The 271,317-nt window shown below is 39.8% G+C and overlaps 6 protein-coding genes across 9 annotated transcripts; 3 read left to right on the forward strand and 3 right to left on the reverse strand.

The window, feature by feature from the left end:
• Positions 1 to 20,440: 20,440 nt before the first annotated feature.
• On the reverse strand, positions 20,441 to 107,884 carry CLEC16A (C-type lectin domain containing 16A). 4 transcript variants are annotated; one of them, XM_084295925.1, is made up of 24 exons: positions 107,619 to 107,884; positions 99,822 to 99,950; positions 98,463 to 98,596; positions 97,549 to 97,697; positions 96,790 to 96,895; positions 94,753 to 94,876; positions 93,698 to 93,872; positions 93,021 to 93,074; positions 90,414 to 90,527; positions 83,613 to 83,841; positions 82,156 to 82,285; positions 79,575 to 79,675; positions 75,612 to 75,734; positions 73,878 to 73,987; positions 73,370 to 73,414; positions 72,115 to 72,165; positions 69,810 to 69,938; positions 66,535 to 66,655; positions 55,978 to 56,129; positions 55,118 to 55,322; positions 54,161 to 54,328; positions 36,318 to 36,458; positions 31,104 to 31,223; positions 20,441 to 27,017 (listed from the first exon to the last, which is right to left on the reverse strand). In XM_084295925.1, the coding sequence occupies exons 1-24, from the start codon at positions 107,696 to 107,698 to the stop codon at positions 26,647 to 26,649; spliced, it is 3,261 nt and encodes a 1,086-aa protein (XP_084152051.1). In that variant the 5' UTR covers positions 107,699 to 107,884; the 3' UTR covers positions 20,441 to 26,646. The 4 variants fall into 4 exon arrangements, with proteins under 4 accessions (XP_084152051.1, XP_084152052.1, XP_084152054.1 ...); XM_084295928.1 differs by lacking the exon at positions 31,104 to 31,223 and adding an exon at positions 28,016 to 28,053 and having other exon boundaries at positions 26,835 to 27,017; XM_084295927.1 differs by having other exon boundaries at positions 26,880 to 27,017; positions 31,104 to 31,227.
• A 736-nt stretch (positions 107,885 to 108,620) lies between these two features.
• On the forward strand, positions 108,621 to 118,746 carry DEXI (Dexi homolog; the record flags this gene model as incomplete). The annotated part of the gene is made up of 2 exons (XM_084295762.1): positions 108,621 to 109,019; positions 118,337 to 118,746. One exon carries the CDS (start codon positions 108,621 to 108,623, stop codon positions 108,900 to 108,902), a length of 282 nt encoding a protein of 93 aa, XP_084151888.1. The 3' UTR covers positions 108,903 to 109,019; positions 118,337 to 118,746.
• Positions 118,747 to 125,311: 6,565 nt separating this feature from the next.
• On the reverse strand, positions 125,312 to 162,272 carry CIITA (class II major histocompatibility complex transactivator; the record flags this gene model as incomplete). Its single annotated transcript, XM_084296233.1, has 18 exons — positions 125,312 to 125,384; positions 126,067 to 126,150; positions 127,389 to 127,472; positions 128,256 to 128,339; positions 131,297 to 131,389; positions 133,380 to 133,460; positions 134,842 to 134,913; positions 135,012 to 135,182; positions 135,294 to 137,001; positions 137,461 to 137,526; positions 139,827 to 139,967; positions 141,206 to 141,355; positions 143,760 to 143,810; positions 144,445 to 144,528; positions 145,872 to 145,931; positions 146,364 to 146,492; positions 148,786 to 148,929; positions 161,972 to 162,272. The coding sequence occupies 18 exons, from the start codon at positions 162,270 to 162,272 to the stop codon at positions 125,312 to 125,314; spliced, it is 3,576 nt and encodes a 1,191-aa protein (XP_084152359.1).
• Positions 162,273 to 174,388: 12,116 nt separating this feature from the next.
• On the forward strand, positions 174,389 to 183,972 carry TVP23A (trans-golgi network vesicle protein 23 homolog A; the record flags this gene model as incomplete). The annotated part of the gene is made up of 6 exons (XM_084296140.1): positions 174,389 to 174,543; positions 176,987 to 177,131; positions 178,013 to 178,102; positions 181,077 to 181,202; positions 182,855 to 182,984; positions 183,386 to 183,972. The coding sequence occupies 6 exons, from the start codon at positions 174,389 to 174,391 to the stop codon at positions 183,442 to 183,444; spliced, it is 705 nt and encodes a 234-aa protein (XP_084152266.1). The 3' UTR covers positions 183,445 to 183,972.
• Positions 183,973 to 184,563: 591 nt separating this feature from the next.
• Positions 184,564 to 191,313, reverse strand: NUBP1 (NUBP iron-sulfur cluster assembly factor 1, cytosolic). The gene is made up of 11 exons (XM_084295991.1): positions 191,245 to 191,313; positions 191,067 to 191,168; positions 190,823 to 190,959; positions 190,563 to 190,631; positions 189,489 to 189,521; positions 188,644 to 188,734; positions 187,557 to 187,711; positions 186,328 to 186,438; positions 186,109 to 186,211; positions 185,298 to 185,381; positions 184,564 to 184,731 (listed from the first exon to the last, which is right to left on the reverse strand). The coding sequence occupies exons 1-11, from the start codon at positions 191,276 to 191,278 to the stop codon at positions 184,679 to 184,681; spliced, it is 972 nt and encodes a 323-aa protein (XP_084152117.1). The 5' UTR covers positions 191,279 to 191,313; the 3' UTR covers positions 184,564 to 184,678.
• A 3,987-nt stretch (positions 191,314 to 195,300) lies between these two features.
• TEKT5 (tektin 5) lies at positions 195,301 to 224,512 on the forward strand (the record flags this gene model as incomplete). Its single annotated transcript, XM_084296270.1, has 7 exons — positions 195,301 to 195,861; positions 197,076 to 197,159; positions 198,637 to 198,707; positions 200,619 to 200,762; positions 204,514 to 204,736; positions 220,754 to 220,908; positions 224,299 to 224,512. The coding sequence occupies 7 exons, from the start codon at positions 195,301 to 195,303 to the stop codon at positions 224,510 to 224,512; spliced, it is 1,452 nt and encodes a 483-aa protein (XP_084152396.1).
• Positions 224,513 to 271,317: the final 46,805 nt, after the last annotated feature.

Genomic DNA, 271,317 nt, shown 5'->3' on the forward strand with positions numbered 1-271,317 from the left:
ATTTGTAGGAAGATTTCCAGAAGAACCGAATAACCTTTTTCCTTGAAATCAAGCAATGTCTTGTTCCTAATAAAAATCACTTATTTCTCAAACTTTCTTCCACAAAGTCTTCACTTCTGCTGCACTAAATTCAGAAAGTTAATACTGCAGAGATAGAATGGGGAGGAAGCAAGGCAAAAAACTATACCCAGTCCTGTCACTCAAGCTCACCAGAGGCTTCTAGGAACTGTGCAAGCGATCAGAGAACTGCAGCACAAGCAATAGTATGGGCGTGCTCTGGAAATGAATAAACACCAGAGCTGGGTTTCTAGACACAGTCAGTTCCTGACTTTTCCTGTTGTTGATTCTGTTCCTTAGACCTTTCAAGTTATTTATCGTTCATCTTACTTGCCATCTCACTCATCTTCTTTTTGTAGTGTCTTCTCAGAAATCTAGTGTTTTATTCTGTTCTGACGGGTGAGAAGGGGAACAGAAGCTACCACCACCTGGAGGTTGGTAAGTAATCTCTCTAAGGTAAGGTTATCAATCTGGGGGTTACAGACATTTTGTAGGCCTGTCCTAGTATTAGACAGAATATTATCAACCCAATTCTGTTCATGATACTAAGGTTTAATCCTTTAACCTGTGACAAATATCACCACATCAGCATGCAGCATCACATAAATGTGGAAGTAACTTCTGTGAAGGCCATTTAATATAATCAGCCAAAGTGAGCACCAACATACATGTAACTCATCCAGACTAGCTAATAAAAAAAAAAAGTCTCCACCTACTTTGTTTGGAATTGAAACACCACTTTGAAAAGGAACAAATATATGTTATAATACACTTTCAAAAATGGTTTAACAAAAAGTGCAACTACAAACTAAAATAACTTTGCCATGACATACCTATTGCAGTGGTGGGTATGCTAGAGCACGGTGCAGAGGGGCTCACCCACCTGCTGTGCCTGTGTATTAAGCCACTAGTATCAACAGGAAACTGAAGGGTGGGTGATCAGAATAACAACTTGTAGTGGAGCCAGCTCTAGGTTCAAACTCAGGTAACACTTCAAAATCAGTTTAACACTGACTTCAGTGAAATTGCTGAAGTGACAAAGTAGTTTCACTTTTCATTCTCCGGGTTCAGCTGTCATGCTCACTGCCTGGGAGGAGCTCAGTTTCTATTTCCCAGCAAGAGCCTCTTCGCCCTTAGGTTTCCTGCACTCCATCAAGGATTGTTTCCCGACTGAAAGATTCTTAAACATTTACACAAGCAGTCCCCAGCTCCTCCAGAAAAGCAAAGACAGGACATAAAACTGTTAGAGAGCATCCAAAGGAGGGCAACAAAGCTGTTAAAAGACCTGGAGGGCAAGGTGTATGAGGAGCAGCTGAGGTCCCTGCTTCAGCCCTGAGCAGAGCAGGCCGAGGGGAGGCCTCATGGCAGCCTGCAGCTGCCTCACAAGGGGAGCGGAGGGGCAGGTGCTGAGCTCTGCTCTCTGGGGACAGCGACAGAGCCCAAGGGTACAGCGTGGAGCTGGGACAGAGAAGGTGTTAGGGAAAAGTTATTTACCAAGAGGGTGATCGGGCACTGGAACAGGCTCCCAGGGCAGTGGGCATAGCACTGAGCCTGTCGGAAGTCAAGAAGCATTTGGACATCACTCTCAGACACACAGTCTGATTTTGGGGTGGTGATGAGAGATGAGGAAAAGGCTGAGGTGCTTAATACCTTCTTTGCTTCAGTCTTTAGCAGCAAAACCAGTTGCTAAATGGATACCCAGTACCCTGAGCTGGTGGAAGGGGATGGGGAGCAACCATTTCCTCATAATCCATGAGGAAATGGTTGGCGACATACTACAGCACTTGGATGTATGCAAGTCGATGGGGCCAGATGGGACCCACGCGAGGGTACTGAGAGAACTGGCAGAGGAGCTGGCCAAGCCACTTTCCATCATTTATCAGCAGTCCTGGCTATCAGGGGACGCCCCAGTCGACTGGCAGCTACCAAATGTGAAACCCATCTACGAGAAGGGCTGGAGGGTAGACCTGGGGAACTATAGGCCTGTCAGTTTGACCTCAGTGCCAGGAAAGCTCATGGAGCAGATTATCTTGAGTGACGTCATGCGGCACTTGCAGGGTAACCAGGCGATCAGGCCCAGTCAGCATGGGTTTAGGAAAGGCAGGTCCTGCTTCACAAACTTGATCTCCTCCTATGACAAAGTGACGTGCTTGGTGGATGAGGGAAAGGCTGTGCATGTGGTCTACCTTGACTTCAGTAAGGCCTTTGACACCATTTCCCACAGCATTCTCCTCAAGAAACTGGCTGCTCGTGTCTTGGACTGGCGTACGCTTTGTTGGGTTAAAAACTGGCTGGATAGCTGGGCCCAAAGAGTTGTGGTGAATGGAGTCAAGTCCAGTTGGAGGCCGGTCACTAGTGGCGTCCCCCAGGGCTCGGTACTGGGGCCAGTCCTCTTTAATATCTTTATCAATGATCTGGATGAGGGGATCGAGTGCAGCCTCAGTAAGTTCGCAGATGACACCAAGTTAGGTGCGTGTGTCGATCTGCGCGAGGGCAGGAAGGCTCTGCAGGAGGATCTGGATAGGCTGGACCGATGGGCTGAGGCCAACTGTATGAAGTTCAACAAGGCCAAGTGCCTGGTCCTGCACCTGGGGCACAACAACCCCAAGCAGAGCTACAGGCTGGGAGATGAGTGGTTGGAAAGATGCCTGGCAGAGAAGGACCTGGGAGTACTGGTGGATAGTTGGCTGAATATGAGCCAGCAGTGTGCTCAGGTGGCCAAGAAGGCCAACGCCATCCTGGCTTGTATAAGAAACAGTGTGGCCAGCAGGGCTAGGGAAGTGATTGTCCCCCTGTACTTGGCTCTGGTGAGGCCACACCTTGAGTACTGTGTTCAGTTTTGGGCCCGTCACTACAAGAAGGACATCACGGTGCTCAAGCGAGTCCAGAGAAGGGCAACGAAGCTGGTGAGGGGTCTGGAGAACAAGTCTTATGAGGAGCGGCTGAGGAAGCTGGGTTTGTTCAGCCTGCAGAAGAGGAGGCTCAGGGGCGATCTTACCGCACTCTACAGGTACCTTAAAGGAGGCTGTAGCAAGGTGGGGTTGGTCTATTCTCCCACATGCCTGGTGACAGGATGAGGGGGAATGAGCTAAAGTTGTGCCAGAAGTGTTTTATAATGGATATTAGGAAGAACATTACTGAGAGGGTTGTTAGACTTTGGAACAGGCTGCCCAGGGAAGTGGTGGAGTCACCATCCCTGGAGGTCTTTAAAGGAAGTTTAGATGTAGAGCTTAGTGATATGGTTTAGTGGAGAACTGGTTAGTGTTAGATCAGAGGTTGGACTAGGTGATCTTGGAGGTCTCTTCCAACCTAGATGGTTCTGTTATTATGTGAGCTTGGGTTTGATCCCTGTGGGTTTCTTCCAGATCAGGGTATCCTATGATCTGCATTTATTCTTGTTTACAGTGGACAAATGGCTGCAAGGGCATTCCTTCACAGCAGTTATTCAGACCAACACATCAGTTTTAAATGCTTACACACACACTCTGCACTTTTCTTAAACAGTGTAAAGTGCACAATTTGTGATGGGAAACCACAGAGTTTCATGACATAAGCCATGTGTCAAAAGACCACTGGCAGGGAACACATAAAACAGACTTTATTTTTCCCCTACCAACTGTATCCAGGATACTTCAAAATGCAGAAGTCTTGGTATTTTAGTGCTGGACACTGTATATTTAGGCTATTTTTTTTTTTTTTGTTAACCTCACTGACGGACTAGGCCTGACAAAAATAGTACCAAGCATTCCATGCAAGCTACTTCTTCCTTTCCTTTTTTTTTTTTTCCCCTATGTTTTACTTTTCTGCACTTTCACATCCATCTCATGTCCACCAGAGTAGGTTGTAACACATCCTCATGACGAGTTGCATCAGTATGTATGAGGTTGTAGAAAACTGTAAGGTAAAGGCAGGAGCAAATGACATCTTAAACTTCTCTTTCTTTCCTTCTTTCCTTCTGGAAAGACATGTGAAGCTACATACCCCTGAATGCATTTTAAATGTAAGCTTCTGCCTGACTAACTTGACATTAAATATCCATGTCTGGAACACAAACAGAGGGACAGTTATCCATAGGAGTAACTTGCAGTTTGTTCCACTGATGGACAAAAAAAGGATGATTAGCTACTTTTTCCATTAAAAATGTTTTGTTTTGTTTTGTTTTGTTTTTAACCAATTTATCTTGGCAGGACAAGGACTCTGTAGTGGGTATACCGTCTTTACTTTAAAAAAAAAACAAACAAACACTTTTTTTCTTTTCCTCATTCCCACAGAAAATCATATGAAGGATAAAAAAAAAAAAACCTTTTGCCTTTTTATCTAAGAAATGGCTATGGCCTAAACCAATAAGTGAGCTTAAAATTAGTACTTCTAATGTGACCACTGAGGCATTTCAGACTTAATTACATCTGAAGCAGACTTAACCACCCATTTCTATCAAGTTTCACACAAACGATAATAGCCCCTCTAGCCACATGGCAACACTACAGTTAACCACATCCTAGAGGAGCTGGAAAAGAAAAAAGGCAGGGGAAAAGAATACCCCCCTTCCTCACGCAGCTTCCCACTTCAGCTCTTGTTGGCTTACATGTAACAGAAGTCGGAGATGCAAAGAGAACATTCCTGAGGCTGTATGTACACATGTGCTTAGGATAACTCTTATTAGTCTTCTACTTAAACAGTATTTTTACTTTAAAAATCTGTGCAGATTTTACTGAGGACCAAAAAAACACCACCCCAAGGCAAAAATGGTGTTGTTAAACTTAGTGCACTGCTATAAACGCAAACGAATGACACCTGTTAATGAGAAGTATACATGGTGAAGTTAGTGGCCCTACAGAAATCTCGCCCCTGGACCTCCTGTTAGAGGCCAGCTACAGCAACATGGAAGTATTTGTGGCGTGGCTGCACCGCTCCAGGGATGCTGCTCTGGGACAGGGAACAAATCCTGTTCCTGCCTCCATCAGTTTCATCTTTCTTTGAGTGCATCAGTGAATGAGAAAGAGAAAAAAAATATATACTTTTTATACACTTAGATCCTGTAATCAGCAGGGCTATAAACAGACTTACTCATTAGACAAATAGCCAAGATACTCTGCAAACTCAAAGCCTTTGTGGTAAGGGAAAATTCCAGGACTTCCTTTGCGTGGTAGGTGGTACTTGATGCCCTTGCCTTGCTTCTCAGTACTAAGATACTCTCACATAGGCAGATAATTACCTCTCATTTTACAAACCATCTCCACTGCATAAAGTTCAAAGCACACAACTCCCAACCACCTTCCCACTAGTATGTCTTCCAGACTGGCTCTGGCAGCAGCATGGAGCAACAAGCCACCCGGTTTGCTCCAGTATTGCAGAAAGTACACTAAAAGCCACATACTTATTTTATGCCTTGTAGATACTGCTTTTTTGTTTGTTTGTTTGTTTTCTGGGATTAAGCAGGCTGAATTACAGATTTCCAATCTGATCTGTTTCTTCACTGCCTGCTTTAACATAAAGAACAGGACTTCATAATGGATGCTGAGCTAAGGAACCATCCTCCCAGGTCTCTGGCACCGGAGGAAAGAAACTAGCAAAACATGGTGCAGCTGTTCCTTCTTGCCTGCCAGGTAAGAGTTGCTAGAGATCTTCTTGGTTCACTAAACAAGTGATTAGTGGATTTAACACCTAAAAATAAAACCAAAATATCCTGCAAGAACATGTTGCTGTGCAGACGGATCTGAAATTGCTCCAAAACAAAGCCTCTGCATGCTGAACTGAACACACCCACAGGGCTGCAGCTCTCACCTAGTCGCAGGATGTTGGAGCAAAGGGTTACAGGTTTACAAGGTGGATGCAGCTGCAGATCTAACCCCCAGTGTAAGTTATCTTTACAAAGGCCCAGCTCAGAGTTGTAGAAGCATGTCCCAGCCTTCTGGTTTCAGGCTTTTATTTAATGATGAAATTAGAGGAAACAAACAAACAAACAAAACAAACAACAACAAAAAAAAACTCGACACACAACAGTCAACAACTGACCTAACTCAAGCCTGATCTGAATCTCCAACACCAATGGAGGTAGCATGTTTTGTTTGTACTGCAATATCTGAAAATTGCGTATTTGGAGAACAAACCCTATTTTAATTCTCAGGGTTAAGAAATCCTGTGGTTTTCATTTCTATTGTTTCCTTAATCTACAAGTAATTCAGCAAAATGACTGCTCCATGTATATGCATGTGCCAACACTGACATGCCCTTGGCAGAAACAAATAGTCTGTACGTCTGCTTCTCTATTTCCTGACTCCCTACATGGTTTTCTTTGGAGAGCAGGTAGAGTCCACTGAACTCTGAAAGACACATACCTCTGCTCTGATTGGATAGCAGAACTAACTTCTTACAAGATTTCCAGCAGAGTATTTTTGGGCTAAGGAAGGTTTGTATGTAAAGTTACTCAATACGATTTGAATGAAATACTGCCTCATTAAAATAAATAAAAGATCAATTTCTCCATTTCTTCTATTCAAGGAGCTTGAAATTTTGTTCATCCAGTGTCCCCTATTTTTTTTTTTTTTGATTTAGATACTTCATGTGCAGCCAAACCATGAATTGTGTCTGAAACTCACCTGCAGCGCCCTTCAGGCACAGCAGCTCTCTCTGGGGGTAACGTACTGCCTAGCATTATCAGCACGTAGCCTGAGCAGGAAAGAAAAGAGAAACAATCCTAAAGGTATGAATGCTTCTCAGCTACTGCTCCCATGAGGCTCTGCAGAAGAGTAGCTGAGCTGATTAGGGATCGTTAGGGATGAGCTGATCATTTTGGGTCATCATCAATATTTTTCTGAATTTTGCCAATTACAGAGGAGATTTCTGGGGACAGGTAGCTGTTTTTCAATCAACTCTTGTTAACAGCTGATATTCCAGACCATCCTCATCCAGGCCATCTGAGCAGTCAATCTCAGTCTGCCCTATTGCTTTTGTCAAAATATTCATTTACTCATCAAAACTTGCTATTCTAATAGTACTACTTGGAAAATAGTACTACTTGGAAAAGCTTCCTCATATCCAATAGAGACTCATCAGGTATTATATATAATCTCTCTTACCACTGGAAACATGATACATTCATCAGTAAAGGATTTGCTTTCGGTTCAGTTCTTGACTCTTCCACAGACATTGCACACAATTTTGAGCAATCAGCATGTGATTTCCCCATATTCAATACAGAAACGATGACAGCGGCCTCCCTGCTGCAGGCCACCACTGCAGATCGTAAACTCTTTGTAACAGGGATTGTCTCTTAGTTCATGTCTGTGCAGCACCTAGCATAGCACCAGTTCAACTTCAGGGTGAGATGCAGCAGTAGGAAATGAGATTTTCTTGAATTAGCTTCTTGTCATCCAGCTCAGACTCAGTAAGGAATTAAGAAAGTACACAGCATTAAGTGTTTCAGGTCTTGAATTACACATGAATAAGGTCTGTCCAGAAATTACAGCTTCCAGAATTAATGGAACATTAGCAACCAGATGAAGAAATCCCGCCTACGCACAGGGGTGCAATCTAGCACCAGGCTATGGCAACTTGTTTGGTTTCTTGAAAGTACTAAAATCAACCGAGTAACATCCCTCGGTTATATGCACTTCATTCACTCAGGATAGTGTTAAAATTATTATTCTAAGCAATGCATAAGAAGTGAGTCTTGATTAAGTCTCATTGCTAGTAGTGCCTTACAGGACCTGGTCTGATGGCTGTTTCTGTTTCCTCCATTTGAGAATATCTGAAAACAACTCCAAAAGGAATTCTCTATTTCCTTCTGAATCCAGACTTTCTCATCCCATTGCAGTTGTTCACAGCATTTTACTGAGCAATCTTTTTCTAGAGTACAAAACTCTATGTGAAAAGTTGTACAGCAACCAAGCTATCCATGAGCTTTGACAGCTATTCAGAGCTGACTGTCCAACTGGGGTTGTTCAGAGTTACTCCTATGAGCAGCTGGATCTTGTATTTGAACTGTGTTCAAATAGAAGCCAAGTTTCTTTTCAAACATCAAAATTGTTATCACAAATGAATCAGATTGAGCAATATTGAACCATTAGAAATTATCACCAAAACTTAAGTCAAACACTGTAGGAAGATTTTTTTTTCCTGACATTTTGAAGCTGTTCAGATGATTCAAAGCTGTGGCACAAATGAAGAAACACTAGTTTTATTGTGGTGACTTGGAAGTTACATCATTCACCGGGAACTAAATTACCTGCTGCATGCACCATGACTGGAATGGTAATTGTATTACCATTTTTTTTTTTTTTTTTTTTGTCACAAAAGGAAAGTCTGCAGAGATTAACGCTTATGCTTAGCATCAACGTCAAAGCACCTTGCAAACATAAACTAAAATCCATGACTGCCCTGTTAATACTTAAGTTTGATATCAATGTATTTGTAAAAGGTAAACTAAGGAGCAGACAGGCTGAGTGACCTATCCAAAGCCCTGTTTTGCTAAAGCAAAGGTGAAGCCTGCTGAAGCCAGGATAACACATACACCATGCACTTCAAGAGAAGATCTAAATGCAGCTACAGAAAGTCAGCTCTGATTCCCTACAGCAGTTCTGCTTTTCTTGTCTGAAACAATGGAAAAAAACAAAACAAAACAAAAACAAAAACAGAGGAAGCCTAGCTCCAAGCCTGTGGTTCAAAGACATCTGTGGTTTTAGAGAATTCAAGTTTCCCTCCTCCACAGAACATCTAATACAAGGATTTGTTCACAAAGAAACTTGCTAGACCTATTTTTACCAAATTTTAGCCAAGCAAGAGTATTTCCCTTCAAATCATTTTGGCAGCTATGTAAGAATTACAAGTTATCTAGCAGACAGTAGTTGCAAACAACGCTTTCGCAGGAAAAGCCTTGAAGCTGATAAACTGTGATAAGCAAATTCAAGTGAACTGCATGATGGAGAAGCAGTAAAGCAAAACTACTCAAGTTGTTCCCAGGAACTCTGGAATTAAGTTACACCCTCTCACATCAACAACTGAGTTTGCATAGGATAATATGCGCATGGTGTAGAAAGAGTATGACTTAAGTGCATGTATGGCTGCGAGCAGCTGAATCTGATTTTCTTACAGATGACTTTTTTTTCAGCGTCAGTGGAATAACTGATATCCTGAATAGCAGTCAAGATATACACATAAAATGCAATATACTGATGTTTTTCTCTTCAAATGCCTTGTCAAATTATTTTGGTTCTTTGTATAACTTAGAAGTCTTTTCTTTGAAAGCTTCACATCTTTACTTTTAATACCAGAAGCGAGACTGACATAGAACTAAACAAAAGGTTTCAACATTCTTACTGGAGAAAAGCCAAAATTAAACAGCAAAGTCTGTGACCATTCAGACAAAGCAAAGGGAATTTGTTCTGAGCTTTGACATGCTACTATAAAAAATGCACAGACTGGAGGTTCTGCCTGAGAGATGCCGTCAGTTCTGAATATTCAGAAGGTACAAGCATGTGAGCATTGTTACATGGTTGTCTTATTAAAAATTCTGAAGTGAAGAAAATAATCCAGTAGTTCCAAGTTTTTCTCTTAAAATATAAACCTTTTGAACTCTCATCTGCTAGAAATGCATATAAAATCTGAGGTGGTTATGCACAAAATAAGACCCCAATACCACTAACTTCAAAATTTTTTTTAGCTTTTTTTTTTTTTTCCTTTTAACCAAAATTGTCCATCAAGTATTCAAGATTTTTGGTGTAAATTCTTGAGTCATCCCAAAACAATTGACATGTATCACCGTCACCAATGAATGCTTAAGAGTCAATTTACGTTTTAAGTAAAGTATCTCTACTTTGCTGTCTTTAGGAAAAGTGCAGTCTGGAGATGGCCAGAAGGCAGAAACAGAATAACCACAGAGGTCAGCTTCTTGGGGCAACACTTGCCCCTTTACACCTTTGTCTTGTGAACACTGAGTGAAACTCTCATCTCTCAGGTTATCCCGATCTAAAAATTCCCATTTTGCTTGCTGGGACATTTTTGAGAAACAAGAATAAGGGTAGGAAAAGGCAGAGGTCATTTCACATGTGGTAATGTCTTGTTTTCCACGCCCAGGTTCTAACTAAAAGAGCTAGAAGCAAGCTGGTTGTCCTGCCTTTAGCCAACCCTCTGACCTCAGGTGTTCTCATCCTTACCAACAGTCGGCCACAACAACCCCATAGCGCACTACAGGCGTGGGGAAGAGAGGCTGGAAAGCTGTGCAGAGGAAAAGGATCTCGGGGTGCTGATTGATGCTCACCTGAACATGAGCCAGCAGTGTGCCCAGGTGGCCAAGAAGGCCAACAGCATCCTGGCTTGTATTAGGAATAGTGCAGGCAGCAGGACCAGCGAGGTGATTGTCCCCCATACTCTGCTCTGGTGAGGCCACACCTCGAGTACTGTTTTGGGCCTCTCACTACAAGAAGGACATCAAGGCCCTGGAACATGTCCAGAGAAGGGCCTGGAACACAAGTCCTGTGAGGAGTGGCTGAGGGAACTGGGGGTGTTTGGTCTGGAGAAGAGGAGGCTCAGGGGAGACCTCATTGCTCTCTACAACTACCTGAAAGGAAGGTGTGGGGAGCTGAGGGTTGGCCTCTGCTCACAGCTAACTACTGATAGGGCTAGAGGGAATGGCCTCAAGTTGTGCCAGGGGAGGTTCAGGTTGGAAATGAGAAATTTCTCCTCAGAAAGAGCAGTCAGGCATTGGAATGGGTTACCTAGGGAAATGTTGGCATCACCGTCCCTGGGGGTGTTCAAGGAAAGGTTGGATGTGGTGCTTAGGGATGTGGTTCAGTGGGTGACATTGGTAGTAGGGAGATGGTTGGAATAGATGATCTTGAAGGTCTCCTCTAACCTTAATGATTTCTATTCTATTCTACTGGGGAGGAATGTGTTAAGTTAACAAGCAAAAAGTAAATCTCACATTTGAAGAAAACCACAACATATCAGATTGATTTCATTTAACTTTAGACTAGACTGAAATCACAAGGTGGTACATAGGAAGTACGCCCAAATCATAACATGTCCCACATGGTATTCATGTAGATTAGCAGATGCAACAAATTGGTAACAAATTCCAGAAATTGTTAGATGATTACTGGCCAAATAAATATTTTTACAATGCTTTGCCTTCAGTTATTTCTATTTTGTTCAATCTACACTTAAGTATCAATAGATAAAAATGAATTAAAACTAAAATCTAACTATTGTACTATGTAAAAATCCCTCCCCTGAGTAAGGCATTCAAGTTCATTTTAAACTACATGTTATTGCTTTGATGCTTTGTATACTTTAACAAGGGCCAGAGACCAATCTGCAGAGCACCGCAGCAGCACCGGGCCCTGCTGGAGACCCCCATTCACCCGCCTAACCCTCCTCTCCACTCTGCCTGAGCAGAAAGAGCTGCTGACTGAAACACTGGCAAGGTTTTGGTAGCAGGGGGCCATAGGGGTGGTTTCTGTGAGAAAGATCTAGAAGCTGCCCCATGTTTGGGAAGGGCCCCATTGTTTTCCAGAGCTGAGCCAATAAGCGATGTTGTTTGCGCCTCTGTGAGAGCATATTTAAGACAGGGAAAAAAACGCTGCACCACACAGCAGCCAGGAGAGTGAAGGGAGTGAGAAACAGCCTTGCAGGTGCCAAGGTCAGTGAAGAAGGAGGGGGAGAGGTGCTCCAGGCGCTGGAGCAGAAGTCCCCTGCAGCCTGTGGTGAGGACCATGGTGAAGCAGGATGTCCCCCTGCAGCCCATGGAGTACCACGGTGGAGCAGGGTTCCATGCTGCAGCCCGTGGAGGAGACCACGGTGGAGCAGGTGGCCCTGCACCAACGGAGGCTGCCGCCTGTGGAAGACCCCTGCCGGAGCAGATTCCGGGCTGGACCTGTAGCCCGTGGAGAGGAGCCCACGCAGGAGCAGGTGACCTGGCAGGAGCTGCTGCCCGTAGGGGAGCCAGGTTGGAGCAGTTTTCTCCTGAGGGATGGACCCCGTGGTACGGACCCATATCTGGAGCAGTTCTGGAAGAGCTGCTGCCTGTGGGAAGCCCACTCCGGATCAGTTCATCAAGGACTGCATCCCGTAGGTGGGACCCCACAGCACAGGGGACGAGAGTGACCGAGAAGGAGCGGCAGAGAAGAAGTGCTGTAGACTGACCATAACCCCCATTCCCTCATTGCCCTGCGCCGCTCGGGGGGAGGAGGTGGAAGAGGGTGGATGGGGGAGGAAGGTGCTTTTGGTTTCTTTCCTTTGTTTCTCACTTCTCTAGCTTGTTAGTAATGAGCAATAAATCTTACTATCTCCTTATGCTGAGTCTTTTTTGCCCGTTACAATAATTATTGCGTGATTTTCTCGTCCTTATCTCAACCCTTGAGCCCTTTTCACATATTTTCTCCCCATTCCTCTTTGAGGAGGGGGAGTGAGAGAGCGGCTGTGGTGGAACTCGGCTGCCCACTCGAGCGGAACCACGACAAACACCCACTTGGTTTTCAGAAAAACTCCACTGGTTTTCTGAAGTGATTGATATCATCAAGAACTTTGAGGCTCTCCAGCACTCTTCTCTATGAAGACCTGGGCAGGTTAGGGAAGGACAGCGGCTGCTTTATCTGATCCTAAGCCTCCCCCCTTAGGGCTAGAAACCAAATCTGAAACATTCTGGTGGCAGATCCACACAATTGTGAATCTGTTTTTTAGTCTTTTCATTGATGTTTTTGTTCTTACTCATTCCCAACCTCCCCTCACCAGAACAACCACCTGTTTCACTTCTCCTGTCCCACAATGGCTGCAGACACAAAGCCACAGCTAGCCTGCCCCACCAAGCAGCATGCAGGCCACGGGCACCTGAACAACAGCTACCTACACTGGTGTTGCTGCTCCATTAGTCCCCAGAGAAAGAGGAAAAAGACCTTCAATAGAAACCAACAGAAAAATGCCAAACCATTTTACGTGCTGGAACCAGCAGTGAGTCACAACACTGCTAGACTCTAACAAACCAGAGACAGAAGCAGCACTGCAAAGAAAAAGTCCTCTAAGAAATAATCACAGGGAATTTTCTGTTCAAGGATCAACTGCATTAGTGATTTATTTATTTATTTTTACAACCCTTGAGCAAAAAAAACACACATGTGCTTCATAGAAGTTTCCAAAAATTGTTGAAGTTCTCACCCTAACCATAATCCCCTGATTAGTATCCATCAGTAAGGGGTATCTACTGCTAAGACAGATGCTACCCTCCAAACAAGGATATATTCCTTAACACCTCCAGCTTGTGGCAGAAGGATTAGGATACTTATTCACTTTTAGCAACCTTACATTTAATATTCACCTTCAGGATATTATCCTAAATGAAGGAAAACTATACAAACCTAGTCCATTTACTAGGGCCCTGAAAAGAGTGGGAAAATTTAGTGTCATTTCCATGTATTAAAAACAAAACAAAAATACCTAAGTCTTACAGAATGAAGTATGTTGGCATAAAAAAGTAGCTCTTCCTGAACTGCATGATTTAAAATTGTGACAGAAAGTCCCTGCTATGGTTTACATGAGAAAATTATAAAATTATTAGAAATTAGAAAATTATAAATAGAAATGAAACAAGAGTATATATATATATATATATATATATATATATATATATATATATATATATATATATTTTAAACCAGCCTCCTACATGAAAGAATCATAGAATCATAGAATATCCTGAGTTGGAAGGGACCCTTAAGGATCATCAAGTCCAACTCTTGACACTGCACAGGTCTACCCAAAAGTTCAGACCATGTGACTAAGTGCACAGTCCAATCTCTTCTTAAATTCAGACAGGCTCGGTGCAGTGACCACTTCCCTGGGGAGCCTGTTCCAGTGTGCAACCACCCTCTCTGTGAAGAACCCCCTCCTGATGTCCAGCCTAAATTTCCCCTGCCTCAGCTTAACCCTGTTCCCGCGGGTCCTGTCACTAGTGTTAATGGAGAAAAGGTCTCCTGCCTCTCGACACCCCCTTACGAGGAAGTTGTAGACTGTGATGAGGTCTCCCCTCAGCCTCCTCTTCTCCAGGCTGAACAGGCCCAGTGACCTCAGCCGTTCTTCGTACGTCTTCCCCTCCAGGCCTTTCACCATCTTCGTAGCCCTCCTCTGGACACTCTCCAACAGTTTCATGTCCTTTTTATACTGTGGTGCCCAGAACTTCACATAGTACTCGAGGTGAGGCCGCACCAGCACAGAGTAGAGCGGGACAATCACCTCCCTTGACCGACTAGCGATGCCGTGCTTGATGCACCCCAGGACACGGTTGGCCCTCCTGGCTGCCAGGGCACACTGCTGGCTCATATTCAACTTGCTGTCTACCACGACCCCCAGATCCCTCTCTTCTAGGCTGCTCTCCAGCGTCTCATCGCCCAGTCTGTAAGTGCAGCCGGGGTTTCCCCGTCCCAGGTGCAGGACCCGGCACTTGCTCTTATTGAACTTCATGCGGTTGGTGATCGCCCAGCTCTCCAACCTATCCAGATCGCTCTGCAGGGCCTTTCCACCCTCATTCGAGTCCACAACTCCTCCAAGTTTGGTGTCATCAGCAAACTTGCTCAAAATACCTTCTATTCCTACATCCAGATCGTTTATAAAAATATTGAAAAGTACCGGCCCTAAAAGGGAGCCTTGAGGGACCCCACTGGTGACCGCCTGCCAGCCTGACGCAGCCCCATTTACCATAACCCTTTGGGCCCTGCCCGTTAGCCAATTGCTCACCCATCGTATGATGTTTTTATTTAGCTGTATGGTGGACATTTTGTCCAGTAAGATCCTATGGGAAACCGTGTCAAAAGCCTTGCTGAAGTCCAAAAAAATCACATCAGCTGGTTTCCCTTGGTCCACCATACGGGTGATCTTATCATAAAAGGAAATCAGGTTAGTTAGGCAGGACCTACCCTTCACAAACCCATGCTGGCTGGGACCAATGACTGCTTTGTCCCCCAGGTGCGCCTCAATAAGTTCAAGAACCATCTTCTCCATGATTTTACCAGGCACTGACGTGAGACTGACAGGCCTGTAATTGCTAGGGTCTTCTTTCTGACCCTTCTTGAAAATCGGCACAACATTTGCCAGCTTCCAGTCTACCGGGACCTCTCCAAATTCCCAGGATCGTTGAAAAATAATTGAGAGAGGTTCCGCGATGACGTCCGCCAGCTCTTTCAGCACCCGGGGATGAATCCCATCCGGACCCATGGACTTGTAGGGACCCAGGTGGAGTAGCAAACCCTGCACACGTTCAGGGTCGGTTGGGAGTTAGTCATCCCCACCGTCCCGGTCCTCCAGCTCAGGGCACCCTGGGTCCCGAAGCCCATCATCAGCATTGAAGACAGAGGCAAAGAAGGCGTTAAGCGTCTCTGCTTTGCCTATGTCATCGTCTGTGAGGAGACCTTCCCTATCAAGGAGCGGCCCTATGTATTCTTTAGTTCTCCTTTTTCCATTTACATATCTAAAAAAACCCTTTTTATTTTCTCTCACAGACACAGCCAGCTTCAACTCTAGGTGTGCTTTGGCCACACGAACTTTCTCCCTACAAACACGAACAGCATCCCTGTATTCTTTCCATGACGCCTGGCCCTCCTTCCAGCAGCGAAACACTCTCTGTTTCCGCCTAATCTCCATTAGAACATTCCTGGTCAGCCGTGCCGGCCTCCTGCCCTGCCGGCCTCCTGCCCCGCCTGCCTGACTTGCGATATTTAGGAATTGCCTGATCTTGTGCTTCTAGGAGGCATCGCTTAAAGAGTGACCAGCACTGGTGGACATCGAGGCCTTCAAGAGCAGTTTCCCAGGGGACCTTGCTGACTAGTTCCCTGAGCAGCCTGAAGTCCGCTTTCCCCATATCTAGGGATGAGGTTTTGGTGGCACTTTTCCTTCTGTCACCATAAATTTTGAACTCAACCACTTCATGGTCGCTATGACCAAGGCGGCCACCAATCACCACATCTCCCACCAGACCCTCTCTGTTTTCTAGCAACAGGTCTAGGAGGGCACCTTTCCTAGTTGGCTCCGTTAGCACCTGCACCAAGAAGTTATCATCTAGGTGCTTCATGAACCTCCTGGACTTGCTCGTGTCAGCCGTGTGGCACTCCCAGTTAACGTCCGGCAAGTTGAAGTCCCCCATAAGGACAAGGGGAGTTAATCTCGAGGCCTCTCTTAGTTCTGTAAAGAATAATTTATCAGCGCTATCGTCCTGGCCAGGCGATTTCCCTCTTGGGTTTTAAAGCCTTAAACAAAAATCAAACTTTCTTTCCAAAACCTATGTAAAAGCAAGGAGGATGAGGACAATAGGAAAATTAAGGAATCCCTTTAAAAAACTGTGAGGTGAGCTAAAAGAGGCCAATACAGAAGTCCCCATTATTTCCACTTTGACCATTTTCACAGAATTCTCCATTATTTCCACTTTGACCTCAGAGAATATTTTGTCTCTGCTTCCTGGCCTGTGAGCTATTATGGGAAGGTCAGCTATTGAAACTGAAACGCTGAATGCTAGCCACCGAAACACCAATGAATGTATTCACTGTCACATAGTCAAAAAGCAAGTCTGATCTCCATAATTCACCGCTCCTACCCACTACTCAGCCTGTCCAACTCACGCTGTCTCTCTGCTGAGGAATTCACCTCCAAAGCTGGTTGTTTGGTACATGCCGCTGACTAGAATTTCCCATGCAGGTTATTACTCATCTCAGCCCGATGTGTGACAAAAACTGCAAGAGGAGTGACAAAACTTGCAAGAGGAACTCTGTTTTACTGAGTGTGTAAAACCTGTTGCAGTGAAAGCCGCACACAGTTGCATTCCTCCTACACCTGGCCTACAACAAGATGCAAAATAGTCAAAGGAGCACTAGTGGGATATGCAGTCTTGCAAGTTCTTGTGATTTTATTATGACTCTTTTAATTATGAAAACTTTCTTAAAATCTGGTGGTAGTTGCACACTCACCTGCAAGCAACTTATCTCTGAACTATCAGAACTTGACAAGTACCTGTTACCACCCAATGAGATAATTTTGGCTTCTTCCTTCCCCTGCTCAGCAAAATGCAATTTTGTATATCTCATCTAATAGCCTTAATTAGTAAATTAACAATATTATAGTCTTATCTAATTAGTAGTCTAGCAGGATGCATCAGCATTAGAGCCTGTGGGTGTGTGCAAGCACAGTTATATACACACAAGCAACAGCCACGAGCAAGTCCTGGTTATTGTATGGTCTGCTGGCTTCTTTACTACTTTTGTTAGAGAGAGGGCACAGGGAAATGATTGCCCTCAATGTCAGGGGCTGGGCAGGGTTTTGCTATTCAGGCCAGGAGAGGTGTGTGCATGTGCATAATTATCAATACACCCAGGATTTCTTAGGAAAAGTGCCTGCTTCTGTCCTTTGTAGACCCTGCCTGTCTTTGCTGCCTTCAAGTTCTTGTCTCCGGGACATCAGTTGGCTTTCTGCCTGTCCCCCTCAGCAGCTCCTTTTTCTACTTCTGGCAGCCCTGACTGTTGAGGCAGAGCAGGCTCTGACCACCTCCAGCGATGAGCAGTAGCCAGCTGCCTCCTTGACTCACTCAACCTTCACCATGCAGTTCTAAACCACAGCTGGAAATGAGGAGCAAGCTGGCACAGCTGCGGCACTCACCACTCCATAACCCAACTCTGGTGACTGCCACCAGATCACCATGCCACTTCCCAGCCCTTTAGGAGCAGAGCAAAGTCGACCTACCCAAAGCGCTACTGCAATAAATCCAGATGTCTGAGGAGAGCCTGGGGGGAGGCTGCTACTAAGACATACCCTCAGGTAGCTCCGGTTTCAGTTAACTTCTTGATTTGGTGCTGACATTTGTTCCATTACTTCACCTTCACATAGCAGTCTCCCCAGTGCAGTCATGCTTACAAGCCCATTTAAATCATCAACAACAGCAATATCGTTGAAGCGAAGAGCAAAATGTTTCCAGGGAGTAAGTGACCCATTTTGGAAGAGCACATTTCATAGTGGCAGAGGTAGGAAGCCTTGGGAAACATGCTGCTATTAACAACCATATTAAAATAAGCCTCCTCTCTGAATTTCGTAACAATTGATTTAATAAGTTTTTTGGCAAGAGGCTGGAATACATTATCATTCCTTGCTCCTGTGCCAATTGCATTAACTTTGCTCAAGACAATTGGGTCACTACAACCGCCCTTAGTACCCACTTCATGTAAGTTTTCAGCATAACTTCAAGTTTTAGACAGTTCTGTAAGACAGCTTCTCAGCAACCTAAAGCTGCTTAAAATAAATGATCCAAAAATGAGTGCAAATTTACACAAAGTTGTCTTTGTCCAATTAACCTAAAGTCAAAATTTGTTTCTGCAGTAAAGTAATAGCTTGTTTTCCCATCCTGCATCACAACATTTATTGCACACTGTAGATGAGAAAAAATGATGTGTTACTAGGAAACAGAGACTGCACATTCATCTGTCCTGATCACTCATCCAGACAGGCTAAATAAAATTAAACTGTGGCCTGTGTGAAATATAAACCCTTATTTGGGGCAAGATAGTGAGGATGGAATGATGAGATCAGTGTTTTCTGTCCCACAAGCTCAACATTACCCAACTTTGTAGAACAAGTCTCCGAGGACAGGCAAAAGCTTTCAACATATTTAAAAAAAAATAAATCTCAATCTTATGCCTGAATAATAAGGCACTTGTCAATCTTGAGATTTCACCTCTAAAAATCAATTTTAGAGAACTGGCAGCCAAAGCACTCTTTATTTCAGTATCTAGACATTTGCAGATAATCCTTGCACTAAAACCAGACACAACTGAATGCTGTCCAGGCAGGCTGAGCTAGCTGCTCCCCAACAACTCAGCTGCCCTGACTCTGTGTGAACATTTGCCTGAAAAAAAATCATCTAATTTTGCCAGGGAAGAGTTGTAAACTCCCAGTGTTGCAACTCCCACCATCTTTCCTTACGCGAGAGAAAAAACATCAGCTTAAAATTCAACAGCCTTTTTAGGGAGTACTCACACAAATCATGAGCTTGCATTCCCGTCGACATTCAAAAATATATTTATAAAGAGCTGAACAGCTTTTGCCTACCCACAAGCTTTAAAGCTCTTACACAGGTTAGGGAACTAATTCTTCTGCCCCAAAGAGCCAGGTCCATGCAATGCCATTGAACTCTTGCTTTGATATGAAAACATTGATCAGCAGTTTGAGAGTCAAATAACAAAGACATCAACCTCCAACCCACCTTTACTTAGACAAAAGCTACTTGGATAAAGACAAAGTCACTTTGATAAAGACAGATTGTATGTTGACATGCTTTCAGTTTATTTATAAGGACTACGTTGGAATTAATTATCATAGTGATAGTGGTGTGGATTTACCTACTAAAGAACTGGTTGCACTTAGATATTCACAGGGAGCAAGATGAGATTGTGCAGATGCAGCATTGTGTTTTGTCAAGTTCATTTTACCCCAGTCAGGAGAAGAAAGTGCTTGGGGCTGTGCTCTTCATTCCAGCTCTGACCACTGGTAATACAGGGCGAGATACTGAACCTGACTCAACATCCAAATCTAAACAGATCTTGTACAGAAACAAGGGAAGCGTTACAAGACAAAAGGCTGCAAAAGTCCTGAGGTATCAGAAGGATACAGGAAGCACAAAACAGTTTCAAGCGGAAGGGAGGCCACAAATCCAAATGCTGGTATCCTCAAAGCAGAGCTAGTGGCACAATGTAGAGAGACCAACTGCCAGGAGGAGATTTGAGCCCTTTTTCCCCCCATGCACCATAGTTTAATATTTGCAACTTACAGGAAATTGCAATATTGTCTCCTGTCTACAATACCTCCATTGCTTATTTCATGGTACACGATTTAATTTCTTCCCAAGAAAGCTTCTGGACCAATGCCTAGTTTGAGAAATGACATTTCACAAGGAACATACATTGACTGTAATTAATTCCCATAGATGGAGAGTCTAATTAACAAGAACCCAACTAATAACTCCGCTGGATTTGATCCATGTATGGAACTGGCAACATGCACCAGAGAAAGAGGCAGAGGGTGTGAGGATGTATTTGTGGAAGAAATCACACATAACAGGCAAAGGGGCACTTTTCAAGTGGTTCACAACCACTTTAGATGTTGCCCAGCCACTCTTAACCCTTGGTCTCGTCTACTTTCCATCACCTATACAGGCTTCTTTTCTGCTCTCCCTCACATGCTGCCTTTCCTGCATACACAATGCAAAAATGCTTTGGCTATTTTCAGTTTTCAGCTTAAAGATTAGAATGCCTAACACTCACATGCACCATTCTTCTTACGGGTACACTTCTGCAAATTGGGCATTTCACTGTTATTGGATGTGCATCAAATCCAGTGACACAACATGAAGGGGAAGTTCTCAGTAACACCATTTTTATTGCCAAGTTCCATTTACAAAGAAAGATCAATTGTTCATTCTTGCCCAGGTTTTCCATAGCCATGACATATGATTAATGCCAGCAAATACAAACTCAGCTATATAAATCTGGATTTCAGAGACATACAAGAATGCTTTCTAATTTCACTCCCTTCCCACTTATTTACATTTTTTCTTTAAATTAACATAATATATTGTCACATTTACTCCAAATTTCTAACATAACTTACATTAAATAATTAATACTTATTGCCTGTAGAAAAGACATTTCAGAATTCAATTCACCCCATGTTTGGGCTTTTTTCCTTTTAAATGTAAGTACATGTTCAGGACTTTTTTTTTTTTTTTTAATGAAGTACATTTCAGACATTTTTGAAATATATTTCATAAGAGGAAAGACCTTCATATTCATTAAATGCTTTACGTACTATTCAAAGCCCAGATACATTTATTATAGAAAAATACATTTCCCTTTGCACTTAAAATAATCAAAACCAGCAAAACAATTCAAAATGAAGTAAAAAGTTTGCAACAAAATATCAACACACATTCACAAATGGAGATGCCTGAAGTTAAAGCTTAAAATGCTTCCAGCAGGTCCCCTGAACTTGTTGCATTTATTCTTGGTGCTATCAATGAGCAAACCAAAGCTCCTAGAAATTCTAAGGAATTGGCAAGCTTGAAGCTATTCTCAATCCTTTTCAAAATTAGCTTCATGTTTATTGTAACTATTCCTGCCACCATTAGTCTTAAATACACAAAAACTCAGACTCTCTCCTCATAGAGACTTAAGTATCAGATGGCCATTATGTCTTAAGCTCGCTTTACATTAGTGTGGGTACCCATAACCAAAGTAGCAGAAAAAAAAAGATGAAAAAGTCTATGTATCTTATGCTCTTAAAAGAATCCTGGGAACACTATGTACTAGCCTGAACTTCGTATCATCGAGTATTCTTAGTTGCTTGCTTCTTAAGCCCTTTTTAGTTACCTTTTTAAATAAACACACTCCACACATTCATTGAGGCTGAGACAGTCACAACAATGACAAGTTTTTCATATTCATTAAGAATTAACAAATTCTAGTTAGCAAAACAATAAACAGATACCGCCACAGTGCACGTTTATTAGACATGCAAAACTTAGCTTTACATTTTTAAAGACATTAGCAAACCTAAAATAAATTTTAGATCATCTTGCAAAACAAATCAAGTTTAAGCAATGTGCAGACCCTTAAAAATCTGGAGAGATCAAAATAGGGAAAATTCTGTACAAATGTAATATAAAAATATTTTTCCATATGAAAGAACCTTCTGTTTGAGACTCAATTCAGACTTGCATCTCCCATACCTCTTGCTGCTCAAATAACCCTGAACAACAGAACCCCCCCGAGCATTTTCCCCTGCCCACCTCCTGCAAACCCCCACCCTGCACACCCTGCCCGGATCACCACCTGCTTTGCAGGAGGCAGTGAGGGTTGGTACGCGTTTGGGATTCATGCTGCAAACATTGGGAAACAACAGAGCAGAGCAGGTGAATGCAGGAAAACCCCTCAAAGTGCAGTGGCCAGGTGAACAATACCCCAAGTTAAGCCAGAGATGGGTAAACAGTGATGTACCCAAAGGCTCTTTCAAGAAGACAGACAGAAGAGCTCTGAACTTCCAAAATACATAGAAATGCCTAAGGTTTGGTTGTCTGAAAATGAGTAGGAAACTTAGCAAGGAGACATACCACTTTTGAGGCAAAACGCCCAGATCCCATTGATGTCCCGATTGGCTGTCTCTTCCCAAATCTCTGATTCAGCTGTAGGACCAAAAGACTAAATTTCCTAGCTGACAGCTACCTGTGCAATGCTCTTCTAAAAGCGACTCCCCATTTAACTCAAGCTGCTTAGTGAAGACAACATGTGAATACTTAGCAAGATTTTTTTTCTTGGAAGAGTAGGACATAAACATCAACAAAACTTCATTAGGCTATGGTGTATTTACCTGCAATACCTGTGCAGAAAAGAGTGACACATTACACGAGCACAGACACCCTGTGACTGAAGTGCTAAATGTCATGGAGTGGCTTCACACTTACAGTTTGACCTGGTTGGCTGATAGCTTACCCATGTCTTCAAGCATACAGTTTTACATTTCATTTACTTCATGAGGAAAAATAAGTCCATTTCCTACCAGTAGCATGACAATCAGTTGCCAGGCAGGTTTTGAACTCCTATAGCTCAGTGGTAACCAGCTCATCGTAACCAGCCATGGCCTCTTGCTGCACGCATGGCAATTCTAGCTACTGGCATCTTACTGCAAAATAAGAAAAAAATCTCAGTAACTTCAATCCTAAGGATTGCTGATTTTGCTGGAAAGTACTTTAACCATCAATTTTAAAATTTTACCAACAAAAATACTTCAAATCCCCAGAAGAAAACATTATTTCCCCCTGTATTCTGTTGCTATGGGGGCAAAGAGCTGTATGACTGACCTAAACTTGTAGGACACTGACTTAAACTCTGAATAGTAATGAGCTTTGAGTTTTAAATTCTGGAGAAGCAATAAAGGTCTTTAAATGCCACATACCTGTACTTTAGCAAGAGCATTTCAAGACAGTAAGTCAATTCTGGAAGATATTAACATTTTTTCTTCAAGTGACTTCAAGGAAAATTCCAGCTGTGTTGTAAAGCAAAGAACACTGAGGTGTCACTTTAACAGGTGTAATTTTATATTTTAAACCCAGCTTAATTTAATGAACAAAATTCAGAACGTTAGTTTATCATGAATTAGCTGCAAAGAGTACAAACAAGGTCAGTCTTTACAGTATAATTCACAATTTCACATGAAACAGTCTCCAGTATTAGTATACATATGACTACATTTCTAGTGAATTTCTTAATCCACATAGCTCATAAAAAATAGTGCAGGAAGATAAATGTTTGGTTTATTCCTGTACCAAAGAATTTCTGCAAAAGCCAATTCTTGCACACAAGTTTTGCACAGCAAACATTACTCACTAGCAAGGCGGACGTTAGAGCTGGCCACTAATGCTTCCTTCCCACTCTTTTCTTTACCAGATTGCCAAACAGACATCCCATGTGCCCTTCGCAAGGAAAAAGCACAAGTCTCATCCAGTGCTGTCCATGGGATGACAAAAACAGAAAGGCGACCTGCAAGAGGCAGACACCTCACAGTGACAGCAATACATAGCTAAACAAGTTAAACGAGTAACATCCTGGTAAAATTTAATAAAATGAGACTGAGCACAAAATAATGCGGTAACATTTATTATGCCCTGGTGTCTTTGGTGCATCTCCTCAAAAAAAAGGGAATAACAGAACTGTTTTATACGATAGAGTATGGCTGAAGGTAAGGCATAGCCTCTACAAACACGCTACGAATTCATCACACAAAATTCCAGCATTTTGCTCTGGACCATTAGTGAATTTATTTCAGAGCGATTCTTGTTTCCTTCCCTTCTCTCTGCAGCATTGCGCTGAATTAGTGAGCCTTCTGAATGGTCAGTCATTTAGCTGTTGTTCTCAGCTCTAACTTGGTATTTGGGTTTGGTTAAAAAGAAGGATGCTACCTTGACTCAAACTGACTTTTGTTTAGATAAGAAATTGTATTTGTGGCTGAGGTGCTGATGGTTGGTTAAGTTTCCTTTTTACAGTGAAAGGGGGATAAGGAAACAGCCCTTGAGTTTTTCTGATAAGAGACAGATTATGATACTCTTCGAGGAACTGTAGATTAATAACACCATACTTGCAGAGATAAGATTGTCAGATGACATATTTCAGTAACTTCCAAACTTTTACGTTATTAAGTCTCCTAATGCAGCATGGAGAATATAAGTTGTATAATACACATATGCCTTAATATTTTCCTACTAACAGCATCTCAGTTGCTTCCTGTGAAGCTCTTGGTAGACAACCGGTCATGGGACTTAAAAGCCACTCCAAGGCAATGAAAAACAGTCGGCTTTCTTTCCCTACATCTCTTTCTTGTGCAGTATGACTCAAGGGTGAAATTATGCATGCCCTTTAAAAAGCTGCTTTGTGCATACTCCTCATTTTGCTAGAACTGAATTTTACATTAGATAAAGATAGATCAAGGCTTTTCTGTCTAAAATTAATTTTAATTAAGGGAACTAGGCCTTTACAGTTGCATTTTCTGTAATCTAGGTGAAGAGTTAAAGTTAACAACTAACAAAACACTTTCAAATTAAGCAAGGAATCATTTTTTATAATGGTCTTTAGACTATTACTGTGGCTACAGAGCAATGCAGCAACATGCTAGAGAAAGTCTAGACCGCAATAAGTTAAGCTAATAAAACATATTTATGTGTTCCTTATGCCCAAATTGCTATTGATGTCTCAGCTTGTTCAGGTATGTGTACATTAGCCACAACAGTACCTCCAGTGAAAACTCACCCCAAGCACATGAAAAAAAATTAATAGTGGCCTCAATCCAGCAAGGCCGAATTCTCCCACACCCTTAACAGTGCTAAAGACTCAGATTTCATTTTAGAGTTTGAGCCATTCTGGAATGGTCAGAATAGTGGCTAGTTCAATTGAGATGAAGCAGAAGCCACAGAAAACCAGAAAAGAACAAAGCTGCATGCAAAAGCTGATAATGGAAGAAAAAATGCTGGCTTTCAATAGCAGCCATGCTATATCCATGGTTTTCAAAGATTAAATCATTACACAGAGGAAAAGATGGAAAAACAAGCAAAGTGATACCTGCGTATTATTCAATCTCATATAAATATAATATTTAAAATCAATTCAAGCATTCCATCTGACAGCAAAGAAGAGATACGGAAGGACTGAAAAGTAGGTAAAAAACCTCAGATTCACCTATTTGATATGAAATCAATATTCACAAAGACAATCAGGAAACAGATGGCACTGATGACTGGAATACAAAGTAAAGTAAATAGTAGACTTCAATCTTTGAGAGCCAGAGAGCATTCAGTGTTATGTGCAGACCAATAATGAAACACTGCTCATCTTACTGCTAGCTTAAATGAACACACGTGGAAATTGATCAGAAAGCTTGAACTCCATTAACTTTAAATTCCATATAAAGTCAGCATAGAGCTACAAACTTTACTCCACAATCTTCCTCTACTTACTGTCAACTCAGATTCAGGATCTAAAAGGTAAATTTGGTAAGGCAAGTATAAAGTCACAAACACTTTTATATTGTAATTTCATTTAACAGTGATAATCTCCCAGATGGGAAAAAAAAATTCCTGTTCATTTTCAGACTTGCAAAGGAATTACTGGTTAGATGTGGGGACCTACTTCCTACAGGAATATGAAAAAACCCATATGCCAACAACAACAAAAAACTCTAGCCTCTTTAGAGTAAAACTGCTTCTGTCTGCTTCCAGTCGTCCTTCAGTAGAGAAGACATCATAACTCCTCAGAGGTGTAGCAATTTGACTGTCAGCAGTGAACACACAAGCTATGGCAATCTCTTAGAATACTTCTCATCCCTCTGTAGCTGGTTAAGCAAAGACTGGAAAAGTCTCAAAAATCCCTTACATTAATCTGCATAAGCAGTTGTCACATTAAATTTCAGAGTTTTACCTTAAAAAAAAAAAAAGAAAAAAAGCTTTGAGATGTATCTTGCTTTGAATAAAACCTTGAAAAAATATTACATGTGGAAAACACAATATTGAAGTTTGGAAACCTATGAATACAACATTTAAAGGGGCCAAGCCTGCTGGTATCATACAGGCCTACAAAAACTGAAAGAGATCAGGATTAAAAAAACATTCATGAATCAAATGAAAGTGGTATGTCTGTACTATAGTATATATATATTTTTTTTTCCTTGTCAGTGGGTATGTCTCCAGTTTCAAAAAAGTAGCGGTACATCATCCTGAACCAGCTATCAAAAATTTTCTTCACTTTGCCATCATACTGTAGACCTTTTACAATTAATTTAGTTACTGCAGCTGGAGCTTTATTTTTATAATAAAGTAGGTGATCTGAAGTACATTCACATTCTTGTATATCAGAAATAAGTGCGGAGATACCCAATCCAGATTTGAAGATTTTTTCTCCAGTTTAAATATGCCAAACTTCTAATGCTTGTCCTAAAAGCTGCCCACATGCTTCACCTGTGGGGCTCTTCTTGCAGACCATAGCCTCTGATGCTCCAAGAAGTATCTGCGCTCCCAATCAAGAATTTGATTCACCTTTTATCACAGTCTGCAGGTTGGCTTGAGTCACACCACTCTTCCTCTGTCTCTTTTACCATGTCAACTTCACTTTCAGATGGCAAAGGTGGCTGAGGAATGCAGGTGAATGTACGAATACTGTGTGGATCAACCGGTGGGACCAGTGTAAGTGACTCTACACTTAGTGCATCTGTGTTATCATCTGATATTAACGATATCGTGGGCTGCTGTGCAGGAATCAGGCTAGGGGACAGGTTTGCTGTTTCTATGTCACTGTTTCTTACAACATTCTTGCTAGACTTTGAGACAGCTGGAAGAGTTTCGTCAGACATCATCATCTGACCAGGAATGGTCATGTGAGGCTGCTCTGGAGCTGAAGGGTCATCTATTGAAAGAAAACACCAAGAAACAATCAATATTCCACTTAGTATAGACATTGCTCATTAAACCAGTGTACTTTGCTTATGAGTATTTAAGAATACTTGGGTGGAAAACTGTTCTATGAAGCACAATATTTAAATTATGCCAGCAATAATAAATAATGGTTCACGTTATGAACCAGAAAATCTACATCTTTAATACTGCAATAACAGCAGTATCATAAATATTCCTAGAGAAAGGAAACAGAGGGGAAGAAGAATAAGAAGAATAAGAAAGCCTCCCCAGAATTTAGTATAGACTAAAACAAATAACCACTCCATACCAGGCAGCTCTTGAGAAATAGAAAAGAAGTCCTATGTAACTAATTTTCCCAAGAGGAGACCTATTCTTACAAAGACTTGGAAGTGATTCTCTCATTCCATTCTCTGCATTCAGTTTGAAGTGACATCTTAGCCATAGAAAGTGGAACTATGTAACAACAGGAAGGAGAATTATGTGCATACTGTAACTGAAAGGTGCTGCAAAATAAACCTGTTTTTACACAGGCTTTTGTTTTACGAAATTTTGTGCTCATAAGTATGGAGCATACAACATGGAGAAAACTGGCAATAAGGCATTGCATATCACAGAAACCTGATATGCTGCTAGCCCTTCCCATACAGTGAAAAAAAACATTAACAGCTACTTGTTTTGCCATTTTTTTTCCTTAAAATCCTTGTAACTAGCGAGAGAACTGCTTATTTGGCTCAGATGGGTAATAAACAGAAAGGATCAGGGGGTACCACCTCATATGAGCAAGTATGCCCACACAATTTTATTTTTTTTTCTTTTCAGGCTAGAGTAATAGATGCCATTCAAGTTAACAGGTATCCAGCTTCAAGGCATTTAGAGCTCTTGTTAAAAATCAGCATGTGTTCAAGTGTACAGGCATCTGCAGAAAAGTCTACAAGGCAATGTAGTGAATACAGAAGCTAAGATTGTTTTTTAATGCACAATGACAACCTTAGAATATTTCTGTTTCAATATGATTCCAATTATTCCTGTAAAACAAACAAACAAAAAAGCACATGAATATAAGGAAGAAGAAAAGAAAAACAGAGCTTAGAATGGAATGGATATCAGTAAGGTATCAACAGTAAGATATCAGTAAGATAACAGTGAGAGACAGTTGTGTGTTTTTTTCTTTTTTTTTAACCTTTCTGGTAAGATAACCCCAAACAAAGATGTATTCTCACTTCAGAAAATCACTTGATTTCATTTTTTGCTGAATCTGTGGCTAAAGCTTCTCCCTTTAAGGAAAAGGAAACTTAGATTTATTTATTTATTTTAAAGAAAGCAAACTCTTTAAACAAAAAGGACATCACTAGTTATTTTTGAAAATAAGGACAAATTCAAAGTAACTGCAGGGGTTTTTTTGGGCTATCAATAAGTTTTAGTGAAAATGTGGTGATTGATAACAGGAATGTGATGCAAGGCTTGCACTGAGAAGCCCTTCCTTTTGGGAGGATGACTTCCTCATAACTTTCATTCATTGAAATTCTGACAGACATGCATGTTCTTCTGATATGATATATATGATATAAATGATATATATATATCATATATCCTTCCACGTAGGATATAAATGACTGTTAAAGTGGCTCCCTTCTCAATACAACAAAGCAAACAAATATTTGAAAAATGACTACATAAAAAAAAAATCTGGTGTTGATAAAGTTTATATCTAAAAGTCTGAAAATGCATTCAGAAAAAAAGATAAAAACATATCAGAAAATGTAAAAGCAGAACAAACTGAGCATCTAGTATTTCAGCTACAGTATTTTATAAATAGAAAATACAAAAGCAGAGCTCTATGCTATTTTGTCTGTTTTATTTATTATTGATAGCAGTCTCTCTCTCTCTCCCCTACTTTCAATATTCCATTAGTTGCTGTCAGAGCTGCTCGTTAAACGGCAGCAGGGACAGCTATGCTGTAACCCAGCACAGCGTTACTGCCAAAACAACCAGGGAGTAGCCAACTGCCACTTAGTCCTTGTAGGGGCAGAAAGCAAGTATCAATATAAAATGAGAGAAAAAAAATAATATTCTGGACAAGGTCAACAGCTCTTGCTACTGTTTTACAATATACTATCCCTTCTGGACTGTGAGAGTGGCACTTGCATCTTTGTGACCAGACTCTCAGGGATCAATGGGCACTTCAGGTGTATACTTAGCTTGAAACTGGAGCTATAAGCTTGCGCTAGATGAGTTATCTCCCCTATCTTTTGGATATAATGACAGAAAGAAATAAATAATCAGACTATAGATGAAGGAAACTAAATGGAGTACAGAGATCTAGCATCTTAGAATGATAATTTGGAAAATAAAGAGGTATTAAAAAAAGAGCACCTTCTTGATGTAGTAAGGTTTCATGTACAACATCTCCCACTTAACTGAATACATCATTTCAGAGCAATGATTACCAATAAGGAAACCTTTGAGGCTCAAAATTTGAAAGCCTTTTGAACTCAGACAATTCAGAAAAGGATCCAAATAGATAAACACATTTATGTATGACCTGAATTCTCTGAGTCTTTGAAACTGGGATAAAGAATTGAAAAGAAGATGTGCCCTAGCTGGAAAAAAAGCTCAAGAAGGGCTTATTATAAAAACATCTGTCTCTAAAATCTGGATAGTTACCAAGCTACTAATTCAAAAAAGTTTCAAGACACCCAATATACTAGGAGATTAAGTTCCTTACCCATTATTTGGAACTTCTATCTATACTGGACATAAAAATACTACGTAGCTTTCAAAAAAACTTAGACCCCTAACGCTTGGTTCCGTTCAAATTTCACTTTCCATTTCACTTTGAATAGAAGGAACAAAAAGAAATGTCATTTTCACTAATCACTAAGACATACTTTACTCTTAAATATCAAGGAGTTATCATCTAATATGGGAAAAAATATTTCTATTTACCTCTCCCCAACTCACATGCGTTTAAGCAGGAATGCTCAGGCACAAAAAAAACAAAGCCAGATATGGAATTTAAGTATCAAACAAGATTAAAAAACAGGGCATTATTTTGCAAGACACTGGACGTTACCAGCTATCTTTCAGGGCACTGTTTTGCAAGACAATGGACATTACCAGCTATCTTTGGTTGTGGTGGGCTCAGCAACCTTTTTTTTTTTTTTCCTCCCAACACTCCTGTAAAAATAACCTTGGTAACACTATAGAAGAAAATCGCTCCACTCCTGTTATATTAACTTATGTTATGATGGTCATTAGGGAAAGAAGACAGAAAAGAAAAGAAAGAGGTAAGAATGAACACAGTCTACAGAAAAATGTCTTAAACCGTACAGCAATATACTGTGAAAGGATAACAAAAATATAAGTAACAGCACACTAAGGGAAAAGACACAAAATAAAGTCTAAAAATGAGAAAGGATGTTTACGTAGTATTAACAGAATAAAAACTGCTTATGCCATGGAGGTGAAAAATATAAATTAGATTCAAGTTAACACAGGTTATGTAAGTGACAATCTAGTATGAGGTCTATTTCCATCCTTTCTGTATCTACTTCCCCTCCCCACTCCTTCAGGCAGACAATTAAACAGTCCATAAAGCCATCTGCCCAAATGTGATGACAGAAAAAAAACTAGCTTGTATCATCACAGTCCAAGGACAGTCTTATGCTGAACACTTCTTCATTTTACTTGAGTTATAAATAGATTTCCTGCTGCCAGTCAGCTACCTGCATAACCGTCCATTCTGAAGCCTGTGCTTGCTAAATTCCACTACAGCCATAACTGCCCCTGTGCAGATGAAGACATAGCTGCTTTGAAGCTGGAGGCTTGATAGATCATTTGGCAGTAAGCAGAATTTCAGTTTTTGGCAAGACAGCCAAGAAATATGGGAGAAACTGTAAGTAGGACTTTCAGAAACAGCTAATTATTGCTGCACAATTCTCCCCAAAACCAGTACAGTCAAATATTTATGATGCTTTTCTTCAGTTTCCTACCTTGCTGTTACTGCTGCAAGCATGGAAACCAAGTATGCTCTATTAACTGTTATGGGCTTTTCAAATCTTAGGGAGGAACCTGCCTGATTTGATATTGCGTGAGTTTCGGTTGCAGCTGCTGCTTGAAGACCTAAACCCAGTGTCCACCGTGACTGTCAGCCTCCGACAGACTAAACACCCGCCGTCGTCCTTTCCTGCCAGACCTTACTAGAGGAAAACACATCAATATATCATACCAAGGTTTTAACAATGAAACAAGGAAGGGAAACTGGAATGAAGACAAAGGATAAATGTTAGAGTAGCAACAAGAATAAATGACAAGGACACATTCATAACTGCTGATATCTTGCACATAATTTGACACCTGAGTCTTTTTAAGTTTTGGAATTACTTTTGCAGCTGGAAGAATTAACTCATTCATTTATTTAGGAATAAGTGAGCTTACATGAAGTTATTTTTGCTTACCTATCTAGATATGTACATAATGCAGTTTGAATTACATCTGGCAATTCTGACAGCACTTACACTGACACAGGACTGGTATGCATTTGCATTATGATCTACTCACATCCTCTAAAAACCTTAGGAAAACCTCTCCATTGCACGTTCTGGTGATAGAGTATTTTTCTGATTCCAATTGGCAATACATTACATGAGGTGCTCTCCTGAGCAGGTGACTACTTCAGACTGCTCAGCACTACTAATCTAAGATGTGAAAGTGAAGTATTACACTTGGATTATAACAAAGCCAAATGCAGCACTTTAAAAGATAACAGCAGTTAAGATGATGATGCCTAGTGTGTAGAAAGTTTTATAGAAAGAAATTTTCTAGAAACATAAATACTTCCTCAGCTAATTAGAAAATTACTCCCATTGGAGAACAGCTCGCAACACGTTTACATTACTGATCACAGAGGAAATTGTGATGGTTTCAGTAAGATGACAGGCACTGTTCTCACAGGCTCTCTGTTCTTAAGCACTCTCTGGAATACATGTATTTTATTTTATAGACTGGTATCCAATTTATTTTCTGCAACAGGGGACAGCTCTTTGTGCTTATTTTAGACCATTTCCCATTAATATCTGCCAGAAGCATGAAATATGGCTTAAGTGACATAGAAGATCAATGCTTTCTCAAGTCCTCAATATCCATTGCTCCTGTGTAAACATTTTCTTAAGTATAGAAGCCAATTGCATTTTAAAGCTTTAGGCAACTTAAAAAGTGATGAAATAAATTGTGAATGACATTACATATATATAAGACTGCTAACTTACAGTAACAGCTTCTTTATCTTAATCCTTGGCTTATATAAAAATAAGTACTTTCCAGAAGTGCATGGTTCCAGCAAGTGCAGCCAAGGCAAGACCGTATCCTAAGCTTAGAAGCTTATAAAGTCTGCCTAGCAAGACAACAGTTTTACCCTAGGCACAGCAACATTTCAAATGTATGTGTTCATTAAAAAGAGACTGTAAATACAACAAAAAATACCTAACAGGATAGCAGCATTTGCAAAACCTGGCAGTACTTTTTCTGTCATGCTAGAGACACTCCTTTCTTTGAGGGACGGCTTCTCCTTTTTCTATTTTAAGGAACAGAGGGCTAATTTTAACTGCCAGATATGCGGGAGCTGTCAGGCTTTAAAACTTCTGTGCTACAAGGTATTGTGGCAGTTACTATGTAGGATTCAGGAATTACAAAAGTTTATTTTACTTGTGACAAAGCAGTTGATGCAACTATTGTTCTCTTATAGCAAATGAAACATGCTCAGCCAAGTGGTTCTATGTTAGTTCAGTTACACTCCGTTCTTGCATTAAGACAGTGTGATATTGCTTGATGCAGGTCAGAGTGATAGCAAGGAAAATGTTTTTACAAAACACAAAATATTTTTTTACAGTAATACATTTTCAAAAGCTCTTTTATTGTTCAATATATACTATTTTTAGTGTATATATATATATATACACACTAAATTTTATATTTTATATATATTATTTTTTTTCCTCAACTAACAAATATGCAACTTGTCTTTATTTTGTTCTCATCTATCACAGTTTTATGTAAAGTCACTCCATGCTCCAAATCTTGTTCCCTGGAAGATCTCTGTGAAGATTATAAGTACCATCTCAGATATATCAAACGTTGAACAGCCTAAATCTGTCAACAGACAGCAGCTTAGGACAGTAGCAGTAATTACAAGTTTACAGCAGAAGCAGCTGTCATGGTTTAAGATGTTGTCCTTAAGGAAGATAGTTGAGGTAGTTTCCACGACATTCAATTATCCATCTCTCCTTTTTTGTTAGTTGGCCTTCTTCACTGAAGTTCTTGAGAAACCTAGCATGTTCTTCACAGTCAGCAACCTGTTTAGCTGCTAGAAGAAACATGGGAGAAGGGAAGGCAGAAGGAATAGGAAATACCTGTGTTCATGTGTGTGTTTAGAATAGAATGGGAAATGAGAAGGGACTCTTACGTGACAGATGGTAGCAGCATTCAAGTGCTACCTCGGGGCATAAAACAAATCTTGGTAACTGCTTGCTGTTAATCAGCTACTTACTTCTTCCTCCTTGAAGGAGGTGACAATGTTTCTTGTCTTGTCACTTCATATTAAGAATCACAGAATCATTAGGTTGGAAAAGACCTTCATGCAAGCCTCCTCTACTACTTCACAGCAGAATAAGGCAAGTTAGGGGAAAAGTCACCTAGTTTCACACTGAAGTAGAGAAATACAAACAATTATTTCAGTAACTCAGCTGAGTGGTCAGTAAGCGCTCATATCAAGACACTGTCACTTATTTTTCAGCAGCATACTTCTGTTCAGTCACAAGCCTGCAGAACAGTTGTCTGGACAAACCAAACAGATTCCCTCTTTCATGCTTGTGCTCCTGGCAGCAGGTTATAGTATAGACCACAATTACATATAAATACTACAGAAGGGAGAATATTCATTACAAGTTTGCATTAAACTGGTCAAATTAGTTAATGTTGAAACAATTCTCAGGAATAGACCAGAATCAGCATAAATTGCTTTGATACTTAAGATCAGCAAGAAGTGTCAAAGCACCTACACGGGTTAGAGACATCCCACTGCCCTGTCCCCCATCCCCAACACCCTGCACCAGAGCCTCGGCGATTTTGGCATCCTCTCTAGTCTGCACTAAGGACCTAGAGGCACTGTCAGCTACTCAGCTGTTACCTGTTTAAAACATTACTTGTTCAGTATTGGCTGCAACTACATTAGTAGTTCAGTTCAGATGAACAGAGCAGTTTTGAAGAATCCAAGAGCTTAGCTCAAAATTCATCCCTGCATCAGGTTAATAAGAGTTGTTGACTTGGCATTAAAGTAGCTGAAGCACATTCTCACATTAATTTCCACTGACCTTGCTGAAGGTTACTACCTACCCCCACAGTGATATGGCACAGAACTGTATCATCACAACTAGTTTTCCTAAAGCATCTATCAATGTCCCCAGGTCCTGTGCCAAAAAAAAATAATACCAAAGACTGTCTTCCTGAATGACATGTGGCATTTTGAACATGCTTCATGATGAAGGTCACACTAAATGTGGACCATTCATGCAACTGAATTGGTAAAGTGCAGACTGGAACCAGGCATTTCAAAACTTTTATTTTAAATTAAAATATGCTAGATGAGGAATTGAATACTACGAATTTACTCAGCTCTTCACAGAAGTCAGATTACATGTACTTTAAAGACCTCTGTCTGAAGTATGTAATATACTCTTGCTGCATATTACATTCTATGAACTAACATGTTGCTTATAACAGCAGCTAGAATTTTAAAACTATTTTTATTTCCTTTACCACAGTTTTCTCTTCGAAAATTGCAGACACCTTTCAGAGGATTGAAATACAGCGAAGGACATAGTAGCTGTGCCTTTCTTACACAGCTAGGGTGAAACATGTAAGTGAAACAAGTACTTTCTGTCTTTAATGCCAACCTATATCGAGACTTCTGATAAATCATACCACTTCTCTGTGTAACATCCACGTATGCAGTCTTCAGAGGGTCTGGATAACTGATCACTTGCCAGCGGAGAAAATAAAATGAGATCCCTCCAAAGTTTTCAGTGGATTGCATTACAAAAATACCTTGAATTTCAATCTAGAGTTGCACATATTTCAAGAGTATTTTCACTATATGTTAGTCTATAACAGTAATTATTGTGTTTTATAACAACTGGATGCTGGAATGCTTTACAAACTGTTCATAAACTTGATAAGCAGCTTTTGCTTACCCTTTTCCAGTGGTACTTCTTGTAAGGATAGTCACTTCAGACATAAAATGTACACTGATCTCCTGACAGTGTTCAGTGAAACTAAGGCATTTCATGACCTACAAAACACTAAATGCCTAACAAAGATTGCATCATTTCCTGTAAAACTGCAAAAAAGCTTTATCAGCATAAAACTTCCAAATGAAGGCAAAATGGTACATCTTAATGGGGGAACCATAACAACCATTTCAAAGAGTGATCAACACTGCAAGTGACTGCCAAAGTGAAGGGGCTGTTTGAGAAGTTTTTGCGAATCTATTTTTAATAACCAAAAAGAGCTAGAGTAGGGTCAGCTCTAGACTGAAAGCATTTCAATATGCACCCTTCAGAATTTACTTCTTGCTTACCCTCCAGCTGGAGGTTCTCTTTTTAAATACAAATGGTATATGAGATACCATTTGTATTTAAAAACAAATACCATTACAGGATTCCCCAGAACCACTACAGGAAAAAAAAAAAAAAAAAAAAAAAGAGTGAAGGCATTTTATTCCTCTGTGTAGTGTTAGAATCCTAAATAACTACAGCTATTTCAAAGTGTCTCATATTTGGCCTCTTGTTAAAAATTAACAGAAGTATCAGATAAGCATATGATTATACAACTGACTGAAAGCCAGTGTTGCCCAATTCATAAAGACGTTTTATGTGGAGATGAACTTATTCATTAGGGCAAACAAACAACAGCATGAGTTTATGCAAAAACAGTATTTCTGTTTAAACAAAAAACTGTTTCAAATCATATGTGCTTGGAGACAAATCAGACAACAGGATAAATTTCACCAGTATTTAAGAACACTTGATGTATACAGTGGATAAGGAGTTCCAAAAAGCTGAATAGATCATTAAAAATTGCACCACAATTTAACCAGTTTAGGTAAATGATCAGGTGATCTGAAAACAAACCCCTACCCTGTATTTAATTTGATAACACAGGAAGTTAATTTTTCAGTAACATTTACAATACTCTACATCCCTTGGTGACTACGCTGAAAATTGTGATTTAATACCTGATGGGCTCTGTGCAGCAGAAGGAGTGGAAGTTGAGCTTGCAGTCACTGAATCACAGCGCTCCGTGCTCCCACTGCCACTGGAAGGTGATGAGAGTGGTGATGGATTGTGCTGATTTATGCACTGGGCTACAGCAAAGCCTGCAAGATAGGACAATGATGTTCACCAGTTTGTAGTTAGCTTCTAAGAGTTCACCTACATGAACAAACTGAGAAATGGAAAGAGAGAATACTGCAAAGTGGTGTTAACTCCATCTGGTGGCCCAGAGGATGTACCTTCTTCATCTCAGATGCCTGATAATCTGAATGTGTCTTACTCAAAACACGCTAATTACAAGTGCTGATCAATGAACAAGGAAACACAGGTTAAATGATACAAAACATTTTACAACACAGTTTGCACAGTCAAAGCAAGTCAGTTTGGGGTATATACAACATATTACTCATGGATCACACACCTTAACATAAGGAAAACGTTTAGTTAAAAATGAACAAAAACTTTGAAGACAAAGCCTACACCAACTTTTTTACTGCAGTAGGAGCTTCACAAAATTTCAATAATCAAGTCTAATGCTGGTACTGGATTTCATCCACCTTCTCACAAACCTAACTTTCTCCAATCTGAAGACAGAACATTTATACAGTGTCTGAAAGCATTTATTCTAAAAGTGTTCTTTTGTCTTTCAGTCTAATATTTGCTCAAATCCTTTCATTGTAACATTCTCTTCTTTCCTAACAGTCTAGCATTCATTCCTTTCTCATTCCTCCACAACTCCCTCTCTCCAGCCAATTCAATCTTTGACTTTTGACTTTTTTGACTTTTGATTTTTATTAATTTCCTCACTTTATCTCCTTCCCTCTTCAGATATGATGATTTGTGTACTTTTCCCCCTTAAGACGCAATTTCAGAAAGTATTATGGACCTGCAGCACACTGACATCTGGGAAAGGAGTGCTAGCAAGGCACTTAGATCCCTGTTTTTTTGCACTAAAATCCAATTTGACCTCTTGCACGAAACTAGCTCTCCACAGTCTACCTGGTTATGTCTGCAGAGCACACTGCACTGTCTCCCTCTGTAAATGAATACTGATATTCTATCATGAAATTGACTGATCAAGTATAATCAGAGGGCAATGAAAATAGAAATTTTCCCTGATTCTTAGTTATTAAACACTAACATCTTCTCTTATTGAGAAAATACATAGCAAATGCTATTTTATAGGTTCCTAATTAAAAGGCCTGCACGTATACATATATTAACTCATTGTATTATATGTCCCACTATAGTTTTGCTATTGTGAAGCAGCCAAAGCTAGCAGATACAGTAGAACAAGAAAGGAGTGTGATCTTCGGCTCTCTTACTTCGTGCTCTGTCCATCCAATTTTTTATTTTTATTTTTTACAGTATCTTCTACAATCTGTAACTCAGATTTAAATCAGATCAGGCAATGGTGTTTTCCAACACTCATGATGTATCATCTAACATTTTCCCTCCTGCTCTTTTAAGTGGGCAACAGCCAGTTTTCAGGAATATTCATAATTCTAAAAAAAAAATAATAATAATAATAATCATCACAACAGAACAACAAAGAATTCCCCAGAATACCACTGATTTCTGAGAAATCCAGAGCAGGAAGTAATCTGCATGGTACAGACTGCAGTGCTGAACTGTGAAGAGCACAGAGAAGTTTTATCCAAGAAGTGCTTATATCAAAGCTAAAAAATAGAACGTGAAATGTGAGCTAGATCATTGCCCAACCTAGCTTTCTTACAGACTAAGATGTATCAGATCACTATAAATAACACACTGTGGTTAACAAAATCACTGAGAACCTGCAACCCTTTCACATGAGATTACAGGATTTTTTCGTTCAAGGCATGTAACAATTTAGGTTATTACTGTCATTTTCCACTTGTTTTTCCAAAAGAATTCCGTATCAGGTTTCAACATTTCTTCCGAGCACATTTTTCCCTTGGATGTGATTTTTCAGCTGACTTTAAGTTAAGAGTTTTCATAGTTTTGCTATTACAGAAGTCAATTATTATCTTGAATCACATCAGTATTAGGAAAACATACATGAATCGAGATTTTAAAGGTCTAGCATCTACTTAGAATACCATGGAACTACCTCCTAGAACTTTAACATGCTTTTAGAGAGGAGTTCATGAACTGCCCTTCCCACACAATTCCAGCGAAGACAACCACCACTGCACTGCTCATACTTAGTTCATCTCGTGCTTTCTTTAGAAGATTACACTCCTCTTGTGGTTCACTCAGCAACTTTCCTCACAACAATGTGCTTAGAGCAACTCCTTTATGTTCAGCAAGGCTTTCCTTTGACTGACACATTCCTCCCAGCATTTGGAAGCTTTTGTTACCAAAACCTGAAGTGATGAATAAACAGCTCTTCAGAAGCAGACGTGCTTCTTGCAGTGACAGAAATATCTTCAACATGAGCTATGGGTCATTTGCTACCTAGGACACTTAGCTGCTTCTACAGCCCTCCTCGCTGCCCTGTGGAAATCATTAATGAGAAAGTTTACCTTTTACTGGCAGTTCCCTCAATTACTGACAGTAGCCACGACATGTACGTACACTAGGATTAACCTAACACCACATAGTGCTTGCCATCTTCACTGTATAGTGAACCCTGAAAAGGGAAGCACAATCTGACAGGTAGGAGAAAAATCAAATGCACCGAACAATACTTGATTCTTCTTTTAAACAGGGAATCTCTCACAGTGCTGGATGGATGTTTCACCCTTTATAGCAAATGTTCAGTATGGGGTTTCAGTTCGCTGGTTCTGGGCAGGAGGCAGCCAGAAGTAGGTTTTTTTTTTTTTTTTTTTTTTTTTTTTTTTTTTTAACTACAAAAAGCATATGAAAGCTTTGAAACAGACATGGCAAATCAGGAAAATGATTTTAATAGCAACATGTACTGACAGGCTGTATTACAAGGAAAAACGTCAGAATGGATAGAGAAAGCAAGTCACGCAGACAAAAGCTGATATATACTAGTTAAGTTAGCAATTTGACTTTCTTTGTGGTCCTACCGCTTACCTTCTACCACCCATCCTTGGATTCAAGATCTAGACTCAAAACCACTTGCAGAAACACAATGCTGTCTGAGCTGCTGTAGTCCTTGCATCATCATTCTAGATAGGTGAAGGCCACTTTCACCAGGCTTTTTCTCTTCTTTTAAGTTACTATTCCTCAAGACCAAGATAATCACCAACTGAAAGAATTACATAACCACTGTCCCAGGAGACATCTACTTTAGTTAAAAAACAGTTTGATAAGCACCTCATTCTTCCATAAATGTAAATAGTTCCATGCGTTATTCTTCTGCCAGAAACCAAGCCATCAATCTTCTACAACCATTGAGATAAATTAAATTGAGGTTATACACAGTAGCGCCTGATGATGTGCAAGAAGTTAGCTACAAATTAAACTACCTCAAACAAAGGACATCTATGGCACTTGGAGCCACTGATATATACATTTTTAAATAAACATGCATTGGGTTTCTTACACAATACTTTGTGTTTGGAAACAGCTGTTAGGGTGGGAAACAGGGAACAATCAATGGGCTTGTGATCACAAGGGAGACAGAAAGCCATCTGTTAAAGTGAAAGAAATGTTTTTGGAATAGCTACTAGTGCCTTTGGTAGAAAAGTGCTTACATCAATTTATTTTGTTTCGTTCCTGGGGCTGTACAAGATTGCACCCATGCAATGCATTCCAGATCCACAAAAGGTTTTCCCTGTTTTTATTTCAAAGGAGGAGAAGTTTCCATCCTCACCACAGTGGAGAAAGCAGACAGTGCTACTGTAACTATATAGGAGGAGCTGGCCTGATTCAGCAAGACTACTTGTGCAAAGGTTCTGCAGAACAGAGCTCACGTTTTATGGATTTAATTCTTAAACCGAAGCATGTGTTTGCAAATTATCTTACAATTTCTCTCCCTTCTTCCCATGAAACAACTGTCATGACAGGGTTGCTTTTTCAGCTCCTCTTTGCAGACCCGTAAATCTAGTGCAAACTCTCAGGAAACCACCTCTGACAGCACAGCCGGTTTTCATGCCATAGTGTTCCTTGCTACTAGAAACAGATTAAACTAGAGCAGGAATGGTAAATTCTACAACAGCAGTTTCTTATTGTACGTAGATAAAAAAAAAAAATGTAGCCCTCTCCTTCAAACAGAGTTTCACTTGGACAATTCCCTACAGCAAGAGGAGGTCTATAAACACAAAGCAGAACTTTGTTCTCTTCTTTCCTATAAATGCCAAACTGCTAAAAATATTACAAAAACCCTTTCCCTCCTTATTACTCCCCCAGTCCAAAGCAAGATCCATTGCTTGATGCACTACCAGGTCTAAGACAATCTTACAGCAACAGTCCTAGTGTGTTTTCATGCAAATGTTTCCTGAATGGAAATATTTAAGCACTACTTCTTTGGCCACCATATGTACAGACTCCTTCAGTCTGTGCAACTGCAGGTAACTCACGCTGTCTGAAAACATGATGTTTTCTGACCCAATAGCTGAAAATAACAGCCCTTGATAAAAGAGAATCCAGGAGGGACTCTTTGCAGTCCATACAGAAGTGACATTTAACAAAAGAACTTGTCAAGTTGCGAGTCAAGAGGCGATGGCAGACAGATTTCCTGGGAAGCTAAAGAACAAGCTCATAAAGGCTCAAGATGTTCTCTAGTGCTGTCAAAATGTAAATATTTATTTCAAACTGCAGTAACTGCACATGGTAGAATAGGACATAAAATTGCATCATATAGGACTGGATGCAGAACTTTCCTAAAATATATCTAGACAACAGCTTGTGTCAGCCTCCAAACTTCTGTGTTTATGACTATATGAAATACAAGGTCACCTTTTTCCAGGGGCACTCTCCTCACTCAGTAAAATGACCGGAACTCAGAACGGCCAAACATTCAAAAGGAACTCATCTGCATGGCCCTAGAACTTGGGAGTGCCCATAACCCTGCTCGTTTTGCTTGCACAAGATTACTAAGCTTCTTCCTCAAAGGCCACACTGAAACTCAATAGTTTTTTAAAGTGCCATAAAAATGTGAAACGACTGAATCATTTGGAAGACATGAATAAAGATACACCTAAATAAGTATTATTTCTTCGACAGTTCACCCCGCTTAAGAGTTTCCCACTCCCTTTCTCTCCTGCCCCCATATAACACCTTTAGTTGCATTTGATGAACCATCTATGGTTCAGTTGTTCTGGTAAGCAGATCACCATGAAAATAGATCATTTCTTGCTGTAATTTATTTTAAGAGAGTACTGAAACTCAACCCACAACCAGTTACCAAAGTAACTGGTGGGATAGCAAACAACATTTGCATGACTGGCTGCTGTGCAGGACAGCTGAGCTGAAAATTGAAATTGAAATCTGCCCTCTTGCTGAAGATGGGGGAATCCCAAAATAGATTTCGCTTGTGCTAAATCTTTGTGCATTACACGAATATTAATTTTTCACAGTTGCAAGCGCAAATACATTTATTTTTGTCCTACACCTATGTCAACACGAAATGGCAGTTCATTACATTTTACCAATTTTGAGCTGAGGGAAAGATGTCAAGCCTAAAGTAGTTCCATTTTTGGTAGGGATTTAAGACAAGAATAGCTAGATATTTTTATAGCACACTGCCATTTCAGAGGAAACTGTCACTGATTTCACTTCCAGGTGATTGAACTCTATAGATCCAGCTCAAGCCCCAAAACACTACCTAGAAATTGGCAGCTTTTTCTGACCACCGTAAGAACTATTTACAGTCATTACACAGAAGTCTAAAAACTTACTGACTTTTAACACTGAAGGAATCAAACTATCCAAGCTGATAATCAATTTCTCTTCAGAAGATCACAGAACAAAATCACAGAATTGTTTATGTTGGAAACGACCTTCAATATCAGCAAGTCCAAACGCCAACCCGACCTTTCGAATCCCATTGCTACATCACATCCCTTAATGCCATGCCCCACATCTCTTAAATACCTCCAAGGATGGATGATTATATAAGAACTGGGATTCTAGAGGCATATCCTGGGTAGGGTGGATCCCTATTTGTTGCAGTTATTTTACGTCAGTAATTTAAAAGAGAAAAATTTACTCTAAGTAAGCACACCATACCCATCTCCACATAGGTAATTTCTGAACGAAAAAAGTCCCATGCTGCTTATGAAAGCAGCATTCTAATCCTGCTCAGTTTTCAGAACTTTTTTTTTTTTGCCAAGTTTTTGCAAGCATCAAATGCATGTTTAACTTTTTATTTTCAATGTCACATAATTTACTTCCTAAAAGCTGTAATTCTGAGGTCAGATCAGAATCAAGATAATAGTTTCTGGAAAAGTACAGTGTAGAGGCTCCCTGCATAAGGTACAAGAAACAAAAGGAACAAAAAAGACAAAACTTTGCCAACAGCAGAGTGAAATTAAGAATCAGAAAAGCATTTAAAAGTTTCATATACAAGGGATAATTATGTGTAAATGCACCAATCCTAAGGCATTCATCATGATTTTACATTTAGAGTTTGCACTAGCAAAAATGTTGAATAATACTAGGGAACAGAATGGAAAAAGCAATCAACAATACAACCATTGCAAGCAGTTGTTTCTGAGAACCTCTGTTTAGGTTTGACAGATTTTTCAGCAATGCCGTTATCCTTCTCTTCCTGTGTCCATTCAATCATTTCCCATAAAAGACACTTTGAAAAACTACTGAGTTTCAGTGTGGTCTTTCAGGAAGAATTTTAATAATAATCTTGTGGCAGACAAACAAGCAGCAAAACAAGTTAGTTCAAAAGACTTTGGTATTTTAGTACTATTTTAGAAACACTGCTTGCTTTCTTCAAATCATTTTGGAAGAGTTTAGCTGATAATTTCATATAAATTCCAGATTCACAGCACCCCTTACTCAGAATTATTCCCTTGCTGTAGCATCATGCATAATTGGAAAGGTGAAAAATAAAGCATGACTGTCATTCCATTGTTTTATAGCAAGTTAATGCTCATCACTTCTTTAGCACTCAAGGCAGAATAGACATCCCTTTTTCGTGTTTCCTTGGCTTACACCGACTCCCACATAAGGCTGTCTTAGAGAGTTTTCTTGGTATTTGCACGTATTCATCTTCAAATTCTCCAAAGAAAAAAACACATATACATTGCATTTTTTTGTGTGTATATATTAGCCATAGCTACTTAAAACAGGATTTTGAACAGTTTGTAAAGCTGGAATTTACATTATGACACCATTGTAATATAAACATACAGGGATACATTAATAGTAAATATAAGGAGTCAGGACTGCCGATCATGATTTCAAATTCCAGAATAATGAAATACTTAAATATTGCTGTCCAGCTGATTAGGGTAATACTATTATTATTTTGACAATATATTAATTGTAGTATATTTGTTAAAATAGCAAAATCACTCATAAAATATGTGGATAAATAAGTAAAAATCTATAATTAAAACTATCAAGAAAGCGTATGGATTCACAAAAATATAGTAGTTTTCAACCTTGCATTCTTCATCGCTGTTCTAAAGAACAGCTTCCTGTGTATGCAATACCCAGGTGGTTATTGTATTAGACTTCACTCTAAGTCAGCATTTTGAACTCTGCACTGAACTGCAGAGCATTTCCATGATTCAGTTCGCTTAATGTGAATATAAACAGGAGGGAAATGCTTTCAGCTGGTATACACAAATAAGATGAAGCTTCATAAAAATTCCATACATAAGAATTTAAATCGTTACAGCGAGTAAGAGTCAGTGAGCTCTCGAGTTCAGGTGGCAGCACACCTACCCATGTTAACATTTTACATCATTAGAACAGGACAAGCATACTCAGCTATATAATATAGAACACTTTTTAAAATAAAGGCATGTGCCAACCAGTAAGCAAGGTGTGAGGGGTGAATAATCAAAGAGGGAAGTATGCCTTCAATTTGAGTTTTGCCAATATCTCATGAGGGCATTCTGGATATTTTGCCGTAATCTGTCCAAATTTATCAAATTTTGTTTCTTTTATAAGCTACATAACGTTTTATTTCTTGCAGCACTCCTGTTCTTGAAGTACAAAGCTTCCAATGATCAGTTTGTGAGATAGAAGAGTTCCTTACTTTGTTCATTACAGGAAAGGAAAACACTAATGTCCAAGTACAAGTATCTCAACACAGGATGATGGGAAAAGGATACAGCAAAAATGAACACCCATTACAAAAAATTAAGATGAAACATGTCAAGAAATCACTGAATTTGCTAATGGGAAAATATTCAATTTTTTTTTTTTCTTTTAAAAAAGAACAATACAACTGCTGATGAGGGATTTTAAGTATGCTTGTGGAAGGTAATTGAGGGGAGGGAAAGGTAAGTCTTAATCACTCAAAATACTGTAAATGGAAACCATTGACCAAGAACAAATATTCTAACCAGGAAATTCTTCCAGGAAAAATCTGCAGAAGAAAGGTGAGCAGAATTAATCATGGCTACAGGAATTAAAACAATACCCAAGAGCTTCCAGAGGTGCCTTTGTCACTACTTTATGACTTCCAGTTGTAATAAAGCTTAGTTACAAACACAACTATTTCCTTTCCAATAGTCATGATTCTGCTCCAACAGAACTTGCTATTTATGACTAAGGTATTACTGTAAAGATGCACCTTCCCAGTTCCTTGCAGAAGATCTTATTTCCCTAATCACAGCATTTCACAAGACAGTGTTTCCTTCATAAGCTATGTATCAACAGTCACCCTTTTGCTATGTTCTATGTAACAGCAAATTTCACACCAAACACCAAAATACTTCTGGTATTGCAATACTCTCCACCTTTACAAAGTGCTGTTCTGCCTCAGAAAAATGATGCACTTCAGTCTGAAGAGATTGTTTAAATCTAAGAAATCCACTTACAGCCTCATAGAGCTGAAGAATAACTATTAACAGTAAGAAGTTTTTCCATTAGGAAAAAAATATACAAAACAAATTGGTTACATGGAGCTCAATTGCCAGTAGCCACCGATACTTTAATCAGTATTAAAAAAAATGATAAAATGACATTCTTAGTCTCCCCATTTTGCCATGCAATGACAATACATGATGACTGTAGCTTTATTCACAATCCTTCTCATCAATTCAGTGTACTTAAGCAACTAGTTTCTAGAACAGTCATCAGGACTTGATTCTCTGCCCCAGCTGATACGCCTTGCCAGAACATCCTCACCACGAGTGATACTTCACTGAGACATTTATTTTAGCTGTCCCTTAATGTACAAAGGAACTCATTGGTTAAGTATGCCACAATTTCTTCCATCAAACTCTGAGAAATGGGAATAACTGCTGTAGTTCAAATGGCATACTGTTAAGATGAAAAGTTAATGAGTTAATTCAAAAAGCACATCAGCACTGTAATACAAGAGCCCAGAATTCTCAGTCTCTCTCAGAATATGGGGAGATATTATAAAGTGCTGATTTTTACTAAAATTAATCCTTGTAAATAGTAGATTTCCCAAATTGTAAATGGGAAAGATTCTGTTTCCACTCCTGTTTATCAAAACAAAACAAAACAAAAACAAACAAACAAACAAAAAAAACCTAGCACTCCTGCATATTTAACTCAGTGTCAATAGTATCTTCAATTCCTTGCACATGAATAGTAATTTGTATTAAATAAATCATGTTTGCTGTATCTTGCGTAATCTTAGTGCTGTCAAATTACCCTATTAGCCACTTCTGCTTGAATACCTCTGTACAGAAGTGATTTTGTTCCAGATCATTCTGATGATAGGAAGAATAGCATTTAGCTCATACCTCAAATCTGATGACCAGACAACATAAATAGAAAGAAAAAAAAGGAAGTAGAGTTGGGTCATTAAAAGCAGCAGCCATAACTAAATATCAAACTTGGGATGGTTCACAGAATATTAATCAGAAAAAAACAAGCTGAGGTGATAAACAGTTAGCTTCCATTATTCTTGTAAAGGAATTATTAGTACAAAGGAATTTAAAAAATGGGAAACAAAAGCAACTACATCCCAGAATCCTGCTGCATGGGACACTTGAAACATCTCACACTAGTTCTCACGTTGAACTCCTTTGTTCCGTTTTGTTTACTGCTGTCACCTGGCTGCGCTTTGCTGAAAGCAAGGGCTGCTGCTGCTCCTTCATATGGGGCTGGCTCCATCCCACAGGTCACGTAAGGTATCTGCCAGCCCCATGCAGGTGCCTTGTATGTCTCAAGACATATTAACAGGCACTAAAACATAACTAATGAACCCACTTGCCTTGATGCAATAGACCAAATTTCCAGCAAACCAACAAAAAGCAATACATCTGTCCCTTTGAAAAAAAATGAAAAAATTTAAAAAATTAAATAGTGACATAAAATGTTTCTAAAATGTTTCCATTCATTAGAAAATTAGAATTATTCAGAATCCAGTCCAGATGTTCCAAATTTCAGTTTAGTACTGAAGTAAAATACCCCAATCTGATGTTCCTGTGGTGGTTGTGGTTGATGACAAACGTGGAAGGGTTGATCAGTCCTATAACACAGTTCCAAAATAACTTGTATACAGCATTCAAATGTGCTGAGCAATTCATAAAATTAGTAAGAAGTGCAGATGCTCATCACCTGTGATCAAAAGAATCTGTTTCCTTAATGTGGATGGATACAGTGATTAAATTCTGAAGGGTTATAAACATGTCAAGAATGCCTTCCTATTAATTAAAAAAAAAAAATAATCTATGATCTTATGCCCACCTGTAGGGCTTGCCAAAGAAGAACATTTTTAGAGTGTATAATATGCTTCTAGTGAATTATAGGTAAAGAAAATTTTAGTTCTGCTATACATGTATATCCATATCCAAGCAATCTCAAACACTGCTTAAACAATACTTGGTATTTAAGCTTTCCTAGAACTATTTTCAGGAAGCAATGCAAACTTTACATGAACTCTCACCTACCTCCCCCCTCCTCATTTAAAGGGGGGATAAAGCTTTAAAAGGAGCCCATTTTTCTTCCTCCAGATTTTAAAACTGAAAGATAGTCATACTTTGTTTGTAACGGCTAATATTTACACTATTTTTTCTTGAACCTTTTTGCCTTGAATCTGAATATTTTCAGCATATTTTACAGTATTAACAAAGGAGAAAATAGAAAGAGACATCTATGGATTTAATTTGTTTTTTGAAAAACAGGTTCACAGCAGGAAAACAACCGTAGCTGTTAAAAATATTTAGATATGTTAATACAGGCTTTCACCACACACTGAGCATATAAATATCAGCATAGAACTTGTATTTGAAACTGATATTTGAGTTTGCCCGGAGAACAATCAATTTACTTTAAACATAAGACCTATGTTTACAGGAGACCTACCAATTCTACTTTTTTTCTTTGAAAACAATGTAATTGTTTACTTGAAGAGTGCTTCAAAAGCATCATATGAATACATAAGTAATATATGAGATGGTGACCAGCCAACTACGCTGTCTCTGAAGCACTCTAACATTCTGGCATAGGCATTAACCTAAAACAGACCCTGAAGTGTATACATAGCTATGGCTTCATGATAAAATTGATCAAGTGAAGGACTTTGCCTCTGTTCTTCTTTCATAATAACAGCCAAGCTTGTAAGGCCAGTCATTAGGGATGAGTAACAGCAATTGCATAACCCGTGATTTATAAAGGGTGTTAAGAAGGATGCACTGAGGCATGGTCTGTTATATGCCACTTTTCACCCAACTTCCACAAAACCCAGTTTTAAACTATTACCATCTCTCCCCACATCCACCCAAGTAACAGGAAGAACTTTAAAAACAGATTTTAACTTCAGACCTAAAAATTAAAAAGCAACGTCGAGCACAGTTTGACTGCAATGAGCTAACTGCATGCTCCCTGGAAAAGTACAGCACTATATATATATATATACACATGGTCTGTTCTGAAAGTAGTAGGACTGGCTTTTTCCTGGGCGAACGGGCTGGCGAGAGGCGGTCTGCGCACGCAGGATCGGTGGAGGGGGATATTGGGAACGCTGGGAAAAATCGGCAGTCGGCTGTCGGCCGTTGAAGAGAGCAGGTCGCTTGTACTGTGAACACCTGTCAAAATGCCTCATCACGGAGAATCATGGAGCACTTACTGGAGCAGCGATACGCGATCAAATTTTGTGTAAAGCTTGATAAAACGGGCAAAGAGACTCACAACATGATTAAGGAGGCCTATGGTGATGCTGCCATGGGTAAATCGGGTGTTTTTCAGTGGCACAAGCTGTTCCGAGAAGGTAGGGAAAGAGTGGAAGAGTGGACTCCGGACGCCCTTCGACCAGCAGGACCAACAAAAATGTGTCGCAAGTGAAAAATTTACTGAACCGTGATCGCAGGATGAGTATCAGAATGACTGCTGATGACTTGAGCATTCCTCAAACCCAAGTTTTTGAGATGGTGAAAGAAAACTTAGCCATGAGGAAAGCGTGTGTGAAGTTTGTGCCGTGAGTGTTGTCAGAGGAGCAAAAGGCCAACCTGAAAGTGATCTGCCAGGATCTTCTTCATCATGTGAATGAGGAGCCCGACTTTTTAGACAATGTAGTGACCGATGACAAGACGTGGGTGTTTGAATACGACCCGGAGAGTAAGCGGCAGAGCACGGAATGGCACACCTCTGCTTCCCCATGCCCCAAGAAAGCAGGAATGAGCAAATCCAAGCAAAAGTCCATGCTCATTTGCTTTTTTGATCAACAGGGAGTCATCCACAAAGAGTTTGTACCACCTGGAAAAACAGTTAATGCATTTTTTTACGTGGAAGTCTTCACAAGACTGCAAAAATGCATTGCTCGTGTCCACCCAGCCATCGTCAACAATTGGCAGCTGCACCATGACAACGTGCCGAGCCACACAGAGTTCCGCGTAGTGGAGTATCTTGCCCAGCACAAGGTGGCAACGCAGCCTCAGGCCCCCTACAGCCCCGACTTGGCCCCACCAGACTTTTTTCTATTCCCGAGAATAAAATCGACACTCAAGGGGAAGCATCACGCATCGGTAGAGGTGCTTCAAGAGGCTGTGACGAGGGAGCTAAACAGAATTCTGGTCCAGGAGTTCCTGGAGGCATACGAAAACTGGAAAACTCGTTGGCAGCAGTGTGTAGGTGCAGAAGGGTGCTACTTTGAAAAATTCTAATCGTTTATTCTATTCTCATGAATAATTTTTATTTATTTATTTTTTTAAATGAGTCCTACTACTTTCAGAACAGACCATGTACATGTGTATGTACAGCACTACGTGCCATATGACACAGAAAATGTACCAGAGAGCACTGAAATAAGTGGTCTTAGAACTTTAAAAATCATTGAGAAGGGAAGTTTAGAGAATTCAATTAGTTACACTAAAATTCTCCAAACTGAGTGCCATTTGCAGGAGGAATTAAAACAATAATGTTGACAATTTCTTAGATCACTCTAGCTGCAAAGCTTTGACAGGTAACACTGTCCTACTCAATAGAGATGATTAGTTTTCTAAAATTATTGCCAAAAACTCTCCTTTAAATCCACAAAAAAAAACAAACACACCATCACCAGGGAAAGCTTAACCTTTTTCTTACAAAGTATAATCAAATCAACTTTCTACTGCTGTTGTGTTTCTCATATACTATACGAGCTTTGCAAAAGTCAAACATCACTGAAAGTTGTAGCATTAAGAAACGAAAAAAGGAAGCTTGTACCTTAACTGAATTATAAAACTTTTCTCTTAAAGTAAAAATAATTCCGGGCCTGATTAAGGGATAAATATGAACGAATTCAAAGCAAAATCATGTGGAACTGGGAATCCTCATTCATTCATCAGCAAAATTGAGATGGTAGGGGTATTTGATATGCATTTTGTAATCGGATGTAAAACAATATATTAGCACATCTGTATGTTACTACTGGCTGCTACAAAATGCCTTCCAAAAATGTGGAATTTGAAAAACTTCATGTTGTTTGAGTGATTTGTCATAGCTGTTACCAAACGAAAGATTCAAAATACTTTTTTCTCTGGATTTGTATGTGCATACTTTGAAAATCTTCAGTTCCTGGAGATCAAAGTAAGTATACAACTGTTTGAATCAACTGGCCTGTTGTCTCCCCACTCTCTCCCCTCCCCCCCCCAAATCAGCAGATGATGTCACTTGTTATGACTACACTCCTCTTACAGAAGGTTGATTCTGTAAAGCTGGCATCTTTCCAACCACACCTTTTCCATGAAAGTCTGAAGTCAAACAAGGAAATACATTCCCATCATACATGATGAACTTGACTTTTGAGATATACGACCAGCAATCTGAAAGCTTTTGATTTCTCTTCTCCATGCTCAGCACTCAGGCAAGTTGATCTCCGAGTCAGATATAAGGCACTAGAACATCTATTTTCTAAGTAGAGGATTTGGATTTTGTGATCTGTGAATCACATTAAAAGAGAAATGCTGAGTTTTGTCAAATGACTGGCAGCTAGTAGTAACAAGATTACGTTAATTTGTACTAATAGAGCAAAATTAAGCAGTTTCAAAGCGATACAACTTCAAAATGACTCAATCCCAAAGGAGAAAACTTCACCATCTGAATTAATAGCTTCTCAGAGATCAATTTTTGAAATAGAAAATAGGGAATTAAAACAGAAAAAAAAAAAAAAAAAAAAACAGGACTGACTTAGAATCATCCCTTTAATCCCAATTCCAAGCTAATGTTTTAAGAGTAGTTGTGGCCCTTTTCTGTCTTGTTAGCTCTGAAGTAGATGAAGCAATGCACAGTATCCAAGCTGTCTTTACAGACTGGTGAGAAACTGCTGATAACTTTAAGATGGACCTATGCACAACTGACAGATATGTTGCATAAATACTGAGTATTAGAAACATGATGATTCAAACTAATTCAGTTTGTAAATGATGACAAAGCATTAAGGCACTTCCAGTGTATTTGGAGAAGCTGCCATGGATATATTGCTCACAACACACCTGGAATACACACCCAGCTACTACTTGTCCTCCTAAGGCTAATTTTTTCCCAAAAGTCTCATTCTGGAGTTGTATGTTTAGTTCAGCTCTTGCAAATACAAATTACAAAATCTGTTGTAAGGGCAGTCTGAAAAAAAAAAAAACAAACAATTTTAGTATTTTCCAAACTTCTCCATGACTGAATAAAATTGAGCATCTTGGAAATCTGGAAGTTATTTGTCTTGTTCATGTTCACTAAATTTTCACAGAATTTCACAGAATTTTCTAGGTTGGAAGAGACCTCAAGATCATCGAGTCCAACCTCTGACCTAACGCTAGCAGTCCCCACTAAACCATTTCCCTAAGCTCTACATCTAAACATCCTTTGAAGACTTCCAGGGATGGTGACTCTACCACTTCCCTGGGCAGCCTGTTCCAGTGCCTCACAACCCTTTCAGTGAAGAAGTTCTTCCTAACATCTAACCTAAAACTCCCCTGGTGCAACTTAAGCCCATTCCCCCTCGTCCTGTCACCAGGCACGTGGGAGAACAGACCAACCCCCACCTCGCTACAGCCTCCCTTGAGGTACCTATAGAGAGCGATAAAGTCGCCCCTGAGCCTCCTCTTCTCCAGGCTGAACAAGCCCAGCTCCCTCAGCCGCTCCTCGTAGGACTTGTTCTCCAGGCCCCTCACCAGCTTCGTCGCCCTTCTCTGCACCCGCTCAAGCACCTCCATGTCCTTCTTGTAGCGAGGGGCCCAAAACTGAACACAGTACTCGAGGTGCGGCCTCACCAGAGCTGAGTACAGGGGGACGATCACCTCCCTAGCCCTGCTGGTCACACTGTTTCTTATGCAAGCCAGGATGCCGTTGGCCTTCTTGGCCACCTGAGCACACTGCTGGCTCATATTCAGCTGACTATCCACCATCACTCCCAGGTCCTTCTCTGCCTGGCAGCTCTCCAACCATTCCTCTCCCAGCCTGTAGCTCTGCTTGGGGTTGTTGCACCCCAGGTGCAGGACCAGGCACTTGGCCTTGTTGAACTTCATGCAGTTGACCTCAGCCCATCGGTCCAGCCTATCCAGATCCTCCTGCAGAGCTTTCCTACCCTCGCGCAGATCGACACACGCACCTAACTTGGTGTCATCTGCAAACTTACTGAGGGTGCACTCGATGCCCTCATCCAGATCATCGATGAAGATATTAAAGAGGACCGGGCCCAGCACCGAGCCCTGGGGGATGCCACTAGTGACTGGCCTCCAACTGGACTTGACTCCATTTACCACGACTCTTTGGGCCCGACTATCCAGCCAGTTTCTAACCCAACGAAGCGTGCTCCAGTCCAAGCCAAGAGCAGCCAGTTTCTTGAGGAGAATGCTGTGGGAGACGGTGTCAAAAGCCTTGCTGAAGTCAAGGTAGACCACATCCACAGCCTTTCCCTCATCCACCCAGCGCGTCACTTTGTCACAGAAGGAGATCAGGTTCGTCAGGCATGACCTGCCTTTCATAAACCCATGCTGACTAGGCCCGATCGCCTGCTTCCCCTGCAAGTGCTGCATGGTGACTCTCAGGAGGATCTGCTCCATGAGCTTTCCTGGCACTGAGGTCAAACTGACAGGCCTGTAGTTTCCCGGGTCTGCCCTCCGGCCCTTCTTGTAGATAAATGCTTTATCAGCTATTAAATTTAATTTTAATTAAATTTTAAATTAATTTTTTTAAATTAAATTATTTTTTTTAATAAAATTTAATTAAATTTTATTAAATTAAATGCTTTATCAGCTATTGATAAATGCTTTATCAGCTATTGTAAACTTGTGACCTTTAAAGCCTCAAAATTTGAGGTTTCAAACAACTGAACATAACAGGAAGAACCACTGAATTCACATCCAATAAACAATTTGTATGTATTAATGGCTTGTATTCAAGTCATAAATTGAATATGTACCTTCCTCCGTCTACACACACGCTGCAATATCTATACACGTCTCAACAGATCTGAACAGTTACACGCCTGTGGATGTAAAGCTTTGTGGATGGAAGCACCTTCTACAGACCTATTTTTTTTTTTCTTTCCAAGTACAGATGTCATCTCTACATTTTGGTAAACACCTAATATCATGGGTGCAGAAAACTTTATTGCATTTATCAACTATTCTTACAGAATCTTGATGTAAAGACTCAGGAAGCTTTCTGCTAAGACAAAGACTTCCCAGCCTTATTTAAGGTAAAATTCAAAGGTTGAACCATACTGAACCGTTTGACTGTACAACAGATCTGTTCTCAGTCCTTGCACTCAGAACACAAGTAGTCAACTATGACTAAATTGCTATTTCAGAAATAAAATAGTCAAGCTTAAAAACAAGCTTTTTAACACTGGACCAGCAGACTTTTAATAATAATATGAATTCTGAGAAAAACAAATTTAAGGCATATGATAAGGCCGTGACCATGAGTTACAAATGTGCTTGCATTCACATCTCTAAGGGAGAACTAGGACAAGGAGTCTGAGTTACCACCCCTGGCTACGCTAGTCATCCTGCAATAGACATGAGATAATCACTACTTAATGGGTAGCTGTCAGAGCATTTCTAAACATTTGTTAATCTTTTTTAAAAAATAAGTATTGATATGATAAAAAGACAGATAAATTACAATCAAACTAATTTAAAAGGCATTTGCCAAGCTTCAGGGAGAAGACCTTCCACTAAACATGTAAACAAGCTGTTTTCATTCTTTGGTATACAGTTTATAGCAAACTCTTTTCTTCAAAAGGAGTCTAGTTAGAACTTTCAAAGCGAGCTTCTTTGATTTATTTGAAACACATCAGGAATTTCATGGTAATTAATGCTGATCTTACCTGGAACTTTATCAACAGATGCAAAAACAGAGCGTTGCACTGTAGGATCACTGCTACCACGTCGCGCCTGATCATAAAATCTAAATGGAAGGTGTTGGGATGCAGCTGCAGAGCTGTGTCCAAAACCCATAACTTCAGTTGAAGGCTGAACAGGAAGATCCAGGAGAGCTATGTTTAATTATAAGTGATAGTTGTTGTTACTCAAAAATACATAAAAGAACAAGTAGATCAAATAAAATCAATAGCTTGCCCAGAATCTCAAGACTACACCAGACTGTTTAACTTGCTTGCATTTACCTCTTAATTGCAGTTGCAATTGCACTGGAAAAGGAGAAAAGATTTCTGGCAACTTTTTCTATCATTGTTGTTCACACCATGGTAACACTAAGCTCCAGAATACAAGTGGGCAGAAACAAGGAAACAGTCTACTCCTAGTATAGTTTGTGGAATGCAAGGAGTTTTTTAAAAAACAAACCACCACCTTCCATTTTTCACCATATGGGTAAAACCATTCATAGTTATAAGTGAACATTGCAGAAAGCAATGGACAAAGGACAAACTGCTTTAAACTGGCAAAAAAAAATGCCTTTGCAAGGCACTTCAATCTAAAATTTTAGGTATCAAAATAGACTTGTAGTACACTTGTATCAGACTCTTTGCTGATTACTTGAAGTAACTCTCTTTCATTTCTTCACATATATTTCCTCTAAACACAAAAATCTAGCTGCTGATACTCTTCTTAACATTTTAGAATGCTCGTCACTACAACACCCAAGCATTAATCATTATAATTAACACCATCATATGTGATCCCTTCCTTGGAAACTAGACACTGGTTTGCAGTTCTGTGCACATTTCTCAGTTTTCTAACATATTTTTTCTAACCTTACATCACAGGGTGACTTGCTATGACACGTAAGTTTCATTTCTCAGAATCATTTCAAAGTAACTGTTTACCTGCTATTCTCTGCATTTTCATACGCCGAGCTTGGATACGACCTTTTGCAAGACGTTGTTTTGCAATAATGCAGCGAATGTGATCAGAAAAAATAAAGGTTGCTTGAAGGATAGGAAAGGGCTTAGAATGAGGGCTTGAAGCAGGTTTATGAATTATTATGTTCAGAGCTCTACTGTCATCTTCCACTCCTGTCACCTGCATATCCTGAACAGAAAGAGAAGGCAAATAGCTAATGAAAAAAGTTAGCATTTTAAAACAGTTTCCAGGTTTTTAAAAATAACAACAATTAAAAAAAAACAACTATGCAAGTTGTACAATCCTGAAATTCAGTTCTGCAGTAAATGGCACTCCTAAAGATTAAGTCATTTTAAAATGCAATAATTTGAGCATACAGAATTTTCAGGAGACATATGTCTCTTTAGCCAATGTTAACGACAAACTTTCTAAAGTTTTTAAAATCAATTAGATAAGCACAAATAATTCTGAAGTTGCAAACTGTCACCTTCTCTACCCTTGTACGATGTTCAGAACACTGGGAAGGTTCATTACTGTGACACTGAAGGAAAACACCTGGGACTCAATCCTAATTCTATATCATTTCAGTGTTCAAATGAACATACCCCAACGTATACTGGGGAAGTTACCACATTTTTAAGTGTGCCTCCAGTTGTCTACAAAAACATCTTCAGAAAAACAGGAATAGTTTAAAGGCAGGAACATAAAAAGACTAGTAAGAGAAGAAATAGGCAAGCAGGGCACGAACCTTAAATATATAAACTAATTTTGTTATTACTATTTATCCTACATAAATAGAGATTTTCAGCTAAGAAAATACAGTGCTAAGATTAAAGCCTCTTACCTGCAAAAGGCCTGCAAACTTAACTACTCCCCAGCCAAGTCTGGCAACATCTGGCTCAACCAAGCTCATCTGGTAAATATCCACAGCCAGGAATCTTTGAACTTGACCTCCATCTTTTGTTATGACTGTACAAGCAATTAGATCACTGTTATCTGAAAGAAGGAAAAAAGTTATATAGCTACATAATTTAATGATTCTGGGTTTTGGTGGTTTTATATGAAAACAACTTGAATACAAAAATCATGGAACGGTTGAGGTTGGAAGGACCTCTAGAGTTCATCTGGTCTAACCCTGCTGCTCAAGCAGGGCCACCTAGAGAAGGCTGCCCTGAACCACGTTCAGACAGTCCTGGGTCTGGACCATATAATATATACAAGTGCAATCATCTTTACAACACAAGCTAAGAGCTACTCATAAGATGTACATTACAACACACTTCTTTCATTATCTTTTAGTATAAAAGGTCACTTCACTTCAGCGGTAAAATTGCACCATGTTGATTTCTTTTACTTAACAGAAGTCTCGAGTCTTGTTGAAAGACCACAGATACCGTCCAACATATCTGCAGGTAATTATATCTACTTCTTGATAAACTTAGGCTCCAGTCTGAGGCAAGTTCCATTTCTAGAAGCCTGAAGAGTTACTCCTCTGACTGTTGGAAGCCTTCCAACTTCAAGACTACATGGACTTTCATGGTAAATTGCACTTTTTGCCATTAGTTAAATGAGGTTATATCTTTTCCTTTACCCACCCACATTGTACATTTACACTGAATAATCATATCCTCTTTTAACCATTACAGTGAAAGCCCCTTTAAACTACAGATCTCAAAAAAGAGTTCCCTCCCTTCCTTTCCAAACCTCCTCATTGTATGCATACCAGTTCAAACCCATAGTTCTTGAGAAGTGACTAAATCCTATTTTTTACACCCAAAGTCTTCTGAGAGTCCCACGAATTGCACTGTCACCTCTCCTAACAGACCTTTGCTAATCTAACTATGTTAGGTTTTTATTTCATCAAGTTGATACTTTCATTCACATATTTAATATACACAGCTCTTTTTCTCCTCTCTCACCTCCAACTACTACTATTTATAGCAAGCAAATTCAGATCTTAAAAAACAAAACAACTGAAGACAAAGCACTACCGTAAAATTTAATCAAAGAACAGAAAGGAAAATCATTCATTTATTAGGCAACTGTTATGGGAATCGCTTGACTTTATACAAGCCAGTGTTCTCCATTTATGTTATTGTTTCTAGTTCACAGCTGCTGCAGGGTCATATGCTATAGTCATCCTATGACGAAAACAGAAGAGAACGTGGTTAAATACATTTCCAGTGAACTCATCTGAGAATACAGTATCACTTCTGTTATTATTAACAGCAATGCTTAATTTTGCCTCATGCAAGATGAGGCTTCCAACAGTTTGGACACTTTAGTGCCAAGATTCTGGGCCCTAAATGCAGCTCTCCAAGAAAAACACAAGTCTTAGGAAATACTGCCTAGCAAGGAGAGCTCAAAGTCTTCAGCTGTCTGCAGCAAGAAAGATGTATTTTCACACAAACTATTAGCCTTGAAAGACTGTTATCTGAAGTCTTGAAGAACATAACAGCTACTTTTAGGGGACTGTCTAAATAAGACCATCTTTAGGAGATGGTCTAAATATCAGTCTAAATATCTGAGTTGCCTCAGAGCTTGATGTTTAGTGATTCCATGATTTATAGTCATCACAACTCTAGAAATCCTCGGCAGGGATCAGAAACTTATAGAAAATATTAAGCACACTGTGTATTTAGCTGGCAGTCCAAGATGAGCTTTTACTCATCTGGCAAGCTACAGATAGTTACTGTACTGCCTCCGCACTTGACATAAAGAACTTTTTCCAAAAACATGCAGCCTTTTTGGTAAGAAATTCTGCTTTACTGCTTACTGGGCTAGACTCACTGCAAAGAACTTCAGAACTTCATACAAGGTCCTTGACAAAACTATAACATACTCCCCACACTCACCCCAAGAATTTACAAAGCAATTTCAGACTTTACATATGTCCTTTGAAACAGTTATATATACCATACTCTCTGGCCCAAGTGTTTTTGACAAGCTGTTTCAACCACGTTTTTGAACAGTCTAAGACTACATTTGTTTCTCTTTACAATAAACATCTCTTCCAGAGAAGTTCAAAACTGTTCTATCGCTTGTAACTGCCATCTCTAGTTTGTCCATCAGAAGAAAATCTCAGTTCACATATTAGTCCTCTTCATCAGGACTGGATACTACCAACCTTCCTAAGGAGGTGAGCACTGTTCTTCTTGAGGAGGTGAGCACTGTTCCCTTTAGGAACAGCAGGAAAGAACAAAAAGAACTGCTAAGAGTGAGTTGCCATCTGTTACTGCAAGAAATACTAACCACTTTAAAAGAAGAATTCATCTTTAAAGTGCTTCTCACCACCAGTTTCAGATAAAGAAATAGGTCTGAATGATATTACTAACGGTAAACGCATTTAAAAAAAAAATGTCACAAGATTCACTGGAAATATAGGAAAAAGAAAAAAAGAGTTAAGATAACCTTGGAAAAAGGGAAAAATACAGAACTGTATACAGATGAATTGAGAAGATAAATGGAGGAGAATGCCAGGGAGCACATTTCAGAATGCAATCCAATAGCGAAGTAATTTGAAAGTTGTTTTTTTTTTCTTTCCAAGAACAATGTGAGATGAAAAATCTGAAAGATCTTTTTTTTTTTTTTTTAAATCAGTTTTAAAGCTCTTTTTTGAAATAAAACTTGGAAAAACATTACTAACTTTGGAAAGAACACAATAATCTGACCAGGTCTGAGTATGCTTGAACAAAAATCTAGCTATCTAAAAATATGTTTACGAAAATAAAATTTGCTCTCATCGTCAACACAATTTTAAGAGCTGTTTTATTTTATTTATTTATTTATTTTTTTACCATTACCATTGTTTTTCCTCTGAAGATTTATTTCTGAACACCTCAAAATAATGGAAAATAAGAGAACATACTATAAATGCTGATCATACTTGGAGTACTGCAATCAAGCAGAAGCAAGCTTGTTGCTAAACTTATTTACTGTGAATACAAGACTAGTGATTCCCAAGCAGAGGGACTCCATATTGTAGCGCTGTTTTCTGCAATTATCTTAAAACTGTTAAGCTGTACTTTTAATAATTATTTAAGCATCTTGATTTATTAATTACTGTTACATAATTTAAACACCTTGATTTCTACAGGTATAAAGTTGTAAAATACCAATCTAGCATTTGCTTGTAGTAAGGAGGCAGTTTAAGGTATTGTAAACCAAAGCTAAAAAAACAGCACAGAACACAGCATCGTCTTAAGTAAATCATTCTATAATTAACTATTAGTAAACCAGCAAAACTGTTCAGTTAAGCTCTTTCACATCACTAGCAATAAGCACAAATCTGGATGTCACATACACACTACAGATGAGTTATGCCAGGAAGTCCAGAAAAATCTCGCCTTTATGAGGATGTTAAGGAGTAACTGGATGTCCACATTTAAAAGGAAATCTTTTCTGGAATCACCTATAAAAGATACATTTTCCTCTCAGATGCGTGTCAAGTTTCAAATATATGGAAAAATAGTTTTCTTGTACAATGTGTGTTAGCACTCACCAACTTATTAGTATAGGCAAGTGAAAAAATTGAGTTTCCAGAGTATCTTGAAACCTTCACACTCAGTTCAGTGTTTCAAGGCCATCTGGAAAATACACAAGACTAGTGTTTATTAGCATCCATAGCGATGCAGGAAACCAAAAGCAGATATATCTCTTCTGCAAAATGTACGCCTGCACTGTTAATGTTCATTAAATGGACCTGAAAGTAACTGGATATGTACTCAAAAGGTAAGCTCTTTCTTGGAAGATATTTGAATGGAAATATTATTATATGCTCTTCATAAACCCCTCGTCAGTATCTATAAATAAAAAACTATGATGTTGGGGTGGGAAATAAAGAAGATCACAGAATTATAGAACAGCTTGGGTTGGAAAGGACCTCAAAAATCACCTAGTTCCAACCCCCCTGCCATAGGCAGGAATGCCACCCACTAGATCAAGTTGCTCAGGGCCTCATCTAACCTGGCCTTGAACACCTCCAGGGATGAATGACCCACAGCCTCTTTGGGCAACCTGTTCCAGTGCCTCACCACCCTCTGAGTGAACAATTTCCTCCTAATCTCTACTCTAAATCTCCCAAGATGAAGCCAGTGGTATCCAGTTCCAGGACAAGAAGCATTAAGCACAAATTGAAATACAAGAAATACCACCAAAGCAAGAAAAAAAAAAAAAGTGTTTTTTTAATAATTGTGGAGGCAGTCAAACACTGAAACAGGTTGTCCAGAGTTGCTGAGAATCACAGAATCACAGAATTTCTAAGTTGGAAGAGACCTCAAGATCATCGAGTCCAACCTCTGACCTAACGCTAACAGTCCCCACTAAACCATTTCCCTAAGCTCTACATCTAAACATCCTTTGAAGACTTCCAGGGATGGTGACTCTACCACTTCCCTGGGCAGCCTGTTCCAGTGCCTCACAACCCTTTCAGTGAAGAAGTTCTTCCTAACATCTAACCTAAAACTCCCCTGGCGCAACTTAAGCCCATTCCCCCTCGTCCTGTCACCAGGCACGTGGGAGAACAGACCAACCCCCACCTCGCTACAGCCTCCCTTGAGGTACCTATAGAGAGCGATAAAGTCGCCCCTGAGCCTCCTCTTCTCCAGGCTGAACAAGCCCAGCTCCCTCAGCCGCTCCTCGTAGGACTTGTTCTCCAGGCCCCTCACCAGCTTTGTCGCCCTTCTCTGCACCCGCTCAAGCACCTCCATGTCCTTCTTGTAGCGAGGGGCCCAAAACTGAACACAGTACTCGAGGTGCGGCCTCACCAGAGCTGAGTACAGGGGGACGATCACCTCCCTAGCCCTGCTGGTCACACTGTTCCTGATACAAGCCAGGATGCTGTTGGCCTTCTTGGCCACCTGAGCACACTGCTGGCTCATATTCAGCTGACTATCCACCATCACTCCCAGGTCCTTCTCTGCCTGGCAGCTCTCCAACCATTCATCTCCCAGCCTGTAGCTCTGCTTGGGGTTGTTGCACCCCAGGTGCAGGACCCGGCACTTGGCCTTATTGAACTTCATACAGTTGATCTCAGCCCATCGGTGCAGCCTATCCAGATCCTCCTGTAGAGCTTTCCTACCCTCAAGCAGATCGACACACACACCTAACTTGGTGTCATCTGCAAACTTACTGAGGGTGCACTCGATGCCCTCATCCAGATCATCGAGGGAGATATTAAAGAGGACCGGCCCAAGCGCCAAGCCCTGGGGGACGCCACTAGTGACTGGCCTCCAACTGGACTTGGCTCCATTCACCACGACTCTTTGGGCCCAGCTATCCAGCCAGTTTCTAACCCAACGAAGCGTGCGCCAGTCCAAGCCAAGAGCAGCCAGTTTCTTGAGGAGAATGCTGTGGGAGACGGTGTCAAAAGCCTTGCTGAAGTCAAGGTAGACCACATCCACAGCCTTTCCCTCATCCACCAAGCGCGTCACTTTGTCATAGAAGGAGATCAGGTTCGTCAAGCAGGATCTGCCTTTCATAAACCCATGCTGACTAGGCCTGATCGCCTGCTTGCCCTGCAAGTGCTAAAGAAGTCTCCATCCTAGAAGACACAAATTCCAAATGGTGAGGAACCTAAGCAACCTGCTCTAGCTAACCGTGCTCTGAGCAGGGGCATGGACTGGGTGATCCCCTGATGTCCTAGGATAAGGTTCCCCAAGTCTTTGTACACTTAATTAAAAAAAACAAAAACAAAAAACTTGAATACATAGCCTATATAAAGTCTGTATATATGGTAGAGAGAGTGAAGAAGGAGATTTCACCGTGTTAGCTTTCCAGTTTTAGTACAGAAATAACTTTAAACGTATCAGCATTTACCCCTCAGCCATGGCATTTCAAACATTTGTGACTAAGAGAATCAACTGTCTGAAACCAAGATCATAGCATCGAGGCTGCCGGTTGGAGCTGCCAGTGAACCTCACACAAGCGGTGAGCTCCTGAATAAGGTTAAAGAAGCCACCAACGTGAGGCACCTACAACCTTCACATGCAGTCTAAGACGGGTAGTTACCACAGAATATGTAAACGCAAAAGCTAAATGCTTTAAAAATTGTTTACAGTAAAAAAAAAAAAAAATGCTGAAAAGTAACACTATGTCATGCAAATGGCAGCATGCCCAGCAATATGAAGTGAATTTTTTGAATATGTGACTCATTCCTAAACGTACAGTCATATACTAGACCTAAGAACCTTGCTACTACACATAAAGGTTTACACCGAACATAAGTGCATCGAAATATTGAAATGCTTCTTATAGGGAACTTTAAACTATCTCATTAAGCTCCCCTAAAAACCTCAGCATCACATTCAAGCAAAACAAAACATCCAGGTTGATAAGGTGAGTTTTGCAAAATTCTTCAAAATCAATACCATTGCTGAAATTACTGGATCTTGTTAACCTCTATTCCTTCATGACACTAAATGTTGATGAATGAGAATAATTTCTAGAGATACCTACATGTTCAGAAAAGAATTGAAAAGCTTTGTAATAACAGACTGAGAATTTTTTAGATTGCTAATTATATCACCACCTTGAAGGTACCTAAGGCAAGCAATTTGAATTTTTGGGCTGTTTTGCCAATTGCTACATCTCTTCCTAAAATATGGCACCTATACAACATTTGTGTTGCACAAGTGCAACATTTACGTTGTTAAGACGGAAAGGATGAGAACTTCCTAAAATGAAGGTGTTATCAGATAAAATATAGAAAAAGAAAAGATTTTCCTATTAGGGTTTCTGCATGTTAATGTATGCAAATATACTCTGCTGATCTCTGTACTGCATTTTGTTTTAGTTTTCAGGTCTAGCAAAGCATATTTTTTTTCCCCTTTTTTGTTCTTTTGTGCCTTGATACTTTGATGCCAACTCAGGTCTCAAAATGGTCTCTAGAACACCAGAATTCATGTTCCACAGATAGGGCAATGGAAACAATTTTTATTCTCCAGGTAAATGCACGTGCATATACAACCGAACGTATAAACAAATTTACAAATAACCACTTCAAGTACGTGCATACAAGCACCATGTAACAAGCAGTTCAAATACCATTATTGCTTTAGTCTGTTGGTGAATTCTAATTCACTTTTTGAGTTACAGTAGAGCTGAAGGCTATAAAATGCCTTAACAGAGCAAAGGAGTTTAAATCTACAAGGACTGATGTTCTAAATTAATGGTAGAATTTAAATCTTATAAAACTTCTTAAACTTCTTGCAATAGGCATTACATCTTTAAATTAAAGAGCATTTTATTCAAAATTAAGCTAAGTTTACAAGTAAACAGTTGTCATTGAATCCTTTCCATATAAACGCTTAACTAGTTGTATCCTACACTCAAAAAAGGAAATTTTGGATACCATTAAATACACAGAGTATGTAGCAATTAATAAGCAATTACAGACATGTAATTAGAATTGCAAGGACTTATATATAGCAGAATGAAGGATTAATAACATATGGTCTAGTTACAAGTTCCAATAAAAAGACAATTTGTATTCTGCATAAAAGCAACTGCCTTTGAAATGAGGTGTCATAAACAGAGAAACAGAGATACCTACAATGAACTGCACACAACACCTGCAGAGCAGTACACTGAATTTTATAACACACTTTGCTGGACTAACAGGCAAGCAAGGACAAAAGGTGGTTTTTTGTTGTTGTTGTTTTTTAGGGGGTGAGGGTAGGAAGGTGAACAAGTAACATTTGGAAAATAGTATTTCAATCAGATCTACCTTTTGTTCAGCATGTTGTTAGAAAACCTACTTCGTAATCACATTTCCAGTTAATTTAAGAAGAACAGTTTTTTCAGTAGAAGCTGAGTCACTATTTCACTTCACTCTCTGAGAGAGAGCCAACATTACAATAAATATCTAACTCATCTGAAACAGGAAACTCAGTTAATTCTATACTACTAAACCTTTAGCGAGTCAACAGTAGCTTCATTATGGACAACTTTTTTTTTTTTTAACCTCATAATTAATAATTGAGAACATGATAAACAATATCATGTGCTGCTCATTTTCCTCAGGAAAGTTTTTTTTTAGGAATTTGTCTTCCTTTCAAAATAAGCAGCAATGAAAGGTTTCAAAACTAGAACTAAAACCTTCAGATAGAAAACAGATTTCAGAGCTTGTGTAATGGTAAAGGTTTCTAAGCCAACAGCTGAAATTAAAATAGAGCAAAAATGAATACCATTTTAACTTTTTTTTTTTTTTTAAAGTACAGATATAATTTTTTTAAAAACCTGCTTCTGACAACGTTTTGTTTGTGGTAATGGTGGCAAATTACATGAACACTTTACATGTTGCTCTACCATTTTCTTGCTAAGCACATAGATCAGTTCCAATCTATTATTAAAAAAAAAAAAAAAAAAAAAAGCTGAATATACCTTAAACAGAAACCAAAAGGGATTAGTTTTCACTGGGGTCACTGCTTAATTCACCGAGCCAAAATAATACCAGTGAGAAGAAAAAAAAGAATACAACTATAGAAGAGCACTTTAAAAATATTTCCCCTCTGTTTTTTCTTAAATCATTTAACTTGTATAGAAATTTAACAAATGGGAAATGACTCAACTATGAGCCTACCATACCACCAACCATGCATCTACCAAAAATGCAAACATTAGACTGACACCTTGATATCCTTTCACTTTTTGAAGCCTAATACCTATATTCACTTATTAAAAGCTTATCCAATAAGCTTGTACATTTCCATGTGATCGGGTAACTGCTTGCATTTAACAAATAAATGAATGTCCTCTGACATTCAGCATTGCGGACAACTGCATTTTCATCATGTAAATTCAATAAATCTTAATATTTTTTAAAATGTAATTATAATATATATAACATATTATATAATAATATAATAAATATATATATTACATATATAGTATGCATATACATATGTGTATATATATAGTTTAATCTTACTTTTGTCCATTAAGCTACTGCACAGCACCTCTGATTTCACAAAACTTTTGCTTCAGTAACTTTTTCAGCGTTTTTTCCCCTCACACAGATGATTAACATTCTTGATGGATGTGATGCACTGCACTGTTTCTGAGATACTGCACATAATTCTGTAACATCTATTAAGGTAGCTAGAGCAATTCTTTTTCTAGTCACAGCAGGATTAACAAACACTTAAACATACAGAGTCAAAAAAAGTCTGAAGTATCAAACTTTTCCCTTCTTTTGTAAGACACCTTCTAAAATTAAAGCCTGGCAGATACAAACACTATTTCCTCAATCACATGCTCTCTAAAGCTATGGATGCTGCAAGTTTTTAATCAGCTAACTGCCTGAACAAAAGTTAGCTGAGCACTTAAGCAATTGGCTAACACAAATATGTCAAACTCTTAAATCCTGATTACATAAAATAGGATTAATAGTGTTTAAATTAAGCACTACTTCCCCCCCAGCAAATTCCAGCCTAAAACACACTTTCCTGCATATTCTAAGCCTTTGAACAAAAGCAAGCATCTTGCACTATAGTAGGATTACCACAGAACAGGACAAGTTTCTGTTTCTCAAACAATGCCAGTGCTGGAGACAGTAAGACTACAGCTTTAGGATTCACGCCTAAGTTACTCCAGTACAGCACTATTCAGTAACACTTAAGGTCATCTAGAGCTGCCTGTTTTGACATTAAGTGAACACAGGTATGTTGAATTTGCAGACACACAGTATACTTCATGATTCTATTCCTTCCAACTTTTTTTTTTCCTTCAGTGTGGAGAATACAGTAGTTTCCCACGATACTGCAGAAGAAGGTATTTTGCCTTTACTTCATAGTATTACTTAACATCCCAAGGTCATTCTTGGCATTGCAGAGTGATTCCCCTGGGGAATAGCTCAGTGTGGAATGTAATTATGGGAGTGAAAGTTTCCATACAGCTTTTTAAGTGTCACAACAATTGTAAATACAAAGAACTCCAGGGGGAAAAAAAAACCATGTCAGTAAACAACTCAGTGTAGCTGCTGGAAGTAATTACTTGCAGTCTTTTGAAGTTCACGCACGGTTTAAGAACATCTGTGCATTTTAAATAGGTGAAAGCAGAACAGAAGAAAATGCTTGTATTATCAGTTCATTTAGAAAACTAGTATTTGCACAAGGATGTCAGATGACTTACTCCAAATCCCTTATGTGATAATAAGTAACCCAGGGTTTAAATATTAACAGTCTCTTTAAAAACAAAACAAACAAAGCAAAAATAAAACTACAAAAAGTGTTCCAAAACCAGCAGAAGACAAACATAATGCAATCATCCTTTGTAATCAATTACATAACCAAGATTAACGATTGATGGTTTTTAACAGTGAAAAAAAAAAAAAAAAAAAAAAAAAAAAAGCCAGCAGTTTTTCCATGCCATAGAATATTTGGGAAACTGGGGGACAACTTACTCAGGTCAAGAACATCATCTGTCTTTATCAGATCTTCCTCCCTTGTCAGTGGTAACTGAGTTTCTGGCTCGTCTCGCAAGTGCAGTGATAATGAACGGAGCATAAAGAAAACTCTAATTGCCTTGAGAAATTAAAAAAAGAGAATAATAAAGCATTACTGCACTCAGTAGTACATATTTTAGCACAATCTTACAAAAATACCCACTTTTACAACCCTTAAATTTGTTGTCATGCAGTATGTCTTTTTAAATGAAGAAAACAATGTAATTTAAAAGTTTGCTAAAGATACAGAGAAGTTGAAGCACTTTATTTTCACTAAAGTAGAAGCAGCCAACCTTTTATCCCACTGGCACACTTAAACACACAGTGACTGACAGGCAAATGCTTACAAGAGACATTTAAGTGAAGACTAAAAAAAATGTCTTTTTAAATTGGCGTTTTGAGACTGATTTTATTTACATGACCTGTATTCTACAGACAACTAAATCAACCTTCACAGACTCTCACGTTTTGAATTTAAAACAGTAGAATAACTAGAAGTAGTAAGAAAAGTTACTATGTCTACAAATTTGAGAGGAAACAGTGGAGATTCACTAGTTTTAATTTTGCTGTGTTCATCAACACTAACCACATCTAAGAGAACATTCTCAGAGACCTTCACTTATGCTCCCAAAAGGTCTACAACAGGGCAAAGCATACTGAAAGCTGTACCTAAGGACTTTCAACAGCTGCTCTGTGAAACTGATATTCTTGTTTTGATTCAGAAATTAATGACATAAGGTATTTAAAAGATCAGATAAAGTGGCAAAGAACTTTATTAGTCACATTTATTAGTCACCACTTTATTAGCCACATTCTGAAAGGCACCATTTATAACCTGTTCTGCTAGAAGAACTGCATTTTCAGTATAGCAAATGAAAAATCCCTTTTTAATTCTACAAGGGTTTGGTGGCATATTTTTCATTTTTTAAAAATCAGCTTCCTACATAGGAATCCTGTGGCATACTGTGTTTGTTTTTAATTCAAACGGAAGTCATCACTCAGCCTTTCACTTTCTTTCCCTCAACCCTCTTTCCTTCCTACAGTGTTAATTTTCCTTGCATGTATTCCTTGTAAAACTATTATCACTCATCTCAAAATCTATTTACTGCAGAATACAAGAGCAGGAAATTAGCCTTTGCAAGAAAAAACAAGAATTCAAGAACGTCAGATGAAAAGGTAACTACACTGTGACTCCCACAACACTGATAGCCCTCAGTTTGCTAACAATATCAATTTAAACCAGGAAGCACGATATCCGTGACTTACTGTAACACCTTATTAGATCTCAATGTAGCAGCAGAGCAGTCCCATGGACTACAACTTTTTTTCAACCAACATCTGCTTTCTGGATCAAGTAGAAACAACTATAAAAGGCTATCTACTTTAAAGAACTACATGTAATAAGGTATACTTTGTGTCAATTCCTTCATTTAAACATGCATACCATATGCAAAGAAAGCACCAATGCACAGACAGACCTACCAATATTTCATTACATTCCCATGTAATAGCATCCTCAGATGCTATTGTTAAAAGCCTTTCTCAAAGTCTTTGCTTGCTATGTACTCCAAGATGCAGAGTTCAAGACCCATACTGTTCATTACTTCCCAAATAGGTACATAAATGCATTTGCACTGTTCCAGGTGGCTGGTGACTGTCTAGATAACAGTACTATCTATAGGACTATAGAAGTCAGAAGCAAGAAATACAGCTAATTATTTGTAACCGGAATATCAACAATTCAAAAAGAGTATCTCTATTTGGGAAGAATGCTTCGTCAGGCAACAGTAGCTGATTTCAGAAACTGTTCAGATATAGATTATCCAGAAATTCAGATTATGAATTTCTGGTAATTTTAATGTTTTAAGTCTAAAGGGCTAACTGGTTGGATTTTGACAATTCTTGAGAGAAATCTGATTTCTGAGAGTTCCTCCTAAAAATGTTGAAAGGAAAAAGTCACTTAAAGGAACTTTCTATTGTAAAAGAAGTGAAAATTTAAAAAGATCTGATCTCTAAACCAAGAGCTTGTGATATAATCAAAGAACGAAACTTCTTCACTTGCTAGCAAAATAAAGCTTTACAATTTTAATTTTAATTTTTTAGTATCATTCCACAGGAAACTCAGAATCGAGCCACTATTCATTTGAAACTGCCAACAAAACTTCCAGCAGCCTAAGCGTAAGCAGGAATGTCACACGATGCGCCAGAAGTTCAGAATATTGTCACTGCAATTCAGCCTAGGAGAGGCTAAGCAAAGCTTAGCCAGAAGAAAGTAACTGTGGCATCGGAATTCTAAGAAATTTTAGAAGTTCTAGAGCAATGTGATCAGGGGAAGGAGTACTGACAAGAAAAGAACACACTCTAGGAGTTTCTGCTGATTAAAAAGACATTTCCATCTCTAAATTATAAGGATATTTGTATTTCTTTCCAAATTTCCTGTAATTGAAGCATTTATTTCTTAATACATAAAAATACAGAGCAGTTTCCATCAGAAAGTGTTTCTAGATACCATTCTGTTTAATGCCTCAGAGAAGTTATTCTAGGAAGCATTTTTACTTTCTAAGAACAATACAAAGAATAAAAAAAAAAAAGAAGGAAATTCACTATACTTTATCAAAAAGTTGCTGTGATAGTAATAGTTGTACAGGTCAAGAACTGATTATCCCAAGAAAGTAAATACCAACGTGGCTATTCATGTCAGTATCACCTCTAAAATTTGTCAGTCAAAAAAGGATTTTACTATCTCACTCAAAATTTCTATCCTGAATTGCTTTGGAAGATGAACACTCCTGAATAGCATTATGTTTTGCTATGTCAGGAAACACAAACAATACGAAGCAAACCAACCTTCCTGGGGAGATTCTTATTATAGGAATATAATCAAAGACTGAGATACCAGATAATGAAAGAAAACAGACAATGTATTAAAGCATGCCATCAGAAGTCTTTTATGTACATTTCTTCACTGAAAAAAAAAACAACAAACAAAAACCAAAACCGAAAATCACAGCACAAGAACATATTGAAGTACCTAGAAGCAAGAAAATAGAGATTTCTCCACTGGGACAGGTAATTATTATATGTTCTAAAGGGATCTGTCATTAAGTTTTTATGATTTTATGGATGAAGCTTCCAACCAAGCAGCTTTCAAGGAAAAACATTTTTATTTGTAGAATTCTTCAAAGCTTTTGGCATTACACTGTCATTAACGAAAGAAAAAAAGCCTTACTTACTCTTCGTGTTCTTTCCACATCTCCACAAGGCAATCTTTTCACAAAATCAATACCAGTCAGTGGTGTCCCCGTTGGAGGCAACAAAATGGAGGCATCCATCATCAAGTACTCTACATTCATGGGTTTAATCTATAAAAATATTTTAACATTGATTATTATACAGAACAATGAAAGTTTACATCTTTACTTTTAAATACAACCCATGACTGCATACACTGAGAGGAAGGGGTCTGAGTTGTGAGAATTTGACACCATCCACGTTATTTTAAGCTTTTTACATGCAATTTCTATATTTGCTCATTGTTCCCTAACACTTTTAAAGTTTCCATATTGAAAAACCACAGGAAAAAAAAAACACTGAAAGATTAGAATAGAAAAGCCATTTTATGAGTACTAAAAAGCAAAGTCTGTCATGTTTGATTTCAAGCTTTGACTCAAATTCATAACTTCAATCACAAGAAAAAAGTTTCTTGTATCTTCTTCTCCCCGGACAGAAAAAAATCTCTAGTCTCCAACAATGCAGTAGCTTGCAGACTAGGCAATTCCTTATGTTGTGTCACTAACAGTCTCTCCCTTACATGATTGTTTATTTGCTTGATTAAATGATGTTTGAAACATCATTTAATCCTTCTGCAGTTTTGGACAATTTCATCTGAGGTCTATTACACACAGGAGCCATGAGGTTTTTGCCAGAAAATCAGCTGGAATGACTAAAATAAACATAAAACCCCTTCCCATAGTTTGTACAATATTCTGTGCAGAAGTGCAGTCACACGGGCATTCTAAAACAGCCAACAGTAACTGGAAGCATTCCTGATCACTTTTCCATGGTCACATACCACGAAAGAAGTAGACTAAGATAAAATCCACAATTTTTACATCAGTCTTGAACTGCTGCTCTGCAAAAAATACAAGCTCAAAAATGGTCTATACCCAATCATTCTAACCTCAGAACCATCATTTTCAGTGTCAAAAATGCTGGATTAAACAAAATAAATTAATTTGGAGAAAAATACAGAAATCTAAATAGATGACAAATGAGAACACAAACTTGAAATTTCTATTTATAATGCCATTCTTATGACTGCATACATTGTTTTAAACAACATTTTTCTTCATAAAGATGAAGAATGTGGGTAAAAAAATCATTGAAAACCAAAATACAAAGGACTACTGTGTTCAGCTTACTTGCTCCTGTAAACTGTCATCTACAGTTGTTACCGAAGGCACTTTTTTTTTCAGATAGATCAAGTACACTTCTGCTTTATAGAAGCTCCACACCATGTTATTTACATACCTCATCTAGTAAGACTACTTCAGCGTTAATTTATCACTTTAATTAGCACAGCACATTCTTTGCTAGCTAGACAAATAAATATGCTTTAAGGAAAACAGAGTTAAACTTCCAAGGTGAAGCTCTATCTTTTAGAATAAATGAAAAAAAATCTGCAGTCTCAGAAATAGAAACACACACACAACAGAACCACCTACAAGCATATTGAACTTATGATATGAAAACAGTGAAAATTGTGGTGGCAGTTTTCACACTAGAAACACGTCAGTACTTAACTACTAAATAATTAGATATTGATTATCCAGTTCTATTACTTGAGTTTGTAAGATACTGCAAGGTGCTTCCCATATTAAATGTTTTTTTTGCAATACACAAACTGTAGATTGATCTTTTTCAAAAAAGAAAAGATACTAATGCAACCCCTGCACAACAGCTAGAAAAAAGGATGCCTGCACCTGATAATCTGATTTTTACCCAAACACTAACCTAACAATTTAAACAGTCAATTAGTTTTAAAAAGCATTTACAGATTAAGTATTAACTGAGATTAAGGCTAGCAATCTGTTAAAAACTCCATGACAGTGCCCCACAAGCTGTGCTGTGGTGCTGGCACTATATCTCCTTGATGGGACAAAGGCTCCCAGTTCTCCACTAGTAAGTAAGGCGGCACCACACAAAACCAAAACTTTGTAAGGTTTCAAACAGACATAGGATGATTTTCATCACTTTAATAACTGGAAAAAAATGAATTAAATGTCTCAATCCCTAGATCAAGTAGATTTTGTATACTGGCTTTCAGAAATTATGAAATAAATAAGTTAAGGGGCTGTGGAATTTCATAAATGATTTATGGAGGTGTAAGACAACCTCTCATAGAGGAAAAGACAATTTGCTATTCTACTCCTAGCATAAGGATATCAGTCTATTCAAGTAGTTTTCAGTGAGTACTTGCTCTCGCTCCTGTGTTATTGGTTTGGAAAATTTCAGGGGGCTGAGAAGGGTGTCACTTACCGTCATACTCCGGTATTCATCTTCAAACATATCCAGGAAAATTTCTTCTCCCTTTCAATAAAAAATAAGAATAATAAAGGAACACGGACATATCATGAACCCATGAATACGGTTATGTAGCCATGTTTGCTCTTGTTTAAGTGTGCATTGGCTGTAGGTGGCAAGGTGTGGGCAGCAGGGGTGGCCTCTGTGAGGAGAGGCTGGGCTGTCCAGCGCTGGACACAGCCAGCACCACGTAGGCTTGACAACCCACCACACAGGGCAGCAGAGACAATCAGTGTCACTGGGGGCGCCTCTACAAAACAGATCTGGGCAAAATCCAGCCCAGGACAAAAGGTGGGAGATAGAAGAGCTGGGAACAAAAAAGTGAAGAAGTTGAGCTTGGGAGAAGAGGGAGACATAATAGAAGGTGTTATTTTAATTTGTCTGTTTCGCATTATCCAAATCTTTGTTAATTAGCAATTAATTAATTTTCCTCAAGTCAAATCTGTTTTGCCCATGGCGGTAATTGGCAAACAATCTCCCTGTCTTTACTTCCACCCACAAGACTGTTTTGTCAGCTTCGTATCTCCCTGTCATGTTGAGGAGGGGCAGTGCATGAGCAGCTGGGTGGGTGTCCAGCAGCAGGCTACGGTCAACCCACCATGAATTACCTTTTTTTCCTAAGTTAAAAATAACCCTGCACCACCTTCTTCAGAAGAAGAACTCAACGAAAATTGGAAGATATTTTAGGCACCTGAAACCTGTTACAGATTTACTGCTCCTTATGTAGAAGTTCATGTCTAGGGCTAAGTATTTTATTTCTCTCATTGTTTACAACATTAAAAAAAGCAAAAAGCTGCAGAGGTCTCAAATAAAAAAAAAGATTAATTAAAGTTTTAGGTCATCATTTAGACAAGACATAAGCAAAAAGTAATGCCAAAAAGAACCACCTTCCATATTAATGTCAGTAACAAAGTCCCAGAAACTTTCTAAGAGTGTGGCTCTGTTCCATGAGCTATATAGCAGTTGCAACAAAAAGCACATCTACTCGTTTGACCTCCGTTGCAAACTCTATGGGACTTCTCACATTGTTTTTGTGTACATCAGTGAGGTATAGAAAGGTAAGAAAAGAGAAGAATCCTCCAAACACCTTCTTCGCTATAGTAAACATGTAGTTCCCATATTTAAAAAGTGCCTTCAGCGCTGACAATGGGCTACGGAATTTCTTTTAATTCTGCATGTAACAAATTTTATTAGCACTTCACGTATATACCTTATAGAAACGACGAAGGAGATGAACACTTTCTTCTCTTGCACCCTAAAAAAGAAAAAATAACTGTGTTTCAGGTAGTAAATAGACTCTTACTCAAAGTCATAATTGAAGAAAACACACCCCAAACTTTGTACAGAGAAAACTATCTGTTAATATTCCCATTTCATAGCCTTCAGCCCAGAATTTGATCTAGCACTGTTCTTGCACTTACACAAATACAGCTTAGCTGAGCTTGTTTGTTTCAAAAGTAATTCCCTTTACACTGCTGAGACATTGACACACAAGTTTCAGAAAAAAATGAAACTAACTTTTCAAGTAGAGGTAATTATCAAGGAAACAGCAAAGCTGAGAATTGAATAGGGGGCTACTGATTTTTTACTTTCACAGCACAGAATCACCAATAGGAATATGTTAAAATTTCATATGCTTATTGCAATCTAAAACGAAATATTTGTGCAACTCAAAGACAAGTAATGCTGGAAGTGGTATCTGAAAGGAAAGTACTAACCTCAAGGCATGCAAGGTGAATGTCTTTTATGATGCTGCCATTTTTAGAAAACACAAGCTGCTTCAGCAACAGACAGCCAAGTTCTAAAGTTGCCAAACGGATTTTTCCATCTATGAAAAGAGAATTTCAATATACAAAACAGTAGCATCTGTCATACACACCCTGCCTGAGAAAGATGGGTGCTGATGCTGACGTACAATGTAGATAGCTCTAAAAACAACCAGAGGAGTAATTGGTAAGAAATTTTAAAACAAAACCATGCGGCAATAAAGGTGAACATCATCAGAAAAGCCACTGAAACTAACATCTTAATTAACTGGAAGCACAGGTTGAATTACACTAAAATGAGGGAAGAATCATGGATGATTGGCACAGATAAAGCTACAAGATGAAATGAGGTTTTGTATACAGCATTCTAGTAAAGTATAGCTTTTCCTAAAGTCCAAGGGATTTTGGCACAACCCACGCAACTGAGCCATGTTGGAGCAGCTCCGAAGAACTGCAGCCCCTGAGAAGGACCAGTGAAGGACAGAGAAGGACAATCAGTACAGGAAGGACTATATCCCATGGGACATCCCCACACTAGAGCAGGGGAAGAGTGAGGGTGAAGGAGCAGCAGAGACTGAACGCTATGGACTGATTCCTAGTCCCCCCTGTGCTGTTCATGGGGGAGGAAGCAGAAGAATCAGCAGTGAAGTAGAGCCTGGAAAAGAATGGGAGGAGATGGTATTTTTTTTTATTATTATTTTTTAGTTCTTACTGCTTTACTCTGTTATCTAGTAGCAATAAATTAATCTTCCCCAAGCCATGTCTGTTTTCCCCATGATGGTAATTAGTGAGTGATCTCACCGTCCTCATCTTGACCATATTTTTCTCCCCAGCTTGCCAGGTGAGAGAGTAGTTTGGTGGGCAATTATTTATATATACACCTTTTAATCTGTAACTAGCACATCAGAAGCTAATATTCTGTATATCAGTCTTGTATGTCAAATAAGCATTAGATTTTATTCTGCAGACAATCAGAACTTGACTGTGAGTCAGTTTCAGGGGAAATCAGTTCCACTCATTTAAAGTTTTAGCAGAAGTGCAGGGGAGAGGAACTGTGGCTTGAACAGAAGTTGTGTTTCTATGGAATAAGAAACTGAGCCTTCTACCCCTCATTTTACAAAGAAGTTGAAGTTAAGGAAAAAAAAACATTTTCTGCAAAACAATTTAGAACTGAAAATACAATCTGTGATTAAAAGAAGATCATGGGAAAGTTTGCTAACACCTCCAGAAACAAATGACACCTATAACACCTATAAACAAAGGACATCAGTTATTTCTTCAATATATTTTTGAAGACTACTCTTTCACTGGAACTACAGTTACAAGCAAAGGTACCATACATCAAGTTTTCAGGATGAAATCCTACATTAAGCTGCAATTACTAAACATCTCACCATTCCTTGCTCAATGTTTTGTTTATTCAAAAAAAGCAAAAAGTGGGAAAATTAAAGCAGACGCTTGTGAAGTTCTGAGCATAAAAACAACTAGGTTACTCAGCAACTGAGGAAAAAGTTGTGTTTGTTTTTCACAGCTTTTATTTACTTATTGTTCAACAAAGAGCATGTTAAACAGATTTCCTCCTCATACACAGGCAGCTAAGTAGCTGCTTTTTATTTAATTCATTTTTTTTTTTTTTACACCTGCAAACATTTCAGCTTGTTAAAAAAAATATTGTAAATGTGATACCTGGTTGTGCAGCATAATTCATTATCCTGATGAGCCCTTCTGCAAGTACATGATTATACGAATTTCTCTCTCCAGCATGCTGAGCGGGAAGTTGAATTCTCTCCAACTTGACTGGGTCAATTCCTTTTGTAGGGAAGGGAGGTAAGTTAGAAAACAGGACTATACCTCAAGGTAAGTATTTAATAAACTGCAACAGTTTTCTTGGAATAGTGTAATTAGTGATACAATGAAACTCAAAACCAACTTGCATAGTTATCACAAAGAAAAGGAAGAACAAAGACTAAACACATTTGTGGAATACAGAACTAAGAGCCTTAGAAAGAGCCTAATGGGTGAAGATGCTCCAATCCCAAAATGGTTAGTGACATCCAAACTCATCTTTCCTCACACTATTCCTGTTTAAAAGAAAAAAAAACAAACAAGGTTATTTCTCAGAATACACTGATTACCGATAAGACCTTGTAAAGTAAAAGATAGTCATGGATTCTTGAGGAACTCCTTGTTCTTGTTTTAAGGAATGGTAATAAAAATCCATATAAAACAGAAGATGACTCGATTGTGGTTTATAGTTTCTTCTAACCCTGAACTTTTAGTTTACACTAGGTCATCTGTCACTGATACTGAAGAAAGAGAGGGAAAGCGAAAGCATTTAAGCAGAATGTTAGTGATCACAAAAATCTAACACCTTAAAGAACTACAGTTTTCCTTCTGAAAAGTAAAGATCCTTTTAAATAACATTTCTTATAGATCATCTATAAGCAAACTAAGCTCTCACAGAGGAATGTCATCATTGCGCAGCAGAAACACATTAAGGAGACTAAGATGACATGATGGAAGAATGAAGCAGGACTGAGCAATTCCTCAACAAATTGGCCAAACTGAAATCACAGTGAAAAAAATCGGTGTTCTACCAGCATCTTTCATTTGGTTGTCTGCCTGCCAGGGATGCAGAATTCTGAATTCCTGAAATACAGCACATGCTCTAGCAGCATATATGTAGGGCTCCATTTGGGATAAAAATAACTCTCAGATGCAATTTGCAAAGAATCTACTTAGCTAGATATGCATTCCTCTTGGGATTCTTTCTTCCTGTTCATGTGGGTATTTCTTGCTGGTGAGAAACATACACATATTCATTAAACCCATTCAACAACATGGACCAAAATATAGATTCAGTGTCAAACTTGAAACGCCCCAGCCAAAAGCCACAGAAGGGTCTCTACATGTAGTGAGAGACTGAGAAGGCTGCTCCTTTAGAAGCAAGGCCTGAAAGCAGAGTTTTCATTGAGCTAGGACAATTTTTTTTTTTTTTTTTTTTTTTGAACATGTTCTCTGATAGTCTTCACAGAGTACCAGAATTAGAAGACTGGGGGGTGGGTGGGATGGGATGGTGGTCAAGTTCAAAGTGACCAACAAGAGAATCAGAAACATATCTGAAACAGCCAGGATACTGAAAATCTGCAAGTCACTTTCCTTTGATGTAGAGACGACAGCCCTGTGTTACGTTCAATCACCAGAAGTCATCCCAACTTTCTAGTTCATCAACAGTTCGAGCTGATTCAAGTGCTCACTAGAGCATTTATTGCCTGTCAGACAGACAGTGAATATCTAGACAGATCCTAGATAGGCGAACTCCTAGAGATTTATTATTTAGTGAAACTGAGGAAACAACTCTGTCACTCCGTTTCTGGAGAGAAACCTTCAAGCCTCTTTATAAAGAAAACGATCCCTGGCCCATATCTTGGGAAAGACTGCAGGCAGACATATTCTTGCTTTCTGCTGAATTCAGATATAAACATTGGCTGTAGCTCAATCCGGAGGCATCTTCAAAGACTGACACTGAATCTGGTTTAGAAATCTCTGAATTCTGGTTTAGATCTGCAAAAGTTCCTGAGCTTGTCAAGAGCAAAATTGAGCTCTTGCACCAAACAAACACTAGAAATCAACAACTTATAAAACCTCCTCCTCTTCAAGATGCAGAGACACTGATAATGTAGCCCTCACATCTATTACATGGCACAAGAGAAATCAGTCAGTGGAAGACAGCGAAGACCAAAACTGGATGTTATTATCTGTCTAGCACCTAAGATCTAAGTGTGAGGATGGGATGAGGGGAAATAACTTCCAAAGAGCAACAGAGTAATGTAAATTGTTGACAAGGAAAACCAGTGAGTATAGCCTAAGGAATTTTTCACTTAGAGACAGTTGATGTGACTACCAAAGATCGAAGTGTAGATTTCAACCCCTTAAATATATAAGAGGTATTTGCAGTTTCAGGGCTGGAAACTCTTAGCCTTTAAAAGGTAGGTATTTCACTGCCTGTTGTATTTCTCTTGGTAACCCTGGAAATTTAGTGAAAAATAAACAGCATAAGAGATTGCTGAAACTAGGCAGCAACATGCAGCATTTACTGCATTCCTCACTGTTTACAGCAACACTACAGATGTAAGCAAATAATCTTTGAAATGATAGATTTTTTTTTTTCCTGGGAACAGGATATTGAAGACCGAGTTTAATTACGCTGAAAGCAAATACAGTGGCCTGAAGGATCTGTTATTTTATAGTCTGAAATAGAATAATTCTCAAGAAATGTAACCCTGGAATATAGCCTTACTTCCTTTATGACACAAAGATTTCTGGGTACGCTCTGAAGCTACACAGTTATAACTACTGATTTTGACTAATCACAATTTCAGCTACAGAATCACAACAGAAGAGAATCCATCTTTGAAATGGGGATTTTCTAGCACAGTGACACTCAAAAGTCCCTCAGGGGCAGAACACATTTTCCTAAGAAAGTGTACTGGTTGCAGGATTAGTTTGTTGGTGGGCAGGGAATCAGAGATGTGCAAGTTAGTGGGCTAGACCACGGCAAGACTGTTGTTGCTAGACCATGTACAAGACTGTTGTATCATCTTTGGTGATACTAGTTGCATTACCAGCTTTTCCCATAATAGTCTGTCAAAACCCTGAAATTATCCCTGAATTGCAAATAATTTCATAAAGTTATTCCTTCATTACCAGAGAAAAACAAAGCCATCAAGAGACTGAAGAAGAATAGGAAGGATTCAGCTTAGCTATTTACACCATGAGTTCTCCTTCCTAACCCTTATCTCCACTCTAGTTGACCTTGAGAGGTGCCTTGAAATGAGAAAAAATATCCTTCCTAGAAGCTTGCTAAAAAAGCTAGCCATAATCACCCCATGGAAAAGGCTACATATTTTCAAGTAATATGAATTATAACGAACTTCACTTGTAACATAGTTTTGCTAGTTTGTACAACAGTCCAGAATCCATAGGAGATTTGCAGAATGTCAGCGTTCTATACCATAACAAAACTCAACTTGTAAAACCTCCTTGAGCCTTCAATCAATTATGTCTCGTTAAGACATTGTGCACACTGGATGAGGAGGTTGTTGAGGACTTAAGACAGCACAAAAAGACTTACTGAGAGACTGTCAAAGCTGAATAGAAACAGGCATCAGCCAACTGTCACAGTCAGATCTGATTCTCAGGCCTTGTGCATTTATGTAGATGTCTATAGTACACAAATATTTACTATGTACACATGGGGACAAGTTTTACAACATTTTATACTTGAAGTACATATAGCAATCATATTACATGCAAAGTGGGGAAGAATGCTACCCAACATATATTTAGATTGAACACAGAGAGCTTTATCAGAATTTAAAAGATCTAAAGTGAAATATATTTCTATGCCAATTTCAAGAAACCAACAAAGAAGAGATATTTGATGTTCACAAAGCTTTCTACCAAAACCTTCCTAAAAAGGAGATCCTTAGCAGCTGTTTTTTACTTACAGCATACTTATCCCTCCGCCATATCATGTAAAGAATTTCTCACTGTTTAAGACTTGCATAAACAAACTACAAGCAGATTGTACATGTCTAAAACCACACGTCTCATTTACTTTTCTCTGGAAGAAGAAACATTGCTTACCTTTATTGTGTGACATTGCATACAGAAGACAGAGCACAAACAAGGCATAGTAATCGTCTTCAGCACAGTCCAGTGCATTATAGACCATATCAAGAAAAGGCCTGCAGAAAGGAAAAATGTTGAAGTGGTCAAGAAAAATCATTTACAGAAAAAATCAGTAACTATCATTAGCTACATGTGGAACAAGAAAGAGAATCTACAGCAATGCATATTTTTAGACATTAAAAAAAAGTTAACCTGCTCGAGAGTACTCAGATCAGAGCCATGCCTTGTATTACATTCTGACATTAATTCAAATGTTTTAACAGGAATTGTTTCACAGTACTTTCCCAAGAGCTACTTGTTCATACATTTACTGGGTTTGTTCGTAGCACTTCTATGTATGCATGTAGAAGCATTGTACAGATTAAGTGTATATACACATAATTAGCTTCAAGGAGCTATCACTGTTGCATAAAAAATAACTGACTGAAAATCCACGTACTAAACAAGAGTTGAAAAGTTTTTATGATCACTATAGCAAGTAAGCAGTTTTCACAAATGGTTTGGAGGAAGATACATGTAAGTTATTCTAAAGCAGTGTACTGGGTCTGGCTGGAATGTTAACTTTCCCTGCAGCAGCCCATACAGTGCTGTGCTCTGCACTTGTAGCTAGAACAGCAGTGGTATCACACCAGTGTTGTGTCTGCTGCTGACCAGTGCTGGCACAGCATCAGGACTCTCTCTAACCATCCTAGGGGGTGGACAAAAAAGTGAGAAAGGAACATCACCAGGGCAGCTGACTTAAACCAATCAAAGGGATATTCCATACCATGTGATGTCATACTCAGCAATAAAAGGTGGAAACAGGAAGAAGAGGGGAGGGGTGGGCTCTCGCTGCGAAAACGTCTGTCCTCCTGAACACCAGCTACATGTGTTGAGGCCCTGCTTCAAGGACGTAGTCAAGCATCACTCATTTGTGGGAAGTAGAGAGTAATTTCTTTCCTCTGCACTTCCATATAGCCTTTATTTGTTTTGTTTGTTTGTTTTCCTCCCTTTTTTCCCTTTCCCCCTCTCTTTTCCACTTTCACTTTTTTTTCCCTTTAGTTAAATCGTTTAGTTAATAATAATCTTTCCTTTATTATTATTATTATTTCCCTTTAATTAAATTATCCTTATCTGAACCCGTGAGTTGTTCTTTACTTTACTTCTTCCCCTTCTCATCTAAGGAGGGGGAGTGAGAAAGCAGTTGTGGTGTTTAGCTGCCTAGCATGGTAAAACCACCACAAGCAGTCAAAAACTTTATAATGAATAAGGTATAGGAAAGAAAAAATGAAGAAGGAAAGAACATTTGAATGTAAAAATGAAAGCTTTGGGTTGCAGATGAGTTTTGTTTTCCTGGGTTTGAGCACGAGTGATCTGTGACATAAACTCAGGAAGCTACAAACAGTGGTGAGGTCATCCTTCACCTGTATCCTTAACAGGTAAGAAAAATCAATTTAATCCAGAAGATGTTTGGGTAGATCAAATATGGCCGAGATTCAGCTGGTATTAACCCAACCTTAACTGCAAGGCAACTTGGTTTCTTGTCTTAAACTGGCTTGCATCCAGCCAGCTCAAGTAAAGAGCACAAGTAGAAATTAAATTCTTTGATGCGCTTTCACAGGATAAGTGGACAAAAAAAAATGAGGAAAGCCTCAGAGTCAGCAGAAGATTGAAAACAGAATTCCCACCTGTTGATTAAAGTGATAAAGGAATAAAATCCTTATGCTACTTAACTCAACAATAACATTCAAAGCCATAAAACAGATATATTTTCCCCATCTCTAGATTCAGCAGACAAGAAGCAAAAGGTCAGAAGAGGTATCAAAGATCAGCACACAACATACTTCCATATCTATTTCAGACTCATGTTACCTTCATGGTCACACTTTATGACTTCATCTGAGTGGCTTATGTAATGATGTACTTAGCATTTCCTTTCAGTTCAATACACATTTGTGTTCTCATTTACTAAAACAAGGCTATCACAAGAATAACACACTGTTCCTCTGCACTTTTCATGACATCACATCCATGTGTTTGTGCATTTCTGAAGCTGTATTTCATGCATCCTCTATAATACACTCAATTGCCACTAAGTTTTTATTCCTCTTTGCCTGAGTTTCACTTTGCTGTTCATATCTTAGACAATTTTCCCATATGATGGTCCTACTGTAGATCTCATGAAAGGAGAATCTAGCTATTTGAGTAAAAACAACATAAATAATTAGTCATGTTGAAAATGAACGTTCTGAATAACAACCAAGAGTGACTGCAGCCTTAAAAGCACTTCTTAAGCAATAAACAACCCTTACAAGTCTCATGACATCCTGAAACAGGGTGCTTTAAACATAGTGAAGAGTTCAGACTCAAGGTTGAAAGAAGAAACAGGGTCAAAATATCAAGGTTCAAGATTATTAAAACACTTAAATACTAGGTAACTTGTCAGACCAACAACTGCTAATAATTAACCTAAAAGTTGACCTATGATGTTAAACTAATATCATTTTAATTTTAGCAAAACCAATGCTTTAGGAGTCAAAAGCTGCAGTTTTTATACCTGTTCCAGTTTGTTATGTCACTCCCAGAGGCAGCTGCACTCTTTTCTTCATCTGTTGTATTCTGTTCTGTCACAGCAGAGATAGACAATTCTGACAGTTTACATCTCTCCATGATTACCATCTCTATTTCTGAAAAACAAGAATTAGTATTTTCAAACATTTTTTACAAACTCTTTCATATTTCCCACTTCTCATGTGAAGTCACTGATGCAACTATATAAGATGTATAACCACAACCTCAGAAGGATTAATCAATAATTGGATGTAGGCAAATCTTCCCAATAGAAAAAAAAGCTTTCTTGTATTTCAATATGAAAGAAAACATTAATAATGTGTCCAGTAAGTAAATAACAGGAATCTCCTTCCCCTCTGAATCATAGGAAGAAAACACATAGAACATCTTTTGGAAAAAAAAAAAAAAAACACAATTTTGTGAAAACACTGGTGAGTGTTAGCAGTGGGAAATTAAGCTTCAGAGAGGGTGTAAATGGATTTCTACATCATAGCAAACAAGATACCTAGTCCTAAGTGATTCAGACCAATTGGTTTGAAGTAGAAATACTAGAACCAAATCTAGCATTTGCTTAAGAACTTGGACAAAGATTACTAGATAACACACCAGTTTACACAGTATATCACATCATACTTCCTTAAGATTACGGTGGACAACATATCATCAATTATTTGACATCATTTATGGAAAAAGAGGATCCTGGAAAGTCTTATCAGAGAGACTGATTACCTCAACAAAATGCAACCATGTCTGTAGAAGGCTGTCAAAGCACAAAAGGTCTTGTTTTCTACTCCTTGCATGCAATTCTGCCACTGATTTCTCAATATATGCCTAAAGTAAAGACTATTTTCTGATGTACAGCTGTCTAATAGTTACTAACTGCTAAAATAAACAGTTATGATGTGGCACTCATCCTATAAAACCAGTTAAGGTTAGAGTTAGATCAAAAATCCTGAAAATGGAAAAATCTAAGGTAAAAGATGTTTTTAATTTTGAACTATTAAATATCTTCTAACATGTATTATTGCTTTTAGCATACTTGAACATTTATCACTGAAACATGCACAGAATACCATCTTACAGAGGTGAAGTGCCTACACCATTTTCCTTACTGCAGAAAAGTTAAGGAGTTGAAGTCTACTTATACATGTAAATGCTCCATAATCACATACAACACCAAGTGCATGCATCTGTGGTAAGAGCCAAAGCCAGAAGGAAGATATGAAGACATTTTAAGGTTTTTCGATCAGACTAGAAGTATATGTTCTGATAGAATCGTTTAACCTGAGAAAAAAAATGCAGCCAAAGAGACTAAAAAAAGAATATTCCCACATTTACCTAGTGCAGCAAGAGAACAAGCCACATAACAGATCAAAATTAGGTGCATACAGTAAATAAAAATATCCAAATACAAGTACCATTTTTGTTTGCTGGCATACTCACCTTCATTTTCACTGCTTGTTCTGATGCCTTTTGAACTTGCTTCTGTACCTTTGGTTTTATCAAGGTCATCCTGGGTATCATCAGATCCTCTCTCTTCTTCATCTTCTTCGCCAACATTTTTATAGTTGGGTCTTTTCTGCACCCTCTTCTTCCCTTTCTGTTTGTTAATTTCAAGAGACCTCTCAAGCGTTTCTGTTGGTTTTATGAAACATCTGATACTTGACTTTGTCTGTAAATATTAAGAGTTTATACTGAGCTACAGCAAGACATTTTCAATTTTGGTTGATAAAGAAACTTTAGTTCACACAAAGCAGGGGTTTTAGAGTGTAATTCAGCATATCACTTAAATTTCAAATCACTTTCAAAATACAAGAAAGCAGACCTCAGATAACTCATCAGTAAAAGTACAGTTTATCTCCAAAGCAACATATCCTAAAAATTTGTCAATAAGCGTGTCATTTTGAAACAAGGAGATTCAGAATTATACGCTTTATCAATGCAAGGTTCTTGAAACTGTATTATCCTTCTTTGAACTTTGCTTAACAGTTGAGGCAGTTAGTACATACAAAATTACAACACTACTTACAAAAAGGATAAATGCAGCAAAATCAAGTGTGTATCAATAGTGATGTATTAATATTAAATACACTGACAAGAAAGCAAATGGTACTCAATCAGTATGTTTTCCTGACGATTAATAGGACTAAAACTTGGTTTCCTATCCTTTTGCAGGTTGTTTTTGAGCTGCAGTGCTTTGAGCTCCCTTCACACTTGTTTGTCCTGTCAGCCAGATCATCGGTGTACATGCTGCCTCTCACCCAAAGTTACACAAACACCAACCACCCAAACCTACCTGCTACTGAGAGGTGAAATAACCCCAGGGCTTTGTGCCAGCACAGGTCTGTACAGAAAAAAACTGTTACAGAAACTTCATTACCTTTCAGATCTTGATGATTAACTCATGATTAGATGACACCGGCTAAAGGTTTCAAAAACGGCAAGCAATAGTAAAGAGTTAAGACTAAATACAAAACTGGAGTTCCATGCCTGGCCTTGTATATATCAAGCGCAGCAGGCACTGAAGATGAGTGCATCAAAGAGACCTCAGAAAAAGTTTGGAAAAAAACCCTCTCTTCAATTAATAAGGAACATAAATATGTTAACAACAAAAAAAAAAATATATATATATATATATATAGGAGAACTATCTATCTATATATATAGGAGAACTATCTATATACATATAGGAGAACTATCTATCTATCTATATATATATATAAAGGAGAACTAAAGAATACATAGGGCTGCTCCTTGATAGGGAAGGTCTCCTCACAGACAATGGCATAGGCAAAGCAGAGACGCTTAACGCCTTCTTTGCCTCTGTCTTCAATGCCGATGATGGGCTTCGGGACCCAGGGTGCCCTGAGCTGGAGGACCGGGACGGTGGGGATGACAAACTCCCAACTGACCCTGAACATGTGCGGGATTTGCTACTCCACCTGGATCCCTACAAGTCCATGGGTCCGGATGGGATTCATCCCCGGGTGCTGAAAGAGCTGGCGGACGTCATCGCGGAACCTCTCTCAATTATTTTTCAACGATCCTGGGAATTTGGAGAGGTCCCGGTAGACTGGAAGCTGGCAAATGTTGTGCCGATTTTCAAGAAGGGTCAGAAAGAAGACCCTAGCAATTACAGGCCTGTCAGTCTCACGTCAGTGCCTGGTAAAATCATGGAGAAGTTGGTTCTCGAACTTATTGAGGCGCACCTGGGGGACAAAGCAGTCATTGGTCCCAGCCAGCATGGGTTTGTGAAGGGTAGGTCCTGCCTAACTAACCTGATTTCCTTTTATGATAAGATCACCCGTATGGTGGACCAAGGGAAACCAGCTGATGTGATTTTTTTGGACTTCAGCAAGGCTTTTGACACGGTTTCCCATAGGATCTTACTGGACAAAATGTCCACCATACAGCTAAATAAAAACATCATACGATGGGTGAGCAATTGGCTAACGGGCAGGGCCCAAAGGGTTATGGTAAATGGGGCTGCGTCAGGCTGGCAGGCGGTCACCAGTGGGGTCCCTCAAGGCTCCCTTTTAGGGCCGGTACTTTTCAATATTTTTATAAACGATCTGGATGTAGGAATAGAAGGTATTTTGAGCAAGTTTGCTGATGACACCAAACTTGGAGGAGTTGTGGACTCGAATGAGGGTGGAAAGGCCTTGCAGAGGGATCTGGATAGGTTGGAGAGCTGGGCGATCACCAACCGCATGAAGTTCAATAAGAGCAAGTGCCGGGTCCTGCACCTGGGACATGGAAACCCCGGCTGCACGTACAGACTGGGCGATGAGACGCTGAAGAGCAGCCTAGAAGAGAGGGATCTGGAGGTCGTGGTAGACAGCAAGTTGAATATGAGCCAGCAGTGTGCCCTGCCAGCCAGGAAGGCCAACCGTGTCCTGGGGTGCATCAAGCACGGCATCGCTAGTAGGTCAAGGGAGGTGATTGTCCCGCTCTACTCTGCGCTGGTGCGGCCTCACCTCGAGTACTGTGTGCAGTTCTGGGCACCACAGTATAAAAAGGACATGAAACTGTTGGAGAGTGTCCAAAGGAGGGCTACGAAGATGGTGAAAGGCCTGGAGGGGAAGACGTACGAAGAACGGCTGAGGTCACTGGGCCTGTTCAGCCTGGAGAAGAGGAGGCTGAGGGGAGACCTCATCACAGTCTACAACTTCCTCGTAAGGGGGTGTCGAGAGGCAGGAGACCTTTTCTCCATTAACACTAGTGACAGGACCCGCGGGAACAGGGTTAAGCTGAGGCAGGGGAAATTTAGGCTGGACATCAGGAGGGGGTTCTTCACAGAGAGGGTGGTTGCACACTGGAACAGGCTCCCCAGGGAAGTGGTCACTGCACCGAGCCTGTCTGAATTTAAGAAGAGATTGGACTGTGCACTTAGTCACATGGTCTGAACTTTTGGGTAGACCTGTGCGGTGTCAAGAGTTGGACTTGATGATCCTTAAGGGTCCCTTCCAACTCGAGATATTCTGATTCTATGATATATATATATATATATATATAAGATCAGGAGAAAATCGGGAAAGAAGCCTTACAAATCAAGAAGCCAAGTTGTTTCTCTCAAACACCTGACTTTAGAGGTTTTATAGAAATACTGAACTCAGTTGTACTCTGAAACAAGCCACACAGTATGAATAATCTTTCACAACACTAAAAACTACTCAACCCACAATGTCAAATTTGCCACACATCTTTCCCTGTAGCCTCTCCGATATATTTTTAACTGTATTGTATTGAACTGTAACATAAGAAAATTATTAAACAATAGGGGTTACAACCACATTACTTTTTATTGATGGCTTCTGGTCACGAAAGTCCTAAGAAAATTAAAGAACATATTAAGTCTTATTCTTTATGGAAAAAAAAAAATTGTAGTATGCAGATTGCAAGAAGCATTTAGATTTTTGCCTCCCTGCATTTACTTCATACAATTGCTTCACAGAATTCTGTGACTCCTTCATTAAGAGTGCAGGTACTTAAAATCCTTGTATTTCTAATATACTTCTACTAACCATATGAGCAAAATAACAGAAGGGACCATCTGACAGTGATATGCTTGTAAGCACTGAACCATAGTTTGGTCTACTGCCAGAAAGAATGCTGAGAAGAGGTCAATATATATATATATATCCTGTGTTGCTAAATATAGCATATTAAAATAATCTAAAAATTCAGATTTAAAATTAGTTTATCCAGTATATAGTTTGATTACACATTTTAAGATATTTATTTCATATTTTTAAAAGTGTCTTTTCAACATATTTTCAATTATTTTACCAACATAAGTTGCACAAACCATAAGTACCAGTAACAACCTCTTACGGGAAGGAGAAAGTAGGTTAGACAAGAAACACAAAATAGGTAGAAGTGGCCCACATCCGAATTATGCAGGAAAACAGATCTCACAGGAAATAAGGTAAAACTGAGTGTGATAACTGCTAACATGTTTAAATCCATTCTGGTGGCAACACATATTCAATGCTCATCATGAGAAAAAAAATTCTTCCGATACCATCTAATAGCAGAAATAAAGTGAAAAATATGTAAAGAGAAGTGCATCTTAATTTGCTGTTTCGAACTGGAGAAGCTGCTCAACAGAGTTTGAGCAATCATTAATTCCATATGATGTTCTGCAGATCTTCATGAGTAGGTTATTGCCAATGCATAAGCTATCAGCAGTTGAATCTGTCCCTGATTTTTTTTCCACTAAAACTTCCAGTAAAGAGTACCATTTGTTCCTGTACTACCATCGTTCCTTCACCCTAAATAACTTTGTATATGTTGTATTTATGCACAACAACTGCAACACTCCTTAACTTTCCTTTTGTTAGGCTAAGTATTCTTTGCCTATTTAGTCACCTATTATGAGGGCAGGTGACCCAGCTTCTGGTTATCTCAGTCCCTACTCTCTACATTTCATTCTACTTTTAACTCATCTTGTTAGGAAGATGAATATAGACATTAGATTCTTACCTACTTCTGCTTTTAGAAACTGCATGTTAATTAGAAACTGACAGTTACACTTAAAATATTTCAAGACATCTCTGCTGCTGGAGTTAAAAGTGTTAGGTACACTTCAGGGGTAACTGGCACTCACCATAACCAAGAATTATCCCTCAAACAAGCAGTTTAGGAGAGTATCAAAATGATTACCATGGGAAATTATAACAGAAAGGAAGTAGTCAGAGATAAATTTAGATACAAGAACAAATCTATTCTCAGACAAAAAAAAAAAATCATCACTTTTTTCTATTAGCCTCAGAACAAGCAATTCTATAGCAGCTCATTAAATAGCTCCTATTATTCAATGAAACTGTCCTTTCTTTGCAGCAGAATGCACCACAGCAACAACTTTGCTACGATTCTGACACACATAATAGTCCAAAAAATAGTCCTTGAAATTACTAGCATTGCTCAAAAATCATCTTTCTGCTCTAAGAAGTCTTATCACAGAGCAATGAGAAACTGTCTCACCTTTACCTACAGCTACCTACACCTCTGTAGCTACAGCTTAATTTAGTCTCAGCACACTGAGCTGTACATCAGTAGAAACTACCACATAGTTGATGAGTATGAACAGCTACTGTTCATACACAGACAGCAGCTCCCTTGATAGCTCCATCCCTGGAAGCGGGGCATGGAGCTCTTCCCCAGATTATTCCCTGTCCTTTCTGCAAATAACCAGGTTCCAGCAGTACACTTGCAGATCATACATGCTTCCCTTTTAAGGTTTCATTGAAGGACAGAGCTGAATTTACTAAAAAATAAAGCTTCCCTCATGGAAGTTTTTTCCATACCTACCACTCTGCTCTCTTAGTAACAGAGAACCATGTTTTGCTAAGGATTTATCCTAGAAAGCCGATACCCCTCTCATTTAAGTAGCTATTCAGGTAGGACAGAACCCCCAGTGTATATAACATGAGGTCACATCTTTAAGACCAGTAAGAAGCAGCAACACAGACAGTATTACAAACAAAAGAGAGCAGAGGAACAGACATTTATAGGAGCCCTCTAATAACCCTCACATTAGTGTAAGCACACAAACACATGCTACAGGTATTTTGCAAGTGTGCACAGTACCTGTGACAGGAAAAAAAAATCTCACTCCTGATATGCTGAGATATGCTCCCCACCCTTTCACCACAAATTTCCTAGTTACAAAACTACTTTTGCACAAGTAATACAACACTCAGCATGCAACTAGGCGAAGGTCAGACGTTTCCTAACACAAATAAGAGACTCCTTTATCTCGAAATACTCAGTCAGCTCCACCATTCCACCTTAAGAGTTTCTCCTAAAAAAAAAATTAGATTCTAAACATAAAATGTCATCTATATAAACACTAGAAGCCAAAAGCTACTGGCAAACATCAGCCCACGTAACTTCCATCACAGAATAGAAATAAATTGAGAAAAGTTGACTTGTAAGAGTTCTAGCATATGTCCCCCTTGAAACTCTGAGCTATAGCTGCTAATGGGAAAGGATGTTTACAAGAATCAATCTACTCTTTGTTACAAATTACAGATGAAGTCAGTAACTCTTAACCGAACAGTCAGGCATTAGGGGACAAGTTCACCCTCTAGACAAAGCTACAGTCAGAAGCCTTTTAACCTAAGTAAGGTCATACCCCCTTATTATTACTGTCCCCAAATAGGCCTTTAAAATTAATAAGAAAGCACTTCACAGTCTGAAGCCAACAACAAAAGAGAAAAATCATATGTACAACGATCTCAGAAAAACACTAACAGCAGCATCTAGCAACATCTACCTCCATGTGATTATATCTGACAGTAGAAGGGTAATGACAGTGATACAATTTCCATCTTTTTGTGGCTTGCCTATGTTCTCCTCTTTGCACTGATGGGCTTTCACAGGTCATCAGTTTTACTACTAGAACACTAGGAATATTCAGATAAATTTATTTCATTCTATATCTAAAGGATTAACCATAAAGCCAGTTATATTTTTTAAGGCTCTCATTTCTACTATAGACTGTGTAAGGGAATAATTGTATAGGAAACCTGCGATGACTGATCCTTATTTCAGTAGCAAAGAGTCAATAACCAAAACTGACCATGGACTTGATTATAAAAGCATCCTATCAAAGGCGCTAGAAGACTTTGCAGTGTCTGACCACCACAGCAGAACTAAGTATTCTTATCCTGATTGTGTTTCAAATTAAATATCTGCCTCTAAGAAAGGAAAAATTTCAAAGATTATTTGGCCACTTACTGTGTTTTTCTGAATATCTTGCTCAACTTTAGAAGAAAACACTGACAGGTCACCATTAAGTATAACCTCAGCCAATGAGTTCACCAAAGGGGCATAATGTATAATTAGAAAAACCTATTAAGACAAGGATAGAAAGAAACATCAGACACGTATTACAAGACGCATACAGTTTCATAATTTCAGTCATTGAAAGTAATTTTTTGACCTTGTTGACACTTATGTTATCTTGACATTACTGTATATGTAAACACTGACAGGTCATGAAATTTGCTTCAAAACACAATCAGACATAATCCTCTATACAGGTATTTGTACTTTCCCTACATTTTAGAACTACCTACTTTGAATAATTTTTTTATATTCTTCTCTCCTTCTGAGATACAGAAATTCTCTGTCATCAGCTTTATGATGAAAGCCATGAGATATTATAGCCAAAGAATGCAAATTAAAATTATTCCATAGAAATTGTTTTAGGAAAACATGTAAATTGATGATGGTACACCTTCTGATGATGGTGACCCTTCTGCATGCCAACAACCAGCAGTACTCCAGTTCCCTGTTGTGCATGTAATTATTTTGCAGTAATTCATCATGCAGCAGGCTAAACTGGATCAGAAGCAGCTTTTCTAGCTATAAAGTCACAATTTCTAGCTCCAAATCAGCAATGTAATACAGGAATAAGGGCGCTACTGCCTGTAACATCTAAGCACCTACCCAGAAGCATTAAGGTGCCTTACCAGAATTCTGTTTACACTGAGCACTCTGTTTTGAGGCAAAGTGTACAAGGTTAGGCTTAAGGCAAACAACAGACTTCCAGACAGAGCCAGCTCAGGTCCAGACACAATGACCTTGTATCAGCTTCCATCCATTCTCTTCACAGAAATAACACAGCTGAGAACCTAAACAGTGGTTCTAACTGAAAAATGCCTTAATAATTTCCAAATCAGTAAAGCTAAGCCTTGTTTTAACAACACATAGCTAAATACGGTGTCCACAGGTTTTCTGATTAAAGACAGACCCATCCCATACCAGACCTTCAAAAGCTAGGTGATGATCAGCATACAGCAGTGTATGCTGATCTATGTAGAACTTTGCGAGGTTGTTCAAAGTGTTTTTGAAGTCTGTTGCAACTTCCTAAACTCAAGCTTATTTTGATTCAGTAAATATAGCTTGACTGTACGCAGGAATATTTTGGCATAAATACCTTATATGCTCACTTTGAAATAGCAATGGATTTTCACCTGTTAGTATGACACTCTCAAGCACTTGACTGTAATATGTGAGTAATCCCTAAAAAAATGTGTCTAGTATGAGTAACAGAAATAGTCAGATGGGTTTTCAGATACTCAGTCTATATTTTTCCAGTTCCCAATCCAAAGAGGGAAAGAGATGCATTTCTGCCAGTTACAGAAAAGTAGCTTGATTTTCTACATCCCATCCTATCCTGGCACAAAAAATCCATTCCCAATTCGTTATTGTTAGGAAAAGATTCATTTTTCTTTATGAAAGAACATAGATGTAAATCTTGAAGTGATACCTAGTCAATACTTCCCCTGAGATCAATGACGTTAAAAGAGTTCGAAGTATAAAACACTATGACGTAGATCCCTTTAGTTACCGGAAGCTGTTGCTCCCAAGGTTTTATCTGTGGTTAATAACTCCCATAACACCGCAATGTTTAGGTTCAAATTCTAGGTTCAAATTAAGCATTAAGTTACATTTACCTGACAAATAACATTTTTTCAGAAAAAAAAAAAGATAAAATTATGGGCCAGACTACAATGAAATGACCAATGCAAAATCAAAAGTTCAAAGAAAAAAGTATAAATTTTATGAAATACAAATCAAAACTAACTTCAGAAAATATACTTTAAAAAATTAAGTCTCACAGCAATGTGCAGAAGACTATAGGAAGACAATATTTGACGTTCTCTACAATCAAAAAATGCACAACTATGACTCTTAATTTGGAAAAAAACACATTACAGATTAGAAATGAGGTGGGACAGGTGAAAATGAGAAATAACAGGTATTTTTATAATTATTCCAATTATTGTAGAGCTACGGATTTAAGGTATATGCATGATGAAATTTAAGTATTGAGAAAGTTTGGGTGTAGACAAGTTTATTTGTTTACTTTTAAAAAACATGAGATAAAAACACAAAGCATAAAACAGATCTGTTTTTCAAAGAGGGTAAGTTCAAACCTAGTATATTTCACAGATTTAGGCAGATTCAAAGTGCAATACAGCATCTAGCTAAATTTCACCTCTTATTTTTACAAAGTCTGTCCTCAAATGTTGCCTAGCTCTATTGTGCACTGTTTTATCAGGTGTTGTACATAACCTACAATGAATGCTCCAAAAGCTGCCATGTGTTATGGGATCCTTCAGAGGAATGGTATTAATTGAAGAAGCTACTTACTCTGTCTATAAAAGGAACAATTAACTTATTCTTTACAATATCAAAACTGGCAAGTCTTTGACAATGTTTGCCAAATTTTCTTTAATATTTTTGCCAAAATAGTCAAAACACAGTAATTATTACAAATTATAACAGTACTGCAAAGCACATTCTGAAATAGGACAAAATAATTTGAATACGTACTTGAGAAAGAAGATAGAGAGAAACTTGGAGACTTATTTTTGGACGCTCCCCACCCTAAGGAAGAAAAGTTATGAGAAATGACTATTTATTTACAAATAGCATTAATCAGTGTAAATGTTTTATTTTAAAAAAAAAACGTGTAACATTTTATTGTTCTACATTCTATCACAAAATGTTCACTAACCACTGTTTACCAAAAAGTAAATTTTAAAGATCATCATCTCAAACGAAGACTCTCCAATTAAGTATTTTACTCTAAACACCTAAGAAATGGCTGTTGATCACTTCCTTTCATGGTCACTTTAGTAACATTTTAACAGACAAGTACCTAAGGAGTATGTTGGTTTTCCTTATGCAATTATTCCTTCACAACGATTTCTTCTGATAACATTCATTAAAGAAATCTCTGAAAATTAGCTACTCAAAAACAACAGAATGTTATCTATATAAAAAATGTTTTTGGCAGATATTTCAATAAACCAAGTAAGCATTGATGTACAAAAATAGTTTAATTATAACTTTCCCATACAGTCATCTCATTTAAGTTGTTTCAAAATACAAACATAAGCATCAACAGTATTGAACCTACTACTGAATACACCTTTTTAACAAATCACTATGCATATTGAAAGCAATTAATTACTTTACAACTTAAGTATTTGCAGGTATTAACTTACCTTATCCTGATTTACTAATGAATACACATAGAGGGGTAGAAAGAGCCTATTAAGTAGGTGGTCTGTCAGAACATCATTTAAAAATTCACAATTAATTATAAGGATATCATTAAGGTAATGCAAATGATCAAGATGTTCTGCTACCAGGTCGCTCAACTTGCCCCTATTTCTGTGCCTGAAAAACAGAGCAGAAAGAAAGTCTCAGCTAAGTAAATTTTAAAAACTTAGCGAAAGAATTCACGTACTTCCCTTCCATCAATTGTCTTGTACAGATCAACTGCCTAAAGCAGACGTTGCCAGTACATTCCACTAGTGCAGCTATAAAACAGTATTCAGGCATATGATTAAGGCTGCAAATACGTTTCTCCCCAAGTTCTCAGAAATAGTACTTTTACAAAACTTTGTTCTTTACTGCCAGAATCTTTTCAGAAGCCGGTTATAAAAAATTTTTAGATCTGTTTCCAAAACCAGATGACATCTGATTATTTAACTTCTGCCTTTTCATTTTAAGAAAGTATCAAACAGCTGCCCAGTATAACGTGGGTAAGTAGTAAACCACAGACAATCTGAAGCAAGAAAGTATTTCCATAGTTGATAGTGGTGAATTACATAGGAATTTCTGTTATGACTGTTCACATATAAAGCAAAGTTCATCTTTCTTTCCCCTAGAGTACCTTTACAGAGAGCTGTTCTGCTAGGATAGTACACAGAAGAGAAACATAAAAAGGGAAATTAATAAGATTAAGAAACACAAAGTACCTTTAGTATCTTCTGAATATCTACTAAATTTAGCAAAATTACAACAAAAATGAAGCAAAAGCATGTTGCCAAACAATATTTTACTTGTACGGATATTAGCACAGATACGGCACACAGCACTAACCAATATTAAATCTAGAGCATCGCTAAAATAACTTTGTGAGAATGAAAAGCTTGGAATGTCAGCAAAGAAACACATTCAGAATCTAACTTTGCAGACTACTACAAAGTAAGGAGAGCATTGATGTCTGGGAAAAGATATTTTTATTCAATACCCGTCATTTATAAAAGCTTACTCTTCATCAGTCTGCACACAGTTATCCAGTTCTATCACATGGCTTCCAATAAACCAAACAAGGTTGGAGAAATAAGGGACAGCAGTTTTATCTCTAATGTAATGCAGCATAGGTTGGTTGTCCACTGAAGAGAAATTGTAAAAGAGAAAAATCAGTTTCCATTCTTTTTTTGTTTTTAAGAAACAAAAAGCATCTTCTGAATTTTGATTACATACCAACTTTTCCACGAGTTTATACCTGATATGATTTTATGCATGAAATGGACATCTACAAAAGCATCAAATCAATTCTTAATCGGCTTGAATGAGCCTCATATCAAGATATATTTACATGTCTAAAGATAAACAAATCAAGTAGAATTCAGAAAGTTTTTTTTTTTTTTACCACATTCTTTATTAAAAAGACAACAAAAAAGAAGAACAAAGCAGTAATGCTAAAAGTCAGGCTAGTTAGACTTACATGACACTGCATTAAGGAACACAGGAATCATCAGTGAAGGAAGGGCAAAAGAAACAGACAACAGTTAACAGGATTAGGAACTGGGAGAGTGACATCCTCCAGAACAGTTTAAAAAGCTAAAGCACATAGCATCTAAACTAAGAGATACAGGGTAGGTGTTAGATCAGAACATATGCAAATGGGTAGTCAGAGAACTATGAAACCTCAACATCTGAGCTGTGTTTTTCAACTTTAATCTTTACATCACTACAACATTCAATGAGAATTCTAAACAAGTGTATTTTTACCATAAAAATATTTAGTCATGGAAATAAGCACAAACAGGATAACAAAGCCTGCACTTCCCTCTTTTTGTGAGCACGCATTTGGTTCACAGCTGGTTTAAGCAGGAAACAAGTACCAAGTGCTCATTTCTCAATGTACAAAAGAAAAATCATCCCTAGTGGTCAACGCTACAAAGAACCAAACTACTATAGAGGCTATCCAGGTTATGAGCAAAATAAACTGTTTATGGCTTTAAAATGATCCTATACTTTTTGATGAAGCCTGGCAAACTGTTATTGATAGAGAGTTGTATAAAGTCAAAATGTAGTTGTATTAAATACGGATTAAAAGATATTAAGTACTACACTGAATATATTTCACATTGCATACTAACTTACAGCATATTGCTTTCTGAAGTAGATTATGAATACATACCAATTTTTCCCCACTGAAATCATTGTGGTATTCTCAGTCTATTACAGAATTTATGAACCCAGACAAAGATGTAGTGGGAAGTGACTTCTGAAAGTTGGCTAGTGCAAACCCATTCTCAAACCAAGACTAACTTCAAAGTTTAATCAGGAACTTGTTGAGTTTAATCTTAAGGAATCTCAGGAACTTGCAAAGTTTAATCAGTCCTTGCTGAGTTTTGAAGATCTCAAACAATACAGACTACTCAACTTCTCACAAAAAAAAAAACAAACAAGAACTGCTGTAATGCTTCTCTATTCTCTCCATGATTTTTTTTCTCCTTACGTCCTACTGGATTGTCCAATATTGTAATTTGCTACTGCAGCCTCCCAGCCTTCACTGGGCACCTCTGTAAATAGCCTTTATACTAGAGTGGCTGCAGCATCTAGGAATTCTACAGTCATATTCTAATGCATTTTAACTCCAAAATAAAGTGATATAACCAGTAAGGTTACTGTTTCATATATTATAAAACTCAAGTTCATAAGAAAATAATTTATATTCTGCAAGCACTTTTTTCCCTCGCTTTTTTAAAATACAGCCATATTCTGACCTCTGTTTGAAGGGAAGCAAAAGTTTCTTGTGCATGCTTGATACTATTTCATTATGCTTCTTAAACCAATTTCATCTGTGAGGAGATAAAACTATTTACAAGTACACACAGCAGGCTTAGGATTTCTTAGGATTTTGCTTCATAAAAATCAAACTATGTACCTGAAGTATGTCAACCTGCAATGTTTTCAATCTCATAACACAAAGAAAACTCCCTTAAGCTTAAAGAACTTAAACTACAATGAAACAAGTTTTTTGTACACATGCCTTTTGTTAATACAGAAACCATACCTTTGTAGACATTTAAAGTTATAGTCCTAACAGCGATCCTGACCATGCTTTCTGGGTGGTTAAAAAATTTAATAGCTTCTGTGTACAAAGCGAAGTCATTAGTGTGCTGCAACAAGAAGAAAGAAAGCATTATGAATTAATTAACCACAACACGTACAGAATATTTGTTAGAAAATATTATTCATACAGAATTCCATTTATTTTTCAAATAAATTTACCTTCTACTTAAGAAACTGAAATTATTTCACAATGCACAATCAGTTGCTTTTGTATCTCTGAATTAAAATGAATTGCTTTAAGCATCAAGAGGTTTCCATATTAACTCTCCACATAGCTTTACCGCCCTCTTCTGGCAAAAAATTACACGGATAGAAGGCCTATTTCAACTTTGGCCTTTGATTAATCAGCTTTTCTCAGACTTTGGCTAATGAGTGATGCAACAGAAAAGATCCTGTTCATAAAAGCACAGAAAACAAGGTATAAGCAAGTTGAATTCTCAATGAAGCAGACATCAGAACTTCTGAAGCAGTCCAATATACCACTAACTTTGAGATTTTATGAACTACCTTCTTTGTTATGCTTCCACAGAGATTCTCACGCCGTAATTATCAATTATTGATACTACCATTATAAAAAAAACTCAGGACAAACAAGTCATGCTCAGACAAGAGACTAAACAGAATATGTGCCAAATTGCTGCCCGCTTTTGATTAAAGTCCTCTCATCCTTGTAGTGTAATTCCTTTTTTTCCCCACTCACCTCATTGTAAAAGAAATGTACAGTGTGATTGTTGAGCTTCAGGGAAAGAGTTTTCAAAAATGATATGTAATATGCCATGATCTCTTCATCAGAAAAGTCAAATTTGTGGACAATAATAGAATTTACATAGTTATTAGAAAGCAAGTAGTCTGAAAAACAAGAGACATCACACAGATTAATAAAAAAACATTAAGCTAACTACCCACATTTAAAGTACCAGCTGGGAACAAACTTATTGATGCTTCAAGACATCAGTTTTTAACTAAATAATTCAAGTGATGGCTGCATGCAGTAATGAGCAAATTATTGTTCCCTACAGATATCTTTGCTCCAAAGACCTTGAGTCAACTGAGAAGGGAATATACTTTCTCAATTTAGTAGTAAAGAACACTTACAACAACGTAAACAGCAGCATATACATACAGAGTTCTCTCTTTTCCTCCCAAAGTCACATCCTTGCAAAGGCTGTCATACCACTTTTTCAACTTTAGTCATGGAGTACTTTTAAACAATTATTAATTATTTCTCCTCTTTGTGTTTCTGAACTGAATGCCAGTCCCAATGATATCAGAACAGTTCTAGTACACATTAGAAGACAGAGCATAAGCTGCATGAATAACCTGCAGCAGCAAGGCAAACTTCAGACCACAACTAATTTAATGGAAGAAACCCTTGAAATACGTAAACTTTTTCAATAGTAACCAACATGTACTGCTGCACTACTGAAAACTTACACTAAAAACACATCTTAAGAGTCAAATTACAACATCTGTGATTGTCTTCAATTAAAAAGACTATTAGTAATACATAGAGATGGTTATTCTGTAAGGGGTCACTAGGACTAAATTGCATTAAAGTCAATTCAATCAAATCTTGATCACCTAATCCTAAACAGTTTTAAAATGTGTCCTTACACAGTGATGTTTCATGACTGATGTTCTCAAAAAGGATGTTCAGAGTCTGCAGCAGCTGTACACACACATAACGGCCAGACTTTTGACGCAAGATGTTCAAGAAGAAAACAAACATATTCTTCTCCAAGAAAAAGCTAAAATTAAGTGAAGAGATGTCGTTAAGTCACTTGTTGTATTTAATGAAAAGATAATTTTACTAGGATCAGGGTTGATTCTAGGCATGTCGGAGAAAGCATATTTTACATTTATGCAGAATTACTGTGCGAAGTCTTCTGTGAAAGATGGGTATCAACAAAAACCTTAAGAACTAGGGCACTTACACACAAATTATGCAGTAAAAGGATGTCAAAATGTAAGTTGGATATACTTCAAAAACAAAAACACAAAATCTTAGCTTTCCTGCCTTGATATCAGTTTTGAAGGAGAGAGTTTTTTCAAATTAGATTGTTTTGTTTAATAGTCACTTGCATCAGACAAGGAACAAGAAGAGAAGGCAGCAAATCAGAATCAGGCACTTCATAGTTTATTGTTCAGTTTAAAAAAAGAAATGAACACTTGAAGCATTCTTAAACTAGAAATGCATGCAATTTAAAAGAGAGAAGTATGGACTCTTTCCTATAAGAATATCACAAACGCAAACCTATGTTTTAGTTGTTTTTTTGCATTAACTATAGAAAGAATTGCTCATCCCTAAAATTCTCCCAACAAGAGAAGGCAGTGAGGAATGTAATTAAGTTTCAGTATAGATATGAATTATCAGAAGTTTTCTTAGTTCACATCATAACCCAATCATGTCAAAATCTTGTAAAACTAACCACTCCCTAAGTGAGCATACCAAACACCTTAGCTTTCCTTATCTCAATCACAGATTGCCTTCATAAAGGACAGTCTTGAAGCAAACAGCCAAGCAATGAGCATCAGATTTGCAACTATGAACATTCATTTTGAAGTTATTTTTCTATCATTCTGTTTTACAAGGATTAAAATGATACCTAAACAAAAATTCTATGTATCATAGCTAGATTGAGATATCCATTTAGAGTGCCATATGAATTACAATGAACAAAGGAATGTCATTTGATATTAATAGGTGTACTAAGGAAGTGTGGCCCTAAAATAGATTTTTGTGTTTGTCAAAAGATTTGAGAGTCAAGCAAATGCAGTATATAAAAATAGTTCTGAAACTGGAACATTTCCATTAACACAAGTAAATTCTCTATTTCATAAGACAAAAACATGACCCTCTTTAGTTCTCCACTACAGGACATTGGCATTTCATGAACATTAGTAGAAAACTGTCTTAGAAGAGTTAGCTGTTTAAAACCAGGTCCAGAGGTGAAGCAGCTGAGGAGTACTTACTCAAATACTGAGCTGTCATTCTGATCTCCCCATATGAGGATCTCTGTTATGGAACGAATAGTCTCTACCAGTAGGTTGCGGTTGTGATCTGTTACTGTTGTATTTTTTGTCAAAACATGATACATGTACCTAAAGGAGAAAAAATTACAATTAATTACATTACCCTGCCACTTCCATGTGCACCATACCATGGCTGTCTTTACTCAATAACTTAATGTAAACATGCACATACACTTACATGATTTCTAGTCATTATACATTTTTAAAACCCCCAAATTTCCTTTTAATACCAATGCAGAGTGAAAATAAATTTTAAATAGAATGTGACAAACAAAACCAACCCCAAACTAGCCAAGTGAGTTACAAATGCTTATGCATATATTAACACAGAAAGAAACATCAGGCAACACCTGTCCCATGGTGTTTCTTATGGTAACAGTGAACTTCTTAGGAACCACCTGACAGTTAAAGGTGTGAAGAGTAAGGGAAAAAAAAAAAAAAAAAAAAAAAAACAAACAGATAAGCATACAGTAGCCAACATGGAAAAGCAATTCTGGTCAAGAGGCTCATGCAGATCTAACCAGAAAACAGCCTTCCTGTTGTCTGCAGTGACACCTTACAGACCCCTGGGAGGGAATTTCATGGTCAATAATCAGGACTGCCAAACACTATTCATTCATCTTGGCCAAGTTTAATCAATACTCTGACCATTCAAGCATGGAAATAATAAATGGAGAGGTGGCAAATTCCACCTTACAGGGCAAGATATTAATGCTCTCTAGTGAAGTTTAAAAAAAAAAGTACACAGAATAACAGGTGACAGGAAGCTACATAAAATTTGTAAACCTTGTATTACACCTGTCGTGGTTCTGCTCGAGTGGGCAGCCGAGTTCCACCACAGCCGCTCTCTCACTCCCCCTCCTCAAAGAGGAATGGGGAGAAAATATGTGAAAAGGGCTCAAGGGTTGAGATAAGGACGAGAAAATCACGCAATAATTATTGTAACGGGCAAAACAGACTCAGCATAAGGAGATAGTAAGATTTATTGCTCATTACTAACAAGCTAGAGAAGTGAGAAACAAAGGAAAGAAACCAAAAGCACCTTCCTCCCCCATCCACCCTCTTCCACCTCCTCCCCCCGAGCGGCGCTGGGGAACGGGGGAATGGGGGTTATGGTCAGTCTACAGCACTTCTTCTCTGCCGCTCCTTCTCGGTCACTCTCGTCCCCTGTGCTGTGGGGTCCCACCCACGGGATGCAGTCCTTGATGAACTGATCCAGCGTGGGCTTCCCACAGGCAGCAGCTCTTCCAGAACTGCTCCAGATATGGGTCCGTACCACGGGGTCCATCCCTCAGGAGAAAACTGCTCCAACCTGGCTCCCCTACGGGCAGCAGCTCCTGCCAGGTCACCTGCTCCTGCGTGGGCTCCTCTCCACGGGCTACAGGTCCGGCCCGGAGTCTGCTCCGGCAGGGGTCTTCCACAGGCGGCAGCCTCCGTTGGTGCAGGGCCACCTGCTCCACCGTGGTCTCCTCCACGGGCTGCAGCATGGAACCCTGCTCCACCGTGGTACTCCATGGGCTGCAGGGGGACATCCTGCTTCACCATGGTCCTCACCACAGGCCGCAGGGGACTTCTGCTCCAGCGCCTGGAGCACCTCTCCCCCTCCTTCTACACTGACCTTGGCACCTGCAAGGCTGTTTCTCACTCCCTTCACTCTCCCAGCTGCTGTGTGGCGCAGCGTTTTTTCCCTGTCTTAAATATGCTCTCACAGAGGCGCAAACAACATCGCTTATTGGCTCAGCTCTGGAAAACAATGGGGCCCTTCCCAAACATGGGGCAGCTTCTAGATCTTTCTCACAGAAACCACCCCTATGGCCCCCTGCTACCAAAACCTTGCCACGTAAACCCACTACAACACCTCAGAATTCTGCTTAGTCAAGGAAGCATATTTTCCTATTTTTCTTCTTTCTTCAAAATAAATTACACTAAAGATTATCTCCTTTTGTCCTAAAGATGGGGATGAGAATTTTATTAAAACACAAGAACTGCTCCTTTCCTCACTTTTTTTCTTTTAAACAATAGTAAAGAAAAAAAGATGGATGGAAGAAAGGCAGACAGTTAGCAAAGTAATGAAATAAAAACCTAAATTATTACATATATACACACACTACATATATTAAAAATGTAAACTACTATATTAGAGAAATTTCCTGTCATTTTATCACTGCAAGAGTTTAGTTTACTAAGCGTACATCATGTACTGCTATACTGCCATCTACTGAAATCCACGAGAAACACCTGAGCATTCAGGATTATCTGGGAAATATACCCCAGGTGTTCAGGAAGGAGGACAGGCTTTCTATGCTTTCAACCTTCCCATGAAAACTGGAATTTATCAGAACTCCTAGAATCTATTTTTGGGAAAGCTACCCGCAGATCCTGACTCTGGGGCAGTCCTTCCATTACTGTTTTGGACTCTACATAGGCTGCTCAATGATTCAGGTTGATGTTTTAAGAATCTTCCTAGTACGATGCACTAATTTAGAAGCCCAAGAAGACAATTTTTAAGCAACACACCTGAAGACCTCAAGCAACTAAGATAAAAATGCTGGTTTTGCCCAGCTACTGCATTGTTCCAGGAAACACTATGTACTTCTAGAACAGGATTTCTAAGTATCTGGTTTGCATTACATTCAGAAATTTAGGTCAAAATCAGACATGGAATTGCAGTTTAAAAACCAATGTTTCCCATCAATTTTATCTACACTAACACTCTGAGTAATGGTACAAGGCAAAGCCATTTTACCTGAACATACTATCAGGCTGTTCCAACTACTTGTCAGGCTTAGGAGAACAAAACAAGATGGTAAACAGTGGCGGAATCTCTTTCATGCTTGAAATCAAGAAAGTAAAGTTTGTTCATATTTCCAGTTTACTTAAAACTTGCATGTGCTGGGGAATCTTCAACCAGTAACTGAGCCGCTGCTCCGTTAGCCAGAGTTTCACGTGACTTGTTCCCAGCCAGGCATGAACCAGAAGCGATTGCAGAAAAGTTTATTGTGCTTTCATGGGAAAATGCTTGCTGATCTTGCTGCCACCTAATGATCAAGTAAGGCTGTTAATGTATTGAGTACTATACAAGGAAACCAAGAGATGAACAAACAGCTCGTGAGAGTTCACTATCCACAATCTTGATGCTCTCTTCCCTCCCTGCACAATCAGCAATGTGCTAAAGCCTACACAGCATTAAAGGTTACCCTGCCAGGCAGCGGAGGAAGTAGGAAGAGAAAAGGAAGATATGGCAGGAGGGGGAAAGAGAGAAATTCTCTTTACACTCCTTTCCCTCTCACGAATCAATACTTGCTTTCCAAATCCAGGACTGAATCTGGTCACATTGAAACCATTCAGGGAAACGTTGATCCACAGCTCTCACACAACCAAAACACATGCTGTACAACTGCATGAGTCACTAAGCAGCAACTCAAACAGCCCCTGCAAATCCCCTGCAATTAATCTGAGGATCACATCTTCAGGTTCCTTCTGTGGAACTGGCAGTGTGCTGGGCCGCAGCGAAGGTGACAGTCTAAGCCTAACCACCCTTGAGAATTGCCGAGACTCTCCAGCAGAGCACACAGTACTCGGTTCTTGCAAAACCTCCCCATTGTTGCACTGTACCTGTCATCAGGACAGGGAACCACAACACGGAGCACAAACAAAGTCGCTGCTCTGAGCATGCATCAATCAGGGGAAGAGCAGATGGCTGAAGCCAGTAAATCAAGACAGTTCATTCTGCAGCAATCTGTATAAAAAATTATTTTTCTTGAAACAATGTAGTTTTCAAATATGACACTACACCTGCTTTATCCTCTTTATTTGAAGTCAAATGTTCATAGATGTGAGCATTTTTGTATATATTTCTCATTAACAAGTTACATTACTGAAACTTGGAATACTTGGGAATCACTCCAACAGCAGAACTGTGATCAGTTAAAAAATGGGAAGACTTGTGTGCCATGGCCTAACCTCAGGTGTCTACCAAATGTAGAACATCACAGACTTCTGAAAAGCAAGAAATATTTGGTTAATTTGGGCTTAATGTATTCCTGGCAATTTCCTTGATATCATTGAAGATTCCCTTGATTTGCTAACATGCTGACACACATAAAGAAAACACATGCTTCACTGTCAAGCTACTCCTTTATCCATTTACTTGAAAATGAATGAGAAAGTATGAATAAACTCATTCCTCTTACAAGAGGCATAACATACTGTAACATGAGAATATAAAGTCTCACATAAACTCAGTATTTTTAATATTCTTATAAAGTCTGTCTTTACACAGTGATTTCAAATAAGTTGTTTGTGCTCCAAAATGCTAAGCCCTCACAGAAGAGGCGTTCGTCACCTCTGTCACGCTATACATCTGAAGGCTTTGGGTTCAACCAAAAATAATTTCTAATAAAATAACATGCAGGAAGCGTCAGAGCACCATGATACCACTGCAACGGGTAAGGGACTTTGCCAGCAGTTTAACAGGACAGACAAGATTCTGAATGTTTTTCTGTTAAGAAACCATGCTCAAGCCACAACTTTCTACAACAGTTCATGAGTACACTAAGTTGTATTAATGACTTTTCTATTTACTGTTTACAAAAATGCATTAAAACCTAAGAGTTCAGGAAGTCAAGCACCCAAATGGACAAACCCCAGATTTAACCATATGGCATTTGCTTCTTCGTGCTGCCTTTAACTATGTAATTAGTTGTTGTTCTTGCAGAGGAAACAATGAAGAGCATGGACTTCAGGAAATGAATCAACTGTGAAACAGGTCTTCAGCCATACCTCTTCATAGACACTGCATGTGACCAAGTTGTGAAAAATGTTTAGCACACACCTCTCACGTAAAAAAAAAAAAAAAAATAGCGTGCAAACAGGATACAATTAAAATACCAAGCACAGAAAAAACACGGAGAAATGCACTGGAAGGTAACAACAGAGCTCTGCAGAATACCTCTTACAGACTCAGAGATGGGAAAAGATGTTATTTGTGTCTAGAAACAAAGATACTAAGCCTAAACCCTGAAGCCTTTCACTCCAGCTGGAAAAACCCAGGCTAAATTCAGCTGAACACTTCAGAGATGGTTGAGTTTAAGATATTACTACTTAAATACTGGACTAAATGGCATATATCCTCTTCATCCACTCCAACGTAAAGTTAAAGTCTGTCGATAGGTGGGCAAAGAGAAAGAAGTTGCTTCTCAAGTAGGTTTGACTGCACATCTACCGAGATCAGACTATCCTCAGCTGAGGAGTATGAAAGACTTTGTTATTTTAACTGCAGGTCACAGCTTTGAAAGCAAAGAGCTGCAGAAGAGGTGTAGAGCGACTATCACAGGCAGCAGCTGAGGATTACTGTAAGGAGCCCTGACCTACACGAGGGTTATACAAAGGGGAAAAAGAGGGCTCACTTTAAACTGCTGGATGCCACCCCAAAGAAGTAGATTCAGGCAATCTCATACCGACTCTCATTTTAGACTGCACAAGCAGGCACTAACACTGGTGCTGTTTCCAGAATACTAACACTTCCTCCTTATACATTACCACAATTCCAATTACTACCCAAACAGCACAGAAGTGGCAAGTGTTCTGAAAAATAATAGTCTGAAGCACTCAAGCAGGGCACAATAACATTTCATAGCCTCTCTAGAGCTCAGTACAGCAAGGTATTAGAAAACTGGATCAAACTGCAACTATATCCACTGGGCAAGAAGACCATACCAAAAGCCCCCACATAAACAGCTTCCCAACCTGTCTTTAGCCAAGCTGATCTGTGGCATGCTTGCAGACCAGTAAACTGAACTGAACTGAATTGCAGAAGCAAGTTTCAAACTGTATTAAAACTGATAGGAAAGGTAGTTCCAGATTGAACATTTGTTGACAAAAGGCAGTAATTCTCTCAGTAGTACTAAACAGACGTTATATTTTTGTTTGTTTTTTTTTTTTTTACAATTTAAACTAAATTTATGCATGTTAAAGAAGAAGAAAGCATTCCTCTAGGGACAGCCCAAGTTAACTCCGCTCTTGTAACGTAGCATGATACACTTTCTATAGGCTAAGCTAATTTTTAATATCAAGGTTGGTATGTTCTACTCAACTCTCTCACAAGTAACTCAACATATGTTTCTGACAGAGTTAAAAACAGAGCTCACAAGCAAGCAAGCTCATCAAGACATGCCCCTGACATGAAGGCTCTTTGCTCTCTTTTCTCTGTTGTTTTATGTACTCTGCCTGCTACCCTCGAGAAGCCCCAGATTTCACTTACTACTAGGCAGCTACCTCTGCTGCTGACATTTGGCTAGAAGCTGAAATTCATACAAGCTACCTAAATTAACACTTCTAACATACACAATCTGAACAGGTTGAAGGTACTGGCTGCCCTCTCCTTTACATACTATTTCAGATCTCACAATTAAAGAAAACATACATAATAAACCCACCCCATACTAGTATTTTAGTAGAGAACTACATACTTCAGCTCTCAGGTAAGAAGTCAAGCACAAGCACAACACTTATAAGCCTAACACTCCTTTGCTGCCAATCAAACAGGACATTGCTTGTCCTACCCTCTGTGGCTACAAGAGAATATTTGATCACATTTTTCTTGCCTGAAAGACTAACACCCCTCTCACCAAACTCCTAAATGTAAACTCTTTCTTCCCGCTTCATCATGCATCAGCACCCTTGCTCTATCTGCAAGCGTTAACACCAAAACTAGATCTAGACCACACGAGAGCTCCACGAGCATGGAGTAGTACAGAGTAACAACCCCTTGTACATTAATTAGAACATTCCTATGTTTACGTGTGAGCTTTTCCTCACAATGCCAGTCACTGACTTCTCTGTCTGACCTAGTGTGCCTTCAACGTTACTTCCAGCAGTGCTACTGCCACATCAGCTACACTACCTTGTATTTATTGACTTCATTTCCCTGTCTCTGCTAGAGTTCTGCACTGCAGTTTAGTCTTGCTGGTTTTGCACAAATATCCAGTTTAGAGATAAGGACCAAAATCCATACATCACCTTGATAAAGTAATTGCGAGATCCCAATCCTGTATATCCTGCTCTTTAGTGTCCAGAGCCCATTCAAAACCCCTTGTACTCTGACTAATCATCAAAAACTACCAGCCACACATTTCTCAAAGAGCTCTGCATTCGCTGCAATTTCGTTTAGAAAAAGCTTCCCCTCTCAATGCTCGTCTTCCCTCGCTCAATAGACCAAAAAGCTATTACAGCAGACCTCATTATTCTGCCAGCACCAGGCCCCTCTGAACTGATCAGTGACTTGGAAACTGCTTCACCTCTCCAGCCGCAGAGCCAGAAAACACTCTCCCACCCGTTCTGCAGTCAGCAATGACGCCAGGATTCCGGGTTCCAGAGACCAGCGTTACCATGCCCCAACCCAACAGCTGTACAGCTGCCAGCAGCTCACTCCCCAGGCCCCACAGCACCGGGCCTGGGCCCGGCCGCCCGCAGGCCGACGGCTGTCTCAGGAAGCACCACAGATTTCCTCCTTATTGCTCCTACCACTCCGCAGAAGGCCGTGGGCTTGTCAGGACTGAAGCCACACACGTCGCGGCCACGATTCCGACCTCCCAGTACGGAACCGCGCCTGCCCCGAGGGGAGCTGGAGGCGAAGACGGACAGCCCCGCTGCCAGCTCCTGAGGAAAGCAGCCCGGCCCGCCACCCCCCCCCGAAACCGGGGGGCATCCCCGTCCCTCCCGGCCCCCCGCTCTCACTTGAGGTGGTCCAAGGAGTGGATGCTGCGGGCGGCCTTCCCGTGCCCGCCGCCCACCCAGCTGCGGGAGCGGCCGAACATGGCGGCGGCGGCCCCTAGGGCTCCATAGCGCGGCGGGCACGGGGGACGGGTGCCGCGGGGCCCCCGGCGCACAGCACGGCCGGCAGGGCGCAGGCGCGGCCGGGGCACGCCGGGAAGCGAGGCCTGGACCCCGGGCCCGGCGGCGCTGCGGGGACTTCAACTCCCAGCAGACAGCGCGGCGCGCCGAGGGCTGCCCCTCCGCCATTACGAGTGGGGGGCTCGGCGCCGGCGTACCCTCAGGGCGCGCGGGTCGTGACGGACGGGGAGAAGCCGGTCCGGGCGCCGGGTGGCACGGGAATGGAGATGGGGCTGGATGGGGCTGGCGGTGCCGTGCCCTCTGCCGAGGGCTTTTGGTCTGCACCGCCCGTCTGGGCTTACACTGTCTGGTTTAAAGCGGGACAAGGGGAGTGGGAACGTTAGTGGCAGCTGGCTGGGGGAGATCCGCGTCAATTGAATTCCTTAAATAGCTGAAGAAACTAAATCTCGTAAAAAAAAAAAAAAAAAAAAAAGTTTGTAGTGGTGTCTTTGATCGTACTTTGATACCGGCAGAGCCCTGCTGACGAACGGCAGCGCCTCGTTGCGCGCCGCTGAGGGACGGGGGCGCCCCTCGGTCCCCGGGGGCGGTAGCACTGGGGCCGGGCCGTGTCGGCGGGCCTGGGCTCGGCCCTGCGCACGGGAGCGCGCCCGCCGAGCCGAGCCGCCAAGCGGGAGGGCGGGCGGCGCGGCGGGACTGCGGCAGCCGGGCCGGGGCTGCCCCTGGAGCGCCTCCTGCCAGCGGCAGGGCTGCGGCACCGCGCTCAAGCCGGGTTCGCCGGGCTCGGCCTCTCTGCGGGGTCCGCATCGGGCTCCGGCCCCGGCGTTTCGCCCCCTTCGTCCCCCTGCCCCCCCGGCGAGGCTGCGGAGCGCGGCCCCCCACAGCTGCATGCCCGCCGCTGTGTCGGCACGGCTGGATGCGCTGGAGTCCTGGGCCTTCCATGCGCTGCTGGCGCTGCCCTATATGTTCTACGTGGGTTTGTTCTTCGTCAACGTGCTGATCCTGTACTATGCCTTCCTGATGGAGTACATCGTCCTCAACGTGGGCATCGTCTTCCTGCCCGAGGACGTGGACCAGGCTCTGCTGGACCTGGGAGTGCTCTCCGAGCCGGGCTCCGTGCTCTACGAGACGGACGGCGAGCTGGATGTCTTTGACGGCTACCTGGAGTGACGCCCCGGGGCGGCTGCGGAGCGGGGCTTCCCGGGATGCCCCCGCTCCACCCGAGCGGCCCCTGCCCTTCGGGACGCCGCAGGGGAGCCGGCAGCAAACGGAGGGCTCGCAGGGCAAGTAAGTCACTGCCGCCGGCTCCTCTCGGCTGCCGGGCTCCCGGGGCCGGGCCGGGCACAGGGAACAGCCCCGCCGCCCTGCCGGGTGCGCGGAGCGGGCTGGGGGCCGGGGCTGCACGTCCCCGGGGCTCTTCCTGCCCGTGTGGGGTTTGCAGCCGGGCAACAACTTCGCTAATCGGGTCTTAGAACAGCGCCGAATGGAAGTGATAACGCAGGGCAGTATTTACCCATACACCGGAGGTCACACACTGCTCATAAACACATTTTAAATAGCCGCCCTTTAATAACTGCACTTAGATAACATGAAACCACCCAGCTGACCGTTCTCACGTTTATCGCAGCCCCAGGGTTTGCTTGATCAATTTGTTCTGTACTTCTGAGCGATGTTGGAAGCCTGGGAACGTTGTAAGGATTTTGGCGTTTTAAACCACTGAAATGCAGTTGGGAAGCGAATCAGTATTTCCAGCTGGGACACTCTGTGCCAAGTGTATGTTAATGAAAACATTCACAGTTTAAATAAAAATGTGTTAGCAAATCTGCCAGTATAATTTCTTAGCAAAATATTGGCTGTAAGTTTGAAAATCAGTTTAGGATACCTTTTTAACTTTCTGTTTGAAAATAGGGAAATAAGAAATTCTGTTCTAAGGTTGCAGACATAACCTTGGTGAACATATTATACAAATACCATCTGACATCAAGCTATTTTTATCAATCTTCCAATTTAAAAACAAAACAAAACCTTTTCTGTAATACTGTCCATCATACAGGTTAAAACTATCTTCCTAAATATTTCTGTTAAGATTCCATATAAAGCAATGGTAGCAGTTTTTGATCAATAGTTTAGAACATATAAAATGGAAATTGGTGGTGTTGGATTAATATTGATTGCACAAACACATCTGAGCAAAGCTTGGTCAAAGGCAAGTGGGAGCATGGGGAGAAAAGATTTGTGCTGCTACTGAAGAAATTCCCCCACAAACAGTTATTACAAATAAAAGTGTGTGTACACACATTTGGTGGTCCATCCCAGACTACTGGGTTAGAATAATTTTTGGCAGTCGCAAAGATCTGTAGCAGAACTCAACTCCCTGCACGACACTGTTGGCTACTTCTTGTAGCTGTCTCCTCCTCTCCCTTTTCAGTTGGGCATATAACATCCAGGCTCAGAACACAGACAATGCAATTCAAAAGTCTTCCTAAATACCATTCAAACCAGTATCTCCTGTCTTCCAGGAAAGAAGTGCATAATAATGGAAATTTAAGCAAAACCTTTGGTGCAAAAAGTCCTAACCCTTTGCTACCCAAAAATACCTTTTCCCAAACCCCAGATCTTAAAACTCCAATGTAATCTAATGAAAAATATTAAAAAATAATTAAAAATACTAACAATTAGTAAGGGATTAAGGGATCACTTGTATGCTGACTAGGATTTGTTATGATGAGCTGCATATAGTTTTCAGGAAGACCTAAGGAGAACAACACACATAAAGCTTCCTCTGTGGATTTTTCCTGCTACACAGTTCAATACAACACAGGATCTGAGCACAATTCTGTTCAATGCATGTATATGGGCATCTTAAAATTTGCCTTCATGTTAATAGGATGAGAAGCTCTGCAAATTACTCTGTATTCTCAATTTAAAACAATGTCACCTCTATATGTGGAAATGCAAATGCCTTCACAGAGCTCAGAAGTAAGCCTTAGCCCATGCTCCATCTTGAGGTGATGGAGCTCTGCACAAGGACTAACTGTAGCCTTGACCTTTGGTTTGGAAATTGGCATGTTAGATTATTGTTTCCACTGAGAATCAAATCACAAATCTTTTAAGTTAGATCAATTGTATTAGATTAGAGATATTAGATAAATACTAGAGAACAAAAAACATGCTATTGCTGCACTTTATTTCACAGAATCACAGAATCGTCTAGGTTGGAAGAGACCTCCAAGATCACCTAGTCCAATCTCTGACCTAACACTAACCAGTCCTCCACTAAACCATATCGCTAAGTTCAACATCTAAACGTCTTTTAAAGACCTCCAGGGATGGTGACTCAACCACTTCTCTGGGCAGCCCATTCCAATGCCTAACAATCCTTTTCGTAAAGAAGTTTTTCCTAATATCCAACCTAAACCTCCCCTGGCACAACTTTAGCCCATTCCCCCTTGTCCTGTCGCCAGGCACGTGGGAGAACAGACCAACCCCCACCTCGCTACAGCCTCCTTTAAGGTACCTGTAGAGAGCAATAAGGTCACCCCTGAGCCTCCTTTTCTCCAGACTGAACAAGCCCAGCTCCCTCAGCCGCTCCTCGTAAGACTTGTTCTCCAGACCCCTCACCAGCTTGGTCACCCTTCTCTGGACTCACTCAAGCACCTCCACGTCCTTCTTGTAGCGAGGGGCCCAAAACTGAACACAGTACTCAAGGTGCGGCCTCACCAGAGCCGAGTACAGGGGGACGATCACTTCCCTAGCCCTGCTGGCCACGCTGCTGCTTATACAAGCCAGGATGGTGTTGGCCTTCTTGGCCACCTGAGCACACTGCTGGCTCATATTCAGCCAACTATCCACCATCACTCCCAGGTCCTTCTCTGCCTGGCAGCTTACCAACCACTCATCTCCCAGCCTGTAGCTCTGCTTGGGGTTGTTGCGCCCCAGGTGCAGGACCCGGCACTTGGCCTTGTTGAACTTCATACAGTTGGCCTCAGCCCCTCAGTCCAGCCTATCCAGATCCTCCTGCAGAGCCTTCCTACCCTCGCACAGATCGACACACGCACCTAACTTGGTATCATCTGCAAACTTACTGAGGGTGTACTCGATACCCTCATCCAGATCATCGATGAAGATATTAAAGAGGACCGGACCCAGTACTGAGCCCTGGGGAACGCCACTAGTGACAGGCCTCCAACTGGATTTGACTCCATTTACCACAACTCTTTGGGCCCAGTTATCCAGCCAGTTTCTAACCCGATGAAGTGTACGCCAGTCCAAGCCACGAGCAGCCAGTTTCTTGAGGAGAATGTTGTGAGGAATGGTGTCAACCATCTATTAATATACTTAATTATATGTTTGGCAACCAGGCCACAAATTGCATAATTATTTAGCCACAAGGCAAAGACTCAGCATGTCACCATGGAAAGGAATTTGTGTTAATATCCTGGTTACAGAGTTTGTCACAGCTCTGTGACATTTGTCACCACCAGTTCCCCATGTTAAGCCATAGGCTTAGGGAGGCTTGCCATGTTTGCTTCGACCCAAAAGTACTGAGGATTCATCAGACACTGCAGGAAGAGTGGGTCTTAGTTTTATAAGGAGAGATTAGAAATATATAGGCATCACTCACTGCATAAAGTGTAAGAGTAGTGTTCTTCATGTGACTCACCAGTGATTATCGAGAACAACTAAAAAGCTATGATTAGCCCTAGCTGAAACCTTGCAAGTGTGCTCCTTGCTTTTAGAAAGTGCTGCCTTCCACCCAGGAGGTGAATGGCATGCACAAACAGAGAGACAATGGGAGAAAACCTTAAGAGGCAATTCTGCGCAGTGTGGAAAGGCTTATTTAGTATCAAAGAGCATATAGATCAGAAAAGTTCTGCTCTCTTGCAATGAAAACCTCAGCTGAATAAACCCAAAAGGAGCAAAATTCTGTTCTAAGCATAATTGGTGGCAGAGGTTGAAGATAGACAACTAAGCAGCTCGAAGAAGCTTCCTATCCTATTCAAATGGAGAATTCTATTTGTGTAACCTCAGCAGAATTGAGCTTACTCATGTCATCTCCTGTTTTAGCTTGAGTGTGCCAGATTCTTCATTATATTTGAATTCTCCTGGAATAAGGTTGTATGACTGTTCTCTTTGTACTGTTTTAAAATCAGATGTGACTCATCACAAAGTACTCTAATCAGAAAGAAAATGAGCAAGAGTAATCAATAATGAAAACCAAATAGGAAATACTGGAATTATCAAGGTAAATTTTGATGTATGCCTTTAGTGAGCAGAATCCAGCACTCAAAAGCTTCTGACTCAGCACTTCTGCTCTTTGCCAACATGTAAATCCTGAATCAGTCAAAGAAATAGCTGTACTCACTAGCTGATCAAATAGTGCCAAATGGAAACGAAGGTTCAGCATATGTAAGAGGCAGTACGGCCCAGTGGAGAGGGAAAGAAGCATGCTGGACTCCTTCCTTCATCTCCACTGGTGGCTTCTATGAGCTTAACACACTTATGTCTCTGTTCCATTTCTAAAACAGAATGCCACATAAAGGAACAGATCAGAAGAACATTATCACTGGCAGTGCTAAGATGCACATAAATGTATTAGAAACCAGCTCCTGATTTGGAATTGTAAAAATAATGAGCAGTGATTGTTGTTTTTGTTTGTTTGTTTGTTTTGTTTTGTTGTTTTTTGTTTTTGTTTTGTTGTTGTTTTTTTTTCCTTTTAATTTTTCACTGGGTTCTTCCCTTATTTGTAGAAATCTTCATGTGGAAAAAAAAGTGACTCATTGACTTCATGATATGCACAATTTGTCCATTTTGTTATCAGTTATAGTAATGACAGGTTTAAGAGCAATAGATGGAATTTTTAGAACTGTATGTTTTAAACTCTTTGGCATTACTAAAATTAACAGAAGTTGAATGTTCAAACTTGCCTGGCAGCTCTGTTGTAAAGGCTATTGTACTCCTGCTGTTCTTAACAGGAGTTCCATCCTAGATGGAAGAAAGACAAAATCATGGTTAACTAATGAACTAGTCATTCAACCTCGTTAACCATAGCCAGGCACAGTCCTAAGTGATTTTCTATCAAATGTCTTTGGTAATATAATGCAAAGGAGCAGGCAGATTTTTTATAAAGTTTTCTAGCAGCTGCTGTTAATAACATGAATTAAAATAAGGCACAGAAAAAGAAGAGGCATTTAGCTTAAGATAGAAACACTTAAGGTCTGAGTATTTAATTTGTTAAAACCCCCAGCCACAGGTGATTTTAAATAATTTTTTATAATCTAATTTCTTTAGTTCTTCTCTATAAAATGAAGTTTAATCAGTTTGCTTTAATAGCAGGTGATAACATCCAGTTACTAGTTTTAAGCTGCCAAAGGAATTAAAAAATGAATTCAATATAATTCTTTGTGTTTGTTTCCTCCAGAGAACTAGCAAAATGCTATTAGTCAGATGGCAACTAGCAATCCTAAAACAGAAGAATAATTTGTTTAGAAAACTTTAGGATGTATACTTGACCATTCCAACTCTTTGTATTTCTTCCTTCATGATGATTGTAATTAATACAGAGTACAAGTGTCCCAAAGAATTAGACAGTGCACAGAAATAGCTAAGTCTTTCCATTTCTTCAAGGAAACTTTCATATTGTCTCTCTCTTTCCAGTTATGCAAGCTCGAGTGTTTTGTCTGGCCACAAGCTTGGGAAAAAATATTTGAAGAATTTGAATGATACTCTCTGTATCAGATATTAGGGGATTAAGAACCTGCCCTTTTGAGGCTTGATAGAAGGGTTTTGAGTGGAGTGGGACCAGTGGAAATGGGGAGGAAAAATTCAGCTGCAACCAGTGGCTGAGAGAAGTCCCACTGCTCAGACTCTTCTTTTGCTGTGGACCAACCAATTCACTCTTGGCGCTGGAGATGGGCACTGAGAAGCATCAGTTTTGTCACCTGCTATGGGGAAGGCACTGATGAACTTTCCTACAGCCTGGGAAGGGCATCTCTTCCCTATTGCTAAACAGCATTTTTCTCCTTTGGCACAGCACATGGAGAAGAGGGTTTTGGTCACTCATGTTCTGTTCAGAAGGCAGAGAACCTGATTCCTCTTCTGGGGGAGTTGTATACTCCATCCAACCGTGATAATACAGGCACAGACTAATGGGACCCATATATGGAAGTACAGATATAATGGAAAATAATCATATGCACAAATGATTTATCGCTGTGTAAAGCTCTAGTAAGTGACCTAAGACTATTTATTCTTTGAAGTAAGACTAGTTTTTGAAGGGCCAGAAGAAAAGAGCCAAGGCTTGCTCAGGTACTACAGCCCAAACAGGAGGTGGTATCAGAAACACATTCTTTTGGAAAGTCAGGAAATAGATGGCAGACAATGTCAGGATGCAGAACAGAGTCACTGCGTTTCCTTTGGTCCAGCCCAAATCCATGACTGAGTTTCTACTTTTAATGCTGGAGTTGTGCTCTAACAGCTGCATTATTAAATGCTTACAAGGGTTTTTAAGCTGTTGGATCTGAAATTTGAAAAAAAGAGTTGCTAGCCTTTTTGTTTTCCATTTTTAGGGAAATTTTGGAAGTTTTCTGTTAAGAATTAGGTTCACATGAAATTTGAAGAACAGGCTTCTAACTGGCTGAATAGAAAGGCAAGATTGAATATCCTGGTCAAGTGTATCATTCACACACCATTTAATATCTGCCACTACAAATTACTGTCTGGGACTAGCAACCCTACGGCATTATTTGAAACTTCAGTTAGCTTTATGCTTTTATTTGGAAGCCCAATACATTTTGCAGTGCTATTTTTAAGTCAGCCTTGGTTTCAATCCACAATGCAGAACACTAACAATGTCTGAACTATCTGCTGGTTTTAGTTGAGTTTGGAAAGCGATCAGATAAACTTCAAGTGAGTAACCCATTAGAACAACTGTTTCCCCTTAGTTTAAGAAATATGGATGATAAATAAGGATATTGAGCATATATGATTACTGTTAGCAGGGTGTTGCAGCTGATTAACATTTGATAGAAGGGCCTCATGGACACAGAAGTGTTCTGTGTTCATGTCTTAGTATCTACTAGGTAGCAAACAGGAACATAGGAAGTGCTGTGATGAGTCAGACCAAAATCACCTGGCTTCATGTTCCAGCTCTGACACTGGCAGGAGATGCCATTTGAGACCACACATAAATATGACTGAAATCTGCAGCCTGTTCCCTTTGTACTTTTCATACTCCACAATGGAAGAACCAGGGATGTTAGAGGGCACACTGCTGCCCAGCCCTTTAGCAACTGTTTTCCAATTCCTTCTCTCTACCTCTTAAGACTGAGATGAACTGCTCCCTCCCTTCCCTCAATCTTTTCAGATGTTCTTATCTTTACCTTCTTTGCTCCACTTCTTGAAATACAGGACCAGAAGTACACATAATGCTCCTGATGTAGGCACACAATGGCTTTATATGGCTCTTGTTTTCTTGTTCTCACTATCCTTCATGATGATGCCCAAAGTTTTTTAGCAGTGTTTTTTTTAGGTGCCACTGCTGAGATAGGGACTTCAGGGTCTTGTCAGTAGTGATTATTAGTTGTAATTGCCAGCTACAACTTCTGCATCATGTAGGCAGGTGCAAAGTATTTGTCTGTAATTGCATTATATTACCGTTAAGTAAAGTCACCTGCAGCCTTTTGCCCATTCAACGTCATGAGGTCCTTCTGGGGTTCTTTGCTATCATCATCTGAATATCTGCAAGAGCTTATTTTCTGCAGTCGTGGAGGTTTCTCTGTTCATTCTCTTCTCTGGCCCACTAATGGTGTTGTTGAATAAAAACTGTTCTCTGGCATACCCTGCTACTGACTTCTTTCCTATCAAGCTCTGTTCTTTACTTCAATCTTTTCATACGCTTTCAATCCATAAAAGAACCTTTCTCCCTGTGTCAACCTGTGGCATTGGAACAGGCTGCCCAGGCTGCCCAGGGAAGTGGTGGAGTCACCATCCCTGGAAGTCTTCAAAAGACGTTTAGATGTAGAGCTTAGGGATATGGTTTAGTGGGGACTGCTAGCGTTAGGTCAGAGGTTGGACTCGATGATCTTGAGGTCTCTTCCAACCTAGAAATTCTGTGATTCTGTGAACCTGTTTGCTTTACAGCTTTCTGTAATTAATTTCTTAACGATACCATGTTCCTCAGTCTCTCCATGCTCATCTAGAACATGTGACAATTGCATTTCATTCTTCATTCAGACTCCTCACAGAGTCTGCTTTGTCTTCTGCACCTGAACTCATGGCAATCTTTCTGCCTCAGGACCCGTGTGCTAGAGGACTGGGTTGGCAGGGCAAAATGACCTGCTGAGCCACCACGCCAAGCACAGAAAGTGACCAGGAGAGAGGTTGTTTTGCCCTGCAGCCCAGTGAGAGCCTATTCAGAGAGCTCCATGATCTGTGAATAGATGATGGTCTGCTCCATGATGTAAAGCAGATCTGTTAGAAGGCCCGTTAAGATCCCCAGCTACAGCTTTGTACCACAAACTCCCATTTTACAACCAGATGAACATCTTTACTGTGTAGGGTCCCCTGCCTTTACATGCTGTGCAGGAGGCCTATAAGATCTGTAAGAGGGGAAGGAGGGAAGAGCTGTCCTTCCAGAGACTTGTTCTGCAGAGCACAGATCTTCTCCTGAACTGCTGGCTACCAGGGACCTGCTCTCGGTTTCCTGTACCCCCAAAACTCTTCTTTGACAAAGACTCATCCCCACTCTGAGCTGCACCATCCTGCTCTGTGTTAAAGTCACCTGTAAGATCACAGGACCAAATGGGTCCTGTCACCACTGTCCAGCACATCCACAGCTCTGGTTCGGCTTGAAGAAGGCTTTTTCAGGCTCTGATGATGGTAAAAATCACCTCTTAATACCTGTCAGATACTTGGAACCAACCAAGGTAAATAAGGTACACTGCGATAAAGCAAAACAGTAGCAATTTTCCTTGTCAGTTAGTCCAAGAAGTTGCTCCAACATGTTACTTAACTCTATAAATTACTTACTGGTGGATCCAAAATGCTTTGAACAAAGTGACTCTAGAGAAAGAAAAAGAGAAAGTGACCAAAATCAGAGGCTGCGTCAAATGTAAGCAGCGCGTGATTAACACAATTATACCACCTAAGGAACAGCATCATTAAGAAGATATAGACGATTCAAAAATCAGTTTTTAGTAAGAGATATGTAAAGTGATATCAAACCTAGCATAAAATAGTCTATTCCCCGGCATGTCAAGCCTGGTTGCTCTCCTAGGAGCAGCCCTTACTAATTGACCTGATGGACTGTGGTTGACTGCTTGTTCTCATACCCCTCAAACCAATAGCTTCATGCCTACATTAAAATTACGCTAAGGACTGATGTGCTCTTTAACAGGAACTGTTACACGGATTTCACTGAAACGTTAATCAGGCCCTTACTTCTCAAATAATTACTATCCATGGTCATGAAAATTTGGATTTTTATTTATTTATTTATTTATAAGAAACAGCACGGTGCTGTATCTAACATAAACACTGACTTCTCTGTTCAGTTCAGGTCTAGTGGGTTACTCTGTATTTGTTATGTGTTTCTTTTTAAACAGATGCATTAAACACCTGAAATGGATTATGACCAGGTTAATGGATCAAGTTATGGAAAGAAACTATACTCTGAAATGTAGAGATGAAAAGAAGGACAAGGGGACAACAAGAAGAGTTGTTATCAAAACTTGTCAGCCGTGACTTTTTCCCATGGTCATTGCCTCTTGAGTGTGCACTACCTGACCTGCAGTGATTCACGTACAGTTCTGGGCTTCCATAGGTAATTCTGGGATGGACTGTGTGAACAAGTAATGTAAGCTATGTTCTCTTACAACAGAAAATCAAGATGTTACTCAGTTTTGATAAACTTTTGAATAAATACCATGTCATCTAAATGGACACGCTCTACATACTGCTTAAGCAAGTTTTGCAATTGCACATTGAAAACTAGACCAGCCAGTAGTTCCGTATCAGTGATCTCTCAGGGGAATATATCCAGGAGTGCTTCAAGAAGGTTCTGTTCAGGGTAGTATTATGGCAAGAGCTGTGCTAGCAAGATATTTTATTTTAATCATGAGCTTTGAAATAGATCAGACACTGAATTTTATATGTCAGATTATCTAACCAGATACTTTGGAGATTGTTTAAGCTCATGTTCCTATGTACGGATATGAAAGCAATACAATAAAGACTGACCTTTTCCATGAAAAAGAAAGCAGTCATTTGTTGGGGTTGTTCTTATTCCCTTTGAACAGAAAATAATTTAAATATGCTTCCAGGAAATTGCAGTTTTCCTACAGGTGCCTGGAAGTAGTTCCATGTTACTGAGATGGCCAGCATACAGGCAATCCTGCTACATGAAAAATTACTTGAAAAATCAGACCTGAAATGAAACACCAGGAACCATGCAGTGTTGGGAGAAAACAAACAAACAAACAAGCAACTAACATGTTATTGAGGGCAGCTATTTTACTGTTTTTATCTTACTGGTATATTTTAGAAGTCTGGTTTTCATAACAGTGCAGTTGCTAAGCAAAGTTGATATATGAAGAACATTTCAGATAAAGCAGGATTGAACACGTTTCTCCTGAAATTTCTCCATACACTGTATCTGCCCCCTGCAGTCTGTGTCTCTATCACCTGCTCCCATCTTGGGCTTTCAGACCAAGACAGATGGCATCATGAGTGCCCTGACAGCAAGGATGAAGGAACAAGAGAGCAGCAGTTTAGCTCCCGCTTGAAACAATGACAAAGACCTTGTGTATCGAACTCCATTTTCATCCTGGTATTCTCAGTGTGAATGTTTGAATGGCATTTCTGAACTCCTAGCGCAGTAGAAATTTGTGCACAGTCCCCAACCGCAGTTTTCAGCTGCTCCTGCAAGAGGCGAAGCACTGCCATGAAATTACATAGCTTCCTCCAAAATAGGTTATTAGATGCACTTTGGGAGCCTAAAGCAAACAAGTGCTTTGTTCTAGGCATTCCCTGGCTTGCACGGGTGAAGTCACTTAGGACACAATTCACGGGTGAAGTCACTTAGGACACAATATTCTGACACATAAGAACACGTTTAGGGATCTAAATTGCCACGTAAGGACCTATATAAAGAATAGTCGAGTTTAAAGACTAGTAAAGTTTGTGTTCACATGGCCATGTGGTTCTAACACAAGGAATACTGCATTTTGCTACTGAAGGCAGCATGCCTGCCGTCTATATAATTAGGACTTCATACTGTTCAGAGACATCTTACACCAAGTATTTCAGGTCACATGTGTGTCATTTCAAGAACATGGTTGAGTTTTTCATTATGCTTACTGCGGTATCTACTGCTCGGTAATCATTCCCTGCAGTGGGTTTACACCACGTGATGCACAGATCAAGGAACACAAATTCCACCAAGTAAGTCACTTCAGAAGTTCTGAATCAAAGATGAAGACTTCTGATTTCTTTAGACATTTTAGTGATAGGGAAAAAGTACTTCAGTTGAAAGTAGATCTGACTACCGTCATAACATAAGGCTTATATTTTAGTAAGGCTTCACAGATAACAAAAAGAATATGGGCATAAAGAGACAAGATAAGCATTCTTCTCATCCTAAGGGGGGGATATGGTTTAGTGGGGACTGTTAGTGTTAGGTCAGAGGTTGGACTCGATGATCTTGAGGTCTCTTCCAACCTAGAAATTCTGTGATTCTGTGATTCTGTGAAAGGAGATTTTAGAACACTGATTTGATCAGGGTAGCTTTTTTAGGGTAGCCAGTGAATTCAGTCTTCTACACACAAGGCACTCAATTGATAAAAGCATTTTCCATGAGTTTTGTGCCACAAGAGTATCCACCCAGACTTTGAACCTTGATTAATTTAAATACTTGTAACTGCTAAAAGCCTGAAATAATGAAAACAACTTTTTTTGCTGTTATTAGTAGGCAGCTTCAGTCAGAACTTTTATATCTTCTAGTTTGGATGAACAGCCTGCCAGTTGGTCATGCAAGATCCCACTGCCTGTTAGGAAAGCATTATTTCTCCATTTCAGACCACTGAACTGGTAGGTGCCAGCAGGACCAAGCTGACTCCCTTGCATATTCCCTGCCTTTAACAGGGAATGCAGGAGCCCTTCACGTGTTACTATGTTCAGAAGCCAGCAGTGTTTTCCCAGTGCTTCAGAGAAAAAAATCAAAATAATTTTCAATAACTACTGCAAGCTACTGTAAAAAGAAATACTTTTATTAATACTTTTAAAAAATCATATATATAAAAAAAAACACACAACCAAAACACTGCATCAGAATTTACAATATGTACACTATAAGCATGCATCTCCCACTAAGAGAACAGTAGAATACCCAACACCATTTTAGCAGTCTAGACAGTCTTGTAATATTCAGTTGCCTACATAAGGTTAGCGTATTCTTAGATTCAGTCACAGTGAAGCCTAGATGCAGAGTATATCCCTACAGGTGCATTTGTCATTCAAAGGTTAAGTTGAGGAAGCTGAGACAAGGGCTCACCATAGCTCTGCATGGCTGGAGCGTCATAAGCTGATAGGAATGTCACACTGAATTTAGTTCAAACTACTTCCCATTCAAGCAGCTGTAAAGAGGGGGAATATGAATGAGATTTTTCCACAGCTCTGGCTAGAATTTGAAGACCCAAGCAAGTAGTGAAGAAGAATGCCATTTCCTAGTTACAATCACATTCTCCGTAGTGTTTTTCACCTTACTCTCTTGTACTATTGCTTCCACATACTAGGTCTGGTTCCTGGCTATTCAGATCAGCAGAAATCATTTGTAATTTTGAACTGTTTAAATTGGGGTTTGTTTTTGAACCACATCATAACATCTGGAGTTGAGAGATTTTCATTTGCAAAGATCCTTGGTCAGCATTGTCAGTGCTTCCTAGCAAAAGAAACTTCAAGGATGTTGTTGAGCTACTGGTGAGCTAGCAAAATGAAGTACAGAAGCCTCCCTTCCTTATCTGTAGCATATTGAATACTTCTAGCTTTTACTTTCCAACTGATTTCCTGTCTCCAGACAGCATCTGGACATGGAACCAGAGTGAAAGTCCTGACAAATGCCTCTGCACGATTATAAATTCTTTTCATGCTCACAGAGCTGAAGTACAAAAAAAGAAGGAAGGAAAAAAAAAAAAAAAAGAGGAAACAATTGTTTTGCTATTGCAGTCAGCAGGGCTGGTGTACAGCCCACATAACACTGATGCCTGCAGAATGGATACGTTAGCACTTTGAAATATGCCACTTCCTATTATTGCCTAATTCTTCAAATTCTTCAAATTCTGTAAAAGCAGGCCACAACAACAACGCAAAGTAGTGATATCTCTTTCACGCAGATGTATGTACATTTACTTGCCACCTGTAGGTGAGAGACTAAATCTCAGTTCATGTATATGAGTGAGAAAAGTTCATTTCAGAAGTTTAACTTGTGTTTTCAGTTCCTCAGTTTCATGCATATATATGTTAGTTGACAAACTATACAACATAGAATCTCTTCTCTTCTCTTAATATCTCACACAAAGTGAAATTCTTTTACTCCTTAAAATTTAAAAAAGCTTTTAAAGTTCTCATTTGTGACAGAGTAAAAAACTAAGGATTTTTGTGCAGAGCTGAAGTTATTTATGTATGTTTGTATTTCTGCTACATCATCAAAAAATCCCTGATACTTTTCTAGTTTAAATTCATTTTTCTTTTTTTTTTTTTTCTTAATCTTTTTGAAGAAATCTGTAACAAGACAGTTATTTGATTAAAAATACCTTTCTTAAGACAGCATCACAATTAGCATCAAGAAATGAGCCACTTCTAGATTTGCAACGATAATATTACAATTTCAGACTGGTCATTCCTACTTATGCTTCAGACCCTAATAGTTCAATTTAATCCAGATTTGCAGGTGAAAACTGTAACATTGAGCTTTAGTAGCCTGAAATCAAAGAGAACTTAATTGTAGTTATCATTGGCACCATGAAACAATTAGATTTGGTCTGTTGTTACTTCAGATGTTGCATGTACAGCAGCTTGCAGCGTACACTTCAATGAAGCGATGATGGAATTTTATACTACCAATAAGCTGGTGACTCCTGTTCACCTTTAATGGTGAGCAATATCCAGATGTCCTTTTCTTCTGTGAAACTTGATGTTACTTAACTGTTCATCACTTCAATGGAAGCACAGCCAAGTTTTTAAAAAGCATATAAAATGACCTTTTAAAAACTTGAACTCCATCGTTCACTCACTTCAAGCATCACCCAGAAGCTTAAATGGGACATTTTTCATTTTGCCACTATTATGAAAATTGGCATTTAATTCCTGATTCATAAAGCAGCAAGAAGATGGGAAAACACAGAGGAGACCTTCCCTTCTCCTTTTTGTTACCTGTGAAACAATAAGAACAGAATATCAGATCTGCTTAATCACCATTAAAATCACCTGTCGTGGTTTAACCCGACCGGCAGCTAAACACCACGCAGCCGTTTGCTCACCCTCCCCCCTCCCTCTCTGGGACGGGGGAGAGAAATGGAAAGTGAAGCCCGTGAGTTGAGATAAAGACAGTTTAATAAGACAGGAAAAAAAAAAAAAAAAAATAACAAAAATAATAATAACAATAATAATAATGATGATACAATGGGGATAATACGAAAGTAATAATAGTATGTACAAACAAGTGATGCACAATGCAATTGCTCACCACCCGCTGACCGATGCCCAGCCTAACCCCGAGCAGTCCGGCCCCCTCCCCCCGGCTAGCCACCCCTATATATTGTTTAGCATGACGTCAGATGGTATGGAATACCCCTTTGGCTAGTTTGGGTCACCTGTCCTGGGTCTGTCCCCTCCCAGCTCTTACTGCACCCCCCAGCCTGCCCGTTGGCAGGACAGAGCAAAGGCTGAGATGTCCTTGGCTTAGTATAAGCACTGCTCTGCAACAATTAAAGCATCGGGGTGTTATCAGCACTCTTCTCATTCTAAGCCAAAACACAGCATTCCACCAGCTACTAGGAAGAAAATTAATTCTGTGCTAACTGAAACCAGGACATCACCAAACCCACATATATATTATGTGCTCTGAAAAAAACATGGCAGTGGCTGGTAGATGATGGATGTTTCCAGCTGGAAGACAGGATCCAGACTCCCTGCTGCTACCAGTCCTCAGTGCTAATGAAGACAAAGGTTTCCTCACCTGCTCAGATGCTACACTAATGTGGCAACCTGTGCCACAGAAATGCATAGGAGATATGAGAGAATAGTTGCAGAGGAAGGTGTGAAGGATTAGAGAAAACTTTGCATTTACGAGGCTTCCCAGCATTGTTGTTAACCCTAATGTCTTCTCACCTAAGTAGGTATGATTATTCAACATGACAAAGAGTTAGTACTTCATTGTGCTGTCAGCTATTAAGAATCGCTACAGATTTTTCCTGCTGCCATATAAAGCAAGTCTGTGATGCTGGTATGGTACCAGCTCTTCCAAAACCTGTAGCCTGATCAGAGCTATAAAAACAGCTAAACCTACATATGGTGATCAGTGCACTGAGAGCAAGAGTCATGCAAAACTTTGGCTCCCTGCATAGCTTCAGGAGCCATTGGCAACTGCAGCCTCTACCAGGGCCATTCAAAACCACAGCTCAAGCAGCCTGGAAATCATTCTGCAATCTGTTTTTGCCCATCTGAAAGAAAGCCAGAAGGCCTCTGGTGTCTGACTTAACTTCTTATTCCTTACATAGATTGTTTCACTGATGCATCCTGATTTTTTTTTTTTTCAGCAGCAAGAGGAAGCACATGGCAGAAAGCTGGGAGGAGAAATCCTGTACTTAATTTCCTGTAACTGCCCCTGCAGCTCCCTCAGCTCAGCAGCATCAAGGCAGTAAAATCCTTGTGACCATCAGCAAAGTGTTTTCTACAGAAGTAACTATTTCAAGGATCCTTAAGACTGCGCAGGCAGAATCAGTGAAGTGAAAGTGGCTGCCTGTGGGCAGACTGCACAAAAAGGACTGACAACAAGGAATGCAGGGACCAATGGTTTGCTCTGGGTACAGTCTAGACACAGCTTCATGGGGAGGCAAAACAGGTGTGGAGGATTAAACACAGGAAAAGTGAAATGACTGACTAAAAATCAGTACAAAACAATCTCTGAGGAGTACAGAACTCATCTATTAAACATGAGAATAACAGTTATTTAGTTTTGACCAACAGAAAAGAGCAGATTAGCAGGCCAGCTGCCAGTCACTGAACTGGGCTGAACCAGGAGTAGCTGATAAGGTTCATTCATTCTTGCCCACTCAGCCCTTGCAGTCTGCTAGCACTGGTGTTGGGGAAATGGGGGATCGAGGTGAGTGGCCAAAAGGAAATTTGTTGCAATATTGATCTATGCCATTCACGGGCAGCATCTCTTTATGTAACCATGTAGGCAATTATGCTGTTCCTGCGCCTGGTGCCAGTGAGACCTATCAGAATCGACAGCTGCCACAAAAACAAATCTTGTTATCTCAAGGAGCCAGAATTTATGTTACCTTTACAGGATACAACTGAACCTACACACTGATCCTCGAGTCCAGCTGCTGAAGGTGTTCAAGAACTCCATAAGGAATTGTAGGATTCCATATCCTGTAAGTGCATGTTAAGAAAGGAAAGGTTTTAAGACATATAATTTATTTCACATTTTTGGGGGGTTTTGTTTTTGTGTTTTTTGGTGGCAGTGATTTTTTGTTGTTGTTGTTGTTTTGTTTTTGCTTTTAAGTTGCCTTTCCATTTTGAATATCATTCTATTCTACAGAAGTATTTAATCTATGGAACAAATGAAAATTCATTTTAATTTAAAAGAAAGCAGTCCACTCCCCCATACTCTAGCTGACTCTGGTTGCAGGACACACTACAGTCCTGCCTCCCTAACTATTCTTTAGTTTCCCTTCAAACTCCCTTCCCCTCAATATGTACTGGCAGCTTCAGTCTATTTAACCTGTAATGATGGCTGTTAATTGTTTATCCCTCAAATACAAGTCCTGCAGCACAGAGATCATTACAGTTGGAAGAAGACGTGATGGAAGGCTCAGTGTAAACTGTGCTTAAAGCAGTACAAGCTTGCTTGCCTGGAGCAATGGAAAATTAATACTGCTGAAACCAGAGATGACATTTTTAACATTTGTGTGACTGCTTTCATATTTTGGTGATTACTTTTTTGTGCCTCATATAAATCTGACAAATACAGAAGACAGCTTTAGCATGAGTTCGAATTCAATTTGCAGATCTATTTGATATATCTTAGATGTGAATGTATAAAGAAACTTACAACAAGTTTTTTATATGGGGGCATTTTCGTAGGCTGTCAGTCAGCTGTTGGGCTCCAACACCAGTTATTTTGTTATACTGAACACTGGGGGGAGTAAAAAAACCTTGTTAATTCAGATCAGATCAAATACCAGTGCAAACATTTCTTTCAAAAGCAAAAATAATATAGGGGCTTATCTGTATATAGAGGGGAAAGAAAAAGTAAAAAGAAAATAGATCCATGATTAAAAAATAAATTAAAAAAAATCAAAAGGACAAACTGGGACTCCATTAAGTTAGGTTACTCCACCTGTTTCCTTATTCTATGTACCTAAGGTCTTTCTCCATCTCCCCATGACCATATTCTCCCAACTAAAACCAAATTTTCCTCTCCATCCAGTGACTGCTTATCCGATTTTTTTTTCTCACCTCCAGATTGATTCGTCCTACAGCACTCAGATGTCATGGAGCTAAAGTTTCCCCTTTTTCCCGCTGAGCCAACAAGTCATATATACTTGTCAGTAGGCATTAAAGATGGACATGGATGTTCCTCTTCAGTTAGCAAGTTTTGCATCTATGAAACTCTTTCCCTGTTCTGCATCTTCCAGGTATTTTAAGAAAACATTGGCCAGTTTGTAACTGCCTCCTTGAGCTGCTGCCCTTGGGGCTCCAGGTGACATGAGCAACAGCCCAGCCACTAACTGGCTTCCTGACAGAGTGCCTGTCCATGAGATTGGCTAGAGAATGAGCAAGGAATGAAATACATCCAGCTTTGAGTTCCAGACGCAGCTGAGGGGCAAAGCTACACCCAATGGTGGTAGAAGTGTGTAGATTTCCAGACTCCTGCCACACATGTCCCTCATCAGTGGCTGGCTACGTTACGAAGTACCTAGAAAACTATGAAGTCATTTCCTTTGCCATAGCATATAATGGTTCCAAAGAATCTACAGTGAATTGTTCCTTAAACCCTTCCAACCACTGACTATCTAGACTCCACCTAAGTGCCTTTGCCCTTCACACAAGACTGGGAATAATGCATAGCTTTCCTATATGGAGAGGCAACAACAAGACAAGCCTTCAGCATTTCCTAAAATCAGATCAACCTTCTCAAGAATTTTCTGCCACTGCAATCTAAGTTTTCAGGCAGATATGGATCAGGGGTCACCTCAATCTTTCCACAACTTTTCTGTCTCAACGAATGTCAGCTTCAAAGCCCAACATAACCACGCAGATTTTTTTTTCCCTGCAAATTTTGTCTCCTCTACCCTCAGCGTGGAAGATCTGAATGTTCAGTATCCAAGCAAATAAGCTCTCCTGATCCATTTCAAAAGATTTCATACTCACTCTAGCACTCTTAAAGATGCCATCGCATGAAGAACTTTTGCAAGATTTTCTGCTCCAAAATCACAAATGTTATTATTGTACAAGCTGCAGACAACAAAACCAGTATAGTTACAATCAAATAATGAACAATGTAAACAGATTATATATTAGATCACGAAATTCTGGATATCATTGGTACATCTTAACTTCCAATTTTCCTTATCTAATTGCAGCTAATCATTTCATGTTTCTAAACAGTTTCATGGTTTCTATATCAAGCAAGGCAAATAGCCTTTTTCAGCTTACACAGCTACAGCAAAAATAGGTCTAGGATTCTTAATGAGTACTAAGAACATTCCTGACTACATCAGAGAAAATTAATAATCTGCAAGAAAATGAGGCTCAGATCTTTGGTGCACTGCATTCAAAAGATTTCAATGTGAGCAAATTATCCCAGAAGTGCACACCACAGTTTCTTGTATTCCCCCTGAGACACTTCATTCATGCCTATGCCAGAGATATAAATGAAGTGGAATGGGCCATTTGTCCCTTACCAGCAAGTATGCGCTACTTCATTGATGGCTTAGCAAGCTCTGCATACATGTAAGCTTGCAATGGATCATATTCTTGTGTGTGAATTTGTAAAGGGCATTATTAAGCACTAGGTATTATGAATTGGATTTAAAAATCAGTATGTTCATTGTTATATTCCTGAGATATGCTTCTGTATGACTACACTGGGTCATATGTTTATCTTCTCCTTTCAGGCTTTGTAGTCAAAACTTGGCTATTGCAAGTTGTGTGCACATGGATTCTGTTTTCAGTGATTTATGACAGAGACAGTAAGGTGTGTTATGTAAAACAACTGAACAGGACACAACCACTTACCTTAGTGTTGTTAATGAAGATAAGGAAGGAAGAGTTGTAGCTAGTTTCTCTGCACCCACATCTGTTATCTTATTCTGTGATAAGCTACAGTAGATGAGATGGCTTTGTTAGCTGAGCACATTTATTCTAATTGATTAATATATGGAGCAAATTGATTTTAGATGTTGTCCCGAACAACAAAGGTGATGCTACAATACAGTGTGATAAGGCCTAGAGTTACCATTAACCCAAGAGCTTTCCTCAGGATTTAAGATAACACAGTTTCAAGAGTCTTTCCTTACAAAAAAGATTAAATTTGGCACATTTCTGCAAAAAATGGAGAGCAGTAACTGGTACTTCTCAGTCAAAAACAAAAGCAGGAAAAAAGAAAGAAAAACAAATACCCAGAAAAATACTACTTTAAATGGACCCCAGTATCTAGTTCTGTGTGGTAAATGAGACACTGCACACATTTACACTCAGAAGTCTACTGACTTCAAAGGACTATAAGAAGGTAACGAGGCTGTGCAGGGACAAAATTAGAAAGGGCAAAGCTCATCTGGAGCTCAATCTGGCTACTGCCATTAAAGACAACAAAAAATCTTTTTACAAATACATCAACGCAAAACAGAGAACTAAGGAGAATCTCCATCCTTGACTGGATGCGGGGGGAAACTTAGTTACAAGAGATGAGGAAAAGGTGGAGGTGCTTAATGCCTTCTTCGCCTCAGTCTTTAGTGGCAATACCGGTTTTTCTCTGGATACCCAGTACCCTGAGCTGGTGGAAGGGGAGGGGGAGCAGAATGTGGCCCTCACTATCCATGAAGAAATGGTTGGTGACCTGCTACAGCACTTGGATGTGCGCAAGTCGATGGGGCCGGATGGGATCCACCCGAGGGTACTGAGAGAACTGGCAGAGGTGCTGGCCAAGCTGCTTACCATCATTTATCAACAGTCCTGGCTATCGGGGGAGGTCCCAGTTGACTGGCGGCTAGCCAACGTGATGCCCATCTACAAGAAGGGCTGGAGGGTAGACCCGGGGAACTATAGGCCTGTCAGTTTGACCTAGGAAAAGTGCCAGGAAAGCTCATGGAGCAGATTATCTTGTGTCGTCACGCGGCACTTGCAGGGCAAGCAGGTGATCAGGCCCAGTCAGCATGGGTTTATGAAAGGCAGATCCTGCTGATCTCCTTCTATGACAAAGTGACGCGCTGGGTGGATGAGGGAAAGGCTGTGGATGTGGTCTACCTTGACTTCAGCAAGGCTTTTGACACCGTCTCCCACAGCATTGTCCTCAAGAAACTGGCTGCTCTTGGCTTGGACTGGCGCACGCTTTGTTGGGTTAAAAACTGGCTGAATAGCTGGGCCCAAAGAGTCGTGGTAAATGGAGTCAAGTCCAGTTGGAGGCCGGTTACTAGTGGCGTTCCCCAGGGCTCGGTGCTGGGGCCGGTCCTCTTTAATATCTTCATCGATGATCTGGACGAGGGCATCGAGTGCAGCCTCAGTAAGTTCGCAGATGGCACCAAGTTAGGTGCGTGTGTCGATCTGCGTGAGGGTAGGAGGGCTCTGCAGGAGGATCTGGATAGGCTGCACCGATGGGCTGAGATCAACTGCATGAAGTTCAATAAGGCCAAGTGCCAGTCCTGCACCTGGGGCGCAAAAACCCCAAGCAGAGCTACAGGCTGGGAGATGAGTGGTTGGTAAGCTGCCAGGCAGAGAAGGACCTGGGAGTGATGGTGGATAGTCGGCTGAATATGAGCCAGCAGTGTGCTCAGGTGGCCAAGAAGGCCAACAGCATCCTAGCTTGCATAAGAAGCAGTGTGGCCAGCAGGGCTAGGGAAGTGATCGTCCCCCTGTACTCGGCTCTGGTGAGGCCGCACCTCGAGTACTGTGTTCAGTTTTGGGCCCCTCGCTACAAGAAGGACGTCGAGGTACTCGAGTGAGTCCAAAGAAGGGCAACGAAGCTGGTGAGGGGTCTGGAGAACAAGTCCTATGAGGAGCGGCTGAGGGAGCTGGGCTTGTTCAGCCTGGAGAAAAGGAGGCTCAGGGGTGACCTTATTGCTCTCTACAGGTACCTTAAAGGAGGCTGTAGCGAGGTGGGGGTTGGTCTGTTCTCCCACGTGCCTGGCGACAGGACAAGGGGGAATGGGCTAAAGTTGTGCCAGGGGAGTTTTAGGTTGGATATTAGGAAGAACTTCTTTACTGAAAGGGTTGTGAGGCATTGGAACAGGCTGCCCAGGGAAGTGGTGGAGTCACCATCCCTGGAAGTCTTTAAAAGACGTTTAGATGTAGAGCTTAGGGATATGGTTTAGTGGGTACTGTTAGCGTTAGGTCAGAGGTTGGACTCGATGATCTTGAGGTCTCTTCTAACCTAGAAATTCTGTGATTCTGTGATTCTGTGACTACAAAACTGGATAGTTTCTAGAGCAGAAAAATGAAAGCTAGAGACATATGACAGCAAACTACCTTTTCCCGCTTTAAAAATCAGATCACTGCTGTTCCTGTAGAGACTCCTGACTGTGAGAGGCTCTGACTGGGGTTGGCTACTCATCCCTCTCTCACTCCCTCAGTAAAGTCAGAAGCAGCAAGGTGAGCTCACCTAGAATCCCTACTTCCACATTACTCCATTTCCTTTTGTTTTCTCCTGCCCTTTGATTTTTGCTGCCCCAAGGATATATCAATGTATCTGCCTTGGTCTGGCCTTCATCGTTTTTCCCTGCATTGCGATAACTTTTGAGGCAGCTGTCTGAAACATTTAAATAAATCATATACACCTTGTTCTTTTTTTTTTTTTTTTTTTTTTTTTTTTTTTTTTTTTTTTAATGGAATGTGCTCTCGCTGTTTTAGGGAAAAAGTTAAATTATTATCCTTGAATGGAAATAAGGAATTGTCATAGGATTAAGCTATTTCTCTAATGAATGTACAGATTAAATATGTCCATAGACTAATTATCATGCCCATGGGTTAGTTATGCCCATAGTTGTTAACACACAGTCCCTTAAGCTCTTGGTTTGATATATTTCTTTTAAAAGAATTCCAGAACTGTTAACCTTGAAACTTACTTCAATACTTCCAGTGATCTCAGTGTTGGAAAGACTTCAGATAGACTCTTTGCTCCTTCATCTCCTATGCCATTTTCACTCAGAGCATCAAGGCTGGGTGACGACAAAAAAGAGAGAATTAGCTTCCCTTTTAAACTAAATTTTCATGGTTTGTTCACCTCAGAGACCACTCTGTATATCTTGAGAAGCTACTTCTCTGCAGTGGCCTCAATCAGCAAGAACCATCACACAAATTCCATTTTCTCTAATAAGCAGCTTTCTGCTTCTCAAATTTATAGCCTAAGAGTTTTTTTTTTCACTAGTTGAATGGCTTGACACATTCCCTTTGATATGCAAATGGTAGCACTTAATGCCTCACTTCCACCATATGCTGAAGATTATTAAAGTGTTTATGAAATAGCTGTGTTCCAGCCATGCTGAAATGAGATTTCCTGTGCACACAGAAACACAAAGCTGACAAAATCCAGCAGATGTCCTAAGTCCCTGCCTAAACATCAACTTTCCTGATAGAAAGCATTAGAAATTAAGTTTTTCCTCATTCGGGTATCCAGATGGAGAGAGTTTTAGGTAGTCACAATTTCAGATACCGAATCCCCTTCCAATCTGATAGACAACACTATGATACATTGGGCTTGTTCCATTTTCAGAGCACTACTGTTTTCCCAAAATATAAAAAGGCCAGATACAACAGAGAGAAATGGCCAATAGATTGATCCATTGTGACCAAATGCCCTCTTCCCTCTGGTATGATGGCAAAGTATTGGCTATTGCTACAATTGTTTCTAGTGTAAAGCAGTTTAAAATTCAGAAGCTTAAAATTCAGCAGCTTAAAAATCAGAAAATCCCCTGCAGTTGCTCCCTCCCCCCTCCCTCTCTGGGATGGGTGAGAGAAATGGGAAAATGAAGCCTGTGGGTTGAGATAAAGAAAATTTATTAAGACAGGAAAATAACAATAACAATAATAATAATAGTACTAATAATAATAATGTGCACGAAACAAGTGATGGACAATGCAATTGCTCAACATCTGCTGACTATGTCCAGCCTATGGGGACTGATGTCCCCAAGCAGCCGGTCCCCCCACCCCGGCCAGCCACCCCTCTATATTGTTTAGCATGACGCCAGATGGTATGGAATACCACCTTTGGTCACTTTGGGTCAGCTGTCCTGGGTCTGTCCCCTCCCAGCTCCTGCTGCACCCCTAGCCTGCCCGCTGGCAGGACAGAGCAAGAAGCTGGAAAGTCCTTGGCTTGGTGTAAGCACTGCTCTGCAACAATTAAAACATCAATGCATTATCAACACTCTTCTCATCCTAATCCAAAACATAGCACCCTACCAGCTACTAGGAGGAAAATTAACTCTGTCCCAATTGAAACCAGGACAGATGGTTTGCCGTGAGAGAGAATTGGATTTCTTAACTGGATTTCTTAACAAATTATTTCTAACGATGCTGCTGGTAAAGGAAGATGCATGTGAAGAATAAAACTAGGTACTAGTTGAGTTTATCTTTTTTTTTAGTCTTTATATCTTTTACATGGAACAAATCCACAAAAGCCCAGTCTCATACAAGTGCTACCAGAAGTTGAAGATGCTGGTTGACACCAGAGGGTGCACAGCACAGGCACACATAGTGAAGCTAACCCCAAAATGCAACACTACTGCTGGTTCAGTAGGAAACCTGTCCTCTCCTGATGCAGACATGAGAGTGAGTCCCTCAGAGACCTCACTACATGGGAGTCTGAGGCTGGAGCCCATTATGGAACTTGTATGAAGAAATCAGAAATCCATGGGCACCCCATGGGGCACTGCATGAAATCTTTCTCACAAGATATTAATCACTGAGTAACACACAAGAAGGTGACCAAAGGTCTGTCAAATGGACCACTATCGAGCATCTTAACAGAGCTGAAGGGCCATAGTTCATATTCTGCAGTTATATTCATTGAATGTTTTTGTTGTTCAGTTTGTTCATTGAAACAAATAGCCTGTTGGAAATACAGTGTTTCTTGGGTACATCAGCTCCTCCACCATTACGGGCTGCTGAGGAGCAGCATTAGCAAGGTTAATCTTTAGCATTACTCACTCTAAATGCTGAAGTGATGGAAATGACGGCAGAATTTCCACAAGTTTTAGAAATCCCTGAAGGCCATATGCTGGACCTAGACTGGAAGAAAATAAACAAATATATAGACGTGCAGCAGTTGTTTCATGCTCAGAAACAGCAAAAGGTATAAATCTGTAAAGTCCTTCCTCTACAGCTTCAGATTCAAGCTAGTTGACATTCCTCAGAAGCATCCATTCCCTACAGTCTGCAGGGAGGACTTCTGCTCTGAAGCCTCCAGATGAGGATCAAGCAAGGCTGAGGTCAAACAGAACAGAGCTGTTTGCACAGATGTGGTCTGCACAGAAGTGGCACATGCAGAATAGCAAGTGCAAGACTCCTCTTGTTTGTTTTAGATTCCTGTATTTCTGTTCTTTTGTTTGTTTGTTTGTTTGTTTTGTTTGTTTGTTTTGTTTGTTTGTTTTTGTTTTCCTTCAGGTCTTTCATTTTAAGTATTATAATCTTGATAACAGAGATGAAAAAATATTCACAATTTTTTCAAACTATTGGCAATTCAGACTAACTTAATGTTAACATTCTACTGCAGCTCAAAGCATAAACTGAACTTCAGCGTTCCAGCTCCAAGTATTTGTTCATCATATTGGTCCTTCAGATACTAATCTCATTTGGAGTTTCCTTGGTATCAGAACATGTTCAGCCTAATTAAAAGGACCGGAATTTTAATCAAAATTATAAATTAAAAGAAAAGTAGGAGAGAAACTGAGAAGAGAAAACAGCATAAAATCAGAAGTGAAGCCAAGCACAATAGTTCTAGACTAGGTCAGAAGAAAAGAGCAAGAAATAGATGAAGACCTGGTGAGAGTTCTCCATTGCTCTGGTGCAATTTCTGCCCAAATTACTCCACACTCTACGGAAGGATACTTTTAGGCAGCAGAATGTAGAAAGATCTACATTTGGGGCTGCATGCAGTTTATGAAAAAAGTAGGTATTAATACACCCCGTTTTTCAAGCCAGCGTTTCCAAGTCAGTCTTCTTCCAGGAAAAGGTGCTGAAGATTTTATTTGGAAGGTGTTCTCTGACCTTCTCCTCTCATGGCCTAAGCTCTGATTGGGCAGAAAACTAATGCCAGAAGACTCATATAGAACAGTTGAGCATTTCTGGGGAAAAAGTATTTCACAGGTATAGCACAATCAAGAAATTTTGCATACTGGAATAAGATCTGCATCTGATAATATGGAGGTAAATTTCAGTAAAATCAAAGAAAACTGATAGAACCATGTTGATCCGTACCACTGCAGGATCCAGAAATGGCATATTTTGAGTTTTGCCCATAAATTAATAAATCTAGTTGAGACAAACAAAATCTAAATAAGTGGGGTTTACTTGATTCTTTACCATAAACTAACTACACACTGTAGCCAATATCCATAACTCAGTCTTAAAAGTAATCAAATGTCAATCAACAGGGAAGCATTTCACTTACGCAAATTCTATTTTTCTCAGGTTCTTTATAGCAGGAATTTCATAGCTGCTGCAACCAGAGGCATCTTGCATGCTAAATAAATCACAGTAGAACATGAACATGAGAAAAATTTTAGCAACCAAAACAGTGCATTAAAAATAGTTCAGAGGAAATATCATAAATGAGCCTACCAACTGATTATCTCCTGCATTTCTACAAGGTCTGAAAGGTCACTGACATCCTTCATTGTCTTTGCCTTAAAGGGATCGAGAACAAATTTTTCTGTTGACAGTTTCAGCAGTTCATAGTCTTTTGTCTGTTCTAAGTATTTCCATAGCCTGATTGTATCACCAAGGGAGGCCCTGTGAAGTGATAAAACACAAAGTCAACAGATATAACTGTGGTTGTTGCAGGAAAGTGTCATCTACATGCAGCCCTACGAATGACACTTGTATTTACAAAGAATGACCAACCTGAATGATGCCACATTCTTCAGGCCAACCAAGTCTTTTAGCCCCTGCATGTCAATGTTGCTGTTCTGCAAATCCAAGGAAAACTCTTTTCTTGACCTTTTTAAAGTAGAGTAGAGTACATGAACATCTGGTGGTGTAATAAAAATGCCATGAAAAGACAGGTCTGTCTTGAGCCTTAAGGTCACATGCTGCAACAGATAATTGTATTGTGTTTCATATATGCAGTGTAAAAGCTCGAGTAATCTCTCTGGACAGAGGTCATTTATCTGCAACCTTCTGACATATTTCAGGAGTGTTTTCTGCTTCTTGGTTGATTGTTTTATTTCCTTATTAGAAAGGGAGCAGAAGTAGGCGTCATCCTGGAGGAACAACAATCCAGCCAAAAATCGAGGCACTAAGTCTAACCAGTTATAAGGCTTTTTCTTCTTGGATGGAAAAGACAGGTACTTTGTTAGACTTTTATCCTTCACATCTTCTGCTAATAAAAGGTGAAGCGCACCCAAGAAATTCTGAATGACAAAATCGGAGAATGTGGTCCCAAGTTCCTCCTCCTCAGTATCTGAATGTTTGGGGAATGCAAATGGCAGGAAAAATCCATATTTCAGAGCAAATTCTTTAAGTTCCTTAGAAGGAAGAATATCACTTCTCATGGTACTTTGGTGCTTTTCTCCAAGATACCAGGCTATACGGGCTAGTGTAGCAAGGCACTTTTGATTTTGCACAGCTGTAACATCTGTTTGCATAGGTATTATCTTTTGCTGAACAAATTTCAGGAAAAGTGTAGTAAGAGTTGAAGGAAGGCCTTTGTCTCCCATTTCAAGTACTGTCTCACAGAGAAAACAAACAAATCTACATATAACAGGGCTGTAACAATGACTGAACAGGTACTCACTCTCTTTGATTAATTTCAGTGCATTATCACAGTAGGGTAATCCTTCAAAGTATTTGGTTATGTACAATTCTCTCTGCTGAGGAGAGAATCCTACTATTTCAATAGTCTTATCCACTTTGGACACATACTGGTTCACCTTGTCTTTTGGTCTTCCTGTAAGTAATAAAGTACAGCCACTGAGTATTTTTTTTTGGATAAGTCCTGAAAGCAGCTCCTTTATACTGTACAAGCCTTTGTCAGGCTGTCTGTCTGAGCAACGAGGAAAATTCTCATGGTCATGCAACCCTTCAAAACCATCAAAAACCAGAAGGACTTTAGCAGGATTTTGCAATATGTACTCAAAGATCTCGTTGCTTCCCTCTTGAGGTTTTACAAAAAAATAAAGAAACAGATCCTTCAAGCTGTAACACTTCTCAGGCAAGCTTATTTGTTTGCAGTCAAACCAAAAGAGAAATTCAAACTGAGGAAACTCTCCATTGGACCAGTCCTGACAGATCTTCTGTACAAGAATGCTTTTGCCCATTCCTGCTTTTCCCAGCACCACAATCACTTTAGTCTCTAAATCTTTACCTCCTGGGATTTGAAATATTTGGCTTCTTTCAAGTGATGCCTTTTCCTTCCATTGTAGATTGTAAGTTACCAGCTCCTTTTCCATTGCTTTTACACTGTGCTTTCCAGTCTTGGTTTCAATTTGGTTTTGCACAAGTGTACCATCAATAAACAAGTGATCAAGAGTCACTTCACGCTCCATGGCCACATATTTGCATATGTCTCCGAAGTAATCCTTAAGCGCTCTACAGAAAACTTCCACTGACCCTGGAGAAATAACACAAACATGCAAACTGAAGAAGACAGTCCAAAAACTGCAACATTGTTTCAGAGTGGTGTAATTACATAATTGTAATATGGTTGAAATACATCAGCTCCCGTTCTCCCATTGAGCATTTAGGTCTGGATTTATCCCATGTAACTCCAGGTACTTCAATTGGCAGTGCAGAAAACAGAGACACCTTTACACCTAAGATCTGAATCACTCTGGAGGTATCTATGCAATAGCTGAGTACATTAACCTTCTAAGTAGGACGTACAACTAGATGTCTAAAAATGTACAAGTCAAAGATCTTAAAAACAGGAACTGCGCTCAACAACTTGGAACACCTTCACAAATTGTTGTGAATGACAATTCCGATAACAAGTTTCTTTTTCTATAGACAAGAAAAGAGCAACATTTGTCAAAAAATGTGGAAGTTTCAAGTTTGAGGGATCTAAACTCACTTGGTCTTTTGAAAAGTTCTTCAGAAGGAATTAGAGGAACTTGGACTTCTTTGAATATTTCTAAGCCTGGAGAAACATAACAATACAGTTGAGAAAGACACCTAAATGGTCACTGATTCAGATTTACTAGTTATAACAGTAAGACTAGTCCAAATTTTCAAGTTCATTACAATATAAACCATGTACCGTCCAGAGAGAGATAATTGTTTATTTTTTAACATGGGAAAGGTAAAAAAAGCTCCAAAGTGTACATTTCAGCTGACATGAACTCTTGCAGACCTTATGACACTAAACAAGATGACACCTTCACAATGGTGTGAAGAAGACAAATGATAACAAGCTGACATCCACTGTTGTCTTCAAATGTCAGTGTGCATAAATTCATATTCACACATAAGACTTCTTTATGTCATCAAAAGTAAGAGCTTCCTTTTGTTATTCTATTCCTCGTGAGCAGGTATTAAGTATGAAAGTCACAGATAAGTGACATAGTGACATGTAAAAACTTGACTATTGGTAACAGAGTTTACCTATTACTCTTCCTGACAAAGTACTGTCACTGTCCAATTTTCTTTTTTTCTTTTTTTTTTTCAAACTGTTTTCAAACTACTGCAGACCTTCACACTTAATCAGATGAGCAGTGTCTGCCATACACAAAGAAAACTGGAAATTTTATCAGAAAGCGTATTTTCTACAAATATATGGTTAATGACAAAGCGTCAGTTCTGTCAAAATGTTTGGTAGCAAAGGCTTTAAGTGGCAGGACAGAGACTAACAAACCTAAACTCACCAATAGTTTTGTGGTAAACACATTCAAGAGAAATGTGAAAGAAACAGGTACATTTCCCTAGATTTGCACAACTGTATTTATTGTCATAATAATTGGTTCATTCTGATGTAGAATGTGGCAATAAACAGTACAAAGCTTAATCTTTTGATCTGGAAATTAATTCCTATTATGCACAGCAGCAACAGGGGTAATGGTTAGAGTTCAGAGGGGCTTCTACCAAGGAAGCACCCACAGACTTCTGATAAGTAAGTCCTTCTTCCAGTAAGACAATACATTTGATATAAGAGTTTTCTCCTGGTAGAAGAAATATCCACTGAAGATATTACATAAAGAAGGGATATGCCTGATTTTGATTTTACTAGTTATTTCATTTAATAAAAATAACAGAATAGAAAACCAAGAAAAGCTGTAATGAGATATTTAGATAGGAAGCAGCATTGGTCAAACCAATCAGGTGTTAATGACATTAAAAAAGAAAAAAAAAAAGTAATGGTTAGTAATGGTTTGGGATCTTATATGCTTTTTTTTTTTTTTTCCTGCATTAGGAGTTCTGAGGTTTGTGACATAGTCACATACATTGTGCTGCTGTAAATCAATCAGAAATTACTATTATTGTGGATTCCCCAAAGCAGCATCCAACTTTTACGAGTATTTCCCCACATCTAGGGTTATTTGACTATTAATCCCCACTTTAAAATTTTGCTCTTATGAGCTGTGCTAGCCACCAGAGGGCAACGAAACACTTGTACTAAGCTGCAAGTAGCTGTAATCACCAGGATACACAGAGATAAGAAACTGAGTAACCACTGAAATCAAACTCCCAGGTCTAAAAGCTGAGAGTTGGAAGTGCAAGGGAAAGTCTGCTACGAGTGTGACTGTTACAGCCTGACCAAGACTCTGATATATATGCATTTATTTATAAGTCTTTCTGTATTAGGCGTCTGCATCATTTAGTCAAAGACATCAGTTTGGTTTCAGGGCTTCCATAAGAGCTGACCGCAGCCTGGCTTCCAGCACAGAGCATTTAAGATGCCCAGGACAAGTGAGTACCAGCACAACTTGCAGTTTTGATTGTGCTCATACATACTGGGCTTTTGTAATAGTTTTAACCAGGTAAGACTGGTCTTTGTAGCAAACTGAATTGGCTACTAATATATAACTGACCCAGTAGCTCTAAAACCCCTTATCTGCCTCATTTTTTGCCTATTAGACTAAGCAGTCTGTGATCAATACAAAGGAAGAAATGTCTCTATTTTTTCTTCTCCTGAATAAGGTCAACATGAGTAAAGCCTGCAGGGTTTGAACTGTCTTTGAGTAGAAGGAATGTGTTCCCTCTTCCAATACAAAGTACTGTGCATATAAAAAATAATTTCACACTTACCACATACATTAACTCGAAAACTCAGGGAAAACATTGTTTCAGTGGAGGTAGTCAGTGCTAGCGAGAAACAAATGATAGTTTTGAGTGTATCACAGCTACCAGTGACCAAAATGAGGGAGCTTAGCACCTTGCCGGCAGCAGTGACTTTCCAGTACTTTCTGTCTACTTATGTGGATAATAGATTATTGTACTTACCTGGATATGCTATAATACTTGATGTGCCATTTCCTATTAAAAAATTATTTTTCTGCTGAGCAAGATCTGCAAAGTCTACATTCTCTTGTTTGTCTTTCATGCCAAAGGGTAGACACTCTGGAATCAAAGGTGCTGAAGATCCTGAAACTGACAGCGGAATCATTACTGTCCTGTTTTTAAAGGCTCCTTGTTTCCAAAAGTTTCTAAAAACAGAAAAGGTTTTCTCAAAGCTACTTATCTTTCTTTGTATGTTCTAGGCAAATACTACCAGCTGAGAGTTTATGAGTTCATAGAATCACTTGAGAGCCACAGAATCCATTAAACAAACCGTTAAAAGGATGATGAATGGGAAATATAAAGGATTACCCACCTTTTAGTGACCATTGTGTCTTGACAGTCAAAAAACAAAGTCTATTAATATAAGGCACAGTACACAGGGCAAAGTCTGTAAATGTATGGACCACAGATCCTCCAGAAGAGAAAACGTGTAGAAAATGTATGTATTCACTACATATCTGAATTAATTTTTACCATTCTTTGCACTGTCTTTCTCACAGAATTGTACAACACAAATGTACAAGCAGCTAGCAAGCGTCCTCCCTCTGAACTTGCACCAGGGAATTTTTTGTTGATGGAGTGCTTGCAACTCAATCACCCATAGCCCCGAGTTTCTGTGGGTGTGACACAATTTCTTATGATACTTTGTGCTGCCTCAACTAGCTTCAGATACTCCAAGACTTCCAACTTATGCAATTGTTTTTGATTCCTTTCCAGCACAGATTTAACAGCAAAGACTATTGGACTGTGAGTCTTTGTCATGAGCACTTTCCAGTATACCCTGCACACCCTCTGCTACACAACATGATCAAAACAAGGTGACTATACAGCCCATCACTTGGATTAGTACTTGCTTTTTGTGAACAAAATTCCACACTAGATTTTGCTCTACTATTGCTAATACACTAATAGTATATATATCACTTCAAATATAATTACCTAGCAGCCCTTTACAAACACCTGAATGAGAAAGAAATTGAAATTAAACACAAGTTTATTAATGAAAAATTTGTGATTTCATATTCTTAAGACCAATAGATAATTATTTAGATTAGTGTACATTAAATAACTCTGTTCTGTTTTTTAATCAAACAGTATTTCAACAATTAAACGGAAGATTTATTCTATTTCATTATGGCATTGCACTTCAAATTTTCCTTGAATACTTTCATTGTCTTAGTGGGAGCAGTTTTAAGTGCTACATTGAAATGGCTGCCATATTTGGTTTTTCCCCACCATTGTTCATGGTCAACAACTGGACTTACAAGATAAAAAAAATCACCCTGTACAAGAGTGCACAGGCATAGCTGTCCTGTACATACCAGGAATTACAAAACTTCTTCCCAGTGCATTGATAGCGGGAACAGAAAAGGACATGTGCTGGTGAGTTAGCGAGGTGGAGCTAGCTGGATGGCTGCTGAGAGGCAGAGCCAAGAAACTGCCATTCCTTGTAGACACTGCAGGGGCATCCACTTGGAAAAAAAGAAAACAGGAGACAAAAAGAAATGGAGAAAGTTATTTTATGGCTAGCAACTAAGTGGGCCAGAGGAGAGGTCTTTCAAGAAGCAGTCAAATGGGAAGGGAGGCTTACATGTAGTACGTGATTTCATTTGCTTAGTGAAAGTTTCTTATATATTAATTGAGATATACTTTGCTTTAAACTGGTCTGCTGGTTTCCCTGGTGTTGCCACACCCTTATTCTCAGAGCTGGTTGTGTTGCTGCCTGTCTAGCAGCAACAATCAAGTTTATATTTAATCACTTCCTGTGGTCTAATGGTTAGTCAAGAGATACAAACCTGTAGTTTGGGTAGGATGTTTTTACGTTGTCTATCAGAAACTGATGTGTTATTATAGAAATCTCTATTTTTTTACTGTGGTCTATATATAAACAAGCTTTTAAAGGTGCTTTTTGGTTTGTGTGTAAATAAGCACATAAAATTCCCACATAATTTCCTATCTGAGAACCACTGTGTTACTAAGATTTAGAAGATCAAGTACTGTTATAGCTCCACCTAGCCACAAAAGATTAGGCCAATCTGAAGTTTAATTTCGTTCAACTCCTTTGAAATATTTTGGGTTTATTACTGAACTTTAGTCCACATTATCCTCTTCACTGTAGAGACATTATTTTTTGAAGAGGTAGTCTGTTTGCCTTTTTAAGATCATACAGTGACACTCATTTTGTAATAGGGAAGATTAATTCTGATTTTGTTGTGTAGCTCAAATTTCTGTCAATAAGCTTTTTTTTTTTTTTTTTTTTTTTTGGCCTCAGTACTTACACTGTCATCTATATTTAGTCCTTCCACCAGCACCTTTGTTGGGTCAGTTAAAGTGAAGAGAGTGACAGTATTCTCAGCACTTTCTGAAAAAGGGTAGGTGAAGCTTTACAAAGTATGTTAGCTCTGCCATGATTCTGTACACCACAGACTAGAATGCAAGCCCTTTTGGTGAGGTGTTTTACATTCACTTTATTTATTTTAATCAGGAACCGATGTGCCATTTCCCTATCAAAACTCTCTTTGTTAGCATGGCATAAACGTAAGCTTTAAAAAGTGCCAAATCTGTAAAGGAATTTAAACAGATAGGCGATAATCTGCCTTTAATACCTACTAATTGCCTAGAAATTTAACTGCATTTGAATAACCTAAAACCAGCAAGGACCAGTTCATGAGGAAGTCTGTTTACCTTTCCAAATCCATCCAGCTAATTCTGTTCAATCTCTTGCCAGAAATCCACATGAACACTGGAAAATCAGTTCGGGTCACAGTCCCCTGGCTGTATGTGCCCTGGCTGTGACTTTTATTCAGACTAAACCAGTACTTAGAAACTGCAGGCCTCAGGTGTGCTGAGGTGCAGTCCCAGGATCCAAGCTCCATCTGGATGGCTCTCTAGGTGGCAAGGTACTTTTGGCTACCTGTCCCAATACATAAAAGGCTATGGAGTTTGGTGCAATCAGAGCTTCTCTCAGGAAGCCTGAGAAACACACAAGGATGCATATAGCACTTCAAAACACGGTATATCTTCATTCAGAGGTAATTGCTTTCACATTTTTTGAAAGAGTATTTTGCTGCATTAGCTGTATCTGAGATGCTCATTTAGCCTATAGCTGGGTTAAGAACTTGAACACTCATTTACTCTGGGGAACAAGTTACAGCTTGTGTGCTGGCTGCAGTTACTGCCTTGTGGATGCTCTGAGAGCGTGCAACACCTAGAAATTACCCTTTCTCCAAATTCTTACTTTGGTGTAAAGGACTGTAGAATATGGACTGGTCCAAGAAGCAGTTTCTTCACTGTTATTTTTACTAGGATATTTCACTGTATGTTTGGAAGGTGTCACACTTAAGCCATAGTTTGGCATTTCCTGCCAAACAAAATTTTGATTCTCTTTTGTTGTCACATAACCCATAATAAACAAAAAGTGTACACGATAAGCTATGAAGATTGCCATTGGTCTGCTTTCTGCCCTCAGATGAGTTTAGAGGAGTTCAGCTGTGTCTCTGTTGATGCAAAGGACATAATTTTTCTATTGCCCAACAGAAATCTGTGCTTTTGAGGCATAAGGATCCTTCTGTCTCCAGACCACAGGACTGTAATCAGTCCTAAAATGAACATCTTAATACCTACTGATAAGAGATCATTGATTTCTTGCATCATAAATTAGACTGAGGTGTATAATAAGAGGTATATGATTCTACAGTTATTTCTACCCTACTGGAAGCACTGAAACATGAAAACACACCTCTGTGTTATATCATCAAATCTACAAGAACAGACTTTCTCTAGAAGGTAGAGCCACAACATTTAACAGAGGAAGGCCCTATGGAACAAAAGACAACATATGTTCAATAACCTTTTACTGTTCAGCCAATATCTTACCAATTTTCTTGTATTTGGGTTCTGAAACATCAGCACAACTCTCTATGGAGCCTAAAAATGCTGAAAGAAAAAAAAAAGGTGATATTAAGTGACAGAAATGGAATCCAGTTTGTCATTTTTAAGTGTCCATTGTGGAAACTAATTTTAACTTTTTAAAGTAGAAGGAGATGCTAGCAGTTTCAATTCAGCTATTTCAGAACTGCATGAGTCCAATATATTAAACATGAATGTGAATAGTCTCATATTATTTTACAATACTGAAGTTTGAATTGGGCTTCAGATTATTATTTTTTTTTTTTTGCCACTAATCAAACATTTTTGCAGTTCTTGCTGTTAAAAAGGGAATAGTTCAACTAAAGTTCAACTAATGCTTGATAAGCTACAGATATACTGAAAACAAAATTAAAATTTTCACATGGATGACAAAAAAAAGGGGGAAGAAATATAACACACTTAATGTTATGTTAGAGGACAACAGATTCTGCAAATTATGACGAATGTGCTGGGGTGAGATTTTACTTCCAGCCCATAGAGGGTAAACAAAGTCAGAGGAAGCACATCTGTTTATGTCAGTGAAGAACTATAGGAGGAATATACTGAGGCTGCTTTTAAAATCAAAGTACCCTAATGCATATTTGGAATCCAAACACTACAGACTTTCAAGCTCTCACCATTTTTTACTTACTTCTTTTGTGACATTTCTGCATCTTTACATCAGTAAATATCTCAGTGTTTTCAGCAGTCATTTCATCCAAAATAAGGCTCCCTGCTAAAAAGGTGAAATATTGCAAATGTCAACCTTTGTTCTCCTAGAAATATTCCAGGAGGAGGTAAAAGGAAAAGAAAGATACCAGCAGAAAGCAAACATGCTCCAAATAAAAGATGGAAACCAAAAATCATGCAGTAAAACATATCCAAATCTATACAATTTAGAAAGCCCTCAGAACTCTGGCCAAAGACTCTCTCACTGTGTGACATTAATCTACTGTGGCAAATTCAGTGGCTACTAAAACACAAGTACTTCTCAATGCTCTAATGACAAGCAAAGAATTAAACATCACAGCTGATTCACAGATATATTTTTTGTGTGATCTCAGTATTACTGAAGTTACTTGCTCATTTTGTATATGAAAATGATTAGTTCCTTTAGATGTAGAGTAAAAGGTTCTGAACCATTTATATATGTTGTGTTGTAAGAGCTGTGAAGTTATCTATACCAGTCTTCTACAGGCAAAGACATAAATACTCATACTGTATCTCATTTCCTCTAAGATAAATATGAATACTGCCATTTGGTGTAACCAACCCCCCAAATTCTAAACACAACAGGGAGCAGTAAAAACCATTTAAAGCCACATAGGTTTCTTGTAGCCAGAATTAATTGTCCTAGTTATGGTATTATCTTTAGTAAGTTATTCCAAAATACTTTCCCCAAGTGTAAAAGAGGATGTGCAGATATTGTGTGAATCTTTTTCGATCTACAGATTTCCCAGCAGCCACACATTAAATATATACTCTAAAATAGCAAACGGCTGCACCACAGCCAAAACAATGATTTTGTACAACAAGCCAAGTGATTATCCCTGGTTAAGCACTGATATGAAGAAATCCTTTACTACATGTATGTTATACCATCACTGCTTTGATCAGGGAGAGAAGTAAAATCTGACACGCCTTCTCAGGCAACTTTGTGCATCCTGGACAGAAACAAGGGTGCATGAACTGCATTTGTATGCATGATATTTCCTCTTGGTGGCTCAGGCTTCTTGAATACATGTCAATATGTGTCAATTGCTCAGAATAAGTCTGATGGTGCTTGAGAGCCTATATAGCACTAGGGCAGTCAAGCAGTAAATACGCTATTGCTTTGATGAGGTGACCTGCAACTTGGTCAGAGATACAACTGCTCTCTTTGAGAAAATCCTTCAAAATACAGAAAATCCTTGGAGTTTTTCAGGACACAATTCCCAGGTGGAAGAAGGAGGGAGGTGAAAGAGGATACCAGGTGACAGAAACCCTACTGGTATTCTGATTGTGGAGATGAGGAACAATGTAAGATGTTAGGTAGAACACTGTCATGGAGAAAATTAATTTTATTCACATAAATCTTACCAAAACTATCTTCCACTTGCTTTTCCTGCTGATCTTTGAGCACATATTCTGCTAATTCAGCTACCAAAAAAAAGAAAAAAAGGAACACAGTAACATCATAGTAAATTGCACAGCAAAACTATTGTAGGTTTACTTCATTAACAGAATTCTCCAGTATAAGTGAAATTAAAGAGTTAAAATAATTTTTTCTTGTAAATCGTTGCTCAGGAAACAAAGAACATGAGAAAGAAGAAGTGGAGACAGGAAGTGTTAAGCAGAAGGATCCATTAATAGAGAGATTTTCCCCTGACAACCACAAACTGTTGCGCATGTTTCCTCACAACTCACAGGTTTAGGTACCACGTAGTGGTAACAACTTACTATGCATGAGGACACTTGAATATATGCCACCACTTTAGAGCAAAAGTAGAATTTGTAAGAAATAGATATATCAAGTAAGTAGAAAATAATGACCATGTTGACACCAAGCACCTAAAAAAAAAGTTTTCATACCTATTCTAGCATAAGCTTCTCTGGCATTGGAAGAGGGATACAACTCGTCCCCATTTTCATCATTTTCCACTGTACACAGGAAATCCATACTATTCAACTGATCATAGTTGCTGGCATCAATTTCAGAATCTAGAATGAGAAAGGAGTTAGCATTGGGTTCAATGGATACCATAGCCAAAGAAAAATAACAGAAAGCAGGACATGCAGAAAAGGCAGATTTAGTGCTTCAGCATACAGCTTTGGCTTTTTGGTACATGTTGGCTACCTAAGAACAGAACTGAACTCTCAGTAAACTTAGTTACCCAGAAATCAACACTTTTGTTAAACTCTGAGGATCCACCTCTCCTAGTAAATAAAAATGTTTCAGAACCCGTTCCATGACACTATGGCCTATAGACATGGCCTGGACTTATCCATACTATTAAACCTCTTTAGTCTTCAGTATGTGGTGATACCATTCAAATTCCCTCTTCAGGGTATTTCTGGGTCCATGCTAGCCACAGCTCTGCAGCTAGAAATTGCCTGGGAAAATACCAGTTGGCCAAGACAAAAAGCATGTCGGACTATATTAGCACCTTAACAATGGAGATGTCCTACTTTCCATAACCTGGGCAATGTCTTGACACTGCTTAATTTATCCATGTCTTCTCAGACAATGGGAAGGCTCAGAAGTATTCAAATCAATGAAACATCTTTGGTGTAGTAAGAGGTAGTCCTTTATCCCTATTTCAACCTACTTTCAGTCACTGAGCAAGTGAGGCCATGGCAGTGCAGAAAAACTCCTGCAGAGATGTTAGTAATAGAAGTTGAGAGAGCAAAACTCAAACTGGAAAATAATTAATTACATAGATGATTCCAGATTCTGGTGCTCAGTTTTGCATTGGTTTGCACATGCACCTGCTGACACTGGTCACTCAGGAAAGCAACAAGGATGTGAAATGGTATCACTCTAATTTGGTAACTTTTTATGCCTATGTGACACATAACTATAGACTTCATATCTGGTATACACTAACTTGTGTTCTTCTTTTATTGCCACTCTCAACCCATAGTCCAGCTCATTTTTTCAAATAAGCTCAGCTATTGCTCCACAACACAGTCAGCAGCATAGACACACTCTCATACCTTTATGCCAACAAACTCAGGAAGAATAGAACATTCCATAATGCCCACACCAGGTCAGGAGCAGAATTTGAAAGCCAAAGCCAACCTTCCAACCTGCTTAGCTGTAGCAACTTGTATGTAAGGAACTGCCACCTTTCCACCCTGGTCTTTCTGCTTTCTCCGTCACAGAATAAAGAAATTATTGGTTTTTGCTCTCAAAAGCTGTAAAACAGCATCTGCTAATGCACATCTATTGTGTTGGTGCCTTAGGATCTCAGCTGGAAATGAAATGAAATAGTTTGCTTGCAGTTAGCTTGCTGGCTTGGCTTCCTATTATCATAGAAAGGGATCTTTAAAGATCACGGTTTAACTTTTAGGTCGTCCTCTGTGGAACTATGAGTTGGACTAAAGGATCCTTGTGGGTCCCTTCCAATTGGAATATTGTATGATTCAATGATCACCCAGTTCCAACCCTTGCCATGGGCAGGGATACCTCCCACTGGCCTTGAACACTGCCAGGGATGGGGCATCCACAGCTTCTCTGTGCCTCACTACCAGTGCCTCACTACCCTCATATGAAGATATAATTTCTTCATTATATCTAATCTATATCTACTCTCTTCTAGTTTAAAACTGTTTCCCCTTGTTGCATAACTACACACACTGGCAAAGAGTCTCTACCGATCTTTCTTGTAGGCTCCCTTTCTATTTTGGAAGGCTGCTATAAGGTCTCCCCAGAGCCTTCTCTTCTCTAGGCTAAAAAATAGCCCTCAGATCATCTTTGTCACCCTCCTCTGGACCCACTAACAGTCCTGTGTTTTACTTGTGCTGGGGACACCAGATCTGAACACAGTACTCCAGGTGGGATCTCACAAGGGTGGAGCAAAGGTAGAGAATCCCCTCCCTCAACCTTCTGGCCACACTTTTTTGATGCAGCCCAAGATTCGATTGACTTTCTGGGCTGCAAGTACACATTGCTAGCTCAAGTGAAGTTTTTAATCCACCAATACTCCCAAGTATCTCTCCACAGGGAAGCTCTCCATCCATTCATCCCCCAGTCTGTACTGATGGTTGAAATCGCCCCAACTGGGGTGCAGCACCTTGTGCTTGGCTTTAAATACATGGTAATTTATGGAAGGAGTCCCTATTTTATATATAGATAGTCACAAAGTTATCATATTGTAAAACCAAGTGTCTGTTGCATTTAGTCCAGCCACCATGATAACTGCCATTAGGTGGCTACTTAATCCAGAGGAGATGGCAATGAATTACAGCATGACAGCTAAACTATTCAAGGGCTTTTTAGTGTATTACTAACCTGCAAACAAGTCACCCTCTTCATTTCCAGATGGCTTAGGGTCTAAGAGAGTAAACAGATGCACTGGATCGATGTCACTGTGCAGCAAATCAAGATAGCCATTTTCACACACCAATGCTGAATCCATGATTTGTCTCTTGCTGTCTGAAATCAAATCACAATACAATTAGCTATGATAAAAGTCAACACTTCTGTCAACCAGAATTACAAGTCTGCTGCTGTGGCTTTCTGTTGACCACAAGGCATTAAAATCTTAATGCTGTGGAACTGGTACTGATAAAAAAACCCCGAGTTGAGTTTTAACCCTGAATTACTTAAAATCCAGTTTGCAGTGAGACCTTTCAATTTTTTACCCAAATCAGGGGAGTGGGATACTGCAGTCTGACCATCTGGGCCTAAAGCTCCTGGGAATAAATTATAACTTCTGTAAATTCATCAGTATATAAGTGGTGCAAGCACAGACTCAGCAGGTACTGGGGGAATGAGAAGACTGCTGTGAAGATGATGAAAGAAGAATCCCATTCTGTACTGGTATGACAATTTCTTCTTAGGGTCAGCAGCTTCTGGCTGGGATGCTATATCCCAGTTCCTGAGACCTGCAGGTAGCACTAGGAGACATCTCCTCAGCACAGCAAAGAACAGTAAAAGATTGAACAGCTGCTTCACAGAATTCTTCCCTAGACCTTATGGCTGATTGTGTATGGTCAACTTGAGAATTCACTTCTGGTAACAGGGCATTCACTGCAACTGTGGAATTTACCACAGTTATTTTAAAATCCATTTTCTTTCCAAACTTACCAATATCTGTTGGCACCAGACAAAAAATTATTCATACTAGATACATCTCCAGAACTCATGTGAGTACTTACTCATGAGCTAAGAATTGCTATAGTGTTTCAGAGTACCACACAGAACCCAGACAATTCTCACTGCTCTAACATGCTCCCTGCTGCAGCCACCAGTGTTTATATGGGCTAAGAACTGCTTAGGTTGCTGCAGCTATATTTTTTGATAAAGTTTCTCTCTTCCTCCACTTCATTTTCTTCTATTACTTCCAATTACTGCAGGAGGCACCAGAATAAATTCAAACACTCCTGGATATTCCGTAAGTAGTGTAATAACTGTACATGTTGATTATTCATCATCTTTATCAAACTATTTCCAAAATAAATATTGGCTTTTCAGTATTTACAGATCCTTGATATGAATGCTACCTGGGCTGATGATCCCAGTCATTAACTCCACCATAATACCCAGATGCCAATGTGAAATGGACAACGGGCAAATTTTCCAGTCAGTATTCTGTTAAAATGGCCACAATACCCGTGGGGGTGTGGCTTAGCAAGGCGTCTTGGGCTACTACTTGGGTGTGCCTGATACCCGCTCCTTAAGGCCTGGGGCAGGCTGTTGAGGGCATTTACACTGGGGCGCGGATACTTGCATGTATATGTCTAGCAAAAACCAACTGTAAGGTTAGGACTAAGTCTTTTGTCCGCAGGCATGTCTGTGTGCCGTCTTGGCAGCTTCAGTGCCATGCTTTAGGTGTAAGCTATGTGGACGGGGCAGGTGGCTGGCAGATTGGGTAATGTCTGCAAGGGTCAAAGTAATGATTGTTGTCAGATTTTGTTGTTTTTAGTACTGGAGTTTCTCTAATAAGTTTAGGTTATGTTGTTATGAATTTGTGTTTGTGTATATATATATTCGTGGGTTTGTGTTGGGTGGTGGTTTTGTTTTTAAGGTATGTCCATCGAGCATTCACTAAATAGCCCTATTATATAGAGCTGCGGAGGAGAGCATTAACTGAATGTGGTCACAGTGCATCAGTGTCAAGGTGATTCCCCATATACGCCAACCGTCTCATTGAGTAACCCGTGAGATATAGGATAGGACGATAACGCAGGTGTGTCCAGGCTTAGATTGTGGGACCCCCGAAGTCACTGGGAAGGGCCAGCTGTGAGGTAACCCCGGAAAAAATAAGAGGAACCAGAGGCGCCAAAAAGCTGGAGGATGCCGCGATTACGCATTGAGATGGTGGAAGTCTTCCACAGATGCCACTTTGAAAGGCAAGTAAGAGGTGAGTGAACCCAATTGATGGCCCTGACCGAGGAACCAGAGGCGCAAAAATGTGAGGAGGGCGAGGGGTTTAGGGGGAACGTATGGGCCTGAAGCTAGTCACGTCGGACATTATGTGCAAGGATTGCTGATTTCACGTGAGGTGTACGGTTAATAAATCCATCTGGTACGAAGCTTCATGAGTTATGGGCTGGGACTAGTAGTTTAGGGTTATGTCTGTCGAGCATTCACCTGTAGGGGCCTTGTTATGGTCGGGGACTTGTGACTGTTGCGGTTGTCAGGGGGAGGGTCTTGGAGCATTCATCTCTGGTCATTTGGAGGGGAAGTCCGTTAAGCAGGTATGTCCGGTTGTCATGGAATGGGTTTAGTCCGTGCGTGGTAGGATAGTTGACTAATAATGTATATTACTGGGACCATAGATAAATATATGGGGTATATAAATGTATGCACGATATGCATAGCCAAATAACCCCCGCAGCTCCCGGGGGGAGAGAGGGGGGGCGGGGGGGAGGCATAGAAGTGCAGTGGTGGGAGCATTATCGGGCTATTTTGGCTCTGTTCCTGTAGTTGAAGACAATAATGGCTTTTCAAGCCGTAGGTCTCGGATAGTAGCCGAGCAGGAATAATGACTTATTTTGTATTTTTTCTAGGGGTTTGCTTTGTAGTTGGTGTTTTGGGTGTAGCATCAAATCCTTCGCCGCTTGTGTGGAACAGTTGATTTGGGTCTCTTGTATGACCGCGGTGGCTGGCACAAGATTTACCGACCCTTGTGATGTGTTTGCTATGACTAAGTCAAGTTTGCACTCATTGCTTAATGTTAACTACTGCTGAATACCCGTGGGGGTGTGGCTTAGCAAGGCGTCTTGGGCTACTACTTGGGTGTGCCTGATACCCGCTCCTTAAGGCCTGGGGCAGGCTGTTGAGGGCATTTACACTGGGGCGCGGATACTTGCATGTATATGTCTAGCAAAAACCAACTGTAAGGTTAGGACTAAGTCTTTTGTCCGCAGGCATGTCTGTGTGCCTTTTCTACGCATCATGCAACTGATGCTACATGGAGCAAGTGGATTGCACTAATTACTCAGCGGGCTCGAATAGGAAACCCCAGTCGCCCAGGAATATTGGAAGTGATTATGGACTGGCCAGAAGGTAAATACTTTGGGATATCATCAGAGGAGGAGGTGGGTCGTGCTGAAGAAGCCCCACTGTACAACCAGTTACCAGAAAATGAAAAGAAATATGCCCTGTTCACTGATGGGTCCTGTCGTATTGTGGGGAAGCATCGAAGATGGAAGGCTGCTGTATGGAGTCCTACACGACGAGTTGCAGAAGCTGCTGAGGGAGAAGGTGAATCGAGTCAGTTTGCAGAAGTGAAGGCCATTCAGCTGGCTTTAGACATTGCTGAACGAGAAAAATGGCCAGTTCTCTATCACTACACCGATTCATGGATGGTAGCAAATGCCCTGTGGGGATGGTTACAGCAATGGAAGCAAAACAACTGGCAGCGTAGGGGCAAACCCATCTGGGTTGCTGCATTGTGGCAAGATATTGCTGCTCGGGTAGAGAACCTGGCTGTGAAAGTACGTCACGTAGATGCTCATGTGCCCAAGAATCGGGCTACTGAAGAACATCAGAACAACCAGCAGGTGGATCAGGCTGCTAAGATTGAAGTAGCTCAGGTGGATCTGGATTGGCAGCATAAAGGTGAATTATTTATAGCCCGATGGGCCCATGACACCTCAGGCCATCAAGGTAGAGATGCAACATACAGATGGGCTCGTGATCGAGGGGTGGACCTGACCATGGACGCTATAGCACAGGTTATTCATGACTGTGAAACATGTGCTGCAATCAAGCAAGCCAAACGGTCAAAGCCTCTTTGGTATGGAGGACGATGGCTGAAATATAAATATGGAGAGGCCTGGCAGATTGATTACATCACACTCCCTCAAACTCGCAATGGCAAGCGCCACGTACTTACAATGGTGGAAGCAACCACCGGATGGCTGGAAACATATCCTGTGCCTCATGCCACCGCCCGGAACACTATTCTGGGCCTTGAAAAGCAAGTCCTATGGCGACATGGTACCCCAGAAAGAATAGAGTCAGACAATGGAACTCATTTCCGAAACAACCTTATAGACACTTGGGCCAAAGAACATGGTATTGAGTGGGTGTATCACATCCCCTATCATGCACCAGCCTCCGGGAAAGTTGAACGATACAATGGACTGTTAAAGACTACATTGAAAGCAATGGGCGCTGGGACATTCAAAAACTGGGATACGCATTTGGCAAAGGCCACCTGGCTAGTCAATACTAGGGGATCTGCCAACCGAGCTGGACCTGCCCAATCAAACCTGTTACGTACTGTAGATGGGGATAAAGTTCCTGTAGTGCATGTAAAAAATATGCTGGGTAAAACAGTCTGGGCTACTCCTGCCTCAGGAAAAGGCAAACCCATTCGTGGAATTGTTTTCGCTCAGGGACCTGGATACACTTGGTGGGTGATGCAAAAGAACGGAGAGGTCCGGTGTGTACCTCAAGGAGATTTAATACTGGGTGAGAATAGCCCATGAACTGAATTGTACCATGTTAATTACTATATAATACTGTATGTTACCACTACCATGACTACTATAGGTGACTAATTAGAATGTATGGAAAAGAGTGTAACCTGAGCATGACATAAATGGTATGGAATAAGGGGTGGATAGATGTCCTGGTTTCAGTTAGAACAGAATTAATTTTCTTCCTAGTAGCTGGTGGAATGCTGTGTTTTGGCTTAGGATGAGAAGAGTGCTGATAACACCCCGATGTTTTAATTGTTGCAGAGCAGTGCTTATACCAAGCCAAGGACACCTCAGACTTTTGCTCTGTCCTGCCAACAGGCAGGCTGGGGGTGCAGTAAGAGCTGGGAGGGGACAGACCCAGGACAGGTGACCCGAACTAGCCAAAGGGGTATTCCATACCATCTGACGTCATGCTAAACAATATATAGGGGTGGCTAGCCGGGGGGAGGGGGCCGGACTGCTCGGGGTTAAGCTGGGCATCGGTCAGCGGGTGGTGAGCAATTGCATTGTGCATCACTTGTTTGTACATATTATTAGTAGTAGTACTATTATCATCATTGTATTATTATTATTATTATTATTATTATTTTCCTGTCTTATTAAACTGTCTTTATCTCAACTCACGGGCTTCACTTTCCATTTCTCTCCCCCGTCCCAGAGAGGGAGGGGGGAGGGTGAGCGAACGGCTGCGTGGTGTTTAGCTGCCAGCCGGGTTAAACCACGACAAACTGCAACCATGCGAAGCTTCAGATTGGCATCAACAACCATGTTTTGCAATGAAGGATACTTATAATACATCTCTCAAATATTCTGCCTTTAGCAGAATGCCACTGATGTCCCCGGTTGCACACATCTACTTTGCCAAGGTGGCAAATGTGGAGCAACCTGCTGGACCATCAAGCCTACCTGCAACAGCAAAAATAAATGCAGCTCTGACAAAAGGAAGCAGGCAGACCTAGTCACACTGCCACCATCTGCTTTGTTATGAACTTATCCTCATTCCTCTCACAGCCCTATGTGGGGTTGTCCCTTTGTAGAGCTTGGAATTTGACCTCTCTGCATCCTTCCAGAGAAGACATCAGAATCTAGAGCCAAACCTTAGGACGGGCAGTGGACATAGTGAGGCCCCACTTGTAGGAGTGACCTACAGTAAGGTAGTTCCCCTTTTTCATGTTGTGTGGCCTCGTTATGTTACCAACATCACAAAATTTTGATGTTATTGCCTGCCCTGCTATAAACGGAAAGCAGAAGTTGACAAACCTTTGTGAGAACCAGGAATGTGGGAAATTTTCAATTTGCTGCTGCATTTTACACTGCCATGTTCTGTGTTGAATTAACAGAAGATCTAAACACAGTCAGGCCTTTCAGAATACCAGGTTTCCACACTGTGAATAACGCTGTTGAAGCATTACCTCTGATTCAATGTGATTTTGGGGTTAGAGACAGAGAACTAATTAGCAGAAGCTCGTAAGTTACATGGTCCTGGGTGACCTGCTCCAGGTGGCCCTGCCTGAGTAGCAGGGTTGGAGCAGATGACCTCCAGAGATCCTCTCCAACCTTAAGCATTCTGTGATCCTGTGAAGCTGTAAAGGGAATGCAAGACAAACAAATTCATTACTCCTTCCAAGTTCAGCAATTAGTAAAGTGCTTGATTACAGCAGTTGAAGAAAAGGGTAAGTCCTATGGATAAAGACTACATAGGCCTTCTTAGTCTTCATGGAAATGGAAAGTTTTATTTAACTCATAATCATAAGAGCTTTTGTTATTTTAAAGCTTTCTTTCTATGCCATTTCCATGTGATTAAATATATAAGTAATGCACAATATTTTGCATTACAAGGTCAAGGAGTCAGGAAGCAGCCAAGAGGAATTCTAGAGATTTCCACCAGCTAGACGGGTGAAAATTAAAAACTAAGAGGTACTGTAACCCAGCAGCACAGGAATGAGAAAAAGGTAGCCTTCTACCTAGGGAAGAATGAAGACTGCTACTCTTTTAAAAATAAAAAACTTAAATATTTCTCTTTTTTGCTTCTGTTTACCTTTTTTTTTTTTTTTTTTTCCTTCATTGCATTGGGCTTGACATAAATGTACACACAGCTGCCTTTCTATTGACTACACTGGATTTTGGATGCTGTAATTTTTTTCTTTAGCTGAACCAAGAAATTCTTATTAGCAGCTGTGCTGCTGTGTTAAAATGATGGTGGGACCACTAGTAGCACTTTGTCCAAGGCTGCAGGGAAAAAGAAAGGAGTTTAGGAAAGATTTCTACATAACGGGAGTGACAGAGGCAAACGGGATTGTGCCCCAGGGACAGGGAGTGTTTGGCTGCAGGTTGGAACTAAAGCACAGAAAACGAAACCTGACATTACTAAGCATGTTTACAACAGCAATTGCTTTCCCATTGCTTCCCCTTTTTTTTCTCACTGCATCCTACTGAATCCAGCAGCCCACTGTCTGAGACCACAGGGGAATATGTTCTCTACCTTTCAGACACTTTCTTGGTTGTTTCCTACACAATTCTAATTTAGCTTACTGATAATACAGTCCCTTTGGGGTGCCATGCAATGCTGCCAAAATGTGTATATGGCACACTTTCACATCACAGGACTAAAAAGTGTCACTGCAGTCCCTGTGAATTGAGGTTTGAGCATCGTAGTCCCTGTGTTAGAGCTGTGACTGCTGCTCTCAGTCAGCTCTTGGGGGAACAACAGAGACCTTGCATCACCTGGGATGCCAGTGCTCTCATTTGCGGTCAGCATCTGTGCACAAAGTGGAAGTACTGGGTGGAGTTAGACAGGAAGAACTTCCCAATGTATTTCCAGGCCTTTCAGAAAGTTCAATCCTTTGTTGCATGGACCCTTGTTAAAACTATTTTTTGTGTCTTTAAATATTGAAGTGAAACCTCCTTCCCGCAGCAGTCTATATATACACTCCAGCTCCATCATTATATGCAACAGACCCGTGTTCCCTTTGCATTACCTCTACAATGATTCAGCACATAACTGTTATGTGCTGTTAAGCAGGGTTTCTACACAGGATACACTTGTGTTAATGCTGTATTCTGCTCATACAGCACAATATGATTCATTTGCAAGACTCTTGGTGGTTTTTGTTCAGTGCTATTTCAGAGCACAAGCAAAACCATAAGAATTAACAATGCTGGAAAAGTAGTAAAAGAAATAGTGAGCATCGCCACACTAGGACAAAGAATCCAGTTGAAGAAGCAGTAGGTATTCACTTAAACACAGACAAATCTTGAGAGTTAGATGGGGCATTTTAGATTTCAAAAGATAAAGGGAATGATTGTGATTTATCATTTGGCCCCAATAATTTGACACCAAATAATGAATTCTGCTACTAACTAAAACCAAACGGTAATTAAGAGAAAGGAGAAGGTTTATACAAAGGCAATAATGTCAAGTTTTCTCCAAAAAGGTGGTAGATACTTCTGAAGAGATTGTTAGGGGGGTTCCTTTCCCTAACTCTGTTGACAGCTGAACTAACGGGTAAGAAAGCATTCTTCCCACGAGTATAGACATTAAGAAAAAATAATAATAATAAAAAAATAATTTCAGGAACAGAGGAAACCCCCCTGCAATTTAATTTTTATACCAGTTCAGGAAGCTGAGGGTAATTCCTAGCAGGACAGTAGTAGTGCCAGGTAAATCACACATTTCATAACTGGAGGATGACATAACATTACTACTCCAAATCTTAGGTTACAGAAAGATGAGAGAGTGGGACTGTCATAAAGACAGGAGGTTAAAACAAAATCACACAAATATTACTTTAAAAATGTTATTATGTGCTACACTTAGGATGAATCTGAGTTAAGCAAGGTGACAGAAAAAACAAGCACTATCGAATTATCTAAATATACATTTCAGTGAAACATTGTTACTTAGAGCTAAAAGCTCAATAACATCAGCCACAACTTTCAAGACTTTTTTCTTTTTTTCTTTTAACAACTTTCTCCTGATCTGCTCTATTTCTCTGCACCCCTTGAGGGTTACTGTGCCTGTGTGGTCCATAACCCACAACAGAAACCAGCAGGCAGGGTCATGGTTCTTGGGTTTTGCTCCACGTGGTGTTTTGGGGTGATGCTCTCTGGGATATGGACAGGTCATCAGCAGCACAAGTCCCCTCCATGCTACAATAGCTGTCTCTCCTCTCCCCATGTCCATCACCAGCAATTCCTCTGCTCCACAAGCAACAGCTTTTTCTTTCAGAGAAGGTCTGATCTTAAACTGTGGATATCAGTGCTCAAACTATATTTAGCTTTGAGAGTTTGGGTTTCTGTTTCAGATCTGTGAAAAAGCTATGTCTGAAAGCATGTTCGTCTTTTCCTGTTGTATGACATGATTTAATAAAAGACACTACTTTTACCTACAGAATGTACTTGGCCCATGCAGTATTGTTACTTTCCATGGGTTTTATAGTCTGAAATGAAAGAATAGAGATGATGCCAGAAAAAAATAAATAAATAAAAAAAAAAAATAGCACTATATCCTGTCTTATTCCCCTTTGTCTCCTATAGGTGAGTTTAAAGAAGTTAGAAAAGTGTAAATATTAAGTAGAAGGATTTTCTGCCTTTCAATGAACTTTGCTGTATGGTGACCAATACAAATTAAAAACAAAACCCAACCAGACAAAAAACAGAAGTCCTGCCTGGGAGATAGCCCAAAGCAGGCAGAATGATCATGCGCTGTCCTGCAGGTGCCATAGCTGGGAAAATATTCAAGAGCAGAATCTGCCTTCTGAAGCCAGCATTGCCTCTGGTGTCACAGCTGTGCTCATCTTGCCCACCTCAGCAGCGAGGTGATATAAAGTGGTACAGTAGACACCTTGCCTTCTTTTGTCAGACCAACTACCTTTGCATTCAGAGACTTTTTTCAAGACAGAACCTCAGCCCTCCTAAATCAGAAAATTTTCCTGCCAGAGCTCTAAGACTGGAAACAAGCCATATTTTACTAATGCTCCACGGTTTCACTTTCAATACAAGCAAAATCTGTACAAAGAACAAGTGCATTCCTCTCAAAATCTGAAAGAAATTATAACAAGCTTTCAAGCAATTAACAGGGCTGGGCACAAAACAAAATCGCAAACAAAATGAAAAGTCTCCAAAACTTCACCCACTCAAACGCAGACTTCATCCCACAAATACTTCAGGACCAGATACTGACACACCGCTGTTACCAATACTCACAGCATCTATAAGATAGATTTACCATGACAAAAGCACAGCATTCAAGAATTGAGGAAAAACTGACCTTAGGAAAGCAGACGGTTCCTGTTCCTTCACTCCGGATTCAGCACCAGAAAAACAGGAGAACTGCTGTCACTGTTTAGGACTCACAGAAAGTAACAGCAGAAAGGAGGAAATGAGCCCGGCCAGTCACAGCAGAAATGCTAGAGGCTTAAGGGGAATTCCAAAGAGGAAAACTAAGAAGCAGCTCCCTTCTGGCAGCCCCTGTAGAATAAACGTGGGTAACCTGTCGCTAGCCACAGTTAAGAAGAGCCTGTGCTTCTTACTCCATAGGAGTGAAATGATTTATTCGGATGGAAATTGGATGGGTGTCAATGGTAACAATTTTCAGTGCCCTTCAGAATGCTCTTTGTGGTTTTATTCTGGTTCAAACCTGTCCTAAAGTCACGCTGTTAAACAGTCCATCAGTAAGAATAAAGCAAGCAGCATGCAAACACTCTTACCTTGCAGCTTCGTGTGCTCAAACAAAAATGAAAGTACCTTTCACACATTCATAAGCTCTGCCAACTCAGAATTGGTTTGCTCTCTTCTGCAAGTGTTTTTTGCCATTGGTCCAAAATGACGTACAATATTCTGTGAAATGTAAAGCTTGTCTGGCTTACATATGCTGTTCAGAGTTTGCTGGTATCAACATGCGGCAGACAACATTTATTCATTTAATGAATCTCAGACTGAGTCACACCTTTTGCAGTGCCTATTTGGCTTAAGACACCTCCTTTTGAAAGCCAACTTACCTAATGAGTGTTCCTACCATGATACTTACAGCTGCTTCTGTGTGTCTCTGCAACCCAGTTTTCCTACTATTTTGTTGTTGTTGTTTTTACTATGCATAGACCTACACAAATTAGAAAATACTTATGATTCTATTCTCAAATGATCAAATATTTCTTCTAGTATTATTCCACCATCAACAGCTTATAACAAAATTCCGAAGTATGAAGAGGGAAGGAAGTGGGATTTGATGAAGTCAACGTCTTCCTAGACTCGTGAGGTAAAATTTTGATCAGCCACTTGGTAACACTGGATTCTGCACAAGGCAGCATGTCCTACCAACAAAGTGGCTGTTGACCTAAGCTTTCTCCCTTTGCAGAGGAGCTCCACTTCCACCAGCTTCCATGGAAACATGCTCACAAGAGGTGATGTTTCCTTCCTGGGAGCAGCTGATCATAACACAAATTTTGCATGGAATACCCCGACAACAGATAATTGTTAACCCTGTTCACAGCACAACGCCACAAGTTATAAGCTCCTTTACCAACCCTGCAGCCAGATTTCTTTATCAGCTTCTGAGTCTGTAATCCCATGAGGTAAGCGATTTACTTCATGGATGACAGTTTGGGGAACAAAAGAGTTCAGCTGTTTACTGTGACTCCAGTTCACACAAACTACAGTAAACAGTGGTTGTCCACTTTTTGCACAACAACCACAGCTGATTAGAAACAGCAGAAATGAATGGATGGAGCAAATCAGAATACTGGTTCATCTAGTGGACTAGTCTATAATGATGGTCTTAGAGTGTAAAGCAGACTGGAAAACAGGAGGCTATGAGAGCCAAGAACTAACTGGCTGAACTCCTCAGATGACCATCATCTTCTGTGCTTCAGTTTTTGCTGATTCAAAACAAAGAAACACTGCCCTACGGCAAAAGGAACAAGCAGAATATACCAATAGGTATTGAAAGCACCACAAAACTGATGTCAATGATGCACTTTGCAAGAGAAGGACAGCTGGGGCTTTCTCACCCAGAAATTTTAAACATCCTTTTCAAGTAAGAGAAACATCTGCAAAACTACTAAGTAGTAGTAGATAAACCTGATGGTATCAGTCTGTTCCTGACCCTAGCTGACTTTGCAGAGTGAAACGGTCATTGAACATATGTCTGAAAGTGAACAAATTGGAAAAGGAAAGTTAGAAAAAAATTTGCTTCAGGGGAAGGCTAATACAGTTTGAGCCTCTTCGCGATAAATTTGTCTTTGAAACCACTTTTTTTAAGTTCATCTCCATACTACAAAATCTAGAGAACAGTGACAACGATTGAACATGTGATGGAGGAAGACTAATGCTTCTTCTGATGCACTCTGGTTTCCCTCTGTTGTGTCTCAAATTCAAGCTTTATGAGAGAGGCACAGAGCCAGGCACAACAGCATCAAGCTCTTTGAATGGAGATTTCAGTTCCTACCATTACAAAAATGAGGAGTGGCTATCTTTATGTACACATCACGGATGTAATTAAAAACAGAAAACAAACTCTATATACCCTCAGTTTAAGTGTCACTAGCTATGATATTCTACATTTAAATATAATTTGTTGGCATTAATTTGACTGTAAGAACAGCACTAAGGTCTTCTGGTTAAGTGTTTTTCCTCTCATGAATTATCTTAAGTTTTTCATTAGCACTTCTTCTTGTACTTTCAGCAATACCATGAGAAATAATGCCCAATGCTGTATTTTAGGAGAGGAAAAAGTTTGCACCCACAATGACGTCCGAAGTCCTTCCATCAGATTTACAGGATTATCTGGGTATTCTATTAAGTATTCTTTTATTCTCTTTTTTGAGTTGCTTGGTTTCATAAAAGTACATCTTAATACTATGATTTAAGCTGGGGTTCTGTTGTTTCACATAAAATGGACCATGTTAGGATTGTCCCAGAACTACTCCTGTTCTTCATTACATACAACATTAATTTGTTGTATGAAATTACATACATTATAAGGTCTCAATTTTTATGTCGCCTACTGCCCACTAAGAATCTCAGATTTCTTGAACCCAGCTTCATAAGTCTTTAAGTGCTTCCTGTCCTTAAGTTTGCAGAAGTCTGTTATAGACATTGTAATTTTTGTGCTTATAGACACCTGGAACTTGCAACAGAGTGCATTCCCCCCAGTACATGCTTGACAAATATAAGGGATTTCCCCACATCAGTTGTCAGGATGAACAAATCATCAAGACCAAATGCTGCTCAGACTATCAATGGCTAGGATGTCAGCTGAGAAAAACTGATCTTAGCATAGTCTCCTTAATCTATTTTGCATTTTGTGTTCTGCAAAAGATGGCAAAGAATAAGTCTTATTATGGCGTGACTATGTAAAGGGATATATGGGTGCTACCCCGAATGGGTGGATCTGCTTTAGCTGCTGTTGAATTACATTCTTTGCTTTTCTCTTCCTTACCTGCTCTCCACTGATGTACTTTGCACTATGTCACAATACAATCTCAATATGCAATAAACAAAAGTAAATCTTTAACAATGCAAAAAAGAAAAAGCTGATTTACCAGACATGTGCTTGGTTCCTGTTGGCTCATTATCTATGATGTTTTGAGGTCTACTGCCACAGAGGTTTAAACAAGAGTGGGGAATCAAAGTGTTCCAATACATGTCCCATTTCTCCACAAATGTCAGAGAAATCTTCCTTGCAAGGTCCTCTCTGTCTTTTTCATGGAGCAAGGCCTGATGGTACTCCTTGGATATCACATGTTCTTTCAGCATGAGGTTAAGCAATGCATGGTCATCAGAAGCTGTAGCACCTGAAAGAATCTTCCTTATTCTAGGCAGGATCTCCTTAAAAAGATTCATACTTGCAGCTGAGGATGCTTGAAGGAGGTCTGAGCAAAACCTGAACTGCTTCAATTAAAAGTAAAAAAATAAATAAATAATCTACTCAGTCAGCATGAAAAAGATGAAGTGAAAAAAAAAATGGTCAGAGACTTTGGCTTGCAGTAGCAGAGGTGTTTCCTCATTTCATTAAGCCTTTAAATAACATTTCCAAGAACAAATAGCTTCTTCATGAAATGACAAAACATCACAAATCTTCCAAGCATTCAATTCATAAAAGAATTTTCAAAATCAGCAACCTGATCAACTCAAAAAAATAACTAAAAAACATTTTTTCTATTAAAAAACGACTGTTACAGCTGTATCTTTTTCTCCCAGCAGAGCTGGAATGTAGATGCACTAGTGGACCCAGCTAGGTCACTGCTAAATCAGAACAGTACCAAAACCTTCAGCACAAAACATATCCTCTGCAAGAGGTGTAGGTTTAAAACTCAGAGACTTCAACATAGGATTAGAGATTCAGTTGTGAATTAATTTTGCTTTCACAAAAGTCAAACAAGTTAGAACCAGGGTAAAAGCTCTGAGGTAGAAAATTATTCCAAATCTGGCTCTGGTTTCTGCCACATCTGAAGTTACGAGATTGAAAAAAGTAATTAGAAAAATTGGTCACGAGTACTATATATTCTTATTCAAAGGTAACATACTTATATTCCAAGGGATGAATACTTTAAATTAAATTCCTTAAAGAGAAGTTTTAAAGTCCCCAGTTCAAAAGAGCACCAAATCTTCCATAACAGTAACTCCAAATCTGCTACCACTTGACCCCTCACCTCAGCTCAAAACTAGGAAGAAATCTTTTTTAAAACTAGCTTTTTGAGTAATTTCTTGCTCTTCAAGAATAGGCAGTGTCTAATTAGAATGCTTCTAAAATTCACAAAATGTCTGACAATGGAAGGAGCCTCAGGGTCCATCCGCTCTCCCCTGCCCCAGCAGGGCCAACCTGAGCAGGGGGCCCAGGCCCATGCCAAGGTGGCTTCGGGAGATCTCCAACGAGAAAACTCCTTGACTCTGTGGGCAACTTGTGCCAGGCTCCAGCACCGGCACAGCACAGAAGTGCCTCCTGGTGCTCAGAGGGAGCCTTCTGTGCTCCAGTTTCTGCCCACTGCCTCTGGGCCTGGCCCTGGGCACCACTGAGCAGAGCCTGGCTCTGTCCTCTGAGTACCCTGCCTTCAGGGATTTGGAGGCATCTGTGAGATCCCCCTGAGCCTCCTCTTCTCCAGGCTAAGCAGGCCCTGCTTGCACAGCCTCTCCTCACAGGAGAGATGCTCTGGTCCCTCCATCATCATTGTGGCCCTACATTGGACTCTGTCCAGTATGTCCAGGTCTCTCTTATACTGGGAGGCTTAGCACAGGACCCAGGACTCCAGGTGTGGCCTCAGCAGTGCTGAGCAGAGGGGAAGGCTTGCCTCCCTCCACCTACAGGCTATACTTTGCCTAATGCAGCCAAGAACACCATAGTAAGTGCTTAACAGTGATTCTACTTTCCACTCAAAAGTTTCTACTTACTGATCTATATGGCATGTTGCAGCATCTTATGTCTGGGAGCTGTTTATGTTTAGGGAGGTGTTTTAGCATAGAAGACAGCAGTGGGTAAATAAACAATTACCCATTACTGACATTTCAGTTTACACTACAACTTTTTTTTTTCCTTTTTGAAAAACAAACAAACAAACAACAATGACAAACACAACAACAAAAACTTTGTTTTTAAATATCTGATGTTGGAGCAGAACATACAGCTTTAAAATGCATACTGCGGCAAAATTTGTAAGGCTGTTTGGGGGCTTACAGATGGATGGGAATCTTTAACATCCAGTCTGCTACATGGCTGCCTAAACAAGCCTATAGGCTAAGTATGGGATTAAGATTGAAATATCTAACTACTTTTCTCATTATTTGCTTCTCAGTTTTACTACCTTGACTATTTCCATGATTTCTTTTCACCATCAGACACATTTCAAAGTGGAGCAATAATTCTACCTAGTTAGAAACAACACACTGACGGGAATTTGCTAAATCTTTATAAAAGTTTGAAGTACACAACTGAAAACTCTGGTTTTCAGTTATAATGTCATGTTCTTTCCAAATGTTCATGTTTATGTTCAGTATCAGGAAATACATGCAAAACATAAGAAAAATAAGGAACCTCATTATCTAGCAGTACAATTGTGACCTGCAGTGCAGGTAGGTATCAAGTTTTACTGTAACTATTTAAATGGCAACCAAGACAAGCAAATTATTTTACTATATTTTATTATTATATTTTCCTTAGGGGAAAGTAAATCCCTTCAATTTTTTTTTTTTTTTTTTTTTCAGGCATGTTTTACTCATGCCAAATAATGGTTTTTTAAATGTATTTTCCTTTAAAGTTGCTGCCTACATTGATTCAAAACAGGAGAGAACATTAGTTCTGTTGAAGTATAAATAGTAAGACAGCCCTCTCTGCTTGGAGTAGTGCTGAAAAATAGTTTCCTTACTTTTATCAACATAAAGCTGCACTGAATAAGATGCCTCCACATGTACATTATCATGAGTGGAGCACACATGGAAGGCAGATGAAAGCCTGCCTTGCAGAAAGTTGGAAACTGCTTGCTATTAGAGCAAACGAGAATGAGTTTACCACAGTTTGGTAAACACAGTCCAATCACTTTTTAAATTCAGACAGGCTTGGTGCAGTGATTACGTCCCTGGGGAGCCTGTTCCAGTGCGCAACCCCCCACTCGGTGAAGAACCTCTTCCTGATGTCCAGCCTAAACTTCCCCTGCCTCAGCTTAACACCGTTCCCATGGGTCCTGTCACTGGTGTTTTCAGAGAATAGGTCACCTGCCAATCCACTCCCCGTCGCGAGGAAGTTGTAGACCGCGATGAGGTTCCCCCTCAGCCTCCTCTTCTCCAGGCTGAGCAGGCCCAGTGCCCCCAGCCACTCCTCATACGTCTTCCCCTCTAGGCCCTTCACCATGTTCGTCGCCCTCCTCTGGACACTCTCCAACAGTTTAATGTCCTTCTAGTACTGTGGTGCCCAGAACTGCACACACTACTCAAGGTGAGGCCGCACCAGTGCAGAGCAGAGCGGGACAATCACCTCCCTCGACTGACTAGCGATGCCGTGCTTGATGCACCCCAGGATACAGTTGGCCCTCCTGGCTGCCAGGGCACACTGCTGGCTCATATTCAACTTGCTGTCAACCACAACCCCCAGATCCCTCTCTTCTAGGCTGCTCTCCAGCGTTTTGTTGCCCAGTCTGTACGTATAGCCAGGGTTGCCCCATCCCAGGTGCAGGACCCAGCACTTGCCTTTGTTGAACTTCATGTGCTTGGTGATTGCCCAGCTCTCCAATCTGTCCAGATCTCTCTGCAAGGCCTTTCCACCCTCATCAGAATCCATAACTCCTCCAAGTTTGGTGTCATTGGCAAATTTGCTCAAAACACCTTCTAGTCCTACATCCAAATAATTTGTAAGGACATTTATAAAGGCCCTAAAATGGACCCTTGAGGGACCCCACTAGTGACTATCCGCCAGCCAGATGTGGCCCCATTAACCACAACCCTTTGAGAAACACAGTAACACAGGGATGCCAGATTTCATTTTGTGGGCAAACGAGGAACTTGCATCCATGAGATAGTTTCCTCCAGATGTAGAAAAGCATGGAAATATCTTGTGATGCTTAATCACTATTACCACTTATGCATGAGGAAAGTAGATTTTCTGTGTTTCAAACATTAAACAGTTTCCACCTGCAAATGTACCCAGGGAACATCCTGCACAAAGAGGAGACTATAGGCTTTTCAACACAAATACATTTTTTTTTCCTGTTATACTTAGGTTTGGGACAGATCCAAAGTGGGATTGCCTTCACACAGGTGTGAGTGTATAAGGATCTCAATCGATCCCTGTGTTTTACTCTTGCTATGTGTTTTCAGGATTCCTGGGTTTTCCAAAAATATATCCAAGATCATTTGTTGGGATGCATTTTTTATACAGCTGTCCCCAGCTTTGCTGGGCTACCGGCAAAGATATCAAGTACTAGAAGAACTCTGCCTTTGACTTTAAAAAATTATTATCTTGTAGCTGTAAGCAAAATGAGCGGCAGGGGATTACAGTTACATGTTACATTAAGCCTTGAAAGCTTCACTTGACTTCTAGCACTGCTAATTTTCTATTTTGAAAAAATAAAATAAAATAAAATAAAATAAAATAAAATAAAATAAAATAAAATAAAATAAAACATAATATTTCTGCTTTTGTTTTTGCATTTGTAAAATTAAAAAATTCTCTTACTACCTTGACACCAGGTAAAATCTACTAAGGCTCGTGAGATACCCAGATGCCAGGTACTGAAGGCCGTACCCTTGCCTACACTAGTACACTTTCAGCTGTATTACTGTCCCTGGGAAGACAGAGAAATTAATTGCCAACATTTTACTATGGTTATTTGGATTTCAAAATTAGCTGTAGACTACTGTTTACTTAGAAGTGATACTTCCTCTCGATGCAGAGAAATCAAAAGCACGACTTCTCCTTTTTAAGTAACTTTCCTCTTTAAAATGTATCATAGCACAAACAATGTGTGTGAAAAAGAGAACTAAGTCAGAACGTGCATTTTTGCTATTTACTGCTAATGTTGCCACTGTTTAGCACCTTCTGTAGCTAAGGCAGAGCACTAGATTTCTTCTCCTTTTGACTTCAAGAGAAGACTACCACAATGATCCTTAAAAAGAGATACAGAGGCTATGCAGAATCCCATACCTAAATAGATAAGTGTGTCAGTTAAAGATAATTCTTAAAACAAGAAGGGAAGCTGTGCCACTGAATACACACATTCATCTGTGAAGCAAAGAAATGAAATGCTGATGCCAATATACTACACAACTTGAATCATTACAATCAGAAAACATGGAAATTTGCTGAATAGACTTTTCAGTCCATGAAAAATTGTTCAAGCAACAGTATATTAGTGCTATGATTAGCCTGGAAAAATAGGGTTTCCCCCCCAAAATGTGGTATTGAATCCACTTTATGGCCAGTGACATAGCTGACTGGAAAACCAGAAACAACAGCTCACTCAACATTAAGGGTATTTTCAAGGAATTAACACATAACGTAGTATCCACTGAAATCAATCGGGTCTTTGTGGCAACATCCATGAGCATTAGAGAATGCTGCCCGTAGTGAATGTCTACATATCAGCATCCCCCCTAACTTTGTTGCATTTTACAATGCTGGACCATGGAAATTTGCCTTGGGTAAATATTAGAATGGAGATGTCTGTTACCAATGTACTTTTTTTTTTTTTTTTTTTTTTTTTTTTGTGATGTGTACATAACCAGGATTTCCTAAGCAATTCTGTATAAAGTCCTTCAGCAACCTTCTACACTGATGCCTCTAGTATTACCCACCATATTGCTTCCCAAACACTATGAAGAGCCTCAGTACTGCAGTATGAAGCCTACAGGTGAGATACATAGAGCCCAAGGTGACACACTACAACACTGCTGGTCATACTGGCTATTTCCCCAGAATATATTTGTCTCAGTTGAGGTTAGAAGCTCAAAAGGTAGGGAATTTCCAGTCTAGCAAGTGCAAAAAAAAAAAAAAAAAAAAAAAAAAAAATTAGGACTGCAAATATTTGTGATCATTCAAAATTTCAAAATCTCCCAGGACTTGACAAGCATTCTCAGAAAACTGATGGAGCAAGGCAGGCTGAACAAAAGAACTGTTAGATGGCTGCTTGACAACATCCTAATTGACTTTACCTTTGAAAGGTATTCCTTAAGAAATGTTTTTTAACTAGTCTGGGATACCCAATTTTGCTGCCAGTCTACCATAAATGTTCAGTGGAATTCCACTGCTTCCTGTAAAATATTAAAGTTAAAAAAATCATAGCCCTCACACTTTTAGCTTCACAGCATAAATAACAACAAATTTGCCAACCTGGCCTTTGCAGGCCAGATATTTTGTGTCAAGAGGACACTGCTACCACAAAAGAACAGAGACGTTTAGACAGACTTGTTGAGAAAGAATCAGAACTAGTTTATGGAAACAAATACAAAGGAGATTTTAGGTCATCTTCTGAATTTATGAAAAAAATATTGCAGTTACATTACACAATTGTTTATGAAAAACTGTCCAGATACTCTTTAATTTGTGGTGTACCTGAGCATAGTTTTTCTTACATTGGTAGTCTGTTTCAGTGACATTTCATTTGTTTTAAATGCTACCTGATGTTTGTTCCTAGCTATATGACCCCACCTCTTGCACAAACACAGCAGAAATGAATGAATTTCTTCCACCAATCCTGCCCACATGCTCAAGGAGGGTCAGCAGAGCTTTCCACACTTGCCTTGCAGAAACAGTTACACAGTGGGAAACATTCCTGAAATGACTTGTACTTATTCTCTGGAAAATGTTACAGAACTATCTTGTTTTCCACTGAAGCATAGTTGCTGAGGATTTCATCGCAATTAAGAATAACTGCACAAGTCCCATTGAAATATGTTATTTTCACCTGGAAGAGAAGAGGTGAAGAGAAGGCAAGAAGTTTCAGCAGACTACCAACAAACATTTCCATAGGAGCAGCATGGCCACAACAGTTAGCAAGGAAAAATTGTGACACTTCTCAGGGTGGGGAAGCCATCACTGTATAGGCAGAGGTACAGACCTGATAGTCCTAGGAAAAGAAGGTAACACCTGTCACACACAGGAAAAGTAATACCTTAAAGAAAAGGCATTTCACCAGAAAGCCATGGAGTGTGAAGGGTTTTCACTAGCAGTTGGCTGCAGCTGCATGCTCTGCAAGCATGCCGTGAGCACCAGGACCTGCAGCAGCATCCAGCTGCTCCCTGGCCTACAGACTGAGGGAGAGACAGAAAGGAGGTCTTACTCCTTCTCTCGATTTTCAAGAGGTCTGCAAGTTTTATGTAAATGCACAGATCTCTTGCCCATAGTTTTAAGACAGACAGGGCACAAGAGCACTCATCTTGTTAAAGAACTCTGTCATTTATCTATGAGAGTAATTACAAAAATTGATGAAAGAGGAAAAAAAAATATCCCGTATAAATGTAAATATGTAAAAAGAAATGTATATCCATCACTTGGACTTCACATAATTAGTGCAGTACACTGGAGCACGTGACAAAAATTGTAATTCCCCTTACACTAAAATAAAGTATAGCAAGAATGGGAAACAGACTACAAATGCAAACCCAAACCAACAAGGAAAAGGACATGTGCAAAACCACAGCTCTGTGTCAAGTTTCAAAATTATGGAGAAGAGAAATCTGGGCAAAAACACTACACTGGCAGTTGAAGAAATCATGTATTTTAGGGGCTTCCCTGCAGTATTTCTGCACACACTAGACACAAAAGATACTAAAATATGCATCAGTCACAGTACCTCTATCTTTAGTCATTTGTATACATGTAAAATTGCCTTTACCATGACTTTTATTTCAGTAGCTGTGCAGTTTTTCTTGCAACTGCAGCCAGCAATTGTGATGATTGTAGGCACGGTCACACAGCCTTCTAAAGGAGCTTCACAATCCATGTTTCTGCAGCCCTGTAATGGAACCTTTGGGCTGCTCAGCTGCGGGGACAGGGAGCTTTCAAATCCTTCTGTTGAAGCTGTTTTACCCTGCACAGAGGATGAAAACAGACAGTTAGTGTATTCTGAAGAAACAACCCAAAGGTTTGTGTTCTTGTCCTTCTTCCAAGGTTTATTTTAATACCTTTATTTGGTGATTATTTACAGATTTTTATTTATGTATTTATTTTGATCACGAATTCAAGCACATCCACAGGAGGAACAGATGCTTCAGCCTCCAGTTTGAGAGTCATGCAGAACAGTTTTCATAAGAACAGCCTTAAGCTTCCTCTTCTCCCAAGCCAGCAGGCTGAGGTTTGTAACCTTACATGTGGCAGAAAGAACCGGAGTCTCTTCCTAAGCACAGGTTCCGTTGAAAAAAAGGCTCATAGGCCACTTAAAAGACAGACATGTACTGTGCTTTTGGTTCTGCCAAAAGAGATTAGACCCCGACCCTCAGGAGAGGTTCAGAATTGTGTACTGGATATAGGGCAAGTTATCTACAGTGGCATCTGGTGCATCTTAAAAAGAACATGCAAGTCAATGTGCTGGGCCCTGTTCCAAGATGCTTTATGTTTCTGAGGCTTATAGATCCAGATACCTGAAAAAAGCAACAATCCTGAGTACCTACATGTCTTCATATGATTCAGGCCTATAGAAACAGTATGGGTTCCTCAGACATCTTTTTTGGTGTCTTTGTTTCCTTGTCTTTGTTTCCTTGTACCCTCCTGTCAAAGATACCAATTCAGAATAAGTAAGAACAAATGCAAGCAGACCTAGCAAAAACCACTTAGCCACAGTGTCTACAACAAAAGATGAAGTAGACTTTGCCTTTGAAAGCTGTGGTTAAAGAACAAGGTCCAACATGGGCCTTGGGGATCTGAACAGGACTATCAGATACTGCTATCAGCAAGGAGAAAGCACCTTACAGCTTTTGTAAGTATTTTCACCTTTTACAGAGAAAGCAGTAAAAGCAACAGTACTGTCATTTTTTTCTACTAACCTTCTGTTGAACTCAGTTTCTCAACTCTTTGATTACCTTTAGGGACTTTTTTTTTTTTTTTTTTTAATAAGTTTAGATTATTTTTACTCAGCAAGCCTACAGAGGACTGGCTCAAGTCAGCAGAAGTTAGATGCTTCTGTGAGTATGTACAGGCCTTTTACATTTATATAGGGAAGGAGGCAGTCAAACTCAAGCATCACTTCTGGTGAAATCAGAAGACTGCGATTCTGTGACATGAATCCGATCCCTGCTTACTGCAATGGATCTGTGAAGTCACATCAAACTTTTGATAGTTCCTTATTTCTGAAGTTCCCAAACTGAAAAATGAAATGATTTGCAGAAGTGACAAGTACCAGGAACTACAGCTGAGAATGTCTGAAGGTTTGAATGTATAAAGGGATGTATAAAGCTAAGCACACTAAGTAGTCTGCATCCCAAATGCTGGGGAGCAATGCACCCTGACCTAGAAGACTGCTGATGGTTTTGCTTTGTTATGCCTTTGTTTTTGCTCTTTATATGTGACTACAGCATAGTCCAACCAGGAAAAGATACTGGAGTAAACTTGTTAATAATGCAAAACATTTTGTCTCCTGGGTAACTGCACCAGAGATTCCTACAGCTTGAGTTATGTAAGGCCTAAAGCTGCATGGTGATATAGAGAATAAACTGAACTATTTAATAAAAACTTTTTTTTTTTTTTTTTTTTCTCCTCACTGAAAGCAACATAGACACTCTTGATCTCTACTCTGAGAACATTGCTAGGTATCACCCAACTGAAAGACGCTATTCTGATCTGTCATGCAACTGCTGTGTGTTCTATTAATACAGAACTACCAGTTACAATTAAGGCATGTACAACCAAAAAATCCCACAGAAATTGGTGTGGGGGCCAAAACAGGAAATTGGCTTTTACAAATTAATTAAAAGACAACACTATTAGAAATTTAATATTTAAAAATATTTAATATTTTCTGTAATTTGGCCTATCTCCTTAAAATTTGAGCATTTTATGGAACCCCATCAAAGCCCATAGGTGTATCTAATGCAAGCGAGCTAAAAGTTATTATTGAATTAACAATATTTCAAAGTATTCTGTTCCTCTGAATATAAAACTGTAACTGATATACTTAAATCACAGCAACTCTGATTGAGACATTCAAAATATCCTTGGTACAGTTTAAAGGGCAAGTCTCTGAAACCATGCCAGTGTAGATTCCAGGAAATACTCCAAAGAGAAAGAGAAAATCAGCTGACTTCAGTTAACTGAGTCAACAAAGCGCTGCACTAAACTTAGAAGATGTTCTATTTATTGTACGTGAAAGGAGTTGAGACAGTGAGATGCATAGAAGTTGTATAGCACTGATAATGCTCTACAATAGGAAGGCAATTATTTGTCCTGGGGTGATGAGTGTCCATAACCTTCTGTGTAAAGGCAAGTACACAGAAACAACTGGCAGTTTTGAAATATTTTATGCTATAGATCTTAGCAATTAGGTGAATTCTTAATATATTTCAAAAGTGGTTAAGGTTTGCCTGTATAAAAACCTGTCTCCCCTCAAAACCAAACCACAATTCATAATTTATCATAACTGAATCTTCAATGTGTGTTATTTGAGGATTTACGGTACCTTTACTGTGTTACTAATATTTCCACAGTTCAAATCATTTGTATTTTAATAAAAATCATTGTAAAATGTTGGGAATTGGATAGTTTCTCCTGTGAAGTACTAGAAAACACAGAAAACTTCTAATGAACAATGTTTTTCTAATAATTCACACATGAATTCCTTTGCAACTGTATACCGCAGACCCGTACTAAACCTGAAGAATTGATTTGACCAAGGATTCTTTCTAGATGCTAATTTACTTTGAAAGAAAATGATAACCCATACTACACCTTCAATAATCACAGAATGTAATTTAACAGAGCTTTCCAGAGAATACTGCTAAAATTACTTGCATGGTGTAGTGACAATCTTCTGTGGGATTGTTTAAAACTTTGTTAGGAAAACAGACAATCCCTGCAGTGAATCAGTGGAGACGAGCACTGGTAGAAGGGAAAATTAAAGAAACATTCATCAATTTTAAATTTAAAAGAATAAAACAAACTGTGCATTCTGTTTCTTTATTCAGCAGTATCATTCCATTGCTATTGAAGTCAATTAGCAGCAACAGAGTAGTAAAACAGATAGATAATGCTGGCTAATTCTTGCCTCTCCCACAGAACAGTATTGTCTTTCTTGTAAAAGAACACAGCATACAGTTTTTGCTGGGGCCTTAGAATAAAAAGTTAACAGCTGAGACAATATAAGAACATTATAGAATTACTAAACTCAAACAATCCAACTTGTTGGAAGACCTGTGCTGACAGGTGAAAGAAGAGCTAATACAATAGCTAAAATGAATAATCTGGCAGTCAAAAAGAGGCCAGGCCTCCACTACTGAATACCTGTAACTGCAGTTCTGGAGCTGCTTCTGAGTTAGAAGCTGGCTCTGTTTAAGTTGCTGCTAATTCTCATAAAACCACATTCTCATAAACCATAGTGCCCATTGGTACAGTAAGTGAACTATGTGTCAACTTCAGGTGTGTACAGAATCATTTAATAACTGTATCTCGTGACAGATCTCAAAGAGATTAACTCTCTCTTCTTTGGAGTGGACACTTACCTAAATATTTCAATGTCGTAGGCTATCCACCCAGTTACAGACTGCCCGAGTTTTTAGTACAAGCCTGGTGTACTTACTGACACTGTAAAGTGTTGTTTTAAGGCTACCAAGGTCAAAATATAGCTACCACCATATGAACATCATTGCTTATAAAATATACCTTTCTCTCCTATAATTTGTGTTAATTGCTAATCCTACTGAAAACAGCTCTGGCATATTTTCTGATGCATTACGTATAGTCTTGCTCTAATAGGGCTTACACAGAACTACTTTGCAATTAGTATTTTTAAATGTTCACTTTGGCAGCTTCTGTACTTACTAAAAATATACACTCTGCTTCGGTTAGGTATTTCAGAGAAGCCTACTATGCTGTTATTTGCAGGCTTACGTAATGCTAGTGAGATCTACAAATGACTGATGTATCAGCTCTTCCTTGATCCTTCACTTCACACTTTCCTGCCCGAGTTGTTTCCTTGATGCCTCGCTTCACTGTCCCCCAGTTATTGACCTTCCTGAACGCTTCCCGCTGCCGCTGTCGCTGTCTCGTTCCACTTGTCCTTTACCGCTGCGCCATCCACCTGCAATTCAAAGCACACCCCACAGTTCTTCCCTAACCTTTTACCAAAGACCGAGCCCCCCCGTTACGCTGGTGGTGCCCACAGCACCCTCATCTCCCAAGCCCATCTCCCCGGCGGCGCGGCCCCGGGCCCCTCCGGGGGTGTCCGTGCGGGGCTGCGGACGGCCCCCCAGGCTCCAGCCCAACCCCTGGGCCCCGAGCAGGCCGCGGCCGGGCCCTTTTCCTTGAACCCCCCCCCCCCGCCCGGAGGATGAAGCAGGCGGGGACGGCGCAGCCCGGCCGCCCCTCGCCGCTGCCGGGCGCGCTGTGGGGGTCCCCGCCGCAGGCGCTGGGGGACGACACCGAAGACGTGTCGCTGGACTTAGGCGGCGAGGAGGAGTTAGCGCTGCGGAAAGCCCAAATCAGGTAACGACGGGGGACCGGAGCGGCCCCTTCCCGGGGGTGGGGGACAGGACACGCGTGAGGCAGCACCCGAGCGCCGGGCGGGGAGGCCCGAGGCCTGAGAGGACCGGCAGAGCCCACGGCAGCCGCCTTCTGCTCAGGGCCGGGCACCCGGCACGCTGCGGGGCGGCAGGAGGGCTCCCTCGTCCCCGGCAGCGAGCTCTGGCACTGCTCTGTGCACCCCGCTGAACGGGAGCGTTTGTTTGGGGTGGAAGCAGCAGCTCTTCCCACCAGGGGACGGTGATGCCTGGAATATGACACGTCTGTAGCTCTTACCTGGGAAAGCCATAGAACCCCAACACCCTCGGGGTGAGCTGCCTGCAGCTGGGGACCACACTTTTGTCCTATACGGAGCTTCACCCTTATCCCAGATCACTGCAGTCCATTACAACGTTAATATTCTTGCATGTATAAACAAAGTAAAATAAGAGCTGGACATCTTACCTGAGTTACACAACCAACTGTGCAGCTTCACAGTACGATCAATCAGTTTTTCTAGTGTCTGCTGAAGCCTTACAGCCCTTCCACTGCATTGGACCTCGCAACAGGGCGCGTGCTTGATGAACCAGCCACAGTTAACATGACCAGAACCGCTTTGTTTTCAGTGCATTAGCGGCAGCCCACGGTTTAGATGCAGGTTTGTGTTTTTGTTTGTGTTTTGGTGCAGACTTGGAGCACATGAACAAATGAGACTAAACTGGAAAATACAGCTCCAGGGCATCTTGCACACACCAGCCACAGGTTCAGTCAGTGAGACCAGCCTAGAGCCAGCATGAAGTGAAACTGCTGAAGCATTTATCTGAGGTCCCAAGGTGCACAGCACCAGTTCCTTGGCTGTCGAGATCTGTACTACAGGCTCAGTGAAGTGTTTAGGGTTGTAATAACTGTAGGCCTCTTGCTCACATACTTTCTCAGTAAACAGTCTTCAAAGTCTGACATCAGAACACATTCATTCTGTAATTCATCAGTATTCAACAGTAATTCATGATCTGACTTCCAAAATAAAGCACTATGACTTCTCCAAATAGCTTTTATTGCTAAAACATACCATTCATGGAACTCTTGTGTCCTGTTTGAGATAGCAAGGCCATGTCTGGGGTTGAGAGTTCACAGGAATCCCTCTTCTCCCCCCACCTACCCATCTGCTAGGGTCAGATAAAGCTCCTTTCACTTCAAATGTCACATGTTCAGTTTTTAAGTCAGAAGTAGTTTTTGGAAAGTTTGAGGTTAGTGTGGGCATGATCAGGAAGGAGTAAATGTAAACTTCAGCTGCATGTCATTCTTGCTTGCCCAGGCAAGCACATTTACTACTACAAGCACAACATTTCCATTATAGACTAGTTAATTTCTAGAATAGGCACACAGGAATAACATTCAAATAAAGATATAAACATTAATTCTAATTTAAATGTAATTATATTTCAAATTTATGGAGAATTATAATTACTGTATATATGCATTATTTTTAATTATACATAATAAATAGAATTGTTAAAGTTAATTGTGGCTTGGGCCATACTGCTGTTAGTTGTTTAAAGATGTAGAGGGCCATCACTAATGGAAAAGTTATTTGGAAAACAGATTTTATTCATTCCAGTTTTAAAGGAAGAAGTTACTTAAATGGAATGTCCATTAAATTAATCTGGTTAATTGTCATTTTAAACTAATTAACAGAAACAACTATACAGTACAAGCTTTTGTACCTGGCATGTTACACTTCACTGTGCTTATTACAACTTTCCTCAAAACCCATGTCTTACTGTACAGGCCAAAATCCAGTTCTTTATAGTTCTTGTTCCAAAGTTTCCTTTTATTTCATAATAGAATTGTTTGATAAGAACAAATATCTAACAAAGTTAATGAACATTCATTCAAAAGACCTGTAAACTTCCTTAATTGTACTTCCTCTGTGAAAGGACATTTCTCAGTCATTGCATACTAAGGTTCACTTTGTCTTATGCTATATCTTTTGTTTTGATTTAAAACAAAAAACAACAACAAAAAACCTTCAGAGTTCCCATTCCTGTTTTCAAAATACTTCTGAAAGGCATGAGATCTGTCTCAATTCTACACTGACTGATTTCATGAAATAAGTTTGGAGTGCAGTGGTGAATGCAACCACTAGATTCCTTCATGCACTACCAAAGAAATGGATGAAAGAATGCAGATTTTGTGCCATCTTAGAGGAAGTTTTAACATGAACAACATATCTTTTAGCTGTTGATTGGAGATTGGTTATTGGAAGAATTATCACTTTGGTAATACATCAACATATGAAATAACAGCAGATACAAATACAGATACTGTTACAGACTAGAACTAGTTGTGTTATACTGCATTGTTAGCAAGTATAAAACTGCCCTTCTTGTCCCATAACTTCCTAAGTGCTCTCTGTTGTTTTTTCCAGGCACCCACTGGCCACCTTTTTCCACCTGTTTTTCCGAGTGAGTGCTATTATTACCTACTTGTTCTGTGACTGGTTCAGCAACAGCTTTGTTGCCTGTTTTGTCACAATTCTCCTCCTTCTATCCTTTGACTTCTGGTCAGTTAAGGTAAGATGACCCTGAACAGTAATTACCTTTGGAAGTATTACATGCCATTAAATGAAAACGATAAGGAAGATGTGTACTGAACAGAGTGACAAAAACACTGATCTGTAGATCTATTAAACGTGTCTGACACATTTTATTGAAGACTTTTACATATCTTTAGTCACTGATATAAGTTACACATGGTGAGCAAGTTGCCTTGCCATAGGCAGATTTGTCTGTACACTTTCCGTCTTAGAAAAAATAAATTAACACTAGCTTTCAGTAATGGATTCCCAAGGATGCCCAAAGCTTCAATTCTGTGCCTCGCTGCCAGTGTGCAGGAGCTTCGTGATGCTGCCGGGAGCCCAGCTGAAGCAGCAGTGCCCTCACCATGGGCAGGCAGCTTGGTCAGGCCAGCCTTGAATCCCCTGAGGTTCAAAACAGAACAATGCTTCTGCACTGAAGCGAAGAACTCATTTCTCAGGCATCCTGAAAAAAATGCAGTATTCATCCAGGCACAAAAATGTTGTCTTAATTTGCTTGATTCCAAACTTGTTTATAATTAATCTTTCATTTTCCCTGAATGTTTTTGTTTTGTGTTCTCCTCTCTTACTAAGAATTTATCAGAGGCTTCTCCAAGATACTGACTTTGAAAGGGCACATCCTATAATTTCTTACCTAAATCAATGTTACTGTGCTACTTATCACATGAGGAGAACAGGCCTCTAATTTCTATTAACTCATCCATCATTAGTGACTGTTGTGCACAGGTTGACATAGTTTTTAGAACTAAATTTACTATTTGATAAAATTATTATTTTTTTAAGACATTTGTCTCAATTTTAAATGTTGTCTGACAAGTGAATTGTGCACTTGGTTAATGCAAATAACTGTGTCACCAGAACGTGACAGGAAGACTCCTGGTTGGTTTACGTTGGTGGAACCAGATTGATGAAGACGGAACAAGCCACTGGGTATTTGAAGCAAGAAGGGTAAGAATGATAACAAAAATAGGTTCAGGACAAACAAGAGTGCATATGAAAGCTTGTAAAGCCCATACTAATTCCAATAAAGGAACAAAAATGTAATTGTTACAAAAATGCTCAATATCTACTTTCTTTAGAAGATAAAACAAGTATTCAGCTGCAAGCACACCATGTTGTCAGTTCCTGGAAATATTCAGCTGAGGTCTTGCAACATTTCCATCACACTCATCATCAGAATAAATATTCATATCATGGTTCTATATATGACATTTCTGGTAGTTCTATTTTAATTTCAAGTGAGAACACCTTGTAATAAACACATCTTCCCTTAGTTAATTACAAAAGGGAATTCTCATCAGGAAAGAGCTAGGTTGAAAGCAAGGCTGAATAGTTCAAGTTCAGTTTTTAAAAGTTTTTTTTTTAAGTTTTATTTGTGCTCAGGGAATATGCTGGGCTGTAGTACCTGGATCACAGAGCATTCCAACACTGCTAGTACTTGCCCAACACCCTGAGCAAAAATAGACAAACAAAAACCCAAATTAAAAAAAAAAAAGGCACTTGGCAGTGCCTTCAGGGTCAAGATTAAACAGTTTTCATGTTGGTTTCCTAACATTGTCCAAAGTCCCATTGAGGCAAGCGGCTTGTAGAACAGCACTTGAAGTGCTGCTGACAGGGATGTCCCTTTTTCACAGACCCAGCTGTGCACACACCCCAAGTGCAGAGTCCAGCATAAAACACTGAAGGTGCAGGTCTGGAGCCCTGCCACAGCCAGTGTGGCTGCACGCAAGTAAGAAGCTAAGAGATGCCAGCTTTCTGCCTGTAAGCCACATGAAATTGGGAATACAGGAAAGTCTGCAGGAAAGCAGAGAAGCTAGAAGACCTCCAGAGTATCTTAGTTACGTTGATCTGTGGCAGCAAGCAAGAACTTTCTTAGATCTTAAAAGCAAGGGTGTTCATGAGATCACCTCCTGACCGCAGTATTACTGTAAAATGAGTAAACATGTTCCCTAGTTCACTTACTACAGTTTGTTAATTCCAGTCTGGAAGTACAAAGTCAACTTACTCCTATGGGCTCAAGGCTTCCAAAACTTGTAGCAAATAGTTTGATACTATGTTCTATACTATGAAAATCATAGTATAGCATGTAATTAGGGTGGACTGTACTTGGTCATGGCTTGTCCATAACTGCTTTATCGTTTACAAGCTCCAGAATACACACAATCAATCATCTTACTTTCCAGAGTTCCCACCTCCCTTCCCAGTTCTCTGGCAGCTTTTTGAAATCTCTTCCTCTAGGGAGTGGATCTGCTTAGAAATATTCCAAGTCACTCGCTAACAACAAGCGGCCAATTCCTGGTGCACTGCTACTGGGACAGCAGTTCAACCTAGAATTTTTTTTTTATTTATATTTTTTAGGGGGCTGCAGCCTTTTGTAATCTTGCTCATCAAGTTAATTAGTTCTTTCAGGTGTGGAGTTCTGAGGTGCACTGAGATTTTTATTCCCCTGCATAGTTTGTGCTAATACCCTGCTGGGTAATTTGTCAGTAGTTCTAGATACAGGTGATGAAGCTCTTCTACTGACTCAGAACATCTTTCTTTTTCTGTAATTGTGAAGGCACAGACCTCACTGGTTTAGAGTGTATTTTGAAAAATTAGTCACTTGCTAATTAATGCATCTTCAGGATTTTCTTTGGTGCAATAGAGTAGCTTAACCATGTTTGCTGGATACCACCATCTGTCTAACATGGGATGGATAGATGAATCTTATTTTCACACAGAGAACTCTAGGTACTGAACTAAGAGTCTTTTCAGTTTTCAAACTCCACAGTTTTCCTTTCCTGCTCAGAAGCTCATATTTCAGAAGGTAGCACTGGTAATAGTTGAATGGCCTGATGTTTGGTGTGTGATTTTGAATTCTGTTCTCCCAGGAAGGATCAAAACCTTCTGAGCAAATTTCTGCTTGGTTTCTCTTAAGTGCTTGGAGCTAACAGTGATCCTTTTGAGTTGTGCTGACTAGAAGAAATCCACAACCTTTTTTTTTTTTTTTTGCAGCCTGCCTTGAGGCTTTTGGTCTCCCTGAAGAATGCAAATAGAGCACCTTGAATGATGAGAGGCGCCAGCAGTTGCTGTGGTGCCTAACAGTAGCGTTAGGCATTTTGAAGCTACATCTTAATTTATCAAATATCAATAGACATCATAAGCAAGACTGAACTGTTAGTTTACATAATATAAAACTAAGCATCACACCAGGTTTAAATTAAATTTAAATTAAATTTAAATTAAGCTATATGTGTTTTTATAAAAAGTGTAGAAATGGACACTTTTATGAGAATTTCATTGTCTGAACTGGAACCAACTGATCAATCCTGTGTGCATCTTTAAAGTTTGCTTGTTAGCACTTGGAATAGATACTCATTGCCACATTAGATATTATAGTTGTTTTCTGATACTACACTAATTTTTTTCCCAGTGCTTTTGACTTTTGATCATGGCACAAGTCACAAAACTACTCCTCAGACTGCAAAATACTCACACTGAAGTTCTGCTTGTAACACTGTCGTCTGTTTCACATGTCTCTGAGCCCCTGGTAAAGTTTGAATCTAATATCAAATTTAACTTAGTCTTTCTGAAGTTTAACAGCAATGGCTAGCATGCAGAACTTTTGACTACAAAATACTATTAATCTGTAGCATTAGTGGCAACTACCTTTGACAAAACGAATGGATTATCTAATAAGTGAGAACAGGAAAAAGAAAACAGTGCATTTTGAAAAGAAAATACTGTCATGTACAGTAGGGCAGCACGCAGAAAATTTGGCATCAGTGACTTCTCTTCCTATTGAAACCACCCTGTCTGTATGCATATAATATATGAAATTTGGGTAAACAAGTAGTTTTGTCCATTCCTCCTCCTCCACTGATTTGTTACTTATTATGGGTTTTGTCTTTGTGACTAAAAGTTTCAGTAATTTTCTTGCTAGGTGTCTATGACAGCTGCCTCAACTGAAGCTGAAGCTCGAATCTTTTGGCTTGGCCTCATTATCTGTCCAGTCATTTGGACTGTATTTTTCTTCAGCACCTTGTTTTCCCTGAAGCTGAAATGGCTGGTAAGTCTGGCATTACTGAATGAGCTACAGCAGACAACTAATGTTAATTGAGGGAAAACCCAGATCTGTAGTTTTGCAACAGTCTTTGTACCAAAATCTACAACTCTACAACTCTACAAAATCTACTCCTCTACAAGAGGAGTTTTCTGCAATCAAGCCCTGCAATCCAGAATGGATCATTTTTAGCATCACTTTTACTAGGTTAGCAACTGTAGCTACAATTAGCTACTTCAATTAGCTACTTCAATTAGCTCCAGTAAAGCATCTTAAGTAGTTGACAGAATTGCAACCTCATTTTTAACTGTAGCATTTTACTTTTCTCCAACTTCTTTATTGACATCAAAAGATACTAGTGGGAAAGAACAAAAAGTGAACCAGAAGTGCTGGCTTTCAGGTTTTCACATCTCCTCAGGACTCGAATGTTATTAGCTCTTAAAAGTAAGGATTTTAGATTTCTGGTATCATTCCCGTTTGAATGGACCAGTATGAAAGCACTTAAAAATCTTGATAAATTAAGATATAACTATATAGTTTATAATTATTGCATTTATAAGTCATCCATTCTACGAAGGACAAGCAAAACATTACACATTTTTCTAAATAGAAATTGTACCCCATATATTGTATTATGCTGATGCTTTGTCTATGAAATTTGTTTTCCTCTGTAAATTTTTCTATTGTGCTTGCATAATCACCATAGAATACATTTCATCAAGTTCTGAACTGTGCAAAGTACAATTTTATTATTAAAGATATAAAGCATCTTGCATACCCGCTGCTACAGAACAAATAATAACCAAGATTACATTTCGTTAGTAAATGAAATGGGAAATTCAGATAATGGGTATGAATCTATTGCAAATCATTAACTGCTTTCTTAAGCCCCAAGTGGCATAACTATACAAACAATAGTTAAAATTAAACCAGCTGTCTTCCTTCACAGCTCCACCTTTAGTTTTGAAAAACAGATTGTTTGCTAAGCAAAGAGCTAGCTGGAGAAGGAACCTAAGCTAGCGCAGAAGATGCAGGTTGTTCAGGTGTTTGTAAAACCACGTTACCAAATGAAAATTTGATAGCTTCCAGGAAATTAAGACAAACATTATTTTACCAGTTAATTAATTGGATTTTGCCTGCTGCTAAGCCTCTAGCACCATGAAAGGACCTACTCATTTACACTGCCTGCTAACGATGGATATTGATATACATCTGTTGATGCTATTTGTAAATCTTCAAGTTACAGGATCTTTTGTGTAATAAGGCATTTGGCAGCTAAACCTGTCTGCAGGCCTGCTGTGTGTTTGGATGTGAAGCTCTTAGATACAATCGGGCTTAAAAGATGAAATGATTATGAAATTGATCAAATAGGTGCTTTTTTGTATAGGTGCTCTTAGGAAAGTAATGAAGTTTTTCAAAATGCAGAATTACCTCAGCTAGAAAAAAAAAAAAAAGCTACACAATTTTGATTAAAAAGGCATTTTGCAGAAAGGGACTACAATGTTTAGTACGGTTGGATCTCTTTTACGGTCCTTCGTTATTTGAAGGGACATTCCTTTCTTACAGCATTTTTGTGTAGAGCAAGCGTATATATTCTAATGCATAGTCTACGTATATGGCAGTATATTTGTCCCAGCCAATCTTTTGTTTGTCCGCAGGCTCTTGTGATAGCTGGGATTTCCCTTCAAACTGCTAATTTATATGGATACATCCACTGCAAATTAGAGGGACAAAAAAGCATCAGCAGAATAACTTCGAGATTTTTTGTCACAGCAGATATTCCCAAGAGTAAGTACCAAGCTGGACTGTCAGCTATAAACCAAGAGGTATCAAATGCTGACCTGTTGGTTTTGGCTTTTCCTGGTATTAGTTCCTAATGTAGATTCTGACAGGGTTACCTTGATTCTCCAATAAGCCATTCTTGTGCGTTCTCAGAGGGGCTGTACCCCATAGCAGTCTGCTCTGTACTCACGAGCCTTGCTGAAGCTTCACAACTGAGCTGCTTGCAAGGTCCATGAAGAATTTCCTCTAAGTTAAACCTTCAGCATGATGCTTTCTGAGGTACTGTAATGCCTAGGCACAGCTGGAAGAACAGTCTTAAACCCTGAGACTTCCACCAGCCTTTTCCGTTTATGATTCCTACATAATGGGTTATGGTCACACCTGCCTTTCCTGTGTTCATTCTGCAGGACAGACAAGAATTTCAGATGACTGCATTGAAGAACATGGAAAGACGGGCACTAGATAGTCATTTAAGGAAATAATAAAAAGACAACCGGTAAAAATACTGATTTATGAAAGCTGTTTTACATATTAAGTTACTGAAATGAAGCTCTTCTGTAATTATACCTGCATGAAATAATGATTTTGTCATTTGTGTCTTCAGACTAAAAGGATTATAGCCTTTGGTAAAGACTCTACTTACTTCAAAATAAGACTTTCACCAAAAGGCAGTTTGCACAGGCATGAGAACAGTGCTTGTGGTTTACACAGGACTTTCATGAGCAGACCTGTCCTTGAGAAAAAACTGTGAACTAACCTGAAACTATTGGATTGTCCTGAGAATATAATCAAAAGACAATGATCACTTGTTTCATTTTCAAACTACAGTTAATAAAATGAAATTACCTTTTCCTCTTGTAGACATCACTGATTTCTCAGAGCTGATTCTGCAGTAAAAAGCGAAATTACAATCGTAAAGGGCCACTTGGTTATTTAAGATACCAAAAATTATTTTTTTTCTGTATTCAGGCTTAAGATCTAGTAGAAGAAAAAAAATCTTGCAGCAAGTTCACAGTGCACTTGTGTGGAGCAGCCACAGTTAAGTAATTAAAATATATTTATTTTATTCAATACCTGTAATAAAATATTGTATTTATGCTGTAATCATAGCTGCCTAAACTCCAGCAGGTTTTTATTTTAAAACTGATGCCAATAATAAAAGAAGACATAACTTCAACAATTCTACTCAAAATATAGATCTTTTACACTGAAAGAAAAAAATACTTATGGGATGTTTTGCAATAAGAATGTGGGCGTTACAATTAATCCAAGTGCAGAGGGTAGGGCGAAGCCTACTACACATGCATATTAGATTCTTCAGATACAACATCCCAACATCAGTGAAATGTATTTTATGTTCAACTTTGTGAACAGAATCTTGCATACAGATGTTTTCAAAAGTCAACTTCATATTCATGTTATTAGTATGGTGACATTGAATTCAGATTACACCTTTGTAACACAGATGTACGTGTTTGTTTGTTTGTTTTGTTTTGTTTTAAACTTTATAGCAAGCTTTGAGATGCCTGTGAACTTCAAGGAAATTGAAGTTCAATTATGGAAATAAAAGCCTAGGGCAAAGACATTAATAATAAGAATTTATTTGCAATATACAAAAAGAATACATTCCTTCTATTAAATCAAGGCATAAGTTACTTTTCTATAATTACACATGAAATACATTTTTACTTCACTCATAGTTAGATAATCTTTTCTTCTTGAGTATGTTGTAGATCACAGTATTCCTGAATCCCTGGAGAGACAAGGGAGAAAGTAATACAGATAACACCTCAGTTGCATATCAGGCATCAGCCTGTCTCCTATCAGTACAAATATCACAGTTTAGGCCTTAATCAGCACTAAAGGGCCTTAGGAATGTCCCCAACTGTTGGTATTTAAAAAACTGTGTGTCATCTGCTCTTAAGGGTGTGTGTTTTTTTTTGTGTAATTACATTTAGAGTGAAGGCAATAATTAGCCAGCTATATCTTACTCAGTAAGCTCCCCTCAACAGGCATGCTGAACAACTGCTTAAGAGCAAGCATATACACATCTTTTCTGAAAATTAATGACTTACACTAAACATTGAAACTGGTTATTAAATACAATTTAGTTATTGCTTTATAAGCCTATCATAACTGGTGAACAAAAGTAAGCATTGTACTTGTGTATGTTACTTTCAGAATTGCTATACATATGTACTGTGCTTCTTTTAATAGTATGTGGCAGAATAACATAATTTTGTTTAACACCTTTATGCACTGCCAAAGGAAACGCTCAGAATGGAAAGGATTCACTTGCACTGAGATTTCCAGACTTACTCTGAATGATGTTCCTGTAAGATGATGTAGCTGGAGACTCAGGTGCTTCAGACAAGAAAGACTGACCTTTGTCACAACTTTTTCCTTAAAGGACAGGGAAAAACATGAAAACATACCAAGAGAAAAATTAAAGAAGAACTTGTCTTATTTTAAACTTCATCCTACTAGAAGTTATACCCTTCCAATGAGCCACTTAATCTATTCCTTCTAAGAAGTCATTGTGTCAGTAATACAACAGCTTAGCTTTACAAAGGAACACTATCAATAGAAAATTTCAGTCGTTATTTTGAAAGTACTGAACTGTTCCTTATGCCATTAAATCAAGTGTTAATTTCTAATAGGTGGTGGGTAAAGAACCAAGCCATCCCACAATCCACAAGAGGATTTGAGTCATGCCAGTAACATTGGGTAAAGCACTAATTTTAGCGCGTAGTATTTACAAGATGTTATTATTGGTAGTGGTTATGAATTTATTAATTCTGTACTTTCACATAATTACACTGAAGAGAAAGACACAGTGTACTTAGAATACAATTATACAGCTTCAGAGGTATATGATATAACCTTTATCAAAATGAAATTTCATGTTAAGTAAGTTATCCTAGCACTTTTCTCTTTTCACACCATGCTGTGTCACACTTCCAGTAACTTTTGATTCAAATAAAAATTCTATCTGAAAGCAGCTATTTACCCAAGAGACAAAAATGTTTAACGTTCCAATTTACCAGTGTCTAGGTCAGGCTTTCAAAGTTATAAATTCAGTACAAGATGAACAATTTGTTTTAAATGTAGTGCAATATGGTGACTTTACCTATTTGAGGATCTAGAGGCACTTTACCCAGGAGGGAAACGTTTAAGTTCTGGCACATTTTCTCTGCACCTCCAGTAGTTGGGGGAAAGATCTGAGATTCATTCTAGGAAAACATGAGTTAAAATACTGCAATTTAGAGTATACGGCATTTTTAGAGAAATGTTTTATATGCAAACAACATCAAGATAAAGAAGTGCTGTAAGATACAGCTAGCTTTACCTTACATTTTGGACATATAAAGCCACTCATATTTTCCACAACACCTATGATTGGCAGTTTCACTTTATGACAGAAGTTGATCTCCTTCCGAACATCCTGAAGTGATACTTCCTACAAACATTAGAAAACACTGCTACTTTGAATGTAATAATTTGATGCTGAAGCTACTAAGTTAATCCTTAGAACTATGTTAAAGTTTATAATCAATTATTACTGTCTCTTCATATTTTGAAGAACAAACTTATACTATGTAGTCCAGCAAAAAAAAATCTCAGAATAACAGTAGAACAGGCTAAAACTGTTCTAGCCTACAGAATGTGGTTTTATTTTGGAAGCTGACTTGACTCTAGTGTAGATTCAGCCATACCTATGTTTTATCTCTCATATTCATCTTCAATCACTAGTTCTTTAAAATGGAACTTTCTCACATGTTCAGTTTACAGAAAGATCCTTGGCATCGTCAACAGCAGAGAAAGACAAGAACCTCTAGGCTTACACTTAATTTTTTCAAGTTACATTTTAAATAGCTTATCATCCCCTCAGAGTTTTTGCATATGTGCCTGACCTCATTTAGTTCTCCTTTTTCCTTCTCCTTTCCTCAACACCTATCTGTTATTGTCCTCAGCATTCCATTTCCTTTACATTTTATATTCTTTTGAGTGTTGTGAAAACACTTGGTGTTTTCTGCTAGCGTTATCTCCTATTTCTTTCCAAACCAGGGATTAAAACCAATGTTTTAATTTGATATCTTTTAAGTTTCATCTCTCCACAGTCAGATTTTTCTTTTAAGAACAAGTATCACAGAAATGTGCCTAATTTCCATTTGCAAGTCAGGTTTTCCTTGAGATTGTAAGTCTGTGTGACCTTCCCCTACTCCCTCTGACTTATGCAAAGGCCTAAACTTCTTACTGACTTCTGAACATTAAGCTATTGGGAATTACGAATTCCCAGCTATGCCAACTTTATTCTCAAAGAAGAAAGTGAAATACTGCATTTCACTTCACATTTCAGATCACAGCTGTTGTTGGTGAACAGATACGTGGTTTAGTGGCTCATTCAGATGGATGCCTCAGTGGAGTACGGGGTCTAACTCATAAAGCAGCCACCTGTAGGCACAAGGTCAGTCACTTCCCTCAGATTTTGTACCATCCTTTCTCTGAAGTTAAATACAGATTCTAAATCAAGGAACTGCCATGATGTTTCAATCAATGAAAATTAAGTTCTCTTACCTGAGGGGTAGTGATTATAACAGCGCCATCTACATGCGATGCACCAAGATACTGCACAATAGACAAGTGTTCGTCTGATGTTCCTGGAGGCGTATCTATTATCAAGTAGTCAATTTCACCCCAATCCACATCGCGAAGAAATTGCTTGATCAGCCCTAGAAGAAAGGATTAGAATGTGCGATGAATAGAAAAGAAACAAAAACAAAACAAAACAAAACAACAACAACAAACAAACGAACTTAGTGTATTTCAAGCTTTAGAGACTACTTCAAGTTTTAGAATCTAGGTATTCAGATTCTTCTGACTACAGCCAATTTAAGTACAGAAATGCTTGCTTTGCCAAAGCTTAAAAAAAAATATGCTCATGCAAAAACTGACTCAAACTAATGTACTTATTTAAAGGTTACTTAGATACCTTTATTTATGACAATAAAATAAAATGCTCGGAGCTGTATGTTTGTCTTCAGAATGATGCAGTTCTATACATGTAATGAACATCACAAAAAAACAACTTCTCCACGTTTCCAATTTTGTAATAATTCTTCTCAGTCAATGTATTTTGTAATTCATCACACCATAACTAAAGCATCTAAGGTTGAGGAATCCTGGACCATTACAGCATTTATTATTAGTGCAGTTTGAGTAAATTTCAGCAAAGCATTACATTTGTTTTCATTTGATTTCACCTTCTTGACAATCATTTTACAATAGTTTCAACAATTAGATAGATTCCGCTCCTATGATTTATTGTCTTGAGAGGAAAAAGCAACTAGAAGTGAGACTTACAAAAATAATTTCCTTTGCAATACTAAAATCTGTCTCTGTTACTACAGATTCATAATGAGCACAGACCTTTTATGACCTACTTTTTTAAGCTGAACATGTTCATTTGATGAAGTTAGAAGGTACTACAATTTACAAAACCATGAAACAACATTACCCACTGGTTTAACTGAATTATTTACTGTTGTTTCTTTTACTGTAGCTTGCTATATTGTGCAATTTATGCTATTAGACAAGTAAGTTCATCATTTGATATTCAGTCTTTTAACTACATAAATTATTGCTGAAAACACCTTATACGTACCATTTTTTTTTGGTCCTCTCCAGATGACAGCATCATCAGGACTACTGAGCAAGAACCCCACTGACATGACACTTAAGTTTTCTTCAACATACTAAAAGAGAAGAGAAACTTAGTAGAGAATACTGAACAGTAGAGAAAGAGCAGAGAAACCAACTCTAAACAGTCTTGTAGAAAAAGCAGCTTGAGGGGGGGGAAAAAGATTAAAAAACAACAGCAGAGAACCTTATTCTACCCTTTTAACAAACGGCTTTAAAGACTGCGTAGGTTTTTCTGCAACTCTCCCCAACTACATTCATAGATTGACAAAAAACTAGTTCTACTAAGTGTTACAGTGTTTGATGGAATCCCTGCGAGCAGTGTAAGGACAAAAGCAGTTCTCCCTCTCAGCATCAAGCTGTCTTATTAGCAGGACTCACACTGAATGTGGTCTTTAGAAACCAACAAACCACCCAACCTGGCATTTTCCCTGCATTTTGTGAAGATTAATGAGTTTTTTTTTGGGGGGGATGTAAGATCTGTCCATCGCTGAAAGGCTGGCATACTGTACATGTATAGCTGCATAATAGTCAAATACAAATATCAAGTAACCAATATTTATCGCCAATAGCATAGCAGAAAAGCCTATAAAGCAACAGAAATACAGTAATAAAGCCATTTTAAAAATACAGTATTATGATTAACAAAAGAAATTTAACACTGATATAACATATAGCCAGATTCTTTAGAATCTGCATATGTAATTAAGAAAAGAATTAATAGAGTAAGTATCCTCCGCTTCTCCCCATCCTTAAACATAGTACAAATTCACAGGGCAAACTCATTTTGAAACAACTGCACCAACTTACCACTGGTGACCATCCAGATCCACTCTGATGAACCTGAAAATTGAAGTGATACATACAAAGCTACATTAGAAAAAATTGCAAAAGTTACACAGAGGATGAACCTACGTCAAAACTGGATAAACAGATATCTTGCCCATGGGAGCAATGCCACTTCACTGGAACAGCTGAATTAAATAGTGCAGAAAGGCCAGATCTCCATTAATAAGTGAACTGCTTAACTCCTGCAGAAAATTCCCCTGTGATTTTATGTATTTATATGAAACATTCCAGGTTGGTAAAGAGCACCAGGCCTACATTACTGACGTTAACTGCTCACGTGTATCACAGAATCACAGAACTGAAGGGGTTGGAAGGGACCTCAAAAGATCATCAGGTCTAACCCCCCTGCCAAAGCAGGTTCCTTAGAGCAGGTTGCCCAGGTAGGCGTCCAGACAGGCCTTAAATATCTCCAGAGAAGGAGACTCCACAGCCTCCCTCCCTGGGCAGCCTGTTCCAGTGCTCCGTCACCCTCACCGTGAAGAAATTCTTTTGCATGTTGGTGCGGAACTTCCTATGCACCATCTTGTGACCATTACTCCTTGTCCTGTCCCCACAAACCACTGAAAAGAGGCTGGCCAAATCCCTCTGTCTCCCACACCTCAAGTATTTATACACACTGATGAGATCCCCTCTCAGTCTTCTTTTGTCCAGGCTGAACAGACCCAGGTCTCTCAGCCTTTCCTCATAAGGAAGATGCTCCAGGCCCTGTATCATCTTTGTGGCCCTCCGCTGGACTGTTTCCAGGAGATCCTTGTCTTTTTTGTACTGGGGAGCCCAGGACTGGACACAGTATGGGGTAGATATGTGATAGATATGGAGCAAAAGCTGGTTTGCAGAACCGAAAGACACACAACTCTTTCACAAACTAAATCATGCCAAACTCACCCATTTCCTCTAATTTCCCTGCCTACTGTCACACGTTTCCCAGTAAACATTAAGACTTCAATCTATGTAAAACTGAAACATGGATGAAAAAATGGGAATGCTTTTCAACCAGACATTTGAGCCCTCCCTACAGAAGCAATATGAGCATACCTGCTCTCCTTCCAGACCCATCATCTTCGGGATTGACGGCCCACAGATGTCTATATCCAGCAGAGCAACCTGGAAAACAAAGCACCGCAGCCCCCTGGGAACGAGCTGGCACGGGGCCGCTTTCGAGGGCCGGGTCGGGGAGCGGAAAGCTCCGCGCAGCGGGCACGGTCAGAGCCCTGGGGAGAAGCGGCAGGGCCGGGGGCAGTCACAGCCCTGCCTGCAGCTCGGGACACAGCCCCGTGGCGCCCGGCGCCACCCACCTGCTTGCTCTCGTCCGCCGCCAGCCCGTGGGCCAGGAGGGCACTGAAAGTGCTCTTGCCCACGCCGCCCTTGCCGGACAGGACCAGCACCACGTGCTTCACACACCGCAGCCGCTCCCGCAGCGCCGCCGCCTCCGCTGCGGGGTGGCACGGCCGCGGTCAGCCACCACCGGCCCCGCCCCCGTCCGGTTAGCCCCGCCCCCGGCGCGGCCTAGCCCCACCCCCCCCCCAAGGCCTCCCTCACCCGGGTCCGGGCCGGCGGCGCCGGCAGCGCACAGCTTCTGGTTGGGGCATCCCTGGCAAGCGGCGGCCCGGCCCGCCTGGGCACTGCCGGTCCCCGGGCAGTCTGCAACGGACAAGGAGAGCTGGGACGCGGGCACCGGCGGCGGTCACAGCCCCAGCCCACCCGCCGCGCCCCTCACCCTCCGGCTGCGGCCCGCCCGCGGCGTCCGCCATGGCGTCCACCGCGCGTCACATCCGCCGGGCGCCGCAGGGGCGGTGCTGCAGCGGGGCGCGTGCGCGGGCGGGCGGAGCTGAGGCCGAGAGGGGAGGTTCCGGGACTGAGGAGACGGAGGTGGGGGAGCGGCCGGGCTTAGGGCCCGCGCTCCGTGTTGGAGCCCCCGGTGGCCGCTCGCGAGGGCCCCAAACAGAGCCCGGCGCCCCGCTGCCACCCGTGTGCCGCCGGCACCGTGCGGCGGGGAGGGGGCGTTACGCGGCAATAAACGCGCCATGATTTCCTCTCTCTGAGGTTGTACAGCTCTGAGATTATCCCTTCAGTAAAATAATTCCATTGCCATATTTCGTACCGGTTCTGAGTATATTTATTTCCGTTCCTTGCTGTTACACAATTCATTCCCGTTAATTTAATTAGCGAATACGTTTGCAAGATTTTTCTACCTCGTTTTGGCCCATCAGCTTCTAGCAGTCTGATAACCGCTGTGTATGTAGGTAAAGGTCACTAAATCCACAAACCAAGGAAGCGTGCGCTTGGCTGTGGTGCAGTCTGGGCCTTGTTACCAGCACCTTACCATGACCGCTGCCTCTGTCTGCTTCCCCCACGTGTTTCCCAGCATGGTCCAGCCACATATAAGGTCAATACTATAGTGTTGGAGTGCAGGCTTGAAGCAGTGGTGACTACTCATTGTGCTGCTCATCAACCCATGATAAACCAACACTTCACGTGCCTAAAAGTTGTGGAAACTGCAGCTGTAAAACTGAGACCCCTACAGATACCAGCAAAGAATCCCTAACAGGGTAATTCACATTCAGCAAAAAACAATTCCTGCCCCCAAGGGCTTGTGATCTAAATAGAGGTGAACATTGAACAGAACCGTTTTTAGTCTCATGAGAAGGAAAATGTTTCTTTGTCAATCTTTTTACCTTCCCTTCATTTTTTTCCATTACTTATGTACACAGTTCTTGCAATGCTATTATAACTAAAACAGTGCAGAGCTGCAGCAATTGTAGATGCAGCAGCAGCCATCTGAAAGTAGTAACGTGAGTAAAATTTGTGGTTTTGCACAAGTTAAACCTTCTGAATAAGACTTTAAATAGTACAACCAATTTGCTTGGAAAAAATACACGCAATACTGAGAGATGAAGTTAAGAGAATCTTATCAAGTAGAGATAGAGCCCCGACAGCATTAAACTAGGATGCTACTTAGTGTCTTTGCTAACTATGGTACATTGTGCAAATTAACTAAAGCAAGAGGCCTTGGGCCCCTTACCAAGGTCAGTCACCTAATAAGAGTGTGAGCCTATCTTAAGAAACTGGTAGAAACTGGTCCTACGGACGGACAAGAGCCAAGGAGCAACGGAATCTGCGCAAAGACAACAGGTCAGCTAGTGGTGATGAGGAAGTCATCAATCTTCATCCCCACAACCCCTGACGACCACCACCAGGAGACACTGTGCAAGCGCAGATGGGAGCAGTTTATGGAAATGTAACTAATTTTAATATGAAGCAGGGACAGGTTGTGATTATGTTTAGGCATATTGTGAAACTTCATGCATATGTAACACTTTACTGCATATGACCATGGCAAATTGCCACGTCAGGTGCACACGATTTTGGTGGGACTACCCCCCGTGCTGCCCAGTGCTGAATAAACATACCTACTTTACAATCTTATTGATTGTGGAGTCTGTTTTCCTCAAGTCAGTACATATGTGACCTTTAAAGAAGTTTTCAGTTTTCCTTGTGGAAATGCATATAATAAATGTAAGCCTTGAAACAGTCTTATATTGTATGGTTACTTTCCATAAAGTGTTGCTTGCTCCCGTGATGAAGCCGACAATTTCCAGTTTAAACACCACTAACAGCAACTCAAACTTGAGGGAGAGGCAGGTCTGTGGAGTGGTTTTGCATGAACAGTGCGTAAATCAACACACTTCCTGCTCACAAAGCCTCCTTCCATTGTTTTGGTTGAAGGTTCTGTAAAAATTGACTTTTTCTGATCTGAACACAGTCTGGAGTCTCAAGTATTTGAGTAAACTTGATTATTTTAACATAAAATAGTTAACATGTAAGGTGGTCTCTCCTTAGAAAAATAGTATATAGAAAAAAGCATCTGGTAATAGCTAGGAAGGTATCAGCAAACTGGTCCTTTTGACAGAAAAATACTGCGAAGTTACCTCTATGAAGACTATTCACTTCAACAACTGAAAATTTTGTGGAAATAGCATTCTGGGAAAAAATAAACAACAACAACCAAACACCATTCTAAATAACTGTCCACCTACAGATAATATAAACTAGGAAAAAGGTTTTAAAGTACATTTAAGTTAAGGTATTTGTGGAGTTTGGCCTCTGGTTCCAGTTATTACTGAATAGTCTTGTTACAAATTTTCCCTTTCAGGGATACTTATTCAGGTAAATGCTCATCACAACTTGATATGTGCAGAACTTCTGTATTTACTGCTCTGTAATTATCTTCTATGGGAAACCAATGACAAAAATGTTATGAGGAAATGGATCCAAGTGTTTAAGCAAATTCAAATGTCTGGACTGGGAAAAAGCTGGCCTTTCCTCTGAAAAAGTTGGCTCAACAGAGCACTTTAGGTGTGTGCTGCCTTTCAAACATATGGATTAGATTCACTGATGTCAGCAGGACTTTCCACAGTTTAAAATGAGGATCATGTTCAAATCTTTTTCTTTTGGGTCCAACAGACCATTCCCTGTTCTCAAGATTATAAAAAGCATTCCCCAGGAAAAGGAATTGCACTGGGCAACAGGTAGGCTTTAGAGAGTTTGAGTCAGGCTGAACTCAGTGCTGAACTCTGCCAACACTCTTGCAGTCTCTCATGCTCAGGATTAACTTCACCCTCCTGGGCAGCTGCTGAGAATTATTTCCATTCATTATTACAAGAGGAAAGTTTTTTATGTGTGAGCATTTGTGTAACAATCCTTTGCTGTTGAGGCACACTGATGCAGAGCCCAGCCAGGCTGTGAGGTTCTGCTGCCTGAATCTCACCTCCCTATAGTTAGCACTTACATTTGTACGTGTTTTAAACTTCATGAGAAGATTTACTTAACTTACAATGACCATTTACTTGAAATTACCTCTACTGTTTTTTAGCTAAGGTGTAATGCCATGCTAGCTTTCTGAGACAAGATACATGTATGCTGCAATGTAATACATATAAATACATATATATTTTATTTTCCCACATTCCAAAAAAAAATGTAGCAAGCCGATTCATAGTTATGTATCTGGAGAAGGAGAATTGACAGCAACTGTTTTGCCTTTGACCTAGAAGAAAGCTGTGCTGATAGAAGGACTCGTAGGAGAATGAAATAGAGTGCCTAATTGCAAATCGTTATTTATGTTCAAAATCCTTGGCACAGAAGATGCGTGACAATGCAGTCTTAGAGCACTGGATTTCTTTGAAAAACAGACCAGAAGCCTGAAAGGAAAAAATTAGAAAAGTAATTTCTCTGACAGGTTACATAACATTTATAATTTGAGAGAAATCATCAGAAGAGGAAGGTCTCTCCAGCCTTTGTACTTATGGAAAATGAACACAGTTGAAGGGAATAGCAAAGCCCAAGGTATTTATATGTGTTTTCTGGTTGCAGATGGACCAAACCATCTGCAGACATCACTAGAAGGTCATGAGAGACAACACCCAGAGAATGTGTTTTGGTTCAGAAGGCTTGTCCCTGCTGCCATGAGTAACAGATAGCTGCAAACCACTAGGAAGTAAAACTGAAATTTCATTTCACTGAGGCACGCTAAGTGAAAGCAAGCCCAGAGGCCCATCTGGAGTGAGCCTTCAGCAAATCCCTCTTTGCCAAATATTCCTACAGGATGGCAGGAGAACACCAGAAGGTGTGCAGGCCCTCAGAACCCTATGACACCACCACTGTGTCACAAGGCATTGGGTGGCCCAGAGAACAGCACCAGTTGGGGACAGCCCTGAGAAGCATCCCACCATTTGGGGACAGCCTGAGGGCTGCTGCCTAAGCCCCAAGCAGGATGGAGTTTCTGGGGACCACACAGGTAGCCAGCTACTGTGGCACAAAGAAGAGCTGCCTGTTCCCAGACCCAGCCCCCACCAGCACCACCAAGGACTCCTACCAGTCTTACTACCTACCAGGATACCGCCACCTCAGCTCCTGGAGGCCCAGTCTGCTTCACAAAGTGATTTCAGTCCCTCCCGGCTCTGATGAGCCATATAATCCCACTGGGCGGCCACCTACCGTTCTGCCCACATTACGGTCCGCCCTGCACGCGCGCTACAGCATTCGTGACTGGCACCATGCAAACATGGTTCAATTAAAAGGCTCTGAAACCTCCAGGTACTGGGCTGGTAGGCTAAACACGGATTCAGTGCGACTGATGCAAGATAAGGACCAATTGACTTACCAGATGCAAGAAGACAGTAGAAGAAACCTGGGAGAGAGGATCTCCAACATTGATTTCTGGAGATCTGAGCTTGTCTATGAGCTAGAGTGTCTGTTGAGAGAGACCCAAGCCTTGGAAACCGCAAAGAAGCGTCTTGAATGTGCTGCAGATGAAATGCAAGGACCTCTGAAGGTAGGTGTGACACAGCTACTTACTTCACAACTGTGTTGTGGAATGGGTAAAGAAAATAGTTTTCTCTTTGTTTAATACTTCTAGGACTTTCACTATTGTCATCAAGACAGATCTTGGTCAAACATTATTCTCAGTAAGGAAGAAGCCTGGCCCCTGTGGTTTTTACATGTACTAGTCAATACATGAACCTGTCAAGACACTTGTATGTCCTCTTTTCCCTCCTTTCTGACACTCCAGGAGGCTGAGTCTCCCTCAGTTACTGGTCCATCAGCTCAGTACCTTCCAGGAGAGCAGAAGATGGACATGTGAGCTGCAGTGTCCTGATATTATATTCTAGCTCTGATTTTTTTTTTTTTTTGTGATTGCTTAGGGAAAATAACGTTTTCTCTTAAAATGGCATGTCATTTGTGTTATATCTTGAAGTTCTCCAGAATCTTAATGGCAAATTAACTGCAACAGAGAAAGCCACGGTGATGTATGAGCCTATGAATGATGCTAGCAAAAACTCAAAGCATGCAGAAACTAAAGTCAAAGTTATCAAAATCTGGAATCTTGTAGATGAAAGCTGTTTTATCAGAAATGTTTCTATACAGGTACAAGTAGATAACCAAAATTCAGTATTCAATAATGACATTGTGTGTATCTGCATGGATTCAGACTGACAGGCTGAGGAGGCTTTCTATTTAGGGAACATTTTCTGTTGAAAGGCTTTGTGCCAACTGAACGTGTTTCATTTACTGCTATGGTTCTAAACAAGTGGCTGAGACATTACAAGTAAAGTCAGCCTGCTCAGACAGGTTAACTGGACTCATGACTGTAGCTATGAAACTTCCAAACTTCATCACTAGGTAAGGGAAGACTAGGGGAGGTGAGTTTAAAGGATTTTGCTATGAGTAAGTGTAGAACACAGGTGTTTTAAACCACTTTAAATCAAAGCTGGGACAAGTTGAGATGTAGGCCTTGCTACACAATAATGTGCAGCTAATCAAATGGAAGCTAAGGCAGCTGGCAGTCCCTAAAACATGTATTAGCAGTTAAGGAAGAACAAGCCACCAAGACTCATCAGTTGTGTGCAGTGAAGCTACCTCCCTGTTCTGTTTCAGCCTCAATAGCTGGTCATTACTTTATGTGTCAACTCAGTGGCCCCTGCAGTTTGGCATTTACTCTCTATAATGTACAGAGCCTCTTACAAATGTTCCTTGATTTGCTTGCAGACTGCCCTGGAATGCTTGTACTACCGTGAGAAGCGGAAAGGCATAGACTTGGTTCATGATGATGTGGAAAAGAACCTCATAAAGGTAAGACTGGACTTCCTAGTTTATTTTAATAACTGAGGGAATAACCAAAATCCGACTAAATGCTTATCAGCAAAAGAATTAAAATATTTTCTTTCTTTAGTTGATTTGGAAGACTAAGAGGGGAAAGGAGACGAAACTGGGTTAAACTATGGTTAATGTTCTGTTCACTGTCCCTAGAGCAAGAGGAATAGCCTAGCATCCATGTGAGATCTTGTCTGGTTCTATCTTCTCAGAAGCTATAAAGCAATGTAGAAACAATCCCAGGATTGTTTTCTAGGCCACAGTCTGTAAAATCTCAGCAGTCCTTAGGGTGTAAAGTGCTGGCATAAAATGCTGGTTTGCTGCCTTGCTTTCTCTATACTCTTACTGAACAAAGAACATGAGGATAGTAGTGACTCCTAAATCTTTTAAATAATAATAATAATAACGAAATTAATAAAATTTTGCAAAACTTTGAAAGAAATTATATTGGATATATATGAAAACAGAAATATTAGAAATTTATGGTACAATACCATTCTTTTCATTCTCGCCTACCATTCTTTAAGCATTTTTCTGGATTAGAAGATTTCAGAAGGATGTGCAGACCACTTCAATAACTGTTGTTCAGAGCCTACAGTTTGCAACTTGGTGTTTTAGAGTTTCCCATGAAGAACCAAGGACAAAGGACTATTTTGTCATAACATCAAAGCCAGTTCTAAAGTTGCTGTCATTCCTTCATATACAGTACAAGTACAGAGACAAAACTTGTATTTTTAAATCCAAGCTGTCTTAATCACTTCCAAATAATTTAAAACACTTTATTCAGTTTCAAAATGTATTTGTATGAATAATTTTACACGCTCAGGTAAGAAAGTACCTTGGGCTAAAAGAGGGTTTCTAAAAAGGAAAGAGGATAGAATACCAATAAGGGACTATGAGTACCATGTTTGCATAATTTCCAGTGTGAGATGTTTGAGGTTTTATTTCTTTATTTGAATCTGAGTGGAAACTTGGCTTTGAATTTTTTTGACTAGTATCACAGTTATGAAGAATTTTATAGTACTTATATTAGGGAGCCTGCTTCTGAAATCAGATATGGTTTTGACCTATTCTTCTATTAACAACGTGTTTGTATTGTAGAACAATGTAGCAGTAATTAGAGAGAATAGTTTAATGGACTAAGGCTCATGATACAAGTATCTTCATTATACCTAAGCCAAGGAAATTTGGCTTTCTCTTTATTAGAATGACTCAATCCATTAAAATCTACAGGCATGTTTGATGTAATATAAAAAGCTATACAAAAACAACTCCAGAGATAAAGCTTTGTAGCACTGAGGAAGAAAGGGAACAAAACTCATCCTTTCTTTATCCATATTACTTTTGAGATATATGAGATGGTTGCAACATCTAGAATGTAGAATAAAAATGGTATATTCACTAAAACAAATAGAGTTTGATGAAAACACTGACAACTGAATATTTTCCACTCTAGGAAGTTGATGTATTCAAGGATTGTCAAGAAATATTGGCAAAACTTGCCCAGAGAATCAATCATCAGTTGGGGTAAGACTTTACATTTAATTCCCGTTTTAAAGATAGGAAGCTGAATTCAGTGTTAGCTGATACCTAATGAAGACTATAAATAGCCAGTGCAAAATCAGAGGCTTAGCTTATTAGATGCTTCTGGCCTTCCACTTCTAATTCTTATGAAGGATAGAACAGTATGTTAAACTACAGAAGAGCAATACCTAGCATTTAAAGCACTAACTGAACCAAGACAATTTACCATCTTCCGTCAAAGATTTCTCCCATCTGCAGTTCTTCAGACTCATTCATATAAGACCACTACAAAGATGAGGGCATCTGTTTTTCAACTGTCTGACTTAAAAAAAAAAAAAAAAAGTTGCATTCATAGGGATAAAGAACAATCTCATATAACCACCTGGCTAAGAAATGACAATTTCTGTGATGAGACAAGCCATCCTAGGGTTCTGTTCTGGACAGAAATGAGAACAGGACTCCCATGCCATATTGCCATCCTACAGACTGCAAAGGCAGCATGCTTTCAAACAGCATGAAGTAGATGAAAAACTGGAGTTTCCAAAGGTAACTGTGACACAATTTTTAGAGTTATGTTTAACCTGAAATAATTAAAATAGGGGGCACCAGAATTACAGTTTTGCTATGCCAATGCTGCTGTGTACCACACTGGAGCAAAGTTCAAAGAGAATAAAGGAATTATTTATATTTTTTTTAATTACAAAACTAAATTCAAAAGCAAAATTTTTATTCACAAAAGAAACAGTAGTCTATGCACATCATAAGGTATGAATTGAGTTACAGATTAGAATTGACTTAAATTAATTTTATGTATGTTTATTTTATAGTTAATAATAGTTAAAACTATTCTGAATATAGCCTGTTCTGTTGACTACACTGAACTGATGCAAATTTACAAAGTAATGTTTCTATGACATGACATGATTCTCAAAAGGAACAGGTGAAGTACTCACACACAATGAACATAACATTGTGAAGTACTTGATTATTATATTACCAGAGATAAAGACCTAAGCAGACTTTATAAATTATTGCTCTTATTAATGGCACTCAGAACTCACATGAGTAAGGTGATAACTGCAGCTCACCCCACTACTGTGACATATGAGGCATATGATCTGATAAAGGCTAAGTTCATACCTGATGGCATGAACTCTTTCTGGCTCTTTAGGGCAGCATTTCTGGTTACCTTTCATTCAATTTTGTGACCATGTCAGACAGACTAGTACTAATGGCAATTTATATTTACATCATGGAAACAGCAATATTTGCAAAAAAGTCAACACATTTGCAGTCTTCCTGATGCACTAGAATGCTGCACTTTGATTTTGTTCATCCATATTACTCCCATTACAGTCCAAAGGCCACATCAGGCCTTCCCTGCTTTAGGAAGAGCCAAGGAGATTAAGTTATTCCAAAAGTTCCTTGTGGGTAAGAAAGCAGTGATGGAGCAACATATTTCTCTCCCACTAAGTGATTTTTTCCCCCCCAAATCAAGAGAGATGGCATACTATAACTCTGCTATGCACTTTTCTTTCTCACAGTTTTGCCAGCATGCAAACTATTACTGAATGCTTATTCGCTTTTGCTCCAAGGCTTTCCTTCATGCCACAAAACAGCTATCTGTTGTTTTTCATACCTGTGGTCAACTGTCATCAAAATGACAAGCATCATTCAATGCACTGAGTTAAATGCTGTTCTTTGGGGAATACTCACGATAGGCTAAAAGGAGAGCAGGAATGAATGGTACAGCAGCTCCCTCTAGTTAAATTACAGTGCAAAGCATTTTCATGCCACTGTAAATGCCAGCAAACTATAAAATGAAGCATTGCAGGGTGCTAATGAAGGCAATTAGCTACCTAGCACAAAAGCATTAAAGACAGTTCGTATTAAGGCAAGACTTTCCCTTCACAGCATCAACAGAGATGCACAGCATGCCCTGGAGCAGGACCTTTCTGACAAAAACTCTGCCCATTTTATTGATGAGAAGTGCTTTAACCTGAGGAACACATCAGACAGCATCAACTTCTACCATGGAGTGGAGAAAGTAGATGGGACGTGAGTATAAGTGGTCACTGTCACCCGCTCTTTCCATGTGCCCCGCTCTAAGCAGGAGGCTGGCTGCAGCACAAGTCCTTGCTTATATGTGAAAAATGATACAGAAGTGGCTTCTCTCTGTGTACGCTTCTGTCTTTCCTTAGTGCAAAATCCTCTGTCACCCTCAGTTATTCCCTGCTTTCTAACAGCTGCCATGGTCGGAGGCCTGGCAGTCTGCAGCACCTATGATGTTCAATGTGCAGTGAGCTGTACGTTTCAGAGAAGACAATCCTTTACAACTGTGTTGCAGCCGACTCCTAGCCTTCAAACTGTTTCATGCAGATACCTCCCTGTGGTATTGATTTATAATCTGTGGCCTTCAGGTTTCAAAACCACAGAAAATCAAAGCAAAATCCAGCTAAGGTGTGCAGTTAAGTGCAATGGGGTGAACTGCGTGCAAGTGTACACCAAGGACTATATAGATACTTTTTTTCTTTTGGAAATTAGGCCATCAAGATACAGAGGTACATATTAAATAGTATGACCAGAAAAGATTTGGCATAGTTTAGCACTACTGACTGAATTAAAATTTCCCAATTATAAACAGTTTTAAAACTTTATCAGTAGTTGCCTTATCAACACCTGCATCCAATCCTGAAGCAACAGCAGCGGGAAAACAACTTGCAATAGAGGGCAGTGTTTTTGTGTTGATGACTTGCTAGTTCCCTTCTCACTCTTTAGCATAGCAGTATCTGAATGGTGAATGTACTCTACAATCTCAAATGATGGCGACTCTGTCTTCTTGGACAGAGAAGGGAAATTCCTTGTTATTTGTTTACTTATGTTCTGCTTTTCATTAAATGATCACCTAATTCATTACTGAAATAAGGGAACATCTGAGAGAAACTTGGCAAGCATTCTGCTGACTCTAGTAACACTACCTACTTTCAGGATTAGCAATGAATAAAAATATTCTTGTCAACTCTAGTAAAAAAGGAGATTCATGTGGATAAATTTAACAACCCTTTTACTTTCTAACTAACCATAATCCAAGGCAATGCCATTTTTCATTAACATTTTACTGAAATCATTTGGCAGACTGAGACATATCTGCAGCACTCAGGAGCAGAGCAGGTGCTTTCTGCTTGAGTCATTCACCAAAGTCAGCCAGATAAATTAGTCTGGAAAAACGTTAAAGAACAGATTAAGTACTAAATATTTCAAACAGTCAAGATGAAAACCTTCTCGGAAACTTTATTTTCTGATCAGAAAATGAGTATAATCCAGGAGACCAAAAAGATGAAGACAAAAAAAAAAAAAAAAAAAGAAAGAAAGAACAAATGTCCTGCAGAAAGTACACTGAGATCATTTGGATAAATAGTTGTAAACACTGTCAGCTCAGGTTTAATACACTGATTTATGCACTCTACTATGAAATCATGTCGGGTGCCTGAAATTTTTCAGGGCAACTGCCTAAATGAATGTGTAGCACTAAGGATTTCTTAAATGATTTAGGAAGATCGGTGCTCAGTTTGGAGAGAGAGGAATGCCCTATGAAAAACTGAAAAAAAGGCCACTTAGAAAACAAGCACTGGCAATTTTTTTTTTTTTTTTTTTGCCTCTTTTAGTATTAATTTTCAGTGTTAAATTAAAATCTAAATAAAGTAATTGTGAGACTCGAAAAATGGTGACTTATCCATGCAGAGTTTAACGTGCAGGCATAGTTCTTAGAAGGAAGTTTTGTGTGGAGAAGGAAGTCTAAAAGTAGGCAGAAGTTTGTCTCAGCCTTTCAGCTGGTAACTAAAACATATGGATCTTTCCATAAAACATGCTAAATATTTCTGGTTGAAGGGCAAAATGATCTAGTAGGCTAAGCAATGCATTAAACGGGGTTGTGAATTTAACTCCAAAGAGGGTAGCTTATGTTCCACCACTTTTCAAGCTGGGGGCTCAGGTGGCAAGTTCAGAGTCCCACAGACTCCCACGTTGGAAAAATCTGAGTCTGGGATTTAGGTTCAACTAATTATGATATTGAAGGTCATCTGTGAAGGCTGAGCATGAAACCGAGCATCCCAAAATTTGTTTGGCTACAGGGTATTGCAGAGGGCACATTCATGGGTGGTATTTTCAGTGCTGGAACCCTACATTCAGTTTTTCTCTCTCTATTCGTAGACTTTTCCATAACAATGCCATTTCTGTATGTCCCATAGATACTGAAAATTTAACAATAATAGGCCTGTATGTTAAAGCAGAAATGTTCATTATAATACATGGAAAAGTAAGAGGATGAAAATACTCCAAATGATAGAGATGGAGAGTGATGGAGCTGGGAGAAAATTCCTTTTTCCTTCCTCCTATCCTAGCTCAGTCAGTGCCTTATCCGTTTTCCTGCTACCATTCATTCTGATGATGAAAGCTACTAGGAGGCCTGAACCACTTGCTTTATTGTGTAGGTTATATATATCTCATGAGGCAGGGCTGCTCTGACAGCAGACCAGAAGTGTTGCCTAACAATCCTTCTCTTGTGGTTTCTTTTTCATTTTCCTTGGGTTCTCACGTCATCTGGTAGTTGGTGACACACAACTCAGTTTCCCAGGACAAAGGCTTTGGGTTCATGAAAGTAAACAGTATTTGAATCTATTATGATGGTGTGCAATGGACAGGAGATCATGTGTTGGGAATTGGCACAAAGGGCGTGGACATGAGTCTGTGGAACAGTTGTTCGATCTGAGCTTGTTTTAAGCAACCAAGAGTAGGCCTCAGCAAACCCCATGGCCTGCTGTAGCTGAGCAAACCAAGCTAACAGGGCAACTATGAGAAGTTCCCACGACAGTGTTCCCACGTCGCCCAATTGAGGAATTCAGAAAAATATTGTTACCAGCAGCTGGCTTCAAGGACAAGGTATACGTGTCTGCTAATCACAAGGGGGTTGTTTTCTTGCAGTTGGGGTTGTTTTCTTGTAGTTGTTTGTCTGAGTGCTTTTGACCAATAATCTTGTGTGAAACACTGTCCGCCCCTGTTAAGTTCACTATAAAAGTTAGGCTATTCGGGCAATAAAATGGAGCATGATCTGACTCTACTGGTGTCTGTCGTGCTTTCGGCCGTGCTTCCTGCAATGCGCTCTAACAATCATGTTAAATTATCTAATAATCAATTAAGGCCACAAGCACTCTTAAACTTGAAACAAAGAAATGAGTCAAATTTCATTTGACATATAGCAGGTATGAACTCAGACAACCACCTAGTCTGTTAAAGGCTGGAAGAAGCTGCATTGCTGACATTCTTACTTGATCCCAAATAAATATATTTTTAAGCATCACTATACATATACAGCAAAACATAAACTTACTGTGGAGTTGATGTCAGAGGCAGTGAGACCTTTAGTTAGCAGCTATACAAATATTGCCTGGAAAATGAAGATTTTGCTGGGGATTAATATAATTTAATTATCCAACTTTGAGGAAATTAGAGATTTTCATTCTCTCTCAAAAACAAAACAAAACAAAACAATTTTTTCTACAATCTTCAAGCAAGCCATTGGAACTCTGTAGAAGCAACAGCTCTCCAAAATCTGTGTGAACAAATCTTTGCTGTATATGAAATCATGTGAAACAGAGAAGAAAGAAAAAAATGCATATGAAACCCATAAAATCATCTGATGTATGTGCTTGCATAGTTTGTACAATTCAGTGGATGGACACTTAATCTCAGTGTAATTGCCAATTAATAGAAGATAGCTCACCTAAGCTTTTACTTCTATTTTCCTTACTAGTGTTTCAGTTCCTGTAACATGGGCTAAATTCAGTGAAGACAATATCAGATGCTCTCAGCATGCAAGGGCCAACTCTGTCAAGCTCCGTGAGGACACAGAGGTTGGACTGGAGAGCACATCTGAGGAGATGTGGAATCAATTCGTCAGCACCAACTTGGCCTTCAATAATCGCATTGCCGAAGTAGCTGATGCAAAGAACAAACTCCAAGCACAACTGGCCAAGGTAAGATTCACTAAGGGTTGGCAGCTGCGTATTATCTTAGTTGTACCTGAAAGGCAGAAATCTTCTCTAGAATTTACATTATTCCCGAATAAGCACCTCCCCAAAAGTCATGGCTGCATTAGCCATGACTTTTGCATTACCTTTTTGCAAACAATGCACTTGAATCACAGCAGAAGAGCTCACTCAAAGATGAGCAGACTTGACAAGGTGACAAAGTTTTACAAGAAACCACACAATATCTGTCCTAAATGGAGAGTCAGTGTGATTATGTTCATTTGCAACTTACATGTCCAAAGTGGGGAAAAATATCTTAGATGGCTTTTTTTTTTCTGTTTTTCATTTATTGAGGATATTCCCTGGTGATTTCCTGATCAAAGAAAAGTACACAAACTACTTGGGGAGTAGGGGTGTTAAACAGCGAAATAACTTTGGAAAGCAAATAAATAAAAAGTCCCACAAAGAGTATCACGACTTCTTTCCTTTAGAGGAAAAAGATTAAGTTTTTGCACTTTCATTTTGCTGCAGCAAATGAAAAGTCCTGAATTTAAAAATACTTATATTCAAAATGTCATTAGTCTGTCTCTGAACCTAAGTTCCAAGTTTTTTTCCACCTTTTAATAAAACACTTCCACATCTTTAACAAGAATTTTTGCCTGGTCGTGGTTGAAAACAGTCAACTCAGTTGAGTGGGTCAGACAGTTAACTTTTCAAACGTTTGTTCTGTCTTTGTTTTCACATGGTAAAATGCAGAAATGGAAAAGGAGACCTGTATTAAATCCTACCTGTATTACTTTTTCATTCAATTTTCACTGAAAAATGTGACATGTTGGAAGCGTATTAGTTGAGTTCTGAAACATAGTCTGAAGTTAGCAAGAGGTGTTGCCTTTGTACTGACAGATAAAATCTTGTTAAGCGATCAAGTCTCACTGTGTTACTTTTATATGACTTCAGGGTTCACTAAGTTCTTCCATTTAGAATCCTTCTCTTATAGAGGAGACTCATGTTCACTCGTTTGTTTCAATGCACATTTGGAAACAATAGAGTTTTCCTGCCATTCTATTTGCCATAAGTAGTTTAAGATGTTTTCAGTTTATTTTTAGGGACTTTTTGGAAAGTGCAAACCAACTAGCTAAATATGTATGAAGTCACAGCACATAAAGTAATGTTTTTTTCTATTTTTTCCTTCTTATAAAGCATAAAAGATACTGAATGTAGTTTTTGTGTGGTTTGGAACTTACACAAATGAAGCACTTTATCCCTGAATTGGCCATCCAGGTTTCTCATGGATTTAATCTATGAACATTTGTTTCACATTTTCCATTGGCATTTTCTAGTGCTTTTGAGTGTCCTTTTTGTAAAAGAATGTACAGCATAAGGTAGCACAGGGAGTACATATGGAACCACAAAGTGCATTGTGAGTTATCAACCTACTACAAAAGATTTGGTCACGAAGTTCAGCTGACACAACCTAACTGCTGACAACTTGTACATAAGGGAAGAAAAACTGACTTGTGTCCCTACGCTATCCACACCATTAGATTGCAATAATAAACAAACTGGAGAAACTGAAGTAATCACATTTGTATAAAGAATATTTAGTTTGTGTCATACACACAGATAAAAAACATCATACAAATTTGCACTCTATGAACTGCTGTTTTTACTGCTGAGTTGTGTAGTGATAGCACATATGTAGCAGAGAGATCTTCATCTCAAACTCCACAGTAATGTAGTTATATCAGAATAACAAAATGCTGGAAGAAAACTGCACAAGCTAGTGAGGAATAATTCAGGCTGGTCAGTGTTGTCAATTTTGAAGGAAAGGTAATGGTTTTGTTTTCATTCACCATGCAGCTTCCACAGGCTGTCGCTTCCTGAGGAACTGAGTAAAAATTATTCTCGGGTCTTCTGGATAACAGAAGAGGGCTAAGGGCCCTTCTTAGTCTACCAGTATCCACACTATAATGTGGGTGTCTAGTTTTGATTTTTGATTGCAACCTACAGGTCTATACATGGCAGAAGCCAAAAGCATGGAGTAACTATGAAAAGAAAAATGCCATGGCTTTATTGAGCAAAAGCATTGCTGGTTAAGCTGTGGATGAGGTTATATGATAGAAATCCTACTATTTCTCTTGCTCGTGATGATACCTTAAAAACACAAGAGCAAAGAGAAATAAAACAAGGGGAGTAAGGAGTGAGTACTCATTTAACAGCCATCTATAGCTAAGCATAGCAGACTACCTTTTCTTCTTTCTCCTGGCTTGCAGTATAGCCTGTAACACTCAGAGAAAAAAGTACTGCTAGGGTATTTTAATAAGACAGCCAACAGTGTGGCTGGGACCCAAGGCTTTCCCTTAAACTCTACTACATTTCTGTTCTTCCTTTGGGATGTGATAATAGTCAAATGCAGCTAAACTATGGTTCCTGTTCCTTTCACATCTAATAGCAACCAGAAAATGGGTGCCACAATTTTTTTTTTTTGCATTTAGAAAATGAATCATTCTTTCAAAGGCTGTCTTTGCACTGACTTCTCAAGCAATGAATGCTGCTATTAGAGACCTCCTTCCCTCTGCGAAACTCTTCTCATAGCTAAACAGTCTACCTCCATGAATTGACAGAAGAGTGAGCATAGAAAAGGTATGCTGTCTTGGAAAAATGAAAAGTTTTATATTTAATGAGGTCTGGAGCCCATTTCTGAATGACAAAATGTTTTTCTGCTTTGTGAAACAACCAAATCTCTTCCAGACAAAAAGGCTATACAGGGAACCTCCTACAACCATTTGTTTCTAAAATCTGTACCCTCAGAATGGAAAGAATAAAAAAAAAGTATACATAAAAGAGTAAACACTATGAATATGTGGTCAAAAAATTACCACATATTGAAATAGCATATTTTCTTCTGTTTATGTCACTTGCACATAAAAGATCAGCTGGCTAAGATTATGAACCAAATGTCCAGTGCCTCAGCTTGTGTTCCACTACATTTTCTTTAACAACATAGAGGACCAGGTGGAATATTTTTTGTCTTAGTTGTAGATTTCATCTACTGGCTCTGGAAACATTTTGTTATCCTTTGGAAGTAAACCTTTTGTAAAAACTTGGAAAATCTGGGATCCATACACTGAGTTAGTGTCTGTGATTGATACTGTGGTGGAGATGCATGCTGTGGTTAGCATTTGCACTTAAAATGTTGTACATTTATGTACCTAAAATGTTTCTCCTAGCCTGAGTTTTTTTCATATTTTGTTTATATTGCAGGGATATATAATGGTGAATACCAGTCAAACTAATTCCACCCTTTCATTGAGTTATTTTAAAAAATAACATCCCATATGGAAAACCCCTGTTTATTTTTCTTCTGCTAGTTAAAAAAATAAAATCTCCCTTATTAGAGGAGTTCTATGTCACTTGGCCACAGCATGATAATGCCTACTCGTATACCTATCTTGCTATCACAGCAGAAAAACAACTCTGTTAGTCTTCACATGTGCAAAAGTACATATGCACCTCCATCCACTGCCAGTGGATGGACTTTGACTGAAGCTCAAGAAATAATATTTATCCAAAAATAAAGTGGGTGACATTATACATGCCTGGGTCATGACTGTAGCGACAAAAGGCCAGCCTCCGTTTCGGGGATGGGAAGCATCAAGGAACAGTTAGCACCCAACTCCCTTTGTCAGAATCCTTTAATATTTACATGAAAACAGTTCACATACTCTACATACATGTATTCTGTGCTGTAGGGATATGCCAGAAGGAGGGAATGACTGTTTCTGTCAGAGGGGTAGGATCACAAGACAACAAAGTCTAGTCATGGATAAATTGCATTAAAAACAGTAATACCAAGTGATACATGGAACAGAGGTGTATCAGTGAAGTGTGAGATCTCTGTTCACCATGTAGACTGTCCTTACAGCCACACTTTTATGATCCTAACTTTCTCTGCAAAAATGCCATTGCTTCAAACCTGTTTAGGAAAAGGCACTACCAAAAGGAACATGGAGATTGATTTTGTAATAGTCCATTAGAACATTGTTGTATTGCCGTTCTCAACTGGTAAATAGCCTCTCTCTTCCTGCCTTTCTTTCCTTTGCTTGATGACGGTATTGTATCACACACAAGATTATGTGAACAGAGTGCTACTTCTTTATTGCTTGGAAAACAATCAACTAGAAAAAAATACAGGAATGAACAAGATTTACTTAGTTCTGAATTTATGCAGGCAAACTAAGAAATATCACATGGAGATTGCTATACATGTACCTGTTATTTTTCAGAGCTAGGATTTTCTCCTTAGTGGACATTTGCACGTGTTGCATCATGTATCTTCTTTCCTGCATGCTGTTGCCTGCAGGGCTGCTTTACAGAGCTGCTGTGCAGGAGAATTGTTGGGGAGACATTCTAGTTCACAAGTGCCTGGTAACAGTTATGCTATCGAAGGCTCTGTGTGGACGCTCCCTAGCATTCTTTCCAGCTCTTCTTCCTCCTCCTAAAACAAAAAAATACCACATTTATATTAAAAAATATATATATATAAATATATATATAAAGAAGAACAGTATCTATTATTACATCTGTTTAGTTTTACTGTAGGATATTGTCTTCCTTTATGTCCAGCTAAATATGTTCTTTTTACTGTAAGACACACAGAACGTCTCAATGCAATGAAGGTATTCTGTTGTTTTTACTTCTATCAAGCATTATGCCAGGAGTTTTGCCAGGACCTTCTCCATCAATGACATAATGTCTCCATTTCATGTTACAAACTACAAGTCTGAGTAATGACTACACAGCAGTCCGTCTGCTTTTATAAGTATTTTGTCTGCTACTAGTAGTTCTTTCTAGTGGATTTGTACCTCAGTTTCTACCATGTTCTTGCACCATTTACCTTCAATTATTGACACACAATTAAATAGCAGATCCCAAGAACATTCCTGTTGCAACCGATTGAGGTACTGTCACAGCATTTAGCCTTGTTTCCCACTACAGAGCATCCACATGGCATATTTAGAAACACATGAACAAAACACATTCTTCAGAGAAAGACTTCGTATAGTTTGTCTTAACTATATACAGTTCCCAATTCAGTTAAGGTCAAGGGATGCACCTAAGAACTCTTCCTGGCAGGCATTTGATAAACAAACCTGAAAAAGATATTTAAAGAGCAGTGGAGCAAAAACTCCAACAATCAAATGCATGACACAGCCTTTGCTTCTTTTTCTTATCTAAATCAGTCCAAACAAGACCAAATGCTTTCAATTTTTCATCATCAGACAATGCACAAGGAGGAAAACACACATGCACTATCATTTTATAGTACATATCACCCGCTCCACTGCATTTTTTAACAATAAATCTACACTAATTTGCATTTAGCTAAAGGAATGCTTTAGTGACTTACAGATGTCTTGTCTTGTGTTAGAGCAGCTATGTTTTTACCCTTTATTCTACTTGGAGTTTGGTCTGAGTGTCGGTACTGAATAGGCTCCAAGTTCAGATCAGGTTTCCAAGTCAGCACAAGGAAAGTCTCCAAAGAGCATTGTTTGTCAGTGATTCGTACTTGCCTTTTTACATTCTCAGTCCAGCTGCTGTCTGCTCTCACTGTTACTCCATTGATGTATTCAGGAAACCATCTGAGTTCTCTTCACTTTGGATTTTCATCACCTGCTATTTGGCTTTTCCTGCCTGCCACTTCTTTGTGTGAGGCTGGCTGGTGAGGCTGACAGCCTCCAAGTCTATCAGAAGAGACTTGCATAGGGGAACAGTAAAAAGGGATTAAAGTGCTTTTATACGGCTTTGAACATTAATCTACTGAATGCAGAAAGGAAATGTTGTCCTTAAAAACTTGCTTTATAAGTTTCCCCATCTAGTTCACGATACAGCTTCCATGCAGAATTATCCCCTTCCCACTTAGTTTGATTGCCACTGTAAAGATGGCAAATTGTCTCAGTCCTCTAGAAAAAAAATCAACCAAAGTACATGGAAGCAAGGGTGTGGTATAAAGCATTCCTTACTGCAACTCCAAAGCCTAGAAGTCATCACAACTGCAAGAATGCTTAAAGGATTGGAAAGCAGGCATTTGCTTGAATAAGTTCCTCAACTTTCTCCATAGCAGGCTGAAAAGGATGACGTTAGTAGCACTAGATGACACCACTTTATTTAGCTTATCCAAATAACTGTTGTGTAGGGCAGAGAATTTGCTAAATCCACAAATATGTATACAGAAGACAAAAGAATTATAATAGAAGACTCTTTGCTTGAGCAGACAAAAACAAAGAAGAATTGGTGGCCAGACAAATCCAGATGGAAAACATAAACCCTTATTTTTCAGAGCAAAGGAATTCATCACTGCAACAGCTTACCACAGATAGGTTGCTTCATTAGCACCAGGAATCAGGATCACTGTTCTCCCTGAAAGCTCAGCTCTTTCTACAGGCACAGGCTTATGAAGAGGAATTACTGCAGGACTGCCTAACATCCTGCAGGCAGTGCAGGCAGCTAGATTACTAAAACTTCCTTCTCACCCTGAGATTGAATATTTCCTATTTCCATTTTGGTCCCAACTTCACAAGTCTGTCATTAATTCTTCTTACTTGATTCTGGGATTAATCAAGGTCATAACAATGTGAGGTTCATCCAGAATTTGGATGGCAGAACCCTAGAAATATGAGGTGCTGGAGGCAAAAGACGAAGAGTCCTGGCTGGCTCATTGGCCAGGGTTAGCGCCCAAACCAAGGAAGGTGTTACAGCTCCGCTGTGTTTCATTGTCACTGGGCTCCCAGTGGATGTGGTTGTTTGGGGATGGAAATGTTCTGTAAGAGTCTAATCACAATGTATAACTCTGGTCAGACTCAGAGCTTTTCTAGAACCTGATTTTTAGGTGAATAGAAAATATAGCCTATGGAATACAATGTAGGAGATAGTGATATGGCACCTTCATGCCTCACTGCAAGAAACATTCAATTTATGACAAGAAAAATTATGGTAAATATATTTTACATCTGATGTAAACTGTACACAATCCTTAGGAAAAGTAATAAAACCTTTAATCATGGTGCCAACCCCTCATTAGTATGTTTGCATCTGTTTTCCATAAAGTTAATATTAACATAAGTATTTACCTTGGCCTCACTCTCCTGGAAATACCCAATAGGACAGGATGTTTACACGCAATAGCTCTGAGAATCAGTCAGACCAGACAGCAAGTGACCTGTCTATGTAGCCCACTATTTATACCATGCCTAAACACCAGATTATCTCAGCGAGCACCATGCAAGACAGAACACCTGCACTCTGCTCAGAAGCATTTGTATGCTCAGAGGCAGAGCTGCCCAGCACCACCCTTCCTGCAAGGTTTGCTATTCCTCTACCTGGGAGCACAGGGATCAGAAACATTCTGGAAAAACAGATACATGTTTAGAAAACCATGAAAAAATAACCACCTACTCCAAAAAACAAGAAACCATGATTCTGAGTATTTCCATTCAGTTCACTGAGAACGTATGCTCTTAAAAACAGTTTCCCCTGCTCTTTTTTCTTTTTTTCTTTTTTCTTTTTTTTTAACCCCTAGGGTCTGAAAAGTCAGTGTACTACATCAACATATGATGGAAATTAACTCTTGCCTTTTTGCTTGATATATTTTACTCTATACCTGAAGAACCTACAGAATTCTTTTTTAGTAAGTTACTCCATCTCTTAAGCAGGTCACCCTCTCAGACGTTCCATCCCTCACACAGTATTTTTTATTACATTTAAATTTACTTATAAATTAAATCAACCAACCTTTCCTGTCTTAGCAACTACTGAATATGTTTATATGGTGGCTAGACAAAAATATGGAATACATTTTATACTCAAACCATTTACTTCTAATTCAAAGAATAAACCTACTTACATATATAACTAGCATAAAACACAGGATGAAAACCAGGAAAACCTCAGTGGCAGTAGAACAAGGAACTGCCTACCAGCCTCTGAAAGAATTTTCAAAATACGCATCTGTGAAATTCTAAGAGGAGCCTGCCTATGGCTGTTGAAAAGGCCTTGCTCTGAACAGGGCCATAAAGAACTCCTGAAGTCAGACAGGCAGTGCCCACCCAAGCTGCATAAAGGAGAGGGGAGGCAGGGCTGTGAGCAGGAGCATGCATATAGGAGAGGGAGCACCTTCCCCATGGCACTCTCCCCACGTAAGGCATTCATCTCAGACCCTGATGTATCCTCACGTAAATTTTATGCATGTTTTTTTTGCCACTTTCTTCTCTTCCTTATTTTATGTCTTAAAACCTGAGTCACTTACAGTTACTCGTGCCTCTTCCTGGTGGCTGGGTATACACTTAAGCTTATTGTTTAATATTGGAACCTGTTGGACGATTAACGAAGAGTGACTCAGAATTGGTTGGGAAGGTGTGTGCTGGTTGGTGTAAGCAGCTCAAACTTGCCTGGAAAAACCTGTTTGAAGGAGGAAATAATTATTTAAGCTGGGACTACATACACATTAGACTGTTACCTACAAACCGAGAAGTTACAGGTGCAAACTAAGGCACTAACTTGAAAACAAAAGTAGATTTCTGTCTCCTAAAATGGTTGCGTCATCTCACAAAATCATAAAGACTTGCGTAGACTAGACCAGAGTACTAACTCTGGGCAAGTGGAGAATCCTGGCTTCTCAGCATGCCATGCAGCAATGCTCCACTTCATGGAATAGCCTAAGGGGAACATGAAATGAGGTAGGCTAGAATAAGCATAATCAAATGAGAGCCATTGCTCATCAGGATGCATTCAGGTTATCATGAATCCATGTGCCTTTATTTGCAAAATCTCACACCAAGGGACACACTTCCAGCTGCCAAGTACAGGCAGCCTGGATTGAATGAAAACAAGCTTTTTCTGACATTGATATAGAAGACAACATTTTTCTGCTGTGACATTTAAATATGAGAAACAGAGGTGGTTGTTACTACTACTGCTCCCTCCCCTGCAGCCCATCTGCACTCAGGCAATTCATATAGGCTTCCAGAGGAAACAGGATTTAGTTCAAGGCAGCAGTGCTCATATATGTTTATAAAACTGTTCCTTATTCTCAGAAAGGGCTGTCTTGTACCAAAACAAGAGATGAGTGTATGCCGTAGCTTGTCTAGAAAAGAAGCATTTTCAGGCTTTAAAGATCATGAGACAAGCATCGACAACATAGCTTAGTGTGAGGGGGTTTACGTTTCTTAATGACTACAAAGAATCTCATTTCTAACAAGAATCAGTAGCTGCACGAGCCATAGCGGTTTCTCTCTCTGGCATCATCTCTGTCTAGAGGAATCTTTTCTCTATTAAAGGGATGTGTACACTTCTCTCAGATGAAGTAACTTGAGACAGAATGGTGTGCACAAGACTCAAACTGCATATTTAATTGTTATTTTGACCAGGTTTAGCAAAACCACATTAATAATAGAGTATTTTATGATACGCCTAAAATGCTGGTCCCGCAGCATCCGAAGGTATGAAACAGTGTAAAATTGTAGAAAAATATGACAGAACTTCTGAGCCTTATTGTTGTCCTTCAATAGTTAAGCATATAGCAATGATGTATACAAATAGTTAAGCATTTTCTTGTGTATAGTTATGTCTTCCTCTGTTATTTTGAAAATATTTTTGCAAATCCAGGCCAAGTTAAATGATCCCATACTTTTCTCCCCCTTTAATTTAAATAAAGCTGTTTTAAAATAAACATCTTGTACATTTTAGGGACAGTGGAAAAGTTAAATAGAAACTGCATATAAGTGTGAAATTGATTGGATTATTCTCAAGGATAAAAATTAAAAAATGCATATATGAATTCAGTGGAAGGAGGCTTTTTAGAGGGTTGGAAATTGTTTCAATAAATATATGAAAGGCTCAGATTTCCTGGTCCTCTTTCAATCTGTACGGGGTAGACGGGTAAACCATGCAGAAACTGATTGTAAGGACACTGATTAAATATCCAGATATGTATTTAATGACTTCTTTGTTCTATAAGTAGTATTTACATTCTAATAGTTTTGTTTTTGTTTTTTTTTTTTTGTTTTTTTTTTTCCCCCTTCTCTATCTCTTCTGTGAAAATGTTATGTTTAAGACAAGGTAAAGAAAATGTTGGGAATTTTGTATGTTTCCTTTGGCACACATGATGTTTAAAGTATGCTTTAGCTTTCAGATTTGTTGACTGTACTTATGCCATCCCTATTCCCATTGTTATGAAGCTTTATAAATAAAAACTTGCAGTATTCCCAAGCACAGACCAATCCAGTGGAGACTCTTGAAGTCCCTGGTGAATTGTGCAATGCATTGATTTGAAGATCTTTTCCTAGGGCCCAAACTAATCAGCTGCTTCTCTTAACTGTGGCATTTAGACATCCCATACAAATATACACAAAAAATGCACAAAACCACTGCTCAAAATGATTCTAACTTTTCTAAAATACAGTTAAACTAGTTGAGTCATTACCTCCTGATATTACATTCTGTTGAGAAATGTGACTATTAAATGTTTGTTTTCTTTTGTTAAATGATTCCCGGACTATTTCTTACCATCATCTGAATTAAACAAACAAACAAACAAACAAACAAAACTTTATAAATCATAAAATGATGACCTGCAATTAAGCTTCAAAAGAAATAAACCCTAAACACCAGAGCAAAGAACATGGTAATGTCTATTAAGAATTTGGCTATCATATGACAGTAAAAATTATTCTAATGCATTTCACATTTGAGATCTGGGTTACACTTGTAATCCAAAGATTGAAAGATAACATAGCTTTAATATGAAATAATGTGCTCATGTGCTCTAAAATGAATCAGCCACATTTACACTATTTAAATATGGTAACTTACAATAAACTTAAAAATTTTAAAGAATTAATTGATTGAAATATGGAAATGTGGATGAAAAAAGTTTTTAAAAGTGAGATATACAATATTAAATATAAAGGAATTTACAAAAGTAGGAGGCAGCTGCCTCCCACCATATTATGTAGCTGCTGCTTTTTGCATTCAGCTACCAAACACTGAGTAAACTTCAGAAGCAAAAAGGAGTAATGATAACTGTCAGACCATAGCATTTTAAAGATGCTTGTGTTGTCCATATGACTATCCTGACTACAAGATGAAACACGTGTGACTTTAGTGCCTCTTTCTCCCAGTCTTTCTGTGTACTCAGCCTATGAAAATTCACGTCCTTGGTGAAGTGAGAGAGTGGCAGGAGAGCAGTTTTCTGAAAGCTCTCAAGAATGCTGCAGCACAAAACTTTCCTCATGTCCTGGAAGGGAAGGTTTCCGGATGGACAGCTGCCTGAGCCAGTCCCTCACCATGCTCTCTTAAGAACACACTGCTCAGCATTTGTTGTTTTTGCTCCTTGCCTTTGGAGGTCATCCAGAAATGACGTAGGCTGGTGCAGCACTATCTGGTGATCCTCCCCACCAATCCGTTTATGTAGAGTAGATTATCTAAATCATTTTATCCAATGTGTAGCCCGAATGAATAATCAAAAATTGTTAGTACAAGGCTTCTGTGATGTGTTGTAGGTGGTTCCCCTGAGGGCATTTTAGTCTGTAGGTCTCAACTGACAGCACTTAAAAAAAATAATAAAAAAAAAAGTAAGAAAAAAAAGAGAACACACAATGAATCTAAACCACATCCACTTATAGGCAGCCAGGCAGGATTTAAAGATGGCTGCATAGTTTAACATTTGAATTTTAAGTTCACAGGCAGGTTTAAACTTCTTTTTTTTTTTTTAAGCAAATGACTAGGATTTGCTCAGTAGCACTCATCATTTGCCTTGGTTGTGCATAAAGCTTTTGTGGACCGCTGGCATTATTATAAGCACAAGGTGCTTTAGTGTCCTGAAGTCCTGTGGCATGAGGGTATTCTGTAGTTACTATGCATTATGCAGAAACAACATTACAAGGGTTGGATATACAACTGAATTCTCTGTGACTCAGATAAAAGCTCTTTTTTCACAACTTATGAATTACCAGATTTTCAATAAAGGGAAATATTTTCTATTTAGACTCATGCGCTTGCCCTTCTCAAACATAAACATTGTGTGAATTTGTAGGCTGTGCAAGCTTTAAATACTTTGAGTCACTAAATATGACTAGATACAAGAAGACTCTTGTCCTATGCCAGTTTTATGTGTTAGTATTCTAAAAAGAAAGGACTATACAATCTCCTGCCTCTCTATCACTAAGATATCACCAAGGTATTTTTTACATGTGTAGCGGGCAACAAGGTCCAGCCAGATGCAAACTCAAAGCACAGTAAGTGCTGTGAAGGGACAGAAACAAATCTCAGGTTTGATGAATACCAACATTCACACACCTGAAACATTAGTACTGAAATCAAAATACATGGGTTTGTGGTTTGGTGGTTGTACTTGCACTGTGGCCATATGAATGCATGAGAAGAGGATTCAAGAGAAGTGTGGCTTCGGAAAGCCTCTCTTGTAAAGTTCTTTCTGCTAGGTGAACTTGAAAATGGCACTCCTAAGGGACTGAGGATAGATTATACATGGGCAATCTGCTCAGTATGGTATGTACTAGAATCGGCTTGTTCCTCCTACATCTTAATGTAATTTACCTTTTCAGACATGCAGAAGGCAAGAGTAAAGGGCACCAAGCCGTAACAGAAGCACTATCATGTATTAATAGACTTGCCATTGTTTGCTATAGCCCAAATAATGATTACTGTTACCTGAAATACAGAAGACTACTAAATTTCTTCCCTGGTCTTCTATATAAATTTGGATACTGCTTCCAGAATTTGCTGCAGTTAGTGTTTCTGAGCACATGCTGAGTCCCCTTTGAGGGCTTCCTGTTTTCCTTCAATGTATAGAATACACATGAGATACTTACGAGAGAGAGGGCAGAAAAAAATATATCAGAAAATGTTCTTTTTATCTCCTTACACTTCTTTAACTTGCTCAGAACAACTTGCATTAATTACCCACAAAATAGCTTGTAACTTCACTCCACTACCTGAATAAATGGCATTTTGATTCATGCTGTCATGAGACAAGGTAGCAGCACAGTGACTATATTACATAGGTACTATAACATGAGCACATTTCTAAACTGCTACATTGGTCTGCGGGAGCTGCTTTCACAGACATAGTTCATTTCTAATGAAGTGCTCTAGGTAGCTTTAATTGCTCTGTTTCACTGACAGATTTCCCCCACAAAAGTGGATTTCCACCTGATGCCAAAGAGAGAAAACGTTACCACCAACAAAGCTCAAAGTGTAAACCACAGAGGTCTTACTCAGAATCAGGACTGAGAACACAAATCCCCCCTCTCTTTCATTATAGGTAGAAAACAAATATTCACCCAATTGTTTCTTAAATTGAAACATAGCTTTGCCCTGTTCTTACCAGGCTGAGGAGATGTGTGTGACTTTGTTCCATTGCTTTTACTTTGATTTACACTTTATTATTAAAAAGAAAATCTACTTACAATTTACTGTAAATTGGAAGATGTTTACTATAAATTGTAAGCAGAATGACTGTGAGAGGCAATACCCTCACTGCAGGTACCAGAAGACCAGCACAGTGGACTCAGCCCCCTACACGCAGCAAGGCGTAGCATGGGAAACTCCATAGCAGTGAGAGAAGCTGTAAGATAAACACAGGAAAGGAGGGCCCTGGCTCAGCAGTGGGTGACCTCTAAACACATTGCCTGTTCTTTCCTCTCAGCCTTGGTATGTCCCCACAGGTTGATATTTTGGTTGGCAATGAAGGTGAAAGATGTGAACAACAGTTAGGACCGACAAGCTTGTAAGAGCTCCCCAACATCCCTTTAATTGCCAGCAGCCTACCTGGGGACTATATCTCACCTTCATCATGTACAAATGAGCAAACAGAGGATACTCTTAGCAAATTGCTAAAGAGTGAAGTTCTGGCAACAGCACAAGCTACTCTAATTCTACTTCTAAGCAGCAGAAGACCCAAAGCCTTTGTGTTTTCAGGGAAAAAAAAAAAAAAAGATGACTTTCTGCATAATGAAGGCACCTAAGTTTATTTATATATGTGTATATATATATTAACTACAGAAAATTGTGTATGTAACTGGTAGAACTGTAAAAAAGTTAGAAAACAACATATTTAACAATGCACTCTGACCATAAGTAGCTCCTGTAAATAGCTACCCAAGCACACTGGCCTACCTGCATATTCCCGTACCAGTGTGCTTTGTATTCCCTGTAAAACACAGCTTACTTACAGTGATTATTTAATTAAGAAAGAACTGGTGTAGAATGAAACTACAGGGAGAGATTTACTACTCTGAACTTCGTTTTCTTTTGTACTGTGTTCCTTTCATAACAAACCAGCCTTTTCCCCAGCAGTCTGTATGCAGTAAAGGCTTCTTTCAGGTGAAGATGTTCTCAAGCCTGCTCAGTGAGAACCCAAATGAGACCCAAAAGACTCAGTGAGGAGACACTTGCTGCCTTTAAATCACAACAGGCATATTCATAGGCTGCCATTGGAAAGTGGCGTTACTGCAAAGGGCAAACTGGTTTGCACAGTGCTAGCCAGGTCTCTTGCCTTGCCCCACTACACATCACCAACAAGCTCTTAAGGATTTGGCCTGGGGTGCAGGCTCCTGGCATCCTTAGCCCTTTGGGTTTTGTCTATAACTAACTTTTCAGCAGCAAGAACTAATTGTGTTTTTAAACTACATACATCATTAGCTAACACGGTACAACTGAGCACATAGGCAAGATCCGAACAGCAGCATAACTCAAATAGCATTATGACATTTTTAGTGGTTGTTGAAATTCAAGTTGCATTGATTTTAGTAGACTGGCTGAGAAATGACATCAGTTCAATTTGTTCTCTTCCATTTTAAACCTGTCTACAGGAAAAACTTGAACTTGTTCACTATGTTGGCTGTAATTAATTGTGGTAAATTAAAGTAATGTAATAATCAATTGGCTAGGGAATGTTACCTGAATATAAATGTTTTAATCCCTCTCTCTCTTTTTATGACTGAGAAAAGCTTTCCCCTTGCAGTTTGTGTGTTTCCATCAGTATGGAAAAGAACGGAAAGAGCAGTTACAGTACCCTAAGGAATAACATAAAGTATATGATAATATACTCTGCAACTAAAACTATGCTATTCTAATTCTGTGGGCCTCTTTTTGATGATGTTTCACTCCATACCTTTCCCATTTAGAGAAAATAAGCTTTTAAAGCAAGCTGTTCTTCCCTTTAGAGTTCCCAGTGTGTTTGCAAAACTTTCAGAAGTTAGTTTCAGTATGAAAATATTATTTGTGCTTATATATTCTTGCAGCAGATGTCCTCAAAATACTTGGAATATGAAACAATTTCAGAGAGCACATATTTGATGGCTTTTGAATTTTTATGAGGCAAAAGGAAATAAGAATTGAATGAAAGTTTGAATGAAAGTGGCAGTTTGTTGAAATTTTAATGCTGCAAAATGGTCCCTGGTCAATCAGCAGTTATTTTATTTAGTAGAAAAAGTAGATAATGAAGTAAAAATGGAAATGAGTCTATTTAGAGCTATAAACATTGCCTCTATGAAAATGGCTTTACACACACACACACACACACACAATTCCCTTTCACAAGAATTCAGTGCTTCTCCTGCTTGTTATATAGTTACATTCCAGTTTGCATTAAAATTCCATAATGTTATAACAGCAAACAATGTTGCATTTCTTAGCATAAATATTGCCCAGTGTTGCTATCCAGCTTTCAAGGAACAACATCGTTACATGCTTTAATGGCATTTAATGGCCTCTGGCTCTTCTAAGAACTGTGATTGCTGTATAACCTTTGTAAAAAATGGCAAGATCAAGCCAACAAATTATACAGATACATCTGATTACTGTGAGATTACAACAATCTCCTCCCTTAAATTAAAGGGAAGTGACATGCCAGAATCGAAGCAGTTCCAATAGGAGTGTCTAAAGCAGGGGGGAGTTATGGTTTCGTATGCACACGAGGCTTACAAAAATGTTCGGCTTTTTCAGGTACTTCAAGAAATCTTCCAGACAGAAGATACAATCATGCTATTGGAGAGATCCATAATGGCAAAGGAGTACCCTCTGAAAGTGGCTCAGACACGCCTGGAGACGAGAACTAAACGACCCAATATAGAGCTCTGCCGTGATGAACCTCAGTACCAGTAAGTAGAGGCCAGACCACTCCATCCCCTCCTCAGTCAGCTACTCAAGAAAGAGAGATTTAGCAACAATGAAATTGTTCAACAGGATTAGAATTGTATTCATTATGTGACGATAGAAACTCTGGAAAAACAAACTAAAATCCAAGTATCTATGTTGAAGTAATGGGCCAAATGTTACGTGCGTGTGCCTTTAGAGACCCTTTCCGAGGACACTTTGGAGTTCATTTGCTTGTTGGTGGTTCATATGCTTGGGGTTTCAGTCTCATGCCTGAGTGGGATTTATTAATTGATTTTAATTCCATTCAGGATGAAACACCAAGATTTCAATTCAGGAAATACCTTATTTTAGAAACATGTTTTCCAAGACAAAATTCTGTCTTGATACAAAAGTTATCTAATGGTCAAGCTCCTTTAAAAGTTAATTGCAAATAAGAATGAGGCAGCAACTCTTACTGCCTGAACTCATTTTCAGTACTTTTATCCAACCATATGGTGATTCCAGTATCATCTCTGGACACTTTAGCTCATCTAGCATGCATTTTGGTCACGTAGCTGTAGGGCCTTTCCAACATATGTTGGCATCAGCTTGGTGATCCTTGTGCTATAGTACATTGAACAGTGTGTATTGTGTCCTCCTGGATATACAAGAAGGTGTCCAAGACACTAGTCTTCCCTCCCTAATGAAGGAAGCTTCTTCTGAAATTTAATCCTGTTTATCTCCCTCCCTCCCGACACGTTAGTGTCCAAGAGAACCCTATCAAGTATATCTTATTTAAAATACTGTCTCCAAAATATTCTGTGGGGGTTTTCTCAAGAAATACTGCAGCAGGGTTCCTGCCATAGATGGAGTGAATTTCACAGTCCAGTACAAGAATTTTTGCATATTTTTCCAGAAAGTAGGAAGCTAGTCCCTTTTGGCATTTGTCTCTAACAAAATCCTACTGCATACAACAGGTTCATATACAGTAAGATTAATAAAGTACATAGTGTTTAAGCTGAGTATTTATATTACTGTTCCTAAACATGTTTTATCAGCTCAAAAACCTTCTATTCAAACAAGGAAATGGCAGTGAATCATAGTTTATTGTACTGGCATCTTTTCACTTTTTCTTCCAACTTCTTAGCCCATAAATTGTAGAATGCAATATCTATTTTTTTCAGCTTCATAACTTCTTAATCAGATCTTGACATTTCCTTTGGTGTATCCACATATTTGATTCCTTCAACTTAATGCTCTGCTTTCCAAATCCATTCTCATAAAATATTGTTTTGGATATGAAGTCTTTTATATCCATTTGGGTAGTTTTATTTATGTGTCCTTTTATATCACACAAATCATGCCTGTTCAAGATGCAGGAATTCAGCTGTGAAAAAATAAGAACTTCTTTTCTAGGCACTATAGCATAAACTCAGCACTTATCTTTACTCTGGGAGCAGATCACTCACAACTTCAGTTACTGCTGCACCATCAATTAGGTATGGAAATAAACTAGTGTCAGCTTTTTATTTAACAACAAGAAAAAAGAAAAAAAAAAACAACACCACCAACAAGACAGCCTTAAATAATACAGTTTCAGTCCTTACTCACTGAGTCTTGTTCTCTTCCTGTTTCCCCCTGACAATCTCTTCCACAAAAATGTCTGCAGCAGTAGGATTGATATCAATCTATTCAGCAGGACTGCATATATCGAAGATACAAAACTTGTCCAAACTGGGATCAAAAGTGTGCTGAAGCAGAGTCACATTATTCCTCTTCCTTCCCACAAGTGCCAGTGATGCTGTTGACATTCCAAAGGGTCCTGTTCGAAAAAGTTCACAAGCCTCATCTGAAATTACTGTAAATCAGAATGTCTTTGAATATTTTCTTAAACTAGAGTGAAAAGACATAAATGTGAAATTCTTGAATATATATATAGGTGTTCTGAATCATTCCAACTCCTACCAGCTTACAGGTTATATAAAAACTTTGCAAGCAGTTGTGCAGGTATTCAGAAGTATTTTAGGTTTATTGTACACACAAGTTTGCCAACAGCCTGATATGATTTCTAATATTTCAACACCAATTTTTATACAAGTATGCTGTTTACTAGACACAGTTATAACAACAGATTATTAGTGTATCCTATTCTCCTTCCTCCAACATATGTGAATTTTGTTATGCCACAGCTCCCCAGTCCAGGCCAAATTATTTTGGATGCTTTAGTTGATCCAAATCTTTGTATGTTATGTTCATCATAACCGCAGTTAGTGGTGGAAATTCTGACAGAGGGTATTTGAAACATGGATGCTTTTATTTCTATTGCAGTTTTTGGCTGAGCTCACATCTCAAATAAAATATATTTTCTTAGAGAAGTTCCTATCTGAGAAAGCAAAACCTTTTGCTAATTCACTTTTTAAGGATTTTATTTTTTACTTTTAAATAATTCAAGTGCATTTCTCTTGTTGTTTAAAGCACAAAGATTCAGCCTAATAGTTCAATTGCAATAGAAAAAGAAAACATCAAATGAACCACTTCTTTGTAACATGTAAATGTTATCTGAGTTTGCTGCTTTTTAAAAAGGAAGTGCTGATGTTGGCACTTGTTCTCTGTGTGTGCTGCCAACTTTGTAGTGAAGGGATTAGATAGAAAACAAATTAATAAAGCCTAGTTTTTCTGTGCTGTTCTGTGCTAAATCAACTGGGACTGTCCCAAAACAAGTTAAAGCTGATTCTAGAAATTTGTATTTATTTTTTTTAATAGGCTATGGTGCTTTGCTCATTTAATAGAACATTAGATAATAAACAAAGTTGACAGCATTAAAGAGAATTTATCAACTCAGTGACTACACAAGAAGCTTTGCCACATCTGTGTTGATAGGCCACTGGAAGAAATATGGCTAGTATCACAGAAAATCTTGATTTCAGAGCTCTACTTTCAGTGGTTGTTCTGATAAGTAATTCTTGTTTGTATTAATATGCTCCTCCACCAAATCTAGATCATTTAGCACGCATGCTGCACAGATTTGAGCTGTCAGAAACTACAAGGAGTCCAGTAATATCCATCCCAAACATATAAACATCCCAAACATATATATATCCATCCAAAACATGTACTTCAGAACTATATGTTAAGCATTCAACCTGGTCATGCTAGCTCTAGAGAGGCTACACAAGTAGTCTGCAAGCGAGGAGGTATCAGATAAAATTCAGAGTGGCTTCATGGGCTATTGCAGGTCAATGCAGGCAAGAAACCACACTTACAGGTGCTATGCAAGTTAGTTTTGTATAAATTCAGTCCAAGAAGGCTGTTCAAATTCTGCCTCAAAATCTGACCTGTCCACTGTCAAAAAAGGAACATGGTGAGGGACTGCTAAAGTTACGTGAGCAACCTGTCCCCTTCTTTTTTTTCAGGCTTGTCACTGAAGTTTACACTATAGATGACACCTTACAGACCTTAAAGAAACGTCTGCAAGAAGCCCGTGATACTCTGCAGATGCTGCTTGCCAACAAATCAAAGCTAGAACATGACATATCTGTGAAGGCAAACTCCTTCTTCATTGACAAGAAGTGTATGGACATGCGCAAAACTTTCCCCAGCACCCCACGCCTCATTGGCTACACTTGAGCAGTAAACTTTGATATCTTTTGTGCACAATATAAAAGTTGCAAAGATTTTCTGAAGAGAACTTTTTTCCCCCAATAACAAAATCCAATAGAAGTAAAATAACCCAAATCAATATTGTGCTTCTCTCCTTTGAACAACTGCGTAGTCTTAGCTGAAGCTGCACTATGGTGTACTTGTGGACTTGTTCTAACAGAATCAGAGCATGCTAAAAAAGACAGACAAATATTACAGGACATTTGTGAGTTACTAGCTAGAGAGAGCAATAGACAAATATGCTGTAGTACTTCTCAATGGAGTAAGTACAATACAGGCTTTAACTGTCTGGCATATTGTGCTGTTTGTGTTTCAATCCTTGTATGGTAAAGTTGTGTTTAAATGCTTACCCTGTCCTTCGACTCTCCTCCTGTGTAGCAGTGATAAATTTGGTGTTTGTTTAGAATTAGAGGACATCGAACAAGCTTGATTTGTAGAAGTTGAAGGACAATTTCAGTGCAACAACTTCAGGTGCACATGTAGCCTGTATTCACTGAGAGAGAATCTTTTCATCCCTACTTTTTTTTTTTTTCTTCTTTAATTTGATCTTTCATACCTTTAAGCATAAGGAAAATATTGTGTATTTACATGAACTATTCATGAAAGATGTCTAAAGGTCTTAACTTTATAGAAATGTGTAGTATCCAGCAGTGGATCTCAAAGGACTTCGTGAACAATGACAATACCATTGCTCCATCATCACCAGTGAGAAAGTTAAGATAAAGAAGGGGGAATGGAACCAGCATACAGACTATGATGTAACTACAATGACTGCACTGTCATTGTCCTTCAGTCTGTAAATCAAGATCTCTCAGCTTTCTAGATCTCAACAGAGCACTACTCAGTGTAGTGGAAAGTATTTGGAAGAATGGGCTTTGAGATCAGACTTTTCCAGGTGAAGGTTGAAACACTGATCGTGCAGTGAAGGACTTGAGGAAGAACTAGTTTTAACTCATGCTAAAACCATCTGACTTTTGGACAAAACGGAATAAAAATGTTTTTCTGCTATTTGTGTTTCTCTACTGGGTTTACTCACACCCACGTAGTACAGCATAACCAGCAAAGCACAATTGTAGTAACTGAGCTGTTTCCTGCTCCCTTAGGTCCTCTTTACAGAACAGCTCTAGAAACACATAAAACACTTTTTTTTTTTTTTTTTTTTTTTTTACGCTGGACCAAAGCCCAATCTGAAACAATGCTAGATTTGAATAAACTGACTGTGTTCCTTACCTTTTGTTTTGCGTGGGTGGTGACTTAATCCAGCACCCAATAAAAGGAACATTGCTGAGGATCACGGACCCCAGTGGTGCTGATACTTCCTTGCAAGTTAACCTCAGTTTTCAGTGAGTGTGGCTGTGGCTGAGCTGTTTCACACTAAATTTCATTCCTTCAGTTAAAAAAATAAAATAAAATAAAATTGGATCTCCTGCTTATTGTGTCAAACTATTTACACAGTGAAATATTTCTACATATGTAAAATCCCAGGAAAACATTTTGGAACACACATTTGGTAAGTGACATCTGTGCCTACTCTGGTACTCGTTAAATGCGTCTCACATTGACTGCACTGCACCTTGATTTTCTAAATTAGGGTAATTCCTGGTAGCGCACACTGTCTCCAACTCCCTGGGAGGAATTCCCCCCAACATGGGGAAAACAGAAACACAACTTGTGGTTATATTGCGATACATGACTGCAGAGCAGCCCAAGGGGCCACTGTATGTAGGAGGGACTCTTACAGAAGACATCTCTGGTAATCTGGTTTGAATTAAGTCATATCTTATTGTTTCTTACTTGGAAATGCTTAACAACAAACTTCAAGTGCAGACTCCCCTTGGGACAAGCCTTTAGGTAAGAGGAATGACGAATCTGGCTGTGTTTTGTTTCTCAGCGGGAAGACTGTTACCTCTGTTAACATTTTCCTCCTTATGTATGCCTTTGTAAGGCAGCAAGGGAGGTTTTATCACTTTTTTTCTGTTACCACCAAAGTGTAGGTGTTTGATTTTCATTTCTTATATTATTCTTACAATGTATGAAGAATAATATATGTGTTGAGCTGTTAAATATTGACAATAGTACCTCCCTATTTGTCAAATACTGACAGCTGACCAAGCAGAAGAGTAAAAATTATTTGGAAATTTGGATCAACTTCAAGTCTTTAAATACATTTCTAGAAGTTGGAGGCTTTCCCAGTTCACGCAGCTACTTTAGAAATAGATTCTCCCCTCCTTATGCCAAGAACCCAGTTAAGAAGCATATAGCAGAAGGAAAGCACGTTTAAGAGAGTTGAATTCTTACAACACTTTTTGACAGAAAAAGAAAAAAGGAAAAAATCTTTTTGTGCAAGCAGGCAACATGACTGACAAGCGGGCCTGAATCAAAGCCCTGAAATTGTGAATCTGGGGGCTTAGGGACAGAGATGCTGGGGTTGAGCCATGGCTTGGAACATCATAAATTCCAGCTCCTTACCGTGTCTTTCTTCGGTCATGTTCTCTCCAAGACTGCAGCTCTGCTTTTGGGTGGAGTGCTCACTTTATAGTCAGTGCAAACACTGAACTTGTTTGAACAGTGCGAACTCCTCCCAGGAGTGACTGAGTAAAACCAGGGGTCTACATTCTGCACAAGAACAGTAGTTCTGAGATTCAGCGACCATTGACAAGAATAAACTGAGTACTGCAAAAACAAGAACAGAGTAGACAATCATTTTCTTCCTTAAATACCCCAAATTATTATTTATTAACTTAGTATATTATATATACCTTTATATATATTTACATATTATTTATATAATTTCCTAGTATACTATATATCAACCTAGTGGAAAAACCTTAGTGAATAAAATGTTCACATCTTTCATTAATGATACCGATACATGCAGCATATTTAAGTGCTGATAATGTATAGCCTCTTTGTAAATGCAAACAGTGTCCTTTATACTATCTAAGAAAAGGGGGAAACTTCTATAGGCGTAGGCTATAAAGCTATATAGTTCAAAAAGACTGGATCTCAGCTACCAAATTTTAGAGGATGGAGAGATAAGTCAGTATTTGCTTCTTAGAAGTCCGGGTAGATGGATAAGGCAGAAAACCTGGATTGTCACCTTGTTCTGCCAGTGATTTACTGTGTAAATGAATTCACAAGGCATCCAGAATGCTGTTAACAGAAGCTATGATGGGAATACGTCATAAGAAACACATTTCTAATAAGCATAAAGATACTCACCCAGATAAACCCGAGAATATCTTAAGCATATATAAACATCCTTTTTTTTTTTTTTTTTTTTTTTTTTTTTTATCTCTCTCTCCTTATGAACAGGATCCTTAATGTACTCACATGCAGCCACAGACCTCAAGAAGCCAGATCTACTGTATTTCCATGTATAAACCCACAGATCTAATGAGCAGATCCATAAAATTTGAAAGATAAGATCTGTTTTTATAGCAAATAAACCAATGCAAAAGAGACCAACATCTGTCCTTGCCTGTTTCAAACAATTAGATACTTTTAGTTCCAGATAAGCTATTATCTAAACTCTTAAAAGTTTAGGGACACAACCTCCAGAGTAAGAGAACAATGGATCTAAGTATTTTCACTACTGATAATCCCACTTCAGCACAACACAATTAATGTATTGAAGACAGCTCATTTTACCCAGATCTACCAGTAGTTTATTCCTTTTATTTTACGAAATCACAGCAAGGAAGTAAAATTTGTCACGTGTAGCTAGAGTTTCCTTCCCCACAGAACTTACAGATGGTGTCCCTAGTCAATATACATGACGGTGCTCATTTGACAAGTCTTTCCAGTAGAACTACTCACCATGTAAGACTTGGCGTGCATTTTCAGCACAGGATGTTAAGGTGTGAACAATGGGAGACAAAGAAGGAATATTAACTACGGAGACAAGTGCTGACTTTGGAAATTACATTCAAATATAAGTTACAGTTTGGTAATATGGTTGTACGATTCCATTTTTCCATAACATTACTATATTTTTGTTTCACTAGGAAGGACAAGGTGGGAAGTCTTCTCTAGTTTTCCTTTTGTTGCTCATACACTTGTAGCTCCTTTCTTGTAGTTCTTCACGTGCCTTGCAAGATTCAGCTGCAGGTGGATTTGGGTTTTCCTAACCATCCCTGCATGCTTGGACACTGACTCTGTACTCATCCTGTGTGACTTGACAGCATTTCCACTTCTTATATGTTGTTGGTTTTTTTTTGGCCTGAGTTTTGTCAGCAACTCTTTGTTTATGTGTACAGGCCTCCCGCAACCTTTGATCTATTTCCTGAACGTTTTAATGGACAATTCTTGAACTCAGAGGAATTGATACGATTGGGGAGAAAAAAAAAATCAGTAAGACCCCGATGATCCCCCTTCCCTTCATGGCCATATCACCACTGGATTCCCAAAGAGGTCAAAGTCTGTCCTCTTGAAGTCCAGGGCTGCCATTCAACTATTTGTTTTGTTTCTTTTCAGAATCTGATCCTCAGAATTTTGTTCCTTGAAACATGGAAATAAAACAATCCACAACCTGGACATCTCATGTTAAACCTCTGAAATTAAACATAAGGAAAAATTAACTCACTCCTGGTGGTAGTGCTAACAAAACAAAACCCTACTATTTCTTTCTATCCCTTAGATATAAAATCCCTTCTTTTCCCCACAAGAATGGAGGTGGGTGAAAGAATTTCTTACTTCTTTTTTTTAAATCCTTTCTTACAAAAAGGAAACACACCCTAAGTAAATTATTACAGGCTTCTTTTTTAAACCAATGGACTCAATTCTTACAGTAAAGTTACAACCAATTCCAACAATGAAATATAAATTACCAAATGACAAATAGATAAATGCTTTACCATACAATAAAACGTTTAAATTTATAGGCAATGCAAAACAGCAGATCTTTCTTCTACTGCACATTGCTTTGAAGTGTTAAGGAATGGCAGAAATTTTAGTATCCCTGCGTTATGATCCCACAGCATGTAAGAACATGCTTGCTGTATTTCCTCAAGGCATAAAACCACCACTGCCTCCTTATTACATGTTACCAGTTCAAATCTGTTCTCTGGCCTCAAGCCTGCTGAAAACCATGCTATAAAACAAACCTTCTATTATAACTTAGTCAGGAGAATAAGACACAGGTCAGACTGGTCTGAATGTTATTAGTTGAAGGAAAGACCCTCCTAACTATTTGGACTTTACAGATCTTATTATTTTTCAACTGAAATCTGTAAATGTTTAGCCACTCTTCCTATGATGTCCTTTGATCCCTTAGATTTTTATTTTCAAAAACATAGATAACATTCCTGTATCTCTATTAGACAAATATGTAGAGGGGACAACACAGTAGCTTAAACTTTTGTTTGGATGTTCTCTGAGGATTTATAAACACCAAGGCAGTCCTTCATTGGTTGCCAATGCAAAGAAATTCAAGCTTATATAAAATACCCTGGAGTGTTTAATCTAAAGCCAATCTATGCTATACAAATAAGAGTCCCCATCGTTTTTTTTGTTTAATTATTATTTTTTAAGGATTTTTCTGTTATATTACTGTCATTGAAGCCAACAATATTGAATGGAATTTTTAAAGTGGAAAAAAAAAGGAGGGAAATATGTCTAAATAAACAAGGCAGAGGTTGTCTTCTGGAGGGAAATTTCTTAAAGTTGTGAAACAAACATTCACAAGAAAATTCAGCACAAAAAAAAAAAAAAACAAGGCTTTATACAAAGAAAAGTCAGTGGTAAAAATAATCTCTAGGTCAGAGGGCATGGAACAAAGCATGGTCAGGAAGGTGCTGGGGCACTGAGTGACAGCAGGTCCCGACTCTCCAGCCCCTACAAGCCCATCACAGTTGCTGATTTCACAGCCAAGTAGAGCTGGCACAGCAAGAGTAAGGGGCTTCAGTGAAACCACAGGGCACTGAGTGGCATGGGCTGATGCACTGGGCTTCAACATAGTCACAGAAGCCACCCTGCGCGCTGCCGACTGCTGAGATCACAGCCATCCTGCAACGAGCCCTGCAAAATGCCGCTTGCAGCCTGTTCATCTGTGTGGTGCTTTGCCTTAGTACACAAGAAAGAAAGGCATACATCACACAGGCAGCTGATCCAGATGGGCTCGGGCTGCACACCAAGGCACTTCAGCTTCCATGCTGTAAGTTAAGGTACTGTGGGAGGAAGAGGCAACATTATTTTAAAAACTGGGCTTCAGAAACAAAACCAGTCATGTTACTACAAACATGCAACAGAGAGGAGCGTTCATCCCCTCATATCACATCTGTGCCCTGCAGGCAATGTTCTGAGAGAAGTCTGTGAAACTTGTACTTGCAGCTATCTCAGCCAGCTCCACCTATAACTGTCTCAGCCCTGAATCCATGCCAGGAATGTGTACGTGACCCCTCATGTTCCTGCCTAGTACTGGCTGCATTCAACTAGCAAGCATTTACAAACACGTCATACAGGAAAGCAAGGTAAACATGAAAATGGGATCAGGAGTTTCATTTGTATCTGCAGTGTCTGTTTGCCTGCACTCAGGCAGGCACAGGGAGCCAAACACACCGGCACCACTGTGCCTCTGGGAAGGGCTCTGCAGCTGACATAATCCTGCCCCATGGCCAGGCGGTTTGTGGTACCCCGGTGCTGCAGATGCTGCTGTGACTTCAGCCTGTACAATGAGTTCATTAAATGTTAACCAAGAATTTCGGTATGTGTTTTAGAGCCAAAACTGAGCTCTATGCTGCTGTGTTTTTTGCATTATCGCCATTAGTTGCATTATTATTCGATGCTTTTGTTTTGACCTCTGTTGTCTGGGCCACTCTCTCCTGCAGCATCAGCATTCCCTAAACCTCAGTGATCCTAACCCGTAAGTGGCATTAGCAATACTGCTGCTGCCCCACTGGCCCCAGGGAGTGTTCCCAGTCCCAGTGCTCTGAGATCAGGAAGGACTGGCTGGAGAGCTCCGCCAGACGCCTTGGCTGAAGGGAAGACAAGAAGCAGCACCCACAGGGCTGGCCCACCAACGGGGAGCAACAGCAGCTTGGCCAAACCCAGCAGGTAGAATCCCAAGCCAACTGCCCACAGGCATCCTTTATGATACGCAACATTTTACTATATCACAGGAGATGTTGGCTAGCTGGCTAAAAACATTTACAGGCACAAATCAAATCAGCATCTTGGTTTGTGGTGCCTTTGGCTGCTTGTAAAAGCAATCTATCCATACAGCTAAAGCAATGCTATTTTCAGCTGTTTTCACCCTGTTTTCAGCAGCCTGTCTGCACTACTGTTCAACATCGCACAGCACTGCCCAGTGCACTTCAGGGACTTACAGTGGCTGACACTCACCTAGCTGTTACCACACAGTTTTTACAGCCAGCTATGCCAAAGCCTGCTCTCACCCTTGCTGCAGAATTACTCAAAGGAGCAAGAAGTGGCTGTTGAGGAGAAACCTGGAAAACCTCACCTAGAATTGCAGAGCAATTTTTGCTTCGTTACTGCCCATGGCTCCATGAAGGAAAAGTGCATTTTCCCAGGGTCTGGAGACACAGGCCCACAAACATTTGCATAACACACCAGATCTGCACAGACTTCAGTGTGAAACTTCTCTTCATCCTTTCATGGCAAGAGTACACACTGGAGTGAACCATGCTGGTACCTTCACTATTAGAAAACCAGCTATTCTGGCTAGCTACTTCAGATACCCTGAGAACTGCTTTAGTTTTGGCACATCAATGGTTGTTCTACCCATGGCACAGACCTGGTGTAAATGCTTACCTCTTAATTGTCAGTGTTAATGATGCACCTGAAACACACCTGCTGCCCCGAGAATGTATTTTCAAACCAAATGGAATTAGCAATGAATACTGCACATCCTACCTCTTACTCTTCAAAGGAAGAAACGAGAAGTATACGTGCTTTCTCTGCAGAGTCTGGGGGGCATGAGGATCCCTGTGCACACTCCCTTGCTGGAGTTATACAGAGCCATGCCCTAGCAACAAAGAGCCACCAAGAAAACTCAATTATGCATGCAGCCACTGCAGAGCTGGGCTTGTGCTCTTACTGGTTAAGTTTAGTTTGGTTAAACTGGCTGCTGAAATTGCAGCCGCTTGTTCTAACCTGCCTCTGGCAAGCTCTAGTCTGCACCACTGCTGCTCCCTGTCCACAAAGCCTGTCCCCTCTCCCTGGGAGCTACAGCTCGAGCTTTGCCCTTCCCACTGACACTCCTTTCTGCTTGCTCAGGCTCTGTGTCCTCACTTTACCTTTCTTGTGTAAGGAAAGAGCACAGCCCTTGCCAGGACCCTCCCTGCAGCCATATGAGGCACCAAAGAAAGGGCACCACCATGCCCCCATCTCATGCAGGAAAATATGCATCTAGCAGACTCAGAAGAAAAGTCATTAGATGCCAGTGCCACAAATGGTCTCTGCACCATCCAACCTCCTTGATGGCAGCAAAGACACACATACCCCTATAAAGAAGGCAAGTCCCCAAAATGATCAGGATTCTATCTGAATCTTGTAAATGGCAGGTACCACCCAAGCCACCTGGGCTCAGTGGTACCATACAGTCCATGCTTAAAGCAAGGCGAGTTTAATGGCTAATTGCTAATGCACATCCCATATCTTGCATTACAAATCATGCTTCCTCTTCCAGAACTTCAAAGCTGTGATTATTCCTTAAATCTACTGGAGGAAGAGTCCATCTGGATCAGTTATTTAGTCACTAATTCGTTGTACTGACCATGAATGGATTTGCCCAACAGAATACCAGCTCATGTATTTGTCCTCATGTTTGTTAGTCTGAGTAGAGAGAGTCTACAGCTAGATGGAGGAATGCCTGTTAAAAAATGTATTCTGAATACTCTGGTGAAGATTTTTGGCATAGCTGAGGTTTCCTGTGTCCCGAACACAGAACAGACAATACGTGCCTAAGCAAACAATGCCATTTTACTGAAGTCACAACTCTATACAAGGAGAAACTCAGGAATAATATGGCCTAGCAGAGATGTTAAGTGCTGCAGAGAGACTGCTGGGTGGGTTTTGCTTGTTTGTTAACCTGCAAGCGATGCACGAAGTTTTGCTGCTAAACAAATCTTTAGGAGGTGGTGGAAAACATTAGTTTTTCCCTCATCAGCAGTTTGTGCAGCAGAGCTGACAGCCTTGCCAGGCTGACAGCCCCAAATGAAACTTTATTTTTTTTTGTACCCCAGCTGAAGGCAGAAGAGCTACAACCTTGTTTTCCCCGGGGGCAGCTAAATAACAGCTATGCATTGGAGAGCTGCACAGTTTTCTATAGATAAACATAGGCACTAGGATTTATTACTAGTAGGTAGCTCCAGCACACAGTCCATATATCTTTCATATTCCTAGAACTATTTTTGGTATGAGAACATTTACAACAGAGTTTATGCAGCCAGACAGATTTACCTACTTGAGGCTACCACTTTGTATTTAGACCTGTCATAAGCTTGCCGAGTGCCCTGGCACATGGCACTGAGCCTGGTGGCAAGCCATATGCCACATGGGAAAGCAGCACCTCCAGACTACATGGGGAATTAACTCTGTTGAAAATAATACCAAATAATACAAGAATTGTTAGGTAAAGAGGTGACAAGGGGCTGCAATCTCCATCATCACTGCTACTTTCCTGCTCCCACCATTTCCTCTGCAGGGCTGCTGAACATGGACCTCTCTGGCTTCTCCCCCACTTTGTTGACAAATGTAACAATTAGCCAACAGAGGCATCAACTGGTCAAATCACAACTCAGTGCTGAGGTGCCTAAATGCATGCTTTAGAATGATTTTTTCTTCCTTTGTTTTTTTTTTTTTTTTACCTGAAAAACAGATATTACAGACCACTTACCAATATACAATTTATAGCGCTAGGTGCTTGTATAAAAAAAATGTCTTTCAAAGCTGGTAGTAAGAAATCAAGCAAAGCAACAACAGAGGAAGAATAGAAAGAGGCAAATAAATTAAGAAAGCCAGTTACTGTTGACAAAACCCCTTCCTGATGAAGAAGAGAGATACTGCATCCTATTTTCCTACTGAGGAAACAATGACATTACAAAAAATTGCAACATATTAAGGCTGATAATCAACTAAACATAGCAGAAAAGTATTTTGTCCAGATTTCATCTTTATTGCTAGTATGAGTAGACTGTCACGCTAGTCAGTCACCTGATGGTACTGTTGTGACTACACCAGCCCTACGAGCTGGTGGTTTGTGTGTTGGTGTCTGAAGCCAAGATGTCTGACGAAGCCCACGGCCTTCAAAGTGATCAATGTCTTAGCAATGCAAATTGATGCCCAATTTTGTGTGCTCAGTCTGGATTTTCCATCATTATGGGAACAACTTTGTGAGAAGCCTGGGAATAAGGGGAAAGATGAAATAACTGCAACCCTTCATCTTCAAATCAGTAAACCTACCCAATTCTTCCTAGAGAAGAACAGTCTTAAAGCAGCAATGCAGACAACAACTGTTAGCCAAAGACTGTTCCCAGCTTTAAATACACAGAATTCCTTAAGATGCTTTTCATTGGAATCAGTATGGATTTCCAACTCAAAACTAGCAATCAACATGCACAGACTACAAGAGCAGCAATAGCTTTTTATTTTTGTTCAGAATGCAGAGAAAGACTCACAAGGAACAGGACAGCTACTGAATTTGGTACTGACAAAGCTACAGACCATAGATATTTAAAATGCATTTATTATTGCATTCCTAACCTTTTCTTTCAGGGAGATTAACTTGACAGGGAAAAATAATCCAAGGTAATGTTGTTTGGCTCAGTAGATGCCTTCATGACTTAGAGAAGAATTGCTGTAAAGTTCATACATAAAACTGGATTTTTTTTTCTCTTCTCCATTTTTTAATTTCAGTGGAGAGTAGTTGCTTTTAAAAATTGCAGTTTTCTTACTGACATTGAAGCAGACTCAAAATCTTAATTCCTCCATCCACAGCTTTTGACAAGCATTGCCCTGCAAGCTCACTTTATCTCAGGTGCCAAGACTGAGAACTACTCTTTTAACTGGAGCTAATGTATTTGGAGTCAGGACTCAAATTGTTTCACTACCCAAGGAAAACATGTTTTTTCTCCATTACTAATGCTCACAACCATGCATTGACTGACTTGGTTGCTCCCTGGCAAAACAAGTAGTGACTGCCACCCAGAGCACAGTAAGCACTGAGAAAGCTTTTGAGAAGAAAATTGGTACACTGCTAGCTGTGAAAGACAAGTGGTGGAAAAAGAACATCCAGGAAGAGTAATATGGGACAAGTTATAGAAGAACGGGGGGAAAAACACGTACAGGCAAAAGAGGGGCAGGGGAAGATGTTCAGAGAGGGAGTTATCAGCATAATTTTATCATACACACGAGGAAAGTGGAGAATGTAATAGTCACCATCCAAATTCTTTCTTGCAGAAGGCATTTCCTTCCTGCCTGACAAATTCACCAATGGCAGCTCAAGCACATTGTGACCTTTGCTTTTCAGCTCATCTCAATAATGAAGTGAAAGAATTGCAATGAACAGCATTTGCTGCAGAGTAAACATACTGTTTTTTTCAGTCAGGCACTGACAATTAGATATTCCAGGCCTGCAATTCAGGCTGTGGTATACAGTTATGCTAAGCATTCACTGCAAAACCTTACATGCTTTATTGCATCCTCCCTGTTCCCTCACTTGCTTGCTTCTGTCCAGCAAACAGCAGATCACGGTCTTCTCTCCGGACTCATTGTGCTGAGATGTTTTACAGCTCTTCCCCAAGCTACTACAGAAAACCTCATCTGTGCTTTAAAACACTTGTGGAAAGTGTGTTCAAGAAGAAAGGGAACTTGAATGATTTCTAACCGCTTCCTCACAGCAGAACAATCATACTGCAAACTGTTAAATATGCAGCTCCAGCTAATAGCTAATTTTAAAGCACTCCCATAGGTGTGTTGAACGTGAAGAACTGGGTAATGTAGTCAGTTAATAGTACAAAGTTCATTTTGTAAAGAAAATAAATGGATAATGGACATCCTTCCCTTGGGAGCAGACGCAGAATGAAATGACACTGTCAGATCAGCGAGAATCACTCACAAACAACTTTTCCTGATGGTGGTTATCAGCCACTCAGCCCTTACTTACAGAAGTCTGTCATTCTGACCAGGGAGCATTGATTCTGGGTGCAACAGGTTTTAGTGCTGTAGCTGTGGGTGCACTTTTTTTTTGTATGGGAAGGCCATATTCTACTAAAATGTTAAAGGCCTTTGGCACCAAGTCTGTGAACAGTGCTGAATGGGAATAACCTCTGAACAGGCTTATAAGAGAACAAGCTTTTTTAAAGCCAGCTCCACTGTCAGGAATGACAGGACAGGAAAGAAAAGTTAATCACTTCCCTAGTTGCTACTCTGTTCATCAGACCCTTTGATCTTTATGATTTATGTGATATAGCTCATTAGTGGTCCAAATGATACTGATATGTGTGTGTCATTTCTTTCTTCAGGAAGAGAGTCTGGGATTTATACTAAGTACAATGTCTGACTCTCTGGGCATGTCTAATTGTTCTCAATATTTCTAGTATAACATATGATTACCAATCAAATTCATAATAAACTTTTCAAGTTGTTATATTTGGCAAATCCAGGAGAAAGACAACTCTTCCACAAGTGTTCTGCATTCTTCTCTTGTTTAGAAATGTCAGGGTGTAAACAGAAAACAAAGTAGAAGCTTGTTTCCATTTTTGCTGTGCTGAGTGCACTAAACAAGTGGCCTCTTACATACTGGACATAGGGGAAAAACAATGCAAGCAATTAAAATACCAATTTTATTATTTTCAGACTTCTCACATACAGGACATTCCTCAACATTAGCAAAGCTAACAGCCATTTATTTAAAAAATGAAATCCTAAGAAGCTGGAAAAGCCTTAAGAAATTTTCTCCATTTCTCTAGAACTAAAAATGCCCAATGTTTCTACACAATATTACTCAAACTAATCTTTCCACACAAAAAAAGCCTTCTACTTTTTTTTTCTTCTTCTTCTTCCTCATTCTTAAAACACAAAAACTTGTTTTGAAAGAAATATGAAAGGAATCAAAGGGGTTGTGTTGAGCCAAAAGACCTCCTTTCTCCAACCTCAGTGTACTCGTCTGGAAAGTGTCTGACAAAGAAAGCTACTGATAGCTTAGAAAAACCTTTTATCTATCCTTATGAGCTTAAGAGAAGTGGATAGCATTAGTATTTCATTAACTCATTCATTGTATGTTTCCTTTATATTATTCCAACTTTGAAAACAAAGAGTACAGCAGAACATCTACCATGTTCCTAAAAAAAAAAAAAAAAAAGCCTTCAGGACAGAGCACCAGCTATGCTGTCTCAATGTTATCCTCCCAGTGGCAGCACAAAGACATGCCAGCACAAGGAGCCTACCTGACTCCAGCTGGGACTACTGCTCATTATTTGGTTATGCTGGATCAACTATGCCCATATCCTAAATCTCATCTTACTGCTTTATTCTTTCCTTTACACCACATTTTCCAGCCTTTAAGATACTCAAAGTAGCTGTATTGCTGATGACTATAGAGAAGAGGAGCAGAACTAGGTCCAAACTGGTTCTGCATGCAGCTGCTGGGCTCTCCCTTGAGTCGCACTCCTCATTTTCCACATCCTTGGCATTATAAATAACACAGGGGACTTCGGTTCTCATTAAATGCTGCTGCGTTCAAATGTATAGAAGGACTTTGTACTAAATACAGAAGAAGAGTTTTTATAGCTCCCTTAAAACATGTTGAATGTTCACTATTAAATATGACTGTTGTCTGAACAAAGTTGGTATGCAGATAACTTATAGAAATACCATCACTCAAAGTGAATGAAGACCAAATGATATCATTCTATAGCCTTCCTAAGGGAAACCAACTTACAGAAAGTAGTCAATGTACAATTAGTCAGAATTATTGGGAATAAAAGCAAGTTTAATAGGAACTATATAATTGTTTGTGATTTTTTTTTATTTATTTTTTTTTTTGGGGGGGGGGGGGGGGAAGGGAGAGGTCGGGGAGAAAGCGACAAAAGCCAAATTTCTGAGTCTGACCTGCTACTCTTCTTCCCTACAGCAAGGCCTGCATGTGTTCACACACACACACACTCTTTCAAGGAAGTGGCATGGAAATGAACAAGTTCACACCTCCATCTTCATGCAGACTACAGCAGGGAAATAAAAGGGACTCCCAGACAGGATTCATCCCATATGACATTAAACCAGATCCTTGGTGTCACACTTTCTTCTATATGGAGTCAAAACTGAAGTTTATACATGTATAGCTGAAAAACTTTATGGCATGGCAGCATTTGGAAAGGCCCCTTCGTCCATTAGACCACTGTTTAATCAGTCTGTTGACCCAGAAGGTTCCAGTTCTTGTCTTAAATATAATATACTTGAAGCAGTGTTTTGCTGTTGATATCAATTGGAAGGAGGCACAAGTTCAGAGATGGACCAAAGACTTTGGCTGCTGAAATTCAACTTTTACATTTAACCTCCTTATTATAACACTCCGATAGCTACTAATACAGACCGTTGTCCCTAGCTCAACTGAATTCTGAAATATCTTCCAAGCTGCAAAACCAGATAGGAATAGTTTTCAATAATGCTTCAGTCATTACATCGAACAGGAATAATTTCCTTTGGGTAACAATGTTAACATCAGTTCCTCCCACCCTTTATAACCCAATTGCAGTGGTAATCCCAAAAAACAATTCTTTCCCAACAGAATATAACTAGTTCCATTCTCTCAGATGACCACTTTTCATTGCAGTTTTGTTTTTTTTTCCCTAAGTAACTTTTTTCTAGTACATTGCACTCTACACACATAGCTAGCTAACAAAACTAAATGCAGTCAGACAGCCTATAAATCTTGCCTCCATACTTGAAGTCAAATCATAACCTCTACAACTAGCAATATAAAGTATACATTTCTCTCCTGGTGCATAGAATTAAAAAGCATGTAGGACAGCGAGAAGGAAATTAGGAGCTGCACCGCCTTCCATCTACATTTATGTAAATTCCATGATTACATTAACTAATCAAAACAGCTCTATGTAAAACTGAACATTCATAATTGAATAAATGCAAATATTTATACAAGAGAGTTTAAGTGGAAAACACTTTGGATGGTTCTCTGCAAGGAAAAGATTAATTCTCAAGTAGCTGATCACTCTAAAGTGCAAGCTGCTTATTAGAATCAAGCATTCAGCAGACATTTGATCCCTTAAGGAATCCAATTCCCCCCACGGTGAAAACTTAACCTTAAACCAGTATGAAATGTCTAATTAATATCCTGTCTATAAAAAACTCCCAATGTTTGTTTACAGTTTTCTTAGTATTTATCGCTGCAGGAAGCTAAATACAAGTATTCTAATGCCATTTCCCATATAAAACCACCACGGCACTGTTTTCTTGATCCTTCTTCCTGAAATACGTGGGATGTACATGCAAAGTTAGAAAAAGGTCAATCTGTTTTGTTTTGTTTTAAAAACACATTGCATGAACAACTGCAATGTATTTTTTGGCACATGCATAGTCTCAGAAGTTATTTTAAATCTGTTAAAGAAGTTAAAACAGGTTTGTGAATGATTCAGACTTTGTGGAGAGCTCTTGGGAGTGCTTTCTTGGCTGTCTTGCAAGTCAAAACTGGGAAAAGAAGGAGGAAGGAAGAATAGCATTATGCACAAATAGTTTCACACTTTTAATGCTATCAAAGTGCATATTCAAGGCCTTCATTTCTGCCGTTAAGATTTCACACGACTTGAAATCTCATGTACCTCAACCATACCCCACACAGCATTCTTCATCAAAATGAAAGAGCTTCATGCTGCTAAAGAGTACAAAGTCTTCTGGGTAGTATGAGCCACTAAGTTTCCGGGATGATACTTCCAGCTGGAAAGCAAAAGAAAAGCTTTCATTTGTCCACGTTTCTACTTCAGATTTACAATGAGGGCTAAAATTTGTTTTGAAGGACTTATTTGAGAATGCAGTGCAGATCTGTGGAAGCTACCGTGCTAATGATATTGCATAGTGTTTGGCAGCCCTCACTGTCTTGCCACATACACTTCCCAGCTGCAATTCCGTTTTTGCCATTCCACTGAACTCCTTTTGGAGAGCTATCAGACCTTGTGGATAACCCTGGTGCTAACAGCTACCAATAGCTAAACACAAACCCAATTACATTTTCTTTTCCTGAATGGATGACTACTCTTCTCCTCCTAGAGACAGCAGATATTTGAGACTGAGTGAGTTACCATTCTAACAACACACTATCATTACATAGGAGTTTCTACTTGACTGTCACACACCGGGGAGAAGACTCACTGCCTCTCCAGCAATCTGGTTTATACACAGAAGAGTGCAGTAGGTTCTCTGCCATATTATTTTGCTTTCCTTCTTTTGATTTCCTTCTACTTGATACACGTTTTAGCTTCCTATCTCTGCATTCAATTATTAGAGCCTAACTTGAAATGGACAAAACCTTTGCTACTAGATTACTTTTACACAAGGAGATTTGGATCCTTTTCCAGGATAAGTGAACTGGACAAAACTTTAGTGAGAAATTAGAGAAGTTCCAAGGGCTGCTTGTCATCTGTTGGCTGGGTAAGAAGAAACAAACCCCAGACATTAAAAAAATAATCCTCTTTCAGTAGAATAAAAACAACATTTAGAAGATTCAGACTGAGCTAGCATACAATGAACTACTACATCTGCCAGTCCTCACTTGTTATTTATTATATACTTTTTAAAGTATTACAGCATCCCACTTCTCTCATGAAGCATCATATGATGTGTGCTTCATTGAGAATTTTCAATTTCTTATTTCAGTCACTTATTCCATCTCAGATTTGGGGGATAGAGAGCTCTCTGACAAGAAAACCCATTGGGAAACTGACTCCCAAACTGTTAGGAATTAATGGAGAGAGGCATGAACAGAAGAATAAGCATGAGCTTAACATAAGGTCCATTTAATGCAAAACAATGAATGCCACTGCATTAAAAAAAAGTTGGGAGGTGACTGTGCTTAAGGTTGGGTGGAAATTTAAACTGGATGCCAGAATTTTGGTCAAGTACCAGAAAATTCAGAATTTATGTTGTTTCACAGCTACCACGAGAACACTAGAAAACAAACACAATCTAGAAAAAAAAAAAAAAAAAAACAACCACAAACTAGAAAAAAACACAGTTAGTGAAAAGCCCAGCCATAAGGCTTACTCTAACAATGCAGTGGGTGCATTCAGGTTGATTACATCCAGACTTTTACAACAGGAAAGGAGAACTAAGTTCTCCTTTCTCAGTTTTAAGATACTGAATGTCCTGAAGTGACACGATCAGATTTCATGCTGACCATTTGGCTTCTATATACATTTGACACCCCAGAAGGGTTCTGACCTCCTTTCTCTTTGCAGCTCACAGTTTAAATTTTATAGATGTGATCTATAAAATGTATGAGAATCTTCCTAGCACAAAAGTCACTGATTTAGAAGATAACAAGCAAGTACTAGCAGGACTAGGCAGTTTACAGTAGAGATCATAGCTTCACAAGTCAAAACATTACCAGTCTACTGCTAGACCAAGTAAATGGAAAAATTAAACCAGATTTTGGTGTTTAAGACTTTTTCATTTTTGCCTGCATTCATCTGAAGCAAAACAAGCCCACACATCCATTCTACTTAGGTTTTCTATGTTTGCATTCCTTTGCAAAAGCTACATATCTAACTCTAATTATTATTTGTGTTAATTTAATTAAGGATCAAGGAGACTTGCACCTTGCAGCAGTTAATGCAGCTCAAAGAGCTGATGCCTCTTCTCCCCCTTTCGTGGTTCACTTCGTCCATTTTTTTTTTTTCCTGCCTTTGTGGGTCCGGAGCTGTTCCTGACTCTGTTGATATTAACTTGCAAAGCTGCAGGCACTAATGGCTAAAGTTCCAAAATAAATAAGTAAATAAATAAATAAATCAGACTCTCACTTAGACAGAATCTTGAGGTTAGATTCAAGTTTGTGCCAGTTACCTTGTGTGTATAGATAGCTTTTTATCAAAAATTAAACCCTATCGACATATATATATATATATTAAAAGACAGATATACTGAAATAACCAGTAAATGGGTTGATTTAAGTGTTTTTCTTTTCATACTTTCCACTGCCTTGGATCTTGTTCTACACTGAGAAAAGGCTCCTAAAAGGATATTTATTTATTTGAGAAAGAAGTGTTCTTCCTGTTACCTGTTATTCAGGTGTCTTCACAGAACAGAATCACAGAACAGAAGGGGTTGGAAGGGACCTCGAAAGATCTTCTCAGTGTATATACATATCTGAGGGGTGGGGGACAGAAGGATGTAGCCAACCTCTTTTCAGTGGTTTGTGGGGACCTTGAAAGATCATCGGGTCCAACCCCCCCTGCAGCCTGTCCTGCCTGGGCAGAACAGGCTGCCCACGTAGGTGTCCAGGCAGGCCTTGAATATCTCCAGAGAAGGAGACTCCACAACCTCCCTAGGCAGCCTGTTCCAATGCTCCGTCACCCTCACCGTGAAGAAGTTCTTTCACATGTCAGTGCAGAACTTCCTGTGCTCTAACTTGCAGCCATTGCCCCTTGTCCTATCCCCACAAACCACTGAGAAAAGGTTGGCTACATCCTTCTGTCCCCCACCCCTCAGATATATACACTGAGAAGATCCCTCTCAGTCTTCTCCAGGCTGAACAGGCCCAGGTCTCTCAGCCTTTCTTCATACGGAAGATGCTCCAGGCCCCGTATCATCTTTGTGGCCCTCCGCTGGACTCTTTCCAGGAGATCCCTGTCTTCCTTGTACCGGGGAGCCCAGAACTGGACACAGTACTCCAGGTGAGGCCTGACCAGGGCAGAGTAGAGGCGGAGGATCACCTCCCTTGACCTGCTGGCCACACTCCTTTTAATGCACACCACGATCCCATTGTCCCTCTTGGCCACGAGGGCACACTGCTGGCTCATGGTCAACCTGTCATCCACCAGGACCCCCAGGTCCTTTTTGTCAGAGCTCCTCTCCAGCAGGCCATCCCCCAGCCTGTACTGATACTTCGGGTTGTTCCTTCCCAGGTTTAGGACTCTACACTTGCTCTTATTAAATCTCACTTGGTTTCTTCCTGCCCATCTCTCCAGCCGGTCCAGGTCTCGTTGAATGGCAGCACAGCCTTCTGGCGTGTCAGCCACTCCTCCCAGCTTTGTGTCATCGGTGTACTTGCTGAGGGTGGACACTATCCCCTCATCAAGGTCGTTGATGAAGATGTTGAACAAGACCGGACCCAGCACCGACCCCTGGGGAACACCACTAGTCACAGGCCTCCAGCCAGACTCTGCTCCGCCATTGACCACCCTCTGAGCTCGGCCAGTCAGCCAGTTCTCAACCCACCTTGCTGCCCACTCATCTATCCCACACTTTCTCAGCTTTGCTAGTAGGATGTCATGGGAGACAGTATCGAAAGCCTTGCTAAAGTCAAGGTAGATGACATCCACTGCTCTGCCCCCATCTACCCAGCTGGTGATGCCATCATAGAAGGCAAAGAGGTTGGTCAAGCACGACTTCCCCTCGGTGAATCCATGCTGACTACTCCTCATAACCTTCTTCTCTTCCAATTGCTTGGAGATGGCATCCAGAACAAGCTGCTGCAATACCTTTCCAGGGACAGAGGTGAGACTGACTGTCCTGTAGTTTCCTGGATCCTCCTTCCTGCCCTTCTTGAAGACTGGAGTGACACTGGCTATCCTCCAGTCTTCAGGCACCTCACCCATTTTCCAGGACCTTTCAAAGATGATAGAGAGCGGTTCAGCGATCACATCTGCCAGCTCCCTTAGCACACGCAGATGCATCCCATTGGGATCCAGGGATCTGTGTGCATTGAGCTCACTCAGACGCTCCCGAACCACTCTCACATCCACCAGAGGGGAGCCCTCCATTTCCCAGACCCTTTGTCCTATTGCCAGGGTCGAGGAGTCCTGGGGGAGTGTCCTTGAAGCAAAGACAGAAGCAAAGAAAGCATTCAGTATCTCCGCCTTCTCAGCGTCTCCCATTATCAGCAAGGGACCCACATTATCCCTAGTCTTCCTCTTGCTGTTTACATACTTAAAAAAACCCTTCTTAGTATCCTTTATCTCTTTTGCAAGCCTCATCTCTCGGTGGGCTTTAGCCTTCCTTGTCGCGTCCCTGCAGGCCCTGACAACACTTCTATACTCCTCCCAAGAGGACAGGACCTTTTTCCACATTTCATAGACCTTCCTCTTCCTTTTGATCTTATTGATGAGCTCCTTGCTCATCCACGCAGGTTTCCTGCTCCCCTTCCCCAATTTCCTATTCTTCTGGATGCACCGATCCTGAGCATGGAAGAAGTGCTCTTTGAATGTAGCCCAGCTCTCACATGCACCCTTGCCTTCTAGCAACCTAGCCCATGAGATACCCCAAGCAGGTCCCAGAAGAGGTCGAAGTTGGCTCTTCGAAAGTCCAGGGAAGCAATCCTGCTTTTAGCCTTACTTCTTCCACCAAGTTCCATCTTGAACTCCACCATCTCATAGTCGCTGCATCCCAAGCTGCCCCCGGCCTTCACATCCCTAACAAGGTCATCCCTGTTGGTAAGGACAAGGTGCAGGAGCACCCCCTGCCTCGTCAGCTCTTCCACCACCTGCGTCAGAAAATTGTCTTCAATGCATTGTACGAACAGTTTAGACTGCACGTGTCTGGCCGAGTTGCTTACCCAACAGTTGTCTGGGTAATTGAAGTCCCCCATGAGGAACAGCGCTTGCGATTGTGAGGCTATTGCCAGCTGCTTGTAGAAGGCCTCATCGACCTCCTCATCCTGATCTGGTGACCTGTAGTATACCCCCACAACAGTGTCCCCCATACCAGCCCACCCCTTAATTCTCACCCACAAGCTCTCCACTTGTCCTTCACCCTCCCCCAGCTGGAGCTGGGTACACTCTAATTGCTCCCTCACATAAAGGGCAACCCCACCCCCTCGCTTCCCCAGCCTGTCTCTCCTAAAGAGGACATAGCCCTCCATGACAGCATTCCAGTCATGCGAGCTGTCCCACCACGTCTCAGTGATCACAACGAGATCGTGGCCCCGCGACTGAACACAGATCTCGAGCTCATCCTGTTTATTTCCCATGCTCCGTGTATTGGTGTAAAGGCACATTAGGGAAGCAGCAGGTGCAGTTACCCCTGGGGGGATGCAAGAAGAAGATACTGGATGGGGGATCGGGAATGCTACCTTCTCTGAGGAGCCCTCAGACAATCCTATGGGAGAGCTCAGAAGTTTTTCCGTCTTCAACACTGACAGTAGTGATGACTTCCCCCAGCCCTTCTCTGTCACTTTTAGCTCCCCTCCCTTCCCCCATCAAACCTAGTTTAAAGCCCTGGTAATTAGCCCAGAGAGCTTACTCCCTAGTTTAAAGCCCTGGTAATTAGCCCAGAGAGCTTGCTCCCCAACACACTTGTGCCCCACTTGCTGTGCTGAAGTCAGTCAGCAGCCCACACACCCAGCTTCTCAAAGGGCTGCCCAAGATCAAAATACCCAAATCCTTGGTCCAGACACCACCCCCTCAGCCAGTTGTTCACCTTTCCTGTTCTCCCTCTTCTTTCTGGGTCCCAGTCACCCAGAGGAAGGACAGAGGAGAATACTACCTGCACCCCCGATCCTCTCAACAACCTTCCCAGGGATGCAAAGTCCTTTTTAATATTCTTCATTTTTCTAATAGCAGCTTCCCGGGATCCAACTTGAATGACAACAAGAGGATAGTAGTCCTCCGGTTTAATGAGTTGTGGCATAGGCTTCCTAATGTCTCTGACACATGCCCCAGGAAGACAGCACACTTCTCTGGCTAGGTTATTTGGGCAACAAATAGGAGCCTCAGTGCCCCACAGCAAGGTGTCCCCAGTCACCAGGACTCTCTGTTTCTTTTTTTTTTGTGGTACAGGTTACAATGTGGTGCTCCATCCGGCCCTGATCCGAATGTTTTGCATTTCCCCCAATCTTGACTCTCTTCTCAGGGTTGATTCCCAGGTTTGGACTACTATCCAGACCCTCAGCCTCTTCCACAACCTCCCTGAGAGCCTCAAATCTATTTCCCAGGGACACCATGGGGGTAGGTGGCACCATGGGTGTTGGGGGCAGACATCTCTTTCTGCTCCAAGCCAGGACAAGGGTCCAGCCCCTTGTGTCTTCTGGACAGTCTAGCCCTCTGTTCTGCATGTGTTCAACAGGGGCATCCTCTACCCCTTGTCAGGACATAGGAGAGGGCTGCCGAGCAACAGCAGCCTTCTTCATTTAAAACTTGATATATATTTTATTAAAAAGGTGGAGCTTAATTCATGAGATGGAAGGCAGGGAGAAGAAATACTTTACTTACATCAATAAAACTAGAAGTAAAAAAGGAAAGCCCAACCACGCAGAGCATTACAAGAAGGAAAAATGAATTAACAGTCCTTGCCCTTAAATTCATACTCTACTTGGGGCTGCTCTCCAGCCTGAGCATAACATCCAGCTGTGACTCACAGGTTAGCAGTGAGAACCTGGCAGCTTTCCACAGGGTCAGGGCATTTGATGTCCTCTGCTTCCCCTCCAGCTCTACCCACAGGACTGCTGTTAGGTCATGCTTGCAGGTAAGATCCAGAGTGCTGCCTAACAACATGATTCTGCTTCAATAGGGAGCTTAGTTACAAACCTGTCAGGTCTGAGCTCCTGCCTCAGCAGCCAGGTCAAGCTAGACAGTTGCTAAACAGACCACAGTCTGCATTTGCCTGAATCATTGACCCCTCTCCCAGAGGAGAGTATTGTCTCTCTGCCAAGGGGTAGTGGATATCCATGCTCTCTAGGTGTCATCGTCATGAAGAGACAGCAGCGAGACTGGATCTAGATATATTTTAAGTGGAATTTCTTTTGCTATTACATACAGCTGTAAAGCGAGATATCCAGTACAACAAAGAATTATTGTAGATGCTCCCTAGGTTGTATTAACAAAACAGTTCTTATACACCAACCATACCACCAATTCATACCTTCACGCTATTTGGGGTCTATTCATATCTTCTGCAACTCAAACCTCACACATCTCAGCGTATCAGAAGTTACCCTTTCTCTAGGGACAGTTTTCTGCTTCCTGAATTTACTTTTTTCCCGGGAGTCCATTGCAAGTAAACTCAATGTTATCCATACTCCCTTTAAGAAAAGCTACTTGCAAGCTGACTCTTGCTCAATATGCAACAGTTAGATGAGAAACATAACAAGTGTGCAGGAATTTTAAGGGTGTGCCAAAAATATGAGGAGACTATAAGTACATACTAGTAGAAGGTTTCAGGCAAAGGAATCTCCATCAGCATATTACCGCTATGCTTATATGCAAATCCTAGCAGCACATCACTTAGGCATGGTCTCAAGATAATCAGCCTCCTAGATCTTTTATTTTTCCATTGGAAGAGCCTCAAATCAAATTTAGCCTCTGGATAGCATTGCCAATGGTGCAACTACATATATACATTAGATAAACAAATAAAGCTTCTCCCATAGTCCGTACTGACAGGCTATGATGACAGGCCTACTTCTTTTATTGACAAATCCTATAATCTAATGCTTCCACAATCCAAACGTCACCCTTTGGATCCTCCTGAATGCTCCTTCTTGTAGTTGTGTTGTTGGCAGAGCAAGTGCAGTGACAACTGGTATTAATGGAAAACTCACACAAGCCTTGAACTGGGACATTCACAGACATCTAAAGGGTAATCTCTCTTGTAACTATGGCCATAGAAATACAGCACAAAATACAAAATTATTGAGTTTTTTTTCCATGTTGCTATGTTGAGGATTTCAACCTGTAGGTAGTGGACTTTTCTTCTAGACTGAGAAGCTTGACGCATTTAATAACAGGTTTGATTGCAGGAAAAGACATAAAATCCTATCCAGATAGTTTTCTATAACTGTTGGTACATTCTCCACAATCATCTCTAGTTATGGAAGGCTTGGGTCTCAGAAAAAAAGAGCACAACACTAAGTTCCAGATATCCAACACTAAGTTCCAGATATCCCTCCCACATCCCCAAAACACAGAGATTTGCATTCCTGCAGACTATGTTTAATTATGAAAAATATACATTCAGTCTAATGAGAGGAAAAAAAATGAAACTGGGTGCCCAGGCTGATATGAAAAACACCATTAAATGCACAACCGCTGGCAATGAACAGTGTGTTGTTTGCTTACTCCCTGCAACAGTTTATCCACTTAGACATGCCTTGAAATTAGAGGACAAGCCAAAAAAGGTTAATAAGAATGGATAAGGGAAAAGAGGGAAGATGCAAACAACCCTCCCTAACCATCCTCTTTACCACTCACCGGACTACTCCTGTTTAACATTGCCTTGAGGTATTATCAATAGACATTGCATGGAAACATACCATATGGTGTTAGAAACACTCGTACATATGTACAGTTTTCATGGAAGAGCAGGATTATTTCCTATGCTAGTTCACTCAATGATTTGATCATCTATTACCTTACTCTTTCAGACCTTCCAAAAAGTCTTTTCCTGACAACTCTCCTTTATGAAGTTTAAAATGGATGAAGTTCATCTGCCTACAAAGTTTCAGAAGATCAAAAGGTATCACACCATCTGTGGAAAAGTGAAAAAGTCTTCGGAAATCAAAAATAACAGCTACTTCCCTTCTTCCCCTCCCTTACCGTTCTTGGGTTTACAGAACATAGCATAAATTGGACTGTATGAAATACATGAAGTGGCAGTCAGAGGAATTTAGCTTAGTGATATGTTTAGTGGAGGACTTGTTAGTGTTAGGTCAGAGGTTGGATTCGATGATCTTGAGGTCTCTTCCAACCTAGACAATTCTGTGATTCTGTGATTCTGTGAATTGTATTCTGCCTTGTCCTTGTCAGGGAACACATTTACTAGGTGCTATTCCTCTCTCCTGTTCATAACATGGTCATATTAGCTGTTAAACCAACCTTGGAGAGAAGCTTGGAGAGAAAGTATCCACAAATTAGCTTCCTGAACTTTTTCTGGGTTTCAAGTTCTCTGTTCCACTACAATAAATACAGCTATTTTGGGAAAGAGGCAATATGGTTTATTTTTGGCACAGTTGTGTGAGGCTATCATTAATGCTAGACATTCAAAAAAGCAAACAAGTTAAATCTAGCAAAACAGAATATTACATTCTTGATTACAAAGTAGGAAAAAAGTTACCAAAACCAAAACAAAGACAGAACACACTTGAAACAGCTCATTTCTCCCAGCTGTCTGAAGACTTTTCTGAGTCATGTCTCAGGAGAAGATAGGGGAGATTTAAGAGTTGTACAGAATCCTGAGTTTTGACTTTCAGAAATAACCTCATATTATCATAGAACTGGAGTTATTCCTTGAAGTTGCTCAGACCTGAAGCTACCACTCTCTTCTCTACAGTGGCAGGGAGGGGTACAGAGAGGACACGGAAAGCCCACCTGTTAAACACGTGGCTCCAGGGCTGGTGCCAACGCAGAAATCTTGGGTTTTTCGATCATGGGGCACTTTACTCAGCACCTGGCCTGATGGCCACAGATGGGTTCCTATCTTTTAGGGGAAAAAGGATCCTGGGCCAGGAGCTGGCAGGGCTCATTGAGAGGGCTTTAAACTAGGTAGGAAGGGGGATGGGGCTGAAGCAAGGATTGTTGGGGCTGTGCCAGGGGGAACAATGGCAAGGCCGGGGGATAAGGCAATGGCCCAGCTGAAGTGCATCTACACCAATGCACGCAGCATGGGTAACAAACAGGAGGAGCTGGAAGCCATCATGCAGCAGGCAGGCTACGACTTGGTTGCCATCACGGAGACATGGTGGGACCAGTCTCATGACTGGAGTGCTGCAATGCCTGGCTATAAGCTCTTCAGAAGGGACAGGCAGCACAGAAGGGGTGGTGGGGTGGCTCTCTATATTAGAGAGTCTTTCGAGGTTGTAGAACTCGAGGCTGGGAATGACAAGGTCAAGTCCCTTTGGGTTAGGATCAGCAGGGACAACAAGGCTAGTGTCCTGGTCGGGGTCTGCTATAGACCGCCGAACCAGGATGAGGAGACGGATGAGGAGTTCTACAGGCAGCTGACAGAAGTTGTGAAATCTTCAGCGCTTGTACTTGTGGGGGACTTCAACTTCCCTGACATACCCTGGAAGCACAACACAGCCCTGAGAAAGCAGTCTAGGAGGTTTCTGGAGAGCGTGGAAGATAGCTTCCTGACGCAGCTGGTTAGTGAACCTACCAGGGGTGGTGCCCCGCTAGACCTTCTCTTCACAAACAGAGAAGGACTGGTGGAGGACGTGATCGTCGGGAGCTGTCTTGGGCAGAGTGACCACGAAATGGTGGAGTTCACTATTCTTGGCAAGGCCAGGAAGGGGACCAGTAAAACCGCTGTATTGGACTTTCGGAGGGCTGACTTTGAGCTGCTCAGGACACTAGTTGGTAGAGTCCCTTGGGAGGCGGTTCTGAAGGGCAGAGGGGTCCAGGAAGGCTGGGCGCTCTTCAAGAGGGAAATCTTAATGGCACAGGAACGGTCTGTCCCCATGTGCCCAAAGACAAGCTGGCGGGGAAGAAGACCAGCCTGGCTCAACAGAGAATTGTGGTTTGATCTTAGGAGAAAAAAGAGGGTTTATAATTTTTGGAAAAGTGGGCAGGCCACTAGGGAGGACTATAAGGATGTAGCGAGGCTGTGCAGGGACAAAATTAGGAAGGCCAAAGCTCATCTGGAGCTCAATCTGGCTACTGCCGTTAAAGATAACAAAAAACGTTTCTATAAATACATCAACACAAAAAGGAGGACTAAGGAGAATCTCCATCCTTTACTGGATGCGGGGGGAAACTTAGTTACAAGAGATGAGGAAAAGGCGGAGGTGCTCAATGCCTTCTTTGCCTCAGTATTTAGCGGCAATACCGGTTGTTCTCTGGATACCCAGTACCCTGAGCTGGTGGAAGGGCATGGGGAGCAGGATGTGGCCCTCACTATCCACAAAGAACTGGTTGGTGACCTGCTACGGCACTTGGATGTGCACAAGTCAATGGGGCCGGATGGGATCCACCCAAGGGTACTGAGTGAACTGGCAGAGGAGCTGGCCAAGCCACTATCCATCATTTATCAACAGTCCTGGCTATCGGGGGAGGTCCCAGTTGACTGGCGGCTAGCAAACGTGACGCCCATCTACAAGAAGGGCCGGAGGGCAGACCCGGGAAACTACAGGCCTGTCAGTTTGACCTCAGTACCAGCAGATCCTCCTGAGAGTCATCACGCAGCACTTGCAGGGCAGGCAGGCGATCAGGCCCAGTCAGCATGGGTTTATGAAAGGCAGATCCGGCTTGACGAACCTGATCTCCTTCTATGACAAAGTGACGCGCTGGGTGGACGAGGGAAAGGCTGTGGATGTGGTCTACCTTGACTTCAGCAAGGCTTTTGACACCATCTCCCACAGCATTCTCCTCAAGAAACTGGCTGCTCTTGGCTTGGACTGGCACACGCTTCGTTGGGTTAGAAACTGGCTGGATAGTCGGGCCCAAAGAGTCGTGGTAAATGGAGTCAAGTCCAGTTGGAGGCCAGTCACTAGTGGCGTCCCCCAGGGCTCGGTGTTGGGGCCGGTCCTCTTTAATATCTTCATCGATTATCTGGACGAGGGCATTGAGTGAACCCTCGGTAAGTTCGCAGATGACACCAAGTTAGGTGCGTGTGTCGATCTACGCGAGGGTAGGAAGGCTCTGCAGGAGGATCTGGATAGGCTGCACCGATGGGCTGAGGTCAACTGCATGAAGTTCAATAAGGCCAAGAGCCGGGTCCTGCACCTGGGGCGCAATAACCCCAAGCAGAGCTACAGGCTGGGAGATGAGTGGTTGGAAAGCTGCCAGGCAGAGAAGGACCTGGGAGTGATGGTGGATAGTCGGCTGAATATGAGCCAGCAGTGTGCTCAGGTGGCCAAGAAGGCCAACGGCATCCTGGCTTGTATCAGAAACAGTGTGACCAGCAGGGCTAGGGAAGTGATTGTCCCCCTGTACTCAGCTCTGGTGAGGCCGCATCTTGAGTACTGTGTTCAGTTTTGGGCCCCTCGCTACAAGAAGGACATCGAGGTGCTTGAGCGGGTCCAGAGAAGGGCGACGAAGCTGGTGAGGGGCCTGGAGAACAAGTCCTATGAGGAGCGGCTGAGGGAGCTGGGCTTGTTCAGCCTGGGGAAAAGGAGGCTCAGGGGCGACCTTATCGCTCTCTATAGGTACCTCAAGGGAGGCTGTAGCGAGGTGGGGGTTGGTTTGTTCTCCCACGTGCCTGGTGACAGGACGAGGGGGAATGGGCTTAAGTTGCGCCAGGGGAGTTTTAGGTTAGATGTTAGGAAGAACTTCTTTACCGAAAGGGTTGTTAGACACTGGAACAGGCTGCCCAGGGAAGTGGTGGAGTCACCATCCCTGGAAGTCTTTAAAAGATGTTTGGATGTAGAGCTTAGGGATATGGTTTAGTGGGGACTGCTAGCGTTAGGTCAGAGGTTGGACTCGATGATCTTGAGGTCTCTTCCAACCTAGAAATTCTGTGATTCTGTGATTCTGTGATTCATTTCATGCCATTTCCTTCCTCTTGTGTTCCCAGCTTCCCTGCTGGGGTGATTTTCTGGCTTTACAGTTAGTCTCTTCGCTTTCTTTTAGTTTAAACAATCTTAAGGGGGGATAAAATTCTTCAAGGTTCACGTAGCATCTTATAAGTCATACTGCTTAATCAACACCAGTATACCTACTCCCTAGCACATTTTGTTTTATCTTCAGAGAGGTCACTGTGCAATACTAATCATAAAGATGATAGACCTGGTTGCAAAATTGCATTCACTCACCAGCATTTATGGGAAAAAAACTTTCAATTAAGGCATGTTCCCCTTTCCTTCATCCTAAAACGCCAGAATGGCTGAGATTGGAAGGGACCTCTGGTTGGACCAGGTGACTTCCACCTGCTCAAGCAGGGACACCATTCCTCCTCTCCCCACAGAGTAGCAACCTAGCATCACACCTAACTACTATCTCCATCTTCACAGGCCTTCAGGACTCTGCTAGACACAGCTACCGCTGATCTGGTCTAATGATAACAATAGCTCTGCTTCACAGAAGTGGTTGGACCAAATGATCTGGAGAGCTACCTTCCACCCACATCTCTAATTTCAATATATCAATGTGCTTCATTGAATTGAATGATTTTCTTTGCCAAAGAACTATCCCACTAACAGCAAATCAAAGATCACTTCAGCCACCCTGCCTTATTCCATTTGTCTTCATGCACACATTGCATCTCTACATCCACTTCCAGACCATTAGACAACTCCCTACAAACTTCAGGTGCTGCCTTTGTAGAAAATATACAGCTATGCATTTTTAATGCTGTTATAGTTTGGTTCTGTAACAACTCTAGATGAGCCTCATCTTCCTTTCATTAAATATTCATGGCTTTTGGGGAATATTTTGTACACCCATCTTTTTTTCCATTCAGCTAAAAGCTCTTGCTCCTATTTGCATAATAAGGAACTGTTTTAGTGAACAAAGATAACAGCAGCTAGGTGAAGAACAATAGGAACAAATTAAAGCAGATAAAGCCATATAGAATTAAACAAAGCAACATACACAGCCACAATATTTCAGTTTATTATTCCTTACAAAAATATTCTTCACATTACACCTTGTATTAAATGAACAAGAGTTAAGCCATTATGTTCCATTCAACTACAAAATCACCATCAGCTTTTGGGAACAGTTTTGCTGTGTTTATTAAACACCTGCAAAAGAGCTTGTATTTGGAAGTACAAGAAATAAATTTTGATTTGTTATCGAAAGCTATACAACCAGTTACTTTACTCTTATTCATAGGCTGAGTCTGTTCTTGACAAAGTCACTTCCCTTCCATCTAAGCCCTGCCATGGTTTCACCCGGCAGTTTCTTGGTTCCAGCGGAGTGCAGCCATTGTTGGAGCTCTGAGCATTTAGGCACTTGTACTAATCCTGTGGAAGGTTATCAGTTGTGCCTTGGGCCTGGTATGGATTTATTATGTTCAAGAGAGCCAAGACAGTAGTAAGGTAAGCATTCCTTGAGGAGGCCTCTGTTCATGGAAAACAAAATTTGACAAGGGTTTAATAGCATTTTTATTTAATAATCAAATTTTGTTTCTGTATAGAAACAAAGATGGTAGGAGAACACATTTCTGGTATGTAGTTCTATCACTCAGCAGAAGAGTACATCTAAAGCTATTTACTAGTTCACTAATAAAGGAGAACATCAACCAGAAATCTTTCCAATATTTCCATACGCTTAATGAAGTATCTGCATGAACGGGCTCAATACAGTAGTTTTATACAGAATGAACCTGGCAAAGAGGCAGGAAGAATAAGAAATAATTGAACATGATGATCTCATAGCCATTAAAAAATTGTCAGAAAGAAATTAACTGGGTTCTTGTTGGTACACAGTAGCTTCTGCCTTTGATAGTCCAAAAGCATCAGATGCATAACTGGCTAGATTATAAGAACAGCATTGGGAAAATGTGATCTAGCTGCTGGTGGTCATATGAGAACTGTCTGCTACAGCCATGTACTAGAAAAGAGACAGTAATGAGATGTATCATTTCCTCAGTGGAGGTGGAACAGGACTGATGGAGGAAGTTGCCTAAGAGCCCATGGAGGGAGATCCCAAAGAACAAAGTGGGTCACAGCTCTGATAGATAAAAGAACATTCTTTCTTATTTGGTCAATGAAAGTTATTACATTTAATATAGGCCATTAATCTTCCCTTGTGCCCTGGAGACCTAAATGAGCCTATGCACACTGTTCTGATGTTTTTGACAGCAACTAATTAATCTTGAGAGGGAGTATGAGTTTAGGGGTTCTATCTCACTGCACTGCCATTTGTTTTCACTGGCAATTGGTTGAAGTTTCCTTTATAGCATGCAGGTTACGAACATTTCATTTATTTTGAGAATGCAATCACATCACAAAGGGACAGTGATTGATACTGTTCTGTTTAAAGCATTACATTTTTTTAAATTGCAGTTTAAATGCCCATTTAGGAGGGTGAGCAAACGGCTGTGTGGTGTTTAGCTGCTGGCTGGGTTAAACCACAACACGAGCCTGCAGTGATTTATTTAAGGTTTTATTGTATTCTCATTTCAGTTTCTCTTCGAGCTTTTTTCATCTGTCCAACTAGAAACTGGTGGCAGAGGCCAACTGCTGTACATCCTCCATTTGGTATTCTCTGAAGACCTCAGTATCCAAACCGCTGCCTGATTCTTTTCTTTTTTTTTTTTTTTTTTTTTTTTTTTTTTTTCTCTTTAACAGCAGCAACATAGAGACAGTGTCAAAGGAAGTTGACAGAGGTACTAAAACTGTCACCACTTTAACAAGTTCATTAAAGGATATACTTCATTAAAGACTATACCAACTGGAAGAAGTTACTGTATACTAATGGAATCAAGGTAGTATATGTAATCAAATGGTAAAATTCTACTTAAATTAAAAAAATCTGAAAGGTAAGCAAAGAAATACAAAAATGAAAATTAAGTCTACAATGCTAATGAAAGTAATGAAAGCAGAACCCATTCCTTTCAGCTGCTGAATTTAAGTGCTGTGTTTAAAATGCATTTTTAATTGAACTAAGTATTTAAAAGCAAAAATAAAATTTGGAAGCAGTTTGTCAAAGTTAAAATTCATTTTGTATAGCATGAAGCATAGAGTGGGGTAGAAGGGGAGAAGAACATGGTCTTTCTGAGTGACAGAAATAACATATGTTGTTTCCATAGATCCTAGACTTTGCATTTGTACTGGCAATAACCTATTCTGCGTAATTACTGTGAGCAACTGGATTTATTTTAAACATAGTTCTATCACAGCTTTTTTTTTTTTTTTTTTTGGGCTGAAGAAAATAGTTTTATATAAAGGAGAAAGTTAAATATAAGTTCAAACTTTTAAATGCTTTGGTTGTAATTGTTGCACTCTTAGTGACCTTTCCCAAGGGAACATTAGAAGTTTCCATCTTCCTCTTTATGTAGAGAAAATCAGAGATGGGCAAGCATTATAAAGAAGGAAGTATTTATTAAAAATCAAACCTCTTTCATTAGGCTGTAAAGCAGGCAGGACATGTCAGAAACCGTCCTGCAGCTGATAACAAGGCTGCTGGTTAGGAGCACACATACAGTAGGCTCCCTGTCTCCATTTCAGATGGTCTTTCATTTTGTTAGCTGGCACATTTTCAAATGCCTGTGTCTTTAAGCAAAGTCTTCCTGGGGCTTTGCAGGTCAATAGGGACATTCTCAGCTTCTTATTTTTTCAGAAAGTCAAGCCAAAATCTCTCAGCCTAAGTCAGAAGGCTCAGGCAATGACTTGATTGCAAAACAATCTTGAGTGCATGAATGTAATTGGCACCATCCCTGTTCTACCAGTGATCCCCTGCTAACCACCATTGCTAAGTCCTAGATGCTTTCCTTGGCAGTCAAGGGCCCCCCACACCCACACAGTGGAATGTAAGTAACCTTTTATCTTGAGGCTTTAGTGCTCAGCCTGTGAGAAACACTCTATAGCCAATAACTTAGGCTCAGGCAAGGATCTCAGTGTAGGAGTAATTTATTTGTGATTGCAATGGCGTGTATCCCACAAGCAGGAGTGCACCTACTAGTCACACAGTACAGTTTATATACTTTATTTCTCAATGACCGGGACCCTCCCCTGTTTCCCCATTGACTGAGTAATCCAGGTTCACAACCTATCTGATGCTTCACAGACAATACATGGCCTTCAGTTGCCGGCCTGTAAAATTTCAAATTTCTTTTGACTTTTTTACTGTTTGAAGTGGTAATGTTTCTTCACTTATCTGACTTGACACCATGATCTTCACTTAATTGTTCTAAGGAGTCTGGGTGTCTGCATTTTACAAGGTTGCCTGCTTAATTTTCTTATCACTGCAAGCATATCTCAATACCACATTCCTTACCTTTAAACAATGTAACTCTTAAAAAAAAAAAAAATATTCCCACAAGTCCCATCACACAGGTTTATAAAGATGCAAAAGAAACTAAGACTGTAAAGATATGGTTGTACTGAGGTACCAACTTTTTCTTTCCCAGCACGCGCAAAGCTTCTTTCAAATATAGCCCTGATTAACAATGAACTGCAAAGAAAGAAAGAAAAAAAAAAATAACACCAGCTATGTGCTTCTTTTGATCAGCAAAGGGCTTAATTCTTTTAAGATACAAGTAAAGCAAAATAAGTACCCCTACTTCTTCCCTTCCCAGCACTGACCTCCCACCTTCCAAATTACATCACCCTGTTTCAAAAATCTCACTTGATTTTCAAGGCAGACATGCAACAGAGATTAGTTGCTGCTAATTTATCTTCTATTTCCTTCCATCTTCTAGAATATTTGAACATTGAACACTGGTTTCATGTTAACCTACTAAAATCTAGTAATGATTTTAATTGGCCTAGACAGAGCTTTCAGAATGATCAGCACAGGTCATGGCACTGCCATAAAGCAATAGAAATATGCATTAATGCACTAAGATCAGGCAGAATCGGTGCTGTTGGAGACTGAATGCATTCAGGTTGAACAAAAGGTTACTAGTAATCTTCTGTATAGTTCTTTGTATTGCTCTCTCCTGGGAAGCAATGATGAAATTTGAGAAGTGCTTAGGCCCCAGTTTCAAAAACAATATCCAGAGTTTCTCAACACATCCCATACATCAGTATAATGAACTTGAACTGTGCACTGGCTGGTCAATTTACAACACTAAGCAGAAACAAAAATCCAAGTTCAAAACCTCAAAGTTACTTCCTTAAGTACACATGAAAACAGAAATATTTTATTTTTGCATTCTGTTGTCTTAAAAGACGTGAACTGCTTACATTTTAAAGAACTTCAGAGTTTCAGGAGAACCCATTAGAAGAACTTTACTGACTAGTAAGTTTAGAAGAGAAGAACAGAAGAGTTATGAAAATTGCCATGCTTACCTAGTCACATTGTCCAGAATCATTGCAAAGCAAAAAGATAAAAACTCCTTAAGTTAATTCTCTGCTCTAATCTATTGTAGATCTAACATTGAGAAGATCTTCCTGTCACTTCTCTACAAGTTATAGAAAAATGAAGGCATTCACTAGCACAGGAAAGTACTCTGCTAGATTAGTTACCTTTATTGTTGATAATGAAAATGAATCCAAACACATGTCCTATTTGTGATCTAGGGAAGTCTCATAACATTTCTTAGTTAGTTTGCCTTTTTTTTTTTTTTTTTCAAATGTGGATAACTTCACTTGTAGGTAGGCTTCTGACAGATGCATAAATATTACTACTTTTATTCCCCCAAATATGCCAGTGTTTTTAATGATCTAAGATAGTAATAAAGCAAAGACAGGAAAATCTGACTTCATTATTAGTGCTTATGCATACTTCATTATTGCACTTGCTCACATTTCCTGTAAATGTCAACCAAATTACTTTCAGGGCTCTCTGGCACTGTGGTAGAAGGTACGAGTCCAAATCCTATTATTTTTTTCATGAAAAATTTTTCACTCTCTACATAATCATAATATATATATATTATATATAATATATATATACATAATCATAATATATAATCATGAAAAATTTTTCACTCTATATCTTGTGCACATTTTGACAAAGCTACACATTTTTCAGTAGAATTTCTACTGACAAGGGGATATCATTGTGATTAAAATATCAGAATGGACAGTGGGTGTTACCTCCTATTCTTTCTCTTCTGAACAGTGACTGGGCTCCGTGTACCCATCTTCCAGCAAGGAAGCTAACACCTTCACAGAGACTATGCACCTACATTTCTCAATGAGTAAGGCTCCACATTGAACCCAATGTTTTATACACTGAAATTTCTCACTGAGATCATGTGAAATGACCCTGCACATGCATTTTTGTTATTCACAATTCTCCCTCTTTCCCCTCAATACTATCATCAGCTTGGCTTTCATGACTCTCACCTGTTGACTTTCTGTAGAGGCAACTGGGATAGGCTGTTTTTAATAAAACAGATTTCATTTGAAACACTTTTTGTACAGAATGCAAAGCCTTGAATGTCTTCCATGAGACTGAAGTGTGTTGAATTCTGTACTCAGAATAAACACAGCTGTGCTTGACTAACAAAAGTGGAGATGCAGTTATATGTTACCCGTTCACAACAAAGGAGTCAAAAATACTTCCACCCTGCCTACTACATCAATAAAGGTAATGGCATCATAGCCACAACCATTATATACAGCCACCTAAGCTCCTAACATGAATAGGGATTGGTCCTTTAACTTAAAGTGTTGTATCCAAGTTGTTGTGTGAGAGTGATTTCCTTTTTCTTTTTCTTTTTCTTTTTCTTTTTCTTTTTCTTTTTCTTTTTCTTTTTCTTTTTCTTTTTCTTTTTCTTTTTCTTTTTCTTTTTCTTTTTCTTTTTCTTTTTCTTTTTCTTTCTTTTTTTTTTTTTTTTTTTTTAATTAGTAGTTCCTTAGACTTGCAGCCAAGACTTCAAATAGTTCCCATTACACAGATGACTAATTATCAAGGAGCTCCATGCAGACTCTGCTACTGAAATGTGCAACCCCCTTGGTAGGGCATTACCCTACGCTAAGTAGAAGCAGAGTGTGCCACTTTGCATCAGCAGCAGACAGCCTGGGAAAAATACTGTTTGCCTGCCATCATAATTCTTTAATTAAAAAGTGTTCAAACTCAAGCCTCTGGGGATGTTAAGTTTAGCTAAAAATCTAAATGTTAAATTATACTCAGTTGGAGTGCATGGTAGCATCTCAAAGCAAGATGCTGTGACTAAGGATATGCTAATGCCAGAAAGTAAAATAAAAGCAAAGCACAGCTGTACCCAAGTCAGGCAGTTTAAAGCTGACTCAGGTATTATAGAAAGCAAGTCATGCCTGCTCAGAGGCAGGACTTATCCATCTTCAGCTAATTCCCATTTTGTGCCTACACAATATCGATGCCCAAGGCAATATTCAGATAAGTCTGTCCAGTCCTAATATCACTACCATACCTAGGCTCACTGTGAAAAGTTTAATCAGATTGTTCAGGCCATAGATCAACAGATCAGCCAAGTACAGGGGGAGCTGCTGCAACCCATGAAGTCAGCTTGAAATCTTATTATAACCATTTCTTATCTAGTCATTAGCCAGCTGAAAAAACAAGGCTGGCCGCAGGAAAGAGATGCATTCTACATCTGGGCACTGTCTTGTTTTGTTTATGCCCACTTCTGCTGCAAATAGTCAGGCAAAAAATATTTGTCTTTTGCTATATACAGTAGTCTAGTTTTCTAATTGCTTGTATTTTGCTTACAAGCATGAAAGCAAAATGTGATTTTCAGCTTCAGATATTTTCCAGCCTCATCTGGTACGAAAACTTAACTTCTTTATCAAGTATATGGGATGTTCTCTCTCTTATTTTTATTAATTCAGAGATGTTTTGAGATTTTATGCTACACTACAATAAAATATGGCATGGACTGAACACCACTAATCACCACCTGCTCCATCATCACTGAAATCCAGAAGAATTCACACCATCCTTAAGGCATATGTGGCTGATTTGGTTTTGACTGGGAAGCAATTTCCTTCCAGGGAATTAGAAAAAAATCAATAAGTGAGTGTAGCCTCAAAAGATCATTCGTTTATTTTGCTTCCTGGAAATTAACTGCTAAGTGTTGAACTTCATGCAGAGGACCATGAGGGGACATATCTTACAAGTCATCAGACTTCTGATCTGCTTGTGAAATACTTGAGCACAGCTGTTAAGCAGGCATTGACAATTCATTTTCCCCACAATTTTGCCTTAATTGTAGTCAGACAGCAACTATTACTTTGAAAACTTTGAAAAGGACCACCTATTTTGAAACACTGCTATTCTTGATGCATGTGGCAGGAGTTAAAGCTCCACACAGGATCCCTATTTAAAGCCTGTCACCGCCTTAAAGATGGAGCTCTGCTCTGATTCAGCTCTACCACAGCCCCATTTCACCTTCACATCTATACAACATGTGAATTTTCCCTGTAAAGTCTTCAAAAATAATCAAGCTCAGCAACTGCTGAGCAGGTTGCATCAGTATTTTGCTTTCACTTGAAAAGCAGAACAGGAGGGAACACCATGAGCAGGATTTAATTGGACAGAGCAGAACACTCATCTGTAAGGGAGCAGGCAAATTTTTCTAGCTTTCAAAAATTCCCAGCAAGTTGGTAACTTTTCGAGTAAGATTCCTGGTAGGTTCCATGGAAAATCTTTTATTAGTACAAAATAAAAATATTCTAGTTATACACCACCATGCTCCACCTTAGCCGTCTGTACATCACTTCACAACTCAGAGTCCTGCCATTGCGCAATGCAAGGCCAGTGTGAGATAGAGTATCTGCCAGTCATGATTTCAGAAACTTCTGGGATGCAGCACTTGCTGTGTATTTTGATTGTCTTTGGGCCAAATCACAACTCCTGCTTACTGCATATGTCAGTCTGGCATCCATAAGTCAGACCTAGTTCTAGAAGAACCACCTGAATACATTTACTATTTGATGTGGTTGCCTCTTTGGAATAAAAGCAAAGCCATGAGAATCCTTGGAATCCAACTGCCTTCCAAAGCCAACTGGATTTGCTGACTGTGGGAGAAGACTGCCCTGAAGGGGTCTGCAGAAGGACTTAATTGAGACTGTGCTACTAAAACAAGCCAGGTTGGCTACTGCAGTGGTGGGAAAACATTGCCATTAGCATCTCCACCTCTGCTGTACTTCCAAAACGTTTTATTGCATAACTCAGGAAAAAAACGTGATGCAACACCGACATTTAAATTACTCCCCTCAAACATTTCCGTATTAGTTGGTAATAAAACTCACATCACGGAAGCATATTAACAGAAGGATGGGAAGAACTAGGTCACCTGCTTGTCTGTATAAACCGTCACTTTCTATTAGGTTACTGATTGCAGTCACAGAATGAGAACAAATACATTCACATTTACCAACAGCACAGTTCTCCCTTCCCCGTATCTTAGGATGTCACGTACTTTTAGAATATAGATTAGGCTCACAAACTTGAAGCTACCTGGATGCCCTTCCACTTCAAGGCTTCCAGAACTGCCTACATTGCTGGATTGAACTGGAACTACTAGTTTTAAGAAGTTGTTCTATAGGATGCAAGTTGACTGAAATACTGACGTCAATCAGAAACACTGATTATTCTCTCCACTGATAATAACTTAAATAATAATCCCCTTTTGGTGGGATGCAGCTCAGGAGCTTCTGCATGCAAGATCCTCCTAATCAAAATGATCAAAGTGGTACAGAAAAAAGCCCCAAATTAGGTCAAAAAAATCATACTGAGGTACATACAAGACTGAAGGTTTGTGTAATGGCCTGTAAAACATAAAGACAATTTAGTGGGTGCCTGAATTTTCAGGTCCACAGTTGTTTTCTGGACGAAAAGATGAAATTAATTACTATTACTCTAGTGCCAGGGCCACCATTCCTGACGTAAGCATGGTGAAGATGAAGTAAGCAGGCTGTAACCAATACTGTGTCATACACAATTTTGCCTTCAAAGGAAGAACTCAAGGGCTATAGCATCTTCAGATATCTTTGAGCAGTTTGTTCTGCAGGACATGGCAGTATTCTGAGGATCAATATCTTGTAAGTTATTCACTCAGAAGAGTTGGGGTAATGGTAGATCTGTAACCTTCATAGCCTTTCTTATCAATCTTTCCTTCAAATACCTTGTTGGCAGAGCTCTCCACATGCATGGCTGGGATCAGCAGATGGAAAGAGTGTCTATCTGCACACCTGATCTCAAGACAGGACCTTCCATGGTCCATGGGTGGACCTCACAAGTGCCTATCCCTAACAAATCATCACTAGATAAACAATTCTACACTGTAAAAGTTTCAGTAGCTAAGTCAGAATGACAAACAATGCAAATCCTGTGCCAGTCCATCAGCCCAGCAATTATATCTTTTGTCCTCTGGCAATTTCTATCTTTGGCTGAGAGTGTTTCCTTTGGGAATCCAGAAGAAGCAAGCAAATCCCATCAGGTCCAGCTGCAGCGATGCACTTCCTCGAGGTTAGAAAGGTAAAGAGAAGTAAACCTGTTTTCTTAAAACTGGCAAAGATCCAGATAAACTCATCTAGATTTCATTAGTTAATTGGTAGAGGCATTGCAGTGAAAATAAAAACTCCACTCAGTGGCTTGATTTGTCACAACAAGGTTCAGACTTGTGGAGGATATCTGTAGTTATTGAGGAGCCAAAGCTTAACAGCAAGAACAGCTGTTAGGCTGAGAGTTATAAATTACAACAATTTGCTAAGAACCACAGCAAGTTTAAACCCATTTCTTTTCAGAATTCTCAGAGGACAAAACATTTACTGTTTGAAGCCTATAATTCAATCCTTATTTCTACTCCACTACTTCCCAAACTGGGTTTTGTGTAGATTGGCATTGAAAATTCTACCAACTCGGGCCATAATAGGTGGCACTTTATTCCACAAGTAATCTTACAAAGTATTAGTGATCCTCAATAAATATCAGCAAAATCAAGCTGGTATTTAGTGTCAGACCATGGCTTCATCCTACCTATCTGCTTCATTTTAAAAGCTAAACTGGACAACAAGGAAATAGTCTCTTGCATATGGATTACTTCAAAGTATTTCGTCATTGGTTATGCAGAGAAACAAAGCAGAAATACATTTAAGAGATAGTTTCATGGAAGGAGATATTCTGGCCTGGATTTCAGGAGAACCACCTTTAAAACCCTTTTTGCAGTATAGGTGCTTGTTTTCTGGACATTTACCACTATAGATAGACTTGAGACACAACAGGGGTAAAATCTGTTAACCCTGAAAACCAACGATTGACAGACTACGCTAGGTGGCACTGCTACACGTGGCTTCAGTTTCTTTACCGTGGGGTTCATATTAAGCTTCTTTTTGGAACAAATATCTGTATTAAGTTTATGATGGGAGCATTTTGAAGGAGCTCTGTCAAGCAGAAAGAAGCTGTTCCCTCTTCTGTAATTACAGACAATTTCTGCCATGAAGTTACGACCTACAAACCAGCCAGTAGGAGTCTTGATGATAACGCCTTCAGGAATTGCATAGGTGGCGTTTAAGCCAGTCCTGTTGATACACATACAACCAAAAACTGTCTTTACAGCATACATGGGAGCCAGTCACTGGCTTCAGCAAGAAGGAAAGCTTGACCTGACAGGCCTGGACACTACCAGAAACTACAGATGGAAAAAGGCTGACAGTACTTTGGAAGCTGTCTGGGTTAAGGAGACTGACAATGAAACAAGGCACCTTTAGATGGCATGGTCTAAATAACAGGATAGAGGTCATCTTCTAGCATTATTTACAAGTTATTACTACACTATGTGTTCTTCAGTTTATAACTAATCTACTATTACCTATTTCTGTCTTTTGCCTATTGCTACCACTTAAATGTAACCAATAAATAGGACAAAACACCCAGCAAAATGGATAGCTTCAGGCATGTGAGTGTTGTTTACATTCATTCAGAGCCCTGTGCATTACACAGTGGGATGCTTAAGGTTAGATGTTTATAATTTCATGTGTCTATTAACTCTGATTCCTTGATAGCAGTAACTGGAATCAGCTGAATGTTTCTTAGCACTACAGCCAAGAGCAGGTGTGGGTCACATGGCTACCATTGAACTGCACAAACTCAACCTTCATTTTGCATCTTTATAGCACTTACATGGAGACAGGAATTCCAGCCACCATTTGTTCTAGGAAATCAGAAGGTGGGGAAGAGTCTGGCAGAACTGCCTGCATCCGTCTGCCCAGCAGAGTAATTTACGGGCCCAGAACACTGACACTGACCTTTATTATTTCACCTTTTCCAGTGTTTCTTGTCTAAAAAGGAAGGCAGGGACACTAAAATTATAGCAGAAACTGGTGTGACTATTTTTTTCAAACAAAAAGCCCTAACACTACAGGTTGTTTAAATTATTGCTGTGTCATAATTTTCCACCAGAGTAAATCTTGTAAGTCTTCAATAGTGAAAAGCAATTTCAGCCTAAGATAAAGTAGGTGGAGCACATGGATTTTTGGAGAGAAGTATGGGCTTACCCTGAAGAACAAAGTTTCTGAATATGGACTTGGCTATGGCCAAACTCAAATTTCATTCTAAGCTTCAGGATTTTTAAATCTATTTTCATAGAAAGCATTGAAACAGAAGAATAAGTCTGGCATCCTCTCGTACAGCTATGGTACGCTGTATGGTTGGGATTAATTCTGTTTACGTGCATATAGACAAGTTAGACTTGTATCTTGCTGAGCATCTCAAAATACAGGCACATTTAGCTATGAATAACCCCACAAAAACAGATTTCTATGACTTAGAAAAAAAGTAATATTTTGTGGGATTCTCACTCATTTGTGATAAATATCAACATTTCCTTAGAATTTCCTCTCAAGTCTTCTCTAAATAAAAACAATTTACAGTGCAGTAGAACAACCTTGCTACCCACTTAGTGTTTTAATATTAATGATAAGATAGGGTGATTTAACTTACGTCAGATAAGTATATTTATACAATAGATTTATAACATTTATATGTGTAGGAATAGAAATGTTGATTTTGCAGAGTTACGCTGTTTAGAAGGAAGGAATGTGGTACTGAGATATGCTTACAGTGATAAGAAAGCTTAAGCAGGTGACCTTGTAAAATGCAGACCACCAGACTCCTTAGGACAATTAGCTGAAAATCATGGTGTTAAGTCAAGTCAGATAAGTGAAGAAACATTACCACTTCAAACAGTAAAAATGTCAAAAGAAATTTGAAATTTATCAGGCCGGCAACTGAAGGCCATGCATTGTTTGTGAAGCATCAGATAGATTGTGAACCTGAATTACCCACTCAGTGGGGAAACAGGGGAGGGTCCTGCCATCAAAAGGTATATAAACTGTGTTTTGGAACTAGTAGATGCGCTCTCTCCTGCTTGTGGGGCGCCCGCCATTGCAATCGCGAATAAATTACTACTTCACTGAGATCCTTGCCTGAGCCTAAATTATTGGCTACAGAGTGTTTCTCACATATGGTTTATATATCAAATATATTTAACTCGTAGTTAACTTTAAGTATAATCAAAGTGTCAGTGTCAACATGTGATACATTTTTCCTTCACACTAATATCTTCGCCATCTTCTCCCTAGATAAAAAACATTTGATCTATAGATTTTAGTGAAAAATTACATAAAATGTGTTCTTTTTCTCCCGGTTTTGAATAAAGTGATGTAGAACAAGAACTAAGACTTTGGCAACCAAGTGTCTTTACTGAAGTAAACAAGAGCCCTAAGAGACAGAACTTACACTTGTCTCTTCCTCAAATGAGTGTTAGCAGACCACTACACAAAACACTGATTTGTCAGCCTATTGCTAGCTTGAAACAAAGTTTGATTAAAGTTTTATCATCAGAGAAGGAAGCAGCAAACTGAAAGCAGACAATCCAGTTCAATTCAGCTTTTAATAGACCTTTAGCTTTGGTTTCATTTCAAGTGTGTGACTCGTATTTATCCAAGAAAAGGAAAAAAAAATCAGTATCTATGGAAAACTGCAAAATGGAAATGTTGAAATCTATAAAACAGCTCATTGGCAGGTCCTCTTGACAGTCTAAAGCTATTAGAATAGATTGCATCTTTCTTAGAAGGCAGAAAGCATCATGCAGTTATCGAGCATATTCTACCACATGACTTCAATTAAGAAGAAAACCAGCAATAACTATTACCTTTATGAACTTGAAAACGAGCATTGTAAGAAGCTTGCATATTCAGTGCTCTGATCCTCTGCTGAAGTCCAAAAGTATAGAATTAAATTCTGATGACATATTTTATTTCATAACTCCAGGTGATTTGTATACCAACCTCTTCTCTATGCAGATAAAATAGATGTTGCAAAGCTTTTTTTAAATGAAGGACTGGAGAAGAAAGTCATGTATATTCTGATCCACCCTAGAATGTTAAGCGGCCTCAGAGACTGGATCCATAGAAGTAAGGACAACATATGAATTCGACTGCGCAATTCCAAACAAAAGCTCAGCCTGTCTCTATTCAACAACCAAACGACTGGCAAATACCAGGCATATGCTATGAATGGCAGCACAGGAATTTGAACCAGGGGAGTTGCCTAAGCAGCACACAGTCAGTCTCAGTTCTGTCCTGAAGAATATTCAACAGATAAGAAATTAAAGAACTTCAGTAGGGAAAAATAAAAACTTACTGCAAGTCAGGAGGCAAGGCTGCCAGCAGAATTATGGGAGGAGACCTGAGGATACCCAAATTCACTGGACAGCAGGACATGTAACAGCAGATCTCATTCAACTGAGAAGTATCCTTCCTCATTAAAGAGGTCAAGTAAACATTTTGTTCTCACAAAATTATTTGAATTTTCACAAGTCAGTATTTTCCCTCCTTTACTTTATGTAAAGCAGTCATTTTAGGTAAAGCCATTAGCAAAAGCAAAGGTTAAAAAAAAAAAAAATAGATAAAGCAAAATTCCCCAAAAGAGCCTGTATTACTATTCCACCACAAGTTCAAGGTCTTAAAGGCACTACTGCATTCAAAATTTCAAAGAAACAGGCTCCTGCAGTTTTCTGTATTGCATATATAAAGTACTTTCATAAGTGAATTTATATTTTTACCTACTGGATGAACCCATAAGAATGACTTCCTCACATTCTTGAGAAGCCAGATGAAATGCTTTTCATAAATGAATGCTCATGTAATCCTATCTTTCCACAACACACACATACACACACACAAAAAGACTAGGGGAAGACAGGACACAAACAACCCAGAAGTTATGAAGTTACAACAGAGAGACATTAACGCGTTTACTGTCCTCACTGCCATTAGCACAACAGAACGTTTTCTAGAACTGGGAAACTGTTTATATCAAATCTGCATTTGTTCATGAAATAGAAATTTGCATTCCAGTATCTGCTGGCACATGCAAATATCCCATTCTGGCACATGCAAATATCCCATTCAATAGCAAAGCTACTACAGCATTTTATTTCCATGTTCAATATAGAGAAATAATAGCTTTTCTACTGTACTACTGTACTGCCGGACATGGTTCTAAAATAAGGCCCTATTCAACAACTGAGGCAGAATATCTGCGATATTCGAGGCAGAGTGTCTGTGACAGTTCCCCTCCTCCCCCTTTCCCCCAACAAAGCACAAGGAAACACCTAGACATCACCATCACTACTCTGAATATTATAGAAAACAGTGAGAATAGAGGAAGTTCACAAAGCAACAACTGTTTTTGGAAGGGTTGAGCATATAATTGCATCAGATTTTAAATTAAAATACTATCTTTACAGTTAGCCGTTAGGAGAAAAGCATATTCCAAAAGGGACAAGTCTTTATTTCTTCATTATGGGTTTAATTACTCAGCATTAACTGATACAGGGGCAAACTGGGCTGCTTTGACCACAGGTCTTTGAGCAGTGCCTAAGCTCAAAGTTGCCTACTACCAGTTGGTAAACGCCACAAAGATAAACAACTTCAGCACAAGGCAGCTCAGCTCCCATGCAGCCACACCTTGCACCTGGCAGAGCTGCAGGCAATATCAAAGAAGGCAAAAAAAAAAAAAAACACCACCAGAAAGCCTGTTTCTCACCTGTCAGGCTGGTTTTAGGTGTACGTGAAGGGGGAGGGTGATGGGAATGGATCTCCAATGAGTTCAATCAGTCCCCATGTTGGGAACTTATGTTTACACAACACAACTGATTCAACATTAATTGTTTCATTATGCTATGCCTTGATTTATGGCACGTATTTGTGATTTCCCTGTTTGCACAAAGCTACAAGAAGTTCTAAGTGCTTGACTTGTGCCAAATATAAGGCAAAGGAAGCTGATAGCAACAGCTAGTCACACAGAAAAACAAACTTAATCTGAAAGTGGATGTTCCTATCAGTTATAGTACAGATAAAAGAGTCCAAATACTGTAACAACCAGAATTTTGAGTAGAAGTGAGAGTTTGCTGTAGTTCCAGGTTAGATGTCAGAACAGATGAGAAGATGCACATCTCCTGGGCCCCTGCTCCTCCCTTCTGGACTCACCCACTAGTTTGTGTTCCAATTTCACCCTCCTGAAGAATTCAGAGCTCTGCCAATCAGCTATAGCAATCTATAAACTGTTGTGAATGTTCTGAAACAACAGCCAACAGGTTTATTAACAGTTGCTTACTTTAAAACTTTTGTTTTGATGCATGTGAAAGCTTTAATCCCATTTGCCAAACACTGAAAGGTTAAGGCAGATGAGAAAGCATTGCATCACAGGAAAAGCTTTTATCTTCCACAATTATGACTGTCAAAACTTGCAGAGGAAAAAGAGCTCCAATACCATCTTTTTAAGTCTGAAAGACTCCAAAACCTAAAAATCTCAAAAATGAAGAGAATTTTAGGATCACAAACTGAGCACTCTGAAGTTAAATTGTCAGAGTTAATACAGCATTAGATAATAATCTCTGTTCTTGCTGCACCTACTGCAATAAGGTTTAATATATAAATCAGATCATTTATTGGGATTACAAAATAAAATACCAAAATCCTACAGCTTTGCTTTCAGTCTCCTGAGAACACTGCAGAAGTAAGGACATTACAGCAATGGCTGAAAGACTCATCATGGTTTATGTATACAAGTGGATGAAACACTGGCACTGGCCTACAATATACAACAGATTCCATATGTACAACATTGAAGTGGTTGGAAAAAGTCATCTTGTACAGAATGTGATGAGCATTTGAGGGCATTTAAAATGCACACAAACATGGACTCAGAACTTCACAGCAGCCCTCACTCATAGATGGACTCTTATTTATTAATACTTGTATGTATTGTAATTTTGTCTAATTGGGGTAACTAGGGTCATTGTACTCAGGTGTAATAGTTTGAAAATACACATTGCTAACATAAAGCAGCATGGTCCAGGCTGAAGAACTTATATTGACACTGTAGAGTACCTTGTGGTTTGCCAAAAAAAAAAAAAAAAAGTAAGAGCTCTTGCTGTGCATGTTTTGATTAAGTTAGAGCCTGAAGCAGGCAGTAAGTGCATCTTACTCCAAAGAAGAAGTTGGTTTTTAAAATGCTGATAGCAGTCCTAGCAAGTAGAAGCTCCATGTTTATAGTAAAGCCTCGCTGGAGAAAATGAGTAATGTTGTGTACCTCAATGGACTCACTATCTCATGTTCTTTCATTCCTACCACAGTGCCACAGGTCCCTTTTCACCCCTTGTTTATTCTGACGCTGCTGCCAGGGCCAGCTCAGTGCCTGGTTCTGTAGCAAGGCAGGGAGGTGCTTGAGTTGTCCACTGAGCCAGTTTAAGGGGTTTAATCTGGGCTGAGTTTCAGCAAATGTGGTGAGTGCTTTACTCCTGGGCTGTAACTCATGGGACAAGAAGTCAGCAGCTAATCATGCAAACCTGGGAAGAGGTTAAACAAGCTTTCTAGGTTAAGCACAAGACAAACCAAGTATGTATTCTTGCAATTAAGTGAGGATTGAAACATGTTGCTGGAAACATGTTTCTGGAAAATAATTCACAATGTTGGCAGCAGGTTATATGTAGTTAACACAGGAAGAGCAAGGATATAGGAACATTTTCTCAGTTATAATTTACGAGACTATGAAATAGGCTCACAATGAAAGGAGAATGAAGTGCTTGATATGGTTCTCTCAGCCTTC

The sequence above is a fragment of the Netta rufina genome (genome assembly GCF_964035555.1).
Source record: "Netta rufina genome assembly, chromosome: 15".
Classification (NCBI taxonomy): Eukaryota; Metazoa; Chordata; class Aves; order Anseriformes; family Anatidae; genus Netta; species Netta rufina.

Coding starts and splice junctions, on each gene's coding strand:
- NUBP1 (XM_084295991.1), bottom strand. CDS start 191,278: ATGGCGGACGCCGCGGGCGGGCCGCAGCCGGAGG. Junction 191,169..191,244: donor GGGCGGGCCGCAGCCGGAGG/GTGAGGGGCGCG, acceptor TGTCCGTTGCAG/ACTGCCCGGGGACCGGCAGT. Junction 190,632..190,822: donor CGGCGGACGAGAGCAAGCAG/GTGGGTGGCGCC, acceptor TTTGTTTTCCAG/GTTGCTCTGCTGGATATAGA.
- CLEC16A (XM_084295925.1), bottom strand. CDS start 107,698: ATGTTCGGCCGCTCCCGCAGCTGGGTGGGCGGCGGGCACGGGAAGGCC. Junction 99,951..107,618: donor CACTCCTTGGACCACCTCAA/GTGAGAGCGGGG, acceptor TTTCTCCTTTAG/GTACATGTATCATGTTTTGA. Junction 97,698..98,462: donor CAGTCATGAAACATCACTGT/GTAAGGACACAT, acceptor CTTGTTTTTCAG/ACTACTTGCTTTCTAATAAC.